The sequence below is a fragment of the Pholcus phalangioides genome, unplaced genomic scaffold (assembly GCF_987345545.1).
Source record: "Pholcus phalangioides strain wild (caught in Gottingen) unplaced genomic scaffold, Ppha-v1.0 ptg000014l_1, whole genome shotgun sequence".
In the NCBI taxonomy this organism is placed as follows: domain Eukaryota; kingdom Metazoa; phylum Arthropoda; class Arachnida; order Araneae; family Pholcidae; genus Pholcus; species Pholcus phalangioides.
In genome coordinates this window covers 21,506,637-21,745,251 of record NW_028301607.1, presented here as the reverse complement: position 1 = coordinate 21,745,251, position 238,615 = coordinate 21,506,637, and the positions used below count along the sequence as shown (strand labels likewise).

At 38.7% G+C, this 238,615-nt stretch overlaps 3 protein-coding genes across 16 annotated transcripts; 1 reads left to right on the top strand and 2 right to left on the bottom strand.

The window, feature by feature from the left end:
• The first annotated feature begins 13,248 nt into the window (after window positions 1-13,248).
• On the top strand, window positions 13,249-62,710 carry LOC149078264 (uncharacterized). The gene is made up of 3 exons (XM_089241874.1): window positions 13,249-13,466; window positions 52,904-53,952; window positions 55,982-62,710. Exons 2-3 carry the CDS (start codon window positions 53,057-53,059, stop codon window positions 56,907-56,909), a joined length of 1,824 nt encoding a protein of 607 aa, XP_089098000.1. The 5' UTR covers window positions 13,249-13,466; window positions 52,904-53,056; the 3' UTR covers window positions 56,910-62,710.
• A 457-nt stretch (window positions 62,711-63,167) lies between these two features.
• On the bottom strand, window positions 63,168-85,913 carry LOC149078263 (nicolin-1-like). 12 transcript variants are annotated; one of them, XR_016193923.1, is made up of 10 exons: window positions 85,802-85,913; window positions 84,677-84,771; window positions 80,050-80,187; window positions 76,668-76,752; window positions 76,048-76,154; window positions 74,394-74,507; window positions 69,694-69,768; window positions 66,169-66,285; window positions 64,920-65,058; window positions 63,168-64,438 (listed from the first exon to the last, which is right to left on the bottom strand). XR_016193923.1 is itself a non-coding variant. In XM_089241881.1 (10 exons), the coding sequence occupies exons 4-10, from the start codon at window positions 80,182-80,184 to the stop codon at window positions 65,023-65,025; spliced, it is 669 nt and encodes a 222-aa protein (XP_089098007.1). In that variant the 5' UTR covers window positions 80,185-80,187; window positions 80,612-81,704; window positions 84,677-84,771; window positions 85,802-85,913; the 3' UTR covers window positions 64,858-65,022. The 12 variants fall into 12 exon arrangements, 10 of the variants coding, with proteins under 10 accessions (XP_089098007.1, XP_089098005.1, XP_089098003.1 ...); XM_089241881.1 differs by lacking the exon at window positions 63,168-64,438 and adding an exon at window positions 80,612-81,704 and having other exon boundaries at window positions 64,858-65,058; XM_089241879.1 differs by lacking the exon at window positions 63,168-64,438 and adding an exon at window positions 80,612-81,704 and having other exon boundaries at window positions 64,858-65,058; window positions 85,687-85,872.
• A 14,954-nt stretch (window positions 85,914-100,867) lies between these two features.
• Window positions 100,868-201,459, bottom strand: LOC149078262 (paired box protein Pax-3-B-like). 3 transcript variants are annotated; one of them, XM_089241871.1, is made up of 7 exons: window positions 201,013-201,459; window positions 143,643-143,815; window positions 140,876-141,176; window positions 121,862-122,097; window positions 106,433-106,649; window positions 103,475-103,659; window positions 100,868-101,571 (listed from the first exon to the last, which is right to left on the bottom strand). In XM_089241871.1, the coding sequence occupies exons 1-7, from the start codon at window positions 201,089-201,091 to the stop codon at window positions 101,149-101,151; spliced, it is 1,614 nt and encodes a 537-aa protein (XP_089097997.1). In that variant the 5' UTR covers window positions 201,092-201,459; the 3' UTR covers window positions 100,868-101,148. The 3 variants fall into 3 exon arrangements, with proteins under 3 accessions (XP_089097997.1, XP_089097998.1, XP_089097999.1); XM_089241872.1 differs by lacking the exon at window positions 201,013-201,459 and adding an exon at window positions 200,354-201,007; XM_089241873.1 differs by lacking the exon at window positions 201,013-201,459 and adding an exon at window positions 159,562-159,650.
• Window positions 201,460-238,615: the final 37,156 nt, after the last annotated feature.

Genomic DNA, 238,615 nt, shown 5'->3' with positions numbered 1-238,615 from the left:
AAATAAGTTGGCAATGGGCCATGTTCTGGTCTTCTGACGTGTCCAGACTTTATTCATAGTCTGAACATGTGGAACTACCTTTTGAACCTCTGTTCGAGTGTCCGAATCATTCCCTTTTGACTGTAACTGGAGAACTGGAGAAACCGCGAGACACCCAGGCTCTGTCGCAAGAAGCAACGTAAGCTCCTTGCCCCCCCCCCCCCGAAGGGGGGAGGTCCAGGTCATCTCCGGCAAATTCCCTTTTGAGTACATCATGCAGATCAACAAAAATTGTATATCATTGTTCATGTGCAACCGGCCAGTCCGGTCACTTTGACTGTCCAAGTGACCGGCCGCCCAACGGTCACTTTGCTAAATGCCAGCCCAAAGTTGAAAGTAGTCGAACATTATTCGCGAAGTTTGGCCATTAACATACAGGATGCATAGGGAAGTCTCTCTTTATCCTGGAATAACTCGCGAACCGTTGATCCCAGAAGAACAATTCTTCGATCTTCCAATTGAAGAAAATATCTCAAAAATGTGCACAGACGCCTCAGATACGCCATTCATGTTGCAAAAGGATGTATAATTATTAAAATAAAAAAAATAATTTTCTATTTTTTTTCCACCCTGTCATATAAACCCAATAAGAAAGTTGTTGCCCTGTCTCTCTTCAGCCCAACAAGAAAAACAATTCCATGTTTTTCGCTGAGATATTTGAATTCGAAAATCCCTAAAAATGGGGGGAAAGAACCGCATAAAAAAACTAACGGATAAGCTACTTCTAACGCTTCGTGACTATTGCTTTCCGAATAATTCCAGCGATTTTCGAATTCGAATGTCTCAGCGAATATAGCACTTACAAACATGGAATTTTTTTTCGGACTCAGGAGAGACAGGGCAACAACTTTCTTACTGAAAAACAGGGTGACAAAATAATATTTTTCTTTATTTTAATAACTACACGCAACCCTTTGCAATATGAGTGACGTATCGGGAGTCTACACGTTATTTGATTAATTTTTCTAATTGGAAGTATGCCTTTAGAATCAAGAGTTAACCCAGGATAAACGGACTTTTCTATGCACCCGGTATATTTAATTTGTTTCCCGGCTGTCTGTATGTATTTTCCTCAATACAAATTTACAATTTCCGATAAATTTTGTATATATACATATATAGTAGAACTTCGATATAATGATACTCTGCGAACCAATAAAAAAAATATCGCTATAGAGAGGTTATCGTTATATCGAGAGGTAGCAACCGAATTTGAGCTGTTGTTGGCATCAATTGGCGCTGTTAGCACCACTAAAAAATTCATTTTGTGAGTGTTTATTCGCAGCAAAAAATTGCAATTAATTAGTTGATGAATAAAATTCGGTTAGTTTTGTTTCAATCTGTATATAAAGTAGTTTCCCACACAACACGTTTGTGTACTACACCGAAAGTAGCTTTACGGCAACTTTATTAACGCTTTCAAAGGGCACAGACAGTACAGAATATATACCGATGTTATTAAACACCCTCAAAAGCACAAACACTGGTGAAGAATTTAAAACATACCGAAGATAATTTTGAGCGAAATACAAAAAATATCGTTGTAAAATATAGTTTCGAAATCTCCTCAAAAAATACCGTTATAAAGGTTATCGTTTTATCGAGAGGACATTAGACTGTAGGCAATTCCAGATACAACTTGAAAAAATACCGTTATAGAGGGGTTTATCGTTGTAGTGAGGTTTCACTGTGTAATCAAACAGGACACGACACGACGTTTGAAGATTACTTTAAACGTTTACGGAAGCTACGCCAACTCCGAAATGGTCAAAAAGCCGTCCGGCAACAATGGTTCCTCGGTTTCAGCGTCGGTTTTTTGAGTATTTACTTTGGTTTACCATAATTTCTGAACAGTGTTTTTCACAAAGTATTCATCCCCACGTAATGAATGATATGTCATTTCTCTAATGATTCAAGACGAGTGTGTGTGTGGAGAAAACACGGGCAGCGCATGGTTTTCGTGCCAGTCTTTTGCATGCTTCATTTTGTTCTAGTAAACCAACACAAGGGATCTGGTTACCCACCAAAAGTCCTGGTCCCTCTTCCAGAATGTGCACGCATTCATTTTGGATTCTCGTATCTGACCGGCCATTTTACGCATTCAAATCCCAACGGGTTCCAGTTTTGAGCTGATCCCTCACCGTAACGAAAGTCCACGTGCTAGTCAAGAAACCCAGAACAGATTAAATGTATGGTTGTGGCTGTTATTGCTTACTAGCAATAAATAAAGAAATAACATTGCTTTGTGTTTTGATTCCCATTTCGATCGGAATGCATGTTCATTGATAATCGCCGCATGTCAGAGTACCTGTTCCTCCGCTTCAATAGGTCTATCCTAGGTTCAAGTCTCCGTACCCGTGCAAGGGGGTCGATGTCTTTATCTAGCCGTTTGGAATTGATCGAATAAGCCAACTTTTGATTGGTAAATTTTTGTACCGATGTAGACACAGGTTTCTCTTTTCCTTCCTCACCCCAACAATATATTGTGAAAAATCACTCGCAAAAAACTTCTTTTCCGTTGCGAAGAATTCTTTTTCTCAAGGGTTGGTGACCTCATAGTGTGTTTATGCATTTTTACGGGAAGATTTTAACGGCATCCGTTGTGTACCACCGACTCAAAGGGGGGAAAAGAGGTGGTATCCGGTGGCTTCTGTTGCTTGTTGTTGATACAAACCCTTCCCTGAGAAAAAAACATCCTATTGCTCCACTCGAAGGGAATAAGTTCGGGGTCATCTCCTTTCTTTGGTCCCTACGAAAAGGTAAACAGGTCAGTGAGGTCTCTGACCGAATATAGTACGAGGTACGTTCACCTTCATTGTTATTCATACCTACGGTACTGCCCGATCAGAAACTTTGTGTGTTTAGAAGTCTCACGATATATCCATGCTTCCATAAAACTAACTGCAAAAGACTATACAGTATATAGGTACAGAGTTGTTTGCGTGAATAGCTCATATAAAACTGATTCTCTTGCCGAAGAGTATGTTTGACGAAAACTGCATGAACTACAAAACGGAAACAAAATTCAGGAGCAATTAAGACCATTGTATGGTCTGTGTATAGGGTGTATCTAAAAAAATATAAGAACAATGGTAGAGCAATATCTTGGATCCAAATCCATGATTGGTACCCCATTTAGCCGAAAGTGTATCTAACCCATTGTTGTGGTACAAGAACTCGCGAATGGTCCAAAGGTTCCATAAGGATACTGTTCTGCAATCACTGTGCCCGTTGCGAATATGCGCGAATATGGGCATCCCGAAGAAAAACTTATTCCTCGTCATCCAGCCAAAAGAAGAAAAGTATTCTGTTCATGATAACATTGGTCTGTGGTTGCGAGTTTTCCCTTTTTTTTTTTTTCAAAGATTTTCAAACTCCAATTATCTTTTAGTTTAGAACAAAACACGACTCGACTTTGAAAAGTGAACGTTCACCCATTGATGCACTTCTCTTCCAGTTGAGTTTACTGACGACCATAGGCGTAAGCAGAATTTTCTCGGGGGGGGGGGGGTTACGTTTTCTCCTGCAAAATAACACTATAATCTTGTCTCGGAGGGGGGGGGGGGGTGTTAGAACCCCAACCCCCCTCCCCTTTGCGTACGCCAATGCTGACGACACCGCTTTTTTTCACGCTTTTGCTCAGCTCGTATTATCAATATTTCGACACGTAAATTTTGCCTCACACTGCAGAACATATCTACTTCCACTGCTGTTCAAGCAGATGGTACCGTCACTTGTAAAGCTCTGAGATAACAGGGGGAGCAGCATCCCCCACATCTTTAAGCAGGTCCTCCAGGCTGGGATCTTTTGTGCCCCTCCCCCCCAGACCAGACTTTCACGAGCCCCTTTATGATGCATTTATAGCGTAAAAAAAACAAAAAATAATGAAAATCGTCTCGGGCTCCAAGGTTGGAGCTCTGACAGCCCCACCCTTGGGGGGCACAGGGAGGAGTACAGACAGCCCTCGCTTTACGCGATCAATTGGTTTCGCAAAATAGCATAGTTTCAAGAAAGCGGACTGATGCATTTATCAGTATGTTTCGATGTGTTGATTGAAGGTTTCTGTCTTACCTTGGAAAATTTTCCTCTGATGCTTTTGAAATTGCTGAATTCTTCAAATATTTTTTTGGTTCTGTTTACCGTAACTCATAGTATAAGTGTTGACAATGCCAATGATTATGATTTATAGCGAGAAACACAGCGAATGTCGCCGAGGAGTACGAGCACACGAATCGTGGAAAACGCCTCTTGCCAAAGCTGTACTAAAGATCTTCAACCGCTTTGCCTCTTGCCCTTATCATCCCCTCTGTGGTCACAGCTCAGCCCACACGCACGTGTACGCTTACGTAACCGACACTGAATATTTGCATACTTCTTCGGGTTGGAATTATTAGTACCTTTGGTTCAGTACTTTTTGTGAAAATAGACACAATGTGCAAATTCTCTTAATTTTTCGCACGAGTGTATGAATAAATATTTTTTACTTCTGTGTTCTCTACTTGTGATTGATTTTAGTGTGAATGTGAGTGTTGTCTTTCCTGAAGCTGGCTTTAATAACTTTTTTTTTAATGAAACTGAGTCGAGATTCTTCTGATAAGCAGCATCATTCTTTGTCTCTTTATGAAAACTTCAGTATCGTCAACCGGGGTTAGATTATCCATTCCGAGGTGACTTTGTCCTGTCTGAGGGGAAAAGTTTCAAATTGGCTGTCTGTTAAACATGTAGGCAATTAAACTAATAAAGGAATCATTTGATAGAATGCATCCAGGTCTTCAATGTGTGACACAGAACTAGGCGAAATTCAGTGTTGTCCAGATGGCAACTATTAAAATACACATTAAACACATTCGAGAAATACTCCTCGTTTTACAAAAATACCCCATTTTAAACTTTGAAGATGAGTAAAATTACTTTTAATAAGTTACTTTTAGTAATAAAAAAAAAAAATTAACTTTTTATATGGACACCCTGTGCTCAAAAACTCAATTAAAAAAGTTGTTGCCCTGTCTCTCCTAAGCCAACAAAAGAAATTCTACATTTCTGAGTGCAATATTCACTGCAATATTTGAATTTAACAAATGGAGAAAAATTGGGGAAAAACAGCTATAATGAGAGGTGAAAGCATTGCCCGTCAGTTGTATGCTGTTTCCTACCCCCCACCCCCCTCAATTTTTCTCCATTTTTTTAATGCAAATATCTAAGCGAATATTGTTCTTAAAAATGTAGAATTTCTTTTGTTGGGCCTTAGGGGAGAGAGAGGCAACAACTTTTTAATTGAGCTTTTGAGCACAGGGTGTCCATATAAAAAATTAATTTTTTTTTATTTTGATAGCTATTCAATATAAATGATAATATGTATTGATAATCTTTGCAATTATAAATGATATCCACAACAATATTTGCAACAACAATTGCGTTTTTAATTGCTGTATTTTAGAAGTATATGACACCCATATTTGTTGTATATATATATGGGGAATCTTTTTTCCTTTTTTTTCAGCCACCTCGTTGGACATTTTGCCTGTTATGGCCTTCTATTTGTATTTGAATACTTCTACAAAATGGAAGTATGCCTCTATAATAAATGATTCGCCAGTAACTTGTGGGCCAGGAGTTAACTATGCACCCTGTATTAACTACCCACTTTGCGATTCAAACCATAGTAAGGAAAAAAAAGTGGGTTGCGAATTTGAAGGTAAAAGAAACTTTTAACTAATTATCAAATTAAAAAAAATACTTTTTTTAACTAATTAGCACAATCACAGCCAATGCTCTTCAACAAACAAAGAGTTTTCGTCGTTAAATGTCGTTAATCTACCAGCGAATTCAAGGTATAAAATGGAAATGATATGACCCCAGCTTATGTGCGAAGTCGATTCTGAGTTTACGAACGTTTAAAGGACCCCTTGCACATGTGCAAAGCTATGCATTGAGGGTGTGAGAATGCCGAGAAAAAAGAAATTACCGACAAGCCAGGCGATACGACAAATAAAATAAGTTTGGGAGACTCTGGTCTAATTAGTGCATGAAACGATATCGCCATAAATGTGTATATTTTAAAAGTGGGATCCAAGGAAACTTTTCACGATGATAAATGAACGATTTCGATTTGTGTGTTTCATTTATTTTATTTACCTCATAAGTCATTCGGTTATAAATGATGAAAAGAAAGAAAAAGAAACGGGTTATGCGCTATCCCCGTCACTGGTTATGTTAATGTTGAAGGAACCTCGTTTTGTGTGTGTTGTATTAGTAGGAAGCCAGTGCGCGCAGAATAGAAAATGTAACACTTCCGGTGCGACCTCGATCAGCTTTTGATCTACTTTCGCCCTCGAAATAATAATAAAAAGAAAGGAAAGTGAAACAACGGATCAGTGGTTTAGCCGAGTTAATATATAGATTCTTCTTCCTCTTCAATTCACAAAACAACAGCGGCCTCAAAAATCTCCTATAAACGCACGCACAAAATATCATCAGCATTACCTTTTTGTCTGCACTGAGTGTGTGTGTGTGTGTGTGTGTTTTTTTCTTTCCGTTTTCCTCTATCTAGTGATTTTTTTGTTAGATGATGTCTTCTCTGTTGGGTTCCGGGTTTTAGCAGCACGTGACCCACTTTTTTAGCTTTTTTTGTTTTTATCCAATTTGGCCGCTCACGTGTGTAAACTAGACCCGAAATCTCATTTCTTACATCTCTATATATTTATCTCTTCCTTTCTCTACCTTTCTCTCTCTTTTTCTTTTCCTGATATTTTACCGATCGAAAAACGTGAGCATCTGCTGCAATGGCGATTCTTCCATGTAAGGCGCCGAAAATGAAAAGTAATTGTGGTCGATGCAACGATAAAACTTTTCTTGTTTTTAAGAAAGACGATCAATACATATACGAACTTTTTCGATATCAATTACACGGGTCTGTTAATTTCAAGTTATGAAAAATTGTTTGAAATTGTCTATAAACTGATTCTGGTGTATTTTTTGGCCTCTAATTTTTCAAATATTGTATCCATTTCCCTCTGTCGCCTAAAGATTTTAACTAAGAATGAATTTTAATTTCGCAAGAAAATACTTAAAAATGCATTATTTTGGCATTTTAAAAATCTCGAATTAACTTTCCATACGATGACAGAATCGTCGGATGTCTTTGGTCATAAAACCAGCATCTTTTAGCGATAACTTTACTTTATACAGATTTAGTTTATTATAACCACAAGTTTTTCAGGCAAAAAAAAAATTATTTAAAAAAATTAATAATGACAAAATGAAATGACGATCTGTGAAATATAATAACGTTTAACGATCTACATTCCACTAAAATGTAAAAAGAAACACATTTACATTTAGCTTAGGTTTAGTTTTGATGGAACCTTAGACTATTGAAGGTAAAGGGGCCCGTTATACGTCAAATTCTAGCTGTCCTTTGTAAAGGACCTAATTGTCCCTGTTTCTTGTGTTGAATATATGATATATGATAATTTATGAATATGATCTTTGATCGATTTCTCCAAAAAATAACAGTTTGAGATTTTTGAGCCCCCTCTGCTGACCTCATGTCCTCTAGCTGAAATCTGTCTAGCCTATAGGACAGGGGTCTTCAACCTTGTAGGCATCGCGGGTCAAATTAGAACTCCCACGAAGCCCGCGGGCCACCAAACTCATTCAATGATGAGGCATTTAGAGGTATATAAGATTGACTCCAAATACAATGTGTATATAATGGCACAGTGGCATCTTAAGGGAAGTGCCAACGGGACCCCTAAGTTGGACAGGGGCCCGAAATAATTTTGAAAACCTCTTTTATTCTGAAATTATTTCTTTCATTAAGTGTCAGTTTTGGTTATTGATTAATTCTGAAATCATTTCTTCTACCACTTCTGTTAAGGTTTCTCTGATTAATTACTTCTTTTAATTTTACTCCGAATTTATTTCAAATGATTCTGTAATTACCTACTCCGTTAACTCTGAGATTATTGTCTTCAATTTGTCCTGAAATTATTGCTTTCATTAATTCCGAAATAATTTCTTTCAGTAATTCTGTAATTATTTTTTTTTTATCGATAATGAAATAATTCCTATCGCTAACGCTGAAATTATTTTTTTCACTAATAAATATATACAGAAAATATTTGTTTCAAAAATTACTTCTTCCAGTAATTCTAGAATTATTCCTCCATTAATTTGAAATTTTTATCAACTATATAATATAATAAACGTTAATTAATTTAAACGAAATAATTTCAAACGTTTTTAAGTTATTTCTTTAAGAAGTCATGAAATTATTTTTTCCGTCAAGGTATGTACTTTTCAGCATTTCTGTGAATTGTGTAGTCGGGTATGTACCTTTCCCGATGCCGGCTTTTCCACCTGAAACGTATGAAATCAAGGGTCACAAAAACCGATTGAGCCTCGCTCGCTCTCGGTCTTCTAACGGCCTGCGGACAAAATCAAATTTTTGTTATTTTCTTAATCGTCTTTTGATGTCTTTAGACATTTTCTAAAAATGGTCGGCGGGCCACTTTAGGCTCACGGCCCTTGTTATAGGGAAATCCAGCCCTCTGGATCACCCCATGGTATTTCGTGAATTGGCTTCCCAAAGCCCGAAATCAAGGAAAGATCAGATATTGGCCGGTTAATTTACAGCGAAATTAGCCAATACGCGAAATGGTCGATTTCAGGCTTTGACCGTAACATAATATTTTGTATGCTGTATAATTCAGTCGAATTGTTTGTTTTACACTTTAACTGTCTTTCATTGGTTATTTTATAGAGTAACAGTTAAAGTGGGGAAATATTGTTCTATTACTCGCTGACTTGATCAGTTATTTTATGAAATAACTACTTATATTCTATGAAATGCACAGTAAAACCTCTCTTCCTCAAAAACTCTATTCCTCGGAAAATTCTGTATCTCGAAAAATAAAAAATCCTTGCATCAATGAATAAATCCCCAAAATCAATGCATTTTCACCTCTCTGTCGCAAATTTTCGAAAAACTCGTCTCGGAGGCCAAGCCCAGTGATAGTGAAGTTTAAATAAAGTACGTAAATGAAATTGAATTAAACGATAAAAAATTTCGAACGTTTGTATGCAAAAGAAATCATTATATTAATTAATCTAATAACTGAATATTCAGTTTGTTTCATTGTATACATACAGAACCGTAGCGTGCCGTCTCGGGCCCTAGGGCAAACTTTTTCTTGGAGGCACCCTTGAAACGGTTATTATTATGCAAAATAAGTGTAAATTTTTATAGTGAGATCCTTGTATCGAGAGGAGTTTAACATTACACCATAGGGAATTCTCCAAACAAGATTTGAAAAAATATCATTGTAAAGGGAGTTATCGTTATATCGAGTGTTGTTGTAGCGAGGTTTTACTGTATTAAAGTCGAGAATTTCGGCACCGTTCTATGGGGGAAAGAGTCGTCATCTACTAAATTTCTGTACATTTCGCCAGTCACGATTGATTGAAACAGTCCGATTGAAAAATCTCCCATTGATGATATTCGGGAATCCCATGTATAATAGTGATCGACTCGGATTTACTACAAACGTAGTTGAGTTGATAGCAACTTACTCGATTTATATGAAACCGGCAAATTTTGTTTCCGAAATTTCCGATCTTTCATTCATTCGTATCATTCATTGTATCAGGTACGGACTCGCGTCGCGAGGACTCGGGTTCGAACCCCACCGTCGCTACAGTGGTGGTCGGCTGAAGTTGGTTTTCTGTGGTTCCCAACTTCAAGGCGCGAATGCGAGCCGATCTCCCCTTTAAAAAGTCTTGCCACAGACTTACAAACAGTACAAATTGTAATTCAATCATAACACATCACTCACGTCACTTCTGAAATATAGTTGGCAGCACTGAAAAAAATCAAACATAACACTACATACGCACTCAGACTGTTAGATACACACACAGTTACACTTCCGGCACAACTCACTAGGTAACTACTAAAATCGCCCATAGATGGTGATAGACCTGAGTTGTGCTCGGTTTGAAAGAAAGAAAGTATTTATCAGGTGTTTTGAATTTTTTTTTTTGCTGCAGCAGTTTCCATGAGCTTCCAAAATCTAAGTGTTGACGAACTGCTAGGCGCTTCCTCATACCTATTCCAATCAAGGTATAACAATGCTTAACCCTTTCCGCGGCATACAATGGAAATCACTGAACTCCCCCTACTACTACTAAACCAGACAATCGCCTCGTCCATATTCCTCTGCGGAACTTCTAACGAATTGGTACATGTTGGAATGCGTGTGTTGGATAGTAAACCTTCTGTGAAGTTTGTTTCTGTGTAATGCTTGTTATAAGTAATGCTGCATGGAACACTTTTACTCTATTCATAATTCAGTTTTCCGTATTGTTCGTAAATTTACAAAAACGCTGGAAAGCGTTTTGGTGTAGTTTTTATTCTCATTTCTCAGGCGTCGATCGACTCCTCTTGAAAGTAAAATAGTTGAGGGGACTCTGATACTTAACCGTACATGCACCTCACACGTATTCCTCAACGGAATTAAATTGGGGGGCACTGGGGCATCATCACCAGACCAGAACGTGGTTCCCGCTCTGTCCCTCCAAGGGGACTTGATACAAGTCGGATAGACCATACTATGAGAACTTTTCAGCATCAGTCCGGCCAGGAATTCCTTCAGGCATCTACAGCACGATTCAAGGAACTAAATTCAGCGGGAAAATGTGAGAAAGAAAGAAAAATCCGGTAAAAACACAGAAATGCAGAATTCAAAGACATGATACACAACATCGATAAGAAAGCGTTCACTATTAACAACCATGCAGTGGGTTTCTAAAGAACATCGCTGTCCATTGCACAGTTGAGACATAACATTTGCGGTGGAAATCTTATAAACTTCACTATTCGTATAAAATATGCAATATAGAATGAATAGAAAAGCAATTGAGAATTTAACAGTGTAGAAGTGATCGGTAATAGGAATTATAAATCATAGAAATTATTATGCGTCATCATCATTCAGACTACCAGCAATATAGCAGAAATCCTAAACATCACTGCTCATTGAGAATATGCATTATATAAAGATGTGCAGTAATTAACAAAAAATAAAATATTAAACTAAGGAAGATATCCATGTGACACCGGAGATCATAGGACTTCACTATCCAATATGCACATGTACAAAGTTAGTGGTTAGTGAACATCGCTGTTAATGAAATCGTAGATCTATTATGCATACAGAATATGAAAAGTGATATTAGTTGTTAAATTTAAAAAATCCTATGGCATGATATAGAATATTAACGAGAAGATGTTCGCTATTTGCAACAATGCAGTGGAAATCTCACGAACTTCACTGTTCAAAAATATGTAAAAGAAAATGAATAAAAGCAATGCAATTGAAATAAAACGATGTAGTGGAAACCAAATAGAACTTCACCGTTCACTGTAAAATATGCGTTATAATGAAGAAAGGGGGACCGGCAAGAGAGTAAATGTAATTATGTGTAGAAATTTTCCATAACGTGTGTCAATCGCGATATTTCATCGGAAAACTATGGTTAGTATTGTGTTCAACGGAGTTGAATGGTGGTGGGTTTAACACGGAGACCCCCCTCTCAATTTCTATGAAACATTTTATGCTAGTTCCCTCGGAAACGATTCGCTCTTCCAGAGACAGATTCCAACGAAAAAAGAACAACGACTCCTTCTCTGTCGCCATAAAATGCCAATTGTTCTTTGATCAGTGTTTGTGAAGCGAACATTCGCGTGCAAATACTGTCGAACGGTTGTCCTAATGCAGTGTTTCTTAACCATTTTTTCACTCGTGATCCTCTTTGGACCTCTTCTTCTTCTTCTCCTCGTGTCCCCCCCCCCCGCCCCCAGTCTTATACAAATACAAATACAACGTCACAACAGGCAAAATGCCCAACGAGGTGGCTGAGAAACAGATGCCCATAACAAATATGGATGTCATATATTTCAAATATACAGCAACCCAATTAAAAATGCAATTACAAACAATATATATACGTGATGAAATATTATACAATGCCCATAAAACGCATTTATGGTTGTCTTATTCTAAGTATGGACAGAGCTTCTCGATTTACCCCAACGTGTTTATCGTATTTCTTTTTAAACGTGTCAATTGTGTTGCAATTTACTACCTCCAGGGGTAAGCTATTCCATTTATTAACAACCCTATTAGAAGAAATATTCCATGCGACACCATAACCTCGCATTGTCCCTTGTCAATCGATACACTCCAGGGCCTCCTCCCTCATTCACTTTTCTACTTAATGAATTGATTTTTTTCAAGTGAATGAATTTTCTATGAATTTATTAATTCATAGCGAACAATTTTTTCGATGAGATCGGTCTGTGCATCCCGGGCAAGAGTTCAATGAGCTTGCCTCTTCTCCTGGTTCTATTCAGGGACGTCCCAACATCATAGGATCTTGAGAAAAGTGGTATTCTGTGGGGGAAGGGCGGGTACCCTGTGCTTAACTGAAAAAGTAACAGCTTTCATATTTACTACTCAGACTCGGAAATCATAGCAGCAGATCTCATCATGTACGCTTTAGGCTCCCATAGGAATGAGTCCTCCGGGCCATGCCCAAACTTGCCTATGTGTCAAGCCGTCCCGAGCTTTATAGATTAGTCACACTCCCCCCACCATTTAACTCAGAACCCTCATTTCTTCATTCACGTCTGAATTTTTCTCACAACTCTATGTGGCTGGCCACTTAACCAACTTTCATGGCTACCTTTTTCCACTTGATTTTCACCCGTGGGCTCTCGATTATCCCAGGACCGGGGGGGGGGGCATATGGCCCCAGGTTAAGAATCACTGGTTTAATGGAATGATCTCGTCGATCTTGTGAGATGATCGTCTTTCTCACGTGACTTCCCCCGGAATGTTTGTTTCGGCCTTTGAGGTCGTGAAGAAATGATGAAGGGGGTGAGGAAGTACAGTAATATACAATAATAATAATAAGGGAAGGGAAGGGGCGAGCACATGCCATCAGAGAGAAGCAAATAGTGACCCACATAAGCAAACAGCAGCACATCGGTAAAAATAAAATCTGATGGTGGGAGAGAAAAACTGAAACCTTTTTCCTCGATCATCAGGTGTTTGCTTATTGAAAAATAATCGCCAAACCTCAAAGATCTCGCCAAACGCGATCGCGCGGCTAGTTTCTCACGGAGTTCCACCAACGCGACGGAGATGAACGGAAACATCGGACATTAGAGAGTGACGGGAACGGACAAAATAATGTATTCGAGGCGAAGGATGCACACCACTGACATCGTAACCGGATGGTGATGCTGCCGTCAAAAGAATCGCGCGTGGATTAAAAATCGAAGAAGAAAAGACTCTCCTTGGGGTTGTGTGTTTTCTTTTTGCATGGACTATTTATTATCGTCTCTAACTACTTTGACAAAGGTGAGTCCATTTCTGATTAATCTCACCTCGAGATACAATTACCTTCAAGAAACGATGAAATTCTTTTATGGGCTGGCAAAAGCGAGATTTTTATTCAAATTTTTTTGAACTTTTCTTCTGTTAAGGTGTTTTTTTTTTCCCACCTGCTGCTCTTTTGCCCTAGTCTTTGCTGATCCTCGGCAAACCCCGTGGCATTCTAAAAAATAACCACTGAATGAAGCTCTGAACGGGCCTCGTCAATATCACCCGAACCGCGACGCACAATTTGAGAACCCCTGCAGATCGTTTTCAGTATCGGAAGTCAAATTGTATCGACACCAGCTTTCGCTGGATTTAACGAATGAAAAGACAAGAAAAAACTTTGACGCGTTGATTATTTGCACATTGACGGAGCGTGTGGGTGAGAGGAATGACGCAGGGCTAATGCCCGGTGACTTTCGCCGACCCTCATTAGCGAAACCTTCTCAGAGTTCCGACGATGAAAGTTATTCAAATGGTTAAGTGTCTATTCCTCTCTATAAGTTTTATAGAGTTTCCTAGAGAAAAATGAATTCTTTCGTTGAGCTGGTGGAATGAAACGCACAACTTTCAGCGAAACCTTCTCAGTTTCAATAGATATTGATCTCCTCGATTGGGTTCGACGCAGTGATCGTGGTGTGAAATATTCATTTTTCGTGGTCCTCACATCTTGGAGCTCCCAGGCTAGGATTTTTCTGGGGGCCCAATGGCCAAGACTTTCATTGGGCCTTCTTTATTGTGTATAACAATCTTAAAAAATTTAATATATATTAATAATAATGTAGAGAGATCCCTGGGCTCTCTGGGTCTGAGAATCCTGTCAGAATGGGGTAATTTTTTAAAATTCTGGCGCCATCGATTGTCGAATATCCTTGTACTGAATGAACGCCAGAACCCTGCCGCCGAACTCATCCCGTTGCCGAGATTTCTTCCAGCCCAAGGTCGTGGCAGAGTCCATACCAGTTCTTTGTTAAAAAAATAGAATTTCCTGGATGTAATGCCGAAACGAATCTGGAAAGGAAAGTGGTTTGTCTCTTGCGGGAATCAAATCCGGATCCTCTTGGAGGCGCTAAGCAATACACCAGAGACACGACCTTAATTTTCTTATAACACGCAATATTAACGTGGAACGCTGAGTGGAGACATTGCAGCCACCCCCCTTAAAACTACTGCAATAGCCATCCCAGGTGGCGATAGCATATAGAGAGATGTTTTTTCGGCCCGAAATTGTGTCAAATATCCTCGTAATATGGATTTACTGGAGTTTGCTGGATTCTGTTGGATGAAAGAATTTTATAATACAAATGCCGTACGAATAATTGACGAAAATTGAATGATTGAAATTTGAACTACGCCAATGATAAGGATGATCAAAGGAATAAATTGGAATGTGCATGTTGAGTCCCTTAGGCTAGAATATTTAGTGGCTTGGATTTTTCGCCACCCGGCTCCTCTATAGTGAAGTACAGTTGGAGAAGACCAGTAAAATGTTTCAAATAGTTTGACGTATTCTATGTGGGTTTGACCCAAAATGTTTGAGCCTAATTGAACAGTAATTTGTCACTTAAAACTTGATAATTTCATTAATTGTCTTTTAATTAGAATCAAATTTTTTTTAGTGTGCTCGCACACCACCTGTCTCATGTTTCGTGGTCCACCCCTAATGCGCGAACCACAGCTTGAGAAACGCTGAAATTAGAGACTTTTTTTCTTTGCATATGCATCTTTTTTTCTGTGTTTTTCAAAACTCGTTAGGCGCTTTTTCACAATTTCGGGCTATCGCAGTTTTTTATACAGGGTGCATAGAGCCAACAGTTGGCACCGTAAATTACTGGCAAAACAGAGTTGATCCTAGGCGTACTTCCAGTTAGGAAAGTATTCAGATAATGCGTACACCTAAGAGATGGTTATTAAAATAATATAATATTAAAAAAACTTTTTATGCGGATGCCCTGTGCTCAAAAACCTAATTAGAAAGTTGTTGCCCCGTGTGTCCCGAGGTCAACAAAAGAAATTGCACGTTTCAAAGTGAAACTTGAGAATTCGTGAAAACGTGAAATTCGCAGAGATATTTGAATTCAAAAAACGGAGGAAAGTTGAAGGAAAGAATAGCATAAATGCAGGTAAAACGCGGTTTAGAAAAAAGAAGTTTTTACTTTCACGTTTGTGTGAATTTACTTTCTCTTTGAAATCAAGAACTATTTTCTACTATTAGTTCCTTAGATCGTGATGCGCAGGACCGCAACCAGAAACGGAAATTTACTCAATTTACTCTTACTTTCGCGCTTCCCTTTCCATAGTTTGAACGAAAAAACAGTAGATTCAGCAACCGCCCGTCTTGATCTTAGGTTTAATAGCAGTCTACTGAAATCTTACATGCGCCTTGTAAGCATTCCGGAAGGTGTTGAATTTCGGGAAGGTGTTTGTGCATATCGCCCCACCCACCTTTATGTCAGAGACATCAATGTGCAAATTTTACTTTTTTGGTTTATTAGCGGGTTGGATCACTTCTTTTGCTGTCTAAGTTTTGCCAGAAATACGAATGTGTAGCCGCATTGAAACACATGCTACAAAACATTTTAGGAAAATGACATCCATAGAATAACATGGGCAGAGTAAACATTCAAACGTCATTTCCCAAGTTTGGAAATTTGTAATTTCACATGTTTTTGGCATAAGGGGACGACGACATGTCATTATGATAACCTCCCCCACCATTAAGTTCCGCCACTTCCATATTCGATGTCTGATGCCTCCTTGTTTATGTAAGTATCCGTTGAAGGTCCGTCTGCTCTCTGTGGAGAGATTTTTTTTTTAAAATATCGAATAGCTCGCATTCACTGCTTTATGTTGAAAATCCACAGAAAAAGAAATTCAACCGACCACCACGGCATCTACCGCGGGGATCGAACCCAGATACTCACGATTTCTCCGCATCCACAGACGACTACTACTACTTACCGTATTCCCCGCATTAGCCAGCATGGCAGAATCCCCATATTTTCCGGCATGCCGGGAAATTTGAGGCACACAGATTCCTAATTTTTTTTAATATATTTTTTCTGAAAATCCATTGAATTTGCTGAATGCATACTGCGATCTTTGTTGAACCTCATTTTTCCTGGCATGCCGGGAACGGACCAGACCCCCACATGCTATTAGCTGACCAGGGCCTTTTGCATAGAAAGGCCTTCCCAGTCTCCTGATTTAGATTTCACCTCAAAAGATTACACTTTATTCACACTTAGAACGGGTTCTTACCGTATCCTATCATCATCATCATTATTATTTTCAATAATGCCACCATATTTGTCGTCACGTGACTTCCGACTTTCTGGTATCATTCCGCATTTCATTCTCCTGGAATTACACAAATTCCAATATTGTCAACGCAGTGACGATTTCAAGGACAATAATTTTTTGTCTTTGCCCTGTGTATGTTGGTGAAGTCACGAAAAGCATGAATAAGTTATAATAACTCGGGCCATGGACGGGACAGGGGGGAGGGGGAAAAAAAGAATATGAAATACAGGCCCCGGTTCTTAAAGTAATGAATAGGTCGCGCTTAGAGTGGATCGAAAGAAGCTTTGACTCGCACCACAGAAAATTTCTAGCTCGCCTTTCTTGCTCTAAGATAATTTCGAGACCAAATAATTGATCAGGACGCTCTTTAAGTTTGTCACAGCTCCAGAAAACACTGAGAATCTATGAAGGTAAATAAACATTGCGTGAGCCAGCTGAGTAATCAAATAATGACCCTGTTTTGATGTAGGTTTACTAGAAGTTCGTATTTATATACGGTGGATCCCGCTTATACCGTTTTCCATAAAACCACCATGAAGAAACGTTGTAAGCGAGAAAACGCTTTAAACGGGAAATCTTAATAAGAATTACTTCGATTTGAGACCCCGAAAATAGTCGCACTAAGCGGGAAAACGTTATAAGTGGGAATGCTATGAACGGGATCGATTGTAGTAGATACGGACTACATGTAGGAGGAGAGTGTGATATCTAGGAACATTATTTTTCAAACTTTTTTCCATGTCAGTTTTTTACCATAAAATTTCACTAAATTCATTTTGAGTATCTGTATACAGTACGGAATATCGGGTGATATTAAAATTGCATTTCTGTTGTACAACAACCGTGAAATATGAATTTAAGAGCGAGCTTAAATGTTCCAAAGAACTACGTTGGGTCGTGTACCTTGAAATAGGGTGAAATTACAAGCACAAAAAGTCCAAATATAACTGGAAAAATTAATAAATAGGAGTATTTCTTTGAAAATATAAATCATATATTAAAAAAAAGTATCAAATTAATGACACACAAAGTAACAATAATGAAGGTAGGAACGCATTTATGTGGATGAAATGCATAATTAGTTTTGTCAGTTTCTTTGATGCTAAATGATTTCTCATTAGAGATAAAACATATCCTTGATCAAAAATAAAATATTTTCTCACTTCTCCTCACTTGGTAACTCTCTGTAAACTTTTCTGTTTTTTCCCTACAAATTTGACAGGGAATCAAAGGAAGTTTTCGTGTAGGAGAGAAGTGTAGAACTATATAAAATTTTAAATATAAATTGTGTTCAAACGTAAAAGAAGAGTTAAAAATTAATGTGTAAGTTGAGTATTCCAAAGAAAACCTCAAGTTTTATACCATTCAGAGGTACACGGTATTTTTTGTTTCAAATTACACGATGCTCCGCTATTTGCGAAAAATATTAATAACTTTGTTTATAGTGCTTTGAAACTGAATGTGAACATTTAGTATGGTTTATCAGGCAATTCCATAGATTATAACTACTGATTATAGTTCACTAAACGTGAGTAAACTAACATTCATTAAACTAATATGTTGAGAAGAAACACGGTGAAAACAAGAGCGTAATTTTGTTACTAAAACGTGCGAAATCTCTGTCAAGGTCACAGACGAAGAACTGAAACAACATTCAGTTGCGAGGTTACGTATTTCTAATGTCTTGCACAACAAAAACAACAGCTAGAGAACACTGTCAAGGTACGTATAACAGTTTCTCCTACTTCTTAACCGTAAATGCGCCTCGTAAATGTTTGTCCTCTAAGGAATTTCTAACGATTCAGCCCATTTCCGGAACGTGTGTGTGGCCCTAACGTATTTATTTTGTCAGGATTATGCGTGTTTCGTGTTCTAGTGCTATAGCATGGCTTCAATATTAGAAGTGAAAACAACAGATGCCTGAATATATCGCCACGGAACCCTTAAAAATCCCGGAACGCGAAGAGCTTTCAAATAAGAAAACTTTCTTGTTTCTCCCCAATACTCGCAAAACTGTTCTTTATTTTAATTTTAACAAAATAGTGTCTTTTAAAAAAAAAAAAAAAATCTGCAGATTAAAAGAAGTGCATAAACCAGGGAAAGAAGCTTTGTCCGTAGTTTTTGATTCTTTTAAAATTTATTTTTACCCGTTTATTGGTTATGAACAAAAATAACAAAGGAGAGCACCATTTTTTCATGGTGAATAAGTTTGCAAAGTATGGAGGTTTGGAGTCTGAAAGTGACTGAGAATTCTTCCCTGTATACAGAGGCAGGGCCGTAACTGGGATTTTTGCCACCCCCACAACTTTAAAATTTGATAACTTTGAAATGGTGTTCTTTGTTCCCACCTAAAACTGCCGCCCGGGACAGTTGCCCCCCGCCCCCTCTAGTTACGGCCTTGTACAGAGGTTTTTGCTAAGCAGAGGAAAAATTCCTATGTTGTATAAGGTAGCATATTATTTTCGTAATTTTGCGCACAGATATAGAGGTATTAAAATGCTGTGCGACGAACCTCATTGCATAGGGGCTTCCACGATAAGATCTACTACTTCACCAAACACCAACTCTGGTCATATCGATATATTGCAATTTACTGCCATTAATGAGATGGGCTGGAAATGAAGGTACTATCTATCGGTGGTCGCCTCAAGCTCATTAGGGAAAATATCTTAACTATATCCTCCCTCGGATTTGAACCCGGGACCGTGACAGCATCTTACCACCACGCCACTTGGGCACCCACGATAAGATCTGGCATAATGATTTATGGCAATAAATATGTTTCGCTAGAGGTGGTGCTTAAGAACTTTTTCAATTGGCCTTTGCTATGATGCTTTTGAGACGCCAGTAGAGACTTTTTTTGGATAAATATTCAAATATTTGTGTGAGTTCTGTAGAACAGACTCATCAACATTACGTTGGAAGCCCCTGTGATAAGTTCGTGAAGCAAAGTCATGGGTGAACGTATTTTGACGGCAGGGCCGCAACTAGGGGGGAGCCGGCGGGTCTCGTGCCCCGGGCGCTGAACCAGATAGGGGGAGCAAATTTTGTTCTCAAACCTCTCCTTCAACATTACAAGGGGCGCCAAAATGCACACTTGCCCCGGATGACCAAGCATCTAGCTGCGGTCCTGTTTGAAGGGGGAAATTGTTTTGCGCCAACCCTATTTTGATAGAATTTTCGCACTTCTCATAAAGAAGCAGAAAAAGCGGTACGGTGTGGTCCAGAGTCGGCGAGCACCCTGGGCATCGAAAAACAACAACTTTATACTTTTTTTCTAATTTAAGGGGGGAAGGGGCAATATTTTCTTCTGCGCCCGGGGCCTCAACCGACCGTAATCCGCCTCTGGTGTGGTCACAGCTGTTGGAGAACCAAAACCAAAAACCCAAGAAGGGGAACTGAATCGTTTTAAGCCTGCTAAAATGTTTTCTTATGGTCTCGACGCATTTGCACGCACACAAGTATCCGTTTAAAACAGTGCAGCGAGATCGTATGTCAGGCAGTCGTGAATGACGCAAACACTCGCAACAGCGACAGTGGGCACCACAACACAAATACACATCGATTGCACATGAAACGTAATGGACCATCGGGAGGTTCATATCGACTCCCGTTGACGGCGCAGTGGTCGTCGGGGTCGGCGGCTGAAGTTTGCTTTCTGCGGTTTCGAGATGCGAATGCGAGCGGGTTTCCCATTTGAAAAAAATTTTCCGCAAAGAGCGGGCAGAACCCTTCAGCACAATCCCTTACGAGGAAAATTCTTTAGTAGTAGTAGTAGTCAACATGCACGGCGCCTGATTTGTGCATGGGCAAGTGGGGCATTCGCTCAGGGTCCCCATGACTTTGGTGGCCCCAAAAAAAAATTGGAAAACATACTCCCTGACTTGAAACATATTTTTGACACTGGTCACAGCCTCAATTCGTACTTTACCGTGGGTACTTCATGTCAAAGTGGGACCTTGCATATGTATAATATAGTATGGTATACACTGAGTGGCCACTCTATTATACTTATATTAGTAAAATCTACAGCCTATTTAGATTTATATATAAAGTTCCTTCACAACATATTTAAAAGGAAACGAGCTTAATCGATTAATTCTCGATGGAATAGATTTCTCAATCGATTCTTTATATAATGTCCCCAATATATAAGCTAGGCCTGTTCCGGTTGATAGCGTTTGAAAATTTTGCTTGAGTTTATCGACTCTATGAGAATTTGCCATTAAAAGTTTGAAACTTAACTCGATTTATTTAGCCGAGTGACCATATTTATGAGAAACATTTCATTGTATGTGCCCCGAAACTTTCGATACCGTTTTTTTTCATGCAATGTACTATTCTTTCTTTCATTTCTCAGAAAATGACGTATAAACGATGTGTCGAGTGCCTTTTCACCGAACTAAAACGATGAAAATTTAGTTTTAGTACGCAAGGATAGAGTCATTTTTTTAGTCAGCAAGTATATAGCTACTATTACTTAACCTTACACGCACCTCGTACACACATTCGGTATTTCTAACGAATTGGTACATGCTGGAATGCGTGCTTTTGAGTTCCTGTTCTAAACTATTTATGTTCTCAGAATTATGCCTGTTACATCTTATTGCCATCTGTCTTGTATATTTTGACGTAAAACTAGTTGAATGTTTGAATTTTCATGTTATGTCAGTATCGTGTAGTAGGTCTGCCTGTTCTCTGCGGAGAGACTTTTTTAAAATGGGAGACGGGCTCGTATTCACGTCTCGAAGTTGGGAAACGGCAGAAAACCAGCAGGATAGCAAGGATAGCGGTAATCAAATTGCTGAGTTTTCCCCCGCATTTCAATTCCGACGCTAGTCTTGTCGCTGATTAGTTGTACTCTCATATATAAGGTTTTGACTACATTTTTTGTCACGGGGAAATAAAGGTCTATTCGAAAACGGAAATCGATGACGATTTCGTTTTCAAATTACCAAGTTTGATGGGAGTTTTGGAGAAAACAATCATTCTCTCCCCCCCCCCCTCCACAGTATATAAAAAAAGGAAAAACAATTTTCATTACCGGAAAATATTTTACCCCCGAATATCATTCAGGAGCAAAACACACTTTGATACACTTTTCTATGCAGAGATAAAGATTGTTTTTCCTCATCTCAATGAATCAAGGAAAGAGAATTTCTAGATATTTATGCTTCCCCCCCCCCCTTCCACAAGAGTAGGCCTATAAGGAAAGCAAAGTCGAGTATTTCGTAGTAGATACGAATATCGCACTGGTCCGAATTTCAAGAGGATCGGGACTCGATTCCCGGCGGAGAGACCAGTGAACTTGTCTCTTCGAATTCTTCTCGGCATTTATGAACTTCCAGAACGTCTTTTTCGTTGATATTTTCCCACAAAATAAAAATGCAACAGTATAGAGATATTAAGGGGGTTGGTGCACGATCTTATCTTCCCGTGCTTTTCTACGGGAAAAATATCTCCTTCCTTTAAGGAACATACAAAAACTTTTCTACTCACTACATGCACTCAATTGTTTTTGCAGAATACTATAGATATTTTTACACAATATAATACGAGCTTTTAGGATTTTAATTGTTGGTTATTTTTTCTTGAATTTTATCTTCAACATCATGCAACTTTTTCAAAAATCACCAAAATTTTGTTGATTTGTTGCATACTTTTTTTAGATGATTTTAATAAAAAATCCCGAGTTAAAGAATATAGCATTACAGTGTTGAGAGACGCACAAAGCTCAAGACATTTGAATGAATTGAGTTCGAAAAAATGTGCCTTATCTAACAAAAAAACTTAGTTTTGAGAAAAGAGCATTTTTATAATGAAAAACACTAGCATATCCTATAATTCCTCCCAGCAGTTTATGTTAAAATATTTTCAAAATATTTCTGTTACAGGGTAGAGCAAAACATTGGACATAGTATTTGAAAACTGAAAAATTCGAAAATGTGCTTTTTGGAAAATTTGCGTGCACCCCCCCCCCTTAACCACGGTAGTTTCAAAATCTGTGACCAACCTAAAATAATTATAGGTTTTAGTCGATTAACGGACTAAAAATTTTCGATTAACCAGTTGAAATTTTGATTGATCCCCATTCTTAATGTTTGTATAAACCAATCGGAAAGTCCCACAAGTGAAGAAAACAACACTCTCACTCAGGGCCGTCTTAAGAGCGTCATGGGCCCCCGGGCCAAGTAGTTTTTCTGAGGCCCTACCAGGTAAATTCTAGGAAATTTCAACCAAATCTCATTTTGGTGAGGCCCCTTTTCTCTTGAGGCTCCCGGGCCCATGCGTTAAGACGGCACTGCTCTCACTGCGTCTTTCGATCCTTTGTTGGCGTCCGCCGTGATAGCCAATGTTTCTGGTCTTCTCTATCCATTACGATTCTTATTTTGAAAATTGTCAGTCCTTGCAACAAACCCATAGTAGAGAGAAGTGTTATTTTCTCAGCAACTAGCAAATCAAGGAAAGAGGGACTTCCTGATCCTCTGAGATTAACTTTAGAAATCAAATTAATTCATGGTCTTTCCTGGGAATCGTCTTCTTGCAATCCGGGCAAGTTGTACTAATCAATATACCCAGAACTACATAGTTGTGTCGCTGTGATACAGTGAAACCTCGCTACAACGACACTCGATACAAAGATAAATCCCTCTACAACGGTATTTTTTCCAATTTTTTTTTTGGAAATACCTATAATCTAAGGCAAGGTCGCAACTACGGGGTGGGAGGCAGGCGGCTCTGTTTCTCCGGGCGCCGCATCAGAAGGGCTCTTCAACATTCCAAGGGGGCCGCCAAAATGCGTGCTTACCCCAGCTAACCAAGCAGCTGGTTGTGGCCCGGTCAGAATTTACGGAGCTGACGGCAACCTTCATGGTGGAAGACGAGCACTGTACCTACCCTCGGGCACTTATTTCATATACTAGAGATAATGATTTAGCTATGTAATAATATTCTGTTCCCTTATGCAGGGTCATAACTAGGATTTTTACCGCCCCTACAACTTTAAAATTCGATAATTTTATAACACTGTTCTTTGTTACCCCCTAAAATTGCCTCCCCTTAAATTTTGTCGCCCGGGGCAGTTGCCCCTTGTCTCCCTCTAGTTACGGCCCTGCTTTATGGTCATAGAAATATATATAAACTCATTCGAATGGATTCACACAAACACTCCGTGAAAATTTGTTGAACAGTGTTATTAACGAATATCTCACTTCGTTCTTTTTTCTAGACAAAAAGAGTGAGCGAGCATCGAGAGTCGGTTAACAATTTCCTCGGTGTTGTGATCGCTGGTCAAGCGGCCATTCGTTAAAGGATAGCGTCACGACAATTCAACACCAGACGATTCAGCTCAGCGATTATGTTTTGTAAATGAAAATTCCCTTCCCACTTTTTTCCAGACTTGGGACCCGACCGAAGATGCGCTGGTCACTAATTTAATTTCATTTCTGTTAGCTTTCTGCAGAGCCTTAATGAATTTCCAAATATTGGGATGATGGACGTCAATAGTGAACGAATTATGTGCCAGCCCTCAATATCATTATTTGTTTTTGCAAAGACGTCAATATAGTGGCGTCGAACTGATTAAATAGTCCTACAGCACAAATTTTGGATCTCCCCAACGATTTCTTCGTGTTGACCTTTCAATCCAGGTGTCTTCGAAATTATTTACATCATGAAAATCTTCTCCCTTCCTTATCGTCTCTGTAGTATTTTTCGTGCACGATCCGATATCTTCGAGACATTTTTTGATGACGACGACATATTTATGTGTCGGAAAATTTTAACACACGACACCTTATTTTCTAAATCATTTCAAAGCATTTTGAAAGTACGTATGCTGGTCTGGAAAGAGTGGGAAGGGAATTGCTATTTACAAAACATAATCACTGCGCTGAATTGTCTCGCGCTGAACTGTCTTAAAGGACGATTCGTTCTTCTCCTTCATCGGTGTGTATAATTAGAGGCTGCATCATGGCCAACGATTATTAATTTTCAATTACTGTAGAGAAGCAGGTTCACGGCTCGGTTTCTTTCTTTTCTCTCTTCCTCATTTGGAAGTATGTTATTATACATGACAAACAAAACGCTGTGACAAAATGGCCGTCACTCTTTCGCTGCAAAATAAACAAACAAAATGAAGTAATAGAAATTCGGATTTGTTTTGGCGCAATTTTCCTTTTGTGAAAGTGTAAACTGGACTCAATACTGATAAATAGAATATTTTTCTAGAAAACGGGTGAAGGAAAAGAATCGTCTGTAGACATATTGATGTAGGCCAGTTAAAATTTACTCAATGTTCTCCGTGCCAACAATAGTTTCTTAAAGGTTGTCTTTAAACGTGGAAAGCAGAAATTAAAATGAAAATAAAGTGAGTGATTGTGAAACACAACACAACACAAAAAGTGTGTCTTGCTTCCCTTGCCCTGGCAAGAAGTCCCCGCAATTGACGATTGTTTACTATTTTGACGTTTTACGTTTTATTTTGGCTATCAAAATAAAATTCTTTTTGGTTTCCGGGATACTTTTTTGGCGATTTCGTCAATGACGATGGAAACTTTCCTTAATAATTTCCACTTATTTTTAGTATCGGACAAAAAATTTCGATGACGCTTAATGAAATACACATACTATGTCTATGCAAATGGAAAATTTATCGGAGCTACAGATGTAGACACGTGCTCTTTTTTTTAGGGGTGGGGGGGGGGGCAGAGTATACCTCTTCATAACGTCAACTGCTATTGGCAGCTTGAGATACCTGGAGAAAAGCATTAAGGAAGTAACAAATAGTTATAAAAGAATGTGTGAGTAACCTTTTTTGATTTATTGTGTGATGATATTCACTGAACACAATTTTTTTTATCAGATTTTTCCCTGTTAAGGCCATACGCACGCGAAACAGGAAACGTATTTTCACGTAATTAGGTAAAAAAAAACTATTAATAATAATAGATTTCAAATGAGCACCAATTCTGCGTTATGATTTAATACGCATATAATCATTAAATGGTCGTTCAGTTCATATACTAATGATTTGTGACGACGCATATATATATAATTCGATTTACATTTGAATCTTTTTTTCAAATCTCTTATTCCTGAGTGATGATTGAAAAGAAACAAAAAAACCTGATTCCTGTTCGCGTTCGGAATCATCTCGTGTGTAGCGATGCCCCTCGAACATGTGTGATACCAAAAATATATATAACGCTTTTCATCACTTTTGACGTGAATATGTTTCTTAAATCTGAACGGGTGCACTCTTATACGCCGATATCTCTGAAAGTATACGAAAAACATGAAAGTTTTTGGCGTATACGGTTAGATGACATTTTTTTAAGTAAATAACTCTAACGGTACCCTAAACATGTGGATTCAGTTTCTTGTTCGAATAAAAAGACCAGTTGTTCTTACCATAATAAAATCATTTTCACTACGCATCTCAAAAATATTGAAGTTCGGAGAGAAGCCTGAGGATAGTAATAATAAGTCTTGTTCAGACAAATCAAACGATATTTCATTCGGTGAAATATCGTTTCACCGAATTATTTATCATTATATTCGTACTAGCTATAATACCCGGCGCTGCCCGGGGTTTTCTACAATGAGGCTTTTTGGATCACGTGATATCTCCTTCTTTCTTTGAGGCACATGCAAACCGTGTCTAAGTTAACCACCATGGCGACTTCCTGCGCGACTCATGAAATAAACAAATATAGATTTGAAGAAACGTAGAAATGAATATATACTTTTCTTTCCTTTTTTAAGGGGCGCTATGTATTTCTATCCCCCCCCCCCCCAAACTTCAAGTTAATTATCTGCCTGTTTCAGCTTCCAAAAATGTAAAATTAAAGCTGCGGAATTTGTTAGATGTACTTTTTACGGGCCCATAATTAATTTTAAAACAACCTAAACTATATGAATTTATGCAGTTGAATATTAAAAGACAAAACGGAGACATTGATTTTCATGCTTGAGAAGATATAAATAAAAAGTTGAAATCAATGTCATTACATGGGTATCAAACTCAAAAGTATATACAGGTCCGGATAATTACTTCATATTCAATCTCCTGGGCTTCGTATATCTCTAAGCGAACTCAATATTTCAAAAATGGAGAATTCTATACAATTTTTAAAATTATTGATAAACAGAAAACACCACCAAATTTCCGCATTTCTACAGTAAAATCGGCAATTTTAACACTGATTTCTATGAGGATTACTCTTTTCCTGACTCTCAAAGCGATGCTGATGATGATTATGGCGTCTAATCAAAAAGCCTCATTACTTATTGAAAATGTGGCAAACCATTACAAAGGCATAAACTATTATGCATATATACTAACAGGATTAGAGAAATGACAAACCATTGTAAAGGCATATACACGTCTGAAACGCATTGCTAGGGAACCACGGTAACCAAAGTAACCGTTCTGAAAGTTATTGTTGAGGCTCAAAAACCATTGTTGTCCGACAGTTTTTTGTCCATTTGGGGCATTTGCCCTGCTCTGACGAAATTTTAAAGTAGCCTATCGTTCAAGTCGGACCCCATTTGGTATATATGAAAAATTTGGTGACGATCGATCTACAACATACACACACACAGACAGACACAGAAAATAAATTTTATATATATATAGATTTCGTAAACGATTAGTTCGAACTTGTCTTCAGGTTTGGGTTTATGACCGATTTCATTGCAGCCGATTTATATACACATCCCTGGGGTTTTATTAACAGATCAAACCGGCCACATTGAACTTTTGTGTAACAAAAGTAAAAAGACGTACATTACATTCATATATTTGCTATACTAGTTTATGCAAATGTTTCCAGCTTCCTTGACATAATATAAGTTGACTTACCGCATGTTCAAGCGTCAATGTGATTGCCACAGTATTTTCCCATGAGAAATTTTAAATGTTCGTCAATTTTAGTAACATGTGTGGCGTGTGCTATTTCTCACATGGTATCACTTATCCGACCTGTAGAAATTTGTTTTGTCATAGTTAACATTTTCGTCAACTTCACCGACTGTATGTTAATGTCCTATCAAGTCCCAAAATGCGACGTGCTAGTCTTTCCGCAGTTCTCAAGTTGTTATCTTATTATATTTTAAAGGTCTATCATTTTTGTATCGAAATGTAATATTTTTATGCTTTTTGAGACAAGCAGCGGCGGCCAATTTATCTTTGCGTTTCTTTGCGCTTCGAATTCCGTAGGTCTAGATATGTTTTACGTCACCTAAATGGTTTGTGCACGTGCCATATTGCTTTCTACCGTCTATAATACTAATCTATTCCGTTTTATTTTTCTATTCGATTTCGTGTCCCACCCTCATGGAGGTACGATTGACTTTTCCCAGCGGTGGCTGTTGTGGTATTTGGCAGAGCTAATATTGGTCACTTTCAATACCGTTCCCTCAGAAATCGAATATTTATGGAAGAGGCCATTTGTATCTCAGTTTACGTTTGTTGGCGCCACTGGTCGTTCTGCACTCTCCGTCACTCCCTCATCCTTAACGATGGAATAATAATATGATTATAAATGCTATTGTTTTGTTTATGGCGCTATCAGAAAATGCGAAATAAAACACACGAAGAACGACGAGGGAGAAAAAGGGGCATTTTCTATGTGAAAAGCGATATTTTCTGCCCGCCAATATGTCTTTTAGGCGAGAAAGAAAAGAGAGATAATCTTTCTTTCTCTTCCTTATATCATTTTTTTGGTCGACACATATTATGGAGTATTATTATTATTGTTGGATCGAAGGCTTCCTGACCAGAGAAGAGAAAACAGAAGTGATATTGAGGAATCCGGAAGTTCCTGTGCGTGACCTAATTTTACCTTTTCTCTTTCTTTATAAAAAGCGACCACCACTTTCACTCGCTCCAATTCCTATCGCCAGCCAGTCCAGAAAAACGCTTTTGTGCCGACCACAGTTTTCTTTATTATTATTATTATTATTACACGCGCGCTCAAAACCTTACTTTCACTCTGTCGTTGTTCTTCTTCCGCCAAGACCCTCATCATCTTCGCGATTTTGTTTTCTTTGCAACCGGTCCGTCCGGTTTTCTATAAAAAGCGTATTAATACAGCTCACGTGCACGAGAATCGCGTTTCTCTTTTTTCAAATGAGATAATCTCTTCTCTCTAGCTCTTGATTGCTTTCTCTTTTTCGTTTCTCACGGGCGAACATCACCGTGAGCGCTTCCTACGAATTTCTCTAAAAAAAACGGCGTAACTACGTGTGTGTAAAAAAACTGCGTATATATACATAAATGCGTTTAGAACCCTCTCGCGAACAATTGTTCCGTTATATAAAACGCTAGATCACGAACACACAGAGGGAGAGAGAGAAGATGCACCGTTCACATCGTTCGGTACAGCGAAACTTCTCAACAATGGCAACTAACGGAACCGAAAAAATGTGGCCGTCATTAAGAGATTATCGTTGTTGAGACGTTCAGCACTTCCGAAAAGAAACAAAATAATTATTATTAGATCGCGTGTAAAATTATAGTATCTCTGTGCGTCTCCCACTTCTGCGTCGGTGCAAGGGAACAAGAGAAAAAAAGACGTATGGGTGTGAGAATGGGCGGGAGGGAAATCATTCAAAAAAACATGGAAATTGATTTATACCCAAATACGAAAGTAAAACATATATAAAAGGTATTGGCTTTATTCTTGAAACGTTTGTGAAAATAATATTTCTTCACCGAATCTATATGCCCCTCGATTAAAATATTACCTTATTAGCGGCCGTTCAAGTATTACGTCATCATCGATGGGTGGGGGGGGGGGAGTTCGATTTGCTGACTTTTGATGACGGGGGGGGGGGGTGGATAACGCTTACGTCATCAATCACCATTTATGGAAATATGAAATATTCTTAATGGCATCTCCGTGAGCCGAAAACGAGAAAACCTTTCGATAGTTTGTGGGCACTTGAAGTAACATTCTCCCTATTGATAAGTGCCCTACAGAGCCACTTTAGTGATCTCTAAATTTTTCGCGCATCCAAGTGATCTGGAAATGTGTCCGGGCCACTTAAGTGCTCTGGAAAGGTGCCACTTAATATAATCTGGATCACTTAATATAATCTGTCATTTAAGTGATCTGAAAATGTGCCACGGGCTGCTTAAATGTTCTGGAATTGTACTACTGGACACTTAAGCGATCTATAAATGTGCCGCTTAGTTCATTTTTACAAAATTAGGTTTGAGGAGGACAGGCTGCATCAGATAACCCCAGGGCCGTATTTGGTCCGCGGGCCAAGGGCCTTTATGCGATTTATCATTATATGGCTTAGAGGGTGAGTCGCGATGAATTTATTAAAGATAAATTTTGAGTTCATAGCCTTCAAATAACAATGAAATTAACATAAATTGATTATAATAACACATAAAGGTATTTTCTTACGAAATTTCAATTTTAAAAATATAATTTTTTTGCATTAAAAAAAATAAATTTTTGGTCATCCGGGGGGGGGGGAAGAGGGGTGCGCTAGCCCCTATGCCCCCGTGCACGTCTCTGATCCCACCAATATACGTTAGGATTCAGAGGGGCAGAGTTGATGACGAAATTTTGCTGACAAGGGGGGAGGGCGGTCAGAGTTTTGTTTACTTTTGCTGACGAGGGGGAGGGAGGGGGTCAAAAATGGCTAAAAATTTGCTTACGTAATACTTGAACGGCCCCTTATACAGGATGATTCAAAAATAATTATCGAATTTCAAACTAATATATTAAAGCATTACAGATGGATAATAGCTCGTAAGCTGCAGACATGTTTAAAGTTTTTTTTCCCCCACTACTTATAAGTGTTCCACGTGTGCTCCTTTCGTTACGCGGCACACGTATACACGGTAGTCAAATTCATCCTACATACAGCATGACAGTAGCCTATTGATGTTCGTAAATGCGGTGGTAATTCGGTTTTTGAGGGCGCGGTAGCCCAGGTCTATAAGATAATCGCCTAAAGCACCAAAGGATGTTTAGAGATGTCGCGAGTTCTATACTCGGTTCGTCCTTGCCAAAAACTTTCCTGACGCAGGGGTACAACATAAACGGCAACATGGCCGCAGAAAAAATTGCTACAGCAGGGAGTCCCACATCGACGGGTTAACGCTCCATATTCCACTCGATGAGTATAAAAAATAAAGCTGCCGTTCAGAAGCGACGGCTTTTATATAAAAGGAACCAAGCGCCATTTTTAAAACATTTTTAAGATATACCGACATCTGAACTATTCCGACTTTGGAAAGAGGTGGGATTTTTTATCTAAAAGTGACATACATGTAGGCCGCGATGCCTCCCGTGTGCACTTGAACCAACTACCAAACCAGAGAGATAACTGAATCGAAGATAACTTTAAATAGCTTTTTCTGAGTTTTGATTTAATGGCCCTTGGTTTCTTTTATATGAAAGCCGTCCAATAGTAGGTCCCGGTCTAATTAGCCCTCGTGCGACAAAAATGATCAATGATCGGTTTTTGAGCTCATTCAAAGTGGCTGGCTGTGGAATCACGTACATGGTGTCTTTAATAAAACCCCCCAAATTAAAGAGTGGCAAATAGTGATCAGGAGATCTTAAAGCAGTGTTTCTCAAAGTGTGCGTCGCGGCTCCTGGGGGACGTCAAAAACCATTGTCAGGAGCGCCGCAGCGAGCCGAAGATATTGATTTGCGTGCTTATTTATGCTTTGAAGAGTAGTTCTTCTATGTGGGAAAATATCTACCGTCAAACCGAAAAATACCCAGGCCACATCGCCATATGGCAATATCGGTTCATTGTCCTCACGGACTGGATACCTCTGGCAATTTATTCATAAAAAAGCATATATTACAAAATACACATTACAATCATAACAACTATAAAATCATAATCTAAGTATAAAATCATAATCTAAGTATAAAATCATAATTTAAGTATAAAATCAGTTGCGAGATCACAATCTACGTATACAATCGGAAATCAAGCATATAATCCTATATTCAATATTAAATCTTAATTCGAATATAAATCATTCGGAAAATATCTACCGAACTATTCTGGGAAACCGCAGGTGACCATGAATCGGGCAAGGAAGTCGCTGGTGACAAAAGTTTGAGAACCATTGCCTTAAAGGCTCGTGGACAGCGACTGTACTCCATATTTTCTTCGGTACGCTCGTTGCGCTGAAACAAGCGATGAAGATGGTCCACATTCCAAAACACATTTGCAATATTGAATGTGCGGAAATAAAAATTAAACCTTCGCTTCTTCATACCCCATTTACTATTTTTAACGGGGTATTTATATAACTAGTTATATATATGTTTACAGTTATATTTATTTAAAACCCGATGATTATTTTGGAATCACCCTGTCTTTAGCAAAAATATAAGAAATATAGTTGGACATAATAGCCTTTTCACACACTCGAAATCTTTTTGGACTCTTTGTAAAAGACCTTTTTTTGGGGGTTCTGCGCCCTCTAAGCCATATATGATAAACCCGTGGCCCTACTGATGTGGCCCGCCACCTCAATCCTAATTTTTTAAAAATGAACTCAGCGACACGTCTACAGATAACTTAAGTGACTCGTGGCACGATTTCAGAGCATTTAAGTGATCCATGGCAGATTTAGTGATCTCGAATGACAGGTGGCACAGTTTTAGAGCACTTAAGCGGCCCCCAGTGTGGTTCTACATCACTCAAGTTACCCACGGCACATTCCCAGAGTACTTAAGTGATCCGCAGCATAATTACGGATCACTTGAGTGATGCTCGTCACATTTCCAGATCACTTGGATCCGCGAAACATTTAGAGATCACTAAAGTGACTCTGTAGAGGACTTATCAGTAGGGAGAATGTTAGTTCAGGTGCCCACAAACTAGCGAAAGGTTTTTCTCGTTTTTGGCGCACCGAGTAAGATGCCATCATCCAACCCCCCCCCCCCCGTCATCAAACGTTAGCAAGTCGGAAACCCCCGCGCCCCATCGATGCTGACGTAATACTTGAATGACCCCTAAGGTATTTGAATTATATATAAAGTGCCCTTATATATTTTTTGTTAAGCTTTTACGTAGCTCTCGAGCACGTTCATAAATTCATCTGCTATACAGCTCGAAAGTAATTCTGGGCAAAATATGGCCCGCAAGCCGAGAAGTTTGCACACCGATGCTTTATGACAACTTAACGTGGGGCCCCTCGTGTCGGCCAGAATATCTATAATCGGCCCATTTCTTATTAGAGGAAGAAAAGAAAACGTTGTCTGAAAATTGTCTACCGAAAATAAAAATGGCGTCAGATATCAGTGATGAGAAAGGAGAGGAGGAGAAAAACTAAAATTGAGTAATGGGATCGAGTTGGCTACCGATAGATAGATAGATATGTAGATATGTAGTGAGCACAATTTCTCGTTCTTCTTCCCCCGCAAATTTCTCTCTGATTTGGCCCAAATTCGAAAATAGATCCGAATCGAAAGCACAACTCGTTTGATATTTTATCTCTGCCTCTCTCTCAACTTTTCTTTTCCTTGTACTTCGTGCACAAATTTGATAGTGATTTTATATCGATTCACTCATTTCGCAGGGTCGTCCGAATAATTTATGTAATGCGATTGTTTTTTCTTCCGGAACCGGTTCTCCAACGGTATAAGATATCATTGTCGATAAAACCCGTCGCGTGGCTCTTCTGCAATTTCGTAAGAAAACGTGCAATTACCATAAACGCTTCATTGAAACCAATGGTGGGCGATATCGCCCTATTTGGGGGGGGGGGGGTCACTGGAACGGACCATGGGGGAAAATGAGCGCGGATCATTAAAAGAAATTTCCTCGCGATAATGACCTTCGGAATTTTGACGTACAGCAGCCAAAAATAAACTGACCGACTGACACAACGATGGGGGTTTCTTGTCTTCAACAATGATCTTTCGGGGTGGTTTCCGTTTGCCATGGTTCCAAAACTACGAGCAAACGTCAAGCGAAGAAACGTTCTAGAAATTAATGACGAGAGATGAACTTTGGAAAGAAAGTTTGTTGTCTCTGCCGTGAATCGTACTTTGGTCCTCTTGTAATCCGAGTAAAGGCACTAACCAATATACCATAGAGACCCGACTATTTCTTTCTTTAATTATAACACGCACAACAGCGTGATACCGTCAGTAGAGTCAATAACATCTCTCACTAATGTGCAAACATGTTTCTGTTGTTACTGAAATCGAATGGTAGCAGGTTTTGCACTCCAAGAACAAACATCAATAACTGACCGTTTTACTTATCGTAAATTTCTGTGTATAACTCGCAGGAGAGAAAATAGCCGTCGGCATAAAAAAAGATTAGGGGCCGTTCAACTATTACGTAAACAAATTTTTAGCTATTTTTGGCCCCCCCCCCTTGTCATCAAAAGTCAGCAAAACGCTGATCCCCTCCCCTGTCAGCGAAATTTCGTCATCAGCTCTGAATCCAACTCATATTTTCATAAAGGGTGGTTGATGACATAAGCATTATCAAAACCCTCCCCCCCTGACTTTTGACATCAAAAGTCAGCAAATCGGAACCCCCCCCCCCCCATCGATGATGACGTAATACTTGAACGGCCCCTTAGGTGTACAGCCCGTACCGTTATGTAGCCTACATTTGCAGGTTTGTAGCGTTCCTTCTCTTCTTTTGCAGAGATGAGAGGTTGAAACACCTTATAAAGGTATCTTCACACAAATCCGTGTCAGTTCGAAAAAATATTCTTCTTCCCTGCACTGCTAATAAGTGTAGCAGCCGGAAATAGTAGAGAAAACAAGAATATTTTTTCGAACTGACACGTGTGTGTGAAGATACCTTAAAATAACTATTTGACCGGACACGCACCACACATCGTAAGCATTCCTCTAGGGAATTTCTAAACAAATGATGCACGCTATGCAGAAATGTGTGTGTGTGTACGCTTGGCTTGAAACTATTTACTTATTTTATCAGATTTACGCGTGTTTCGTGTTATATTGGTGCTGCTATCTGACTTCCGCATTTTGAAGTCAAATGGCTGTAAGTGTCGTTTTGAAGACCGGTCTTCTCTCTGTGGAGATGATTTTTCCAAATGGGAGATTGACTTGTGCATTTACAACGACCATACATCAAGTGACCATAGATCGCGTGGTCCAACCCCTCGGGGTAAAAGGCTTATATCACTCATGGGACAGAGCCTGGGCCACGACCGACTGGTCTTACAGTGACCATAGATCGAGGTCATCTTACCCCAAATCCTGTTCGAGTCATGAGCACCATCTCTACCCATCATCAGAAAAAAAAAAATCACTCATATGTGAATGAATAAATAAATGTTACCTCCCGACTCCTCCCCAAAAATTAACGAAATCTTGATCTTATAAATTGAAACTTGAATGGTATCGATTACATTGAGAAAATCGATCAATGTGTCACTAGCATGAAATCCGAAAATACGAGAATCGGGTGCTCTCTCTTGAGGCCTTCAGTGTGCGCCAAGGTGCTCTCAAACGACAGATCGAAGGAACATGCTTAGATATTATACAGTAGGGGTTCTTGACTTATGGGTCGTAGGGGTTTTCGAGATGTGGCGTACAAATACATTTATAGTCAGCATTTCCTGGCGTTTCTTGCGCTATGTGTCACGACCCAAACTTGATTCGAAGGGGCTTCCTAGATGAGACGCACGAACCCACTTACAGTGTATTATAAATGCACTTATTGCGTCACAAGTTTAACTAATTTCGAAGAACAAACACTCCCATGGGTCGCAAAGCTGACCTTGTTGTTGATTTTGGGCTGCGGCTGAAAATGGTTACTAACCCCTGTTACACAGAATAAATTTTTGTTTCACTTAACCAGGTGTAATATACAGGATGATTCAAAACTGAAATTACAACTTTTAGGGGAGGTAGAAAACACGAAAACAAGACAGAGTGACATAGGAATGTATGATCGGAAACCTCAACCTGATCAGCAGGAGAATAAACGAAGATGCAGAAATGACAAGCCAGTAATGGGTGGAAAAACTCTTTATTCAGTGATACTTAACACGAGTTTCACAACAAGTGCTCCACGTTCTTACCATCCACAGTATTGAAAACACTATTTTTTTAAGCGTGCGTAATTGTGTTAATACTGTTTTTGTGTGTTTTCTACCTCCCCTAAAAGTTTGTGCGTTGAGTTTGGTATCACCCTGTATGAGCGGATGGGGGGGGGGGGGGGTTTCGCTCCTTCTATTTCACACGATGCTTTTTGATTGCGCTTGTAATTTTCAGTTCCTCGTAAAGTGTTTCGACCATTCGAGAATGATCACCTCTCATCGCATATCCATTTGCATCAGTTAAAATAGCAGCAGTGTGATAATAAAAAGTATGCAACCATTACTGCTACTGACTGCATTAGTCACGTATACGGCGTGTGAGATCATCACGAAACGTCAGTTGTTTTCTGCACCGCCATCGTTTCCGTTTATTACATAGGAATCCGGTTCAAGGTCAACGGCGAGTTTTTGTCTAGAACAGAGGAGATTGTTGATCGAGACGGTTATGCTCGGGAACAAACAAAAGGAGACGCTTCTCTCAAAAGGGTTGCGTTTCCTCTTAATTAGTTCGTGGGAAATTATACTTATCGTCATATTATTCTCTCTCTCTGGGAATCTTAATTCGTTTCTGCCGATCGCAGAATGACACAATTCTTGTGTTCGTCGGCCCCGCAGCTGTTTTCTTCGCGTTTTCGCCCTGCAGTGAAAGGAAAGAAGTTGTACCGAATGCCACTCACTTTCTTATAATGGAAAATGAAAAAAAAAGAAGAGTACGCAAATACTCGTATATTCGGTTGTATTCTTTATGTGGCTCTATAACGGTACGTATACACTATTATTTATCCTCGTGACCTCGATTCCCAAAAAGATGAGAGGCTCCAGATAGGATGCTCATAATACACACACACACACCGGGCCAAAGAAGAAGAAGAAACCGGTCCTCCAACACGTTCCTTCTCTGCTCCCCAATTTTTTCTTTTCTTTCCACCTTTCTTGTTGCCAACAGTCTATTTCCTCTGAAAGTAGAAAAATCTGCCAAATAAAGCTTCACTTTCACCTGGTCTTCCTAATAAGACTCGGTTCCCGTCATCCATCATGGAATTTATTCGTGGCAAATTAACCCTTTAAGCGGTGTTGTTTGAAATCCGCATTATGGCTGTCATATTGGAAATGAAAGAACCCGAGATATTTCGAGGTAACCGAAATGAAGCAGATCAATGTTTGACGAGATATCTCGGGATTGTCGCTGAAAGAGTTAATGATTGTACTCTTTGGTGTGTAATTGGTGATATCAAAAGCGGATATAGGTTCCTCCAACGTCGGGGGAGGGGCTTATTACCGTATCAGGGGATCAACCGCCTTGATCCACCTATGTATATGTGTGTGTTTGCACTAAGGTATTCATGAATGTCAGTGTTCGGCGTGTTCAAAGTGCTACCATCTGTCTTTCAAAGTGAAATCTTGATGAATTTTTTCTTATTGTAATGGTTTTTGTGGGCCTATCTCAGACACCGAGTGGAGTAGCTTTTCAAAATTGTTGCAGGCGGCTGCTTTCTCTCTTTCGTATCGTACAAGGTCTAGGGGAATAATTCCTCTGTTTTAGTCATTGTTCCCCCCACTTCCTGAGTTGGACCATTCACTGTGCTGGTGTCGGATTCCGTCCGTGGTCGGTCACGAGATTTGAATCGACGCTTTTATCCAGTGGTTCCCATATCATCCTTTGAACGAAGGGGGGGAGGGGGGGGGGTTGATGGAACTAGGGGCGGATTCAGGGTGATGAGTCAGAAGGGGACACTTATTATGAGAAGGTTCGTTAAATCGTCCCGCATTTTACAGGACCGACCAATTCTCTCCCACACCGTTCGGTTCTTGGGATACGTGCCTGGAGAGAACGAACCAAACTGACGTTAGAAGGTATGTATACAGTGTAGAATCCTACAGGGGGGGGGGGGGCTAGAAATCTCAGCGGGGAGTGACGGGAAAAACAAACTTCTGAGAATGGAGACGATGAAACATAAGTTTGAAAGACTTGACTGATGTGTCGGGAGCACCAACCATGTTATTTTACTCGGTGCATGGGAGCGACAAAAATAATGCTATGTCCGTGGGCTCCACGATGCAGTGAAAATAGCCCTCTGGCACAGCACACAATTACATACATGATCCTGAACATTACTGAAACCGAAAATCTGAAAAAATAAGAGCAAATGAGGAATTTCTCATCCATTGCATTCGTATTGGACGAGAGAGAAGGGTTATCCGAATGTAAAACCGCATTATTATTCTTGCTCAGCGGCATGTGATGACTTCCTAGTCGCTCCCTCTTCTGATGAGGTTTGTTCACCGGAACAAGGAGCCCAACATCCCCACACACAAAGACAAGTTATTATTTATTTTTGGTGTCTCCACCCAAAAAATATTCGAACGTGGCGACAGACGAGAAAGAGGGGTGCGGTCTCGGTTCCGCCGAATAGATTTTCGGGTCGAGAGACACTGAACGCCCCTCCCTTAGAACAAGCCATTGCCACCGAAAAATGCACATGGAGAGAGGAATACCTGCGGACATCGACATTAATTCCTTTTAATACGATTCATTTCGTACAGTGAGAATATAGTAGTCTTGGGCAAAAGGCAGATCCCTGCCTCGGTACCCAGGGCGAATCTTACCGTTTTATGTCAGTCACATCTGATTATTCTTACCTAACTCGCCACGAATAGGGGGAGTCGATCGATGATCATCATCTAGGAGTTTTGCTCCCGTTTTCGACCAACTACGTGCAAAGGGAGGGCGATCCCGTCATATGGGTCGCGTCCATTGTGAAGGCAGGTGTTCGTCCCTCCGCCCACGACTCATTTTATTTGTAGGTCAATCATCTGCCACCGACGTTCCTTCGATCCCGCCATTCAAAAGGAAAATAAGTCATTTTTCCCGTTTCTTTTCTGCCATTCAACTCGACTTTCCGGCCTGAACCACCGGTGGCATTGAGAAACGAACGGTACTATTCTATAATGTAGTACCATTCACTCATGGCCCTCACCCGGCCTGGGAAATGAAACGAGGCACGCGAGTAAACACGTTCAAGGACACGGAGCCCATTCAATTACTCTCCTACTTACTACATTTACATGTACTGTACTCCCGCTGTTTAGTAAATTTCATCCGTTACAATAAATAGGGTAACCAGACGTCCAGATGTGAAAGACCTGTCCCTGCCGATTTCAGAGTCGCCCCGGGGAAGTACAATGTAATTTGTTCATACCACTGAGAGTCGGACTCATGTATTCTTGAAAACTGATTTTGCGGCCTCTGCAATATTGGTACACTGACCGGTCTCTAGCTATATGGTGTGTTTAAAATTTCTTACCATATACATTTAAGACAAAATCAATGTAGTTCTCTTATTACCCGTGAAAACCCCTGATAGCTTAGTAAAGGCTTTGACTCTGTGTAAACTCCTGATATTTTACTACCAGAGACGCATTTCTGTGGGCTACACTAATTTCGCAGCCCTTCTCCCCATTCTAGTCTGAGTTTCTTGACGACTCATTCCTCAGATTTGCCACCATGGGACATAGCCCGTTTGGTCTACGCCCTTGTAAATACGCCTCTGTCTCTGAGTCACACACATGCTCGCGCACTCTTTAGGTCACTCATTTGGACATTCACACATTTGTACACTGTTTTGGGCACTCATTCTTGTACATTCTTTTGGTCTCCACTCCATTGCTCGTGCACTCTCTAGGTTATGTTTTGGGTTACTCCCTCCCCAATGCTCACACACGCTCCGGGTCACTCTTTTCATCACTCTCATTGCCCCACACACACTCTTTAGGTCATTCTTTTTAGTTACTCCCAATGCCCCACACTCTCTAGGACACTCACTGTCCTGATCCCTCACTCTCAATGTCACTTTTTTCGTCATTCACATGCTTTGCACGCTTTGCACACACACACTTTTGGTCACTTACGTGCCTGCACACTCTTTCGTCCACTCAACACACATGCTTAAAAACTCTCTATAGGTCACTCGTTTGGTCATTCACTGACCTAGTTCCTCGCTATCTAGGCAGAGGTGAATCTATGGTTTTTACCATCTGGGGAAGAGGGCTATACAAATTTACAGCCCCTCCGAGCTTGCTGATTTGGGCTATTGCCCGCTAATCCCTAATCCCCCGTAAATACGCTACTTTTTACGGCCCAATTCAGCTACAACCATCGTACCAGCTCTCTCTTCGTCTGATTGCTGGTCGTGGTAACGCAATACAGTATATGGCTTGAATCAGCTCCCGCTTTCATATCATTGAAATCTAGTCACCCTGGTCAGGAACCGATCGCGTAAAACGTTTTGACCCGTAATCCCTTTTGTTCGCTGCATCCTATGAGGCACCATTTCTCATCACTGGCAGATAATAATACAGATTTAAAGAATAACATTCAGTTGGATATTTCTCGTTATCTTGTGACAGGTGCATTCAATCTGGCTCTAAAGTTACATACATACGTGTATTAGCAATCTCCTGGAAAATATTCACAGCCTACATCAGTGGCTCTCAAACTCCCAACCGCGCGTTTCCCATTGTTTATCTGGGACTACCCAGAATAGCCTAGAAAAGAATTACTTCAAAGCACTGAATGGGCACACACTGATTTTTCGTGACACCCCTAGGAGCTGAGGCGCATGCACATTTTGAGAACCACGTCAACAGTAATGGTGGTTCCCAAACCTTTTTTTCTAACCACAGCTCTTTTGCTCATAACCGTTTATTCGCGGCTTCCAGAAGAATTCAGGAAAGCGTTGAACAAGCAATCAATATCGCCAAATCACCACGTTGTCTCTAACAAAGATTAGTGGCACCCACTTTGAGAAACAATGGTCTAAAAAATCCTTGAATTGATTCCCATGTTGTCTACTACATATAATTATTTTGTCTGATATTTATAACTGCTCATGAAACCCCAAGCGATGTCTAGAAGACAGGACCTCATCTGGAGCAGGGCGGGAAGGGGGGGGGGCTGCTGACCCAGATGCTGTATCAAAAACGGCGCTGAGTTAATCGTTTCTTCGTTCAATATTACGGGGGGGGGGGACACCAAAATGGGCCCGTGGACCCTGCCGACACAGTAAAATTTCATTTCTAGTTGCGGCCCTGCTCGGATACCCTTAGGCCATGTACATAGTGCGGCGACCAAGAGATACGGGAGTGCAGAATAGACACTAGCGACGAAAACAATGGTATTGTTTTGTTTTACACCGCATATACTCGAGAAGCATGACAAAAAAGAGAAAGAGGCCACTCAACGAGGTGCGGGAGTTGTCAAAACATGTTTGTTTTCACCTCAATCTGCTGATTGGTCCGTTTTCAATTTTTTTCCCTGTCTCTCTCTTCGGTGGAAGGATAATGATCCTCTTTTTTCTCCCTAGTCGAAATTCTTAGATCTCGTACCCCTTCGCTCCTCTATGAGCGCAGTCTTAGGTTTCGGGGAACCCCTTTAAAAAATACCAGTGCTGCAACTATATGCGCTGCTGTTACTTTTGTCACGAAACAAAAGGGATGCCTCGGGGAACCCAAGTTTGGGAAGCACTTTTTATAACAATTTTCGCAATCATCGAAACGCGTGCTTCAAACCGAATCCCAGACACGTAACGGCATGCTTAATGGGATTTTTATAGAAAAGAATACGTAATTATTTCTTTTTTCGGTTTCGATTTCAAATGAGATTCCAGTCCGTGGAATCGCGAAAACAGCTGCGAGAACAAAACGTGCGTGCGCAATTTAAATACAATGGCTCAACAGACCGACTCTACGAACGAATGTTTGTTTTGATATTCCAAGCTGCAAAAAAAAAGAAAAAGTTTGGCATGGGTTTGCCAATCAACAGCGGAAGTTTACGTCCAACAGAAGTCTGGAGCAGAATGTTTACTCCGTTACGTAACGCGATGTGTTGACAAACCATTTTTACTGCTGCTGCCGGTGACAATATCACGTGCCACTTATGTGCCAAGCTCTTATATACATAGGCTCTTATGCTGAGTCTCGAAAATTCAATTTTCCAGTTTATTCAGAGGCGCTGAATTCTTCTCGAGATTTCGCTTTCGTTTGAAGTGAATCCTCTATAGTGACGTAAGAGCGAAAGTTTGTGAGGAAACCACGACAAAAAGTGAAACGCTTTCTTTTTCCGGAAAACCCATTCCGTAGAATAACTGCGATGAGACGCGGATGGGTAGAGTTGGTGGTGGGTGATGTCAATAGACATTCAGCCGTGTAAGAAAATAAAGTGGGTGGGGTTGACGGGTTGTTTGAACGGTTTATGTCGGACAAAAACAATTTATTATCTCCCCCGTGATACCGCACTCCCTGACAACTAGAGAGTATGTTTCGCACGCGAATGCAAGTTTTGTGACGTCACAGTACCAGCTCCTGATTGGCTGCACTGTCATAACGCTGTACATCTAGAACACTTCGCTTTTCTCTCTTTCTTCCTCTTCACAGACCTCTGCATTAGACTTAAGTCCCGATAAACTCCCCCCCCCCCCTCCGATTTAGAGCCAACCGTGATTAAAGCCAGAAATTTTCAGAGAACAAATCTGCCACGCATGGGATTTAATATGGGATTATTACGGCACTTAATTAAATTAAAAATTCAATTTTGAATAATTGAATTTCACTAGAAGTTTCATTTCTATCGCGCGAGATTCTCTCACGCAGCTTTTTTTTTTCCCTCCGGGAATGCAAGTAAGTCTATTCGATGCGAATAAGTCTTTCATTAAAATCGAGTACCGCAGCCAGCTGCAAACTGGACAAAAGTTCAGTTCTACAAACCAAACGCGCTGTAAACTCTCAGGAAGTACCTAGGTATAAGCCTACGTAAACAGAGTTTAACTGTGAGAAATGGAATTTTTTTGTTATGCCGAAACTGATATTTGGAAAGACAATTGATATTTCAGGCCGAAAAAATACCATCTCTTCATACAAAAACGCCAACTGGGGCGAAAATTGCTGTAGTTAAGGGAGGCTGCTGACTCCACTGTGTATTGGTTAGCGCACTTGCCCCCTGTATGCAAGGGGATCCGTCTTCGATTCCCGGAGGAGACAAATCACTTTTCTTTCCAAATATCAGTTCCGGCATAGCATCCAGAAAATTCAATTTCTCAGTATATTCAGGCCGAAAAAATACCACCTCTTCATATAAAGTTTAACTTACTAACCTATCCGTAGATTTCGCTCCCATTCAAGGAAAGGAACAAGTCTTCGAGTTTAAGCAGCCGCCTCCTAGAGATAGAAGGCCTCCCCCATCTGCTTGTGACGTCAGTAAATAGTCCATTTTCCCTCCCTCAGGGGAAAAAAATCATCGTTGGGAGGAAAAGAAATGATCAGGTTTAGAATTGGCGATTTCTATGCCCCACATCCAATCACTGTATGCAGTATTTGTGACCAATCAGCAAGATTCAACGCCAAAATAAAAAGAAACGAAATAGGATGCTGCGTTTCAAACTGTGCCAAACTTGCTAGGTAGTCTGAATGACGTTTATGGCAAACAGTGCAGAGGCCTTCTACCTCTAGGAGGTGCGGGTTTAAGTACCAGACCGGTTTTATTTAACTGTCCTGTAAAACAAGCCGGACTTTCACCCAGCTTCTTCGAACTTTGGTCATCATAGCTACTCGTTGCTTACCCTTCAAGTGAACCAAAAATATTCGGTCATTTACATTTTATTACATTACATTACAACAAGTCGATACGTTTGAAAATAGATCATCGATCCAAATATGATAAGGTATGTACGTGACGGGGGGAAAATTTCCCGTGCGCTCTATGGTCAATTTTGAATTGAAAAAGCAGTAAAAAAAGATAATGCATTTTTTATCGTGTTATAAATTATTTTAAAAACAACATTCTTGCATTAACCCCTTAAGGCTTCTGGCAACGAATTTGGATGATCTGTATTTGAAAACTTGGCGATAATTCTCAAAAAATTGGTTCGCATGTTAAAAATAGGTAGAGAGAAAAGAGTGCAGTAGATTTCACTTTCCTCTTCTCCTCCTTTCCCGCTGTCTCATAAAAAGAATGAAAAACAATAGGTATAGGAAGAACGGGGAGGAGAAAAAACAACTTCCGTTTCATAGGGTTACAATGAAGCTTCACGATGATGAGAAAAGAAGTGAAATGTAGTAGGGAGAGCTGAAATGGATTTCTTCCGTTTGCATTCGGACGAGATGTCTCACCTATGATCGTTAAGGGGTTAGAAGCTCTCGATTAACTTTCCTTTTCAAAGTCCTTTATGGCCATTTTCATATCGACACTTTCAATTTTTTAACTCCAGCTTCATATTTTTCCAATAGAATTAACCTTTCCCCTAAATTGAAACCCATCTTTGCATCCACAGATTGTTTCACAAATTTAGTTTCTTTCTTCGAACAATAACCGATTGGAACAATCTCCCCCCAAACATTTTTGATTGTACAACAATTTCCAATTTTCTTCCTAACACCAACCGTCTCTTCTGTCAAACTTCACCACCGCATTCCCTTGTATAGGCCTCGGCCGAGCAATATTGAATAAATAAATAAAAATCTAACAGTATTATAATATGATGCCGGCGGAATTAGGAGGTGACAGTAACACCGTGCTCATGTGATTACATCTTTGGATTTAGATATCGGACTGTACCGCGGTACTCATCATGTATCGTATCGTATTGAAAATATCGGAAACTCTATGCAATGCCGACAAGAGTTATTGGCAATACGGATAATTCCTGTTAAAACAACCTCACGATACTCTATCGATACGAAGAGGTTTTTTAATTTGGATGCCAGGCTGCATCGTTTTGTATCCTCCAGCAACATGCAAAAATAATGTAATTCTCACCCAAACTTGCAGCCCTGCCCATAAAAAAAAGTCTTCCTCAGTTTGTTTTTTGGTAAAAAACCAACTCAATTTATAAGCCTATTGTTTTTCTAATTTTTCCGAATTTCGAGGTAAGGTGAGAAGTTTCGAGTCTCATTGATCTCGGCATTCCCCCGTATTTCCCCAATCACGTTGAATTTTCTTCCCCGATTCTGCTACGACGCAAATCTGCTTTTCTTGGAACAGAAATCAATCGTCGCTTTTAATGCATCTCCAAACTGCTTTTATTGTCGAATCGACAAACGCTCAACCTCGATTTTTTTTGGATGAATTCAAATTTCCTCTCTCATTAGCGCAGGCTATTTTTTTTTTTTTTTTTTTTTGAAAATTGCTTTCTATTATCGTTTGTTTTTCGTGATGAATTAACTGCAAGGAATGTCGGTTAAAAAGGTGGAGCAGTAGCTCTCAAACTTTTGTCACCCCCCCCCCCCTCCTAAATCATAGTTCATCGCTCGGCGGAGATATTTTCCCTTATAAAAGAACCACTTCAAAGCGTAACTATGCACACAAATCAATATTTCTAATTCACCGCGACGCCCCTAGGAACCGCGGCAAACTTTGAGAAACACCGAGGTAGAAGTTTAACGATTGGAATATGTGAGAAGCAGTGGGTGGCCCTCCGAGCGAGGGGGCCCCTCTCATTTGTCGGCTGCTCATCAAATAGAGCGCGAAGATGCCGAAGAGCATTCGTGGGGAGGAGCAAAAAATGATCAGCATCCCGCGTTCGTCTCTCTCTCTCTCTTATTGTACTTCGGCCGAAATAACTATTTTGTATGTGTATCAAACAGTGATTTCAGCGTCCACGAAGTTCCGCCAGGTACGTACCGTGAATTTCCCTTTGTATTTACGCATGTCGTTTCGAGAATCAGTGTTATTATACAGGGTGAACGTGGCATGTTCTGCCAAACGAAAAGGGGTGATAGACAAGCCCAAGAGAAACACCCTACCAACCCTGTCCTATCATGAAACGTTTTCGAGTTATGGTGAATAATCGATTATGGGGAAAAATGCGCCCAGTGTGAAAAAAAATCAAAATTTGTGGAGTTTCTGAAAGACCTACACGCAAGCTAAGCACATATATGGAAAGATATGCGCACAATTTTAGGGGGGGGGGTTTCTTTTTTTTCAGGCTGGACGCATTTTTTTCCCCTAAATATTCGATTATCCACCATAACTCGAAAACGGTTCGAGATAAGACAGGGTAAAAAGAGTGTTTCATGTTCCTCTTGGGCTGGTCTATCACCCACATTCGTTTGGCAGGACATGCCACGTTCATCCTGTTTACCTTGAAAACAGTGTATGTAGTAATAGAAATAATCACGTCTTGCTTAGTCATTCCAGAGTTCTGGTGATATGAATATGGCATTTCCGAACTCTCTGTGAGGAAACATTAATTGACGATGCGAAAATGCTCGTTATAACGACTGCGCGTTATAGCGACCGTCCCATTATAACAATCGGTACAATAAGTCCAAAATTTTCTCCCGCTCATGCGTGTTTGCTCAGTCCATTGTAAGGACTTGAAAAGGTCATTCAATCCATCACAACGTCTGAGCTCAGCTCTGCTAAAACTCATTTTTTTGCAAATAAATTAGCTGAACCCGTTCTTGAGTGGGTTCGACCTTAAATTCATTTAAATCATCACAGTATTTTTAACCTAATTCATTTTCATGTTTTGTTACTGCTTACATTTATAACAAAACGAATAATAGGCTACTGTATGATTTTTTTCCCTCGTCTGAATATGAAAATTTCTTAAGAGAAGCTAAATTTTATTTATTTTCAAAACTTCCGATATAACGACCAGGCCACAACTAGGAGGGGGAAGTTTTGTTCCCCGGGCGCTGGATCAGGAAAGATACTGAGTTTACTCTTTTTTTTTTTTGTTTGAAATTACGACCGGGGGTTGGGGCAAAATAGGCACTGTCCCACAGGGTAGGTCCTAGAAATTCTGCTGCCTGAGGTGAAAAGTATTTTGCCGCCCTTAAGATACGACTACAGTATCTGAAAAGAGTTTTCTTTCTTCGTCTCTATCATACCTTATTCCCAAAGTGTTGGTCACGACCAACGTTAAGATGTCGCGAGAGAATTTCCCGAATAAGAACGTCCTGATGAGAGGAAGTACAGTCAAACCTCGTTAGTGCGTCACCCGGTTAACATGTCACTCCGCTTACCGAGTCACTTTTTCGAAGTCCCAATTGTCCTCAGACAGGAATTGGCACAGCTATGGCTTACTCCGTTTAACGAGTCACTCCGCTTACGAAGTCATATTTTTGCTCTCCCAAGAGTGACTCATTAACGAGGTTTGACTGTATATCAAATCAATCTAATAACTCTTCTTTGGAGGTGGGGGGGGGGGGGGGGTGTCCCAAGGTGAACGCTACTGTTTGCATTATTTTTTCCTATGGTTTTGGAGAAATGTCTTGTATACATGTATATCATATAACGCAATGGTTCCAGCGCCGTCTTAACGCATGGGCTCACCCGGGCACGGCCCGGGGGCCTCAGAAAAATCACTTGGCCCGGGGGCCCATAATGTTCTTAAGACGGCCCTGAGTGGTTCTCAAACTTTTTACACCGGCGGCTCCCTTGCATAGCTCGTGGGAAATCTGCAGCGAGTATTTTCACTTGCAAAAAAAAAACTTCAAAGCATGAATAGGTACACAAATGAATATGCCCAGCTCGTCGCGACGCCCTTGACAAAGGTTGACGACGCCCTTAGGAGCCGCAACGCACACTTTAAGAAAGACTGATATAACTTATTAAAATTTATTAAAAAAACAAACGCGAAAAAATTGAAAATTAATATTTATTCCGAATCCAAAGAGACAAAATTTATTTATTGAAAAAAATCCAAGAATCACTCTCTTCATTTCCGAGTTTCGAAAATCGTGATTCTCCGCGTTATGTGTTGCCTACACGCGCGTGGCGTAAAGATGAACGTTATGATACTGCGAAATTTTCTAGCGAAGAAACAGACCCGAGTTCACACGTTTGTGACCAGAGGCGTACGCAGGAGGCGGGGCCGTTCCCTTCTCAAGACGATCGAAAATGAAAAATATTTTCAAATAGTTTAGTAAAAAATTTAAATATCGAAATAAAGTACCTTCATATATACGTACTGCATATAATCTATTTCTGTAATTTAAAATGCCTTTTGAAGGTCAAAATTTCTCTGGGAGAGATTCCTTGTGCTCCCGAAACTGAACGTGCCCCTTCTTTTTTCAAAATTTTGATTTCTAGTCGCGGCCCCGATAGCCACTCGATATAACGTCCGTTCTCAGTGGAACGATGGGGGTCGTTATAACGAGCCTCGACTGCATTTATTGTTCCCGATTAAAATTTTTAGCTTAAATGGAAAACTAGAATCCATATCGATTTAAGGTTTTTGTTATATTTACAGTCGAGATCCCGATTATAACGTTCCGACTTGGAACGTTTTCCCGCTTAGTACGATATTTTTTTTTTTCTGGTCCCGAATCTTACTAATTCTCATCGGGATTTCCTGATGAAAGCGTTTCCCCGTTTACAGACGGTTTATTCATTACTAGAGCCCGGAAGTTTACGCACTAAAAATGGTCAAAATAGGCAGGCAAAAAAGCACTAAAATGCCTATTTTGGGCATTTTTAGTGCCTGCATAATCATGTATAAATGTATCACATTCGCCAAATTCTCGATATAAGTGTGAAGTAATTGGAATCAATAATTACTGTGATGTAATACTATAACATGTACGATACTAAAACAAGTCATTTATAAATTAATGAAGAAAGAAAAAAAAAAACTAAAACTAAATAAGGTATTTTAATTGTCAAAAACTAGCTAAAAAATTGGTGTTGCATTTAATCCCTCTCTACTGCTTCAATTATTGTTTATAATAACTATATTATTATGCAAGTTAAACTTATTTCAAGCCCAACATAAAATGTCAGTACACCCTCGTTATTAGGTCAATTCCAGGGCCACAATTACCAGACGCAGAGCCCGTAGAGAAAATGACCTATGGCGCTCCTTCGAGTTGCGAATGATTCTTGTTTATCTGTTGTATTATTTAGAATGATCATTATCATTTCTATAGTTGAAGCATAGCTACTTTGTTCTTATTTTCGTAAAAAAAAATTCAAGTGTTTCGTGTATTACGCGCGTTCCCCGTGTGTCCGCGTCTGTCGATACCCCTGAGGGCGGCTGGTCAATTTAATCCAGTGATTCCCAACGGGGGAGCGCGCACCTCTGGGGGTGTAGGAGAGCGTTTTAGGGTGTTTTTGATGAAAAAAAATTACAACATGTTGATTGATTATTCAGGAAAATTAAAATGATGATGAAAATTGAATTTTTCAATTTCTAAAAAAATATGAATCGTAGACGCTTGCCTGCCTGCCTCATCCACTGACTGTGTGACGAATGTGCCACGAATTTAGCGTCGTAAAAATTTCTTTTTCGATCAGCGATTGTACTTGCTTTCCATTTCTGTTGAGAAAAAATATAATTTGCTTAAACTATTTTGTAGTTTGTTTACATTGATACCTCGTGTTATTAGCATGTTGTGCTCAGATTTGATGAATATGCATGACTCAGGAAAAAATTCACACAAATGTCAAAGAAATATTAATTTATAGTTGTTACGGATGGAATCAATGGTGGCGTGGTGGTGAGATGCTTGTCTACCATCGTGTAAGTTGCTGTCGCGGTCCCGGGTTCGAATCCGAGGGAGGATATGATTAAGATATTTTTCCTAAACGAGCTTGAGGTGACCACCGATAGGCAGCGCCTTCATTTCCAACCCGTCTCATTAATCGCAGTAAATTGCGATATGGCCAGAGTTGGTGTTTGGTGAAGTATTATCATGACACGGTAAAGGGCTTACATCCCTCATGGGACAGAACCTGGGCTACGTCTGGCCTTACAGTATCGTGGCATGGGGGAGGATAATGTTATCACTTTTTTTTTCGTCAAAGCGCATTCTGAAGCCAAGGTTTGACCAAACTTACTTTTTTTCATGTGCGTTATCGTTATCAGGTCGCAAGCCTATATAAAAGGCTCGAAAATGTTCTTCCCTTCCCTTGTTGACAAATATTTTCGTACTTAACGTCGTAATGAGTCTGTAGTCACACCTATTCGCTGTGATCCATGTACGTGTAGAACTGCTTTTGTGCAATGGTCTTCCTGTAATGAAGACAATTGCATGAGGGAAAAAAGACCTTTCCTTTAGTTCTTGATCAGTTTCTTTCCGTTGACCACATTCAAATTTATTTCCCCCGAGAAACACTTCTTGAGGGATCTATGAAACATTAACAAAATATCATAATTCGTGACATACACTGAAACAGTTCCATTCTAACGCCGCTTCACAATGGTTGAATAACAAAAATGCAGGATATTACTGTAGTTCAAAGTTTAGTTAAAAAACGTTCCCGTTTTTTAGAATAGAATAAAAAAACTGAAACGGTTGAATATTTTGCAACTTCTTCCATATTTCAACTTCTTTTTTTGGTGTATGGTTGGTAGTTATAGTGTCTTTGTGTCTTTTCAACATTTGATTAGTTTTTCGACCTTTTTTCTGAGTCATGTGCTCACGACAGTATCAAATATAAGCGCAGCAAGTGAATAACGCGAGGTACGAATGTAAACAAACTGTTAAATACAGGGTGTTTCAAAAAGAATCATCCTATTTAAAAAAATCATAACTATTCAATCCGTTTTGATCGAATAACGTATAGGTAGAAAGAGGGGAAATCTCGAGTTTCACGCAGTTGCCGACAGGTAGCGCTAACGCTCTTCCTTCGGCCGCCACTTCAGTGTTTGTCAAAATGGGCTTTTCCCACAGTTAGAAACCGATTCGGATGACTTCATTTTCCAACAGGAAGGGCCACCACCACACTGGAAGTTGGACATTCGAGAACTTTTGAACAATCGCACTCTTAAACGATGGATCGGCCGCACGGACACCTGACGATTCAGTTGAACATTACTGGCCTCCAAGATCGCCGGACTTCACAGTGTGCGATTTCTCCTTGTGGGGGTTTATAAAAGACTAGGTTTATGTGCCTCTCCTTCCGGCTACATTAGCCGAACTGAAGCATAACAAACATGCTCGCAAAAGTTTGAGACGAATTTGACTACCGTTTTAGACCAGTGATTCCCAACGTGGGCGATGGAATGTTTCAGGGGGGCGGTAGAAGCTACGGGTATAACATAGGTTCCTATGGGTAAGATTGCGTTGGGGGGCGATGGGAGAAAAAAATTTCTGAAGAAGGGGGCGATGGGACAAAAAAGTTTGGGAAACTATGGTTTAGACATATGCCATGCTTTTTTTTTTTGGACACATATGCCATGCATACCTTTAATTTGGTTTGTAAAAACTTTATGATTAGCCATGCAATATAAAATTTATCTCAAGTGTTTATGTGTGTTCAATATTTTTCTAATATACGTATTTCAAATCGGGTGATTCTTTTTGAAACACCCTGTATTTTGGGCGTGGGAAAGGGGAAGTTAAAAATTGAGAAGTGAAAATGTCGGTATGATTTCATACTTTTCAAAAGGTCAGTTCAATTCTTCTGATCATTTCAGTCTTTTTCTGAGAAATCAGTCAACATGTTATCATTTTTTTCATTCCCATCTCGTACCCGCAAAAATTATCTTTTGGGACATGCATTTTTGGGATTGCGAGATGGGACCCGATATTCACTCCCGGTTAAGATGTAAGGGTGTGATGATGGTGATCCCTCCACAGAAGAGGGAAAGAAAAAAAATATAGAGAAACGCACCAATCAACAGATGGCGAAAATCAGCACAGATCGAGGTGAAAATAATTTTTCAAGCCGTGCATCTCGTTGAATGACCTCCTTCGCCTCGCTTTTCGAGTGTGTGCAGCGTAGAACAAAACAATACAATTGTTTTCGCCGCTGGTCTCTATTATATACTCTCGTACCTGTTGGTCGCCGCACTATGCGCGCGTTCTAAGAACCACTGTTCTACAGTGATGCTGATTCCAGAACGGTGAAATAATGTAGCAGATAAGGTTAATTATATTAATACTATTTAAATATTGATGATTGAGTTATAATTTGTAGTCATTTTTTACGGATAAAGTATAAATTAATTGGATAATTCGACCATTTTAGCTGTCCCCTTGAGCTTCGAATTAACCAAGTTCGACTGTATTTATTTCCCCCCTCCCCCCTTCGAATCTGGTAGGAAACGGGTTTGGCTTACTTAGTGGTTTTCAAGAGTGATCCACGGACCCCCGGATGTGCACAAGAGCTTGGAAAAAAGAAATTACACAAAATCTGTTCACACGCCCCTCTCATACTGACTATGGCCGGGGTCCTTGGTCCTCTTTCTGTTTGAGTAAAAGTGCCAGAGGAGGCTTAAGCAAGGGTGCAAGAGGTGTGGTGCACCCGAGCGACAACCTAGGCTTTTGTTTAGACACATAAATTTTTAAAATTATGAATAATAAAAATCCATAAGCCATCAGCGCTGTCACTCTTTTTAGCTATACCTTGGCAACGCAAACTTTGAGAAAACTTGAGGGAAGTGGGGCCGTAACATTAGAAACAAGAATGTACTCTATCTCAATGGGGCCAGTTGTGCATTTTGGTGCCCCACCAAGTAATTTTTTTAGAAGCGGTCAAACACACACACACAAAGTCAAAGAAAGAATTCGGGTTCTCATTTGACCAGGGCCTGAACTCCCCTAGTTTCTACCTGGAGAACATTGAAATAGGTATTTTGGTCTATATATTTTGGTAAAATATGATGGTTCATCAATGCTGTAATGTCCAGAAAATCACATGTCATAATCAAGAACGGTGAAATACCTTTTATCCGAAAACGGAACATTTTTAAAAGCGTATGGCCAATGACATGTTGTTGTTGTGATAAATGTGTGCGGATTTGGATGGGTGAAAAAACCAGGTTCATCCCCGAGAACCCTAGTTGAGGTCGTTTCAACCTCCCACCAAGGCCATCTTTAAGGGCAGCACATGAGCCTGCACAGGGTGGCAGGAAAGCTCGAGACGAACTCGTGAAGAGTATGGCAATTGCTATTCGTGGGGCGGGCGGGAACAAGCGAAGTTGGGTGTAGGACATCCTGATATCTTGGTGAATTATCAATGAAATTTCTATGTACGTTGTTTGTTCGTGTAAAGTATTGATTCTTATAACATTTTTTTATGTCGCAGGTTTGATTTCAAGTGATTGCGTGGAGAAAACATCCAGAAAAAGTCGGACAGACGGTGTCGTCGATATACGGAAGTGAATCATGAAACGTCGCAAGTGCTGACGTCGACGGTGTTCTACGTTTGTGTGTCGCGCGACGCAATAAAAAAGAAGTGATGTCGTTTGGTGGACCGTTCGGCGCCGGCCTTCGTACCAGCGGCCTAGTGATACCTACTCCTATCTACGCGGCCGATTCCACCAACGACTTCCCCATAGATTTGAGAAAGAAGGCCGCCATCAGACGGGAGCGCAACAGGTCCGAATACACCAACGGCTACCAAAGCTATTCCGATGACGAAGACGACGACCAGCGCGTCGACACTTTCGTCGCCTCCGTGCCCATCGGATTCGGGAGAAACGCCTGGAATAAGAACGGGGGCGAGGCGTTGTACCAGGGGTGCAGCACGCCTCCTCCTCATCCTTCGTTGCCGCTACTGGCGAACCCTTATTTCCTGTCGCTTCGGAACCTGCACCCTCTGTTGGCACACCAGTACGGCATACAGTACGCCCTGTTCACTTCTCACGAGGGATCCACTCGCATCGCACCTTCGGATCACTTGGTGACGAGGAACGGATCTCCCAAGTTTCCGGCGGAGCAGCGGAACTCGACACCTGGAGTCGCGACGGACGTTCGGTTCGCCAAGGCAGACGCCTACAACGGTGTCGAGGATGACGACGAAAGGCGTCATTTCCCGGACGATCTCAGCTTCAGACTCGGTGATTCCCGAGCTCGGTCGCCCATAAAATCTTATCTCATGCATCACAAGGAGAAATCTCACTCGCTCAGGAACGAGGTAAGTCCCTCGGCCCCAGTGTACGGCAATGGCGTTCATCGCAGCAGCCCTCGGTTACCGACTGAATCAAGACTGTACGGCTTTCACCACCAAAATCATCATCACCAACGTCGTCACGAAACCAACGGCTACTCTGAGCACCATCCATCCGAGAATTGCGTTAGTGGAGAGCAGCTGCATGACTCGAAACAGCTTGTCCATCACCGACCGAAACTCAGGTAAAATTTTGTTTTCTTTAAAATCACTGATTTGAAATTTCTGAGCCGAAACCTTCAATAAACGTTTCCCGGATTATCGAGGAAAATAAACGCGATGGACCAGAGCGTATTGTACCAGAGCAGAGCCAGATCAACCATTAAGCAAAATAATCACGGGCTTAGGAGGGCATCAGGAGAAAAGGGCACCCCAGAAAGTTATCAAATTATATATTTGTTTATTAATGAACAATTTTTTTTACAGTATCAACCGTTCGGTAGGAAGTCCTCAAAGATCATACTGCAAATGAGAGTATTCTGTGAAATTCCTCTTTCACGCAATATGACGCTATGACCATTATTGAAATCTCAAATCTAGAGAAACTAATAACATTGCAAACACACCAGAGTTCATGCTGTTAATATTCGACAACCGGGGCGTCTTTTTGAATTGCGAATTTGAATATTCAAATATTGAGATTACAATATTGAATTTTATTTGCGTCAAGAAACACTTGGTTTTAAACAAGTAAAATAACATTGAAGAGCTCTTATACAGTGAATCCTACTTGTAGCGTTTTCCAAAAACTCGTCATGAAAAACGTTGTAGGCGGGAAAACGTTTTAAACGGGAAATTTAATTTACTATTTCGATAAGTGTTAGTAAAAGTTAAGAGATTACGAAAATAAGTCGTATTAAGCAAGTAAACCTGTGGTGTTTGGTCAGAACATGATATCTCCAAAAAATGGCTTTTTGATCTAAGTCTTGCTAATTATAACTAATTGGAAGTGAGGTAAATGCACAAATACGTGCATATGTCTAAACAACATGCTGATGTACGTTATTTTCATTTGCATTTGTGTTGTATGCGTTATTTTTAATTTTTAAATGACAATGTAAATGCTTATATCTCAAAACTGTGATTTTGGGGTTATCGTGTTCTGACCAAACACCACAGAAACTTTCTTGAGTGGGAACGTTCAGCGGAATATACTCTGTGTAGTAATTTTAAATCAATCTACATGTTCAAATGCAGTTCTAACGTGTTTCAAAATGGTTTTCTATGGAAAGCGACCACGTGTTTCAAAAGATTTCATTCGAGTTGCACGAATTTCGACAATCAGTCAAGGTCAAGTAGGACAAAACCTCAGATTCCCAGGCTGAGGAGGAAAATCGGGCGATTAGCAGCTTGGAAGTTCAGTGTAGTTGAAACGACCAGGAATGGTAAGACTGCATATGCACCATTTCATAGTTGCTGCTAATTTAAATGCTTTGTGAGGGTTCGTAACGCAAAATTTCTCTGGAAGAAAACCCTTTGTATTCCCCCCTCCAAGCTTTTTGTGCTCCCAAAAGTCGGTCATGCGTACGCTCCTGGACACCAGGGTTAACAGATGTATAATACATCTTGGACAAGACCCTGTATAAACTCCGGGAACTTGAAGTAATAAAACTGGTACCGCAAATATTTCTAGACCAGTGATTCCCAACGTGGGCATTAACGCCCCCTTGGGGTCGATGGAAAGTTCCAGGGGGCGGTAGAAGCTACGGGTATAACATAGGATCCTATGGGTTAGATTGCGTTGGGGGCGATGGGAGAAAAAAATTTCTGAAGGGGGCGGCGATGGGTTGGGAAACTGATCTAAGGCTTGCCCTCCTGGATTATCACTTATTGAGATCCGTGACTCTTTTCCTACACTCGTAACAACCAAGAAGACACAATGAAGAACTTCTTTGCTTCGAACGACAAGAATTGTTATCGGTATAGGACACACAATGGCGCCTACTTTGTGAATAACTTCACAAAGTAGGCACCTCTTGTAGAGTAACTTGATTCATGAATTTTCAATTGTGGCTGTGTGAGTGCTTCTCACCTCAATATCGTATTAACATGTACCACCTAAAATCTTTATGGTTTTATAGCCTTTCAATAGCATTTATACTTTTTGGGACTCCTCCATATTTGAGTCCTAGTTTTGTGACGACGATATGCGATTGAATTCTGACGATATTTAATTTCTTCGTTTTTTCTTTCTTTCCGTTAATACTTTTTCAGGGCAGAAAATAGGCGGCTGACGATCCGGAAATGTCTCAGCTGCTCCGACATTCCCACCCTGGACAAGAGACACGAATCTGAAAAGAGAATCACCATCCACCCGGGGTACGATTCTGACACCGAATGTGATCGAGGGCATGGTGTGAAGGGCACCACCATCGATTTCAAGAAATGGACCTCGCCGCCACTTCCAATGGTACCCACTTCACAGAGGCAACCTCAGCAGCGACCTTTCTATAAAGAGCCTTACAAGAAGCGAAAATTTCATCATCATCACCATCATCACGCCAGCGCAGACGCGACGAAATGCCAGCCAGAGCAACAACAGAGCAACAACCAGCAAAAAGACCGCACGCTTCTCAACCTGCTGGTGTCCAACAACAAGCCCGTCAACGACGAAGATCTCACCGGCAACAACAACAGCGGCAGCAGCAAAATCGACGTGCTTCTCCAACACCTGCGCCAAAGCCCAGTGAACGTCGACTCCAAGAAAGACGGGTATCCGTGGAGTGTGTACGAATATTACAATCACCTGGTCGAACGGTTTCGCAACCGACCTCACCACCAACCAGCCGGTGGGAAATACTTCTCCTCGCCTCCTTCGCTATTGGACCGCTGTTCCCCGTCTTCGATGGTCAACGACGAAGACGAGGCGAACAACCAGCAGAGGAAGAGACCGACGCGTGCCCTGACCGGCAAACACGTCAAGCACGGAACCGGGGCGAGCCTCTCGACTCTCATAACTCTCAGGCAGAAGATACAAGAACGCCAGAAGGCCAAGAAGGAAATTCACGGCCAGAGGGACGAAATGAAATCCAATTCTCGCAACGGAAGTGCCACCAGGAAACCTAAGATGGCCAACCTGAAGAGGATCAAACCGACGCTGCTACCGCCTCCGCAAACTCTGGCAGCGAATCTACGGACGTGAGAGATGCAGTGTCTGCAAAATGAAAGAATGCCAGTATGTATGTACGTGTTTATGGAACAAATTACTAATCACTCGAATTTCGGTCAACGACAAAACTCCGAATTCCGAATTTACTCCACGAAACAGTCACGCTTCGCCTGAAACCTCCTCCCTGTAAAAAGAAGAGGACTATTCCAAATCTGTGTTGTTCCCTCTCGGTCTTGCACCTATAACTCGTTCTTGATATTTTGCTTATATCCGAAAAGACACCTTTTTTTTTCCTTTTCTTTGTTGAGATGACGGTGATGTTCATTTGTGCCAATGGATTCTCAAAATGACCCCTCCCCCCACCTTTCAGGACGATTCTTACTTTCCTGGTTTTTACACGAAAAACAACTGTAGAGGGGGCGTCAGTGAAAAATCTGACCCGGAAGCCCTGCCAAAGTACCCAACCTAGGGGTTCTGCTGCAGGATGTGAGGAGCCATGGGATTCTTTTCTGGTGACGCACGTGGCTGTCAGTAAATGCGATCGGAGAATTTCGCAAGGAGGAGTCTATCCAACAAAACTTGAGGATGGTTCGTAATAATCAAAATCATCTCAGCGTTCGAAAACGGGGTCTAACAATGGGCGGAGATACGAGGGGCGTTGCCCTACCGTCGTTAAAGGTGGGAGTCGTCTGATTTAATGTATACGTGTATATATGAATTTACATCATCATCGTGCTCCCCCCCCCCCCAGACTTTCAAGTCTATCTCTGTCTATGGGTTTAACGAAAATTTCAACGAATAAGATTAAAATTGTTTTATCTCGTAAAAAAAAACCACTGAGACGACAATTAAAACCAAAAATAAATTTACACCAAAGGCGTCCACCAGGGCGGTTCTTTCCATCTTGCAAAATTCAAAGCCAGGAGATACGCAAGGCCCGACTTCGTCTTGCAAGGACCCTGGGCAGAGCAGGAATTAGGGAGGCTCCCACGCGATTAAATTACATTTAGGCTGTGGACACACTTTTTTAATTTGTGGCTGATTATCCCATGTTATGGGAGCTCTGAGTAAATGCCCCACTGAGAGATCTAGAGTGGCTCAATCATTCCATGTGCATCACGATATCGGTTTTCATTTTCCGTCCAGAATTGTCTTCGCACAAATCTAAATGTTCACGCAATCATTCCCATCCATGTAATGAACATGACTCATTACAGCGAGTCTAAAACTCCTTCCAGTCTTTTTTTGAATCGGTAAATATGAATGACCGACCACTAAACACGGCACTGAGATCTCTATCACAAAACAAGACCAACGAAAAAAGCAAATGCACCGAAAAATACGAAATTGATACACTATGGGTGCCGCCTTTTCGGAAGATAAATACAATGTAACCACTATCTACGCTGACCGGGAATCGCATTTGGGTTGGATACAAAATCTAAACTCCCGGTTGCTCAGGGAAAATTAGCTGCCGTGGTTAGAGAAATCTGGTTAGACTTTTCTGGTGTATAGACAGATCCGCACATCATGGGCGGAGAAACCCTTTCCCCCAACGTCAAAGACGGAACCGACTGATCTAATATATATGCATATATATGAATTGGCCTATGCCTCACATTGGGAATTTCGGAACACTAGTGCACAAAACACAGGTCCTTCACACATACAACACATGCCTTTATTCTTTCTTTTCTTCTCTACCATAAATGGCCATAAGAGGGCTGTCTCCACGTGAAATTGTGCCACTGAAATCGTCCTTCATGCACATTCCTGATTGTAATGTATGGTTTTTGTCATTTTTTTCATTCCATGAAATACGAAGGATTGAATTTATTAGACAAAAGCAAAATAATCTAAACTTCCTGAAAAGAAAGTCGCATGCTTTGAAACCTTTAACAAAAATCAACACGCAGTGTTATCTCCACTTTATTTTTAGGTCAGATTTGCAATATTTCACCAGCACACTTTTGGTGGTTTCAATTCATTTACCAAAAATTATGCATTCGATCGGTAACGTTGGTTTTATTTGCACATATAGTCGGACTTCGATATAACTAACTCCGATTTAACCAATTATTCATTTAATGAACTTCTCTGAGGTGTTTCGCTGTGCTTACACTTTTGTTAATCTCATCCCCGATATAACGATTTCTCTCGATTTAATTAATAAAAATGTCGGATTTAACCGATTCGTTAAATCGGGGTTCGATTGTGTTGTGTTTGTGTGAAGAAAGTTTTTCAACATTTATTTTAATTTAACCCTTTAAACGGCAATTGGAAGTCACTAAACCTCCCTTCCAAAATGCCATATCTTTTTTAATGAAGTAGGCTTTCCTCCGATTTTCAACAAGTACAAACTAAGGGGTATAGGGAAAAGTTTTCTATTGAGAAATCAACTTTACAAAATATCTAGGCTCGTCAATGTTGAAATAAAAAGCTTTCATGGGGGAGAGATACCTCGTCATTGCCGCTTAAATGGCTCATTTTTATGGTAAAAGACGTTTCGTGGTTGTATCGCTATAACTAATAACTTTTCCCGTAACATTTAAGGGTGAAAAATCGTTTGGAGTGAAAAATACGCATTCCAAATTCACTCGACATTCTAGTAATAAAAAGAAATTTTTGAACTTTAACAATGTGATGTGAATACGGCCTCTATACAACTCCACTTACGGAAGCGAATAAAAGAAAGTAGAAATAGAAAGGGAAAAAAGAAAAAACTAAGAAGGGTTGTGCCTAAATGTCCCCCAAATTTCATTTGTGCAGAAATGACGTTGTGCATATCTGTTGCCAAACCGATTTTGTATCCAACCCAAGTGGAATTCCCGGTCATCATGGATAGTGGTTATACGTATGTATTATATTTATCCTCTGAAGACAGCACCCATAGTATGTCGAGACTTTTTAGATGTGTTTACCTTTTTCGTTGGTGTTTTTTTTTTTTAGTGATTTTATCAGGCAAAGGATTATTTACAATTCCAGAGATCTCTAATACGATGTTGCAGCCCCCCCCCCCCCCCATAAATGATCTCTCGGTCAGTTGAGCTAAAGTTCGCTTGCCAAGAGTCATTGTTCCAGTATTCCACTTTTTTATTACTTTCCACTTATTATTTTCCCTTTTTTTATTGGCAGTTCGATTTCAGTGTTATTCAATAATTTATTTCATTCTTCAGAAATCGAAAAATAGGCACCAAAAAATTTGTTCGAGTGGAGGCCCGACCCTGCCGGCAAATGTATAAAGTTTTACGGAATTCTTTTCCCCGTGTATAAGACCCACACTTATAAAAGACTCGGCACAATAATTATTTCTAATTTTTCTGACGAGGTACAGTAAAAAAAAAACTCTTTCAGAGAGCTGGCCTTTTATGGGAAAAACGACTGCAGCTAATATTGAATTGGGCGATTGATATCGTCCACCGAACCCGATTCTCAACACGTTTGCGATTGTACTGGGTGAAAATAGGAATGTGTTTGTTGTTGCTGCTTCTTATGAGATTGGAGATAAATTTCTTGCATAGTTTTGGTGAACAAGAACTGAACATTTGAAGTAGTATTAACGATAGCAGTAAGCAGGCTCGTATTTAGGGTGTCTTATGTCCTATAGAATCAAATATTCCACTTCCTACCCTGACAACTTTTACTACTTGAATTCAAAAGAATTCTTCCCCACCCACCCCTCATCCATCCATCCGAAAACCTGGTAGTAAATTTATAGTGTAAAAAAAAAGAGAAAGATTCGATTCGTCCCTGGCTAAAACCATATCAGACTCCCCCTATTGGGGAGGGAAGCGTGAAATTGAGCTTAAGAGACCACGAAATCCTAACCCCTTTACGATCATGGGCGAATATTACGTCAAAACTCCAGTGGAATAAATTCTAACAAGTTCTGTTTTTTTCCTCTCTCTTCACCTTCGCGAAGGTGTCTAGTAACCCTATTATGTACGAAAGATTTTTTTCCCACACAACACATGTAATGTATATATTTACTATATGCATGTATGAACGAAAGAAAATACATAGGGTGATGGGTGTAGAGGATAAAAAAAAAGGCTCTCTTAAGGCGCGTATACACTAGCGCGCGGATCATGCAATGAAAGCATTCGGAATTGGTCGTTCAGTAATTTGTACGTTGTCGTGAACGATTCTTGAGCTGTTTTCACTGGACCCACCTGAAATCGGTTTTTTCAACGAACACAAAGGAAGTTTGTGTACCCACGAGCGGATTAGAACCACTGCAAGGTGTCGTGCGTTGCAAGATCGGCGTGCTAGTGTATAAGCGCCTTATTGTGTGGTTAGGTTAGGACAAAGATACCATATTTATCATTGATTTGTTAAATAGAGATAACCCAAATTTCTTGCCAAACGCTTGCACGTGAAGCGGTTAAAACAGCTTTGTCTCTTGTGTTAACACGCGGGGGGGGGGAAACTATTAATGGTTCATAAGTAAATTTTTAAGGTAAAGGAATGAATTTAATTAAAAATGTATTCACGATAAAAGCTTTAATTAAAATTCCTTATTTCCGAGTTCGACTTAAATTTCCCACATTTTATAGGATATGCTCTTAGAAATCTCGCGATGTAATTAGGACAAAAATTTTACAAAACTAAGAAAATGGACGTTATCGGGCTGGGAGACATGTATCAGGCTCCAACTATAACAATTTCCGTATGGGCGAATTTTCCAATGTGTGCGGCAACATTCCGAATTAATCCGATCTCTAAATTCGGGGTCGTTACAGCTTACATCAGGGGTGTTAGTTCTTTGATAACATATGTTCAGTATGGCGTAGCTTATAGTGGCAGAGGTGCCGACACCAAGAAAACATTGGGGGGGGGGGGAGAGTTGATAGTCGTCTCTATACGCTATACGGGAATGAAGCCAGTAGGCAAGAGGGGGGAGGGATTCGTTGCATTGTCCCAAATAGTCTTAGCCACCCAGGTTCTGAAACAGAATCATTCAACTTAGGAAACATTAAAGTTCCCCCATTGAGATTAAGGTAAGAAATATGTGGTTCAAATGTGTGTGAGTGTTTTCCTTCTAATTTGTGGATCATGCGGAAATCAGACCAAGATTATGAGCACGCTCTAGCTCGTAGTTTCTCAAACTTTCTGTTCCATCACCCCCTTCAGAATTTTTTTTCTCTCATCGTGCCCCCCCCCCAACCCAAGCGAAACCATAGGACCCTACGTTATGCCAGTATAATTCTATCACCACCTGGACCATTCCATCGGGGCGATACTGCTGACTTTGGGAAACACTGCTCTAGCTATAGTAGCTCTGGTTCAGGTAAATGCTACTTGAAAGATCATATATTTTAAATCGCGAAGCAGAATACAAAGAATTTGATGTAGACCCACAATGTTTTGCTGCCACAGCCCTATAGCTGTTTTTTGACTTGTGAAGGATACTAAAATTTCATAAGTGGGGGGTGGAGAAGGTGTCGGATATTATAAAACTTTTAAATTGTTAAGCGTGTGGGAGGGAACAGCAAAAAATTTCTGTCATGCTTTTTTCAACTGAGTGTAAAACAATGCAGTGACACTTTTTGTATGACACAAACAAAGTGCTTCCAACGACACAATACACATTCCACATAAAAAAAATGCATTTATGTAAATAAACCTGGAAATGCGATGAGAGGGAGGGGATGCTTATTTATTCATTATTTATTTTGTCACATTTCCACGGTATTTCACTTTATACTGAGATAATTTTTCTTAAATGTTTATATGGAAACTGTTTTTATTGTGACATTCATATAAATACATATACACATATATTTTAAATAAAATATTTGTTTTTGTGTGTACTGTTTGTGAATTTAAACTTCAATTGTCCCGAAATAAAAAAATCAAATTTCACTAAAAAAAAAAAAGAGTTAATATACTCTTTTCACATATTTGTTGTTTGTTATTCCTTTTGCATGGATGAGTTTCCTCTTGGTTAAGGCGAAAAACTACATTCCATGATAATGTAATTGAGGAAAGGATGATGCTATTATACATAAAAGGGCCATTCAACTGCCCACAAACATAAGTGAGAGATTTTTTTGGTTTTCTTTGATTTATTTTGACATTTGCAACCCAGCTTAAGACACTCGCATACTACTGTGCTAAAGCATGCTAAAAAGTGTAGTTTGATACCCACTCACTTCTTGTCAGAATCTTTCTTTATACAAAGGCACAACAGAAATGGTGCCGAGACAATTGCACAGCACACTGGTACCACAGGAAGTCCCCACACCTAACAGTTAGTACATCAACTTCGTTGTGAGAGATATCTAAAGAAGAAGCATTTTGGAATTAGATATAAACTGCATGTCCCAATAACATTTTTACTCTCTTTGCTCCTTTTTGAGCATGGAGAAATTTACATGCCATGATCTGATTCGTTGCTACGAGTGAGGAAGGTAGTATCAATAGCATCATGAGGGGCAGGCGAAGGTTTTGGGAAGCTCTCTCTGTTGAAACCGTTATACAACTTTAGATTGCATTGATAATCAGAGTAATACAATATTTCTCATCTGATTCAAAATAGGTGGTTGAGTGTTCGATTGCACATCCTCAGGTTTCTGGTGCAATCTCATACATCTCGTTATAGTATTTCTTTCCGTCTTCTAATTCCTCACTTTTATTTTAATGTTCCTTTCACAGATTTTTATTAAAATTTATCTCATTATTAGTTATAGGCCTACACCTATCTACACAAGACTTGTGAAAGGTCAGACTAAATTTAAGGCTAAAAAAAACCTTAAATTTTATAGTTCATGCTGGATATTATTCTGAAAAGGCTTTTTATGGCCTTCATCTTATTGCACGAAAGATTCGTGAAACATAAAAGATTAAGAACCTTATCTCTAATGCATAAAATGACAGTGTTGTGACAAAAGTGATAAGATATATTTGTGACAAATACATTTAATTCATTTGCAACATAAGGTGGATGATGAACTAGGACACCATTATATATCATACAATATACAAAAAAATACATAATCACATTTGATAAACATAATAAATCGGCTCATCAAATTTTTTCCATGTGAAGAAATTAAATAAATTCCCTGAAATTTCTCTTTAAGAAAATAATTCCTGATGTTATTCAAACAGCAACTGTTAATATATACCAGACAATAATACTACAATCATTTCATGAGATTGGAATTAAACTATTCCAATTAATATGCTTCCAAAGCACTAAATACAGTTTCATTTTATGAATAAATTTTCATTAATGTTTCTTTTAAAATGTAAATGACAATAAAAAAATTTTCTAATTGATTTGCTATTCAAACACATTACCATTCAGGTTTCGTTTACCTACATTTCAGGTTTCATTCTACCACTGTGTGAGCATCATTGTGGCTTTGTATTGTCAAAGATGAGGTTTAACCTTGTGACAGGCGCAGCGGTGGGTTAGCTGGAGTTGGTATTCAAACTTTTACAAGCAAATGAAAGTTGGTCTACCCTTAAAAAAAGTCTCATTACAATGAGCACCACATAAACAACATTTAATTTTATGTGGAAGAATATTCACTCTATTTGCAAGCTCCTGAATTCTGAAAAAAAGGTAAAAGACAGCACCTGTTGAACAAATATATACACATTTTTAAACGCAAACATACAGAATCGGTAGGTACTACAAATGCAACATGATTATGCCACACTGCTCACACCCTTCTGATGTCAAAATAGTAGAATAGTAGCTTCTCTGGTGAAGGACCAGGATTGTATTTTGAACAGAATTGTTTTTTTAAATTAATGTAGGAGAAACAAAATCTCAAACCCGTGATGGGGGAACATAATTTATTTATACAAATTAATTAATTTGTTGACATTATAATGCACATCATATATGGGTGCAATAGAAATTTGTGTATGTTTTGTTGTTTTTATCGGAGTAGTTAACTAGAGTCTAGAAATATTTGCCGCTTTCAGTTCAATTAGAATGCGAATGTAGTTATACTGAATTATTGGATCAAAAGATTAAAATATCTTTACTTATAGATCTAATGATTGCAAGTATTAAACTATATATACATTTCATAGACAGACACATGAATTGAAAGCCTTTCCTCTGATCCAATCAGTCAACACAGACTAGATTCTGACTAGATGCTTAGATGCAGACCTGCAGTAGCCATCATACCAAATGACTGATGTCATAAGAACCATCCACCTATGAAATTGATAAACATATTTATATATATATATATATTAATAACATATACATAGACTCAACCTCCCATTAATTTTTACTGACAAAATCTATGCCAAATAAAGCAAATTTTGTACATCTATATGACCAATTAAATTGATGTATAAAGGTGTTCAGAGGTGTCGCAAGAGGTGTTTGATGCCTGATTAGAAGTTAGAACCTTTTTTAATACAGAGGTACAACAAAAATACCATGAAGACCACTAAATGAGCATTGGTTAATTCGAAGTACGAAATACTGGTTACCAAGTGGAGATGAAGATGAAGTTCAGAAAGAAAATTCAAAATGCCTCTATGGGAAAATCAAATCCCTAAAGTAGAAATGTGCTGAAATCTGTGACGTACATCGCAGAATAATCAGTGCTACTGTAGAACAATCTGAAAGAAGTTTTAAAAAATGTAGAAAACACTGTTATGGGAATTTTTACCACAGAACATTTCTGGTCAGCCAGGGGCTCGTTGCAGAACAATGCAAAACATTCTGCTTTGGGGAATCAAACTGCCAACCTCTCAGTTTGGGCAAGTGCTTTGTGAAAGGTTGATGGTTTGATTTCTCACAGAGGCACTGTGAATTTTCTTTCCGAACTTCATCTTCATCTCTGCTTGGTAACCAGTCCTTCATATTTGATGTATGGAGAGTGACAATGCTTCTCTTTGTATTCGTTAACATTTGGTTACAAACAAATTCTGGATAATACTGCGGATCCTGCTTAAGATATCATCATTGGGGCAATACAATGAAAACATACTGTGTAGAAAAAATTCTTAAACAGAATATTTTACGATTGTGACTCTGGAAATAAGACTTCTTAAATGGGAGAATATCTTAAACAAAATCCACTGTGTGTGAAGTCACTTATTTCTTAATAATAATACGTCAGCACAAACAGAAACACATATTTTTGAATGTGGAAGAAAATAGAAAAATGTAATGCTAATTGCAAATAACATGATTTACCAGCCTCTAAGACATTGCAGAGAACAAACATATGATACAAATCTTTGTTGATGCGTTGATTAATTTGCTTCTGAGAGAACTATTGAAGGAGAAAGGGGAAAAAGTTTTATTTACCTCAAACCTTCCTACAGTAGCACCTGTGTGAACTGCTTTCATTTGCTCTGTCAAGTTTTTTAAGCCCTGTAAGATCGATCCTGTTTCTGCACTAGCTGCTGAATCTTTAGACCGCACCTAAAAATAGTAGTAACAATCAAGAGAGAGCTTAAAATTTATGGAAAACTTTGCTTGAAGTTCTTAGAAATTATAATCAAGGTGGCAAAAAATACAGCAAAGCAAGGGTGGCACGTAAATGATTTTCAAAAATTAAAGCAATTCTATTTGATTTTTCAATCAAAAATAAATTCTCTTCACTTTTATAACAATCATTTTCTTATGAATGATGGTCGACAAACCCTTATTTAGTATGGTAAGTGCTCTTAAAATAATAAATTATGTGATGACTTTTCTATTCAATGCATTTCTGTTTTGTTTTCACCTTTGGACATAGTCGCTGGACACCCCAGTGTATGACACTCAGGACCGTATACATGGGGGGGGGGGAGCACACGCATTGTATAATATAATTACATGCCCATGAATTTTTTTGGGGGGAGGGAGGGGGTTAAGCCCTCTCAAAAAGTTTATTGAGGTGGGAAGAGGGCCCCATTAATCATAAAACTTACTCTAACACCAAGTCACCAAGTAGTATAACACGAGTTGTGGATCATGTAAATATGAAGAAATATGATTCTGTGAAAAAAATTCCCAGAGTTTACACAGCATTGGGAAAGAAAGACAGTGTCTACTACTATTTTTCTGCATCCCTGTACAGAGGGAAAATATAGAAAACTGAAACAGATAAAGGCCATATCTAAATATGGAGGGAGGGCCTAAGCACCCTGTGTCCTTAGGGCTTGGCCACCCCTGCAGCAGAGCCTCAGTAATTTGAGCCTAAAATGTTTGAGACTCTGAGTGATCTGAGATACTGGAATTTTTTGAAATTGCTCCTCAAAACCTCTTTGTTTTTTGCTAAGAACACATTTTGTTTTGTTTTTTTCTCCTATGAATGCGAGTAATTTCAGTTTGAAGAGGCCTCTTACCAGAGAATAAAGGGTTCTTTATGTTCAAGGAATACAGTGGGTCCCCCAGGTCTAAATTTTTCTGCTACGTCCCTTCCCCAGCAAATTTATAAAGTAAAAAATAAAAATTTGTATTGGGTCCAATGATAGAGCCCTTATCAGCCTACATCATGAACAGGAGATGGATCTTGGCAGCCCTAATCTCTAATGACTTAAGCCAATGAATTAAAATTAAAAAGGTAAGCGTAAGTACGAATATGTAGGCCTAAAGAGAGAAAATAAGAAAATAAGTTCGAACAGTTTCATCAGATGAGAGTAAGCTCCAACCAGTCTGTTGGTCCTGGGATGGAACTTGTATTGTCTTAATTTTTTACTACACAATATGCACACTAAATTTGCCATAAAATATAGTCAGATTCCCCTCCCCAAACGCTGTTTCTCCTAGATAATCCAAATTTTCAGTAATTCGAGGTGGTCTCAGCTCATTCACCTAGGATTATCAAGACTCATTTCAACATTTAACATGAATTCATTTTCAGTCCATGAAAACTGAATTTTGTATGGCAGAAAGCTGTGGCAACATGGTTTGTGCAAGTGTAGTAAAAACAAGAAAAAGCTAGGCATATTTATTTATTACTAGCTATAGTACTTGGCACTACCTGGGTTATCATCAATTACTGGGAGGATTGAAAAAGTGACAAACCATTGTAAAAGCATATGCATGTCTGAGACGCATTTCTAGGGAACCACGGTAACCAAAGTAAACATTCCAAAAGTTATTGTTGAGGCCCAAAAACCATTGTTGCCCAACAGTTTTTGACTATTTCAGGCATTCGATCTGCTCTGATTAACTTTTAAAATAGCCTGTTGTTCAATTAGAGTCCAGTTTCTTATAGGCACAAAATTTGGCGACGATCTGCCTAAAATTGTAGATTTGTATAGAGAACACATTTGTGTATATGATCACAGACATAAAATCAATTTTATATATATAGATTACTATTATTCTGCAAGGAACCCTAGCATGAGTAGTGTGAACCCACCTTAATGTAAGGGTCAACATACAATGAGTGTCTCAACCTAGGCATTGGACTAGATTAGGAATGTTATAATTCTGTCGATTGAGCAATTTGTGGAGACATGGAGGAGCAATAATAACCCATTGCCTGTAATTACAGGACTCAATGATAAAGGCAAATAACAAGGAAAAGAAACAAATTTATTCAAGGAATGGGGAGAGATAAAAACTGTGACGTCTATCGCCATTCACTTCTGAGGAGTTGGCTATGTTGGAATTATTTAGTGTGGAACCTAACTGCCATTTATATTTCTGTAGCATTGATGTTATGTGCTCAGATGTCAACAGCTATCTTCAAAATCAAACATGAGAAACTAGCCAAATGTGCAAATATTCCCCCAAAGCGCTTACAATATATCATTGGCACCACACCAAATCCAAGAAAGTGAAAAAAATTATTTTTGAGAATAGCACGTTTTTAAAGGTTTGATTATGTCTAAAAAAATCAGGATTTCAATGTCGAGGAGAAGAAAAACCTAAAGGTTAAGGCTATTCTCAAAAGTAACTTTTTGCACTTTTGTGGTTTTGGAGTGCTGCTGACAATATTTTTCAGCCAAATTTGAATAATGCTCTTGAGCCAAGTCATTACAAATATTGGTTTCGCTTGAATGACATTGGTATGCAGGTTCTATCAACCTAGAACAGGACTGTACTGTTTCTGATGCCAAATTAACAAATTGGGCATGATTTCAACTTATAGACAATGCTAGGACAGATCATGTTCGTAAATCATGGAGTGCATGTACAGTAGAAAAAAAATGTAGTGTGGCCATTGGCCTAGGAAAAATCTTGGCATAAAAAAGGTCATATTTCAAAGTGTTTTCTAATATATCTTTCTCAGCCAAGTTTGAATAGTGGAAAATTACTAAAGCAACATCAACAAATACAATAGGTTCCAAAACGCATTAGGTCCTTTATTACTCTCTTTGAATATTTATTTTCTTCAATACACTGGTTTTTTAAAATTAAATTTTATTTGTATCGTACAATAATAGACAACGCAATATTTTTCTTCACATAAAACTTTTTTTTTTTTTGAAGCCGAGCACAACTCAGGTCTATCGCCATGGGCAATTTTCTACCTAGTGAGTTGTGCCGGAAGTGTAAGTATGTGTACCTAACAGTCTAAGTACGTATTTAGTGTTGTGTATGATTTTTTTTTTAGTGCTGCCATCTATGTCTCAGAAGTGAAGTGAAGGTAGTGTAATGACTGAATATTTGTACTGTTTGTAGGACTGTTGCTCTCTGCGGCGAGACTTTTTAACAGGGAGATCGGCTTGTATTTGCGCCTTGAAGTTGGGAACCACAGAAAACCAACTTGAGCCGACCACCACTGTGGTGACGGTGGGGCTCGAACCCGGGTCCCCGCGATGCGAGTCCGTCATTATGACCACTCGACCACCATAGCGGCACATAAAACTATGTATATTTCCATCCACTTACCTCCACTAGAGAGTTATTACAATCTCCTTTAGAGCCCGCAAACATCCGTGGAATATAAGTAGATGGCTTTTGATCCTGAGAAAAAAAAATTGAATCCATTCACTAACACTTGATGGTGATGAAAACTCAGCAATGGATAGCAATGGTCTAAAAATATATGCTACGGGCAAATAATAAATTTTAAACCGTACCAACCTTTTGGAAGAGAGATTCTCATGGCAAAAGGCTGTCATCAGTATGAGTTCATTTTAGTGAATGTTCCCCCAACACCAGTGGTTAGCATCATCAAGAGATGACCTAACTGCTCGCAAAAAGACAAGAGTTTTCTCAATATAGATCTTGCTCACCATTTCTCTTCAAAAGCGACAAGTGTCTGCTCATCTCCCTCTTTATCCCCAGCGGGTTTTTCTGAGCAGAGGGAGAACACCCCATTTTGCATTGTAGTTATGGATCTTCTTTCTATTTCCTGAATCCCCACCTCCCACTTTCTCCAACGTGTCTGCAATGTGTTGCTCAAATTCTTTTTGAAGCAGAGCGCTTTTATTAGATGAAACTAGAGCTAGACAAAACCTGCTGTTGCCTTCCAGTCATGGCAATCGCAAATTAAGCAACAGCCCCACTTCTTTGCAATGGCTCCTGTCCAGCTTGCAGTAATTCTAAACACAAATTTAGCTGTACACAAAAGAACCAGATTGTAGGGAAGGGAAGTTTCGACTCTTTTCCTAAAAAAATTAATCAGGCTGCTTGGTAATCCCCCCACCACCCTGAATTCTCTTTGTCCAATGACTAGCAGTTTTGAAGTTAGAGTAGGCAATCATACTCTTTATTTGCCTTCTGGTTCCTTTTATACGTGTTTTCATAACTATATACATATTGACATCATATATATACATACATCACATCATATACATTGGTAACTGGTTATTATGGGAAGTTCTCACACAGAGCAGAAAAAAAAATAATTATAAATTTTTTCCTCAAAGAAATTTCATATTGTCATTGATGAAGGAGCAGATTTTATACCTTATGTGAGTTGAATTTTATCTAAACAACTTTCTTTATTGTATTATTAACTTTGTAATAGTGTGTATTCCGTACCTCATACCCAGGGATACTGTCTCATACCAACAATATTTTTCTTGTGAAGCCTCACTTAACGATACTCAGTACACACACAACGATAAGTCCCTCTTCCCGATATTTTTTCAAATCTTGTTTGGACACTTCTGCAGTCTAATCTCTGTTCGTTCTAACTTGGGTCCCGATGTAAATAAAAACACGTGTGCGATGCCCAAAATGATTGGTTGAAAAACATTTCACCTTTTCTTACTGTGCAACACAACACCACCAAAAATATAGTCCTTTGTCGTTTGCCCCCCTCATACCAAAAAATAACTCATAATTTTTATTTTTTTTTAATATTTATTCCATATTATTTCAAAGTTATCTGACGACGGGAAAAAATATTTTTTAAAGATCAGTCACACACAAAGCGGTTTTGCTGCTATGTCTTCAGGGTGGGTGTTGACAGGAGATACGCCTTTCTCACTCAAACTTTACCGTCCCCTTTTTAAACGGAAGTTTCATTTTATTATTATTATTCCTATTCGCAAACACATTTGATATACGCTTCTTCAAGAGGTCTTGCAAGAAAAAGAGTTTTTTTCTTTATCGTTTGATGACATAAATGAAATATGCGTGTGTATCTGGTTTGGCAGAGCCATTTCAAAATTCATTTCTTTGCAGCTGCTCTGGACTCCTATAAACAAAGTTTCTGTCAACAAGATTTTTTTCTCATTCACACAATTTTTTGGGAGATATATACCTCTTTCTATTTTAATTAGTGTTATCAACATATTTCATTTCAACAAAATTTGGAGAACAGTGAAAAAAAAATTTTCAGGAAAATTCTTCATAACGAATTTACAATATCGTGTTTGAGGCAAAAACGCACGTGTTCGGAACACGTAATGAAGGGGGCGGGTAAAATTACAACCAATAGAGATAAAGGATACGGAGTGATATCAAAAATTGGTACAGCGGTTTATTTACATCAGGACCGAAGTGAGAGCGAAAAGAGTATAGTTGCCTATCTGTATAATGGTAATCTGTCTACAGCAGTGGTTCTTAATCGGGGGTGTGGGAGACCATTTTTGTGGGTGCGAGATAGAAAAAAAAGATTACAATATGTTCACTGATTATTCAGAAAAATTGAATTTTTCGATTCTTAAAAAAAACATGAATAAAACAGACATTTTGACACCTCACCTTTTAATTTTCGCTTGTAGAAATGTATTACATAAACAAAAAAATTCGCTTTGCAAAAGTTCCTTTTCCGATTAGCGTTCGTACTTGTTTTCCATTTCGATTGAGAAAATCATTAATACCAGAAATATTTTGCGATTTATTTACATTGTTGTATTTCGTGTATTAGCTTACTGCACTTAGATCTGATACTGTAGTGAGCATAACTAAAGAAGTCATGGGCCCCGCCACAAGGGTGGGGCTGACAGGGCTCCAGCCCTGGGGCCTGAGACAATAACCACCATTTTTTGTTTTTTTATGCTATGAATTCGCTATAGAAGGGCCTGTGAAAAACCTGGCTTAGAGGCCCACTAAATAAAGTTCTCAGCCTTGGGGCCCTGCAGGAAATACATTAGAAAATTCAATCAAGTGCCAACATATACAGGGTGTACTGTAAGTCCTAACTCAAGCCGATTTACTCCTTCCACTACAAAATATGTAAAATAGAGGTCAAGGGTTCTAAACATTTTTTGTGCCTGAAATTGTTGAGATGAATTTTTCCCCATTATTATTTTCTCACCGGACCACGCTTCTGGTAATGGTGGCCCTGGGAATATGTGAGGAAGAGGTTAGGGCTCTATCACTGCAGTCCGTCATGAATCTGGTTACCCTTATGTCTTTTACACTATAAATTCTATAAACTGACTTTAGAAGGGGCCCGTGAGAAATTCTGACCTGGATTCTCGGCTGAAGGATGAGGGGAGATCTATTTTCTGCCACTTTTTTTGGTTTATATTATAACCAAATAATTTGGTTACATATTACACAATTTTTATGTGCATATTTTACCGATTACTCAAATAAAATATTTGAGGAAAAAGGTGGTTTAAAAGAGCTGTTCTCAGCCAGTGCTCCGTGGAGTCCTTGGGGCTTCGCATGAGCTTCCCAGGGGCACTGCTTGATTGCTTGAGGAAATAAATGAATCAGCAAATTTGATTTTTTAAAAAAAGGCCCACGGGGCTCTGCCATAGAAATTACAACAAAAAAGGGCTCAGCAAGTCAAAAAATGTTGAAAATCACTGGTTCAAAAGAATTGGCGATTAAATGGCCCATGCCTCCTCTTCCCACTAACCAGATCATGGCCTGCAGCTCTGTCTCAACGAAGAGATATAAGCAGGTGGTCGAAGTACTGGGCCTTGCTGGAAAAAATGGCCCATACCAGAACCACCCTTAGCGGTGTGCGACAGGTACCGTTGCACCTTGCCCCCACACTTTATGGGGCCCTGAACCAAAACTGCCTACCTTCTATAGGTGGTGTTGGTTCAGGGACCCATCTTCTATAGGCAGTGTTGCCTGAACTTACTGTAAATTATTGGAGGCTTTCACCAATTCTGAAATTATTTCTTGCATTAATTCAGAGTTGTCTCAGCAATCTATTCTGGAATATTTCTTTCATTAATTCTTAATTTCGGAAGTGCTGGAATTATTTCTTAAAATTATTTTTTTGATTCGTCTAAAGATTTCAGATCGTTTAGTTTCAGGAATTGTTAAATTATTACTATTAAATTATGTTTATTAAATTCCCATTATGATTATTATTATTATTTTGCAAAACAAGCACACATCAAGCAACACCAATGAATCTTTTTTGACTTCCGGCATCCCTGCACCCAGTAAGATGTCATTAAGAATATTTCATATTTTTATAAAGGGTGATTGAACATAAGCATCATTCAAACCCCCTCCCCCTTGTCACCAAACATGAGCAAACCCGGACCCCCCCCCCTCCCATCGATGTTGACGTAATACTTGAATGACCCCCAATATTATTTTTGAAACCTACCAATTTGTTTGTTCTGCACATGAAAGGTTTTTACTATATGTCAAATAAAATTGAATATCGGTCTTACAGTAGACAAAGTGAACAGCATATTTTCACAAAAGAAAACATTTACAATAATTAATTTTTTTAATGCATAAGTAATGGTGGTATTCACTGACATGGTTTAAACTATATTTATACAAAAAATTGACAAGTTTTAAGACAAATAATATTTCATTGGTCGATTGGTCGACAAGTTTCAGCTCTAAAATGGAGAGCTGTCACCAGGACCTCATGGTCAGAAATTGCACAAATGAGTTATGGAGGGGTGATAAACTATAGCTTTAACTATAGTCACAATGTTTAGATAGGAGATCGATATGTAATGGTTAAATTCAGGTTTTTAACCAATCTGTATCTCTCAATCTCCTATCCAAAAATTGTGACTATAGTATGTTGCCTATTCAAAAACTATGACTATAGTTTAAACCATGTCGGTGAATACTTAATATCTCATTTCAAAACCTCTACAGAAATTAATCTATTTTTATAGATTACTATTACATATCTTTATACATTTTAATGGAAAAATGATTATGAAAAACTGTTCTGTTCTAAAGAATCAACAAATTACCTTTGTTGTTTCTTTAAAAAATAAAAGGTCTTCGATACCAAATCTTCGCCAGTGAGAGGATGGTTGCTTCAAGATGAATCTCATGGATACTATTCCGCTCCAGGGCAAAACACTCTAGACATAAACAAAAGAAAATTGAGGATCATTATAAATAATAATAAACAAAACAAAAAAAACATGATTAAGGAAGTACATGCAACAGACAATTATTTTTCTGAAAAAACAAATAAACCCTTTGAGGGGCACTTTTTCATTTCCTGCAATTTTTGATGAAATTACTTCATATATATGTAATGTCAGAGCCTTTATAATTGAGAAATTTTTCTTTGCATCCCTGAGAGGGAAGGTGGGTGTAAGTTTAGCAAGGTAACCACCACTTCTGTACGAGATGGCATTAAAGAATTTTCAAGATGTTAGTTTTACATCAAAAGGATAAATATAGTGATAATTACTTATCTCATTTCATTGGTAAATATTAATCATATCTTCTTTTAGATTAAATGAGAAAAGTCAAAATTTTCCTTCTTCCCGTAGCTGTTTGCATAGAAGTCAAGCTTGTTTACATAGAAGTGAATAAAAAAAAAACTACTTTGTGCTGCCATCTAATAGCATTATTGCATTTTTGGAAAACATATTTTTCCTAATCTCTCGATCAGTGATTGAACTGTATTATTTGCGTATAGCTCACCGATGACTGTTCCAAGAGGTCATGAATTGACGTCATGGCTCACACAAGAAGAGGTAGGAGCAGACAAGGCTCTGGGAGCCATGTTGTTTTGATTTCTTTTTTTTTTTTTTTTGCACCATAAATCGCCACAGTGGTGGTCGGCTGAAGTTGGTTTTCTGTGGTTCCCAACTTCGAGGCGCAAATGCGAGCCGATCTCCCCATTAAAAAGTCTCGCCAAAGAGAGCAACAGACCTACAAACAGTACAAATATTCAGTCACGACACATCACTCACTTCACTTCTGAGATATAGATGGCAGCACTGAAAAATCATACACAACACTAGATATGCACTCAGACTGTTAGGTACACACAATTACACTTCCAGCACAACTCACTAGGTAGAAAATTGCCTATGGCGATAGACCTGAGTTGTGCTCAGTTAAAAAAAAAAGTTGATTAAATTGGCCAGAGTCGCCCTCAGGGGTGTGGGACAGATGCAGCCACACAGGGCCTGTGCTTGAAGGACTTCTAAATACATGGTAGTATAAAAATATAAGCTAATTTTTATTTTTACAAAATAGCCATGTTTCAACTATAGAAATGATGATTATTCAAAATAATACAACAAATAAACAAAAATTATTCGCAACTCGAAGAAGCCCCACAGATCATTTTATCTACTGGCTCTGCATCTGGTAATGATGGTCCTGGAAATGGCCAATCCTGAGAGTCTAGTAGCATTTGTGGGATTATTATTATGTATTAACTTGGATAATAATGCAGTTATTATAAACCACAATTAAAATAATATAAGGATTAAGTGCAAATAAGTGTAGAGTTTAAATTGGACATTCTATGCAAAAATTTAAGTTTACTGGAACAGAATCAACTCAAATATGTCAGATAATCAAGGTTCTACAGTAATATAAATGCAAAAGGGAAGAAAACGTTTTTGTTTTCTTTTTTAAACCACAAATAAAACTTACCATGGTATTAGGAATAACTATCATGTTTTGACTGCCCTGTTCACAATGGGGATCAGCCATCAGAGAATAACGTTTGATTGAAGTTAACCAGGATAACATTTCTCGATCTGTTAAAAAAAAAAAAAAAAAAAAAGGTTGCTCATTTTTGTGTACTACCACACACATAAATACATTCATTATATTTATTTAACCCTTACAGCTTCAAATCCTGAGATATCTCGTCAATCTTGATCTGCTTCATTTCAGTTAACCCAAAATATCTCAGGTTCTTAACAAGCTTTTATTTCCAATGTGATGTGGCAGTTATAATGCAAATCAGGAAAAGTTTAAAAACAGCTTAAATGGTTACTGAATCCCAGGAAAACTCAGATTGACAACTTGAATGACAAAAAAAAAACAAAAAAAAAAACATGGTTTAGAGCAGAGGTTCTCAACCTTTTCTGACTCTCTTTCGGTGTATAGTTTTTGAGTTGGAGCCTTGCTTGACTCAAAACCTTTTTTTAGTATACAATTTATATGGCGGAACTCTTTTTATTTATTTACTATCAGCGAATTTTTTTTCTCACTACTTTGAACCATATATTTATTACAGGAAACTATTGTAATTATAAATGACTTACTTCTTACATCTTTATCCAGAGGCACTTTCTTGCACGATATTGACAGATAAGATGTATAGTAATTTCTGAAATGTATTTCACCAATCTAAAAAAAACAATATGGCAGGTAATTTTTAATTTTTTTTATTTAATACAATCATAAAATTACAAACATAAAGACCAATAAAAAATATACTCATTTGACAAAAGGTACGTAATAGAGAAAGGGACAACATACACTACAAGACCTATAGGAATTAGTAATCTTCTAACAGGTTCAAAATGTTTTTCCATAATATACTAGCTGTTATTCGTGGTTTCACTTGCTTGGGTTTGATAAGCTGAAAATTGTTTGAAGATGATTTCCTCCCATATAACATCTGAACCCCTTATGACACCTCAGGGGTTGAATTATCAGAAATCCCATCGCGTAATGAGTCCCTATATTATAAAATATAATACTGACCAAATTCCATATTTTTAGCTTCAGCGGTTTTGGCTTGGCAATGATGAATCAGTTGTTGAATCAGCCAGTTGGGACATATTTTATATATATAGATGGGTCATTCTCATGAAATTGGACAAAAAAATAGGGGGAAAAAAGTTACAAAAATGTCAACCAGAAAATCCAAAAAAATTTTTGAGGACTCTCTCCTTTATATATTACTATATTTTAGTTCATTTGATAGCAGGTAATGCCATTAAATGAAATATAATACAGCAATGGAGTTTGTTAAAAATTCATTATGAAAAAAAAAATTAATTTCAACTTAACCATGTTCACAGAGACGGGCAAATCCAACAAGGAATTTTGCCTGTTTCAGCATTTAATTTGATATTTTTGCTTACAAATCGTAACATGTTCCATCTATTTTGGTAGTTCATTTTCAACGTGGACAAGAACTGATAACACAGGTCTGCAATGAAAAAACTTTCTTAAAAATATATAATTATTGTTCTTTATAGTTTTTGGGTGCTAATTACTGGAAAAATAATTTTAAAAATCTATCACGTTTACTTTTTGAGGAAAAGTGAAAATTAAATTTCAGTACTAATACCATACGCAGCATATGAATCACATTGAAACAGTGCTCTATGAACAAATATAGTAAATCATTGCCAAAGATAATTCAGTGATTTTAGGGTGATATTGGGACACTGATTCCAAATCTGTCAGTGGTTTTGTAATATTGGCTCTATGAGAAAAATAGCTGTAACTGTTGTTGGATGATTAAGGAGGAAACTGAAGATGAAAGCAACAAAATGTAGTAGAAGCATTAAAGAGAATATAAAAAGGTTCCGCAGCCAACAGCAATGAATCTGTTCAGCAGATTATCTGTTCAACACTGCAAACTGATAGAAATGAAGTGTTTTATATTTTCATTACCTATCATAATAAAGATACACTTTCTTTCTTTATCAGTGCATGTTTTAATGCAAAGCCAACCTCAGTTCGCCAGAAATCTGTACATGTTAGAGAAAAAAACTAAGGTTATTTTCGATTTCAGCAACCCCAAAAACATACAAATCACCAAAAATATCCCATTCAGCTAATTTTTTTTTCTTTTTTTTGCAGACCTGTGTAATCTGAACAACTTTTTTGTCAATTGAATTTTTATTTCTTTTCTATTTGTGTTTCTTGCTTCTTTTCCATTAGTTTTATGGGTACGGCAGATTTATAATTTGTCTTTGTTTTGTTAGAGCAGGTGATGCACTACTCTCAAAGCAAAGTCTTTTAATGAAACATTATTGCAGCTTGATGTCGCAAACAAGAAATTTGGAATTTTTTTTCCCCTTCCCTAAACTTTTGATCAAACCTTTCTTCTGGTTATCTAATGACAGGACAAAAACAGCTTAATGCAAGGAGAAAGACACTTTTACATGTTTTGTAACACTGATAAAAAACTAACCATGTTGAAAACATGCTTTTCAGAAGTAATAGATGTCTCCGAACTGAAGCATGTTGTAAAGTGAAAATAATTTTCATTATATATTTCTCACAAAAATAGTCAGAAGGGAATTTAATGAAGACACTTATCCCTTTTTCATGAATAAACCCAATTTGTAAATTAATTTACAATTATAATTGATTTAAAAGGAGGTTTAAGTGATGGCCACATTCTACTTAACCTTCTCAACATAAAATTTGATAGGTGGCAACTGGTTTTGTGGGACTTGAACCAATGTTTTTGATAATTATATTATACTGAGCTTCACAATAAGTAACTTAATTCTGAACTCTATTCAAAAATATGCACAAATGAAAATACATTTGAACACACATCTAATAAATATAATAACACTGTTGCAAAAAAAATATTTAATAACCAATTCCTTTCGGCCTGTTGGAAGAACTTTTCAGTCCCTTGAGGCTAAAGTGTTTGTTTGTATTATGTGAGTATGTATTTTGGTATATGTGTAACTATGTTTACTTATATGTTTGCTATGTTATAATTTGTGTATTATACGGTTGTATATATTTGAAATAAAAAAAATTAAAAAAAGTTTTGCTTATAAGATATTAAACAGTGCTTGCCAATACATCCAAATGGTATGATTCACACATCTAAATTCAATTACTCCTTAAATATTTTTTGAGGAGTGAAAATATCTCCTTCAAATTTAGAGAGTAAAATAGATGTATTAGCAAAATATATATAGGTATTTCTGTTTTTCATTTTAAAAAATAACCCATCTGCTTTACAAAACTACAGGGATAGTACCCTAAAATTTTTAATTGTACTCCTTAAAATTTTAGACAGGAAAAAAAAAATACACTTCAAAAAATTATTTTTCCGGATAACACTGCATTATTCAGTACAGTGCAACAACTGCACATGAGTTTTCATGTATAAAATGAATCTTTCCTCATAAATTTTGAGTTGCTATGTCCAACTTTTGCTTGCATGTTGAAGCAGGGTATTCTTAAGAGCATCATGGGCCCCTGGGCTAAGTGATTTTTCTGAGGCCCTACCTGGTAAATTTTAGAAAACTTCAATCAGATCTCTCATTTTTGTGAGGCCCCTTCTTCTCTTGGGGCCCTGTGCTGTGCCCGGGTGGGCCCATGCGTTAAGGATGATGGCACTGTGTTGAAGCTATTTTAGTTAACTTTTGCTCATAAGATGGATTACTCACAAGTCAAGACATTTTTTGCTCAAGATATAATTGTAAATGAAATGTATAATGGAGACTCCTTTAATTATGCATTTCTGATCATGGAATTTGAGCAACTTTTCTACAGCTATGAATAAGAGAACCAAAGAAAAAAGTGACAAGATACATTAATTGTCAAAGTGAAAGGTAAAAAATGAGCTAATAAAAAATATTTCTATTCACAGTTATAAGCAATAGTATTAATTACAATTCAAGTAAAAATTAGATAAATAACTCTCAAATACAGAACTGAAACAGGATCAGAAAATGAGACATCCAGAATGCTGCAACCAGATCTGTGGTCTGTGCGATCTTCTTCTAAAAACAGTGGAAAGGGACCTTTCACAGAAAAATCCAAGGTTTTTTTCTTATCTACATGAGACATCTTCTAAGAAGAAAAAAAACATATAAGACCGGGATTACACTGTAAAAGTTTTATGAAAGTTCTTTTAGAAAACTTGAAAAAAAAAAAACAACCAATAAGATTATTGGTTACATTCACTCGAAAATAGTGTAAATAGAATGAAATTTTTAAAGTGTAATCCCGGCCTAAGAATAAAATTACGAAAGGAATAAAAGTATACATACTTAACATACAATGAATGTTAAGAAAAACTCTGATATGTAAATAAATCACAAGGGTTTTTTACCCTGTCAAGCTGATCAATACAATAACACAGTTCGTTTTAACTGAATGAATGTAATCACAAAATATAACAATTATTAATTACTGACATTTCATAATGTGTGCATAATGCTGAATATAGGCAGTGCTGTTCTGTAATCTACAAGCAAACTATTTAAAAACTTACTTTAAGACAGGGGTTCTCAAACTCTGTGCACCACCAACCTTTGTCAGAGGTGGCATGGAGCAGCAGCCCTGACAAAGGCTTTTTTGGAGAAATTCTTTGTTAAACTGCTTCGGCAGCTGCAGATGAGCGTTGATTAGGGAAAAGGATGCTACATGTGGAAAAAGTGTGAGAACTCCCGCTTTTTAAGGAAATGAAAAATGTCAGACTTTCTCTTTATTTCACCATTAACTGATAATGGAATTCTATAGACATTCGACAATAATAATGGTCAATAAAAGCTTAACTTTTTTCACAAACATGCTGTTTAATTTTTTTTCTATCAAGCGAAGGTTCTTTTGCAACTCACTATATAAATTTAATGGAATTCGTACTTGCATGATTTCATTTTAGGTCACTGAAAAAGTCACATATAATGACTTTCAAGTAAGGTTTCCAGATTTGAAAACTGAGAAAGGAGGATGCCTGCACCCTTAATTTATTTTCCCAATTTCCACAACAGATTACCAATAAAAAACCTGCCACACAACAATAATTTTTCCCACCTAAAACAAAATTGCTAAAAAAAAGTAGGGCTAATAATTCTGGGAATTTTGACGGTTATTGGTCAATGTGTGTGAAAAAAATCATAAAAACACTCATATCAATAAAGCAATATATGTTTCATGGGAGAAAAACATTTTCCTCAGACAAAATAAATTCCGAAAACTGGAAAAAAAAGGACAAAAGGATGAATTTTACAAAACATAAGAGAGGATGCTTGAAACATCAAAAAGGAGGGTAAACATCTGGTAACCCTCCGCCTCTCCTGTATTCAGTACATTGCACTAAATGTTGGTGGGCAGACAATGGTATTCTTAAAATGGATGTTGCGGTTTTCTTCTTCCAGAGCTATTTTCCTGACTGTCTTTCTCATAATACTCTAAGAGCAAGCTGGTTAGATTAATATCTGCTGCTTTGCTTTCAACTTGGATTCTTGTATTCTGGGAATTTCGATGGTGATTGGTCAAAGTGTGTGAACATGTGTGGGAAAAATACACACAAACACTTATATCAATGAAGGATATATATGTTTCAGAGTGGGGAAAAAATTTCCCTGAAAAAAAAAAAGAAAATTACAGAAACCTGAAAAGGAGGACAAAAGAGTAAATTTTCTAAAATGTAAGGGGACACTTGAAATGACATCAAAAAGAACGTCTGGTAACCCCACTTTCAAGAATATTTCTTTTTTTGAATGTGCAGTGACACCTAGTAGCCAAATATTTAAAGTGGCAAATTGATTCACCATTTTTAAGGCACTGAAAACAAGTAATTGTGATAGTCAAATTTTCTATACACTACATGCATAATTCACAGAAATAAAAGTGCTCAACGGTACAATTAAAAAATTGCAACAATATAGTTTAAAACCCTTGTTTGATTTTACAGCTGTCATCAGCATTATTATAATTATTGTAAAAAGAAAATTTGAATGCACATCAGCCTCAGTCATTCATAAATTAAGACAGCGCTGGGTGCTGACTGCTGGTTTTGCACAGGGCACCACGTGGTCTAAGACCGTTTCTCGAAGTTAATTGGAAAAAGTCCATTTAAAGAATATAAACTTCTGCTCACAGACATGCAGTGACATGTTTTTCTCTTGTATGCATTAAGAAAACCCGCCTGAAACCACCAGATTACTGAACGGGGCAAATTATTGAGTCTCTACTGTATATAAATAAAGCAATGAGAGATGGTAAATGACTTTGGAATAGGCCTATTTCTCAACTGAAGGCCATGAATTAATTTAGAAATTATTTTCAAGAAACGAAGTCTTTTTGTGAATGATAAGGGGATGGAAAACTCCCTCAAGCACACTTCTTTTTGTCTCACACCATTATATTTATAAAAAAAACAGATTATAAACAAAATGCTGAATAAACAAAATAACTAAACAATAACTAACTAACGGCATAACTAAATAAATACAGTGATGATGGGTGTGAGTCTGGTCCCGTTTACATGCGTTAAGTGGTTTAGTAGTTAACAAAATTTTAAGTTGACAAGTTCTCAAAAAAAGGTGTCCATACGTTAAGTGGATTTAATGAAAGACGCTTGATTTTCATAGGAGGCACATGCGCATAGGTCTACTTAACAGAAAAAATTACAGATCAAAGCGAAAGCAGGAATGAAGTTATAAACTCAATGGTATGCATGGATATTGACATCCCTTTCTTGAAGAAAACAATAAATGAATTAAATGAAACTAAAGTAACTGGATATGATGGCCCAACTCCAAAAATGTTAAAAATTATTGTATCCTACAATATTGATGTACTTAAACACCTCATTGATTATCTATCAGTGGAAATTATTTCTATAATATCCATCATACTCAAGCACAACAAAACTGCAACTGGCAAAAAATCCAAAGAGTGTATGAATACGAATACTTGCGGGTAATGATATAGGATGACTTGAAATGGAATATTCATTGCGATAAAATAAAAAAATTCGATTTTACACAGCTCTTTTATACAAGCTCAAGTATTTGATAGAGGAGGATTACATGTGGATTTTCTCAATTATAACTTGCGGTTTATGTGCGTGGGGTGGAGCATACCATTGTAATATCATAAAACTAAGTAACACATATAACAAGGTAAGAAATATGCTAACACAAGCCTATACTTTTTTTTTTTTTTATACCGAGCACAACTCAGGTCTATCGCCATAGGCAATTTACTACCTAGCGAGTTGTGCCGGAAACACAAGCCTATACTGAAAACGACAGTAAAATTAACTGTTACACACTAGAAATCAGACAATTATATATTTACCGAACTTTGCGACGGAAAAAAAAAATTGGCTTCTGAGAAAAACAAATAGAACAGCGGCGAGATTCAAACATGATTTTCAAGTGCCGAAAACAAAAAACATCTCTTTCAAAAGTGTTTTTCATTTACTGCTCCTAAACTTAAGAATTCATTTCATTCAAAAAAACCCACCTACTAATAATACTAACCACAAATATGAAATTTACAAATATGCAAAAAGCATTCAAAATTATGATATGTTCTGAAACTGTTCATAAAAAATATTATAATTAATTAATATATATTATTATTATTATTTATTATTATTATAATATAATTAATTAATTATTAAGCTAATAATATATTATCTAATTATCTAAAAATTAACAATACATTTTTACATATTACTGCTTAAAATTATATATTTTTATGTGTATTAATGTTATACCCAGAACATATTCGCAACATCTTGTTTAAATTTCACTACATCTGATGTCATTTTACATTGAACTGTTATACATCATGTCTACTGTTCTTTTTTCTATAATTACACTACATACTTGGCGGTGAAACAATGTAATACAAATTCTTTTTGCCTTGCTGGAAGGACTTGGTGTCCCTTGGGGTTACATAGTGTATATTCATTATACGTGTATGTCTTTCTTTTTCTTTTGCATTTTTTTTTTTCGTTTGTTATTGTCCAGTATTTAAATTATGTGTGTGTATTTTTATTTACAATAAAAAAAATAGAATCATCTTTATTTACTAAACAACTAAATCATTTAATCACTTATCAACGACATGCCATGTAAACAGTCCTCATTGTCTGCATACATTTGAAACACTCGACAACTTAAAATTCAGTTAACTAATAAATCACTTAAAACGTGTAAACGGGTCTTGAATAAAAAGGCCCCTGCTGCAGTTGTATAACGTAAACAGTTGTGGAATTTTCATCAAATTTTGTATAGACTGTGTGGCACAGAAAACTGTTACATAAAAAAATAAGCGGGGTAAATTTTAATTTAATCAATTCTAGAAGAAAAACCTTTTTTATATTTAATCTGCCCTCAAACATATATTCTTATTGTTGATGAAGTTGAATTAAAAATATTTTGTGCTAACTGAATTTTTTATTAACTAAAACAAAACAGATGTAATTTGAAGCATCAGAGATAAATGACGTTTATAGTATGGGTTTTAGTGTATTCAGCTGCTTTCAAGTTCATAAATACTACTTCAATGAGGTCCAAAGATAATTCTCTATCATTACCTTTTACTGCAAATGGAGACGTCCACGATGCAAACAGTGGGTCTATTTAAGATATAGTGGTCATGCTCTATCTATTAAAAACAATTGCAGCATTCCTAGTGGCAAAATAAGGGAATTAGGTCTGTTACAAAGCAAGATAAAACAAAAAGATGTCATAATAAAGGTGATTAAAGCTTTATAAATTGACTTCAAGAAGACACAGATGTTGTGTCACCTATCAGTGAAAGGTATCTCGGGGAATTCCTTCAATTGATCAGTACTGTTTTTATTTTCTGAAGTACAGAAAACCCAACCTTTTTCTGAGAGCACATTACTAGAGTTGATAAATTACGACTCACGTGACCACGAACATTTGATCCCCAAGATAGCGATGTGGGCCCGGCAGGGGCGTAGCCAGAAATTTTGTTCAGTAGATTTGGCAATCAGACAATAGATTTGACCATCTTTTTCCCTTTTTTTTTTGGTCATTTTCTCAAATTACGGGGAGCCAGACCCACGAGTCCCCCCCACCCTTGCTACACCCTTGGGGCCCAGTGTCCCAAAAGCATCAAAGCTACTGTCATTTACTGCTTTGTGTTCTACCACAAAACTTCAAATCTCTGAAACAATATATACATATATGCATGTAACAACTTTATGAGCAGTTCAAATTTCTTAGAAAACATTACAGAAGCAAACACATAAATTTTATCTCACTTTGGTTCATTTCATGCACGTGAATCAATACTTGACACATATAGGGTCTTTGGGCAAGAGGACACCCCCTATCAAGTGCTATCCACCCTAACTTAGAATCTTTCACGCTGTTGCAATTGGACATCTTTGCCCGGGTCGGGGCTCATGCCTCGGCCGAGACGTACGACACAAAAGCTGATTCCTAGCTACATTACACTTTTCATGCAAAGCTTGTGAATGAAAAGTGGGGCGGCGTCAAGCAAGGTGCCTAAATGTGAACACAGAGCTGATCGAGCGCATGCAACAAAAATCGCTAAATTTATTTTCGAGCTCACAATTTTCAATCCTTTCTTTTTGGCCTTTTGCACGTTCTCCGAAACGATGGCTTTCCTATGTTTAAAATTCATTCCACAATCCGATACTAATTCGATTCAATAAAATTCCAATTACTTTTATTTCATCGCTCGGTTTTCATTCGGCTGTTTATTTTGTCCGTCGTCGTTATCTAGACGTCGTCGACTCTTCTTCTTCTTTAATTATACAGGGCTTTATGCCTTCGGGCCATCCCCTGTTAGAGAAAAACATTCCACAAGAGCATAGAACATGTCATAAAAAATATATTAACGAAAGAGTTACCATCAAACACAGAACACATGGGAATTCCAACAATTTCCATTCTTCCGACGTTGACTCAATGCTATTTTATTGCGAGGAAAGCGAACACTTTTTTTTTTTGATGAACTGTTAGGATTAAATATATTGTGACCATATGACCCGTCCCGTTTTTTTGAGCAGTTTCGTTCTTTCATAAATTTCAGATTAGACTATTTTTCAATAACAATAACTTATGAATTATATGGTACGAATTATGACTCTCAATGGGGCGCTTTAGTGGTGACGTCACGACCGGCAGCGCTGATTCCAAACAAACTCTGTTGCGCGAGATTATAAAGGAAAACGCCATAGGACGTAGGTGAGTCTCTGTTTAAATTATTTTTCTAAAAAAAATATGATCAAATAAGACTTGTGAGTTCTTGAAATGGAAACTTCAAACTCTAGTGAACATGTGAAGTGAAAAATATAATAATAATTCGTCTTTAATTAGCTGTGAAAGCTTTTTATTTTTCGCGTGCTGTGTTCACGTGCGTTCAGCCTAAGTTTGATTTGTTTTCATTTTTGTATCTACATTTTTTATTTTCAGGTATCTTCTCAAATATGGCTCGGAAAAGCGTGATCAAAAAAGTTTCATCACATACTTGACTTCATCAAAGAACCTAAACTGATAGAAAAGGGGAAAATGCAGTGGAATCGGATCATTTCAGATCCACTTACTACGATGGATTTGTCATGAACTTTTTTTTATGTGAAATTCATTTTGATGCATTGCGGTTGGCAGTGGCACTCCACTTTCCCAGTAATTTTAATCATAAGGGGCTGTTCAAGTATTACGTCAGCAAATTTTTAGTCATTTTTCATCCCCTCCCCCACCCTTGTCAGCAAAACTTCATCAGCTCTGCCGCTAATGCATATAAGTATAAGCAGCACCTCCTAGAGTTAGAAGGCCTCCGCAGTCTGCTTGTGACCCATCAGCATTTTCAGATCATTTGAGTGATGCGTGACACAGTTCTAGAGCACTTGAGCGGCTCGGAGACATTTCCAGATCACTTGGATCCGCGAAGTGGTCACTAAAGTGGCTCTGTAGGCGGAATGATCAATAGGGGGAATGCTAGTCAGATGCCCACAAACTATCGGAAAGTTTTTCTTGTTTTTGGCGTAAAGGATTACACGATGCTCGTATAAATGAAACGAATTGTAAATAAAGTGTGTACAAGATTATTTTCTGTCAAAAAATGCACAAAAAATGCTAAATTCTGAATGCGTTTGCTAAATTCTATAGCTAAAATGCTAAATTATATTGCTAAATGCAGTAATTCCATTACTAAATGCAGTAATTCCATTACTAAATGCAGTAATTCCATTACTAAATGCAGTAATTCCATTACTAAATGCAGTAATTCCATTACTAAATGCAGTTAAAAAAAATTCCATTACTAAATGCTATTTTTTAAATTTCTCTCATTCCCGAAAACTTCGACTTAAGGGAAAAAATTCTAACACTAAAATACGAAGAAAAGTCCAATTACAGTAGAACCTCGTTTATCCGAACATCAATTTTCCGAAACAACTCGGTCAACCGAACACCTTTCCAACCTCTCATTTTCAGTTTGTCTTTTCCGAACACCCTTCGGTCCCGATGCGTTCGGATAATCGAGGATCTGTATTAAGTGAAAACTTCGACTTTAACAGATAAATCACGTCCTCGAAGTTCGACTTGTCGTGGATTAACTACATTGTTTTCTTCCAGTACAATGAAATTCTCTCTTTTGTCCTCCGTTTTTCAGGTTTCGGCAATTATTTTTCTTTTCTGGGGAAAAATTTTTTGTCCTCCACTTTTTTTGAAACACATATTTCTTCATTGATATGAGTGTTTTTATGTGTCTTTTTTCTCACACGCATTCACCAGTAGACGTCGAAATTCCCAGAATTTTTTTTGTTTCTGCTTTTTTTTAGCGGTTTAGTGGTGCAAAAAATTATTGCTGTGGTCGGTTTTTTTATGAGTCGGAATAGTGGCGCCATCTATTGGTAAAATTTTAATAAATGACGTCACTAAGGGGGTGTGCGCAGACTAGAACACGTCCTCCTTTCTCAGTTTCCTGATCTGGTAACCCATGTTGGGATTTGGGATTGATTTAAAAAAAAGAAAGAAAAACTACGATTCTCTATCTCTCTCTTTGCTGCCATCTATCTGCGAAATATATTACTTTATTGCTTTTGAGTATATATACTCGCCCATAGATGACAGCATATTCTAATAATCGTCTTGGATTCTTCAAATAAGGGGTTAATTCAACACCCCCTATAGATACAATCTTATCTATAGGGGTGTTGGATAATTTCAGTTTCAACAACGTAACGCCACGTTCTTCAACTTGGTTTGAAACGATTCCGCTAAATCACATAAAAGTGCGGGCCCAAATTTTTTTTCTGTGAATCGATTTGAATACTGTACCAATATTAATTACATACAATAGATAATTTTCACTTAATTCAAATTTGACTGCGGCTGGATGATCTCTTGTCCCAAAGGCGTACGCATAAGCGTAACCTTCGAAAAGTTCCTGATGGCGATAAAAATTACAAACGTTTTTTAATGAACTTTGTAGAAAAAATTGAAAATACTGAAACACAGTAAAGTACTTTCATGAGCTACTTTAATCTCTTTCTCGCGATAACTCAGAATTGCTGAAGAAGAGATTCCCGGTGCAGTTAATTAAGTAAGGGCCACCTTAATTAAGTATAAGCGTTATTTTAAGGCCCCGTTAATAAAGTAAAGGCCACCAAATTATTGAAGGATTGCCTTGTTCTGAAATTTTTCTATCATAAATTATGATGTAATTTTTTCTCATTAATATTTTTTACAAATTTCTCTCATTACTTTTTTTAATTATTTCTTCTCATTTTATAATTATTTTTCATTAAATTTAAGGGTTTTTAAATCAGTGCGTTCATTTTTTATCGACATTTTCTATTAAATGTTTCTGGTTTTGCGTCTCCTTTTCCCCCATAAAAATATATGAAATAGGGGTTCAAGAGGCTCCTCATACGTGTTAGGGCATATGAAATCTGCTTTTCAACGTACTACTACTAAACCATACATACGCATTCCTCTGTGAAATTTCCAGTGATTAGTTACATGCCGAGTCTACTACGTACTGTACACAGTGTATACAGGGTGTTCTGTAAGTCTTAATTCGGCCTTCATCTCAACCTTTCGCCGCAGAGGCATTGGTTCCAATTTGCAAAATGCTCAAAATGTGTTTTGAGAGTGAAAATACAGCGTGTCATAAAACAAAAATCTAAATTGTTATACACGATCTCCCTGTCCTCTAACTTCCAGCCAGAAAGTTGTTTGCCCTGTCTCTTCTGAGGCCAACAAAAGAAGATCCAATAAAGGCAAATATTCGAAGAGCAATATTCGCCGAGATATTAAAATTCAAAAATCGCAGAAAAATTGGAAAAAGAACAGCATAAACGAAGGAAAGTACGTACGTGTCCGTTAGTTTTTATGCGGTTTCTCCCTCACCAACTTTTCTCCAATTTTGGAATTGAAATATCGCAGCAAATATTGCACTTACAAACGTGGAATTTCTTTTGTTGCACTCAGGGCACGTCTTATTGGGGGCCATTCAAGTATTACATCATCGATGGGGGGGGGGGAGTTCGATTTGCTGACTTTTGATGACAGGGGGGGGGGTTTGGATAATGCTTACGTCATCAACCACCGTTTATGAAAATATGAAACATTCTTAAAATGGCATCTTACTCGGTGAGCCGAAAACGAGAAAAACCTTTCGATAGTTTGTGGGCACTTGAAGTAACATTCTCCCCCTATCCTTATTGATAAGTTCACCCCCCCCCCCTTTGACAGTGCCACTTTAGTGATCTCTAAACGTTTCGCGGATCCAAGTGATAAGGAAATGTGTCCGGGTCGCTTAAGTGCTCTGGAAACTGTGCCACTCATCACTCAAGTGATCCGTAATTATATGCCGCGGATCACTTGAATAATCTGAACATGTGTCGCGAGTAACTTGAGTGATGCAGAACCGCACCGGGGACCGCTTAAGTGCTCTAAAACTATGCCACATGTCACTCAAGGGATCTCTAAATGTGTCATGGATCATTTAAGTGTTATAGAACTGTGTCCCGGGTCATTTAAGCGATCTGAAAATGTGCCACGGGTCGCTTAAATGTTCTGGAGTTGTACCACGGGGCGATTAAGCGATCTGCAAGCCGCTTAGTTCATTTTTGCAAAATTAGGTTTGAGGAGGGCAGGCCGCATCAGATAACCCCCAGGGCCATATTTGGTTTCTGGGGCAAGGGCCTTTACGCGATTTATCATTATACGGCTTAGAGGGTGGGTCGCAATGAATTTATTAAAGATACATTTTGAGTTCATAGCCTTCAAATAACATTGAAATCAACAGAAATTGAATTATAATAACATATACAGGTGTTTTCTTCCGAAATTTCAATTTAAAAAAAATATTTTTTGCATTAAAAAATAAATTTTTGATCGTGGGAGGGGGCACGAGCCCCCTATGGCCCCCCACTTGTGTACATCTCTGATCCCACCAATATGCGTTAGGATTCAGAGGGGCAGAGCTGATGACGAAATTTTGCTGACAAGGGGGGGGGGGGGAAGGTCAAAAATGGCTAAAAATTTGCTTACGTAATACTTGAACGGTCCCTTGGGCTTTTGAGCGCAGAGTGTCCGTATAAAATGTTGTGTGATTTTTTTACTTTAATAACTATACAAACCCTTGCTGTATGAAGGACGTATTTGAGGTCCACACGGTATTTGGATATTTTTTCTAATCGGAAGTATGTCCTAGATATTTCACTTTCGCGCCCTCGCCTTCTCTTCCTCAACTTTCACTTCATGACATTTTAGATGACAATAGCGATGCATCTCGCATTTTTAAATTCATCACAGCCATTGGTTTGTACGACAAATTATAGTTTTTACAATCTATGTCATTGTTTTACGTTTCATGCAGTTTTAGTTTTTTGACATGACAAAAGAATATTTTTCTTTTTTATATATCATGTTTTGACGCAGTTTGGCCAAATTGGTCCTTGCGCAAATAAATTGAAAATCCAATCCAATCTTTCTCAACCTCCCCTATTTATCCTTTTTCCGTCTCGTTCTCTCTTGTGGAAAAATGCGTCATGGGATGGGGGAATCACTAAATAGGAGTATAGAAAGAACGTTGGTGGGGAGAAAATTAACTTCCGTTGATAGAGTCACAATGAAGCGGTGATGAGATAAGAGGTAAAAGAATGGAATGAATTTCTTGCATTCACGTTTGAATGAGGTATCTCGCCCCTGATCGTTAAGGGGTTATAAATCCCTCCTTTTTTCGGCCATGACGAGCCCAAGATTCTTTGTGACTTTGCTTTTCGTAAGAACACGTTTTCCCTCTCCCCTCACAATCTGTTACATTAATATTTTGATAACAGGAGTGAGAGACGATTTTTTTTTAACTGCACCATTTCCCCCCCTTCGTTTCGGGAGTAGTATAGGAATATGCGTACAGTATATATAAGTAATAGAAAAAGAAAGAGTATTTCTCTGTTTCTCGGTTTTCTCTACTCGATAGCATCAGTTATAGACGGCAGTTCTGAAGAACTAAACAGAATATCGAAATTGAAATCGGAAGGGAACGTGAAATTTTTTGTTGTGCTCACAAGAGACAGGGCAACAACTTCCTGATTGGAAGTCAAAGAACAACAGGATTGTAATAAAAATTTAGATTAAAATTTTGACACACAATTTTCCACTCTCAAAACTAGTACGGGATGCTTTCTGAACAAATTTTGAGCATTTTTCAAATATTAACTATACCTCTACTATGCTTGGGTTGGTGAGATGAAGGCAGAATTAGGACGTACAGGACACTCCGTCAGGGGCGTAGCCAGAAATTACGTTCGGGGGGGGGGGGGGCAAAGTGATAGAACAATAGATTTCGCCATCTTTTTTCCTTTTTTCGGTCATTTTCTCACATTTCGGGGGGGGGAAGACCCCCAAGGTCCCCCCCCCCATCGCTACGCCCTTGCACCCCGTATACTTATATAATTTCCTTTTTTTTTTCATATAAATAAGCTACTATTCACGATAACTACAAACTTTTTAAGCTGTACGTATTTGAATTTCATTAGGATCAGTGTTTTTTTTTTCAACCGCCGGTCCGTGGGGATATCCTGCCTGCCAGTCCGCGAAACATTTTGCGCTATTCGTGTAGGCCTTATAATCTTTAAGATTTCAAACATAAAATGTCGTCTCGATTTAATGTTTTACCGTTGGTTATACAGAATTTACCTAGGTTTGCATCATTTAAAAAAATCACTTTTTGAATTTCTAATAGCAATAGACGATATTGATGTATATTTTCAATTATAGAAGTGAATTATATTATTATCAATAATTATCAATATGCCTGTAGTTGCCTTATGCCATTTTTAATTGTATCAAATGCTACTGTTTTGTGAACAAGTATTTTCAATATTAATTGTTACAAAAATTTATCCAAAATTATTTTATTATTTAACTTTATTTTTTTTATTACAACTGTGTTATTTTTTTTTCTTTGTTTCTTTCGTGTTTAGTTTTTGATTAGTTGCTCTGTACAGGCTTAGGCCTCTAGACGACAAACATCGAGATTTGACTGTTTTATGTGTTATTTAACTTTGGAAACTAAAAAAAATATATATATTGATTTTTAGTCGTCCGAAGGTCTGCGAATTATTATCCCATTTCCGCCAATCTGTGAGATTGTGCAACTACAGTAAAAGTCCGATATAACGAGCACGGTTTATAACGAAAATCTCGCTATAAGGAATGATTTGCAAGTGATTGTCAAATAGCGAATGTTAAAGATACGATAAGTATTCTGTCATAGCGAACTAGAAATTAAAAAGCGTATTTTATTCGTTATGACGTCAAAAAATTCTCGAAATTCGTCCGTTTTTTCTTTTCTGTCTCTTCAAGAATTAAACATGATGACAGTTATCATGTGTCACGTGTTCTTCGTAAGATTTACTCTGAGGTACTTCGATCAAAGAATGGACACAGAAAAGTAAAACGTTGCAATCCCCTCCTTCTGTTTTTGAGCTTCCCGACTATGCACATAAGACATGTTATGATATTATCCGACTTATGTCTCTTCCAGCGACAGAGACCAAGGGACCAGAACGTACACTTTGAAGTCGTTTCCGAATCGCTGAACAAAAAAAAATTTCGTGAAAAAATATTAACGAGTCTATACCGCCATAGAAGTGAGAAACGAGAATTAATAGTAATAATAATTAAGAATTTTTATTGTTTGGTTGAATGGAAAAATCAATCTGAGAAAACGAAATTTCTATTCAAAAAACGCCTTAGGGAATCAACTGCTGTAAGACCAAATATCTATGACTAGGGTTCTGTTTATTCGTTAATATTAAAACAAAATGATCTAAAAAACGTTTAATGCAGATAAAGCAGGAATTTTCTATAATTTTATAACCTGACTGACCAAAAAAATGGAATTCGTTTATAATGAGAAGTCCGCCATAACGACAATTTCCCTCGTGATTGTGAGAACTCTCGTTATAACGAACTTTTATTGTAATCTGTTCAAAAGTGTTGGAAACAATATTGAAAAACACTAATGTAGGGACAGAACTAGAGAGAGAACCACGGGGACACTGCTCCAGGCGAAAAAATTTTGGGGGTGGCAGTTTTTTAGGTGGGAACAAAGAACATCGTAATGAAATTATCGAATTTTAAAGTTGTGGAGGCGGCAAAATCATGTTTGCCCCGTGTGGAAAAAATCCTAGTTACGATTTGTGGCACTCGCGTACGTTTTCTCGTAATTTTCATCAAGAATATTTTCGAAATCTCCAAACTACAACTACGTTGGGGCAATACAGCAATGCCTCTGGGCCCCGATCTTCAATCGGCTTTTAGATAAGCCAAATTAGAAATCGAAAGATAAACATTTATGGCCTGAATAACTATTATGATAATTATAGCTATATAAATACAAAAATTCGTCTCACATATTTGTCAGCTCCAACGTTTATTTCCCGAATTTTAACGTTTTAACGTTTTAATGTTTTTGATGACAATGAATGAATGAAAGCCAGGGGCTCCGCCACTGGACTTACACGTTCGCGAGATCTATTCCAGCCTAGCTTTCGTGGTAGAGTATGTTTTTGATGACAATTGACGACGTCCCATATTTCACCTAATTTAAGAGAGAAATTCCAGTTCCCCTTATATTTCTCAATGAAATATGATCATTCAGTCATTTGAATGTTTCTTTCGTCAAATACATTTTTTCCCTGCGATTTGTAGCAGCCCCCACCCCTCCTATTTCCCTCATCCTTCACCCATTTTAGCAGTAACTAGCAAATTATAGTCGTAAATCGAATTTTTTTGGCTACAATTAGTGATATCCCGTATTTAGGATCGTAATTTTTCGCATTTTCCTTGATGAGGTATGGTGAACCTAAGCACGAATATACAATTTTTATTTCAACCCATATGGGTATTATTAGTATCAATTAAATCACGCAATGGAATAATTTTTCATTCAAGTTAGAATTGAATTACCAAGTTTGCCTGCGGACCATAGGCTGAGAAACGCTGCGTTAGGCAAATAGGTGCATGGATAACGCACGTGACATGGATTTTCAAAACATCAACTTAATATCGCATAACCAGGGTGAAAACGTAGGTCTGTTTCATCTCAAGTTACTCATGAACCGTTGGTGAAACAATTTCAATTAAAAAAAATATTCAAATAAAGGGGTCCATTGCATATATGTCATTTATTTTACTAGGAGGTTCGCATATGTACCGAGATAAAAAAATTCACTTTTTTATACGTTCCTCAGCTTCCAATTAGAAGAGCCGTCCTAGAAATTGTGCCACCCGAAGCGTATAATATTTTCCGCCCTTAAGATACAACAGTCTGAAAAGAGTTACCTTTTTCCATTACCTTGATACAGTGGTTCCAACAGTGTTGGTCACGACCCCCCACCCAAGGGGAAGGGGTAACATCGATGATTTAAAGATGTAGTGAGAGAATTTCCTAAATAAAAACATTCTGATGAGAGTTTAAGAAGCAAATCAATTTAATTACTCTTCTTTTAAGCAGAAGAGGGTCGTCCCATAGAGTGGGCGCACCTGTTTACATTTTTTCCCATGGGTTTTGGGAAAATGAAATCTACCTTTCAATTGAGCTATTTAGCGCACACACATATATATATATATATATATATATATATATCATATAACACATTGAAATTCTACATAAAATTTACTAAAAATAATTTGAAGAAAAATCGTATTCCATCAAGTACCACAAATGTGCTTTTGCTCACTTTCATGAGAAAACATGGAAATTAATAAATTAAAATTTATTCTGAATCCAAAGACAATATTTATTTATTAACAATCCAAGAATCGCTCCCCTTAGTTTCTAGTTTTTTGAAATCACAATTCTCCGCTTTTTTTTTTTTTTGCCCACACACACACACGTAGCATAAAGACAAGTTTTTCCTACCTTTTTATTTATACATTGCTGCGAAATTTTCTAGCGAAGTAACAGACCCGAGTTCACGCGTTTGTGACCAGAGACGTACGCAGGAGAAAACATAGGGTGCCCGGTACCCTTCCCAAGACGATCAAACATTAAAAATATTTTCAAATATTTTGATGAGAAATTAAAGTACCTGAAGAAAATACCTTGAAATTGTGTTATCTTTAGTCATTTCTCTTAATATAAAATGCTTTTTGAAGGTTAGTAGCTCAAAATTGCTTTAAGAGTGATTCCTTGCACTCCCTCAAACCCATGCGCTTCCTCTAAAGGCCGATCTGCCAATGCTCGTGACCAGGGTGCAGGGCATTGTAATGTGGTAGGTCTTCTCATGGTAACGCAAATTCTACCACCAGCCATTGCACCGCTTGATCATTGTTTGGAGCGGAATAACCTTTATGGTCCTTGTGCATCAATGAAAAACAAACTCCCATCCAATCCGAAGGTGCATACGTACCCTCGAATGGTTGATTGTGCATATTGCAACAAACCCGTCGAAAAAATATGATATTTGTTTTTTGTGAAGTGATGTTGCGCACTCTCAAAAAACACCCTCTACATCTTTTGCTATAGCCATTCGAACGCACATTCTATGATCAAAAATGCTTGTTTAGGTGTCTTATATCACATCTTAAAGTTTGTCCCATGAATTTAGAGTCAGCGTGCATTATATGTGAAAAACATCAATGAACTGGAACCTCTTCCGCTACCTATCAAGTAAAAGTGTTACAATTCTTCGATTGAAATTAGTGACCAGATTTTGATTAATGTGCCGTATTAAAAAGCAATATGATATGATATTAGTTGATATTTTATAAGCAATGATATTAGTTAAAGCACCAAATTTGCAGCGAAATTTTAAGTTGTTATTTGTGCGTGGTAAAAAAACATTAGTAAAACTCTCAATGTGCATCCACCTTGGACTTTCTGTGATTGTAATAAAAAAGAATCACTATAAAAGCCAAGAACAGCTTCACTTCACGATATATTCATTAGCGTTGTTTTACCGCATACAAACAACCACTGTTGAAATTTCGAGGCAAACTTGACAATTTAACTAATATTACTACTTATGAAATCTCAACTAATATCATATATTGCTTTTTTTCATGCAACACATCAATCAAAATCCGGTCGCTAATTTCAATCGAAGAATTGTAACACTTTTATTTGATAGATGGCGGAAGGGGGTTCTACTTCATTAATGTCTTTTTAACATGTAATATAATGCTGTACTGCGTACTGCATAGGCGTACCCAGAGTTTCCTCAGATGGGGGGCAATTTTTTTTCTTCCGAAGGGAAGGTTTTACGTATTTTCCTGAAAAATAATACTTGACTTGGAGGGAAGTTAGAACCACCCCCCCCCCCCCCGCTTGCGAACGCCATTGCTGTACTGCATAATTGTTATCAATATTTTCTAAAAGGTATATTTTGGTTGATGAAATTTTATTTCTATCCGTTTATTGGTTATGGACAAAAGTGCCCAAGAAAGGCACAATTTTTTGATGATGGAAAAGTTTACAAAATATGGACTTTTAGAATCTTAGAATGACTGAGAATGCCCCCGTGTACACAGTCTTTTTGCTGCGCAGAATAAAGTTCCCTATATTGCATGTACGGGGTGATCAGCGAATAAACCCTTGTTTCAAAATTAAATATCTCTACAACAAAGATCAATAGAATTATGCGGTAAACGGTACGTTTATTAGCAAAACTGTAAGAATGTTGTGCAGAAATTTCGAAAATTTAGTTTTTTTTTTAATTTTTTAAAATTTAAAAAAAAAAAAAACTGGAGATTTTGGGGTTCCGAAAATCCTTATTTGTGTGAAGAGAAACCACTGCATTCGCCTAAAGTTACTGCGGTATGCGCCATGTATGCTGACAAATTGTTCCAAAATTGTAACGTAACGTTCAGTAGTAATCGTTTCTCGCACGAAGAAGGGGCCGATAATGCCTCTGGCGCATACCGCAGCCCATGCAGTAACTTTAGGCGAATGCAGTGGTTTCTCTTCACACAAATGAGGATTTTCGGAACCCCAAAATCTCCAGTTCTTTTTTTTTTTTTTTTTTAATTTTAAAAAATTAAAAAAAAAACAATTTTTCGAAATTTCTATACAACATTCTTACAGTTTTGCTAATAAACGTACCGTTTACCGCATAATTCTATTGAACTTTGTTGTAGAGATATTTAATTTTGAAATAAGGGTTTATTCGCTGATCACCGTGTATAAGCAGCATGTTATTATGTCATTCCGCACAGATAACGAAATTCTGTGAGCAGAGAAAAAGGTCTGTGCGGGGGGGGGGGGGGGGGTGAAATAAGAGAGAGCTCCCATCTGGAAAAAAAAGTTTGTTAAGAATAAAACTTTTCCTTTTTACGCGATCATCTCGGTGCTTATCATCCCCCCCCCCTCCATCCTGGAGCGTTCTTTGATGAGGCCTCCTCTATAGTGAATTAATAGTGTAACAAAGAAACAATGAGGTTTGTCCCGGGCCTCCATGCTGAAGCCTTGCCAGCTCTACCGTTGTAGGGGTCATATTGCTCACTTAAACCATTGAAGATAGAGATGTTTGATTTTTACCGACACAGCAGATATTTACCGACAACTCAAACGAACACCCTATGATTCAATGATTAGCATCATGATTATTTAAATTAAAGCCATATGTCAGAGTTCTTGCACTAGTGATGATTACAATCAAAGCTCTTGATTCGTGATTATGCCACCCAATGGGCTCACAGAGCTCCAACCTCGTGAGTCCCAACCATGACTTCAATCGAGCACGGTACAGAGTCCCATGGCTCACACATACCGCGGCAGTGCCCTAGGATGAGATCTTTGGTGGGACCCCAGGTCAGACTCTTTACGGACCCCCCCCCCCCACTAATATGAATTTGAAGTATGAAAAACAAAAATAGAACCACATCTGATGAGAATCATCTCGGGGCCCGGGCCAGACCCAATCCCTTTGTGAGAGCTATGCAGGGACATCAGTTGAATAGGAGCTTTCGCGATAAGATCTGGCACAATGATTTATGACGATAAATATGTAAATTGGGAGGTGCTGCCTAGGCCCTCTTTCATTTTGCCCTGGGGCTATGATGATGTTGAGACGGCAGTAGGTACGCGCTATTTTTTGGATAAATAGGATCACAGATTTAGGAATTCTCATTGACGAGCGGCTTAGGTTTTCTGAACATTGTTCAGCGGTTGTCAAAAAAGCGAATAGAATGCTTGGTCTCATTTTCAAAAAAGTCTCTTCGCGTTCTCCTAAAGTCATTCTTCCGCTTTTTCGAGGCTTAGTTCGTCCTGGACTGGAGTATGCTGTAAGGTTTTGGAGACCATACCTACAGAGGGACATAGACTTGGTTGAAGGGGTGCAGAGAAGAGCTACGCGTGTCCTCATTGGCACACAGGGCTTGAGTTATGAAGAGAGACTTCATTTTTTTGAATATGTTTACATTGGATGAACGCAGGTGTCGCGGAGATATGATCGAAGTGTTCAAAATTTTCAGTGGGATGGACAGGATGGACCATGAAGTTTTAGTACACCGCCAATCGACTGATTTTACAAGGGGACACCAGTATCGATTGGTGAGGGACAATGCAAGGTTATGGTGTCGCAGGGAATTTTTTTCTAATAGGGTTGTTAATAAATGGAATAGCTTACCCCCGGAGGTAGTAAATTGTAACACAATTGACACGTTTAAAAAGAAATACGATAAACATGTTGGGGTAAATCGAGAAGCTCTACCCATTCTTAGAATAAGACAACCATAAGCATTCTTTATGGGTGTTGTATAATATTTCATTATGTGTATATATCGTTTATAATTTATGTTAATTGCATTTTCAATTGGGTTGCTGTATTTTTTAAATATATGACATCCATATTTTTATGGGCATCTTTTTCTCAGCCACCTCGCTGGGCATTTTGCCTGTTGTGGCGTTGTATTTGTACATTCAAAAATGTGTTTGAGTTCTTTAAAACAGCGTCATTATCATCAAGGGTTCCGCGAGAAACTTTACGTTGGAAATCCCTGATATAAGGAACAGATATAGGTATTCAGAAATGGGCAGTCGGAGCATTCCGGAGAAAAACAGCACCACACTAGAGATTCTTCTAGTGTGGCGTTGGCTGAAAGAGGCATTTGTGGGGAGATGAACAAGGAATCCAAACTTGTGGTGGGCGACTCGACTAAAGACACGAAAGTCAATTAGAAAAATGTTGATAAAGAATGAAAAAAGATCCTTAACAAAAAAAAGAGAAGAAACATAATTTTTTTCAGGAACCTGCTAATCTAGAGATAGGTGGCACTTTTTGGAATTGCAAGAAAAGAGGCGAGCGTTGAGATGAATTAAGCAATAATCACCAAGGAGTTATATAGCAATTTCAACACTGAAAAGTACTGCATTTACCTGCGCTTATTTATCCACTTGCACTTTCCCTTCAAAATTATTTCGATGCGTAAAAATTTGCGCGCGCGCGAGAGTGAAAACACCGTCATAAAAAATGCCGCCCTAGGCAGCCGCCTGGTTGTGGCCCTGTTTCTTTTGACCCAACAAAGCAAGTCCACGTTTCCAAGTGCAATATTTTCAGAAATATCACTCCTTAAAAGTTAAGGAGGCATCTCAAAGTTCGAAATGTTTCAATAAATTGCACCTGCGAAAGAGTTTCGAATTTTTTTCTCCAGTTCGTCCCGTTATATATGTTGTTATTTCTCAGCGATTTTTCACAATTAATATATCTCGACTAATCTTGAACTTCGAAACATGGATTTTTTCCCTCTTTTTGGGCTCATACAGAGAAACATCTTAATTGTAAGCTAGAGGACAGGGGTACCGTATAAAAAAATTAAATTTTTTATCTCGGTACATATATACGGCCCTTAGTAAAATAAATGACGTATATCTACAATGAGCACGCACGTTATTTGAGTATTTTTTACAATTAAAAGTATTTTTTTATAACCACGAAGTATTTGAGCTGAAACAGCCTTAAGATTTCACCCTTGTATATATACGTACCAATACTATGTTTATTATAAATGGTAACCGATTAAGAACTCGATTAAAATTTTTTTGATTAATCAGAGTCTGAAATTTTTATCGATTCTCAATTGTAAAGGTTTTTATTTCAGGCTTTTTATAAATAAAACGCGTTGAATTTGAAATGAAATGCACTCGAAAAACTGTAACTGCCCAAAGTTTACGTGGCCGTTCTTTAATTTTTAATAGTGTTAACTGATTGGTTTTTCGAGTCAATTGGTCTCGCGCAATGAGAAGGAAAAGAAAGATCACACACAACTCGAATTTAAAAATCACTTATTACAGTAACAACGTTTCACAATAATGTTATACAATCAGAAAATAATAATTTTTTTTCTTCACATTTACAAGTATTTTTCTATGTACACGAAATTTATATAATCTTGGCATAACCGGAACTCGAATTTCTTCGACATCCGATTGCGTCGATGGCGAGGGATCGTGATAATGAGAACGCGCAATTATATAAAAGTGGTGACTCGGTAAATTGGCACGAAAGGGGGTTTTGTTTTGGACGTACAAAGTTCATTGGTTTCGCTCTCACAGAGTGAGTCCTCGAACGTGCGTCGGGAATTGACTCGGAGGTGCGTAGTATGAGAAAGACGGTTTCATTTCGTGATGAACGACGCAGTGCGCCGCGGCTGCGGCCGCCGCGACCAGGGGATCCGCGGACGATGGAACATTTGCGTCGAAACCGACGGCGGCCGCAATCTCGTCGTGCATTACCGCCGACGTCGTGTTGGACGGGTTGCCCCACGTCGGGCCAGCCGTCGACACTTTCGACACGGACCAAGGGTTTATAGTATCTTCCGACGAGGGATGGCTTCCGGAAGACGACGACAGAGACTGATGACTGGTGACGTGCTGCTGCTGGCCGCTGTGGTAATCCACCATCGGTGCAGCCGAGCCCATGGCACTGGAAGACGGAGCTACCGCCGTCGCCGGATGAAACATCGATATCATCTAGAAATAAAATATATAAATAAATATCAATTAATTTTTTAAGAGAAAAGGCAAAACTAGTGGTAGGGACACAACTAGGGAGGGGGAAGGACAGCTGTCCCAGGCGAAAAATATTAGGGGCGCCAGTTTTAAGTGGAAAAAAAGAATACCGTAAGGAAATTATCGAATTTTAAAGTTGTGGAGGCGACAAAATAGTGTTTGCCAGTGGGGCAAAAAATCCTAGTTACGATTTGTGGCACTCACGTACGTTTTCATCTAGAATATTTTCGAAATCTCCAAACTACAACTACTTCGGGGCAATACAGCAATGCCTCTGGGCCCCGATCTTCAATCGGCTTCCAGGTAAGCCAAATTAGAAATCGGAAGATAAACATTCATAGCCTGAATGTTAGTGTCCTTTGGAGTCCATGCATTAAAAGTTATGGTGCTTCTAAAATATCATTACTCTGATCGTCAACGTCGGTGCACAAAAGTCTCAAAGGCAGGGATTACACGGTAAAAGTTTGATAAAAGTTATTTTATAAAGAGATATAGATGGCTTTTTTCTCAGTCCGAGATATCAAGGAAACAGTTATTTTCCGGATATTATGCTGAGGTGAACTCGGTAAGAAAAGTCATCTTGTCTCCGCCGGAACTCTCGAACCCAGGCCTTCTTGCATGCCGGGCAAGTGGGACGGTTTAGAGAGAGATAGATGGTTTTTTTCCTCATCCCGAGATATCTTCCTAACCCGGGGCCTATCGTCCTAATCGTGCCACTCGGCCATTGCCTGGATTGGCCATTCCCTGAAGTTGAGGCTACTGCCTCTACTTCAGCGCCTCACACCAGAGTGCGTGAAATAAGGAAGGCAGGGTCATGTCTCCAATGATGTAGATGGTAGCATGCTTGCCCGGCGTGCAGGAGGGCCTAGGTTCGAGTCCCGGCGGAGACGTGGTGACTTTTCTTTCCGAGTTCACCTCAGCATAATATCCGGAAAATAACTGTTTCCTTGTTATTTTATAAAACTTGGAAAATGCAACCAATAACCTTATTGGTTACAAAAATAATAACCTTATTGCTTACATTCGAGCAAATGTAACCGATAGCTGTTTTGGCTGGCTTTTTCAAATTTTGTAAAAGAATTTTTATAAAACTGCAAAAATTTAGCCTGACTTCTTAAATATCTTGAGTGGCACCGGATTTTCATCTTCCTTCATGGATTTTCAAATGTCACCGACGTTTTTTGACTCGTTAGTTAACGCCATTTGGCTTTTAATTTTGTGACACCCCAATGAAGTTGAATTTAAGGTAGGCCTTTTGTGTGTAACTTTTTAAATTCATTTTCATAAACTACTTCCGAACACACACTTGTATGTGGTGGTGCCCATTATTTTATTCTATTTTTTTATTTTATTACTAATGCCTTTTTCGTGTATGTCTAGTGGTTTTCAATTTTGATTTTCGTATTTTCTCGAATTAGCTTTTCTTTCTCATGTATTCCAGAGCTTGTTTTTGCAAAAACGTCGGGCGAACGGATGGCTGTTTTAGCCATTCTATGGCTTGCCATCATCAGAAACATTTTTGCTTGTCTCGAACAATGTCGGGGGTTCCCCCTTGAGAACGGCCTCCTCGTGGTTCATTATATTTTCTCTTTTTGTTCTTATCTTTATTTGTGCATATATATGTTTGTGTGCGTATATATATATGTATACACACACACATATATATATAAAATTACGTATCATAAAACTTTAACAGAAACTTGATAACAGAAATATATAAAGTATATAAAGTAATAGTAGAGAAAATTTTTCGATTTATTATAGTATAAAAAGTGAAGAAATAGAAACCTTCCCATTCTCCTACTATGAATGAATACTGGAAGGAAGGTTTGAATTGAAAGTGTAATGAAAATTGAATTCAGACCTGAGATTGGAAGGAAGCGGCGCCATAAGCAGCGGCGCATTCGGCTGCCAGGTGATGGTGATGACCGGGATATGTCAGGCTCGTCGATGGTTTACTTCCGCCGCTCATGTTCGGATGGTGATGATGATGTTGATGATGCAGAGGAATCGTCGAACCTGTGGGTGCCGATGGCAGTGATGAGACGACTGCGGAAATGAAAAAAATGACACTAACTTAAATCTCACTAAAATAGAAAATTGTGTGCTTGATAGTTAGATCTGTTTGAGTAGTTAGAGATATGCGTCAATCTGCAGCAAGACGCGTATCTCTAAAGTTTTATGAAAAGATTGATTAAAACTTCTTCGAAAATTTCGGTGTGAAGGAAGGCTCAAGTGGCAGCAGTAAAATACGGATTCGACCAAACTGAAAAAAGATTGTTTTCCAGATTTTCGGAGAAGATCCTCCTCCTCCTAACCAGATCATGATCCGCCGCTCGGTCTCAATGAAGAGATTTTAGCAGGTGGACGAGGAAGACCTGGGCCATGCTGGAAGCTGCGCATGTATGTAGCATGCACTAACCTGTGCATGTGTTATGAAAATAACGTGAAGTCTGTTTCTCTGTAATGGTTGTTATATAAACGTGATTTTTTACGTCAATTTTTCTAACTATAAGTGAAGTCCGAAAATGATGTCACTCTCCGCTATCCGTACGAAGCTTTTTAACAGCTGGCTGATGCGAAGATTTATTTAGGGAAGAGAGAAAATTCAACTGTGCCTTGCGGGGAATCGAACTCGAAAATGATCGAACCCTTGAACAATGTGAAAGGACGTGGGTTCGATTTCCCGCAAGGGCAAACACACACACAGTTGAATTTTCTATCTTTCCTAAATATATCTTCGCATCAGCCAGCTGTTAAAAACCGTCGTATAAATGAAGTGCAATAATTGAGTAATTAGTTATCCGTTAGTAAATCGTTAGTTAATCCGTTAGTAAATCGTTAGTTAATCCGTTAGTAAATCGTTAGTTAATCCGTTAGTATATCGTTAGTTAATCCGTTAGTATATCGTTAGTTAATCCGTTAGTAAATCGTTGTAGGCCTGTTGCTCTCTGTGATGAGACTTCAACGGGAAGATCGGCTCGCATTCGCGCCTCGAATTTGGGAACCACAAAAAACCATCTTCAGCCGACCACCATTGAGGCAACGTGAGGTTGGAGAATCTGAACAAATCTGGAGGAGATCGAGGTTTTATTCAGAGGTTGCAAAAAAGTTGCATTTTAGCAGCGGGATCCTAGGAGACAAACCCTATATATATAATATATAAGGTTGGTATTACATTATAAAAGTTTTATAATTATTTTTTTAAAAATTGGACAAATGCCATCAATAAGCTTAAAAGATTGTATATGCTCGAATGTAACCGATAAGCGTATTGGTTGCCTTTCTAAAGTTTTATAAAAAAAACTTTTATAAAAATTTTATAGCGTAGCCTAATCTCGGCCTAATTAATATGTCTGCCACAGGATCTGTAAACCAAAATCCCATACAGAAGCGTTTCTCAACCTACGATGATAGTACAGGCAGAATTGAAAATTTAATTCAAATTAAAAAAAAAAATCATTTTCATGCAACTAATGTTAATGATATTCGCAAAGTTTTTAAAGATAAATAAAGCCTACAATTATGTGAATTAGCAGCGAATTCTTTCAGAAAATTTTGGTAGTCGTTGGATGCTGAACGGTTGAGAAACTCTGCCAGTTCTGTCACTCGTGTCTTCCTTGTCTCAGTTAACATTCATCTGCGGCTTCCCAGAATAGTTTAACAAAAAACTACTTCGAAGCACACATCTATATTAACAGCTCGCTGTAATTTTCCAGACATAGGCTGGTGACGCCTCCTAAGAGCCACGATGCCCACTTTGAGAATCACTAGGAATGGGTTCCTCGGTTGTCTTGACAGCAACCGTTGACTAGTTACGATTGGCTTTTCTTGGAGAAGGTGGTGAGGATAGTATTACTGTATTTCTCAAACTGTTTTTTTGTATTCTACGAATTGCTTGTTAACAAGTTGCCCAGAGCAAATTTTAAATAATTAAAATGCGATTACATTTGCTGATAATTGAGACTTATAAACTAATGTTCATTGTAAAATTATTTGAGACTGTGTTTCGAAACAAAAACCAATGTATGAGCCCCATCAGTATCAGAGGCGTACGCAGGGGGCTCAGAGATTCCGTTGCCCCACCCCAAGCCGACCACAAATTATTAAAAAAATATTTATTTCGGTGAAAAAATTGAAATATCGAAAAGACATACCCTTTATATATGCCAAATAAACCAATTTTTGTTAATTTAAATGCTTTTTTGGGGGGAGGGGGTGGTAAAACTCAAAATTTCTCTGAAACAAACTTCTTGTGCCTCCCTTCGAAAGGTTGATCCTGCTTACATCCCTGATCAGCATGACCCCGATGCAGGTTTCTAAAATAATTTTTTTCAAAAATTTAAATGCCATACCATTTATTCCAAAAGATGTAACAATGAATAATATGTAGCCACACACACACCTACATACATAAATAGTAGGTCTAAATGATCTGTACTCACAGTTACTGACTTTCTCGGATATCTTTAACTTGTACGTTATAGCCTACTGTATTTTAAATGCATTATTATAACATACGTATTTTACATATATTTGCCGGTCGCTTAGTTTTGTCTAGCTTATTCCCGTAATCAAAAAGGAAAAAAAAACCTAATTGCAAAATGCAATTTGATTTCGAGGTGGCTTCTGCCTTTTCTGGCACTACAATGTCGCTAACATTAAAGGCTACGATCAGAGAAAGGCTATCTCGGGACAAGTTCTTCATTCGAATTCGGCGTAATTTTTCCACTTCACAGAGAATATTTACAACTAGGCTAAATTTCGTGAAATCGATTTGCATCGTCATGGATCGGGGAAAACATGAAAATCTGGAGCTTACCGGCAGCGGAGGCCCCTACCGTAGTAGGAGTCGGATAAGGCGCCTGCGACGTATTCGAAGTGGCGGACGGCGTTTCGGCGGAACCGACGAAGTAAGATCCCGGATGATGGTGTTGATATCCAAGCCCGAGTGCTGCTGCAGCCGGAGAAGCAAAAGCGTTCATCTGGTGGCTTCCCATCTGCTTCCTCCAACGAGCTCGTCTGTTGCTGAACCAAACCTTCAAACACAAACATGAAACTGGTCAACACTTCGTAAAGAAATGTAATTCATATGATGCCGTAATGATATTACAGTCGACGCTTGGTTTCACGAACCCGTACAGATTACACAATTAGTTCGTAAATGGGAAAGACGTTCAAAGAAAGTGCATATAGTTTGGGATTAGACAACCAACCACAAAGTGCGGTTCATGAAATGATTAAATGTGCGAAATTTCGGACATTAAATAACGTAGTACTACGTTAGTATCGCTTGTTAGCTATTCCAAAGACAAAGCCGATGACAATGACATGTATCAGTACCTACCACGTGATTCAAGGCACAAAAAACGTATTCACGTCAAAACTTGCGGCCGTGTCTATGACACAAGAGCCAACCTCACCCTTTTTCTTTATCTTACTTTTAATTTAACTTATATACTTGAAGCTGCGTAATTTAACATGAAGTTGTCGAAAAGTTTAGACTTGGAGAATCGCTACAATTTGAGATAGTTTGTACTGCGTGAGTATGTTCACACACACAGAAACCGCATTTTACCCGAAAAAGATCGGATTGAACTTTCGAAACGTTTTCGTTCCGAAATTTCGCACATTTAATCATTTCATGAACCGCACTTTATGGTTGTCTAATCCCAAACTATATGCACTTTCTTTGAACGTCGTTTATTTTCGCTGTGAACTGCTCGTGATAAAGCGGAAAACAATTTTTGTTACGAATCAGGGCAGCGAATCCGGTGCCCAGAGGGAAAGAGATATTGAAAACTGCTGATATTGTTATTTTGTTAAATGTGATATTGTTAAATGCACTTTGCAATGTGCATCTTCTGACTGTACTAGTGGTTCCCTACCTTTTTTCCCCCTGCAACCCCAGAGCAATATGACTTACCTTCTAGCCCCCCCCCCCTTGGATAACACGTTTTTTATCTGTTAGAAAATTCATTTTTTTTCTGTAATTGATTACATTAATTATCAAATAATTAATTTCTATGAATTTTTTGTACTTATTGTTTAATGTGTTTTCGGCTGCGGCTAACATTTAATTTTGGCTTCATTTTTTTTAATTAATTCAAAAACGAAACTAAAAAACTTACTATTTTTTTAAACATTTGGAAAGATTCGCATTGAATATTTTGTCACTTATTGATTCCAGCCGCAACAACTATAAATAAATGTTCCTTCGACACTTGACTGAATTTTTTTGAGTTGCGCGTTCACGACAGTATCGAATCTGAGCACAACATGCTAATAACACGAGCTACCAATGTAAACAAACCACGAAATATTTTAGATAAATAATGGTATTTTTTCTCAACCGAAAAGGAAAACGAGTACGATCGCTAATCGAAAAAAAAACTTTTACGACGCAAAACTCAGAGGATGAGGCGTCAAAATATTGGTATGATTCATATTTTTTTTAGAAATTGAAAAATTCAATTTTTATCATCATTTTAATGTTTACGAACTGGTCTTCCATTTGAAAAAGTCTCTCTACGAAAGCAGGCATGTTTTCAACAACATAGGCCCACTTCTACATAATACAGAAATTCAAGCATTTGTCATTAACACTTCAAAATATGAAAGACTGATGACAGCACAACCAGAAAAGGTCTGTGTTTGTGTCTGTAACCATGCGTGCATAGTTTTGTTCTAACTTATCTTGGTAATTGAACGAATTAAATTGATCCTATCATCTTCCTTTACCACAATTAGTGACCTAAATCGGGAAGAAAACAAGCAAAAAAAAAGAGGACATAGCATCATGACAGATCAAAACGCAACCGGGTCGGTCGAAATCGCCCATGTATCATTCATTCATTCAAACCGAGCAGAATTCCGGTCTATCGCCATAGGCAATTTACTACCGATTGAGTTGTGCCGGAAGTATGAGTGTGTGTGTGTGCCCCCAAATACCCGGGCCACGAAAGCGACTGTATACTAAGTGCACAACACACAGAATGCATTCCACTGCCTGACACCTGGCCAGCCGTCGCCCAGCCGCTCATCCGGCATGGTTCGTCCATGTATCAGTAAATGCTCCACCGTTTTGGCGAGCCAATCCGGACATCTGGCTTTAAGCAGATGGAGAGTCAATTTCTTTCGGCAGGAGTGACGGCTGAGGTAACCAAGTACCATCATATAATTTCGGCTTTGCAACCCGAGGAGCTGTTTGTGGTAGGGGATATTATCACAAGACTCCGATTGTTATCCATCCTCCTATTATTACCCATATCTTACGTTACCCTAAGACACCATTTGTGCACGCAGTATGCGAACTCGGAAGAACAGCGGTTGCGCGACCTAATTTCTAGATTCCAACTCTGCGATCAGAAACCATCACACATTCTCCTGAAGATGCGTAAAGCCGTTCAGAGGGTGAGTAACGATATTTTGTTGTCTCTTTTCCTCCAGCGGCTGACATACATAATAATATACATAATAAATACATACTATATATATACTGTATATTCTTATGGATATTTCTTCCCGTTTGGAACGTCTCGAAACGCGTGTTCGATCCCAATCAAGAAATCGCAGCGGATCTCGTCAGCATTCCAGAAGTCGTGACAGAAACTACCAGCACTGTTGGTATAACTGGCGTTTCAAGGAAAAGGCAACCAAATGTGTCCAACCATGCATTTTCAACCAGCAGGGAAACTAGCTACACTCAATGCTCAGATGGACGGCAAACTCGAGTGTTTCCGTCTATATCTGTCTGACCAATCATCTTCCGTGAAGTTCCTCATCGATGCAGACGCAGATGTCTCTGTCATTCCTGCCACAACTGCAGAATCAAGTCGTCAGCCTGAGAAGTTGCAGTTTTTTGCAGCAAATGGAACTGTCATAAACACCTATGGCCAACACCTGCTTAAGTTGAGCCTAGGACTACGAAGGATACTTCATTGGCCATTTTATCGTTGCAGCAATTTCGCAACCCATCATTGGAGCAGATTTCCTACGTCATTTTGTCCTGTTAAATTGATGTTCGCCAAGTGTCTGCTGATCCTCTAACACAACTCAAATCTCAACTGCATCGCAAATTCAAGTGAAGCCCATGGATGGAAAATCGATCTTTCACCGCCTGCTAACAGAATCCCAAACACTAACAGAAGCAAGCTTCCGTGGGTCCTCGACAAGTTCAACACGATGTGCAACACTTCATCGAGACGAAGCAACACCCCCATAGATAAGATCTTCTCTTATAGATAATCTTATCTATAGGGGGTGTTGGACGAAGGGATCACCGGTCTATGCGATGCCAAGGCGATTACCTGCAGACACACTAAAGGCTGCTAAACAAGAATTTGAATACCTTGTTGCAGCTGGGATATGCAGGCCATCAAAAAAGCTGTTGGGCATCACCACTTCACATGGTAAAGGAAAGCAATGAAATGACTGGCGCCCACGTAGCGATTACCGAAAGCTCAATAGTTTAACCGGACAGGTATCCAGTCCCGCACATTCAAGACTGCATGCAAATGCTGGAAGGCAAACAAATATTCTCCACTCTTGACTTGGCCAAGGCACTCAACCAAATTCCAGTCAAGGAGCAAGATATCCCAAAGACTGCTGTGATAACACCATTTGAGTTCCTCTTCATGCCTTTCGGTCTATTAGACGCGGCTGCCACCTTTCAACGGTTTATACATTATGTTCTTAGACGATTGAGCTTTTGTATACCATATTTTGATGATGTCTTAGTGGCCTCAGAGAGTGAGAGTCAGCACATCGACCATCTGAAACAAGTTTTCCAGAGGTTTCAAGAATTTGGAGTTCTCGTCGACGCTTCCAAGTGCGTACTTGGCCCGCCGATTAATCATCGTACTTGGCCAAGGCCCTGTGGAATTCCTGGGTCTATTCAAAAGGCATTTTACCTTTCCCTGACAAAAAGTCTCAGCAATCATAAACTTTCATAAATCAGATACCTGAACTGCTTCGATTTCTGGCCATCAATAATTTCTATAGGCGTTTCACATTCCTCATGCTGCACAATCACAAGCAGTGGTTGATAATTACCTGAAGGATGCCACAAAGAATGATAAAATGATAAAAGACCTATCGAGTGGTCAGACGGGGCCACCAAAGCATTTCAAAAGTGTAAGGATGACCTAGATGAATCAACCACATTATACCATCAGCTATTGTGGTTGAGGCATCTGACACTGCCATGGGAGCTTCACCACTTCAGCAACAGTTGGGGAAAGATTGGCAACCAGCACCTTCAATGTTTGACTTCAGGGAAATGGCTCAACAACAAGCAGAAGATGAGGAACTCCAACAGTTAATATCTGGCGTCATCCCATCCTCTTTGACATTTCAAGCCATCCCAGTGGGCAACCCTCCACATTGGATCTCCTTGTGACACATCTACTGGCCATATCCGTCCAATCGTCTCACGCAACTTTCGTCGATTGAAAAGCTCCACAGTCTCTCTCTCTTCCTGGTGTTAAAGCCTCAATCAAGCTGGTACAACAACGGATATTTGTGTGGCCCTCGTTAAGAAGTGATATTTCTTCTTGGGCTCGCAAATACAACGTTGCCAGAGGTTAAAGGTCTCCAGACACACCAAAAGCAAGCCTGGCATTTTTCAACCATGTAGTTCCAGGTTTGAGCATGTTGTACATATTGACTTGGTCACATCGCTTCCTCCATCCGAAGGGTTCCAGTTCTGTCCCATTATGATCGACCGTTTTTCTAAGTGGCTGTACCTCTGGTGGACAGTTCCACCAACACAGTGGAGAAGTTTTTAAGCTTGCTGGGTTGCTCATTTTGGCTCTCATCTTCGATTAACATCAGACTAGGGTGTCCAGTTCGAATTATCGCTCTTCTCTGCTCTTGTTCCCTGGCTGGGTACTATCCGTCATCGCACATCTCTTTATCACCCGGCTGCTAATGGGCAGGTCGCAGGTGGAAATATTTCACAGGCAATTAAAATCTGCAATCATGGCTCATGCTACTGCAAGCTGGAGTAAAATTCTTTCTTCCATTCTGCTAGGCTGCCGTTCTGCTTGGAAAGAAGATATTTAGGCTACAGCAGCAGAAATGCTATTATAGGGTTCCAATTCGCCTGCCAGGAGAATTCTTGACACTTCAGAGTGACAGTCCAGATCCAGCAATTTTCACTGGTAGGTTGCGACAAGCTGTGCAAAACTTGTGTCCTATTTCAAATTAGGCGCATGAATCAACAACAGTCATCGTCAGCAAAGACTTGAAGACATGCTCACATGTCTCCATGTCTTCCTGCGAACTGATGCTCTTCGTCGAAGCCTTCAGCCTCCATACCTTGGTCCACATCAGGTTGTCGCTCATGGTGATAAAATTTTCAAGATCGTACGGTGACACTGAGTATTGATCGAGTGAAACCTGCATATGTGATGAAAGACATTGATCGGCCAACTGCAGTTACCTAATCTAGAGCAGCTGACTGTCCTCCCTGTCCTCTTACCAAGGACTTACCAATGATTCCAATGCGAAGCCTCAGGTGGTTACCAGACCTGGTCGCAAAGTGAAATTTAACTTGAGATATCAAAATTGATGCAATTTGTGTAGCAATCATCTCTCTGCGTTGGCGGGTGGGTGGCTACTATAGGGACTGTCAAATAAAAACTGCAGAAAATATGATCAAGATAAAATATTACGGGTGAGGAAAAATTTAGAGAAGTCAAAGCCGTCCGGAACATAACACTCCTTATTGTTTACTGGCACATGTTGCTATACGTCAGCCCTAAGCAGGCATAGAGGACGTTAATCTATCTGTATCTGTTGCTATACGTCTGTGTTTGTGTCTGTAACAATGCATCTATAGTTTTATTGTAACTTATTTTGTTAATTAAACGAATTAAATCTTTCCTATTATTTTTCTTTTGCCACGCGCGGTCTTACATTTTTTCTTCACAGGCTTATCTAAGCCCGCCCTTAATCTCACAATCAGCCTTTTTGAGCTGGGCATGGGGGTTAAAAACTTAATTCGGGTCTGGAAAAGTCTTCTATGACTGAAAAGTTAAGGTTTGTGCAAAAATGCTGACATCATTTGCACTTGGATTTTCAAAAAAGCATTTTATAGAACTCATCATGGTAAACTGGAAACGTTGCTTTGAGAGGAGCTTGTAGAATCGAATATATTCAACGTTGTGTCGAGAACGGGTCGCGGGTAAGGGTTAGATTTTTCCGAATGGACGAATATCAGAAGTTATTTACGATATCAGCTTGCAACATCGTATGCGTCTATTTCTGTATTTACTTACTACTTCTTCTTTTGTTTTATTTTAATTTATGATCAAGGCGGTGACGGGATTCTCGGGAAATTCACAGATGATGGGCGTAGTCGATAAACCCACCGTTTGTGCGTTGCTGCAGACCAACTTCACTTACTACGCCACTGGACATGGAACGGAAATTATTTCACGCAAACGTAGCTCTACCCTTTATAGTTATAGAAAACGGGGGGGGGGGGGGGGAAACCCACAAATTCTATAAGAAGCAAAATGAAATTCCAGAGATTCGTTTTTGTCTCTAACCATTTCCGTTAACACATCGACGCCGGTTGATAAGAAAATTTGCCATTCGAAATTTTAATCTTTTTTTCTTTGGTGGTGGGCAGAGGCTGATTTAACGGCGGGCGCTCCAAAAAACCGAAACTTTACATTATTTTCTAATTTAAGGGGCCTCGACCGACTTTAATTCGCCACTGGTGGTGGGAGTGGGTTCCACTCACAGTTTTTTTTTTTTCTAAAAATCAAAGTCATTTTTAATGGGTTAATATTGTTATTTGAGCCTAAAAGCTGTTAACGCTTACAGCGGCAATGACGAGATAACTCGCCTAACTTGACGTATAGTATTTCGGAAATTACGAGATTTCTCACGTCCTTAAAACCACTGTAATTTCGGCAATGCCGAGCCTTCTTCGAGGAAACAAGACCACTTTCAAGGTCTGACAAAATGCTCTAGCATCTAGTAATAAAAGTAAGGAAAGTAATACACATTTTAATAATAAAAGGACGGAAAAAAATGTCGATACAACTGATTTATCGAAATCATACGTGGGATATTATGGCGCGAAATTTTGACCGAGCCGTCGACCGTCTTTCTCTACGGAATAAAAAACCAATCCAATTTAGTCCACGAACGAAGTTGTTGAAAAAAAATTAACGAGAGGAAATACCGAAAAAAAGCAGCAATAAATAAAAGAGCAAAAGGAAATTCGCACGTCGGTATATAAATTTCTCACACGTAACGTACATGCATACATATGCACACGGGAAAATATGTTTGGGGCTTGCTCACTCTATTATCACGGGGATTTTTTCTTTTTTGTCCGTTTGTGAAGAATAAAGATTATTGAATTGAAACGGCAGGCAGTAAAAGGGCCACAACATTCATTCTTTCATAGAGCATCGCCTCCCTCTTTCTTCTTTTCTTAAAGGCAGCGGCGGCGGCGGCTCTCTTTACATCCTAGTAGGCGACCTACAGCAGGGTGTCATCGTCCCCGCCTAATGATGCTGACCTTCCGACATTCGCACATCAGTTTAGCCGCTCGGCCTCCCTCCTCCGATGGCCAGGCTGCCATTCTTCCCCCCCCCCCCACACACACACTTTCGATCGAATAATAATAATATAAAAAAGAAATACATAACTCCCCCCCCCCCCTCCCGAAGAAACTCCTTCACACGCAACCATTATTATTGTGAATAAAAAGTGCGTTGTGTTGTGTTGCTTGGTTCTCTCCTCGGTCGTCGGAGGTGGAAACAGGTTTCGGTCCTTCCACCACGCGACCGACCACGAACTTCACTGAAGATGATGATAATAAATGATGTTTTCTTCGACCCCTCCCCCCCCCCACCCCCTCATCGTATTTCTTATATATTTTTTATTCAACCCTTTATTTCGATTTTGGCACCTTCGTAAGAACGAGGCTGCCGTAATAAATGAATGAATGGACCTGGTTATTACTGCTGGACCCGCCGCACGTGCAACGAGTTTTCGTTTTCCTCTTCCCTTGTCATTGCCGCGGAACAAACATTTCGGAAATGCGGACGCGTGATTGTTGTCCGTAAAAGAAGAGTAGGCCTATAGGTTAAGGCGTTTATAGAGGATTTTCTATGAGCTCTTGCGTGAGTATCATCGAATCTTTACGTCCCAAAACTCCACGAACCAAATATGTTCTGAAGGTACGGCTGCGCTTTTCCATAAATACGAACTGGAAATGTCCTAGAAGGGCTAAGGAATTTCTCCAGAAACATGAAGGCTAGCCTGGGGGACATAGGCGGCGATAGACTTGGAGGTCTGGGGGGGGGCACGATGATGATGATGTCAGTTCATATATACATTTATACATTAGATCAGTCGACTCCACCTTTGAAGCTGGAGGATGGGATGCCCTTCCACCCCCCCCCCCACTCCCGTATCTCCGCCCATGCTGGGGGGGGGGGGGAATGACATCTGAGAGATCATCCACATCTAGCCGAAATAAGCCATAATGTCTGGATAACATCTTTGTGATAGCTTGTTGAATCATATAACAAGGTAAGATCCACACGCAGGAGGAGAAGGGGGCATAAGAAGCCCCCCCCCCCGCCCAAAGCAATAAAAAATTTTAAAAAAATGAAAAATTTTCGTGAAGAAATTTAAATAACCAAAGAAAATACTTTTTACATGTTATTTTAACCAACTTAAATGCTTTTTTAGAGTTGGTAGCTCTAAAAGAAATGATATATACCTTGTGCCCCTCCTCCCCCAAAGGTCGATCTGGGGAACACAACCTGAACAAGGTTGGCATTTTATCTGCCATTTAATAGCTGCCATTCCATGAAATATTGTCTAAACACCGGTGTTCTTCAACATTCTCACACCTGCGGACCGGTAAAAGTTTCTGAATGATTTCACGGACCTGCTGAAATGAGATAAATAATTCACAGACCTGCGGTGGTCAAGACAAATAAATACCAATACAGGGACATTATTTTATTTGTTAAACCTGAAATGACGCTACATAAATTGGACGAAATTTCCACGGACCGGTGGATGAAGGCCACTGAAATAATCAAAATAGCGGTGGGGGAGACTAACACCGTACACATTTCTCTGGGGAGTTTCTAACGAATCGCTGTATGCCGAAAATGTGTATACTGTATCATATATGTGTATGTACATACAGGGTGATCCTAACGTGTTTATGATGTCAGAGTAGTACATACTTCGTGTTCTAGTGCTGGAAATTCGGTAAATATGGATGTGGGGGGGGGGGTGGCGTCTGCCCTTGAAGATTGAAATGATTACATTTTTACACGATCCCCTTCAGCTTTTCAGGAGAATAGTTTGCGATACTCGTACATTGATTAATATCAATCGAGTTTTCTTTTCCGCTCCGCCACCGAGAGAAGAAAATCGCGTTTTCAGCGATTAACCTCCTCCTCCTCCTTAAAAGGCATGGGATCGATGCCTTGTGATGAAGTAATTTAATGGGGATCTCTCACAAATGCAATTGAATGAAATAGCGGATAGAACTGGACATGAGCACTCTTTGTCACCTGGTACGAGAAAAGCAGTTTTGCAGCCTTCTACTATATTTGCGTACATGCCCTCCCCCAACGGAGTTGACAGGGTAGGGCCTAGAAAATTAATAGAACTTCGTTGTTTACGTCTGTCTGTATATGCAATGTAAAAGATAAAGTTTTTGCCTAGCATGGTAAATGCTCTTCGGGGAAGGGGATAGCTAAAAGTGGTGAATATTGCTTGCCGGTAGAGCCTAAACCGCGTACAATTTGAAAGAAAAAATCGTAGGAATTATTGAGGAGCCAGCTGGAAGTGGTGGCAAGCCTATGTCCTTCACATCCTGCACCAGTGACTTTTTTTAGGCTAGTATCTTTAGGCGGGCTGCCACCTGAGGTTTTCACACACCCTCCTTACCTGGCTGCAGATCCTGTCAGCCCCCGACATTGTGGGAAACATGGGTAAGTCCACAAAAATGCTGGCCTGAGATGTGGGGGAGGGCACCTGTCTGAACAGTATATGTACTAATGTATTTGTCGGTAAAACGTGAGACATATTTTTGCGTGAAATATTTGCATATCGATCAAATGTTAAGTTAGGGTTTTGTTAAGCAGTTAAATTAAGAAAGGCAATACATCACTGTAACTTAGTTTAATCCCATTTTATGATCTCTCTTATTTGGTAGCCCGGTGCGGCCACACGGAAGGACTTTTTTGTTAAACGCAAGAAGAAACTTCCATAAAATACAAAAGGTTCGTCGTCGATTTGGGTAGAAATGGAAATGAGCAACAGATACTTACGGAATAAAGCCCGGCCCCACGAGAAAAATCCGGGAACCGAGACCCAATCCGGGCGGATAAGAAACTGCGGTAGCCAATGAAAAGAGAGTATGAGTGATGAAAGAAAGAGATGCATGAATGCAAAGCATGAATGCGAGCGAGCGACCAACGAACGAAAGTCTTTTTTTACGACATTTCTCTTCCCGTTAAATGTTGTTCCTTCAGGAAGGAAGCTGCTAATGTTGCTCATAATAAAGTAACACACACAACAGAAAGAAAATAGTTGAAAGCACCCAAGTTTAGAAGCCACAGAAAGAGAGAGAGAGAGAGCCTATAGGTCTTGAATACGTATTATTATTATTATCATTTCTCCTCCTCTTTTCTCAGCTGCCTTTTGGGGATTTTCATTCTGGAAACGTTGTGTGAGGCTGCGGTGAAAGATCACTGTCATCCGAAATTCGTTACGGAGTATTAGCAAAGAGAGAGTTTTCTCCGTGTTTTTCTCTCTTCCCCCTTCTCTGTCGACATACATACATGGAGATAGATGAAAGAGGCTGTTGGATGAGTTTTTGCCACGAAGGATTCGTTACAGCTGCTGCACCCTCAAAGGTGCTTCCTAACAGAGGAAAGAAAGAAAGCTCCTTAAAAGGGATATTAAACTCCTCGCACATTCTCTACCACCCCTTGCTTCGAGTCACCTTCTCCCTCAAAAGAAAAAGAATCGACGGTGGATGAGCGATGCTCTTTTAGACACCGTTATGATGTCTACTTTTGGATGAAACAAGGCCTTTAAATGGCAGATCAAATTTCTGATTCGAAAATTCGCCGCCGTCACTCGGATTTTCCCCTTCGCAAAATCTGGACAGATGCCTCCTGGCAGCGAGTTATACCTAATGAGTGAGTGTGCAATGGCTCTTACCAAATATGATGCTGCTTCTACTCTTCGCCTTATTCATCACTTGTCTTCGGAATTTCGTTATTCTTTCGAGACATTTGTGTTCTCATAAATTCTTTTTTACCTGGGGTCGAAGGCGAAACGAAATTATAAAATGGACAATCAAACGGTATTGGTATCGGGTACGATGAAACGATTAGTTCTTTGGTTTTGTTGCATTACAGAACTGTAAACTTGATTGGCTTCGAAAGACTCACATGGGTATTCGGTCATTTAGTTTGACTGTTTGTTCTCGACTCGAATTTATTCGGGTTGGCCAACCCCTGCCCTCCCACAGCATCCCGGAGCGGATCCCTAAGCCAGGATTTTCATGAGCAGTATTTGTTGGTGGTAAACCAATTTTTCCTGTATATTTTTAGAATCTCGGACAAATGTGAGCTGACCTCCCCATTAAAAAATCTCACCGCAGAGAGTAATAGGCCCACAACGGTACAAAAATTCAATCATAACATTTCATGCACTTCACTTCTGAAACATAGGTGGCAGCACTGAAAAATCACAATATACAGAGTGCATCGTATGGCATTTTACTGGCGAACCGTTGATCCTAGAGGCACACTTCCAATTAGAAAAAGTATCCAAATAACGTGTAATTCTCTGACAAAGTCATTCATGTTGCAAGGGGGTGGTAGAGTTATTAAACTATAAAAATTAACTTTCTATGCAATCCCCGTGTTTCCCAAAACTCAATTAGAAAGTTGTTGCCCTGTCTCTCCTGATGCCAAAAAAAAATTCTACGTCTCAAAGTGCGATATTCGCAGAGATATTCGAATTCAAAAAAAATGGAGGAAAGTTGGGAAAAAAGAGCTTTAAATGAGGGTAAACCTTTCACCCGCATTTAATGCTGTTTTTCCAAACTTTTCTTTGTTTTTCTAATTCGAATATCTCAGCGAATATTGCACACTTAGAAACATGGATTTTTTTTGTCGGCATCAGGGGAGACAGGGCAACAACTTTCTAACTGGGGTTTGGGTCACACGGGGATTGTATAGAAAGTTAATTATTAACTTTGTATTTTAGGTTGGTATTAGAGTTGTAATACCCCTTGAAACATGAATGACCTTGTCTGAGTACTACACGCTATTTGGATACTTTTTCCAATTGGAAGTGTGTCTCTAGGATCAACGGTTCGCCAATAAAATGCCATACGCCCTTGTTTGCTATGAACTCTGTATACGCGCTCAGACTGTTAAGACATATTCACACAACTCACTCGGTAGTAAATTGCCCATGGCGATATAATTTTTTTCTCGGTTTGAAAGGAAGTGCATGATATATGCAACATTGCAAAAAATATCTTCGCTGTGTGCGCTAGCTTTGAAATAGGTACATCAGATGGGGTTAGAATCGACAAAACTTCATGTATTTTGCTATGTTACCTATGCTTTTTAACTTGGAGCAACATAATGGTATTGTCGTACTAGTGCTGTTGTTGCACCACAACGGCCGCTACATTGGTCTGAGTAGTATCAGTATAAGTAAACTCTGACACTACTGAGCTTAATTATATTGACGTTAATCCGACCCATATAGCAACCGTCGTGGGGAACGCATTTCATTGAAACTTGGTATATACGTTATTTGGACCACGAGGAAAAAGGTAACTGCGATAAAAAAAATCGCCACATTTTCATCTGGTGGTCAGAAATTGAACTATTTTTTCGTCGAATCTATCTTTTGTCGAATCTATCCCATGTTCCATACATTCTATATACCAAATTTCACGAAAATATCTCCACCCGAATGGGCGCTACATACATCTGAGTAGTGTCAGTTTATTTTTAACCTCCTTGTATTTTTTAAACTTAGAATAATGATTTGGACTAGAGTAGAAAATAAAAAAATTGTAAAACGTTATTGGAAAAAAGAAAATTTGTCTAAAAATGTTTAAATCTTTAAATTTTCCCTCTGTTTTAATGTCAATCCACCCTCTTGTCGCTTGTTTGGAGGAAGCTTAATATCACCCGAAATATCTGTTAAAGAAGTACGCAATATCAACATAAACGTTGAGCAGAATGTCTAAGTAACATTAGAAATGTTATGCTAGTGTGTGTTGTATAAGTTTAAGATAACATGAAAGATAAAAAAAATGACGAAAAAATTATGGGAATATTTTGGCTCAGAATTTTAATTTTCTCCCTATTTGACGATTTTTATCCCTTGAATAGTTTTCACCTCCGTTCGACGGCCTACCAGAAAACAGGGGACGGATATTTGAGGAATCCGTGGTGTACGTGATTCGTTCTGAAGAGTGAAATGGAGTCAAGCGATCAATACACGATGACTTGCCAAAAAATAGCGGAAAGAAAAATGTTGATCGGACAATACACACCATATGATGTGAGTTGATTCGCACAAATAGACGTAGTGGTCTACGTACACTATGTCTAGATTGTGCGTTACAGAAGATGTGTAACGCACAATCTTCTATAAACCGACTTTATGAAATCGAACCGAATATTTTTTAACGAAACCGTGGAAACATAGGTGAATACGGAGGGGAAGGGCGGAGGTGGACATTCACTCTCCCCCTCCCCGTTCACTATGCAAAACAAACTCGGTGATTTGCCCCCCCCCCTCCCGTTCGAGGAGCCTTCAGTGTTTGCCAATACGCATGAGAATTCAAGTTTAATCCTCCGAATTTCGTTAAGGAGTGAAAATACTCTTTCTCCAAGTTTTAGGTGATTTTTTTTTGCAAATAGAGTTATTTCTCTGTCAATTCACTAAAAAATAGAAATACCCTTAAAATTTTGGAAAGGAGTGAAATTAGACCTACTCTTCAAAATTATTTTTTCGGATAACACTGGAAGCCTGTATCCATTTATGGGTGGAAACCATGGTGGAATCTATCAATACGTTACGACTTAAGACGACCAGCACAAAATACAGGGTGTTCCAAAAAGAACTCGATTCGTTCCAACTCAATTTGAAATGCGTATATTACGAAAAATATTAAACACATATATACTTAAGATTAATTATTAAGATTAATTATATTACATGGTTAGTCATAATGTTTTTTACAAATCATGTTAAAGGTGCTCAATATGTCCGCCTTAGGATGCACGGCATATGCCTATATACGGTAGTCAAATTCGTCCGAAACTTTTGCGAGCATGTTTGCATCCACTGTTGCTGTTATGCGTATCTCGAACGTCCAAGCTCCAGTGTGGTGGTGCCCCGTCCTGCTGGACAATGAAGTCATCCGAATCGGTTTCTAACTGTGGGAAGAGCCAATCTTCACAAACACTGAAGTGGCGGTCGAAGGAAGAGCGTTAGCGCTACCTGTCGGCAACTGCGTGAAACTCGAGATTTCTCTCTTTCTACCTATACATTGTTCGATCAAAACGGATTAAAAGCTGAATAGTTATGACTTTTTTTATCGGATTTGACTTTTGACTTTTTTTGATCGGATGATTCTTTTTGAAACACCCTGTAGAGTCGAACCTCGTTAAGAAGAACATACGAATTAAATATCCTTCACGGTAGACATAATCGAACCGCAAAACGAAATTCGGTCAGTACGAAATATTTTGTTTGTTTTCTTGACTTCGTCTTAACAACGCTGGACTGTATACAAACAGAAGGCTACGAACACGAAAGGAGAGAAGAGATTTCAAGATGTGTTCAATTTATAACATCCATTTTTTTTTTAGTTTAACCTAAAGTAGGTCTGACCTTCTTTTCACAAAAACTACCTGACAAGATTTCGCAGCGATGATACTAAAGCAGTTTCCCAAAGTGGGCGATGGAATTGTCCAGGGGACGATAGAAGCTACGGATATAACATAGGATCCTATGGGCATACTTGAGTTGGGGGGGGGGGGCGATGAGAGAAAACAATTTCTGAAGAAGAGGAGATGGAACAAAAAGTTTGGGAAACTATGTACTAAAGTAAGAACAAATGGGACGGAGGGATTCTTGTACTCAAGATCGGAGAATCATTTTCAGAGCATTGATATATGTGTACATCACTGTGGTCGAAACTTACTTGCACTCGAGCTTCGGACAGCTTCGTCCGCTGTGCGAGTTCCTCTCGAGTGTAGATGTCCGGGTACTGGGTCCTCTCGAAAGCTCTCTCGAGCTCGTCGAGTTGCGCCGCCGTGAACGTTGTCCTCGCCCTCCTTTGCTTCCTCTTCAGAGTCAGGCCAGGTTCAGAATCACAATCCGAGTCGTGGTTCCCGCCATCGTCTTCATCTTCGTACTCATCGACACACGCTGGATTCCCTACAAAGAAGTTAACATGAAGTTGTATTTTATTCCTTTTTTTTTTATTCGCTCACTTTTTTCATAAAATAAAGGAGGTTCTGTACAAAATACTTCTTTTTTTACGACTCTTTACGAAACCATTCCTAAATTATGAAGAAAAACTTTTCTTCGATCATTACATGTTTTTGAAAATTCATAATGAAAGAAAAGGTGTTTGTGGTGGAATCGATGCAGGGGTAAATGTTATTGTTGCAGCAGACGAAAAACGACCTTCCCTCGTTCCTCGGGCGAATTAATCAATTAGTAAATGTGGGAAAAAAGTACGACCGAGATCAAAAGAAGAACAAGAAAAGCTCGTGCTTAAGCGCAATGATTAATTGACGGACATCGTGAAGAAATATTAAGCAACAAGATAGAGTAAGTACATATAAAATTCGGATTTTTATTAATAATAATAATAATAATAATAAAAGAATTCACGCACCGCGATAAGATCACCCGTGAATAAAGAACCAAATAGAAAGAAAGCAAAGGAATACATACGGTGGAGTGCGTGTGTGGACGGGATAAAGAAGAAAGAAACGTGATTCTGTTCTCGGTCCGTTGGTTGCTCCCACGACTAGCCCTTGATGGATTAACCGAAGGCTCGACCGCCCGCCCCTCCAGATAATTACTCGTAATTGAATGTAATTTAATCGGGCCGAAGGGGCGGACACGGCATCGGAAAATAATAGCTTAGTCGCGCCTATCTCTCTCCTCTCCCTCATCCTCTCTCTCTAGAGAAGGGACTTTCCTTTATTATCATATTATTTTATCGAGTTTTTCTTCTTCTTCTTCTTCTTGTATTTTTATATCTATTCACGTTGCATTTCGTAGTTTCTACTGAAACTATGTTTGGCACGCACTACTTAACCGTAGGCTACATAACGAATCAGTACATGCCGAAATGTGTGTTCTGAATGTATGTTTTGCACCCCTAACGTATTTAGGTTGTCGGAATTTTACTTGTTCTGTGTTTTGCCGGTGCTGCCATCTGTCTTCTATACTTTGGAGTGAAGATGGCAAATGCATGTTCTTGTACCAGTGGACAGTAAATTACGCAGGCTTTTCTCGGGGGGGAAGAGGGATTGGTTCTTACTTCAAAACAATATCGATTCGTGGGAGGGGGGGGGCATGAACGCCTGTGCCGCGATTTTCTATGAAAATAGTTTGGTTCTTCAATTCGGCACATTTCGTAAAGTTTATGGGATTATAGTCGAGATGGAAAGAATATTTTCATTATTATGACGGTCAGTGATCTGTCTGTTCAATCACGTGTAGCCAAGCTGTGCTTATTTTGAAGGTTCTTGAAGTAGAAAACCAGGGCAACAAACAGCTCAAGATCTAAACTTGCAGATATTTTGAAAATCTATTTGGTACTCAGAACCACGTGGAAACATTTTTCAAGAATGGTGCGATTACCATTTAATACGATGAATCCAAAACGATGCTATTTGAAATTTATTGACGATGTACCCAGTCACTTTTTTCCAAACCGAGCACAACTCAGGTCTATCACCATCTATGGGCGATTTACTACCTAGCGATTTGAGTCTGAAGTGTAACTGTGTGTCTACCTAATAGCCTGAGTGGGTATGTAGTGTTGTTTGATTTTTCAGTGTTGCCATCTATATTGCAGAAGTGAAGTGAGTGATGTGTTATGATTGAATTTTGTAGGTCTGTTGCTCTCTTTGGCGAGACTTTTGAAAGGGGAGATCGGCTCGCATTCGCGCCTTGAAGTTGGGAACCACGAAAAAACCAACTTCAGCCGACCAATACTGTGGCGACGGTGGGGTTTTACCCAGTCGCTGACCAGCCAAGTAATTTCGACATTTTATTTGACTTCTTATTTTTTCTTACAAAGAAACGAAAACTAACAACAGAATAACAGGGTACGGCGAATTCAATTTTTTCATCACGTAAAAAATTTCGAATTTCGCGATGTGTTGCCGAAGAGTCTTCAAACTGTATTTTAGTAGCGCCCCCCCCCCCCATTCCCCTCCCTTCACCTCTTCTTCTGTTTCAACCAGTGATGACCGAAACAGAAAAAAAAAGGGGATTATAATCAGAATTTTCCAGTTTTATTTGTTTTCATGCTGTAACGGGGGTCCTATTTTTTCACAAATAGTTGAACTTTTGGGAAAAAAAGTTAAAACAAACTTTTTTTCCCTGAAGCACAGTTTCGTGTTCGAAAGGGCAATGACGTCAAATTGTATAACCAGGGGTCTTCAAATTGCGAGGCGCGCCTCCCCGGAGTTATTATTTGATCGTTATAATCATAATGATTATAATCACATTTTGAAAAAAAAAATTAATTCGATTCGTACAGTTTTTGCGAGTAACGCGACTTTTTTCCCCTTGATTTTCCTCTGCCCCGCACTTTTCTTTCCCCATGGCACCCACAAGGGGTGGGCTGGCAAGGCTCCAGCCCTGGGGCGACTTTCGTTATTATTTTTTTTGTTTTTTCACGCTATAAATCCATCATAAACGGGCCCGTGAGTTTGGTCGGAGGGCGCGCAAAAGATCCCAGCCTAGGGGCCCTACTCCAGGATGTGGGGGCCACGAATTCCCCATTCGTTTGCTTTCCTGGAAAGACACTCATTCTACGGAGTTTGGCGTTTATGGGAGCAAAAAAAAATCGTAATTTTTCTTTTTTCTGGTTATTTTCAACACCGAAGGAATTTTCTGGGGCATCGGTTGCAGTTTTAAAAAACCGCACTTGGGGTCATCCGTTTCCGTTGTGGATAAAAAAAGGTTGGGTGGCCCGTCATTAATCATATTACTAGCAGAAAAGTCCGAACAACGAATTACATCCTTCATTTATTTTTTTATTTCTATTTTTTTCTTTACGCGTCGAGGTAAGGAAGGAGAGAGACTGGACGACAGCAGCGCCACCACCGACCGAATGGAGTAAAAAAGATGGCGGGCGATATATGCGACGGCACGCGCCGGCACATGCTTCATTTACGCCGTCGTGTTATTGTGAGCCGCGGAGGGTGTGAGGAAAGGGGTTGGGGGGGGGGGGGGGGCGACCAAACGAAATGATTTTTCTTTTGCTGTATTTTATTTCGGTGGAGCTGCTGCTGCTGCTATATATACGAAAGAGGCTAATTGTGAGGGTTCGGTCGTCGCGGCCATGTTTCTGTGTGAGCGTACGAGCGGCTTCCTTTGATCTGCTGTCGACCTCCAATCACGATGAGGTGACGGGGCGGGTACGTCGACAATATACGCGGGGATGAATATAAAAAAAAAAGAAGCTGCAACTAACTCTTCTTCTTCAATATGTTCCCCCCCCCCCTTGATCCATCGCCTTCACGTAGAAGAAAAAAAAAAGAATGTTATTCACGTGCAGTGAATAAAGCGAGGACATCCCCGCCGATCCATTTTTACGATATATCTGCTTGTGTGGCCTTTTGGACGGCGGATGTTGTTTGAGGTAACCCTAAACATCATCGAAAGGATTCCTTTCGGATTCACTGATGCGGAGCAGCTGCTTTACTCGCTAATATTACTTTATTCGGCCGCTAATAAATAATAACATTTCGCTCGACTTGGTGCAGCTCGAGGCTTTCCGCAACGAGACGTTTTGGGGAATAAAAATAACGCCGAAAGTATTCTATACTACGATGTGATTTGTTTGTGACCGGTATATATAACCGCACTTTAAAAGTGCGGATTTGATTTTTCCGTGACGTGTGCAGATTCTGACAATATTATACAGGTACATAAAAATCTCGGACAGGCGCGTGAGACGGCTCGAGAGCCAGAAAGAACGCAACAAGAATCTCGAGGAGTATCACGTCGCCACGAGTGCCAGCAAAGTTCCTCGAGGTCGTTTGGGGCTGTCGTAAAGTATTTTAAATTCTAGTCTCATTCACGAGGGTGCTATCTATGAACATGAGAATTTCGGGAGTAACCGCACCAACTGCTGTTGAAACTCACTAAATTTTCTTTGATGACATTGTACGCAAATCAAAAAAAATCGGAGGCGAGATATGTCGTCGACATATCTCGAAAAAAAAAATCGCCACGTTTGTGCGAGCTGAGTCTGAAAGGGTTAAAGCAGAGTTTGTCCAAACTTATTTGCTCCTACCCTCAGATTTTGGTAAATCCAGATTTCCGTGTTTTTATCTGAAACCATCCCATAAGATCCTTCGTTATATCTGTTGTTTCTGCCGCCTGCCTGGTCAGTTGCATTCCCCCCCCCCCCACCCTCCGTATGGGGGTGATATTTTCCACTTTGAGTAATATTGGTTTAAACAGTAGGCCACATTAGCCTACGTAACGTAACGTAGACTTTTCGAAAATGCAGTCAGTCCTGTCGGGTGGCTAATTTAAAACAGATATTTTACATTAAAAAAACCCCGAGACGTGCTAATACACGTTAGTGGGTAGGCCATCATTAGAACCCGGATTATCATTTGCATATTTGCCTTTTTTAGTGCATATAATCCGGGATCTAGCTATCATACTGTAGTCGTAACGAATTTCGAATCTTCAGAAAGTGCATGAGGAAAGAAAAAACAGATTAAAACAGGGATCAGCTTACAGAGTGGTAATAACAGAATGGTTAGCTTACGATATGTTAACGGAGAGTAAAATTTGCCTCGTTAGAAAAAACAATTCTGTTTTTACTCAAACTACTAACACACACACGACACCTCGTCAATTTTTATTACTGAAAAAAGATGATGGGTACACGTGGCGAATCAGGAACACAGCAGACCTATGATGTGGTGCGGCCTTACAAACTGCTCTCATAGTGGGGAAGTTTTATTCCGAATTTGTTTCAATTTTTTTTGCTCCGTGATAACTAGAGATACAGTCGAATCCCGTTATAACGAATTCCAAGAGACCGCCGAAATCACTTCGTTATAACAAAATTTCGTTATAAAGGAATTCCAAGTTTCTTGCATTGTTCCTATGTAAATTTATCTGGGGGATTAGAAAAGTGTTCGTTAAAACGGGATTTGCGCTATAACGGTATTCGTTAAAACGGGATTCGACTGTAATTATGCAAAGACATTCACACTTTAGACACAACCAGGAAGAGTGTACCTACCCAGGGCCGTAACTATGATTTTTGCCACCGCCACGACTTTACAATTCAATAATTTTATAACGGTGTTCTTTGTTTCCGACTGAAACTACCGCCCGGGGAAGTTGCCTGCCCTACCCTCTCTAGTTCCGACCTGAGCCTACCTATTCCATGGTATTCCATGGCGTGGATGTACAGTAGCCTATTTTCTAACAAAGCTGAAACCAGATTGAATCAGATTGATTATTTATAGATAATCCAAAGCACGGATGATATAAACGTTACCGATCAAGTAACGGGACGGATCATGCTGATCCCTTGGGAATGCGTGAGGATCACGTTATTATTATAAAAAAAAAGCGGCAAGATCCAAATGAAGAAATGACAGGTTTAGGCAATTATCTCTCGTGTTCAGCATATTAAATGGCTTGAAGCGGGCAGCCTCAATTTCTTAACCTATTCCTACCTTTGTTTACATCTGCCGAATAGGTGAGTGAAATGAATAAAATATATTATTATTATATCAATATTATTTGGCCACAAAATATTCGATTAATCGATTAAAAAATTTTGATTAACCGATTATTAATTAATCGATGCCCAGCCCAACCAAAAATACAAGCGGGAATTTCATCGTTTTCCGGAAGGAAAATAATTGTCATTCAAGTATTACGTTAGCATCAGGGTGGGGTTGAAGGATGCTTCCGTCACCGTTTATGAAAATTAATGACATCTTTATTTTCCATCTTTTTTAGGAATACCAAAAACGAGAAGAACATCCCCATAGCTGTATCCTCTAGTAGACCCCTCAAACCATTCTGAGATCTCTGTAAACCGCTCCCACGTCCTGTCTTTTTTATGGGGGAAAGGGGGCAAAATTCATTGGTGTCGGAGCCGCAGGTGCTCGAATCCTTACGGGAATTTGTAGAACGGGTCCGAGCAACCCTAGAATTGATTCAGAAATCAAAATTTCCTACATGAAATTCAAGACGAGCACCCAGAGAAGTGAAACAAAGAATCTCTTCGAAAAACCTTTCTCAAGGCCGGCATTCCTGACAAAAGTTGGAGGCGCACAGTTGGGCTAAGGCTAAACTGCTGTGTTTCCACTTCGTGCATCTCATGCGTTGTCCTTGAGTGATTTGCTGGACTCTCGTACATGAGCGGATACATGCTCCGGACAATGGGGGGGGGGGGCGAGGGTGGTTCACCAAGGGTGTGCATGGAATCATACACAACACTAGATACGCACTCTGACTATTAGATATACACACTTACACTTCCGGCACAACTCACTAGGAAGTAAATTGCCTATGGAGATAGACCTGAGTTGTGCTCGGTTTGAAAAAAAAGGTGTGCTTGGTGATCTGGGAGGGGGGGGGAATGGCTATATTCACTCTATCCATAATGCCAGTGATAGAATTTTCCGTGAATGGCGGATCGCCACCCCTTTCCCCCCATCTCTGTATCGTCTATGCTCCTCTATGATGTGGACGGGAAAACAAGCCGCGGAACGTTTAAGAAAGGAAACTACTAGTCATGAAAATAATTTTATTGTATGGTGGAAAGCTGTGGTCGCAACTGATTTGTGCGTGAGTGGGATATTAAAAAAGAAGAGAAAGTTGGTATTTGCCAGTCCTCTAAGATACTTGACTACGCGTGTTATGGGCCCACCTTGAATTCGGAAAAAAATATGTAATCATTGATTAGTCAAGACCAGACACATCCGCAATAACTCCATGAATCGCAACGATAGCTAAATAAAAAGGAATATATTACTGCATTCCAAATTATTCAAATGGTGGTTTTTAAGCAAACCATTTTGCCACACTGATTCATTAACATCTCTGGAATTCAGAAAAATCATGATGAGGAAGCTTCCCTCATCATTTCCGAATGCTCGGTACTTTGCACCAGCAATGTATGCCACTACACTAATTAATGCTTAAACCATTAATTAATACACTTAAAACGCAAGCTAAAAATATAGTGTGTTCGGTTTATAATCATGTGAACAATGATCCCCTGCAAACATAACAAAGTTCACTACAGCAGTGTCAGACGGTGGTGGTCAGACTCACTATGTATATTATCGAAGGCCAATACCAATCAGGGGTACACGCAGGATAGCCCTTTGGAGGGAGTGCAAAGCGCTTAGGTGGGGAACAAAATGGATTTCTTAAAAGAGAAATTATGATTTATTAGCCTTCAAGTAGCATTGAAATCAACAGAAATTGATTATAACATATAATGATAACATAATATGATAACATATAAAAGTGTTTTCTTCCGATATATTTTGATTTTTTTACAAAAATAATTTTTGATCATCTGGAAGAGAGGGGGGGGGGGTCACAGGAGGCTCGTCCCCTCCCCCCGCCCCGGCGTACGCTTCTGCTCCTAATGTGCGTTAAAAGGTCTGGGGCAAAGCTACCGACGAAATTTTGCTGACAAGGGGCGGGGGGTCAAAAATAGCTAAAATAGCTGCTGGCGTAACACTTGAATGCCCCCCCCCCCCCAAGATGGAATCTGAAACAAAATGAACTGAACAAGATTCTCTTAAAGACAAGTCGGAAAATCTTTTTTCGCTACACCAGAGGTGCGTTTTACAAAAAAGCTACAATTTAAAGTATATTCATAATAATTATAGCCTACGATAAATGTTTTAAGAGAAAACTGTGTGTGTGTGTGATTCACGCCGAAGTATCATCTTCACCGGGTCCAGTCGAGGTAGCGATTCGGCCAGAGATTTAATAATGCTTGAAATTACCACAACGGGTTATACAAGCCGTAGGTTTCCCAAGTTATACTCACGACGCCCTTGGATAGAAGAATTTATATATAAAATATCTTACGGCACCCCTGTCCGATTTCGAGACATTGTGCTGTGCCTAAAGCACTCTAGTTAGGATTCAAAGCCCTATTACTGCTTCAACAGAGGCGGATTTAACGGCGGGTTCATCGGGAACTGACTTCTGAAGGAGACCCCGAAAACCCAAACTTTACACTTTTTTCTAATTTGACGACTAGAGCCCAATATTTTATTCTGCGCCCGGGGCATCAACTCACCCTAATCTGCTTCTAACTTTCTCACATAATTTTTATTCTTGAAATATCTTGAAAAACAGCATTATAAATGCGGGTACGTTTTACCCACATTTATCTTATATACACAGTCGATCCTGCTTATAACGTCCCCGCTTAGTACGACTAATTTTCATGAATTTAACTATTTTCCTATATTGATAATGTTAACTTTTCCCGAATACAACGTGTAAATTTGTTACTATTCCCGCGTATCGCATCGGGTCTTTTCCTCCCCTGAAAAAAATCACGTACTTTTTTTCTTTCTTTTCATGTAAATAAACGAAAATGGCGATTACGTGGTGCTAGCGTTGAACATTTGTTTTCTTGTTCTCTAACATTGTCCAACAATAGTGTGCAGAGCATAACTGCTCTTACCACTGTTCAGATACACAAGGTTGATAGAAGTTATATCTCTGAATAGGAAGACTAACAGATAAAGACTGTAAAAAGTTCTCTCTCGGAAGAGGTTACTTTTTTTTTTTCCTTCGCGGTCTTATTCAAATTCACCGCATTAGATCGATTCCAAAAAATGAATCTTCTCTTATTGATGTTATAGACGATTGCATATAATAACAAAGGAATGAACGGTAGTCATTCGCATCCACTTCTGAACTTAATGATACAAAATCAAGCCGCAAAAGACTGACATGGATACAAAACAGAAACATATTGACAGATTTTCAGCATCAAGTAGCATTTAAAGGCTGCTTTTTCGGGTAAGAAAAATCGGAGATTTCCCAACTGTCCTTGAAATTAAATTCTTCACAGAACAGCCAATACGATGACCTTTGAAATTTCGGAAAATGAAGCAATAACAACGTTTGCAGTCAAAATGTTTCAGAGCAAGTTAAAAGAAAAGCTCCAAGAGTTTAGAGGAAAAAATAAAAACTCTTAAACTTGTAGGTGATAACCATTCTCTCAACATCATTTGCAATGTTTGCAGAAGCAATTAAAGGACCGGAAACATTTCGATATGTTGTGGAAAGGCAAGAAAATGGGTCATGTGTCTGATGTTATCCAGATTTTACAGAAACTTGACTGTTATAAAGGAAAACTGTCATAGATTGACTGATTATAACAAATAATTGCTTTTCTTATTGAATCCCTATACGTACTTAAATGTTAGTTGATAAATTAAAAATGACATAAAAAGGTTATGGTCGATGTAAAACTGTCTTGTGATTCTTATAGACATTTTCCGCTTAAAACGTTCCCCCCTATTACGTTTTCCCGCTTAGTACAACTTATTTTCGCGATCTCACCTCTAAGTAATTCTCATTAAGATTTCCCGTTTAAAGCATTTTCCCGCTTACGTTTTTCATGACGGTTTTTTGAAAAACGTTATAAGCGGGAACCACGGTGAATGTGAAAGTATATATGCATATATGTTCATAGGCGTACGCAGAATTTTCTCAAAGGGGAGGGGGGGGGGGTTACGTTTTTTCCTGAAAATAATACAATAATCTCCGCTTGAGAGGGGGTTAGAACCCCAAACCCCTCCCCCCACCCTTTGCGTACGCCAATGTGTATGTTTGTTCTTTATACACTTCCGCACCGTTGATCGTATCACACCAAATTTTGTTTAGGGTTCTTCGCTGATATGTGGTAGGGGCCGTAAGCATATTTTCCCGCCAAAAAATATTTTTATCAATTTTTTTTATTGCACAAATTTCTCGAGAAAAAGCCTTTTTTTCCACCATTTTTCCACGCTTTCAATCAGATGCAACGATTTTTCCGCAAATTTTTTCTACCCAAAAAGATGCGCATTTTAATGGGTTTTCCATCGCACACAATTTGAATTTTAAAAATCGGTTAACAAATTACGGAGTCAAATAGGTTTTTTCTCGCCACCAAATCCAGTACAAATGTTGCTTTCATCAATGTTTTTTTTTTTTCTTCCGGTACAGGTGTTGCTGCTATCAGTGTATTTTTTTACAAATTTAATTGCATTCACAAAATAATTAATGAAAACAAATCCCAATTTCTGAACTTTCAAATTATTAAATCTGTCATTTTTGCCTCTAGGATCAACGGTTCGCCAAAAAAGTGTCGTGCGTGCTGTTTGTTACCTACACACCCTGTATACGTATAATGTTTACACGAGCTGAATCCCGGGAACGGCTGGCTACAAATCTCAGGACTAAGGAAATACCCCGGAAGTATTCATCCGTAAGCAAGGTCGTAGTTACGACTTTTGTGGGTGGGGGTGCAAACGTGGTTTTGCCGCCGAAGTGGTACATGCAAGAACGTGTGCGTGTATTCGTGGCCTTAACGTATTAATACTGTCAGAGTTATCCTTGTTTCTTGTTATAATGGTGCTGCCATCGGTCTTCCAAGTTAAAATGGCAGTTGTCTGAATTTTCTTTTTATGTAAGTGTCGTGTTAAAAGTCTGCCTGCTCTTTGCTTAGAGACTTTTTCAAATGAGCTCACCCGATTTCCAACCCCGAAATTGGAAAACCGCAGAAAGCCAGCTTCAGCCAACCGCTACTTGACCACCACCAGACCAGAACATCATCCCCACTCTGTTCCCCCGAAGTGGGGGGGGGGGGTGAACTCTATTTGACCGACCAACTGACTTTTTGGGTGGCTACTGACAACTATATTCAGACTAGAATCCACAATCGAACGAATCGTAGTTTCTTCAACTTACCGACGAATCTATGAATTCGAAGGAGTATTGGTGTGATGATTCGAGTGCTCAAAGTCACCATCTTAAAGATCAAGATTTAGGTACCAGTGCTCTAACTCTGTGTGAGCGGACCCCTCAGATTTCGAGCTTATTCAGTAGCTCCGTTGTCAAAGACTTCACCACGAGATGGACAAATATCATTTGATAACGAGACCCCGGTGTGATAATTGTTAAGGGAGAGGAAAGCAATCATTTATATTTTCAAGATTTCTAATCTGAATGCGAAGAAAAAGATTCCACTACATATTTTACGAAGTTTTTCGCACACCTGTTCGACTAACTCAATGCAAGAATAGTAGGAAAAAGGTGAAATAAGAACTACATTTTTTCACTCAAACAGCAGAAATAACTGTAAGCCGATGGATCCCTTTCTAGGCAGCAGCTTCGAATGACTTCTTATCCAGCTAATGAATAGGCATCGTAAAAAAGTATTTTCTACATCTAAGGGCCAAAAACTATAAATGCTCTTTCTTTGCTTTGGTAAATTTTACGCGGCAGACGAAAAATAAAATACCATAACATTTATTACGTCCTCACCTTATGGTCATGTCAGCCTTTGAATTTTGATATATCACGTTGTTTGTGGCTATGCAACCGGAGCGACTTTCACGTTGTCACCAAAAAAGGAAGAACTTAGGGATCTTTTTACTGCGTCGTCAGTCGTAAAACAGCAGATTACCGATTTCAATACCACGTTGTGGTCAGAAGGATTATTACTTCTTTTTATTCCCCAACTCCGACTCGTGTCCACGGTCTTTGTGTCAATAGCAAGAAACATATCATGTCACTAGGCGTGACATGCATCAAAGGAAAGTTGCTCTATCAACACCACCGCCAACACACGCACAGGTCTAGCTCTAGCTTTCTATCTTTTAGACTACAATAGGCACTAACGTCCCGCAAATGCACCACAAGTGGATTTGCACGTCAAAACGATGGTTGTTACTCTCATCAACGTGGATAGAAGTCGGAAACCAAATGGTATTTTTCCTTTCAAATATGCTGAATGCTCGTAAATAGGCCTAAGCCTACTGAGAACGGAGCACGAGTTAAAGACTAACAGGAACATACTGCGGACACAGTGTCCTACAAAAACTTGAACAACAGAAAAAAAGAAAGCACCAATATTTATAATATTACATTAAATATATATATACATTTAAATATATATATTGTAGCACAATATTTATAAGCGTTTGTTTGCGGGGGAAAGGGGAATACAGACGTCTCAGAATCAAAAATACGAGTGCCAGAAAGGTGATGCAAATGGTAATTATTGGTAGACCTATTCATAATTATAGAGCTTTCAGCGTGAGTGGTAAGTTACTTGATACTATCTTTCTTTCAAACCGAGCACAACTTCGGTATGTCGCCACAGGCAATTTTCTACAGAATGAGTTAAGCCGGAAGCATGCATCTGTACCTACAGTCTGAGTACGTGTCTAAGGTTGCGCGTGAATTTTACTGCTGCCATCTATTTTTCAACTATGAGTGAAGTTCAAAGATTGAATATTTGTACCGAGGCATGTTACTTTCTTTCGTGAGACTTTTTTTTTCAAATGGGGGATCAGCCCGCATTCAGACCTCAAAGTTGGGAACCTCAGAAAACCGATTATCTCTGTATCGCTGGTGTGGTTCAAACCGGCGTCCCTGCGACGCGATCCCGTCACCACAGCAGCAGTTCTTGATACTGTCATACGTAATTCTCAAGGAACATCGAGCTTTTACAGTTTGTTTCGAAATTATCCAATCGCGAAAAATAAATAAATTCTTTACTCAAACAGTACAGTAGCCTATACATTCACGGAGCACCGAACTTGAAAATTATTCCCGACTTCTCCGCCGACATTCTTGAAAAATGACCTCAGCATCCAGACGCTGTTCCAACTCTCTAGAGTCCATTTCACTTCTCACAGTCATTTCATTTTCCCACGAGGAATAGTCAGAATAAATCGCGTCTCTCTCGGCTCGGTTCGGAGGTCGCGACCCACAATACGAGAACTTCGGCTCCCGAGAGATGTGCTTTTTTTCTTTTTTTTTTTGTTTGGAGAGACTCTTTCCATCCATCCTCCGACAAATATCGATGTGGTGGCAACTCGTAATGGTCTTTTGTACCCCTTGGAGTAAGTCCGAAAGGAACTCTCGGAACATAAATATGTCAACCCCGTCCTGAACTTTGGTGTAGCTCTGGTATGAAAATGAACTGCCGGCCGTACTTTCGGCAAGAAAGAAAATCGCCGGGGAACGATCCGCAATCAATTAAACCGATAGAAAAAAAGCAGTAACTTGATGGCGACACCGACACCGATTCTTTTACTGCTTGTTTCTCATTCTCTAGGGTGGCCGGAACATTTTTCTTTTCTTCGATTTTTCTCTCACAAATGTTTGCTCACAAAGCGGTGCGGTAAGATTTTGACGATTGTAATCAAACTGACAACTGGTCCTAATAAAGCGATGCCCTTGCTGCGAGAATTTCTTCGATATTAAGAAGAAACGAACCGAAGACGCAAAAATGGGGAAACAACAACACCTATAACGAGTAAAGAGAAGAAGAGGCTATCTACTCCGTATATAGCCTACAGTATGTATTGTAGCTCGCCTATAACGAGAGAAAACTCGATTTCCTTTTTCGCGTGTGGGGCTTCTCGTTGGTCTTCGCGTGTGGTCGGGCGGAGGCTTTATCCGTTAATTTATTGCGATGCAGGTGTGAAATGGAAATAAAAAGAAGAATATCAATCTGGATCGGTTGGGAATTTAATTAATAGCTCCCCGTGAAAAGTTCTTTCGTCATGAGGTCGAAACCTTTCGCTGAATCTTATTATTATTGTTATTATTAAGCGATGGAAACAAACTGAACACCCTTTTCTCGTTCGGCATCTCTCTCTTTATCTCATCCATCTATTATACGATATACGTATGGAATGGGAACAGGGGGAGAGAGAACATGCAATGCGTTTCCGGAAAGAAAAAACCCATGCGTCTGTATATGAAGAAAATAAAGACGAAGATTATAAATATAACAGGATCTGAAATAAATGACAGGATGATAATGAAGGTGGAGCCGCGCCACCGAAGAGCCACTTTTCTTTTCGGCTGACCGTCGCTCGGTCCTACCAACAATTCCTACCAAACACCCGAGTGAATCCCGGACTGCCGTTCTCCCACAAAAAAAAAATACGATGAAATTCTGAAAATTTCATTTTCACGTGGTTACACAGACAATTGATAGCAATGCGCCTCTGCCATCGCACCGTCTGTTTTGGAGGCAAAATACCGATATCTTATCCACCATAGAAAGAAAAACTTGCCTCTTTTTTTAAATATTCAAAATGTTTGTTGGGAATTTCAACTGCGTACACGTGATTTTTGTTAATGAATGAAATTTATGATGAATTATAAAGAAATATGGGACAAAAATTGAAAATGAGGAGAAACCATCGTTGGCGAGGAAACTCGAGGCTCGAAAATTTATTTACAGAAGCGTACAGAGATGTTTTTCAAACCTTTCTTCAATTTTACCGGAAAAGATGGTCGTGGACGACAAGATGCGGCCACCGTGGGCGACTCGAAGATGACACGCGATCTTATAGACGAGAAAATCTGCGGTTCATAATGACGACTTTTTCACGCGACAACAGTTTCGAAGACAACGATTGGAAACGAGATCGCACAGCGTGATTAATTTTTCGGAACAGCATCCATCCTACGCTTCTGAAACGGGGGAAGGTCAGGGCGAGCCGAACCGGGCCAGAAAAAATGCTTCGCTCACTTAATAGGCACTTGCCGAAAAGCATCGAAATCGCGAACACAGAAGCAGAAATTTATTAGGCTCTCCGACACAGAGAGAGAGAAAAAAAGAAAGAAAAGCGGAGTTTTTTTGTGTAGAAAAGAAAAAGTTTTTCTGTTTCTTGTTTTTTCTTCTTCTGTCCGACGAACCACCTGAGACAAGAAAGAAAGAAAGGAAGGAAGAGATGAGATAGAAGAAGAAAAGGAAATCTGTGCCGAGGTGTGTTTATTGTGTATCTGACAATGCGGAGGGCGGGAGAAATCGCTGTCGGAGCGCGGGAAGCTGATGGATATCACAAGAAGTCAGTCCTCCATGAAAGCTGCCGCAACGCCTACCGCCTTTCATCGTCAGCGATTCCCGCTGACTCCGAACACGTCCCCCTCCCCACATATGATGTCAAACCTGCCCTTCTTTTTGGTTTTTCCTCCATTGAACTCTCATCTCCTCCGCCGCATCACACGCATCCCTTCCTTTAATAGCACAACCAATATGATGTTTCGTTTCTTTCTCTATTTGTGTGTGTGTGTGTGTGTGTGTGTGCATATGTATGGCGATTGCATTCACGGCCAAAGAGGATCATCTTTATGCGCACTCGTGATACTGAATAAGTCTTTTGGGAAAACGTTTGCGGAAGAAACGAAAAAATTACGCTACTACTACGATTTAAATACAGTAAAATTTCTTCGTGCCGTCACCTGTTTTACTGTCACCCCGTTTATACTGTCAGTTTTCGATAGTCCTGGCTAAAGAATAACTGATCGTTTCGATCATTTTTATCGCACCGCGGTCATTTTCTGCACACGAGGGCTAATTAGACCGGGACCTTCAATTTATTGCCGATTCCGAACGGCAGGCTCGTTTTTTGAGTATTCCCGTTTCGACCAAACTGTTTTTGTATTTTGACCCTCGGAAGGAAGAAAGCAAGCTTCGTTTGTCCATTGCGAAGCTGGACCAGAATCGGTTCGAAATTTGTTCCTTCACAGGTGCACAAACACACCGATGGCATTCCAACGTCATCATGTGTTTCTCCTTATCTTTTATTTTCTTCTATAACACTGGATCCCACTTATAACGTTTTTCAAAAACCATCGTGAAAAAAAACGTTGTAGGCGGAAAAATGCTTAAAAAGATCAAATATCAATGAGTAGTTGTTAAAAGTTGGGAACACGAAGATAAGTCGTACTGGGGGGGTGGGGGGGACGTTGTAAGTAAAAACGTTATAAGTGAGATCCATTGTACTTGTGGTTCTGTTTTGCTTGTTGCCTTTTTCTTCACTAATAAGCAAGTTTTGGTAGAAAAGGCAATCTGGGGCAAGGACGTTGCGGGAGAGGAAAGGGTATGGTACCCCCTTTTCCCCCACAGATGAAGAAAATGAGTGATTGATGGATATGTATTAACATGGGTAAATCCATTGATCTGTCATTTTGCTCCTCCCCAAGTCATTCCCCTCCGAAAGAAATTTCTGGCTACGACCCTGATTTGGGGGAACAGCTAAAGAGCATTTACACATGCCCCCCCCCTTCCTTAGTACTGCTAGTAGTACCCCTTCTAGTTACTGCTGCTGAATTTTTTTTCTCTCGAATTCATAATAGGCTTACTGCATTGAAAAATGATATTTTTCCGACCAACAACACGCCAATTAAAGAGATTAGTGCCGAGATGAGCTTCAGAAAGAAAAATTGCTGTTGTTTCAAAAAAGAAAAGTTGGGGAAGGCCCTAACTTTAAAAATTGTTCTTTTTCGATGACGCCATTCGGTTCGTCATCACCAGGCTCGGATTAAGTAAAATAAGCTTGTGCTTAGGAAATCATGAGAAAAAGGGAACCACGTAAAGTTATCAAATTAAATATATTTTTTTAACGTACAATCTTTTTTACAGTATCAACAATTCGGTAGGAATTCGTCTAAAGATCATATTGGAAATGAAAGTATCCCGTGAAATTCCTCTCTGACGCTAGATGAGATGCACCAGCTACAATATCCAAATCTCAAATCTAGAGAAACTAATAATATTGAAAGTAGAGTTCCCGTTAATGCTGAGCGTTTGAAATGAGAGTTCGCAAAATTTCCATAAAGTAAGACCAAGGCATTCTTAACAGTATCACAGTCTCCAGAGGCTTATGCAGGTAGACGATTAAAAAATTAAAAACGTTTTTGTTGAAAGAACTAAAATATCGAAATAAAATATAGTTTTATACGTTACCAAATCAATATCTGTTAATTTTTTTTTTGAAAGTTAATAAGACAAAATTTTTCTCGAAAGGTTCCTTGTGCCCCTCGACAGGCCAATCCTGTGTACCTACTCTTGATAGGGCGTGACTTTTGCGAGGCCCCCATCTAGATAAAAAATACCTGCCTTCCAATTTGCATACTTATTCTCGAAAATTGTAATCAGATCTATTGTTACGAGGCCCTCTCGCATTTAAAGTGCCCGGTTGGTCAAATGCGTCCAGAAGGCACGGAGTAAGCCAAGTTCTAAAGATTAAGAGCAGGAATTTATAGAACGTGTAGATCTACGGTTATACTCGCATATGTGAATAAACTGTGTAGTTTGATCTACCGCAGAAGCAAAAGAAATGCTACCAGATATCTAAACTGCAAACGAACTCGAAGATGTATCTACGGGTAACTCGATGATGGTGACTAACCAAAAATAAGGTGCATGCACTTAGGGATAATATTGCGGCTATGCTAAGGTTCAGTGGTTAATCCTGAAAAAGGTTCGGAAAATTCTAAAAAGCAGTCAAAATGAGAGAGAAAATCTTGGAATGCTTAAGATTAGAGCAAGCTCAAAGGCCTGTCTTTTTGGAAAATTTGAAAGAATAAATTCCAAAGCGTACATTTTGTCAAATTCAAAAACATTGATAGTAACGTTGACTTGCGTTTCTTTGGGTTGCTCAATTCTAACAAATAAGATGTAAAATTTATTGGAATTCTTAACTAAGAAAAATATTGAATCTTGAGCAAAATTTTAATGAAAAGCTACGTAAATATGTAATTTTGGGGCTAGATTTATGTCAAACACTGAAACAAAATTTACTGAGCAATAGAGAGGCTTCATAATTCATCTCTACTAAAAGTAGAAGCAGATGTACTATGTATCATTGGTTTTGAAGATGTCGTCAAAGACACTTTGCAAAACTGTAAAAAAAGCGGGAAGGAGGACCTTTCAAATAAATGAAGTGTGTGCGCAGAAAAATATTTATATCATATCCTGCCTTAGATATTATTTACTTCTGAAGTGTAAAATTTCATTCAATTTGTTTTTTCAATTGATAGATTCAAGATTGGATAAAATTGATTTATGGGGGCACCAAAATTACTCAAGTGCTTCGGGCGTCTTGATCCGGGGGGCCCTGGTCATCACCAACATAAACAGAGCAACGTAAAAAAAAAAGGTTGGGAATGTGGGGAAAATTTCCCGATTTCTTCATTTCTCCCAATTTTCATTCCGGAAACTCGTTTTCTTGTACGAAACGACGCGTAGCGTTTCTTTTTCTTAAGACAGAAGAATAGCAACCACAACTTCAGCAGAAAAATAGAGAAACAACTAGAATAGTGTAGGGAAGAAGAATACGTGACTGGTGTTACTGTTTTACATTTAGAAACACTGGGGGGCAAAGAAGGAAGCGGGATAGAGAAGAGTTGGGAATACACAGCTTAAGAGAAAAAAAGCCTCGCCTCATTTTCGCGTTGCACAACAAACGTTGCATTATTTCTGTACGAAACAAAGATAGAGATAGATGGAGGGAGGGTCGAGCGAGAGCACTACACACAGGGTTAAACGCGTATCAGTGTGCGTGTGTGTGATGAATGAAACCTTAAGCAAACCTTGGCCTTTCTTAAAAAATCCCAGTTTAATTACTTTCGCGATTTGGGCGCATAGAAAAATGGAGAGCGTCCACAATCGCAGCATTGTACGTGGGGAAACCGTAACCCAAAAAACTCTCGCTCTTTTTTGGAAAAGTGTGAGCAACGACGCGAGTTGATTATGATAATAATTGATACATTCTAAGGGTGACGTTCGTTAGTTACCCCCGCGAATTCGTTTTCTTTGCGTTGGAACTGACCCCGCGCAAATACCGTGTTGAGCGAGGCACACGAGACGAAGAAATGTGGTTACGATTAGCTTTTAGGTTAATAACTCTTAATAACTCACTTTTCTTTTCTCCCCCGAGGATGCCGTCGATGGAGTGGTTGTGTCCCTTGGAGTGGGTTCCGTCCTTGCTGAGCTGATCGGCGCTCGTCGACGTCGTCGTTCTCAGGAGCCTGCTGATGGCGCTGATGGACGGAGCGTTGCTCCTGTCGCACAAACCTTCCTTGATAAGCTTGTCGCGTATTTCCCAACTGAAAATACCCGGATTCTCTTTACGGTATTCTTCTATCCGCTTTTCTACTTCCGGAGTAGATACCCGAGATTTGCTGCCACCGATCACTCCGGGCCGAATGCTACCAGTTTCCTTGAAAGTAAAATGAAAGCGAATTGCGTCGTTAAAATGAATCAATCGGCTATAGGACAGACACATTAACACAAGTGACCCAATTGTAATGTTAGATTTCATCCAACCAATTTCATTTTGATATCCATTGACTCTTAAAACATAGGTTTGTCATCTTCTTACGACGAATAACTTTAAACCAGCTTTATCTGGAAAAAATAACTTTGAAGAATAATTTCACTCCTCTCCAAAATGCCACAGGGCATACTTATAAACAGAAGGGTATTTTTTTAATGCCAAAAACAGAGAAATAACTGTATTAAAAAAAATTACTAAAAAGGAGTTACTTAATGAATTAGTAAATTATTTAGATAATATTTCAGTTACTTGTAGGAGAATTTCGACGAAATTTAGAGGAGTGAAATTGAATTTTAATGCGCAATCGACACATGCGTATTGGTGAACACTGAGCCTCTAACAGACTATTACTCAACCGTATATGCACCTCTTAAGTTTAGTTTGTTTTGCAACCAGAGGGGTATTTTTTAACTAAATGGTTGAAAAGAAAAAGCAAAAAGAGATCTTGGAAACTAAGTTGGCAACGAGAGGCGTACGCAAGGGGGTTTGTGCCGCCGCCCCCCCCCCAAGCCGAACAAAATTCAGGAAAACAATTTAATATTTTGGTGGGAAAAAAAATTAAATATTGAAAAAAAATACCAATTATGCTATGTTAACCAGTTTCCTATTAATTTAAATGCTTTTTGAAGGGTGATAACTCAGAATTTCTCGGGAAGAAAATTTTTGTGCCTCTCCCCACGTTGGCAACACTGGTGTTATATATGTAAGCGTGGCCCTAACGTATTTATGTTGTAAAAGTTAAACTTATGCCATGTTATGCTGGTGCTGCCATCTGTTTAGGCCCGTCTTAAGAGCATCATGAATCCCGGGCCAAGTGATTTTTCTGAGGCCGTCCCTAGAAAATATACACACTCACTCTCAAAAATTTCAATGATATTTCATTTTTGTGAGGCCCCATAAGTTAAGACGGCGATGCATCTGTCTTCCATATTTTGTAGTGAAAATGGCAGTTGCTTGAATTGTGTTGTTTTGTAAGTATCGTGTTGAAGGTCTGTCTGCTTGCTCTCTACGAAGAGACTTCTTCAAATGAGGGACCGGCTCGCATTCGAACCTTCAAGTCCGAAAACCGCAGAAAACTAACTTCAGCCGACCACCACTGTGCCACCGACGGGGTTCGAACCGAGCTCCTCACGATGAGAGTCCAGCACGATGCCCAACTGACTGAGGGACAGTCAAATTTCCTGGCTGCCTGCGTTCAATAATTATTATTAAATGTACGTAGGCCTACAGCGAAAGTCCGTTTCTACGAGAGCTCACAATCACGAGGAAAATTTTCGTTAAAACGGACCTTTCGTTACGAGTGAATTCCAGTTTTTTGCTCTGTCGTGTTATAAATTTCATAAAATCGCTGCTATAGTTGCATTATATAATCGTGTTTTAGTTCATTTTGTTCTAATATAAGCAAATGAACGTAACCTCAGTGAACGTGAAAGTGATTTTTAGTCTCGCAGCAGTTCAGGGACGTCGAAGTGCTTAAAACGCTTTGGGAGCTCGACTTGAGTTTTATATAGAAAATTTTAATTTCTAAATTAGTTACGGGGTACAAAATACTGCGGGCACTCGGCAGTGACCACAGTTTCTTGGTCGCTGTAGGAGAGACAAAAGCCGAATAAAATCGCCACACATCCCACGTGTAGGCCCATATGAAGTGGTGTGGAGCGGGGTAACAAAAATTAATCTTTTCTGGGTCCATCTTTTGTTAGAAAGTACTTCAAGTAACGTTTACAAGGATGTGAACCGTGATAAATGATAGTATAATCCATGCTTTCAATTCATTTCTTTCGAGTGGGGAATATTTTTCACGTTCTAGCGAAAGTTTTACAGTTTTAAGTAGCTGTATCCGAATAGTTTTTGTATCTTTAACATTAGCTATTTGACAATCACTCGTTATAGCGAAATATTCGTTATAACGGTCTTTTACTGTAGGGGAGTTGTTACGCTTGGGGATGATTGTTACGGTTTTTACATTTTAATCAATTTCGGGTATGTAATTCAAAGGAATATCTAAATTTTTGATATATCGGCATCAAGTTTGCACAATTGGCATGTTCTAGAGCTTTTTGAGAAAACAAAAAAATCAGTCTTTCTATGAAATACAAATTTTGAAATTTTTTTGTCGAGTGTGGCAATCAACTCCACATACTGGGAAAGTTGTCACAGAACATTAATTAGGAACATTAGTCTATCGTATGTATATTCACCAAGTTTTCAAAACGTTATCTATCCTACGTGAATATTGGTATTTGATACATCATAAGGGGGGGGGGGGGGGAGTAGTTTTAAAAAAATAAATTAAACGCCCATCCCCCGTTCGATGGAAATAAAAGAATGGAAAAGTAGAGCTCTTACCTGATATCGATTGAGAATTTTTGATACGCAGCCGTGAGACACCCGAAGCTGTCGACTTATGATGCAGGGTCGAACACCCGCAGCCGCCATCTCGACGATTTTCAATCGGATATGATTCGGAAGCGGCCGGCCATTTATGAACACTCCACCAAGCTGATTCACTCGCCCCTGACCTGAAAAATTAAAAGACAATAAAAGTCTCTATTTTCATGCATCTCATACATCATTCTGACGCGATTTTGCTTTTCATGTTGGAAAATTTCATCGACAATTTCGAAAAAGTTCGATTTTTAAAGCAATGCATCTCGATTTTTTGGCGTTGTTGTTGTTGTTTTCAAAATTTACATGAACTAATGCGTCCTTAATTGAAGTGCGACATTTTTTTGCGAATAAGAACACAAGTGATACGTACAGCTGGCGCGATGCAGAAATTTAGTTCGATTTTCTTTCCTTCGTGTGCATGGGCGGAGATACGGGGGGGGGGGGCATTGTCCCCCCCCCCCCCAGCGACTGATCTAATGTATATACCTATATATGAATTGACAGCAATAATGACCGTGCCCCCCAGACTTTCAAGTCTATCACCGCATGATTTCGTATTGAATGAGTTCGACAGGATAAGTTCTGCATATGCATATGTATGTCGGTCTCACATCATTGGGTCACGGATAAACAAATTCCTCGCTTATAAGAATAAAATCTTCCGAAACCAAAATTTATTCCACAGAGCCAATGTTAAAGTTTCTCGCTAATTAGAATAAATTCGGTAACTTTTCCCCAGATAATGCAGTAGAGGCATTTCAAATTCTAGGACAAATTAAAGTTTAGAATGCAATTAGAATTGCTAAAGCTGAAATTTCATAAGCGTTCAAAATTTCTCAAATTCAAGCATCAAACATTAAAAAATGCTTATAAAATTGAAAAATGGAAGCTTGGACAGAAAACGGAAAAATACTAATTTCGACAACATGTTGGCTAAGCTATACTGGAATGGTTTTAAGCTCAGAGGGCTTGACGCTTAGAAAAAAACAATTGCGATTAACGGTTGTGCAGCAGGATCTTGCACCGCTGGTCCGTGGGGATTTCACGCCCGTCGCCGCAGGTTTGTGAATTATTTATCCCATTTCATCCGATCCGGGAAATTAGCTCGATACAACAACGAATTCCCTAGAACAGTGGTTCGCAAATTTTTCTCACCCGCGGCTCCCTTGCTCAACTCATGGTTCGTCTGTGGCTCCCCACAATAATTTTGTACATATTTTCACTTTAAAAAAAAAACACGCCACTTCAAAGCCTAATATGCACACAAATCAATTTCAGCAGCTCACCGCACGCTCCTAGGAATTGCGACGCACGCTTTGAGGAAAAACACTGCTCTATATGAGAACTGTTTTATTTTTTTCACAAATCGTATTTGCAATCGCCTATACTCTTAATGTTAAACTCCTCTCTAAAATATCCTTTACTACGATAAATCCCTCTATAACGATATTTTTGAAGGAGACTGAAACTGGCGCTTCAAAACGATATTTTTTATATTTCGCTCAAAATCACCGTCAATATACAGTCGACCCCCGCTCAAACTTAAACGGATATCAAAACGATTCCGGCACAAAATACCCGATTAAGCGGGAAACAATTAGATTACAGTTTCATACCGTAGCGTGAGATTTTATATTGAAAAATTTACTGTACGCAAATAATTATCATACATATTATCCGAGCAAAATGAATCAGAGATTTCAAATTTGAAAGAAATATTCATAAAATAACAAAACCAATATCAGCTCCAAAGGCAGATAGAATATATAGTGTAATATATATGTATAGATTTGTGTGCGAATTCAAAAAGCAAATTAGCCCTAGTGCTGAGAGAGAAATAAACAGAAACGAAATTTCAAATTGAAATTATAATTATCATTTTATAGCATATGAATTCATTCCAATAGAAATTGGTCGACACAATCGAAATTAGATTTTCTCTTCCATTTTCTGATCTCAATCAAAAAAGAGCTCTTCCGTTCTTTCGCAAATCTTCAATTTCATCCACAGTTTTTGTAATGCAAGATAAGATACTCGAGCTTGAGAGTTTGAGATTCCACGTTCTTTGGCAATTTCAGTTCCAGTTTTTATTATTTATTATTGCAAATTCAAAACTCAGTCCGTTTCACAAACAGAAATTCTTTGTGCTGAGAATCACGTTCTGCGGACGTTACAATTTCTGATGAGTGGATTCAGAAAAATCCAATGCCTAGAGCAGGGGTGCACCAACACGGGCAGCAATTAGGATTTTTAGCATAATTTTGCCGCCATCACACCTTTAAAACTCGATAATTTCGTAATTGTGTGTTCCCACCTAAAACACTACCACTTCCTTAAATTTTTTCACTCGGAGCAGTTGCAGTTACGGCTCTGCACCAATATACGGCTCGCTGGCCAAATGCGGCCAGTGGTTCCATCCGACCCGCGGAAGATGTTCCGGTAGAAAATTATCAGTACATACAACACGAGAATTACTACAAATGCTGACCATATTTCCTTCATTAAAATACGGGATATCGCCAAAACATTGTCAAACTCAAACGCAAGTAAAAGTGCCAGTTACAGCGAAAAAAAATTGTCAAAGGCAAGTAAAGTTGTCAATTACAGCTAAAAAACAAAAAAAAAAAATGGTGAACGGCTGGCCATAGTGACGGACTCGAATCGCGAGAACCCAGGTTCGATTTCCGCGGTGACACGGTGATACTCTACTGCAATTGGTTTTCTTTGCTTCCCAACTTCGAGGCGCGAATGCGAGCAGATCTCCCCGTTAAAAAGTCTCGTCACAAGCAGCAACACGCCTACAATGGTGTAAATGATATTCAATTCACTACACTTCACTCATGATTTGTTCGATATACATACTTTGTTCCAGACTCTGCTACGAAGCTGGCCTGGAAGAGATCTCGGCAACGGCATGAGTCTGGTAGTATTCATTAGCCTGGCATTCATTCATTCAGTCAACAAAAAATGTCAAAAGCAAGTAAATTTCAACTATCGCTAAAATTGCTGAAAAACTGCCAGTTGCGTGTTGGATAAATGTGTGAGATAGATGCATTTATATGACTATTATATTAATATAACTATATTAATTATGATCGTCATAATTATCATAATATAATTTATGTCCCGAAAAGGATCTTAATTCTTGATTTGAAAAATTCAACTAAGCCTTGTTAAAAATTAAGGAAAAACGGGCCATTTTGTAAAAAAATTGAGACGGACAAATGACGGGAATACAGGTCCCCTGGTCATCCCTAGAGGTTTATGGTCCGCGAGAGGCATAAATACTACGCATGTGGCCCACGGATTGAAAAGAATGTGCACCCTGGCTTAGAGAGTGCAATCCAGTGAGCATTTTCAATTTCCACGAAGGTATAGCGCGGCCTACTCTAGTTTACCGAGCCACGTATAAAAAATGGGACTGTTTTGCCGTGTGTGGAAGAAAAATATGCATAGGTTTGAAAAAAAAAAGATATATACGAGCTGTTCCACACACACCCCCGCATGTTTTTTTTTTGAAAAAGGTAAAACGAAAATTAAAAGCATCTGCCGTGTTTTTTCTGCTGCAACCAATTCTGAAAAAACTCTTCAATCAAGAAAATTCACACAAAAAAATATTTAAAATGCAGATTAAAAAAAATTGCCGCTTTTTTTTTGCTAACTTTTTGGGTGAATTGGCTTCGATCAATATCTGTCTAGCATGCGGAAGCGTATTTACGGGGAGGGGCTTTGCGTGCTATAAACCAGGGCGGCAAGTTCGAAGGGGCGGCTAATTTAAGGAATGTGTGTTGAGGAAAATTAGTACAGTAGAGGAAACGCAGAAAATTTTTTATTATACGTCGGGGGGGGGGGGGTAAAATGACAAATCCGCCCCTGCCTAAAGATCGAGAGACTTGGTGAGTACGTGACCAAAAAAATGCCAAGAAAGTGTGCGAGTGACGAGAAGAGTTACCTAGAGTGTGCGCAAGCACGTGAATGACCTAAAGATTGACCTAGAGAGCGAGAGATCAGATCGATGAGCGACCGAAAGAGCGATTGCAAGAATGTGAGTGACTTGTAGAGTGTGTAAGCAGGGGAGTGACCTAGAGAGTGAGGAACTACTTCAGTGAACGACCGAAAGAGTGATCAAAAAATTACCAAGAAAGTGTTCAAGCATAAGAGACCAAAAGAGTGAGAGACAGAGGAGTATTCACTGGTTCTGGGGCCTAAGTGGACTATAGCCTAGGGTAGCAAATTTGAGGAATGAGTGGTCCAGAAAAAACGACTGGTATTGGTGGCAAAACCATGAATATGCGTCTGTTGGGCGTGAGTTTTGGTTTCCCAGAATCGCCCTGTTATCCACCAAATACGAAATATATTTCCACAAACGGAACAATAATAATAATATTTTCTTTAGACAGGGTTAACACTACTAAACTACACATACATCTCGTCCATATTCTTTTACGGAACTTCTAACGAACTGGTACATGTTGGAATGTGTGTGTCGGTATTGTGAACCTAACGTGAAGTTTGCTTCTCTGTACGGCTTGTTTAGTGCTTCCACCTATCATCCATTTTTCGAACTATGAGTGAAGTGTAATAATTGAATATTTGTACGGTTTGTGGGCCTGTTGCTCTCTGTGGCGAGACGTTCAAAGGGGAAATCGGTTCGCACTCACGCCTCAAAGTTCGGAACCACAGAAGACCAACTTCAGCCACCCACCGCTGTGGGGTTCGAACACGAGCGATTCGAGTCCGTCACTATGACCACTCGACCACCACAGCGGCCACAGGGTTATATCTGGAAGTTGATGAGTCACGCGCATTGCATGCGGTCGGTGTCAATCGAAAACTTGCTCAAGAAGAGCCACATACTTCGAGATTTCTCGTCGTCTTACTTGAAGTAATCACTGTTAAATTCGCAAATTTCTCGCGATATGTTACGGTAGTTTCACAGTGTGTTACACTCTTTCTGACAAACATTTGCCAAAAAAGTGCTTAATCCATAGATGTTATCGTAAAGAAAAAAAGGGGGGGGGGAATCGACAGAGTGCGTGCGTGCGCGCGTTCTCAGCAGAAAAATATATAAAACGGGTACACGCTAATGTATACACTCTCAAAAGTCGCATTTACGCATTTTTGATCCGATTACTGGCGTTACCGGTGAATGGCGTTGCTAATGCCCGATCCAGGGATCCTATTTCAATCTACCCGTTGCCCCCTCTCTTTTTTTTGTGTGTGTGCTGGAGCCCGACTTCACGGTTGATGAGTATTCGGTGGGAAAAGGTGGAATGAGATGCTGTTCCGGGATGAGGGGGGACGGAATAGTCCGAGGAAAATCTTTAGATACGCTTGTCACGCGTTAGCATCTCCAAAAAGAAGTCGCGTTCACATATAATATATATCACCCGTATATAGCGCACGTTCACACGTTAATGTTCCCAAACGCGAGTATAAAAGTTTCCTATAACATGCGTACAGAAAAATGATGAAAAAAAAGAAAGAAAAATTGTTCGAGGATGGATAGTGTCCCGGAAAAAAAACACATGAAAGGAGCCAAGGGAACGTTTAATGGCACTTCTCCCAGCCAGTTCCATTTTTCAACGGGCCACACTGTCACCTCCAATGAGAAAACCATACGCACACAATACAAGATGTTTCAGCGGCAGCTGTTTGGTCCATTTTCAGAAACTCCAGTTCGTTTCTACAATTTGAACACTCTTCTCACGTCGATTCAATCGTTAACATATGCATTATGTATAATACTTGCGTATCCTCGCGACCCTCGTCGATCAAAAAAGAAGTCTATTCATTTATTTGCATCATCTCAGAACAGATTACACACGGATGTTTACAGGCCAGCAATTCGTGTGGGAGAGCGATGAGAGTCTCACACACAAAAACAGTCATTCAATATGCTATGGATCTCTCTCTACGGATTTGCACCCAACTCGACCGATAAACCAACCATGAATCTGAATCTCAAGAGTATTTTTCATCTAAACCGAGCACAAACCCGATTTATCGCCAATACGGGTAATTTTTATCAACGTTTTAACCATTTTCAGGACTAAATAAGAGTGCGAACATAACGCCCGCTGGTTTCCGATTCTGCGAATCCCCGCCATTACGGACTAGTTGAAAAACCTGAAATTCAAGTTTTTAACCAATCCGTAACGGCGCCGATTTGCAAAATCGGAAATCAGCGTGCACTATGTACGCATCCTTATGTAGGAAAGACGTCCAATCTCTCTCGGTTGGATAAGAGCGCCCTCTGGTGATGTGCACCGGGCGCTAGATTGATAGCGAACTCTCCCCAGAAGAGATAAGTTGTAGAGGAAATGTACCTAAATGTGGCTGTCTAGTGTTCGGTGTCGTGAAGTTCTAAAATCTGTATCAGATGACAAATGAAGTGTAAGGATTGAATATTTGTGCCATTGCATTGTGGAGTCTGTTATTGTCTGTGGCAACCGGGACAGATCGGCTCGCATTAGTGCCTCGAAGTTGGGAACCCCAAAAAAAAATCGCAAAAAAACTGAGCAAGCCTAATGCAGTACAATATTGTAATGATCCATCGGAAACATATTCCTGACGGAGAGAGAGATATGTACATGTTACTGCCAAAGCCCGAAATTGGTCAGTTCGTGAACTGGCCGGCCCATCCCATCTGGTGGTCTGGCCAATGTCGGAATTTCGGGCTTTCGCTAGACTTTGGCCGGCCTCGACATTTCGATCCCTATATACATAAATCACTAAGATATCGATATTCAGATTGATCCTTAATTTATAATTAGCTATAATTAACACGCGCCAACATGGTGATGACCGTGAACAATAAGGATCGATGTATATGGATATGTAAGGGGCCAGCCAAAGCCAAACGAAAGCCCGAATTTCGGCCATTGGCTGGGTCAACTGCGTGAACTGGCCAACTTCGGGTTTTGGAAGTAACATATATAAGAGATCCACGACACACACCAACGGTTAAATGAATCTCGGACGAATTCAAGATATCCCCTACACCAGTGTTTCTTAACCTTTTTCAACTCATGCCCCCCCCCTATGGATCACATTTTTATCTCGTATATATATATAGCCCCTGTCTTATCCAGGCCCCCCCCCCCTACTCCCATCCAAGAGTGAGATACTTTACATTTTTTTCTTATGAATGAAATTTTAATAAATCAGATCAATCTCTAGAATCCTGGCCAGGCACGGGTTCAAATGCGGATTATCATTTCTCCCAGGAGTCAACTTATATGCTAAAAACGATCTGTGTAAAATACGGTACGATCCAACGAACATGCACGATAAATCGACCCTCCCAAGATATCAACCGTTGCTCTGGCGGCCCTCCATACTTAGCTAGAAGTAACAGCTTACATATGAAAATCATATAGTACCAGATACCTTTATCTGAAACCGACTATAGCTCAGGCCTACCACAATGAAGTGATTTTCTGCCCTTTACCCAATTGGGTGAGCTATAGCGGTAGTACCAGATACCATATAGTGCAGTCCTTTTTCCTCCATTATAGACATGAAGATCCGGCTCATGCCCCACATAGACCCCCAGGGTTAAGATGCCCCTGGTTCTATAGACGGATCTGATGAATTCTGAAAGTCGCGTATTATTTTTCAACCATGTTTCACTTTTGAAGCTTTTCTCTTCACAGCTCTCTGACTCCCTTCACAACCTGTCGTGGATCACCTTTCTTCTGATTCACAGCCTACTGAGACGGAAAACATTTCGAGTGGGAATGTTATAAGCGGGATCTACTGTACTGCGTAGGTGGACCTGAATGCACCGAGCTGCGTGGATTATGAAAAGATTAATGAGATTGAATCAATCCTGCCTATCAATATTTGAATTGACCTCTCTCTCGATATTTCAAAATGGAACTGATGAACCCAAACTCACTTTCAAGCCGAAGTTTCTGGTCGGGGGAAAAGAAAATTAACACTTACTTTCTGGCAAAAGAACTCGAAAAGTACAGTATTGAAATGAAATAAAGAATTATATGTTGTGTCGGGAGGGTGTTTTTTTGAGTGGAACCCACATGTCTGACATGTGACTAACCACAGTATATGCTGAGTGACAGATTCCTTACCTGATGATGGGAAACAATTTCATTTTATGCCATGTACTCTTTGTATTTATGTTTTCTTGATGATTATTATGTTCATTGATGTCTTTTTTTAATAATTATACGATCGTCTACCTGTAAAACTATTTTAAGGCACAGGTGAAATAAAATAAAATAAAATCGACTCGCGGTAATTCCGAGTGCCAATAATACTCTGTACATATTTGTAAATGGCAATACCGATGGACAAATGAGAAGAAAACTGGTCGAAAAATGTATGCCCTTCTTCCAACGGTTAAGTGTAAGTTTAGCAAATGGACCAGAGAAATGATCATCTTCTTCTCCGAACATGGTCCATTTCCAACATATATGGCAAGGTTTCATCGACGAACTGGCAAATGGGTAGAAGATGTCACTCCCACTGACGAAATATTTTCATATTGGTGAAATGTCTGAAAATACTCAGGCCTGCAAAGTCAATGTCCTCAAGAACACAAATCTTCACGTCAAAATTAAAAGATTGGTAAATTTTATCCAAGAACATCAAGATAAAATTATCATTCCTAGAGAGGCGGACTTACAAATTACTGCCGAAGAGAATTTTCTGTCGGACTCGGACTCTGATTTCGAACTATAAGTCTGACTTGCACGGAATGTATAGCTAGGTCTATTATACTTAACAGAAACGTATATGATTCCTTTCTTATATACATAATACTGTATTGAGAATGATATTATTTTCGAATTGTCATTTTTACTATGTCTATTGCCAACAATGTATGTTTACAATTCTCCATACATATCTTTTGATATCTTCATATATTATCCTGTGAATTATAATTCTATATATATCTTGCATCATTCATATATTCATATGTATATATATTCAGCTTGTTATATTTTTTATAATATATTTTTTTTTAAACTGTGATGTTTGACAAAATCCGTTATACTGATTGTTGTTAATTCCCACTCCTGAATAGTTATTACTCTATGCCGTGCTGTGCTCTTTTTATGTTATCGTTTTAGGTGGATGATGCAACTGCTCGATGTGAAGAGACGCCAGAATAGGATTCGACTGGTTACTTGACCAGCAACTAGGGATTGAGTGCAATGATGATAATGGTTTAATATGTGCCGCTGGATGAGGAACGGACGTACGGTTTTTCCCCGTTGATCCAATGGACGGGGCGTGACGGATGGTGCCGTCCTGCTGTAGGTCCGGCGGTACCATGGGCTGCCAGGGTGTTCTTACTGGTCATTTGCGTGGGTCGGAAGTCCGGTGATGCGATGCCGGCCGGCGTTCGACCGGTGGTCTTGGTAGCTGCCGGGCTTTCCCTTTTCCAACATGGCCCAGCCGTAAGGTGACCTGCTTATATCCCACAGGGACAGAGCGGGGGCCATGCTTGGTGTTTGTGTGTGTACATATTTATGTTTGCTCTCTGTGGAAAACTCTTCGATAAATCTCAAGAAATCACCATTTTCTCGGTGTACTTGACTAGTCCTGCTGTTAGTGATGACCAGAGCCCGGATTATATGCACTAAAAAAGTGACGAAATATGCTCCAAAAATATGCAAATTGCACTTAAAAATACCGAAATATGCAAATTGCACTTAAAAATACCGAAATATGCCCTTAAAAATGCCGAAATATGCTAAAATATGCACTCAAAAATACCAAAATATGCATTAAAAATATACACTAAAAAATCATGAAAAAGTTAAATTATCAAAAATGAGAAAATATGCATTTTAAAAAAATCACTGCAACAAAAGCACACAGTTATGCTGTTAAAATGAATATTTTCCATTTCTTAGTGCATATTCGTTTACAAAAAAATATCCCCGCATTTATCTGCATATGCAAAAAACTTCAACATATTTTTTTATTTAGGCATTTTTAATTTCTAGTTTGTTGTAGCTGCTCTCAGTAACGGAATACACCAGTCACAAAAGAATTTCAACACTATTTCTAAAAAAATTGAACGCTTTTGGCTTATCTTTAGAAATAGCCTTAATAATAGAGCACTTGATATTTGGAAAATATTAACATCTCTATTAATTCACTAAATGTTGTAAAAATACAGCGAAACCCCCTCTTAACGGACACTCCCTCAGATGCGGTCTAACTTCTTTCACGGCCAAATAATATTTTCTCCTTGTATAACAGAAGTATTCATTTCAAATCCCTGTGATCAACGACCACCCCTCTTTCACGAACGAATTTTTTTATCCCGCCGGTGAACGCAAAACAGAGGTTTTACTGTATTACTAGCAATATGTATTTGAAAGATCATAAAAACGGGTGATTACGCTTAAATAATCTTTCAAAAATATGCACTTATTCTGAAAATTCTTCGATTTTATGCATTTATATGCATTAATGCTAAAAAAAGGCCAAAATATGCTACATTTGCATATAATCCGGGATCTAAATGACGAACGAAGTGAAGAAGTACTGAAATGAAGACGGGAAATCGAACCACCAACTTCTCGCAGTCCGGGCGAGTGCTCTACCATTAAGACTTATTTTCGCGGTCTCAACTCTTACTTATTGTCATCGAGATTTCTCGTTTAACGCTTTTTTACGGTAGGCCTACCTTATGGATCAAAGGGGAACAAGCAGTAGACTTGTTGTTTTCCTTTACTTCTTATGGTGAAAACTTAAAATTGAACAGGGCGCGGTAGCCCATGCCGATAAGATACTCGCCCAGAGTACCAAAGGATGTTTAGAGGTGTCACGAGTTCGATACCCGGTTCGTCCTTGTCAGAAAACTTTCCTGACACAGGGGTACAACAGAAACGGCGGCATGACCGCAGAAAAAATTGCTACCGCAGGGAGTCCCCCATCGAGCCCCTCGATGAGTATAAAAATAAGCCTGCCGTTCGGAATCGGCTTTAAATTGTAGGTCTAATTAGTCCTGACCGTAGTACGACAAAAATGATTAAAAAGAAACAGTTCAAAACATAGCGGGGAGGGCGAATCACCGAGGCTGTATATAGTGAACGGAGGAAGGGGTCCACCCCCACCCTTCCACCTATGCCAACTACACAATCTTGTTTACTGAACGGGAAAAGGGGCGATCGTGCGCCCCAACCTCTGTACTCGCCTTAGACCAGCGTTTCTCAACCGCTGGGTTCCGCAGCCCAGTAGCTGAGCATCACATCAGTCGAACCGTACATTTTATCCATTTATTCCCCATTAGTAGCGTGTATGATCGGGTTTCCACTTATAAAAAAGAAATTAATCGGGCCACGGACATCCCAAGGAAAACCACAGCACTGGACTAGTAGTGCTTGACCGGGATGCGGGAGAGCATTTTTTGGGGTGCGGTATAGGAAAAAAAAATTATAGAACGTTGACGATTCAAGAAAACTTTTTTTTTTTTCAAACCGAGAGCAACTCAGGTCTATCGCCATAGGCAATTTTCTACCTAGTGAGTTGTGCCGGAAGTGTAATTGTGTGTACCTAACAGTTATGATTTTTCAGTGCTGCCATCTATATCTCAGAATTGAAGTGAGTGATGTGTCGTGACTGAATATCTGTACTGTTTGTAGGTCTGTTACTCTCTGTGGCGAGACTTTTTAACGGGGAGATCGGCTCGCATTTGCGCCTCGAAGTTGGGAACCACAGAAAACCAACTTCAGCCGACCACCACTGTGGCGACGGTGGGGCTCGAACCCGGGTCCTGAAATTCGATAAACATTGAATTCTTCGATTCTAAAAAAAAAAAACCATGAATTATACAGACATTTTGACACCTTATCTTTTAACTTTCGCTTGTAGAAATATATGATGAAATTCGCGTTGCCAAGAGTTTCTTTTTAGATTAGCGTTCGCATTTGTTTTCCACTTCGATTGAGAAAAAACACCATTAATACCCAAAATATTTCGCGGTTTAATTTACATCATTGCACCTCGTGTTATTAGCACGCTGCGTTTAAACTTGATACTGTCGTAAGAATGACTCCGGAAAAACGTCAGGAAATTTAATCAAGTGTCAAACATATATATATATATATATATATACAGGGTGTCCTGTAAGTCATAACTCGACCTTTATCTCATCAAGCGTTCAACCTAAAGGTATGGTTCCAATTTAAAAAATTCTCACAAAATGTGTTTAAAAAAAAAAATCGCCTCTTTGAGAATAGCTATGTCACACAAAATAAAAAAAAAATCTAAATTTTTATATGGATGCCCCGTGCTAAAAAACCCAGATAGAGAACGTTGTTGTCCCGTCTCTTCTCGTCCCAACTTCGAGGCGCAAATGCGAGCCGATCTCCCCATTAAAAGGTCTCGCCACAGAGAGCAACAGGCCTATAACGATGAATTATTCAATCATTACACTTCACTCATAGTTAGAAAAACTGGTGGCAGATGGCAGCACTACACATGACAAGCATTACACAAAAACAAAGAAACGTGAATTTTTTTTGTTGGCCTCAGAAGAGACAAGGCAACAACTTTCTGATAGGGTTTTTTTAGGACAGCGTGTCCATATAAAAATTTAGATATTTTATTGTACGACACACTATATTTTTGCTCTTACAACTGGTACAGGGTGATTTTTTAAACACGTGTCGAGCATTTTTCAAGTTGGAACCATTTTCCTATGATAAACGCTTGATGAGATAAGGGTCGGGTTAAGACTTTTAGGACACCCTGTATATTGTTGTACACACACACGAGCTGGAATAAATATAGAACAATTCAGTGAAACTTTTTCAAATCTTCAAAAAATGTTTAAAAAACAACACTAAATTTTTTTTGAACTTCTTACAGAAAAAAAAATAACGAATGAATAACTGATTATCCAAGGGGGGGGGGGGGCGGGATGGAAAAAAGGGTCATGAACCACTCACTGTACTAGACGATATCAGAACAGAAGATTCACGGCTGAAGTCCAATCCGGATCTGTGCCGTAGACATCGACTTAATGTCTTGATGCATAAAATTCATGGTCATGGCCAAAAATAGGCCACGGTTATGCCTGTAATGTATTCCTACGATATCAGCACGCATTCTCTCATATTGTTTAAGCAAACAAACACGTAATTGAGCCGTTTGCAGAAATGTCCCCTTTTTGTACCCGAAATATTAGAACTGAACAGTTGCAGCTTCGCATTTATAACCACGAAAGCTATACAACATTTATCCGAAAAAATTGATGTTCATTCGCACGCAAATATTCATGCAATAATCCGTTTGAAGTCAAATGTTCTAATTTTTAGAGAAAAAAAGAAGATAGAGAAAGTAATTTTTGACATTTTAGGAGGCATTCAATCCACTTTATGTGAATATTTTATTTCCGATATGCTCAAGAAGAAGAACCTTTTAGAATATGCAAATGGAAATTACAACCATACCATAAATTTGGGTTTTCCAACTTGAGCATTTCGTGAACTGCACTCGCGAGTTTCTGGGGTGTGTGTTAGGGTTTCATATTTTTTGGAAACAACGAATCATCCAACTTGACAGCCAAAAACCTAAAAATGACAGGTTTTGTTTTCGTAGCATGTATGACTACCCGTGAATCATGAAAATGTATTTACTTTGCATATTAAATTACTGTCAAATCCGACCGTATTTTAAATTAACAATTTCATAAACTTTTAAGCGCATTTTTCTCTATTACAAATGCAACTGTTCCTTAATTTAGGGACACCATTCCTAGACGGACGGACGTGTATCAGTAACTTTTTTTTCTTCTGTCAAAATATATACGTATACAATAGGTTTTCTAGGGTGCATTCTTCGGTTCTACAAGTCTCATAGTATGTACATAGTGGTTGCATTCCGGAAGCTACGACGAATAACAGAATAATACGCAATCACTCTACCCACTTCTGAATTTCATTTATCGAAGTGCTTCAAACAACACCATAACTACGAACGCGTGAAAATTGATTTCCAGTCGTATAATTGGTATTACGTGTATACTATATACATATTACGGGAAATGCTGCCGCAGACGGTCGATCACATACTCTTATGGGGGGAAGAGGGAGCAAAAAAAAGAAGAAAAAGGATGAATGTTTTTCTTTTTGAGGACGAAGGTTGAAATTGGCTGCCGCTCATTTCAGTTGGAAATGTTTTTGTCTTCTTTTTACGTTTGATCAAACACGCCCATCTTGACGCGCACACACACACCATCATTTTCTTCGTTCAATTTTGCCTCGGGAGACACCGATTAAGAAACACAGCTGATAAACTGCCTTTTTTTTCTTCTTCTTGCCTCTCCTGCCGTCCAAGTGGGGGGTAAATGATGGCATTTTGGCCACAATAATCACATGCTTTTTGACCGTGGAGGCCGAACGCAACTCCAGGAAGATTGTGGGGGGAAACACCGTGTTACATATAATGTATAATACACTCGAGGACGAGAAGAAACCCTGCTGCTGAAGAGAAGAATATAATAAGTGTATATATGCACTTGCCTTCGAGAGAGAGGAAAAGACCTCCCTTTGTGATGCGGCGTGTCAACCTCCTGTCGACGGCGTGAGAGCCATTTGTACAGAGTTTTGCTTTGCACAATGGGCGGGATCCACAAATCGCTTCACGTGAGGCATGTAAAAACTCACACGCAACCGGGACAGCGGACAATAATCAAAATGTTGCTCCTTCGTTTTTAAAATGTTGAAGAAAAAAGACCCGTAGTCCTCGTAGGAGCAATTATTGCTTGTTCTTTTTTCCTTTGAAAGCAACGTTCTCTTCTGTGGCTCTCTGACCAGGGGCGGCTCGAGATTACCCGCGGCCCGGGTACAAAGCCTCACTATGGCTTTAGGGGGTGCCGCCCGTAAAGACACCCCTTGCGGAAGGCTGACAGATCTACCTAGGACACACACAAACCATTGTTTATCGAGAAAGTGTGCGTGACCATACGTCCCGCTTTTGACGAAACTGTCTCGTTTTCACAGCAGTTGTTTTTGACTCTGTTTTTTTTTTTGGTACAGAATTATTTTTATCATTCTTGATTACGCCAAATGACTCAATGCGCAAAACAGCGATTATTGATGAGTCATTATTACTTACACTTACCCTGTAAAAACGATACATAACAAAGCGTTTTTTGTTAACAAATTTATTTCAAAACCGTTTCTCCGGTGATTCAGGGACCGGTCAAGTGAGAAGCCGAATTTTTTCCTTTACTTTGTATGACCGTTGCAGAAAAATTGCTATTTCACGGTATCAAAATGCACACTTGCCCGTTGTCATAGAATACATTCTGGTTTCTGGTATTACGGTCTCCCAGGCCCTATGTTCCCTCAAGTTTTCTCAATCTTTTAGTCATCAAGGTATGGCTCAGAAGCGTGATGCTATGTGAATTTTTACTATTGGAAGTTTTTACAAATTTTGTTGTCCAGCCAGTAAAAGCCCAAGCTTCACCCTCTTACAACCTACCGCCCGGGTGCACCGCATCCCTTGCACCCTTGCTTAAGCCACCACGGTCTCTGAAACCGAATTCTCCTCAAAATTCAAAATATCCAATAGTTGGCTCGGAGGCTCTACAACGAAATTTGACTATATCAATAGTAATAAAAAAAAAATATACTGTCGTTTGTTTTGAATACGTGGAAGTTGCTCTTTTTAGCAAGTCTATCAGTTGATTTCTCCGACTAAAATTACTCGATTGCTTTATATTCTCCCGGAAACGGCAAATGACTTAAACTCTTCGAAGTCAAATCGACAACAACTCTTCAAAGTGCATACACATTTTCGCAAACACTTGTACTACTACTACTACTACTAAACCCACATGCACTTCGTAAACATATTCCTCTGGGGAAAAAAGCACTTTACTTACCCCTCACGACAAGAAGTTCACCATTCGTTTCTATCGTTCGGACACAGCTGGAAGAAACGCACACGCCAAAGTTCCATTGAAGATTCTGACCTCTTTTGCTCGATTGAATAGAGCCCGGATTCGTTTTTTCCTTCTTACACGGGTTCTAATCCCCACCTAATCAAACAACCAGTTGAGCACGAATAATTATTGAGAAAACACGCGCCGAGATTTCCAAACTCTTTCTCTACTAAAATATGTAAGAGGTGTTTTCTTTTAAAGTTTTTGCCAAAAGTTTTTCTTCAGTTTATAAACCAAAATAATGAATGGCAAATCAAATAATAGACCATCTGCTTTTTCCTATTTACTCCCTGAGCACATTAAAAACTCCCAAGACAAACGCTAGCAGAAGGGAAAATGGTGTTTTGATAAGAAAACTATATATTTCTCTCCGATAGTTGTTTATACGAGAGAATTTCAATGAAATGCTTCGCTTTTGCAAGTAGCGAGAGTTTTCATTTTCCTGATACATGGGAAAATGTTTTGCTTTTTTTCCCCCGGCGTATGATTGGAAATGGTCGGTCGTTTTGCTTTATGCTCTTCAATCGAATAGTTTATGCAATTGAGGCGATCTGGGCAAAACAAAACAAAACCAACACAAAAACGTCGCGATTTCAGCGGAAATGATTTTTTCGTGCCGTGGAGCTTGTTTTTTTGATTAGCGGCGCCGCGCGCGAAACGAAACCGTGTTTGCTTATATATGCCTCTTTTCCCTATTTATTTATTTCTCATTTTTTCTAAACGGCCTTTTTCCTCTACTTTAGTCAACCATAAATAGTTTATGGTCTGAGTAACTTAACACACTTCAAATGGCCGGACGCTGGCAGCTGCAAAAATGATTGAATGATGTTTCGACCGCACATCATCCATTCCCCCCCCCCCCCCCACAAACACAACAACGTTTTTTTTATTTTCTTCTATAGACACTTTACTCACTGGTTTTTACACCAGATTTGATGGCGCGAGCAATAAAAATGATATATCGGCATAAACACCAAATAACTTGGGAAATCATCTCGAAGACAAATAAAACAGATCTCTTTGGCGTCTGGAGACGACGTCATCTCACGATCTAAGCCAGGCATCTTCAACACGTTGCTCGCGAGCACGCACCACCGTGCTGCTCCCCGAAACACCCTGAGTGCCCGATGCTCGTGTCCGATTTCGTGCTAGCGAGAAATCAACATTCTAATTAAGCACCTTGAACAATTGCATTCAAGGAGTGAAATCATCCTGATTTCATGTTTATTTAAACATGTTAATTTAACATATGTCAAATTGGCTGTTTAAGGGTTATTCAAGTATTACGTCAGCATCGAGGGGGGGGGGTTTCGGATTTGATGACGGGGGGGGGGGGGTTTGAAGGTTTCTTGCGTTATGGGAGGCGGTGAAAAATGGCTGAAAATCTTCTTACGTAATACTTGTATGGCCCCTTCTTCTTTTGAACATGAGTACAGGCGGTGCTCGCAACTAGAATTAGATTGACGACCTCTTATCTAAACCATAGGTTTCCACCAACTGGTGTTCTTCAGAACCTACTCAAGAGTTTCTCGTGTGGGTTCCGAGATATCGAAAACTGTAATTTTTTTGCTACATTAAAAAGCAGGGGTTCGCAACCTTATTCACCAAATTTTGTAATTTGTTTCGTGTTACCGCGGAGCCCCTGGGAAGTGCACACGGAGCCCCAAGGAATCCGAGACACACCAGTTGAGAACCACTGCAATAGAGATATCTATGTGTATTTGAGATATGTCCAATCTGGGTTCTCAACATTTGTTTCACGGCTCCTAGGGGCCTCGAAAACCTTTAGCAGGGGCATCGCAGTGAGCTCGCGTTATGTAACTACTACTACTACTTCACCAAACACCAACTCTATTTACTGCCATTAGTGAGATGGGTTGGAAGTGAAGGTGCTGTCTATCGGTGCCTCGAGTTCGTTAGGGAAAATATCTTATCTATATCCTCCCTTGGGTTCGAACCCAGGACCCTGACAACAACCTTCACGATGGTAGACGAGCATCTTACCACCATGAAACTCGGGCTGGCGTTATGTAACTGTCGCAGCTGGTGTATTCAATTCCAAACTGGGCAACTAATGTCCGTAATTAGGACTTTGCCGCCCGGGGAACATGATTTTGCCGCCAACACAACTTTAACATTCGATAATTTTATAACGATGTTCTTTGTTCCCACCTAAAACTGCCGAGCTCTAAATTTTTCCGCCCGGGGCAGTTGCCCTGCCCCTCTGCATCCCCTCCCCCTCTAGTTCCGGCCCTGTTTGTATGGATCGCTTTCTAGGCTTCTTCGAATATGAAAAGTTTCATGATGGTTCTCAACACAGTGGAACTTTGGTTAAAGAGATTAATTCGTTCCATGAACGTGCTCGTTATCCGAGAATCGCTTATACATCGAATCAAACTTCCCCAACTTATATATATGTGAAAGTACGTATGTCTGTATGTTGTTTATCTATAATTTTAGACCGATCGTCGCCAAATTTTGCATATGTATCAAACAGGACCGGGACTGAACCGTAGACTATTTTAAAAGTTCGTCAGAGCTGGGCAAGCGCCCGAAACGGGCGGAAAATCGACTGGCAACAATGGTTCCTGGGCCCCAACAATCACTTTCGGAATGTTTACTTCGGTTGTCGTGGTTCCCTAACAATGCGTTTCAGCCATGCACAACCTTTACATGCCTTTACAATGGTTTGTCACTTCTTTGATGCTGCCAGTATTATAATTCAAACCTTCGTAGTGGTTGTCATTTTTTCAATCCTCTCAGTAAAACCCGGGAAACACCGGGTATATTTTCTAGTAGGAAATAATGGAGACTCGGATAGAATTCACAATAATAAAATATATATAATACTTATAATAACGCCATAAATAAACACACAATACAGTCAAACCTCGTTAATGAGTCACTGTTAGGAGAGCAAAAATATGACTTAGTATGCGGAGTGACTCGTTAAACGGAGTAAGCCATAGCTGCGCCAATTCCTGTCTGAGGACAATTGGGACTTCCGAAAAGTGACCCGTTAAGTGGAGTGACGTGTTAACCGGGTGACGCACTAACGAGGTTTGATTGTACATACATACGATAATGTTTACGAATTAATTTGCTCTAAACCGGTAGTTCTCAACCTTTTTTTGCCCATGACCCCCCGTTTCAACCATTTTTCGTTCCTGTGGCTCCCTTTGCGACCATGATTAATTTACATACCCTTCTTTTTAAACGTGTCATTTGTGTTGAAATTCATTATCCCGGGGGTAAGCTATTACATCTGTTCACAACACCGTTAGAGAAATCTTGAGTTATCTCTTATCAATCGATGCTGGGTGTCCCCTTGTCGAAGCAGTCGATTGACGGCATTTTTATAATTCATGGTCCATCCTGTTGAAAAATTTTAAAACTTCGATCATGTCCCCCGAAACCTACGTTCTTCCAACGTAAACATACTCAAGAAATCACATGTCTCTCGTCATAGTTCAAACCTTAGGCTCCATATCAAGAGCACTTCGCTGCACTTAGGGTTTCCAAATTTTCGACATTTTGGAGCCTTCGGGAATCGGGAAATTACTTATTTACAGCGAAACCCGTTCATACGACTACTTTATGATACTTTCTCATTTATACGATGCTTAGGTTTGGTCTCAATTATTCTCTATATTTTTTAATGTTAAAATATTTCATGTACGCGTCACATAACTTCACGACGTTTTCAAATTTTGGCAAACGTGTCATTTCATTCAATTAATGTACGTGGGAATTTTTTTAAATGTCACTTAAAACATATCGTGTGTATAAAACACTGCACACAATTATACAAGCACGCGTTTACTACAGCTCAGATTGTGGTTTATGACCATTAACAATAAATGCCAAGGTATAATATTAAAATTTTGCAATGATACAGTCAATTTCAAACTCAAGGTAAACGTCAAAAATAACATTCTTTATAAAACGACTTCAAAATTTTCATTCACCGATTATTTGATTCAAAAACGCAACTCTAAAGTGGACGTAACTTCGGTTCTGAGCGTCATATGAACAAAACAATCCCTGGTTTAGAATCACAAAAATTGGGTTTTCGTAAAAAATTTAAAAATGAAAAATCGATATTTTCTTCCAAAATGAGGGTTTAAACGTAGTCTTAATCGACTTCTATTGGTTTAAAATGTTTTTCAAAGTTGGTAAATTAAAATTTATTTGGAAGAGAATTTTCTCTAATTTTCCTACAATTTATGACATAAAAATGACATTTTACTTTTTTAAATTTTTCTTATTTTGAATATTCTAAATATGCCTTCTAAACAGCCATTTTCGTCAATATTGGGCTAAAGCTATTAATTTACAGTGCTTTCGTCACACTATACACATGTTAGGGACACTAAATCCTTTTTCAATAAATACCAGATATATTAAAACAAACGAGCTCCTTATGCAGGATGATTCAGAAAAGATGGGGGAAAAACTTTAAGAGGTGATAGTACACACCAATACAAACAATTGCAATCAAAGAATGCATGGTTTAACATAGAACGAAAACGCGTTAGCGCCTTCCGAAACGGCCGCTCTTCAAACGTTAAAACGGCATTCCTGTTGAAATTTATCGGGAGAAAAATAACACCATGCATGCAAATATAACCTGAGGAAGAAGAAGAAACCGTATGCAAATCTGCGTCACAGTGAATAAAAGGCGTGTACGCCATCCCGTACGTTACAACTGTTAGAACGTTTGCACAAACTGGAATAACTTCACAGGACTGGCGTCCACGCCTTTTATTCATTGTGACGCATATTTGCATACGGTTTCTGCTTCTGCTTCCCCGGGTTACATTTGCATGCATGGTGTTCTTTTTCTCCCGATAAATTTCAACGGGAATGACATTTTAACGTTTGCGCAGCGGCCGATTCGAAACGCGCTAGTGCCTTTGCGTTTCATGTTAGACCATGCATTCTTTGATTACAATTGTTTGTATTGGTGTGCATGTACTATCACCTCTTAAAGTTTTTCCCATCTTTTCTGAATCACCCTGTATAGAGATCCCTGTATATGTATCCACACACATATGCTTGCCACTATAACAGTTTCATAACTATGCTGATCAAATTTTTATACCCATCCCTTTGATAAAAATAACTATTCATACGTTTTTGGCACAAAATAACAACTAGAGAATTTCTCCAGATTTCGTTTTTGAATCTTCAAGTCCCCGTTTTTCATCATACATCATATTCACCCTTGGACTAGGCCAGCACCTCGTAGAGATAGAAGGCCTCTGCACTGTTTGCCATGAACGTCATTAAGATTACCTAGCAAGTTTGCCACATTTTGAAACACAGCATCCTATTTCGTTTCTCCTTATTTTGGCGTAGAATCTTCCTGATTGACTCACAAATACCTCATAGTGATTGCATGTGAGGCATAAAAATCGCGCCAATTCTTAGCCCGATCATTTCTTTTTCTCACAACGATGATACTGGCACGAGCAGGGAATTTTTTCCCCTGAATATTCTGAGGGAAAATGGACTACTTACTGACGTCACAAGCAGACTGCGGAGGCCTTCTATCTCTAGGAGGTGCTGACTAGCCCCCCCCCCCCCCAAAGGCATTGACTTGTTTTCCCATGCAATCACAAGTAATGATGAAAATTTTTGACAGTGTTGATTTGTGACCATTAAAGGTCATTGATAATAGTGTTTTCAGCATTTAAAAAGCCGACAAGGGTCACTCCACCTTTGCTTTGGACCCTTGTCCCACTGTGAACATTTTCATCCCGCACTTATCTGTCTTGACGATTGCTTAAAAAAACACGGTGTTGTTATATCAAGGCTATATAAAGTATAGCGCCTGGGAATCCTTCTGTTTTCTTCTTCGTGATTTCGGGAACGGGAAATCGTAGAAAATTTTCTAGAACGGGCAGGTGGGAATGTCTCTCTGTAGGTATCGTCTCCAAAACCTTACTGCATAGCCTACTCCAGTCCAGGATGAACTATATAATCCCCGGAAAAGTGAAAGAATCACTTTAGGAGAACGCGAAGAGACCTTTCACGAATAAAACAGCATTCTACTCGGTTTTTTAACCCACTACTGCAGTGGTTCTGAACCGGTGCTCCGTGTGCAACTCCCAGGGGCTCCGCGGCGACTCGAAGAAAATAAAATGAATCAGTAAATTTGATAGATAAGTAAATAAGAGAGGCCTACAAGGTTCTGCCATAAAAATTATGTACAAAAAAGGGCTCCTCGAGTCAAACAGGGCTCCGCCATAGAAATTATACACTGAAAAGGGCTCCGCGAGTCGAAAAGGGTTGAGAACCGCTGCACTACTGAATAATATTCAGAAAACCTATGCCGCTCGTCAACAAGAATACCCCGATTGGTGATCCTACTTACCCCTGGCAGAAAGTGTTCGTTCTCCCACGAAAACACTAGCAATGCTACGTTTAAAAAAGGGAAAAAGCAAAAATAAAAAAATAAATTTTTTTTTTTCGTGAGGGAATTTTTGTTAAAATCAGTCATTCTAAATCCGGAATAAATGAAAAAATAAAGTTAAAATTTTGCTTCGATCCGGTAGCCTTCGTAGTACCACAAAGAGGGATGATAGAAAACTCATTGCGATTGCTAAGAAAAACCGCCGTCCCACTTCGAAAAAGCGATCGATTACGGGATCTAAAATAAGAAATCTAATACTTCGTAACTCCACCTTTCATCCGGATAACAACAGCTTTAATCGTTTGTGGCGTAGAAGCAATAAGTACGACGGAGAAATTCCTTCCAATAGCAGTCTTTAATTGCTTGCTTCAGTTCCATGACGTTATCAGGCCTTTCGGACCCTACTCTCTTCTTCAACTGGTACCAAACATTCTCGATTGGGTTTATATCTGGACTGTTGGCAGTCCAGTTCGTCGTTGAAATGTTAGCTCTTCTTAGGCTAACATCTCTCAACTTTTTTTACTGCGATGGCAAGAGGCATTGGCTTCTTGAAACGTAAAGTCAGTCGAATCCCCAAACCAATCGTCAACACTGCGAATCAAAAAGTTTTCAAGAATGTCCATGTAGACTTCTGAGTTGACTATGCTTCACGATACTCAGTTCCCCTAATCCGTTAGCTGTCATGCTACTGTCTCCAAGCTGATTCTTACCTCGTCACTGAAAATGACTTTATTCCACTCATTCATGCCCCAGTGAACGTGGTTGCTACACCATATTAACCAAGACCTCTTCTGCTGCCAAGTTAAATGAGGTTTAGGTGTTGATTTGCAGTACCTGAAAAACCGTACCGTACCTGCGTACGGTACGGTTGCAGACACCAACGTTGTACTTCACCCACTCCGCATTCAACTGTTTCGAGGTAGCACGGCGATTTTTCTTGGCAATTGCGATCAGTTTTCTATCATCTATCTTTGTAGTACTACGAGGGCTGCCAGATCGAGGCAAATTTTCTACACCATCAGTCCTCCGATATTTCATCCAAAGGCTTGAAGCACACCGTACTTTGAACACAGCTGAAGATTCTTGCAACTTCCTCCTCTTTGAGAAACACTATCTTTCAACATGGAAACTATCCGTTTTTTTAAAACCTTAGAAACATATCTTCTGGAAGCCATCTCTTACACTTCAGAAAAAATTGTGATGATATAAACCCCCGTTGGGTTCACTTTTTATACATTTTCTAGTTACTCTGCGCTTCCGCAAACAGTTTAATTTGCACAATTCGAGTCAAAACATTTGTTTGAAACAGGTGATCGATCACTTTTTTTCTTCAAAACTGAGGTGATCGAACATTTTTTTCTCGGATGTTACAAGTTTATAAATTGATTTTCATTGTCAACTTGTAATAAATTTATGACTGATTTTAACATTTTTCACACGGAAAAAAAAGAATTATTATTATTATTATTTTATTTATTTATTTTTTATTTTTATTTTCTTTATTTATTTATTTTTTTTTTTTTTTTTGCGTTTTAAACGTACGTAGCATTGCTAGTGTTTTCGGGGGTGAACGAATTTTCGTGAAGCGTGGGTGGTTCGAACCAAAATGAGCGACCATGCACTTGTCAACGCTAAACCTCATGCTCCATTCATTTGCCCATGCTGCAACCCGGTTTAAGTCTGAAGCAACTCCGTATCGATTTGATGATATCGGAGTATGCTTTACGTGTAAGGTTTTGAGAATCATACCCCCTACAGAGGGACATAGACTTGGTTGAAGGGGCTGCAGAGAAGAGCTACGCGTGTCCTGGTTGGAACACGGCTCTTCATTTTTTGAGGATGTTTGAACATTGGAAGAACGCAGGTGTTGGAGGGATATGATAGAAGTGTTCAAAATTTTCAACGGGATGGATAGGATGGACCATGAATTATTAATACGCAATCAATCGACTGTTTTAACAAGAGAACACCAGTATCGATTGGTTCTTCGAGGCGCGAATGCGAACCGATCTCCCCGTTAAAAAGTCTCGTCGCAGAGAGCGACAGGCCTACAACGGTATAATTATGAATTCATTACACTTCACTCATTATGAGTTGAGAAAAAACTCATAGTTTAAAAAAATTGATAGCAGATGGCAGCACTACACATAACAAGCATTACACCGAAATAAACTTCACGGAAGGTTCACTATGCGTACACACACATTCCAACATGTACGAATTCGTTAGAGGTTCCGCAGAGTAATATGGACGAGGTGCATGTCTAGTTTAGTAGTAGCATTGATTGGTAAGGGATAATTCTAGGTTATGGTGTCACAGGGAGTTTATCTCTAGTAGGATTGTTAATAAATGAAGTAGCTTACTCCCGGGGGTAATAAATTCTAACACAATCGACACGGGTAAGAAGAAATACGATAAACATGTTGAGGTGAATCGAGAAGCTCTATCCATTCTTAGAATAAGACAATCATAAGTATTCTTTATGGACATTGTATAATATTTCATCACGTATATATATTGTTTGTAATTGCATTTTTAATTGGGTTGCTGTATTTTTGAAATACATGACATCCATATTTGTTATGGACATCTTTTTCTCACCACCTCGTTGGGCATTTTGTCTGTTGTGGCGTTGTATTTGTATTTGTATTTGTGCCAAGGTTCCGACTATGTGCCAAATCACTTGGCCGGGGGGCCCATGATGCTCTTAAGACGGCCCTGCCAACCACATTTATTGCATTATCTGATGTCAGCTGTTGTCTATAGAATTTTTTAGGGGCATTTTTGGGCATTTTGCCTGTTGTGGCGTTGTATTTGTATTTTATTCCCGACTACCTCCATTAGCTTCACGGTCATTTGCGCATTTGCTAGTAATCCCATCGATACCCTTATCGAGTTTATCGATAAAAAGTGAGAAAAGTATGGGCCAAGGACACTTCCTTCAGGCACTCCTCTTGTGACAATACTATACATATTTTGCGTAGCTGAGCTTTTCGCTTATAGGGTGAATAGTCGACGAATTATTGTCAAGCTCTGCATTCCACACTACTTGCTCAGGCGCTGAACAAACACACATACTAACTTATCACCGCAAATCAAAACACAAAGCGTGCAATTTTTTTTTTTCAAAAGTAATTCAGTTTCCTACAGTAGCGAAATCACAAATTTTCAACTGTGCATTTTGTTTTTAATGAAACTTTTTTGGTCACTCTTTTCGTCACGCATTTTTTCGTGCCCCTCGCCCATCAGCAGCCGTGGCTGCCCTGTTAAAGAATTTTCAGCCGGGGTCCCTGGGAATATCCTGTGGCCCCCGGTTGAGAACTACTTTCTTTCTTTCAAACCGAGCACAACTAAGGTCTATCGCCATGGGCAATTTTCCCAACTTCAAGGCGCGAATGCGAGCGGATCTCCCCGTTAAAAAGTCTCGCCACAGAGAGCAACAGGCCTACAAACAGTACAAATATTCAATCATTACACTTCACTCACAATTTTAAGTATAGATGGCAACACTGAAATATCATACACAACACTAGCTACACACTCAGACTGTTAGGTGCACTCACTTTGTTAAAGACTCTGCCACGAAGCTGGGCTAGAAGAGATCTCGGCAACGGGATAAGTCCGGTGGCAGAGACCCACGCGTTCATTCATTCATTCGCCACGGGCAATTTACTACCTAGTGAGTTATGCCGTGTAAGTGTGTGTACCTTACAGTCTGAGTGAGCATCTAGTGTTGTGTGTGATTTTTCAGTGTTTCCATCTATATTTCAGAAGTGAGTGAAGAGTGATGATTGAATTTGTACTGTTTGTAGCTCTCTGTGGCGAGACTTTCAACGGGAAGATCGGCTCGCATTTGCGCTTCGAAGTTGGGAACCACAGAAAACCAACTTCAGCCGACCACCACTGTTGCGACGTTGGGGCTCGAACCCGGGTCTCAGCGATGCGAATCCGTCGCTATGACCGCTCGACCACCACAGCGAACTGAGAATTACTGCTCTGAACGACGAGAGAGAGGAGGACTATCGCATGGGAAGATTTACGGATTCTCTGTTGTTTGCAAACTTATTTTTTTTTGTGTGGCTTTAAAAAAGAACCTGTCCAATGGCGCTTGCTTTTGCCATCTTTTTAGGATTTCCCGGTAATCGTAAATTGTGCATTTTGTCGTTGGGGCCAGATTCATTGCTCACACACTGTTCTAACTTTATTTGGGTGGTTCTTTTCTACAAAATTTTGCACAGATTCCCACATTCTACACATCTTTTTAATTTCATTTAAAAAGCGAGGAACTTGTCCTCACTTCTCCCTTCCTCAGACGAGATACCGTCGATAAACCAGGTACCATCTTAAGAGCATCATGGGCTCCTCGGACCAAGTGATTTTTCCGAGACCTTATCTGGAAAATTCTCGAAAAATTCAACTGCTTCTCGTTTTTTTTGAGGCCCCGGGCCATACCCGGGATGTATGATCCATGCGCTAAGACGGCATTGCCATAAACTCTTCCTGTTGCGTGAAAAGGAAATCCATTAGTTCATCTACGGTCAACTCCCAGCCATGTTCTACCTCTAGTTCTTGAATGTTGTTCCCATAGTGTTCCCCAAGAACACAATCACTTCGACAAATGTTGGCTCCTATTCATAAGCTAGCCCCTCAAAGTCATTTTCAATAATGCAATCAGCCTACAGGTTTCTCCAAGCAGAATTTAAAAAACTTCAAGCGCGCACATACGAGTGGTTACAATACTACATCCATTTTCATGTCTTAAACAGTCTCGCTCGCACGTGTGTTCATTGTTCGAGTGAGACACGCTGACTGGAGACCGTAGAAGAAAATATTATCCACAATTCAACATTAGGCTTACGCGTGTGGACGAAACCGAAAAACTATCGACTCAGTTGTGATAACGTAAAAAAAAGCGCAAAATTTTCACTGGTAATGCGAATTACTGCACGTTAACTAAAGTTCCACTATACGTATCTTCCAATATTGTGGCGAACGCCAGTCACACCGGACGCCAAAAGATGCATTCCGAATGCACTTCTGATTTTGATTATAAATTGACAATGAGGGATTCCCCACTTCGAACGTATTAAAAGATTCTCACATATTCGAACGATCAAATTTGTTACTGAGGAGGGTGGTTTTTTTCAGAAAGAGGGAGAACGACGATAAAGCACCATTAACCTGCCCCTCGAATGATGGAGATGCTCATTACAGACGGTCGTGCTAAATAAACTAACGCTTCTTTTTTCCAAGTGAAAAGTAAATGTTGCCACATTTGTCACGATGTCAAACACGGTAAAACGAGACAGGGGTAAAAGAAAAAAAAAAGGGACGAGAGAGTACATTTTCACTCACCCCCTCCTATCTCCCTACTCTCATTAGTGCAAGCAGAGTACTTTTGTACTGTATCACCAGAATCGGGGCTGGAGTTCACAGAGGTCAAAGCCGTCCGCCTCTCACTGATGGATTACGGCCAGAGAAAAGAGACAAGCAATAGATTTTTTTTTTTCCGTGTCCCTTTTTTCGTTTCTATATAAAAAAGAAATACTGTACTGTGAAAAGAAGGGGGGGGGAGTTATTCTTCTCGCGCTAATTGCTTCTCTTCATCTTATTTCGGGGGACACAGAAATCGAGATAATTATGAGCACCGATACACAGAATAAATAGCGGTACCTCCCACTTTTGCGGATTGATGTCCAATGCGCATAGTTTCACTTGGGCCGTTGTGGAATTTAGGGACGTTTGCTCCCAATATAGCCCTTTTAGCCTTTCTCAATTTTGTTTTCTTTGGATGTATGTGTGTCACTTCTTTCGTTTCTTCTCTTATTTCAGTAGAAGTTATGTTATAAGCGGACCATATGCACATGAAGTTATGTAAAAATGTTTTAGAATTAAGACGTGCCAGTCAGGGCATTTCAACCCGCGAAAGTCTTTTCTTCTCAAAGATTCGTTTCGGCATGACATCCAGAAATTCCTATTTCTCAATATACGTGTATTTCGGGCTGAAAAAACCATCTCTCAATATGAATCGCGTATCTCTGTAGTGACTAAGAATATTTTTGCTGGAATTTTTGAAAAGTCTAATATAATGAGCGTGCCACTGAAGCTACATCATGGTGTTTGTTTCTTCAAAAAATGAGTTTCATTTCAAAAAAAGGGGAAAAAATTGTTTTCAAGTTCTCGAAAGAGGTAAAAAAAAATTGTCATAAAATGGGTCAGTATATTTTTAATTAATTTTCATAAGCCTCTATGCTCCGTATAATCAAAACAAAGTTATCCAACGGTGGATCAGGTTATAACGTTCCCACTTACAATATTTTTTCAGTTAGTATAACTTATTTCCGTTGTCCCAGCTCTTACTAGTTTATTTATTCATCATTCCAACAACAGTGAAAAAGTCCAGTTATAGGTGAAGAGAGTAGAAAAAGAAAGAAAGGAAATGAACAAAGAGTGCACAGGAAAACTACAGATGATAAAAAAATAATAATAAATGAACAAAGATAAAAAAATGTATAAAGTAAATGAAAACAAATAGACATTACTCTCGTAAGGACTAAAAAATTGAATTTAAGAATTGAATTTAATTTATTTAATACTGTAGTTTAAAACGTCAAATGAAGTTGATTTTAAAATGCAGTGAGAGAAAAAAACAAATAAAAAAAATAAATGCAAAATTAAACATAAAATATATAAAATTGAGAATAAAAACATAAAAAAAAAAATTACAGTTTAAAAAGATGATTTCTGAAATTCTCCGAAGGGGAATAAAAAATGCCCTGTTCGACAATTATATAGATGACTGAATCGATGAATTGGATCCAAATGACATAAATTTGATCTGTAGATCTTAGTTGCGAATAAATGATAAAATCTCGTTCGATACATTGGAACATTAATATTCACTTCCTGTAAAATTTGTATACAATCAATCTTATTATGAAATAACTTATGGAAAAATGATATCAATAAAAAATCTACGATCACTTAGACTAACAACATGAGATAACGAGCGTAAAAACGTACCAGTAAGAATATCATGATTAACACCGAACTTTTTGAAAACAAATTGAAGAAATTTATATTGGACAGACTCCAATAATTGGTTGTCTTTGTTTGGTTAATATTTGTTTGGCAATCATGAACTGGGTTCCAAATAATGCATGCATCTCCAAGTTTGAATCGAATAATAGAGTTAAACAGCACAATTAGAACTTTAGTATCTGCAAAATCTCTGGTCATTCTCATGATGTAGCCAAGTTTTTTGTAAGAATTAAAAACAATATCATTTATGTGTTTTGTTTGAGAAAGTAAAATCAGAAGAATATAAGACACCAAGATCAGTCGTTGATTCTGTCCTCGACAAAGCAATATTATTTATATGATATGAATGAGTTATAGGCGAAACTTTGTGACTATAAGTGATTACAAAACATTTATCAATATTCAAATACAAATAATTTCGATCACACCAGGCAGACGGAAGATTTATATCTTGTTCTAGTCTATTGCACGATTCAACATTATCAATAATTCTGAAGATCTTTAAATCATCGGTGAACATCAGACACTTTTCAAAGATTTCAGCAAGATCATTAATGAAAATTAAAAAGTATAACGGTCCTAAAATCGATCCTTGGGGGACCCCGGATGTTACATTGACACTTTTGCTTAATACGGAACAATACAATGCATAACAAATTTTGCCTTGAAGATAACTACTGAACCAATCTGCAAGTTCACAATTAAAACCAAATGTTCTTAATTTTTCAGATAAAATAGCAGATGAATTTTATCGAATGCCTTAGCAAAATCAGTATAGATGACATCCAGTTGGGCATTTCTATCAATTGATTCAATTATGTTAAGGTTAAGGTTCATCAAATTGGTCACAGTAGATCTTTTGTACATGAAACCATGTTGATTTACTGATATAAGTTTGTTAATTTGAGGATATATTCTTGCATGTATAACAGATTCGAAAATTTTTGAAAAACAAGAAATAATTGCCACCGGTATATAGTTTGTTATAAGACAGGCCTTATCCCCCCTTCTTATAAATTGGAATTATTTTGGATTTTTTTTCCATTCACGAGGAAAAATTCTATACTTTATAGACAAATTAAAAATGATCAATAAAGGATATATAAAAAAGTCCCACAAGCTCTAACAATATATACAGGAATCCCATCAAGACCTAAAGACTGTATCCTTGAGGTCATTGACACATTGCCTAATCTTATCAGTCGTAATGTTATTCACGCTCACTATGTCATTTTTAATTACACATTCAGTAGTCGATTTAATGTCGACGTTATCAAGATTATTGGTGGAGAAAATAGATCCATATTATTCTGCGAAGGCATCAGCAATATCAGAATCAGTAGGTAAAATATTGTTATGATACGTCATAAGAGATTGGGCTTTCTTCTTATTTTTAATTTTGCAAAATGACTAAAAACGTTCGGGATTTTTTTCGAGTTTCTGATATATTTTTCGAGTTTTCTTCAATGTTTCTGATATATTGATTGTAGTCACTCGTTACGTCACATTTGATTCTAGTTGTATAAGACTGGTATTGCACAAAATCACGCTTTTCTTGTACTTCAAATATCTACGACGAAATTTCACTTTTTGTTTGATTTTGAAAAACGTAGATTTCCTAAACCATGGTGGAAATTTTCTTACAATAGGGATTCGCTTAGGCACACAAACATAAAAAATCATAGAAATATATCGGTAAAAAATACTGCCGACATCGTCGACATTGTCATACATATTTAAAATATTCCAATTAAAATCACCTAAATGATGGTAACGAGAATAAAAATCGGCTTTTGAAAAATCATAACTAGCAACATCATTATTAATAAACCTATGTTTGGATAAACGAAGTTTATTTATGGTAATTAAAAGAGATGGATGATAATTATCTTCAATGATAAATGGGAAAAAATCTCTTGAAATTTCAATAGAAAAACATTGAGATTGACTAGAATCGAATCAAGTATTCTATCCAAACTGTTCGTAACATTATTGCACTGAACAAGGTCTTTAAACTGGATGAATTTCAGCAGTTCAGTATTAAATTTTGATTTGATCATACATTTAAAAAATTCTGAATCGAGCTATTTTATGTCTGGTAAATCGAAATCGCCGCAAATAACCAAATTTATTAAATGATCACTAGAAAACTGGTTAATAGCATTATAAATCAATACAATAAGATAAACCACATTTGGGACTGCAATAGACACACACTAATAGGCCTACTCATCGAGCTTTCCTGTTTAAAGCGTTTTCCCGCCCACAACGTTTTTTAAGACAGTTTTTGGTAAAACATTACAAGCGGGATTCACTGTAATTTTGGAGCGAACGAAAACTGATAATGTTGTTGATTTGATTCGTCTTTAAATTTTATAAGAAATATAAAGAAAATTGCAGATTTTTTTGTTTTTCCTCTATAACAATAAATAATTCTGCTATTTTAATCTGAACCCTGATAGCCCAATGTACATATTATTACCATACAATATTACCCAATACACGTCAGAAGAGTAGCAAAACTTCACCGGTGGTTCTCAATCTTTTCGAAGCCAAGGCCCGGTAAAAATTAAAATTAAGATAATGAATAATTAATTGAAGTATTAATTCAACACTATTTATATGATTATTAACTGATATTAAAAACGGCCAACTTATTAAGATGTAGTATTATATGGATTATTATCTTTCGATATGATTGATGTCATTCTACGACAATATATATGGATCTAATTTAACACAAATGCCACCTGTTGTAGAATGTGTCCACTTTATAACATAATATCGTTTCTGAGATGAATGAAGCGTAGATATTAAAAATGTTTTGTTAAACACTGGCTGAGAGCGACACAAAATGTTTTGTTAAACACTGGCTGAGAGCGACACAAAATGTTTGGAATTTATAATAGCATACCTGCCGACATGAAAGAGAGTCACTGTCCCTTGAAAAAGTCAAAAGAGAAGCATTATTAGAAGAGAGTGTATATATTGTTTATAATTTGTGTTAATTGCATTTTTAATTGGGTTGCTGTATTTTTGAAATATATGACAACCATATTTTTATGGACATCTTTTCATCAGCCACCTCGTTGGGCATTTTGTCTGTTGTGGCGTTATATTTGTATTATTTTGGTAAAAATTTTTTTCGCGCCTAAAAAATTTTTCTATCGTCTAGATGCTTTTGCGGTTTGTCCATCCCAAGGCGCATATCAGACCAAGGTGTGCCGTGTTACCGAAATCGCCAGATTACTGGAAGTTAGTATAAGCCCATTTGAATAATATAAACTTCTGTATACAGACATGCACAGTGACACGTTTTCGTTTCTATGTTCGAAGAAAACACGCCTATAAACGCTGGATTACTGGACGGGCAGGATTAGAGCTCGATTATTGAGAGTCTACTGTATAAATACCAAAACACAATGAATATTCTCCCATAAATTGTTACGCTATCTTTGCAATTTGTCCGGCCCTGGGCTACTGTAGGGTAAACAATAATCCTACTGACTGGAAAGCGAGTTGAAATTAATATTGCAATTAATATGATTCTTGCCTGGTTCTTTACCATAGTTATTCTACAAGGCTGCAAAATTGGTCCCATTTTCTCCTTTACATTATTGTCAGTTCGAAGAAATGACGATTGGACGGACACTTGCGAGTGATACAGTACAATTATGTAGCCTACTGTATCACTCGCAAGTATATTATACTGTAGGCCTACATATTTAAACGGGATGTAGACCTACTGTTTCAGTTCTCGTCGTGAACGTTCAAGGCTTTGAAAACAAAAGCAGATATAAACAGATATCTATTTACGTATACAGCGGATCCCGCTTATAACTTTCCCTCTTAGAACGTTTCCCGTTTCGTACGACTTATTTTCGTGGTCCTAACATTTACATACTAATACCCATCGAGATTTAATTTAAAGTGTTTTCCCGCTCATAAGTGAAACGCATTGTAATCTATACATGGTAAAAATTAGAAGTGCTCACAGACAGGACAACGGGACCGACAACGATTGACGTTCCCAAAAAAATTCGAACGAGCTTGGAGTAGACACAAAACAACATAAGAATTATTGCAACTGTTTAGGTAAAAGATTCAGCAGTGAAAAAATTTACTATTGTATTTCGATAAACGGGATACATTAGATCTTGGAGGGTGAGTAGGGGCTAAGCAGTTAGAACCGGAGTAGATGTAAATCTGTAATCAGTTCAATGAACGGAAAAGAACGAGTTAACTGTTTCAATATGAGGGAAAAAAGAAATTTCACTTAAAAAATAATAAATCGGGATATTCCCCCCCACAGTGTTTGTTATTCAGATCGAATAAAACAAAACTAGGAAATAAATTACGCTAGAGCGAGCCGATCTTTAAAAACAGATTCGCCAATGTGGTCAGGATTTTATTAAAAGCTAAGAAAACGAAGAAGACTAATTGCGTATATAATATATATAATATTAATCCTTTTGTATTTCAATTACGGGTCTGCATTAAAGAGGTTTCTTTTTCTTCTACTGCTCAAACTTCTGGCCCAACGTCAATTCATCGAAGCAGTAGGCCCATACTCAGCAACTAATTAAAAAAAACCTCTTTTTTGGGGTAGCTGTTACAACTTACAAAATGACGTAATGCAAGAAAAAAAATTATCTGAGGCTCAACGAATCATGGATCCAATCCAGTTAATTAAAAGTATGGAAAACGTAACTAACGCGAAATTTCTAAAGCATTCATTTCAACGCATCGTAAATGTCACTTTCCAATCAATTACCCCATGCATAAAATTTGGCATCGCGATAACTCTTTACGTATTTCATCACATTCGATTTTTCACGTGCGTTTTTTTTTCTATTTCAGTCTTATCTCGACCATTTCCAACAGAAGCGCGCGTTTTTATTTCTTGGCCAACTCGCTTTCTTGTCAGTTGTTTCTTCGGTAGTTATTCCTAAATTAGAAAAAAAAAAAAAGATTTCTGTGAATTGAAATTTCTGTTGTACTGAATTTTTTTAATTTCACATTTTTCTTTTTTTAAATGATATCTCCGTCATCGAATTCGGTGATACGGTGAACACCACGCATCGGAGAGTGTGAAATGCGAAAACCTTTCCCCGACATTTTACACCCGAAAATATGGAAACCTCGAGACTTTTTTTTTATAGAAAGGGAAGACTATTTTTCTTGACGACTACGGTTAGTTTTTGATAACTGCATAGTCATAAAAACAGTATATCAATTAAGAAGCAGATATTCTGTCTGATCCATTAATATCGGAGAAAATTTTATAACCTAAGAGAAACAAAGTTATTACAAATGCAGTTTCATCGTCTATTCTACAAAAATTAAATTCTGTTCGATAATCAGAAAAAGCGATGATTAATTGTTTCTGTTTCATAGACTCAGCATTGAAATATTATCTCTAGGTATCCCAGTAGGCCTAATGCGTAAAAGATCAAAATAAATCTTCCGATGATAAAATTATGAATTAATTATTTATTATTGTAGATAAGAAATAAAAATTTGCCATTTGGGACGGACATGGTCGTGTTCTTTCACACTCTCGGAAAGCTAACAAATAGAATCAGGAAACAAAGCGAGGGGGAGGGGAAGTCCCTAAAAGGTCTTCCCAATTACCATTGTCATGTCATTACATGCAGACATGCCTCTACTGATGATCGTCTATAAGTCACTGACTTTCAACAGATTTAATGTTGCAAGCGTGAGTTTTTGGAAGCAAGGAATCCAGTTAACATAATTTGTTTGTAACGGGACGTTCGGATTTATATACCGGCTAATACCGGCCTGGTTGCAGCTCAATTTAGAAAGTTAAACAGTTTTAATTGCATCGCATTGCAGAAAAAGTTTGGGTTTCTAATTTGAAGCAACAATCTGAAATCGGAAACGCAAAATTTTATCGGTTAGTGTTGGGTTTGAAACAAGAATTTAGATATAACGTTGTAAATTGAATAACGGAAGTTAGATATAGACGAGTTGAGGTCGCAGAAAAGTTGATTGTAATACGGGTATTTTGTTGAACGATAAACTGATATTAGATCGTCTTACATCGTAATCTCTAAATACCTCGAGACAACCAGCGGGAAATGTTTCTTGGTGCGATTTGTAAGTCCCAAATGTATGAGAATCCGATCGTTTGGAGACATTTTAAAATGGCATGGGTCCAATTGCGACTATTTTTTAGAGTGGTGGGACGACGACGACGTTGGATTAGAGCGTTATAACAGATTTTGGGGAGATGGTCATTAGGCATAATTAGCAGCTTGTAGTAGAAAAACAGGGTGTGTTTAAGAATGGCAATTGATATCGGGTATCCGGGACAATATCTAGTACTTGCAAAATTTTTGCGTAAAAAATTGTTCTGTGCCTTTTCAATATCTGGAAAGTAATCTAAGCCCCAGATCGGAGAAGTGTAAGTTATGACGGAGCTCACTAAGGAACCAAAGAGTTTGAAGGACGTGGGTACAGAAGACGGGGCATTACCGGATTTGCTCAAGATTTGAATATATTTTTCCGTACAAATTTTAGCTTTAGCTGCGGTATAAATTGTACTAAAATAGTTGTATTCGTAAATATGCGAGACGAATATTTATAGTCATATTCATTATGACATTATTTATAAATTATGTAAATTACTTTCATTCGGTAAAGATTAAGAATTGAAGCAAGTTACGTTGAAAAAATTTTATAAGAAAAATTAAGGGGAAAAATACGGAAATATTTTGCATATTGGTTATGTAAATGAGCAAGTCGGAGTATATATCAAATATACAATAAACCTTTTATTAAACATTAAGTATGAGTCGAACAACATACAGGGTGATCAGCGAATAAGCCCTTATTTCAAAATTAAATATCACTACAACAAAGACCAATAGAATTATGCGGTAAACGGTACGTTTATTAGCAAAACTGTAAGAATGTTGTACAAAAATTTCGAAAATTTTGTTTTTTTTTAATTTTTTAAAATTTAAAAAACAAAAAAAAAAACTGGAGATTTTGGGGTTCCGAAAATCCTCATTTGTGTGAAGAGAAACCACTGCATTCGCCTAAAGTTACTGCATGGGCTGCGGTATGCGCCATGTGTGCTGGCAAATTGTTCCAAAATTGTAACGTAACGTTCAGTAGTAATCGTTTCTCGCACGAAGAAGAGGCCGATAATGCCTGTGGCGCATACCGCAGCCCATGCAGTAACTTTAGGCGAATGCAGTGGTTTCTCTTCACACAAATGAGGATTTTCGGAACCCCAAAATCTCCAGTTTTTTTTTTTTTGTTTTTTAAATTTTAAAAAATTAAAAAAAAAACAAAATTTTCGAAATTTTTGTACAACATTCTTACAGTTTTGCTAATAAACGTACCGTTTACCGCATAATTCTATTGGTCTTTGTTGTAGTAATATTTAATTTTGAAATAAGGGCTTATTCGCTGATCACCCTGTATGAACATTCCTTGGATGTAATCAGCTGTGATCATAGGTATTATTTTGGGAAAGCATTCATTGAAACGGAAACAAACGTAACGAAAAAATTGTCATTATATCTGAGGATATTGCTTTTCATCGACATCATAACCAAGGTTTATTTACATTATCCTTTATGGAATTAGCTGAGATCACAAATTATTGTCACCACATCCAAGGTGTTAAAACCGAAGTCATTATAACCGAGTTTAATTGTATGTCGTTATCAGGGCCCGACTTTGACTTGATGGGGCCTTGGGCAAAAGAGGTATTGGGCACCCCTACCGAGTGTGGTCGAAGAGGTTTGATACGTCAGCAAATAGAGCATGCTACATGTTGTTTGTAAACGCATGATAAAAAAGGACATGCGCTATTTTAAATAAGAAACGTAATGTAAAATCCTCCATGAAAAAGTTTACAATAAATGGGGTTTTTTTTGCACTCTCATATGAGCAAAATCATTGATAATGTCATGAAATTTTTGAGTTATCTCAGCTTTAATACACAATAAAGCTAAAGAGATGACAGTTTTTCTTGTAAAAGATTTGAGAAAACTGATAATTTTATTCTTTTTAATAAGAACAATGATCTTTCTCTAGAACAGTTTGATATTGGTGATGATGTCAGTGATAATTCAATGCTATCTCAATATTTTTGTTAGAAACGTCTCTTTTAAATCTTTAACGTTAGTTATAACATTTGTAGCATTGTGTCACCAACCTGAACCAAAGATGAAAATTGTTCAAAAAAAGTTTTGCAATTTGCAAATATATAGAAGCTTCATGAAGATTTGAGGATTTCATGTTGATCAAACATGCAAACTTTCTTGTCATCGTTTCATAAGTCATTTTACGGTAAAAAAGATGTGAAATTGAGGAATCCGACTGTGGCACATTGGGACATATTTTTGTCGGGGGGCTTGATATTGCACTAAGTGCATTTTAAGTTGTGTAAAGTCTATTACTGATTGACATAACATTAAAATTGACATTTAATGGGGTTTGCTAATAATGGGCATTTTGGAAATGGTACGATGTGATTTAGGAAAAATTCTTTGATTTTCCAAAATTTTACCAAATAAAATTTACAAAAATTTCAGTAAAATATATACAATATTATTAATTCCCCCCCCCCCAAACATGAGGACCCGGGCAAATGCCAATGTTGTCCATGTGAAAATCGGGCCCTGGTCATGATCACACGATTCAATTGGTATATCGATAGCTTATAATAAAATTCTTCAGAGTGAACAAATACTAAGCAAAATCATAATTATATAAAAAATGTTCTCACCAATTCTGGCGATGAATAGTTTTCAAATAACATTGCGCTGATTTTGATGAAAATGATAACGGATTAGACCAGAAAATGTTTACCTGTTTATGTTTGTGAAAAAAGGAGTTATGGGGTGTCATTAATAATTATTTCACTGTGTTTACGTGACGTCCCGATAGGCAGGCACATCATTTGTGAAAGTATCAATAAATTACTAATAAATAACCTACTCTAAAAAATTACTAGTCGGGAAAAAACCTCATATATATCAAATTAGATCTAAATGGGAGAAAAAAAAACCACGAATACAGTCTGACCCGCTTATAACTACTACTACTACTACTAAACCATACACACATGCACCTCGTCCATATTCCTCCGCGGAACTTCTAAACAATCGGTACGTATTGGAATGTGCGTGTACATGTTGTGAACCTAGTGAAGTTTGTTTCTATGTAACGCTTATTATGTGTGTAGTATTTCGATCTGCCATCATCAATTTTTTTAACTATGAGAGAAGTGTAATGATCGAATTGCTGTACCGTTGTGGGGGTAATTGTATCGTTGTGTATCAATGTCAGCTGTATTTCAAGTCAAGTAATTCAAGTCAAGCTGATTCAGATCAGCGTACCCTTCTCTTAAAATGTGGGTACCCTGATTAAATTAATACGTTTACTTTAATAACGATAAAAAATTTAATTAAAATCTTGCGTAATTGAACAATATCAACAAAAATATGTGTTTCAATGGTTGCTTTTTCTTCTTGATATTTTTGTTGACTTTGAACGTTTTGCATTTATTTTTGCCAAAAAATCATGCAAAATGCATGAGCACGAAAAGCCAAAAAAAATTTTAGCCTCATTTTTTCCAACCATTTAAATAGAGATTACTGAACTTCGAGTATATATATATATAATTCCGATTTTTTTTTAAACCTCGCTTTTTTTTTCTATTCTGGGGCTTTCAACCAACTGTATAACTACAATATTTGAAGCAATGAGTGGCATTTCGCACTTGGACATTCTCAAAATGAATTTGCACGCGATGAAACCACCACGACCACCGTCCGAATCTGGCTCGGGAATGACTAACGTGATATAAAGTTGGTTTAGAGGTTAGATTCTTTGTAATAAATAATTTCAATCCTTTTTCTTCTTAATGAGGTTTTCTGCATTCAATATAAGATTTTACAGAGAAAAATAGAAAAAGAGAAGCGAAATAGAATTTTACAGTATGATTTTGCCAAAATGAGCCCCACTAGAATGTCTTCCAACTAGGGCTGGGAATCGAGTAAAATTTTTAACTGGTTGATAAAAAAAATTTTAATCGATGCTTTAAAAACAAATTTTATTCATTTCACACACTTCTTCTGTATATAAAGGAATATAGGAATAGATTAAAAAATTAAGGGTGCCCGCTTGAAGCAATCGCTAATATGCTAATATACTGAACATAATTGTGTCAAAACCTGGAATTGTTTTACTTAGACCTTGTCATTTTAATTGTTTTTTCAAATAGTTATTTTAGGTGAGTCACTGATTTCTAAACTACTTTTGATCATATTGTTGCTCATTATCTTAGAAATTCCCTACCCCAATGATGCTTCTGAGGAGAAGAGCTGATGTTCCGAGAATACGAAAAACTATTGTTCATAGTCGAGGTAATACATTTTGGTCTTGTGTCTTATAAAACTCTTCAAACTCAATTTGAAACTGAAATCATCAGGTAAATCGACTTGTCGAAAAAGTTGATCAAACTTGGCAAAATGCCCAACAAGGTGAATGGAAAAAGATTCCCGTAAAATTTATGGGGGGGTTCAGATATATCTAAACTATATCACAAAAATACACCAACCCAATAAGTGCAATAAAAAACAAATTTTCACATTAATGTTTTTAAATATGGTCACTTATCCAAACTTTTATGCGTAGGAACATGATTTGTAGAACATCTCTAATCGGTTTCTTCAAACAAATCAAATTAATTCACAAACTTTTCATGAAAATTTGAATCGAATTTTAATCGGATTGATCGAGTCGATTAAGGGATCGAGTCGAGACATTATAAGTTGCAGAAAGGTAAATTTACAGATTTAATGAGACTACAAAGAAATTCGTGGCAATTCCAAGTTTGAAAATTTGTCGAAAATATTGTTATACGCGTACTTTGGTGAAATCGGTGTTCGTTCGAAGCAATCAAAATAGCATAAAATGTAAATGAAGATACGGATTCAAAACCTTTGTAGACGGAGCTTAACTTATATAAGAAGTAAATTTGATTTTTTCTGGCTTATACGCAGACCAGGGAGAACCCCCTGAACCAAGCCGAGATTACGGTGCTTTCTTTAGGCTGTGAAAAAAAAATCCTGGAGAAGGAAAAAAAGTTGAAAGCCCCTTCCCCCCCCCCCCCCCTAGAAAATCCTACCTACACTGATGACGTTTATTGCTGTGAATGGAAAATCTCGACATTTTTTTCAACAAAAACGTGACCCGAAACCCTCTTTCTTAAAAACGGCAATTATTCTACCTGAAATGAATGAATTAAATCCAAGCAAAAAACGGTTATTTTGATACCCATGACTTCATAAAATCTAACTTGTGGCTACAACCGACAAACAGTAAAATAAAAAATACCGTAGTTAGTAGCCTACTAGGGACCCCAGGATGTGTGAAATGGACATTATGTGTAGTACACGCTGCATGTTAACACATTGGTCCTTCGAAAGAAAAGAACTGGAGAAACCGAAAGAAAAGAAGAACTGCTTGTGTTTGAGGAAAAGAAAAAAATTTTCACCCGTTGGTTGGAATCAACTAGGCGTTGCAAACCAGGTGCATTTGCCCTTAACCCTAGAAGGGTAGGTACCACAGAGTTATAACAATATTTAATTATATCTTTAGTCCATGGTAGGTACCCCTACGTCTAAGAGACGTAGTTTCGTAAAGGGGGCCGTTCAAGTATTACGTAAGCAAATTTTTAGCCATTTTTGACCCCCTCCCCCCCCCCTTGTCAGCAAAAGTCAGCAAAACGCTGACCCCCCCCCCCCCCCTTGTCAGCAAAATTTCGTCATCAGCTCTGCCCCTCTGAATCCCAACTCATATTTTCATAAAGGGTGGTTGATGACGTAAGTATTATCCAAACCACCCCCCCCCCATCGATGATGACGTAATACTTGAACGGGCCCCAAAGGTATTATTACGCATAGATTTTTTACGTACCATTTTCGAATTAACCGTCTATGCTCTCGTGTATATTTGAAAACAAACATGCCAAAAACACATATTTTAAAAACCCATTATACCAATTTCTTCCCCAATATTTTTGGAAAGCACATCTTTTAGTGTCATTTCAGCGCAAAATACAGCTATATAAGTACAAGACTTTTTTTTTATCTAGAAAGAGTTGATTCCTTGTTAGAGTCATTTTTTAAAAGCTGTTGAAATTTTACGGGTTCAAAGATTTTATAAAATAGCACCAAATTGAGAGATTCAGGGTTTTCAAGGTTTTCAGCCACCTCGTTGGGCATTTTTTTTTTTGTGGCCTTTGCATTTGTAAAAACTATTCAACTTTGCTAAGCAATATTTTATGTGTTGATAGATAAAAGTAATAAAATATAAATAGTAAAATCAAGCAAACTGTATAATTTTTCCCTTAACTATATAACTACATTGTTTAACAAGGAAAGGTTTTCTTACTGGAAATATAAAAATATAAGTTTGTTTTATGAATATAACTTATGTATAACTTATGAATATAGGTTGCTAAAAGTTTATGGTGGAGGAAATTCAAATCTGAAAATAGAAATTTGCTATCAAGCATAGTTTCTCAGTTATTCAATAATGTATGTGTAATATAACTGATATACAGTAGTTACATATAAGCTATTCCAGCTAGACTCAAAAATTACTGACTATAGGCATAAGCAACAAATTTTTCTTTCGTATTTTGGAAATGACTTGACGACGATCATCAATGATGTTTGGGGCTTAATGAACGCTTTGAAATTTAAATACGAGCCACAAGAATGGAGCCTTTTTATAGATGCCTCAAAATATATATTGTCTAAAGAGAGTTCACATCTTCATATTGGGAACGTAATGCCTTCTGTTCCAGTTGCCTATGCGAATATGACTAAAGAGTCGTACGATACATATGCTCGAATTAATAAAATACAATGGAAAATATGCGGTGATTTGAACGTAGTTTTCAGGATATTGGGTATGCAACAAAACTACACCAAATACGGATGTTTACTGCGTGAGTGGGATAACCGCCACAGAAATTTCCGTTACTAAAGAAAGATTTGGCCTCAACGTGAATGGAACCCCCCACACCTTGACATCGAGCTAGGTCTTATAAAACAGTTTGTCGAAGCCATGAATTCATCTAGAAAAGGGTTTATGTACCTTTCAAACCAGTTTCCTCGAGTTTTGGTCACATAAATGAAGGAAAGATTGTTTGTGGGTCCCAAATTCGAAAACTTCAGGGGAAGACACAGATTTTGAATGATTCCTGGCACCAAAAGAAAAGTGCATGAATTTGTTTAGGGATTGTAACGCAAAACTTTCTAGCAAAGAAAAGAGCTAACAACTATGAAGAATTGGTTCAACAGCTAATAAGTGCGTAAAGAGGTTTGGTGCAACATGTCCCTAAAAGTACATTTTTTAAATTCACACCTGCATTGCTTTTCCGAGAACTGCAGTGATTTTTACGACGAACATGGTGAAAGGTTTCATGAAGACATAATGGCCATAAAAAAAGCGGTATGAAGAGTAATGGATGCCTGCAATTCTTACTGACTATTGCACTATTTGTGAGAGCAAAAGTGATAAGCTTTTTAAATTATTGGGGAAAACGTGAAGAATTTATTGATATTTTCTACCAGTAAATAAGTTTTTTTCATAAAATTATATGATAGAATTCTGATACAATGAGATCCGATATTTACTTTTTTTCTGTTTGGACTGTTTTCCGATACAATTTTATTTACAATATTATATATTCATTTATTTATACAATAATGTTGGCCGAGGCCTAAACATGAGAATGCGGTTGATGGTGACAGAAAAAAAGTTTCACATTTTTCGAAAATATAAAGTGGCGTGGGTGAATCAACGACGGGGAGGAGAGTGAGTTCCAGTTAGAAATGGTATGAGGAAAGAAGCTAAATTTAAAGCAGTCGGTGGAAGCGGAGATAGGGTTTGTCTTAAGTGGATGATCAAGTTCTGCTAGAAATACATGTTGGCTTGGAGATAATACCGGTGTTATCGAAATTTAAATGTTCATGGAGAATTTTTAAAAGCATGGTTAATCACGAAAAAAAAGAGGGAGAAGATATTAAGTTCGCGTTCAAGTTCAAAGACAGACACATAGGAGGATCAACTGTCGTAAGCGGGTGGATTTATTTTGTATTGATTCCAGCTTCTCGATATTGCTATCAGTGTAGAGGTCCCAAATTTCGGAAGAATAGGAGAGGACTGGAAAAATATAGGTTTGATAACAGAGGAGTCTATCATCGCGAGTAGATAGTTTAAGGTTGCGGCGAAGGAAAAATAGTTTATTGGGACATTTTTGATAGATATAAAAGTGACTAGAACAGTGATTATTACATATTTTGCCTCCTATAGATACACAATGTGAAAAAAAGTCTAAAACCTGAAATTGCCTATAACTTTGGAACTATGCCTACTACTTCACCAAACACCAACTCGGGCCATATCGCTATATTAACTAATTAAAACAGTGCTATTTTAACTAATTAAAAAAAAATCCACTCCAATTAATTAAATTGTGGCGTTGATGCATGTTTCAGTTACAAATATGCTAACAGCCCAAATTTACAACCGTTTTTGTAAAAAAAGTTTTTTAACACGTTTTTATGGGACGTGAACCACTGATGGTTTATGTGAGCATCACATTAAACTAGTATTCTTCAAGACTGTCAATAACATTGGACTTCTGTCATAAAGTTGTGAAGAAGTTTACAAAAATGGCAAACGCTATACAAAGCTTGGTATTCCATTTGTAAATACAGTATTACCCAGTCCCCATCTTTAAAAGCGTATACAGTGTATCCTGTTTATAACGTTTCTCAAAAAATCGTCATGAAAAACGTTGTAAGCGGCAAAACACTTTAAGTAGGAAATCTAAATTTCCCGCTTAAAGCGTTCCACTTAAAGAGTAAAGACCAAGAAAATAAGTCGTAATAAGCGGGAAAACGTTCCAAGTGGAACATTATAAGCGGGAACCCGGAGGAGGAGGAGGGGGGGCGGGGGTCTTCAGTGCATGACCCGCCGAGCGTGTGTAGTAGGACCCTAAAGTTTAATGGCCAACGAGCATCGATAAAATGTCAAACGTGGCCCGCGTTGTTGCCAACGGTTGAAGGAGCCTGCCCTTCAAAAGTCACAGCAGTTTCATTTGTGCATTTCCCACAGAAAATCGCTCAAGTAGAGGTACTGTATTGTTGTACTGTATTTGAAATCTCCAGTCCACCCACTTTTCAGGCACTACGTTTTCTACTATTATCGTCCGTACATGCTCATTTCAGCTGTAGTAAGTGAGCACAGAGAGAAAAAAGAAAAGGTGTTGGACCCCCACCGCGTTCTTTTTTTCCCCTCGTCTTAATAAGAAAAAAGAGAGCAGCACCGTGGAGGTGCAAAAAAAGGAGGCAACGCGAACGACCTCTTCCAGAGAAAAGGAAGAAACACTCCCAAACCAGAGAACAAGATGAAAACACAAGCAATGAAATGGCTACACGCTCTTCTTTTCAGCCTTACTCACTTTCTATTTTCCGTTCGTTCATAGGGAAAAGGAAAAATCACTTTTTTAAGCACCTAGATTTGTGATTAAAAAAATACAAAATCGTCTCGGGTTTTAAGTGAAAAACGCAAACAAGATCATATTTCGAAATGTGCGTAGGCCGATTGCCCTCACGATTTTAGAAAAGCAGACCATTTGCTCTCGCCCCGATTTCAAAAAATTACAAGTAAAACCCATTTGTTTATCCTGAGAAAAATCGACCTGTTCCGGAAAACACATTGAAAATACCAACATTAACATGTTGAAAGCAATCGACCGGAAAACTTCCAGGTTGAAAATCGTTCCAAATGAAACGCATGCTCAAAAAAAGAAAGTACGCAAAGGGACACTTACCTCGTATGAGCATGTTTGAAAAGTTTCCGTTTCAAAATTAAATAATTCATAAGTTTCCCTGCCCTACTCTGCCTGCGAACGGTTGTCTAGTGTGTGTCCATCTCTATTCCCCCCAAGGTATTTTAACGGAACTACGGAACTAGGATACGTCTATCGCTTGCATTAAGTAACTAGTGAGGAATCTAATATTGTCATTGCATGAGGATAATCATATCCAGCCCTTTGGGGGTAAAAATAACTCAACTTTCATAACAGCATCAAAGTAAACAAGATGGCAGAACAAAATGTCAGCGAGTCGTATCGGGAAAAAAAGAGCGACAGATCGGCTTTTCGATCATGAGGAAGAGGTAGAGAGAGATGGAATGATCTTTTTTCATAATGTACGGGTCTCAATCACCTCCCTGTGAGCCAATCCCAGGCTTCATCATATCACTATATGCTAAGCGTCTGACGTCAATTGTGGGTGGTACGTGATTAACGGGAATTCGCCCCTTAAAACGAAAGAAAGTATTTACTCGCGCGAAAACAAATGACGCGCCACTAAAGGAAAAATTACGAAATAGTTTATAAAAAAATTATTGGTTTGATGATATAATCGAAGTCAAATGAAACGGGCCTACCACCTTTCATTGATATACTAGAATGCGATACGCGAAACCATGGAGTCGGCAGCAGTGTTATCCGAAAATAAATAATCTCATTCTTCTTCCCAAGTGTAAGTGGTGTTTTTGTAAAAAGAGGCACATGTGAGTATAAATATATTTACTGAGCATTCTTCAACGTGCGAGCTTATTACGAACTTGTAACATATTATGCCCCCGTCCCACAAGAGTGGGCTAGGGGACCATTGGTAAGATATTTAAAGTTAAAGATAATAAAAGTCTTTGTCAGGATTCGCGGTCGTCTCGGGCCTCGGGGAAGCAATAATTTTTATGGCTTTCAATACAAAGGCAGCGGAACGAGCGTCTTCCTTTGTGAATAACCGAACAAGTAGGGATTGCTTCACGCCGGCTGTGGTTTTTGCGGTTATGTTCAACAAAGACTTTTATTATCTTTAGACTTTTATTAACTTTAATTATCTTACCAATGGTCTCCTAGCCCACTCTTGTGGGACGGAGGCTTTACAAGAAAAAGCTTCTGGGAGGCTTCTGAACATGCCGAACATGGTTATAGGACTGGTTACCGACATCTGCGCTTTCTATACCCGCTATCTATAGCGGCCGTGTTCACCGACAGAGTGAATCTCAGGTTAAAGGATTAGACATTGATAAGGATTGGTTAAAATACCGAATTTTACCAATCAGTGTCGATCTTTAATCCTTTAACCTGCGACTGTAGTTGAACTCTGTCGTTGAATACGGCCGTAAGAAGTGTTGAAAGATAGAGAAACCGCAGGTCACTGTATTTTCCTTTCACTTGAAATTAGTTACTGTGTTCTGCATAGAATAAAAAGCACCTCCTGTGTCTAATAATCGATTTTTACACGAAAATTGGTATTGCGACCGAATCAGAACGATCCCCATCATTTTAAAGCAAAGTTTACTTCGAGAAATATGAATTTACATGACAATTAATTTTCAGGAATGAATGAACTCGTAAGTCTAGGTTATCCTTTCGTATGGTTGATAGCACATATCGCAGCAAATCCGTCGGAAAAGTATATTTGTTTTTTGGTGAAGTGATGTTAAGAAAAACACCGCTAGAAACACCTTCTACCGCCTTTGCTATTGCGATTCGATCACGCATTCCAGGGCTGAAACTAGGGGGGAGTAACTGCCCCGGGCGGCAGTTTTAGGTGAGAACAGAGAACACCGTTATAAAATTATCGAATTTTAAAGCTGTGGGAGCGTCAAAATCATGTTTGCCCCGGGCGTCAAAAATCCTAGTTACGGCCCTGCACACTCTATAACCAAAAGCGCTACTTCACCAACTCTGTCCATATCGCTATATTGCAATTTACTGCCATTAGTGAGATGGGTTGGAAGTGAAGGCGCTGTCCATCGGTGGTCGCCTCGAGTTAGTTAGGGAAAATATCTTATCTATATCCTCCCATGGGTTCGAACCCGGGACCCTAACAACAAACTTCACGATGGTAGGCGAGCATCTTACCACCATGCCACACGGGCACGACCAAAAGTGCTAGCTCAGGTGTCTTTTAGCACCTCTTAAGGTTTGTCCTATAAATTTAGAATCCCCCTGTATTCATACAAAAAATATACCACTACATTGTACAAAGGAGAAGCGTCACTGAAAACCGTCATTCTCGGGCTAGAAAAGGATAAATTAAGAACCACTGCTGTTATAAGGCCCTAAATCATAACGGCATCATCATAAACATCCTGGAGTACAATCTGAATTTGGCATCACTAAGTATAACACCAAAGTCTTCAATTGTAAGCTACATCCCCAAGTTCGGCAAAGGGTTGGGTTGACTGAGTGCAACGAAGAGATTGAAATTCATCACCCCCCCCCCCCCGGGCAGCTTCGGCACGAAAAGACCAGAATAGAATTCTCGTCGATCCTGCCTCAGTCTACAGAGGAAACCTCCACACACGTACAATTATGTTTATAATTAAAAAAGCCATAAAAGCGCGTCATCTCTGTGCCTATTCTCTCTACTCTTTTTCTGTTTTTTGTTTCTTTCCTTCAGCAGTGGCGCTACATAGCTTTCTGTATAAAGTGCTCCCGAAGGACTTATTTGTAGCCGCACATTTCACCAACAGCCAAGTGTTTTATCGCATTAAAATGAACATTTTGTACCAAAACGGGCTAGTTGTAAGTCCACAGTGATGTCCGGTCTGACGTTCATGGTTGTTGGTATATTTTGGACATTTATGTATATTTGGATGATAAAATGTTGAATTTTAGGCACTTGATTTTAGTGTTGTTTTTTTTTAAATGAAGATTAAGTTTTTTATTAGTGAATATAAATATTTATAAAGTTTATGAAGATGGTGCGCAAAAATCAACAGTTCGACGGTTTCTCGATGATTTAAATCCGGGAATCTCTGTCCAGAAGATGAGTTTTGGAATGATCCGTTGTAGCGGAGGTGAAAATCCAATCCCCCAAATTAACCATTAAAAATTTCGCAGAGATTATAAAAATTCATAAAAGAACAATTCAGAAATGTTTCGTGTAAGTAGCCAGAGAAAAACCGAATGGATCGATATTCAATGTGTGACTTGCTTCTGAAACATCTGAAAAAAACCTAGGCCTACATCATCTTTAAATACCCCATTCGGTCACCCAAAACTAATCACGTGATTACGGGATTTTACAATTAGACTTGCACCATACAAATTTACAAATTATTCTTGCATTCGCTTGGACAATGGTGGTGAAGAAACATTCCAGACTGGCCACCGACAAATGTCATCCCTTGTTCATACGAAAAAAAGACGCCCCTTTCCCCCCCCCCCCCCTCTTGAATTTTCGAGATATTTCAAAAAAAATTTCACACCACCGAGAAATGGAAGAAAAAGTGTAGGTATATTCAAAGATGTACCGAAACCGTGAGGGTAAAAATCGATTATCATTTATTGCTCCCTCTTGCCTACTGTCATTAAAATTCCATCATGGAATCGGAAGGACGGCAAATATTTCATAGTTGGCACGTCACTCATTCAAATATGCCGATACGGATCAAATAGATTACATGCACTGCAGGCTTCGTCTCACCTCGGACCAAAAGAGGAACATCCACATGATCTTGAACGCTAAGGTGCGGGAAAAAAGTTCGAGGACAACCGAAAATACCCAACACCATCTATAGCAGAAAGCCTCCGCGCGAAGCTCGTGACGTCACTGAAGTCGTCCATTTCACCTATAGTCATTGAATATACTGCAAAAAAAGGGTAAAGATTTCGCATACGTCGACCTGCTATATCCAATGGCTTCAGGTGAAATGGACGACTTCAGTGACGTCAAAGAATCGCGCGGAGGCTTTCTGCTATAGAAAATGTTGAAATACCGCTACAAGTTTCGAAAACTTGTGCTTGCACGTGCGTGAAAATTTTAGAGTGACGACTACACGAGGAACTAAAAATTTTCCACTAAAAATAATTTTGATGAGTTCTGCAATTTTTCAGAAAAAAATTGTTGAAATTATAGTAAAAATGAAAACCTGGAAAAAGTATAAGGAAACGCGTAGTTTTTGACGTCGTAGAAAGAAATTTACATTTTTCTCATATTACAGCCGAGACTGTTTCCATCAGTCATGCACTGAGAAGTCAATTTAATATTTTTTTTTCTTCTAAAAGTGTGAAGATGCCAAACACAACATATTTATTGGACATTAAAAAGGTGAAATATTTGCTCTCAAAGAAACTTCGATGCCTGGTCATGAAATGGCGGAAAGAATTTAAAGATTGAGGACTGTTAGTAAAAGTTTTATAAATGGGACCGAGAATTATGGACTGAAGCTTGCACAAGAAGGTTTTTTTCTGTTGCCATTCGTCAAAAAAAAGACGGTTATATTCACAGTTTTTACTTGAAAAAAAATTCTCTGTGTGTAGTTCTCTGTGTTCAGAAGAAAAACAACTTGACTTGAAGTGTGTAATGTGTTTTAAAAAATAATCCAGTATGCAAAAATGAAGTGAAACCTTCTCTTATAAAACAGCACAGACAAAAAAATCGAGTTCAATTCACTAAAAAGCATGCATCTTTTGGAGCCAAGTGAAATGATGTTGTTTTCTCATGAGAAGACAACATTTCTCATGAGTTGTTTTCTTAATGAGAAGAAGCTCAATTTGTATGGATTTAAAATATTACTGACATGACCTACGCCGTGACAGAACCATATTTTCGAAACGCCATTCGGAGGTGGATCAGTGTTGGTTTAGGGACGTTTTGCATCCCAAGGAAAAACTCCAATCGCTTTCATGAGCTGCAAAATTAACTCAGAGGCGTATCAAAACATCCTGGCAGAAAATCTGCTACCTAATATGAGCAAATTTGGTTTGGAAAAATTATACAAGAATTTGTTTTTCTCGATCAAGTTGTTAAACAACAAATTTTTGAAGACTAATAAAAGTTTGAAAATTCTATATTTCTCTATTTCCTTTTTTTTGATAATTTAATGCCCTTCAGTTGAAGTGCATCGAGAATGTGTACCACTTAATACCGATTATGTTGTTCAACCTATGGATCAAGGTGTAAAATTCAAAATCTGAATCTTTTTGTAGTCATTAAGAGCGTGGAAAGTATCGGAAAGTACAAATTGTGTAAACGTTAATGAAAGTAGATTTCTTTGACAGCATAAGAGTTTGCTTTGAACTTCGAGTCAACCAAGTTCGATTGTGAGCTACTATATTAACGGAGTTCCGATCAATTAACTTCATCTTTTACATTAAAAAAAAAACATTTTCTTGAATTTAGTATTTGTTGTAATTGTTTTACGGACTAATCGATGTTTTTTTAGTAAAAATGGAACGGTTTCTCTTTCACAAATTAATCTGACATTTCCCCTTCGCGTAGTCACGAAAACGTACGCTTCGATGTTCTGAATGGTTTCGAAGCGCTTCCGATCCAAACGTTCGGGGATTTTCAAATTAGTATCCCGAAGATATTTTACGAGAAGAGGCAACTGTTTCCACGTAAGAAACCAGGCTTGTATAAGAGAATATATCATGCAAAAGGAATGTCGTAAGAAGTAATAAAAAAGAGTAACTGTAGCGGGAGAACGAAAGGAAGTGGGAAGGAGAGATCATTTTTGAACGATTTCATAATATAAGTTCGTTTCCTTAATCGGTAAGACATCGATGTTTTCAATCAAGGATATTCGATTATCATCTACTGTGAATATTGGAGACGATAACGAGTTTCGCAGCAGCCAAAATAACTTTCAGACATAAACGCTTACCATTTTTGAATCAAGAATGATTTCATAATTGAATCATTTTTGCAATATTTCTGGTCAAAATCTGCAGAAACTGTTCTCCGTGCCATTTGGTGAAATCGTATTTTAGTAGGCAAGACCGGGGATAGTTGCCACACGCGTTATTTCTCAGAGTATACGAGTGCCCACTGCCCATAATCATGCAGTTTGTTCATCTCGTTAAGGGGATTGTTCATTCTTCTGCTTCGGACACTTTCGTAAATTTTTAGAAAGATTTTTCGCAATTTTTTTAACTGGATTATAATTTTCCCACTGCCTCATTTTATTTCAGGTGCATGCATTTATTAGGCGATTTTATCGAGTATTTCTATTATAAAGTGATGTATATAAGCTATTATTTTTTAGATATGTGAATCTGGGGCTATAGTTGTCCCAAACGAAACCGGATTAGTTGTGCCATGTGATAACTTACCCACCCGTAAGGGAATTCTGGAGGGGGGGGGGGGAGGAGAACGATCACTTTTTTATTTTTTTTGGAGCCCATTGAGTTTATTTATTTAAAATGTTGCATATGTGTGTTGATAAAAATTCTGGACCGTTGTACTTCCCTCCCCCAACTTTCTGTTAAGATGCCACTGTGTACAAGTGGCAACGCTTGTCACAATAACCACAATTTCTGTTCAAAAGCAGTCACAAATTCGAATGAACTTCAGTTTGATTACATTATGAACATACATAATCTTTGAGTGTAACAAGCAAGAGAAGTGAAATGCGTAAAAAAAACCCTATGTAAAAACCTAAGTAAAATAGAGTTGAAAAATAAAATTGATGATAATAAAACTTATTTAGTTCTACCATTTTCAATGTTTTGTAATGAGTGAACACCTAATTCATGTTGTGTGCCAACGTATCCCATGATCTGTGACAACTTGTCCCGTATATAGGGTTAGTTATTGCACTCAGCAAGAAATTTTTCAAAACTTATATTTCATAGAGAGGGATTTTTTTTTGTGTGTGCATATTCGCAAAGGCTTTAGTACAATTGTTTAATTGAAGTAGATATATCAATCACATTTGAATTGGTTCGAATTACATACCCAAAATTAATGAAAATGTAAAAATTGCGACAACTATCCCCGGTCTCCCCTAGTGTGGATGATTTACTCAGACGACTTTGAAGGGATAGGAGAGGGGAAGATCTTTCATCCCTTTCCTCTCTTCATTACACACGAGTGAAACAGGTGATGAAAAAAAGGTATTAAAACTCTTATTTCTGGTCATCAGCAATATTAAATGAGTAAACGTTTTATCGCATATAATTTATTGTATACGTTGAATAAAATATAATAAAGCACATTACATTTACAGATAAAAAGAATTTCAAAGGAGGTAAGAAAAGAAAGGGTCTTACAGAAAAAAACAAGGTAGGAAAAGGGCCATAACAGAGATTCTTAGATCTTATAAACAGGAAAGGTCAGGCTCCCGAGGTCTAGACTTTCGTTCAATTCTTCTCTTTTCCTAGTAAATTTATAGTTTAAAAAAATTGAAAAGGGGAAAAGTCGTTTCCTAGGCTAGAGTAGGTTAATTTAGCCTACTACCAGTTTTCCTTTGTGATGCCTCTCAAAAGAACACTGCTGAGAACTAGCTAACGCAGGGATTCTTAAACTTTTTCATCCGCGACCCAAAACTAACAACAAGACCCGTTTCACGACCCATGCGACTGCTTACTTTCGACATAAATTAGTGAAACCAGTGAAGCAGTAAGTGCGTTTATAAAAGGACTGTGAGTAGATTTGTACTACCCATCTCGAAGGCCCGGCGAATCAAGTTTGGGTCACAACCAAACCTTGATTGAATCCCTGGCTGTTAGAAGGGGTGTATGCAGAATGAACCTTTAAAGGGGCAGAAAAGTTTTCTTCCCAAGAAATTTCGAGTTACCACCCTTGTTAATTTAGCTATATAAAGGGTATTTTCTTTCGGTAGTTTCATTTTTTCACCGAAATATTTAAATTTTTTTCTTCTAATTTTTGGTCGGCTTGGTGTGGGGAGGGGGGGGGGGCATCCTGAGCACCCCCTCCACTGCGCACGCCTCTGGCTGTTAATGGATCCGTACGACCCATTTCAAAGGCCCTGCTAATCAAGTTTGGGTCGCGACCCATAGATTATGAACCTCTGAGCTAACGTATTCGAAAAAACTCCGACGATTGGATAGAAATCTGAAACTGTATTACACACTTGAAAATAAAATAAGACGGGAGAAATGGACGTGTAGAGATGACTGTTGAGGTCAAGACAAGGAAAATAAGAGATGAATCAATGAATAAATTTTGTTTATTGGTTTTTGCATTTCAGTCAAGCTTTTAGATGCCCAAGCACATTAAATAAATGCGTGAAAAGACTCATCGATCAAAAGCGCAAGAAAGCAACAACGACAAACGAACAAATAAACCGACCGACTAACGGCGAAAAGGAATCAACTAATTTAGAAAAAGAAGTCAATAATTGCTAACCGAAAAATTTGCGAGTTTAAAGACGTCGTTTGAATCTGCGTCGACAGTTCGGTGTATTTTGCGTGAGGCTGATCGTCAAACTCGACTTACGCTGGACGTCAACTAAATAACAATCGCGGTAGAATATTAATAATTTGGTGTTATGTCTGTAGAGTCTAAACACATGCACGTAGGCATGGTAAATACGCATGCGCGTTTTCGCGATAGGCCGTTTTATGCGAGTGCATATAAAAAAAAATTAGAGTTCTTTTTATTTTTTCTCTTTCAGAACGTTTTTCTTCCGAAATAAAGGATCGAGAGACAAAAAAAAAAAATCGATATTCAAATGCCTCGCAGCTCAACGTGTCTCGGGTTCGAATTAATGGATACATTCCCAAGAGTTAGGAATAGGACTATTCTTACTAGATGTAGGGCCAAGTGCGAAAATAATTGCGGGGTCCCTTCATGGGACAGAAAATTTGAATTATTCATAAACATTTTCATAGTTGATTAGCCTAATATTATCTACAAAAAAAGAAAGAAAAACACCCTTAAAACAGTGTATTTTGTCAATTTCTAAAAGAGTAGCTTAGAGGCTACTATGTGCACCGCGTATGTGGGACCATACTGACCACCCCAATCAGATATCCTTTAAGAGCGGTCTGTGGGTCTCTTTACATATTCTTGAAAGTTAGCGATTGTAGTTACTGGGCTATGATGTAGGCTTATACAGCAACAATATAGGGGAAAGGTGGGTAAGAGTAGGTCTACGCACCTAGTGGATTTTTCATTATAAAAATGAAACTTGATAAGATAAAGTCTAGAAAATTATTATGCATACTTTGTCAAATCAGACGTAATTCTTTAAAAAATAAAGTCAGTAGATTTATATAAAAAAATGAGTTATAATTTTTTCAAAAAAGAAATGGGGGGGGGGGGGAGGTAAAAGTGTAGGCCAATTCCTGCCCACCTTGTTAGGTAAGAGTAGGCCTACGCAGTGTGAGTGGTAAAGTATGTGTACGCACCCAAAGATTCACCTGTGGGGTCCCAAAGGAATGTCCACGTACCTTCGTAACTACAGCCACCACCCCTGACATATTCCATACTGAATTTAATCTTTATGGCAGGATAGTTCAATGGACATAGGCAAATGGACATTTAATTGCATGCTCCAACTTGTTGAGAGAATTAATTAATCGATTTGCCGATAGAGTTTTGAGAGTCTTTTTTCAGTGATTTCAAGGCCGCCTATGCAATAACCCCTTTTCCCTCTTTTTATAGGATTGATCGGCCTTTGCTACCTTCACTTACAGATTTCCTTCCATTTTCAACGATAGAACTCGGATCACAATTGTGTGCATGCTGTGTATTGTTTTTCTAAATAGCTCATAGACAGTAAATACAAATACAAGGCCACAACAGGCGAAATGCTCAACGAGGGGGCTGAGGAAAAAGTGCCATAACAAATACGTACGTCATATATTTCTAAAATAAAGCAACCCAATTAAAAATGCAATTATAAAGATTATATTCCTTCATGACTATGTATACATGATAAAATATTGGGAAAGTCCAGTATTGGGAAAGATTAGGATATTCCATATACAATGGCCATAAAATGTACCAACATGTTTATCTTATTTCTTCTTCAACGTGTCAATTGGGTTACAATTTATTATCCCCCGGAGGTGAGCTACTCCATTTATTAACAACACTACTAGAGATAAATTCCCTTCCACAACCTAGAATTTCCCCTTACCAATCAATACTGGTGTCCCCTTGTCGAAGCAGTCAATTGACGATGTATATATTTTTTAATAACTCATGGTCCATCCTATCCATCCCACTGAAAATTTTTTTTTAACACTTAGATATTATATCCCCCGACACCTGCGTTCTTCCAATGTAAACATATTCAAAAAATTGATGTCTCTCTTCATAACTCAAGCTTAGTGAACCAACACGGACACGCGTAGCTCTTCTCTGCAACCCTTCAACCAAGTCTATGCCCCTCTGTAGGTGTGGTCTCCAAAACCATAAAGTCATAGGCGTACGCAGAATTTTCTCAAGGGGGGGAGGGGGTTCAATTTTGTTTTCTTCTCGTGGGGGGGGGGGTTTACGTTTTTTCCTGCAAAATAACACTATAATCTCGGCTTGGGAGGGGGGGGGGGTTCGAACCCTAAACTCACCCCTTTGCTTACGCCAATGCTTACAGTATACTCTAGTCCAGGACGAACTAAGCCTCGGAAAAGCGGAATAATGACTATAGGAAGAGACCTTTTTCGAAAATGAAACCGAGCATTCTATTCGATTTTTTGACCACCACTGTTCAGAAAAATTAAGCCGCTCGTCACTGAGAATTCCCAAATTGGTGACCCTTATTGCATCCGAGATAGTGACACCATTCAACTCGTATTAGAAACGTGGGACATCTCAAGTCCATCATTAGTAGCAACATCGTGAGATAAAGTTGCATTCAAAAGCCATCGTGTTGCTCGGCAGAGAATGTAAGTCATGATAAATTAATCGTTCAAAGCTTTCATCAATTCAAGAAAATTAATTAATTATCTTATTTTTTCCAAGAAAAACAAATTAAGATTCCTACGAAGGAAAACTGCGTACTTAACATGGCAAAAATTGTATTTTACCCAGTAAATTGGTTTCATCAAGAGTGTTATCAGTAATGACAGTTTTTTTTAAACTGTTTCAAAACACACGTGATACAAGTAACTTCGTCATAGTCACTTTTATTCACTCTGTTACCAGCAGCAGCAGCACGAAAGAAAAAAAAAAAAAAAATGCGTACTCTTCCTTCCCATCATTCCCCTGTGTAAACTTGCTGCAGGGCAAGAAGATTAGAAATACAGTAATTTCTTTCCGTCTCTTGATAACGGTTTTTACAGTATTTACACCAAATTTATCTCTTAAAGAAAGGATTCACCCTATTCGCGAAGTAAGCTACTCGTATAGGTAATAACAGGCACGTCTATTACTGTATGTGTACATGCATACATGTATTCGTTTAGTTATGTGTTTACTTACTACTTACTGTACTGCTCCAGGATTCGTTGATCCTCCAGTAAGGATAGGAAGATATCCTCGAACTTTTCCATCGTTCACGAGGTTACAAAAATTTCCATTCGGGAAAACGACCAAAGAATATTATACAGATCGACCGCACACGAACTTCCCTCGAACAGAGCAGAAGACATTTTGAAGAAATGAAGCCGATAATTCGCAATAAAACTAAAATCGCGACCTCCAACTGCCATGTGTTTTACATCCTTATTCGTAAAGAACATCGTCGTTACGAATTTATTTGTTTTAGCTTTCTCTCTCCCTCCGCTCTTCGCAAAACAACCAAGACAGTAGATAGTTGCATCGTCTCTGTGGCAGTTTTCCGAAAAAATATTATGTTTCATTTGACAGCGTTTTGTCATCAACTCTTCCTGTCATGCCGAGATTTTCTTCCCTCCATCCCCGCCTGGCAGCAGCATATATTGAACGCCCGAAACCTCACCAACACATTTTACTGTTTGTGAATCAAAATACGGAAATGTGCAAAAAAAGGCCAATTGTTGAAAGACAAGAAGACAGTATATACGATGCTTTTTTTTCCGCTCTCTAAAAACACCGTTTGTTCCTCGTGCACTAAAAATACTGTCTCGGTTCGAGTTTCCGAGAAATACAAAATGCAAATGCACTCACCTTGAAAAGGGTAGCCCGCGAAGAGCGGTCGCAAGGCACCCGAGACGCAGTCCGCTGCCCATCGCCAGCAATGCCCCATATCGGGGCCTAACGAATCAACGGCGCTCTGGGAATCCAGTCTTTAGCCCTGCCGAGGATAATTCCTGGAAATTATTATTCCGCACGTTCCGTCACGGCTGGGGAGTGCGAGAGAGAGGAGGAAAAATCCACCTCGAAGACCAGTCCGATTAGAATAATGCTTGCGACGATGGAGATCCCCCAAGAAAGTGCGCCAATAAAAAAGATAACAAATAACCAGAACGGAAAAAAAGAAGAGGGAGGGAGGGAGGATGCGAGAGAGATGCGCCGCTACTGAGAAGAAATCGCGAGGGAGGAGGGAATGTCGAGAGAGCGTAACCCTCACACGTACATGCCGTCCGTGTGTACACACATTTACGAGCGTAACATACCCAAAATAACCTCCTACCGGAGAAAACCTTACTTGAAGCTCGCTACCCGATTCGCTCGGGATGTTTGTGGGAGGGGCTTGAAAAAAAAAGGTGGGGGGGGGGTTGCAATTGCTCTCGCCAAAACAATCGCCAATGATTCGAAGAAGCGAAACGCCAACTTCGGGTGATAAATAATCAACCGAACGCGCAAGTTTCGATTCGGTTCTCCTAATCGTTTCGCTGTGTCAGAATCCGATTTTCCCGGTTCCGAATCCCGTGGCGGCGATCCATCAAGTGACAAAAAAAAAATCCGCTTTGCGCAACTGAGTATACAAATGATCCGTGTTTAAATATATATACTTATTCTCGAGAGTTTTTTCTTCTTTTTTTGTCAGTGCCACAAAATTAAACAGCATTTTTTTTCATCAGGCATGTCATGAAAATGAATTGAATCGATTCATTTTTTTGGAAGGTTTTTTACTCAGATTGGAATTCGTAGGAGAGACTCCGTAAAACTCGAACTGCACCGGTGTAATTTGAATATTATTGGCTTGATCATGACGCGCTTTTCCTGTCGGAACTTTCAGAGACTCTAAGAAAGATTCCTTCACTTACAAGCAAATTCGTTCCAGGATAGTTTTACATCAGTTGCGCTTAACCTTTCTTCCATTTCGCACCCTCAATATATGACTCTTCTTTTCGCACTCCCCTTGAATGATGCGTTTTCTGTCTGTTGGAAAATTTAGGTTTTTGTAATTACATTAATATTATCCATTAATTATTTTTTATAAATTGTTTTATTTATTCAATTCTTTTTTTGGGGGCTTATCAACGTTTTTTTTAAATTCAAAACGAAACTAGGAATTTTCAACATTTTTTGGAATTCGGTGCATTTTTTGGAAGTACAATTTCCCGAACGCTCATAGATACCTCCATTTCCGATGGTTACAACAGGTACAAGAAATAATCGGTAGGCCTACATCAGTTATGAACCATCGATATTGCCTCAAAATTAGCTGTCTCTTCGGATATCAATGGCGATTATAAGAATGATGTGCCACCTCCGTCTAGATCCAGAAACGAAGTTTTCGTCCCACATCTGTGTTCTTTATTTTTCGTGACCATGTCAGAAGTTGCTCCTTCTGTCCAGATTCCCACGCTTCTGATGATGACATTTTCCATATTTTGTTTTAATGCAGATTCTTTGCCGAGCAAAGAAATGAATTTCTAAAATAACACGTCATTTTTTGACCGTAGAACAGACGGAAACAACTTTCTTCCTCATTCTCAATTGTCCCACTAGGCCGAGAAACTATTGTTTCCCAACAATTTTTCCGCCCATTTCCGGGAATTTGCCCTGCTCTGACGAACTTTTAAAGTAGCCTATCGTTCAAGTCGGGTCCCATTTGGTATATATGAAAAATTTGGCGACGATCGATCTAAAATTGTAGATTTGTATAGGAAACATACACACACACAGACATACACACGCACATACACAGAAAATCAATTATATATACATAGATTTACATACTGTATATATTTTATTCACTCATGTGTGCACCTACTAGTAGTGTAATAATATGTCGTCACCACAGTGGTGCTCGGCTGAAGTTAGTTTTCTGTGGTTCCCAAGTTCGAGGCGCAAATGCGAGCCGATCTCCCCGTTAAAAAGTATCGCCACAGAAAGCAACAAGCCTGCAGCATATTCAATCGTTACACTTCACTCATACTTAGAAAAATTTATTGCAGATGTCAGCACTGCCCATAACAAACATTACAAAGAAACAAACTTCACGTTAGATTCACAACACGTACACGCACATTCTGACATGTTCGTTAGAAATTCCTTAGAGGAATGTGTACGAGGTGCATTAGTGTAATAATATCAAGCAAACAATAGGCTACCCAGTACAGTAGGTGCATTCACACACAAAGCTAATTAATATTTCTGACTTCCTGACTTATCGAATAAACAGGCCGTTGGTCACAAGGAAATGCCAATCCGCATCTAATAATTTATATAATTAATTCATTTACAGTTCATGTTTGCCCTCATACATGAAATGTGAATCAGCATTCAGAACTATAAGTGTCTCATATTTCAGTCATGTATTGCTCCATTCACATACGCAAATTTAAGGATTAGCATCACTTTTTGTGCTTCCTTTTCTTTTCTTTCGCCCCCCCCCCATTCCTAAAATTGCGTATGTCTATGCATAAAAACTGTGTGTCAATAATTGCCGCTAGGATTTTTATGACCTATAAATCAACAGAATATAATATGCTCTATAAAAAATGTATTTATACCGCAAAAAACTTAAAAATAGGCTGACCCTATTTTCTCCAGACAAATACGAGAAATTACGGGAAATCGCCAATCATTGTCAAAAATGATGCTAAAGGTACACAAATAAAATTGCCAGGTGTTGCTAGTATCACCGAAAAATCGGTAATAATTGCCAAAAGTAAAAAAAAAAGTTGCGTTAATGCTAACATCGCCTAAAAATCGCTAATTGGGGGAAATGAACTTGGAAAAAAGGGGGAGCTTGCGGGAAAAATCCCTCTCCATTGTAAAGCTGAAATATGCAAAATAATTCCCCAAAATATATCCCCAAATTCAGAAAATCATGAAAAATACCTTAAAATTTCTGAAAATTATTATACAAATACAAATAATCAAAAATAACATTAAAAAAAGTCTTAAAATTACTGAAAAATCATGAAAAAATGCTCTATCGTAAACAGCAAAACATGTAAGGTCATAGAACCCCTACCCTAGCCCTATGAATGATATTAGTGTGTCATCTCTTGTACGATACAATGTGTGTCACAAAATAAAGATTGATTAATCATGCTTAATTGTTGGACTTTGCAAGTATGAAAACACGCATCATTTGAAATGGGTGTTGCACTGCTTAAATTATTTTCTTTTTGAGCACGCTCAGTGTACTCCGATGGGCAACACGGTGTTTACGAGATGGTGACAGCTCGCGATTTTCGACTATATATATATATATATATATATTTTTTTTTTAAATGATGACGATTATGGGGGACGATTATTAGGGAATATGTGCTTGCGTTTATAAACATAAGAACCACATACAGCTTCCCCCCCCCCCCCGTTAATATTCCAACAGAAAAAGATGTTGCCAGATAATCGGGGGATGAAATCATATTGAACGTAATAATAAATCTACGATTCCCGATTAGTGTCTCACAGCACTTTTGGCGCGTCACCGAAATGCTTTGATATCAAGTAGGAATGAATCTAGATATTCTAGCAACTAGATTTTTTTCTACAAATTTAGAAATCTAGGGGAAATCCCTAAGCAAGAGAGTATCGTAGCCTTCCGATCGATCGTCGATGATCGGCTGCACCGTAAGCAAAGAACTTTAAAGGAGAAGCCTACGAGCGGGAAACGGTTTAACCGTTAAATGCTCTTCTTTTTTTGTGCTGATAATTTTTTCCCATAGTTAATTAATCAAGCCAGGAAAAATATACATTTTTTTTTTTTTAATTTTACTGCTTATACGGGGCATTATTTAAGATGTAGGCCTACACTTGACGAAATTGCGCTCACAATTTTGGCAAATGCTAACTTGGTTCCCGTCCTGTTTGAGTGATAGAGCAAACATCGTTACGCTGCCATCAGGAAATCTTTTCAAACCGTATAAAAGCGCGTCTGGTGTTCCTCGGGGTCCAACCACGGTCCGAGGTGTAACAGATGATTGCTGAGAGAGAAGCTCTGGTTGGTGCGTCGAATGATTTCTCACAGAAAGGTCTTCAACGCTCAGGACTAACTCTCATTCGGGACTTATTGATTCGATTAAGTAATCACCGATTACCCAAAATAGCCCCTTTCTTGAGCATCGATTTCATGGAACTTCGGGCCGTGAGCTCTCGCATTTCAGCACTGACCGATGCTTCTAATGCGGCTATATTTATCAGGCAGTGATAAAAGTTATTTCATTTGCCTGCTTCATTAGTTTGATTTGATGATTTGGGATCGAGATCCCAGTTGATAAGAAATAAACTGTCGGGCAACAATGGTGCCTGGACTTCATCAATCACTTTCGGAATGTTTACTTACCGTGGTTCCCTAGCAATCCCCTTTCAGACATGCATATGCCTTTACAATGGTTTGTCACTCCTTTAATGCCGCCAGTATTATGTTTAATAGTAGTTTATTCCTTTGAAATGGCTTCCCCTCCCAGTAGGCCTAATTGAAGAAAACTCACGGGCAGCGCCGATTATTATAGCTAGTTGCTAATAAAAATATTTATTATCACTCTATATTTTTTTATGCGGCAGTTCAATGAAAAGCCGGTCACCAATTTTAATCGAAGAATTATATAATACACATACACGGTTGTGTTTCTTATTTTTATATGATAGGTGAAAACAGGAGCCCCAGTTTAATGATGTTTCTTACATGTTACATAATAGGCTACTGTAGGCTACTGCAGAGTTATCCGATAAAAATAATTTTTTGAAGAATAATTTCACTCTTCTCTAAAGTTTCATGGGGTTGTTTTGTGAAACGAGGGGCATTTTTTAAAGAAAAACAGAAATAACTCTATTAAAAGGAAAACCTAAAATTTAAAGGAGTATTTTTACTCGTCAATGAAATTTGAAAGCGTAAAATCGAATTTTGATGCGCGAATCACGCACCTAGATGGCATATTGGCGAACACTGCTGTAGTCCACTGTATAGTTGTATCCAAAAAGCATATTTTTTGCTGACAATTTTTTTTATCCGTTTATTGGTTGTGGACAAACGTAACTAAGAGAGGCACCTTTTTCTTTTATGGTGAATAGGTTGCAAAATATGGACTTTTAGAGTCTGAGAATGACCGAGAATACTTCCGTGTGCACAGAAAAAAATTTCCTATACAGTATTGAATAAGGTAGCATGTTATTTGCCATTCCACACAGATATCGGAATTCTCTGCTCAGAGAAACAACAGGTCTGTCTGTGTAGATGAAATAAAAGAGAATAGGTACTGTATGCTTTTTCTGGAAGAGGGAGGATTCCTGATAGCAGTGGTCGCCATTACGCTTCTAGATGCGTGATTCACGGATGAAAATTCTGTTTTACTCCTCCAAATTTCCTTGAAGAGTGAAAAATAATTCTTCAAATTTCAGGTAATTCCTTTTTAGTACAGTTGTTCGGCACTGATAAAAAAAAGATCCCCTTTTTTTTACAAAAATACCTTTAAAAAAAACCAAGAAACTCTCTTTCAATTCTTCTGAAAAATGTGTGTGTGTGTGTGTGTGTGTGTGTGTGCGCGCGCGCGCGCGCGTATGGTAGATATTTTCACTTATAAAAGATCCATTTCAAAGTCTAAACAGGCACACAAATCAATCTCCCCAGCTAACCTCGACGCCCCTCAGCCGCGGCTAACACTTTGAGAAACACTGTTGTACAGCCATAGCTAAACAGTTCGGATCATACACACCATCCAGATATGCCCGTGCGTCGGAATAAAGAAACCAATTAGCTCAAGTTAAAAAAAATCTGGTCGTGATAAAAAATGACCCCGTAGGTATAAAAATAGGTATGCCTGCACAAATATACAGGATGGCCTCTACGAATGTATCTGCATGTGTGTGCAGCAGCCTTCAGGTACGCCTGATGCTATGTTTTCGAAAAGTGGCCTACTTTAATTTATCTTCTTGATTGGAAATAATATCCATGTTTGAAATTGTAGTGTTTGAAAGTCTGCCCTTTTTTCAACACGATACTTATATAACATGAAACTTCAGGCATTTGCCATTTTCAATTCAAAATATTGAAACCAGACAGCAGCGCCAGTATATCACGAAACGAGTATAACTCTGACAACATTATATTAAGGCAATACATACACTCATGTGTTGTAGCGTTGGAGCCGGGTGTGATGCGGGTGCTCGAGCATCCTCGGTAATTTATGGCATGGGTCTGAGCATCCACTGAATTGATTCAGAAATCAAAATTTCGTACTTAAAGATCAAGATGAGCACTCACAATTTCCAAATACTTCCGACGCCGCTGCCAACGTGCACCAATTCTTCAGAAATTCCCCAGAGGAATATTTTCGCTGTGCATGTACGGTTAAGTAGTGTCTCTTGAGGTGAGACTTTTTTTAAAGGGGCGGCCGTCTCGCATCCGCGCATCGCGATTGGAACAGCACAAAAAAACCAACTTCAAGCAGCCAATATTGTGCTCCCTGTAGGGATCGAGCCCAGGGTTTCACGATGTTCAACTCTTCTGCTAACAATTTCCTCCGCAAAACAAATCTATCTATTTTAAGCCCCATTCACATGGGAAATAGAAAAAGCGGGTTTTAAACCCGCTTCAAGAATTTTCACCAATGATTGCTCTCCATTCATTTTCTTACGAAGGAAAAAAGTCGTCAAGCGGGTGCTAGAACTCCCAATGCTACCGCAATATTTGCACATGCGAATGGGGCTTTAGAGACACATGGGGGTTCTCTCCGATCTGTGTTAATATTGAACGGAACAAAGCATCCCAGTTTAAGCTAAAACGCCTCACTCGCGGCTACTTCCTGAAGGTGATGACTCGCTAGTTGATTTGACAGCACCGAATCAGCGGGTGGTGCGCGGTAGCCTAGGTCGATAAGATACTCGCCTAAAGTACCAAATGATGTTTAGAGGTGTTCGATACCCGATTCGCCCTTGTCTGAAGACCTCCCTGTCACAGGGGTACAACAGAAACGGCGACATGACGACAGAAAAATATTGCTACCGCAGGGAGTCCCCCATCTAGGGGTTAGCGCACCAACCTAATTAGTCCTCGTTTGCAGAAAATGATCGTGGGGTGCGACAAAAATGATCAAATGAATCACCGGATGAGTATGAGCGTTCGCGGGCTTCTTGAGGTACGTATGCGCCATTAACTAAATGCAAATTTCACTCTTTTTTTTTCAGAAAAATTTCAAATTAAATTTCAAAATAAAAATGATCTGAAATTATAGGCATTGACTGGAAGTTTAATATTTCATAGATATTATTCACTTTTAGTTTATAATACAGTTGACGCCGATTAATGTGATCACGTCGGAACTCAGGGTTCTAATAACAGTAACCGATTGATAACTATGTATAAGTATCCAAAAGTCCTGGTTGCAAGTGGAATGCCCATACGTCCCGTTTTGTAGAGCGGACAACTCCGTTTTTCTTTTTTACACTACTGGTCTCAAAATGTTGAATTGCACATTTTTTCAACTGTTCTAAAACAGGATTTTTGTCCCTTTACACTAAAATTTCCTTTTTAATCAAAAATTATGAGGTTTGAATGGGACTGTCTAAGTGTGCATTACGAATTATATATACGATACTTTTACAATATACGATACGTTTCAAAGTTTCAAAGTAATGAAAAGATCCCTTTGTGAAAGTCTTTTCTTTTCCGGCCGAAAAATAGTGAATGTGGTCAGATCAAAGAAACTGAGCATAAAATGAAAAAAGGGCCCCTTTTTTTGCCGTACACACTCACTCCTTCACTATAGGAAAGAAATTGAAAAAGCAGCGCTACACGTACGTGGACCACAGCGGCTATTACGGCCCGACTAGGACATTGTGAACTGAATACGGACATTTTTATCAATAAGGTGACCTTCTGACCTCTTGCATAGTCTCGCAGATTGATAACGATAACTTATAATGAAAAAAATGAGACCTTGTTCAATCTTAGCTTGAAAATATACAGAGAAAAAAAATCGACAAAAAAAAATTGGTGATCCTGATAATTAAAAACGAATTTTTCCCCATGTTATGATATTCGTCCGTCCCATAGGTTACTTGGCGAAAACTATAACAATACCCGAATGATGGCGTTATCCGTGATTCTATTAAGCGGTGTAGACTCGATAATTCAACCACGCGTCAATCCGGCTAGTTTAGTAATGCGGCGTTTCCTTGCCGTTTCTTTTGTTCTCTCGCCGGACCACTTTCTTATAGGAAAAGCATATGCGTACATTATGATTTACTTTAATTCATAATTTCCATTCCGTTGCGTTGTTTGTGTTCTTTGGAACGTGTAATCAAGTGGATATTTTCATTTGGGAAAAATATCGGGGCACGAACAAAAAGAAAGGTTTTCATAAGAAAAGAAGTTTTTTTCTTTTGAAAATTGTATTGTCAGTTTTTTTAGCCTGCGGCACATATACAGGGTGTTCCAGAGAGTACACATCAGATATCCTGCAACCGTTGACTTTAGAAACACATACTTTCAATTACAAAAAGTTTTCAAATGACGTGCAGTTAGTTAAAATCTTAAAATTTGTTTGAGGGGTCGTATAGCCTATACATAACAACAAAATAAAGAAATTGCGAACGAACAGCATAAATTAGAGAAAAAAAGCATTTCCCGTTAGTTTGTGAACGGGGAATTCTCTGGTTGGACAGACGTCACAAGTGGAGTTCCTCAGGGAAGTGTCCTTGGCCCCATACTTTTTTCACTTTTTATCGACAAACTCGATCAGGGTATCGATGGAATTACTAGCAAATTCGCAGATGATGTGAAGCTAATGGGGGTAATCGGAAATGAAAGCGATAGGGAGTTGCTCCAGACCAACTTAAACAAGATTGCAGCATGGGCAAATGAATGGAGCATGACGTTTAGCGTAGATAAGTGCATGGTCGCTCATTTTGGTTCGAACAACCCACGGTTCTCTTACGAGTTGAATGGTGTCACTATCCCGGATGCAACTAGAGTCACCGATTTGGGAATTCTCATTGACGAGCGACTTAAGTTTTCTGAACATTGTTCAGCGGTTGTCAAAAAAGCGAATAGAATGCTTGGTCTCATTTTCAAAAAGGTCTCTTCGCGTTCTCCTAAAGTCATTCTTCCGCTTTTTCGAGGCTTAGTTCGTCCTGGACTGGAGTATGCTGTAAGGTTTTGGAGACCATACCTACAGAGGGACATAGACTTGGTTGAAGGGGTGCAGAGAAGAGCTACGCGTGTCGTTATTGGCACACAGGGTTTGAGTTATGAAGAGAGACTTCATTTTTTGAATATGTTTACATTGGATGAACGCAGGTGTCGTGGAGATATGATCGAAGTGTTCAAAATTTTCAATGGGATGGATAGGATGGACCATGAACTTTTAGTACACCGCCAATCGACTGCTTTTACAAGGGGACACCAGTATCGATTGGTGAGGGACAATGCAAGGTTATGGTGTCGCAGGGAATTTTTCTCCAATAGGGTTGTTAATAAATGGAATAGCTTACCCCCGGAGGTAGTAAATTGTAACACAATTGACACGTTTAAAAAGAAATACGATAAACATGTTGGGGTAAATCGAGAAGCTATCCATTCTTAGAATAAGACAACCATAAGTATTCTTTATGGGCATTGTATAATATTTTATCATGTGTATATATTGTTTGTAATTTGTGTTAATTTCATTTTTAATTGGGTTGCTGTATTTTTGAAACATATGACATCCATATTTTTATGGGCATCTTTTTATCAGCCACCTCGTTGGGCATTTTGCCTGTTGTGGCGTTGTATTTGTATTTGTATTTGTATTATGCTATGTTTTCTCTCATTTTCTCCGTTTTTTGAACTCAAATATTTCAACGAATACTGCACTTAGAAACGTGCAATTTCTTTGCTGGCCTGAGAAGAGACAGAGCAACAACTTTCAAATTGTGCTTTTGAGCACACGGGGGATGTATAAGAAGCTAATTTTTTTATTTTGTTTATATGTGTGTAGGCTATACGACCCCTCAAACAAATTTTAAGATTTTCACCAACTGCACGTCATTTGAAAACTTTTTGTGATTGAAAGTATGCTTCTATAAAGTCAACGGTTGCAGGATATCTGTTGTGTACAGCTGTACATTGTACACCCTGGGACACCCTGTATGAAACGTGATTCAATGTTTAGGTATAAATCTGAAACATTTTTTTAAAAGGCTCCTTGTTTTACACTTTTTTTTTCACACAAGCTAGCTCAGCAAGATTTTGAAGTTTTGCTACAAACAATGATATTTTTAAAATTATTAGATACCGTCTGAGGCAAATTAAGACTTATCATATATATAGCCTATATGACAGAGAATTAGACGAATAGGCCTACTAGAAAACACTTACAATTATAAGAACCTTATCAGAATGCACTGAGAAATTTCGTAAAAAAAATTATAAAGTACCGGACATACGTTTTGTACATACATACCCGTCTACACGTAGTTACTCTCTTTGACCGCGGATTAATAAATGTAAAATATGTAGATAAAATACGCCGGACTTTTGCTTTTTTTTTTTCTTAATTTTTTATTTATTTTCTTTTTTTTTCGCACGACCCGATTGCGTCACAGCCTTTGCCATACAAAATTCTAGAGACGCAATGTGCGGGGGCCCCTTATGACAAGTGAAGTAAAGACAAGTAGGTTAAATGAACAATATTAATCGGTAGTAAATTTCGCAATATTGATGTACCGAGATAGGTTCGGTTTTGTTCTCACATTTCGATTTGGGAGGATGAGAGACCCCATTTCTCCGCCGGCAATCTTCGGACTCATACCGAACGTAGAAGCTACTGAATTATGTAACTGACTTACCATCTATCTACAATCGAACCACGATTTAACGAATCACATGAGAGATTCACGGCCGTATTCACCAACACAGTTTAAACTACAATTGCAAGTTGAAGGATTAGCGATCGACACGAATTGGTTAAAATCCTCAATTTAACCAATCCGTTTCGAACTTCAATCCTTTCACCTGCGATTGCAGTTTAAACTGTGTTGGTGAATACGGTCACAGCACTTTTACTCAAAAAATCTAGGAAAATATTGGGTCGATATTAACACAAGTATATGCGCAGTCCTAAAAACTCTTAAATAGGAGTTCGTTATATTGACTTTATGTCTTACTCAAATGGTAGGTAACTGTTGTAAGCATTCGTTGCTTCTCTCCTCGTAAACCTATAATGTTCATTTGGGCAACAGACGGTACAATCACGTTCATTTGAATATTTGCAATGAGGAATAAATACATTTATTAGTGTTTGAATACTGAAAAAACAAAATTCATAAAATTAGCACATTGTGTCTATTTTCACAAAAAATACTGAACCGAAGATACTAATGCCACCGAAGAAGTATGCAAATATTCAGTGTCGAATACGTAAGCGTACAGGTGCGTGTGGGTGGAGCTGTGACCACGGAGGGGATGATAAGGGCACGAGGCGTTTTCCACGATTCGTGTGCTCGTACTCCTCGGCGACATTCGCTGTGTTTCTCGCAAGAGCAATTTTATAAGCTATCATTTAAAATGAGTAGCCATAAACGTACGGATGACGGAATGACAAGGAGAATCGTCGGTAGATTGGAGACAGGGCAGTCACAAGTGCAGGCGGCTACAGAACCCGATGTGGCTTACGTCCAATGTCGTCTACAATTTGTGGAAACAGTTTCAGGACACTGGATCCATATTGAGAAGACCTGGACAAGGTCGTCGTAGAGCCGCGAAGACCAATGAGGATCGTTATTTGGCACTTTCAGCACGACGCCACAGGACTGCTACAGCATCACAGCTCTCACGTAAGCTGCATGCTGCCACTGGGACTTGAGTTTCACTGCTTTCTTCGCAAAAGTTTAGTAAATTTTAAAAGCTATCAGGTAAAATGAGTAGCCACAAACAGAAGGATGACGGAATGAGATGGAGTATCATCGGTAGATTCTGGAAAAAAAAAATCGGAAATTCCAGAATTTTTGTGGTCGGAACAGCCATCACAAACAGAAAAATGAGAAACCAAGGTTTTATTGGAAACAGCTATTATGTCTAAAGAAGAAATTGAGTGATTGGATATTCTAATAGGTTCCAAGATAGTTTGGAGACGAGGTTAAATTTGAAGAAAATGTCGAGAACTCTATTGTTAATACCATGGTTTCCCGAGAGGGACTGCATATTATGCCAGTTTATGCCGGGTAAATTCCAATCGCCAGCTATAATTAAAAAGTGTGAATTTTAAAATCGGTCCAGAATTGTTTCGAGTTCGATGAAGTAGAGAAGGTCCGAGTGAGGGGAGGGGGTACGTGAAGGGAAAAATTGCAATGGGAGTGCAGCTGGGATGATGCCATTCGGCCAAATTTTAATATTTGATTCGAGAGGAATTTCAATTAGGGGATAGAACTGTTAAAAACAAGGGCAACGCCCCCTCCATGGGTATTTATATCTTTACGAAAGGCAGAAAAATTTGGTGGCAGAAATTTGGTGTTGCTGATATTACTATGCAACCATGTTTCTGTAACAGCCAGGACGTTGGGATCAAATGTTTACTTGAGTAATAAAGATTATATATTTTTAATTTTCGGTTTTTTTTTCTTTCTAAATGAAGAAGCCACCTTCAGAATTTCGCACTGAAGTCGGCGTTTCTCAACTTTTTTACGGACCTCATGGCACACTCGAAATAATTTGAGGAATTATGCCAAGCACCAAGAAGAGCAAACAGTAGGCCTATTTAAATGAGATCCCTATAATTAGCTGGGGCCACACATTTTAATGTTTCGGAAGTGAAATTCTCAAGCCTGACAGGTAGCCAAAGATTTGTCTTTATGACAAATAATTTGATAGCTTCTTTTTTCTGATTTTATGCTTCGTGGTTGCAAAATGGGACTTCCTGAACAAGTGACACGTTCGATCGCGATCACTTTTTTTAAAATAATATAACTATCGACAGTGAGTCTGCGTAGAAAAGCGATAAATTGCCAAAATCCATCCAAGAAACTTGACTATGCGCAAATCGTTTTTTCAGCACTTGCTCTTCATCGGGTGTGGCCTATATTTGAACGTAGGCGGAGTTTGCAACTCGGCCTCCAACCAATAAGCGTACTTAGCTCACGCGGACTCCTACTCAAGTTCCATCTGCTCCACGTTTCTGGGAAGCTCCCTCGCCATTAGTGCTCTTTCTATTCTAATTTACCATGAAGTCATGTTCTACGTAAGAAGAAGAAAACTCCAGTTTGGTTGAATGAAATGTTTTACCCTAAGACGTTATGAGATTTCAGAAAGCGATCGTACTACACGGAAATCCGGATAGAGGGTGAGAGTCTGGCACAAGAAATGCGTATAATTACACGGATTTACTAAAGATGCCCCAAATTCATACGGATACAAAAAAAAACTATCATTTAAGTACACCCGAAAAAAAATCAGTTTGCGTGGAATTTGTGGATTTAGTTACGTAAAGTGGTGAGAATGAAGGGGGGGGGGGGCACGCAACATGGAGGGAGTGTAGTAGAAGGGTAGCTAGCTATATAGCCTAACTTCATCTGTCAATTGTCACGGAGAGAGATGGATGCTGGGAACCTTTAGGTCATCAGTACCAACAGAGCTGCAACTAGGTTTGTCAGCCGGGGCAAGCGAGCATTTTGGTGGCCATGTAATGTACAAGGAGAAGTTGAAGGGTGAATTCGGCACCCCCCACCCCTCTGATCTGGCGCTTGAGGCACCAGACTCCCCCTTCCCTGCTCCCCCATAATTTTAAATTGACAATGGTCGATAGAGCCTGGACGATGTACGGTATGAAATGAAAATGAAATGCTCCCCCATAATAAAACGGGAGATAATTATATAATTTTCTGCTTTTCTCACGCAGAGAAATGACTTCGTGCTAAAATTCTCTAGATGAGCGATTCTCATACTATATCACTCCTTGGGGGCACGGAGATATTTCAGAGGGGCGCCTCTCGTAAAAATTGAGTAAAGGGGGAGCCACCAAAAAATATTAGGGGTGGGGGACACACTCAGATTTGTGAAACTAAATTGCCTTATAAAGGAGTGGCGGTGGTGAAAAAGAAGGTATTCGGAAATCTTTTCAGAAAAAAAAAACAAGTTCAGCTCTGAGCTGTCGCTGCGGATGTGTTGTTTTGAGTTATGAATGTTTAGATTCGTTTTTATAGACCAGTGTTTCACAAAGTGGGCAATATCACCCCCTGGCAGCAATGGAAAGGTCAAGGGGGGCGATAGAAGCTTTGCGTTTAGTATAGGATCCTATGGGTTGGTGTGGGTTGGGAGCGATGAGAAAAAAAAAAAAATTTGAAAAAGGGGGCGGTGGACCAAAAAGTGTGTTTGGGAAACTATGTTTTAAACTATGAAATATTTTTTCAATGTAAACTTTTCAGTTGTATATTAAAAATATAAAGGTAATTAGCAGAAGAGTGTTTAAAAATGTGATCGAGACATAGCTCTTGTTTCCCAGTTTGAATCAAGCCGAGTTTTAATGAATTTGTCAAGTGCTCTTAAGGGAACACAGGACAATTGAACATGGACAGCATCATGGAACCTGACTGCGTCAGTAGTGAGCATTAGCTTCCAAGAAGTAAAATAAATATACTATAACAGTTTACGAAAAAATGGGCTCTGCATTTCATTATTCTGGGATTGCGGGCACGTTTGCACCAGGGATTTATAGTAAGGACTGTTTCATCCCTTTGAAGTCGCGCTTGCCGCCTTGGCTCAGTGGGCGTGGTCTCGGAGCTAATGCGTGACGTCACTGCTCAAACGAATACGAAATCAGATACGAAACATCTCAATTGACATCGCTTTTTTTTTCTACGATTTTTAGCTGCTTATTTTACTATTTATAAGGTGTTGTCATTTTAGTGTCACAGGTGTGTGCACTTGTGGTATTTTCGAAGTATTAACGAAGTTCAAGGCTTTCAAAAGCTACACCCAATTCAAATGGAAAAAATAATAATAACCAAGAATTATTAGAAAGTTCAAAAGATGATTTAAATTATTTGTTTCGCTAAATTTGTCTAATCTAATTTGGCTTCCAGTCAACCCAATGAAAATTAACACGTACGTGATTCAATTACATCATTAAAAAGTATCAGGATAAAGGGATCATTACATCTTTAAAAAGTATTCTTGCAATGGAAGTTACTTTATATAATTATAAGAAAAAGCGAAATTTCTCTTATTTTAAATGGTTGAACGAAGTAAGGGAAAATAAATAACATATACTAATGACAATCTACATATATATATATCTGATTGATTTTCTGCCTGTGTGTGTATGTTCTCTACACAAATCTTCAATTTTAGACCGATCTTTGTCAAATGTAACATACAGTAGCCACCGCTTATAAGAATCACGTTTTTTTCAGCCATTTTGATTCTTATAAGTGGTTGATTCTTATGTGTGTGTATTCGGAAATTTTTTCTATTACTCTTCCAGTTACCACTGGAGTACACAAGGTGGGGGGGGGGAGGGAGCTTTCAGATGAGATTATTATGCTTTTATTCTGAAGAAACCAAAAAAAACTTATTAATTTTTTATTAAATATTTTGATTTCAAAAATTTTAAATCTATATCGTATAACATATCATTGTCCTTAGACATCGTTCCGTTGTCAATGTAGACTGACTAAAATGTTACACAGTAACTGAGCTACTTACTATTGCAGTAGACCTACTATTGCCATAACCCCACAAGAGGGGGCTGTAGCCTGGGGACCCGGAATGATTTACATCCTTTTTGTTTTTTTCACGCTGTAAATACACTATAGAGGGGCCCTTGAAAAGTCTGGTCCTGGGACCCACCAAAGATTCCAACCCCTAGGGGCTGTGCTACAGGATATGGGGGGGGGGACATGACAAATGTTCGGGAACTTTTCGTTCCATTGCCTTCCCCACCCTTCTTCAGGATGTTTTTAATTATCGCCCTCAACTCAAGCCAACCCATATAGGATCCTTTTTTATACCCGTAGCTTCTACCACACCTTGGACCTTTCTACTGCCCCCAGGGGCGATATTGCCCACTTTGCCAACACTGCTCTAGATCAGTGTTTCTCAACCACTGGACACTGATATCATTCCTACCGGGCCGCGAGTGATTTGCCATTTAATTTTTCCTCGTTCATTTTTTGTTGGTCGTGTGTTTGACCGGGCCTTCGCCTCACAAAAATGAATGAAACCGGGCCGCAGGCTTGAAAAGGTTGAGAACCACTGCTGTAGATAGATCTACTTATCAGTAACGTAGCTTCTTTGAAAAAAAAAAAAGTTTTTTTTTAACCATACACCCCTCTTGCGGATAAGTTCTGCCATTCGTGGAAGGTAGGGTAGCTGACTTCACTACGAAGCTGTAATCCTTACTGTTTGGAGGTGGGGAGAAGAAAGGCTTTACAAAGGTAAAAGTGTGGCAATAAAACTACTGCTCCAAATAACTTTGTGAGTAACCAAAAATATTCTACAAGTTCCCACTTCTGAGATGAGCGGTGGCAGTAAAAATTTTTTCTTTTGATTCTTATAACTGATGATTTTCCTGTGTTAAAACAACGTTTGGTTTTCATTTTGCCGATTTGAGTCTTATAATTACAGACATTCCTCTTCCTCCAACGAAACGTAAACTTTGAAACTTGTCATATCGCTTCACTTCTAGAATGATATTATTCTCGCGCGATCACTTACAGCCGATATAGAAAAGCATGTGACGTATACGGGATTCTAACCCAAGTCAGTGTAGCCAATTTAAAAATTTTCTCATTGTGATATTAAACATTCAAAAGCCACACAAATGCCAATTTTTCTTCGCAGTAGCCTACTCTCGCATTACCAGTAGTCGTCTTTTCTGATTCCGAAAGTATTTGTCTGCGTAGAGCACATAATATGCTCGGTATTTATTTACATTTATAGGTGGTTCTATAAAAGAGCACGATTGCTAAAGACACGGCCACCTCGTCGGGGATTAAACGGTAGTCAATTTTCAACAACGGTGATAGACCGAGGTTGTGGGCAGTGTGAGTTAGCATCCTATATGCCTAATGCATACCGGAATTTCCTGTCTATAACCCCATTCACCGGTAATATCGCATTCGGAGTAAGAGGCTGGGCCTGTGGACATTCTCAAATTTTTTCCGCCATGACCCATATTCTTTTGAATAACTAGCTTATATCCCTTGTGGGGACAGAACTGCGGTCAAGGTGGGTTTGTTGTTGTTGCCTATAATCCGTACGTGCGAATTTCACCAATTTGAGAAAAAAAAATCATTTTTTTTATATTCGGGAATTAATCCTTTTTATTTGGCAGTGTTACTCTCACAAACACAATATGGTTTTCTTACATTTTTAAAATAAAGGCATTTTATATTTTGAGCTAGTTTTGGCATTGGTGCTTCTAAGCAACTCCTAAACATTCGATTTTTACTTGTGAGCTGTTCATGAAGTTTCTATAATTACCAGCAGAATGGCTCGAAGGTACACACGTCTCCTATTTCTTGACAAGCCAAATGCAAAAACGATTTTTGACCCTTGCATTTTGGAAGGAAATTCCATGTGCAGAAGAGATATATTGCCAGAGGTGGATTTAACAGCCGCACCGGGCCTTAAAAACCACAACTTTACACTTTTTTCTAATTTAAGGTGCCTAATATTCCTGTGAACGGAGCCTCAACCGAATCATTCAAATCATATAAATACAGTGTGTTCCCTGAAGTGCAACATCCCATTTTTTTTTAAATATCGACAATAATTTTTTTTGTCATGCAACAGTATTCGGGGTGGCCTTTCGGGAACGCTTTGATATCTCCTTGAGATGGGAAGCGGGGTGCGTCCGGTCCTTCAATGTTCAATTCAGGGTGGCCTATCTCATTTGACTTAATACATACCCCACACTTAAAATTTTCTCTGTATATTTCAGTGCTTACCAATTAGATAGTTAAACATCAAAATGTGAATACTACAGTTTATGAACGCAATGCGGGAATTAAAACCGTTTCTAACCTTTCAAATCCCGCTTATAACGTTTTCCATAAAACCGCCATGGAGAAACGTTGTTAGCGGGAAAACGCTTTAAACGGGAAATCTCTATAAGAATTACTTTAAGTTGAGATCCCGAAAATACGTCGCACTAAGCGGGAAAACTTTATAAGTGGGAATAACGTTATAACCGGAATCGACTGTACATGTTACTACGAAAGCCCGAAACCGGCTAATTCGTGAATTGGCCAATTTTGTTGTAATTTGACCCGGCCAATGTCTGAATTTCGGGCTTTGGTCAGCCAGTTCACGAAGTGGCTGGTGATCCTTGGCCAAAGTTGAAAAAAGAAAAGGCATGATTCTTGGTCATTTCCATTTGGCGTATTCATTCGTAATAATTATGTCCACGTTAGCTATGGCAACCCATTAAATCGCAGTCACGACTCGGTAATCAGCTTTTTTTTCCTTCAAAATATGACTAAAAAAACTATTTGTCTATAACATTGTTATATAAAAAGTTTTTCTCTCGAATTTCGCATTTTCTATCTCTCTCGTCACATGGAGCTAATCCAATACAGATGCGTTTCTCAACCTATGGTCTGCGGACTAGAGGTGGTCTTCAGGCAGAGTTGATAATTCAATTCTAATTCATTGAAAAATTATTCAATTGTAATTTGTATTATTAATATCCATATGGGTTCAAATCCACATCTTAAAATTGTACCTTCATAGGAAGTACCTTCATCAAGGAAAATGCGGGAAATTGCGATCTTAAATACGAAATATCCCTGATTATAGCCAAAGGATGTATTTTAGCTTTCATATTTTTCTCATATTTCATTGAGAAAAATAAGGAGGGAACTTGGAATTTTTTTAAATAACATAAAATACGGGACGTCGCCTATTGTCATCAGAAACGTTGTCACAATTCGGCGAAATCCCTAATTCATAATTATAGTTAAAATCACTGAAAAATTGAGGAAAAAAACGTTGATCCTGACAAATACGTTAGATGAATATTTGTATTCATAGCCTTAATTGTCATGCTAAATATGAAAACGCTGTTTATTCACTACTTCAGTAAACATTACAAATTTAAATAAGCATTGTTGAAAGAACTGGACAAATGTATGAAACAATTCGGAACAACTGAAAATACTGAAATGTCCCGTAATACAGGGCACAAGTGTCCGTAGTATTGTTCCAGATATTTTACTGGTCCTTGCGCTTATAAAGGATGAGAAATGCTGCTATGCAGCTACTATATATATAGCCATGTATCATACGTTGGCGATGAAAAAATTGATTTGGGGCCTACCGGACCGTCTTACATCCGCACATCGAACATTGGCCAGGGATCTCCAGACACTTCGCGAATTGGCCGGCCAAAGCCGAATTATTTCTATAAATCGGTCTTTGACCAAAACACTAGGCCATTTCGCGAATTGACCGCACTTCGGGCTTTTTCAGTAACATATAGGTCTACTGTACAAAACAAAAGACAGTAAAAAGTTATTAAAATCCACTAATTCTCAAGGAGGAGGACATTGATTTGATTGACAGCAATTGATATTTCCACCTAAAAACCACACACTCACTTCTTCTACTTCATTATCACTAGACATAAAATGTTTATAAAATAGTTTTTCCTTCCACATTTCTGCGTGCAAAAAAGTGTTCATTTCTGCCCACTTCTTAAAGGTATGCTTTCATCCACTTCACTAATTTCTTTCAACATCACTCTTAAAATATCTCTGGATTCCAACATCAAGGAGTTGATTTTTCATTAGTTTTCGTGTTTGGCAATTGATTTTGCAGGTTCTAGTAGTACCTGTGTCATCACTAGTGAAATCTCATGAAGTGGAAGCGCTTTAGCTGTACCATAGTTTCCCAAGCTTTTTGTTCCATCGCCCACTTCATCAGAATTTTTTTTCTCTCATCGCCTCCAATTCAAGTGAACCCATAGGATCCTACATTAAATCCGTAGCTTCTATCGCCCCCCTGGACCATTCCATCGCCCACCAGGGTCTCCCTCACTTTGGGAAACACTGAGCTATACGATCGTCGCTTCATTTGTCCATACGGACAAGGCTAAACGAGGCGGAAAAAGATGCTTTATTTAAGCATCATCGCGCGTCTCTTGGGGAGAAGGGAAAGATTTTCTTGCCTCATATCCTTAATCGTTTGCACGTCGAGTGGCCCAGTAAGCACTAGTTCCTTGACGCTGGTTCTTTTTCTTCTTTCCGTTAGTGTCGCGCAGCTGTTCCTGGATTAATGAATTGAAGTAAACTCTATGCAAGAAAAAGAGACACCCCCCCCCCCCATCTCATTATATACTTAATGAGAGCGTATAGCAGCACATAAGATAGACAAAACACACGAGAGTTAACGGGGTTGGAAAACTGAGAGATGAGTAGAGAATTCCCGTTCTGTATACTGCTACTTATTTGAGGGAAAAACCTCTTTCCTTTTCTGTTTTTTCTTTTTTGGTGGAAAGACGTCTCTCTCTCCGGAGGAAGAGGATGACGAAGATGAATGGGTCAAACGGCTTACATCCTCACAACCGTGAAATGACGCAGCCCATTAGGCGATTTGTCTCAGGACTTTCACTACACTAGGCGGTACAGCATATCATCGCTCATGTCGTACCGTTTGTGTCCAAGAATTACGATATCGGATTCTTTGGTATTTCATTCTCAGAACGGCAGTTCTCCTCTTATATACGCGGTTTTTTTTCCTCTCAAAAAACTGGAACATCCCAGAAATACACGAGCGCAGTTAACGAAATACAGTGATCTCTCACTTATACGTTTCTCTCAGTTATACGACGCCCGGTGATAATAATGCTATTTACTTATAGGTCTCTCACTTACGCGTCTTTTTTCCTCGTTCCTTACACCGACACATAAGTGAGAGATAGCTGTATTCAAGTCGGAAAGCCCAACTTTACAGTATGGGCCGTTCAAGTATTACGTAAGCAAATTTTTAGCCATTTTTTACCCCCCTTCCCCCCACTTGTCAGCAAAATTTTGTCATCAGCTCTGCCCATTTGAATCCTAACTCATATTTTCATAAAGGGTGGTTGATGACATAAGCATTATCCAAACCGCCTCCCTCCCCTTGTCATCAAATGTCAGTAAATCGGAACCCCTCCCCCCCCCCCCATCGATGATGACGTAATACTTGAACGGCCCCTATGGCTGTAATTTGCATTTTCATCTTCCAAGATACTTTTTATGAGCATCAAAAAATTTGCATGAAGAGAATTCAGGGCTTCCTGAAATGTCAAAAAAAAAATTCTCTTTCGTTTCAAAAAGTTAGAAAATCTGAATAAAAGGAAAAAAATTATAACATGAAAATTTTTTTGGAAAAATGGATATCAATTTGTTGGGTTCTTTCATCGACTTTTTTAAACTTTTGTGCACCTTCCCTGGTTATGTGTTCAAACCATGAACTATTTAACTTCAACATTACAGTACAAAAATGTAACAATTTGCGAACGTACAATAACTTGTGCTTACAGGACGAGAAAACGTATTTATATTAATAAACGTATTCGTATGCGGATAATACCGTGCATTGGCGCCTAAAAGGCCTACAGAATTTTTTAACATGCAGTTGATCCCGTTTATAACGTTCCCACATAGAATGTTTTCCCGCTTAGTATGACTTATTTTCGTGGCCTGAACTTAAACTGTGATATTCATTAAGATTTCCCGTTCAAAGCGTTATTCTGCTTACAACGTTTATTCATGACGGTTTTTTGAAAAACTTTATAAGCGGGATCCACTGCACTAGGACTGTGAATCTCATCAAATATTATAATTTAACCCTACCTTGCAAATAATCCTCTGGGAAATTTCTAACGAATTGATGCATACCGGAAAGTGTTCCGGACCTCAACCAGAGGTGTCGACATAAAGAAAATATTGCGGGGGGGGGGGGGGGAATGAATGTTGCTTTGCGCGTACGGAGGAGACGGAAGGCACATTGCATTGTTGTTTTTAAAAATTATTGGGGTCCTCAAATGGCCTCAGCCCCTAGGTTCCGGTGCCTATGACCTCAACGTACTTATGATGTCAGAGTTATGCGTGCTTACGTAGCCTATTTGTGATGCTGCTATCTGACATCCACATTTTGAAAGTGAGAATGGCTAGTGCTACTATAACTGTTTAACTATGCATGCATATCTTATACATTCATTTACGGAATTTCCAACGAATCGGTGCATGCAGGAATGTGTTTCCTGAGTGTATGCGTGGCTCTAACGTATTTATGTTGTCAGAATCGTAATTGTTTCGTGTTCTTGCTGGTGCTGTCATTTGTTTTCCATATTTTGAATTAAGGAAGGAAATGCATGAATTTTCGAGTTATGTCAGTAGCGCGATGTTGTTCTGCCTGCTTTTTGCGGAGAGACTTTTTTAAATGAGGGACCAACTCGCATTTACGCCTTGAAGTTGGAAAATCATAGAAAACCAACTTCAGTGACTACCACTATGTCCTCAACGGGGTTCGAACCCTGGATCCTCACGATGAGAGTCCAGCACGATGCCCACACGACAGCACAGTGGCTAGTGAAAATAGCTGATGCCTGAATTTTCGTTTTATGTATGCAGGGCCAGAACTGGGGGGGGGGGGGCAACTGCCCCTGGGTGGCGAAATTCAGGTTCAGCAAATTGTAAATGGAAAGGATAACACCGTTATAAAATCATTGAATTTTACAGTGGTAGGGGTGGGGCAAAACCACCCTCTTTCCCCCCCCCCCCCCCCCCGCACAAAAATCATAGTCATGGCCTTGTATGTGAGTATCGTATTGAAGGTCAACCTGCTAACGGTGGAGAAACTTTTCAAATGAAAAATCGGCTCGCATCTGCGGCTTGAACTTGGAGCAGCGGTTCTCAACCGGTGCTCCGCGGCCGCTCTAGGAAAATAAAAAACATTAAAATTAAAAAAATAATTATATTTTTAAATAGTAAAAATGTATCAGTAACTTTAATGAATAATTAAAAATGGGCCTAGGGGCTCCGCCATAGAATTTTTTTACTAAAAAGTGCTCCGCTAGTCATAAAAGGTTGAGAACCGCTGACTTGGAGAATCGCAGAGAAGCATCTTCGGCCGACCAGGAGCCCACAGTATTTCAAGTTTGGCTGAGCAATACGAACGAGATACACGTGTGGTTTAGTTGTAGTAGCCTACAGTGGGGTTTGAACCTGGATCCTCTCCGACGTCAGTCCAGCACGATGCTCACACAACGGCACAGAGGCTGACCTAATCAACTGGAAGAAAACTAACCAACATCTGAAAAGGGTTTGATCCCCCCCCCCCTTCCGCCCGCTAAAAAGGATGTTCTGTTATTAAATCGGATATAAAAGACTTAGATGTCGGGTCCTATAAATGGGTTAGCTCGTGTTCACAGAAGTTGCTTTTTTTTTTTACTACGTAAGTAGATGCATCTCACGAAACTCAGTTTTAGAATTAATGAGAAGGAAATCGTCTTTTTATTGAGGACGCGTCAATATTTCATTCCACGCTCTTCTTTTCAACTCGCGAGCAATAAGTGCCATCTCTCGGAGTATTCTTATATATTTCTGTTTTTCTTACCTTTTCTTTTTCTCACCGAGGTTCGATCCGAAGCTGGTAAAATTTTCGTTTGATTTCGTAAACTTCGCGCGGATGACTTTTGGCGGCGAGTGAAAAAAGCCAATCGCATAAAAGGATAAATGAAGCGGCAGAAACTTACAAAGACCCCCCAGCCAGCCGCATCACCCTCCTGCTGATGGATTACATCCTATTATAAAAGACCACACAACAGGGTCTCTCCGGCGTTTATTTCTCCCCCCCCCCCCCGCCCCCAGTCTCCCGTTCTTTTTCTTTTTGTATTTGTAGTGGGACACGACGTTGGACACAATTCGTGTCACTTTCTTGCCAACACGCTTTCTTCACGCAAACACGTACTTTTTGGAAAGGGAAGACCTTAGTCAAATGTCGGAGGAGAAAAAAAAGTCACTTTTTCTTCATATATCGCCGGTGGTCCCGTCTGTGTACAAGTGATAATCTATTAAGGGTGGTACAAGAATTCTTAGTAGGTCTTTCTTTTGTGTGAGTGCTGTCTGCGAAAAAGCACGGACCCGGAAAAAGGGAAAAAAGAGCCGGCAGAGATCAGCAAGAACCAAATTTTCTCGATGGAAGAGATCACGGTGTTCATGTTTATTTTGTTCCGTTATTCCTATAGTGTATATAAATGTTGTTTTCACTAATCTTTCTACCCCGAGTACACGTGGAAACGACAAATCGGAGATACGTACACTCTCATTTTTTTCTGATTTGGTGCAGGTTGGAAGTTAAATTCAGCGTTTGCTCCGCGCTCCAAAGGAAATTGTTCTTCAACAGACTCATCGACCAGGGTGTGATACTGCATCTGCCGTGTGATCATCATTTCCCCATGTATCTTATACTCACCACCATACATACATTTCTGGTACAGTCAATTTGTATAACTCGTGTAACTCGATTACCTGTTTAAGTCTATAGTCTGTTTCAGGTTAACTTTGCAGTGAAGAGAAAGGTAGAGAGTGTATTCCTTCGCTGCAAAATATAGTTCTCATATATCGGAGGTTTAAGATGAACCTTTATACAGAATATTTCAATTTTTTCTATGATTTTGAAAAAAATACTGAAAAAAAAATCGTTTTGAACCGATGTTTACTTGTTTAAAATTTTTAAATTATAAAAAATATTGGTTACCATTATTAAAAATCCATAGCAATGGCAACGACACTCTGGCGCGATATCCTAGAAATTTTCCCCGCCAATATCACTGTCGTGTTTTTTTTCGTTACACAATTATATTGAATTTTCCATAACGATGCAATTTTTCATTCAGTTTTACATGCAGTTGTAGGCTTACATAAAAACGAATATTCAATCAGTTTTATTTTCTCCTAAAAATAGGCTTCAGTGAGTTCAGATATTCACTCATAGATTACAAGAAGTGTTTCTCTTCCACGAGAGTGCCGATACTATTGTGACTTGTGAGAGGCCCTCTATGGGTGCAGAAGTTTTGGTTATAGATCCTCCTTTTTTTAATTATTTATTTTTTGCCATGTTTATGGGATAGTTTTAGTTTCCGATCACGGAGAGTGTTGACACGAGTCGCGACTTCCACTCACACGAACGACCGCCATCTTCCACCCACCTGTTGCTCCTCATGCCCCTTGCCTTTAGCGTCTCTTCAGATACAATAAATGGGGGGGGGGGGGTCCACAGTGGTTTGGGCTTTCATCTGTTATGTGACAGTTGTGTCTTAATTTTCACCAGAGATAGCCAAGCTAAAGTTCTCTGCTCTTCCATTCCTGAATACTATATTTTTGGTTTTTGAATATTCGTTGTAAACAAAACTCCATAAGAATAATTCGTAATAACCATGAGCAGCACATCAACCGTAACAAAAGACTAAAGCTGTCGGGAAAACAAGTGGCATCGACGTATACCATTCGGGGAAAGGGGAGGTCGAGTGACGGAAATTTCGGCAAGAAAAGTGAGTAGAAAAATTCTAAACTTTTCCGTATCATTATTATTATTTGGTGCTATTCCTGCATTTACACGTGAAAACAGAGTTAACCTGCTTCTTCTTAATATATTTAACATTAATTTTTTCCATATAAATTGAAGAAAAAATTAGAAATCCCCAAGTTTTTGAGAGCCATGGTTAATATACAGTATTTTAAAATTATACGTTACTTGCATAATATTGTTTGGATTTTTTTTGTAAATAAATTTCAGCTGAGGGAAGGGAAATATAGCAGAAAAATATATGACTTTTTTGAAATTTTTAGTGTTACTTACGCCACATCAATGAAGAGTAAGTGACACGCTGATAGAAGATAATTATTTTTTTCTAAATTTTAAAACATTTTCTAATCAAAAAACAAAACAAATGATTTCAAAAACCTCACTTTAATTTCTGAAAGTATCGGCAGTGGTTTGCTTTTAATTCTATAATTATTACTAATTTAACTGTGCAATTACGTTACACGTAAAAAATATTTTTCTCAGTGAGATTGGCAAGAATCGGCCATACCTTACCGAGGCTGCGCATCGATACATTGGTTAAGAGGCTTTCGTTCCCATAGCAACGAGTGATGCGGTTCCCTCGTAGCTTCCCCTTCACTGCAAAGTTAACCTAAAACGGACTATAGTTTTCACTCAGTCCCAGAACTTTTTCCGTATATTTGTGTTGAAAACTTTCCCTTTTCTGAGGAGAAGAAAAGAAATTTTAAGAACCGGAGATCAACTCGGGTTCTTAAAACCCTATCAAAATGTCAACCCCTCCCCCGGTCCACATTACTTTGTAAGGTTTCTTCTCCTAATAACATGCTTTCCTTCATCCCCTGTCCTGTCAATCAACTGCCAGTTGGCCGAGTCAGAACAACATTTATAGCAGAACGCCTCCGCGCGAAACTCGTGACGTCACTGAAGAAGGTCATCTCACCTATAGGCATTGGATATACTACAATAAAGGGAACTGACAGCGCATGTGTCTGCCTGCTTCAATGACTATAGGTGAGGTGACCTTCTTCAGTGACGTCACGAGCTTCGTGTGGATGCCTTCTGCTATAGATGGTGTTGGTCCGAAGCGGATAGTCGTTAAAAAGCGAGGCCGAGTCAGCTTCCATTCAAAGTCTGATAACAGGACAGGGGATGATTTTCCTTTCTCTTCGAGGTAGCAGACTTATTATATATACAGACGATCCCGCGTATAACGTCCCCCCATATAACGTTTCCCCGCTTATTTTTTCGTGGTCTCACCTCTAACTAACTCTCATTAAGATTTTCCGTTTTCACGCTTACAACGTTTTTCAAGAGGATTTTTTGGAAAAAGTCAAAAGCGGGATCCATTGTATATATATATTTCCTGAGTGCAAGCTGATAAATGCTTCCCCCCTCCCCCGCCTAACACAAACAATAATAAAAAACAATGAAGGGAAAACTATCGTTTTCTGTTATTTATGCTGTACAACATAATACTATACAACAGCACACCTATTCTTCTTGAAAATAGGTGGCAATTTCGGGAAGGATTAGTGATTTCCACTGTGGCAGTTATAATGCAGACCAGGAAAATTCTGGAAACCGCTTAAAGGGTAAAGTCAAAGTTTTTGGTGAATAAGAGAAATTTTTCTGAGAAAAAAAAACAACTTTATTTATAACTAGTTATAATACCCGGCGCTGCCCGGGTTTTCTTCAATAAGGGTGTTTGGATCACGTGATATCTCCCTCTTTCTTTGAGGGACATGCAAACCGTGTCTAAGTTAACTAATATGGTGACTTCATGAAATAAACAAATCTAGATTTAAAGAAACATAGAAACGAATATATTGTTTTTTTTTCCTTTTTAAGGGGCGCTAGGTATTACGATCCCCCCCACCCTGAACTCCATCTGCCTGTTTCAGCTTTCAAAAATGCTTAATTGAAGCTGTGGAATTTCTTCGATGTACTTTACAGGCCCATAATTAATTTTAAAACATCCTAAACTATGAATTTATGCAGTTGAATATCAAAAGACACAATACGGAGACATTAATTTTCATGCTTGAGAAGATTTAAATAAAAAGTTGAAATCAATGTTATTGCATGAATATATCCAACTCAAAAGTAGGTCCGGATTATTACTTCATATTTAATCTCCTGGGCTTCGTATACCTATCTCTAAGCGAACTCAATATTTCAAAAATCAAGAATTCAATACAATTTTTTAAAATTATTGATGTGTGGCGGAAAACCCCGCCAAATTTCCGGATTTCTACAGTAAAATCGGCAATTTTGACACTGATTTCTATGAGGATCACCCTTTTCCTGACCCTCAAAGCGATGCTGATGATGATTATGACGTCTATTCAAAAAGCCTCGTTACTGAGAGTATATTGAAAATGTGGCAAACCATTATAAAGGCATAAACTATTATACATATGCTAACAGGATTAAAGAAGTGACAAACCGTTGTAAAGGCATATGCACGTCTGAAACGCATTGCTAGGGAACCACGGTAACCAAAGTAAACGTTCGGAAAGTGATTGTTGAGGGACAAAAACCATTGTTGCCCGACAGTTTTTCGCTCATTTGGGGCACTTGCCCTGCTCTGACGAAATTTTAAAGTAGCCTATCGTTCAAGTCGGGTTCCATTTGGTATACAATGCAAAATTTGGCGACGATCGATCTAAAATTGTAGATTTGTATAGAGAACATACACACACACACACACACGCGCGCAGACACACACACAGAAAATCAATTTTATATATATAAAATAAAATAGATAAGTAGATTCGTTTCATTCGTACGAGTATCCATTGAATACGGAGCAAGTACGTGTAGTTTATTTCCAATATTCGCATTCAATAACTAAATATGATTAAATTACAACTTATGTTTTCGAATTTCTTCATCTTTAGTAGTTTAACACGTTTTTTACTTATATGATATTCGTAAATAGGCGCTGCTACTGTATTTTAATAAATCTTTCTTTTTCCCATGCTCAGATCGGAATTTCCGTTAAGTCGAAATAACGTTATCTCGAAGAGGTTTTTTTTCCCGGCCGCTGCACATTCGACTAATCGACATTGACTGTATTTTGGACATTTTCGAGGTTATTTCTTGGGAAGAGGAGAAAAAATAGAGTTGTTGAACATGTGATAATAAAATGATGAAAAACGTGTAAACAAACAAGGGATCTATGCAGGGTGGACCTTAGGGGTGTGCGACAGATGCGATTGCACTGGGCCCCGCGCTTCTGGTAATAAAAAAAATATTTTAAAAAAAATATTGTAATTTTTGTACAAATTTCAATAATAAAACTAGGTTGCTGCACTTTGACTGAGAAAGTGTAAGAAAAACCTAAATAACGTAATGAATAAGCGAAAATTATTCGTCACGCACACACTACAATCGATCCCGTTTAGTTATAATAATATTGACAATGGATACTCCCGGATTCAACGTTTTAATTTTTTTCTATTCTCGCTTACAACGTTTTCGAAAATTCACATCGGAATTTTTCCTCCCCTGAAATCCGCATATTTTTTTCATATAAAGAAACGAAGATGTTGATTACGTGTGTGCTATAGCGTTGAACTTTTTTTTTTCTTGTTCTCTAACGTTGTCCAACATTAGTGCGCAGAACATAATTACCCTTACTACTGTTCAAATATACAGGGTTGATCTAAGTTATGTCCCTATGAATAGGGAGACCAACAGATGATATCTAGAAAAAGGTCTCAGAAGAGGTTACTTTTTTTCCATTGTGGTCTTATTCAAATTTTCCATATTGGATCGATTCCAAAAAATGAATCTTCCCACAGTGGTGTTATAGACGACTGCATATAACAAAGGAATGAACGGTGGCCATTCGCATCCACTTCTGAACTTATTGATACAAAATTAAGCAGCATAGCCGGATAAGTTTTCCCAATTATTCTGCCTTCTTGACATGGACACAAAATATTAACAACTTGACAGATTTTTAGAAGCCAGCATCAAGTAGCATCAAGAAAAGTGGCTTCTTTAGATATGAAAAGTCGGATTTCCCAACTGTACTCCTTGGAATTAAATTCTTCACAGAACAACCAATACGATGCTTTCTTGACCTTTGAAATTTCGGAAAATGAAGCAGTAACAACGTTAGATTTTGGCAAACTCGGAGCAAGTTAAAAAAGAAAAGCTCGAAGTTTAGAGAAAAAAAATTAAAATTCTTAAATTTGTAGATGATAACCACAGTCAACACCAGTTGCAACGTTTGCAGAAGCAATTAAAGGACTGGAAACTTTTCGATATTTTGTGGAAAGGCAAGAAAATGTGCCACATGTGTGATGTTATCCAGATTTTACGAAACTTGACTGTTATAGTTTGCTCTAACAAATAATTACTCTTATTAAATCTCTATATGTACCGTAATTTTTGTTAATTAATAAGCTATGGTCGGTGTAAAACTATGTCTTATAATATTCTTATAGACATTTCCCGCTTATAACGTTTTTAGTTACGGTTTCTTGAAAACGTTATTAACGGGATCGACCGACTCTATGTACAGAAATGATGAAACAAAAAAAAAATCGTTATTTGTTTAATGCGGATGTGGGAGGCGGTTGGAAAGGATGCACAAACATCCACCCCTTTAATATCTATCGATCATATATATATACATATATATATATATATATATATCTTTCAAGATTGTATCAGTAAAGGGTGCACCTTTATAGTGCAGATGGAGACTGACTTCTAGGAACATTCTTTTTTAGCACATGATTATTTATAAACCAACATAAACACATAACAAGTACAACATACACTAACAGTCATGTGGTTGGTCGGATATTAGCAACACGTTCCTCATATTGAAACTTCTTCCAGGGAGAAACTAAGTGGAGGAGAAAAACTGCATGCCTATAAGTGTGGGGGAGGTTTATTTGCTCTATATATGATGCTGACATCAGGGCTAAATGATAATTTTTTTTTAATTTTCCTACTGCCATCTTTCGCAAATCGCAATACTATGCTACGGAAAAGTTTCTGTTTTCGAGATCGCATGGCATTTTGCGCGCGTATACAGTGCAATATTTCAATCTAATATAGTACTTGCAGAGTTTTCCTGCGATTTTGCGTTTCTGTTCTGCGTGTGTGTGTGAGTGTGATTGTAAGATTCAAGTTTTCAACTTATAAACTCTTAACAAAAAGGAAAAGCGAAAACAATATCTTAACACAGAACGTGGTGAGTTTCAAAAACTTCTACAGCCTGCAATTCAGCCTTCTGGTAAAGAGAAAAAAGTGAGTGATATTTCACAAGAAATGGTCTCATCTCGGAATTTCAGTCACCAAACAATATGACTAATAGTAGATATATTTGCTTGGGTCCTCCGATATCGAAGTGCTTCGCGAGTTACTAACAAATGATATTCAAACTGCTGTATGCGTTTTAAAGTTCATGAGCAAAATCAAAAATCCTTTTCCGAACGCTTTCATAGCACATAGGATACTACTTACTGGTCCAGTAACAGTGTCAAGTGCGGAAAGGAGCTTTTCACGCTTAAAATTAATAAAATCTTATTAAGATATTAAGATCTGCAATAAATCAAGAAAGACTGTCATCTTTAGCGACATTTTCAGTCGAAACAGTGGATAAAATGATGATGTAATAGTGGATTTCGCTGGTGTGAAAGCAAGACAAATTTTTTATAAGGTGAATCAATTCAGACAATTCAGCTGGTAAGTTCTGTTGAAAAGCATTTGAAAATAAGTAGTAGTGTGAGTCGTATTATATTTTAAATATATTTTATTATTATTATTTTTTTTTTTTTTGCTTTACTGCTTGTTACTTACCTTATGAATCATCATTTTTTACATAAAATTTTTAGTATTGAATAAGATTTAGATAGATAAGAATAGAGATTATAAGACCTAACTTTTTCTCTTTAGGCTCGATTGAGAAAAAAATTTCTGTGGTGCTCGCAGGGCCTCGCGATTATTTTTGCACCGGGCCCCACATTTGATAAAGGTGGCCCTGGATCTATGGGTAGCTAATGAACTTTCGGCCTACCTACGTGGCCGCTGACGACTTCCGTAAAGGAATAGACAGTTTTGATTGTCAGCGATGCCAATAAAGTATCTGGAAAATGGGTTACCATAAAGCAGGGATGACCAACTTCTTTCTGGGCAAGGGCCAACATAACGATCAGCTGCAGCATCATCTATTAGCCGTACCAGTAAAATTAGAGAAACCCGAAAACTCGCACATTCGTACACGCCATATGGGAAAACACGGGAAATTTAGTCGGTAAACTTTTACATTGTGGGCATTGTATTCCCCTTTGATCTTCACAAACATATTCATTGTTTTAATTTGATAACTTTTGTCACACCACTGTCATTTTCTGCACACGAGGGCTAATTAGACCGGGACCTACAATTCATTGCCGATTCCGAACGGCAGGCTTGTTTTTATACTCATCGAGAGGTTGGTGCGCTAAGGCCCCTTTCACACGGAGCGGATGCGGACGCGGGTCCGCATACCCTTTCACATGAGCACTAAAGATGCAGTTGTTTCGCCCGCATCTTTAGTTCGAAATTCGTGCATAAAAACTGTTTTTTCGCAATTTTTGTAATTATTTTTCTCCTTCACCCCTGATTCAGTGGCCATAGGCAGCCTAGAGGCATTCTTTGGTGGTTTAATCTAGAGCCACATAGAATATGGGAATAAAGATGCCTTCATTCCGATCCTCACGAGTAGTCGATGGGAGAAAATGTCTTCTAATATTTTCAAAATATTTTGAAAAAAAAAATTCGTCTTTTCGGAAAAATATGGAAGAAAAGTTCCAAAAACGTCCAATGTTCGAAAAATCAAATCCAAAAACATCCAAAACATTCGATGTTCCAAAAAAAAAAAAAAAAAAATTCAGGAGATATCAAAGAATTTGCAAGTAGTAAAAAAGGGGAGGGGTGGAGACTTTCAGAATGCCTGTGCTTAGAAATATTCACATCACAATTCTGTCTTAGGCCGGGATTACACTATAAAAGTTCGTTTATAAAACTTGAAAAATGCAACCAATAGGCGGATCAGTTAAGTTCTCTCGAATGTAACAGATGTGTTTATTGGCTACATTTTTCAAGTTCTATAAAATAACTTTCATAAACCTTTTAGAGTGAAATCCCATCTTTAGATTAGTCTCACTTCTGAAATATAAAATTTCATTTTTTTAAGTTTATAGACTGAATATCGAGTAAAATAAACTTGTAGGTATTGGGGGAACCACCAAAAATATTCAAGTGCTAGGGTCTTCAAACGACTTAATCCGGCCCTGAGTGAACACCGTACGTGGATAACGTTGTTTAATAAAAGTATTTTTTTTAAAGTTTAAAAAAATTAACAGATAAAAAATTTAAAAAAATAACAAATATTTAAAATAATATTTCAGATATTTTTAAATAATTTTAAAAATTTAAAAAGAAAAAAAATTTAAATTTTTAAATTAAATTTAAAAGTTATTAAAGTATGTAGTCAATTAAATATTCGTAATGAACAGAACGGCTTATAATTTTGGTCCCGTCAGTGGCCGTTGTTGACAGGTTTTATTGTATAAAATTGTGAAATATGGACAAAAGGCAGTTAAAGTTGCTATATCTTCATCTCAGAAGGAAACGGAGGGATAGACATATGTAGGTACATTACATTAATGAGCAGGGACCATCATATGGTGTTTTCAAAGGTATTTATGGCAACTAATTAAAAAAATTCCGTGAAAAATCACCTTCAAAAAGTAGCCAAAGATGCGGACGAATTCGCTCCGCATCCGCATTGTGTGAATAGCTCCGAATAAACCTATTGTCAAAACTTCTATGTGCGGATGCGGAGCCCGCACTTTTCGCGTCCGCATCCGCTCCGTGTGAAAGGAGCCTAACTCCTCGATGGAGGACTCGGTGATAGGCAATTTGCCAATATTTAGCTGAAAAAAAACTGTCCATGGGCGAGATTTATGAGCAATTTATGTGTTTGAAAAGGTAGTATGGTCCTTTCAAAATCATAACAAATTAATCAATTAGTAAATTATTTTCGTCACTAACAATAATGAATATAAGTATTTTTCCGCTGTTGGAACGAGAATAGGTCGAATAATGATCACAAATTTGATTTAACACCTTGTAAATTAATAATCTTAATTTGATAATTTATTTTCACCATGTCGAGAGCCCGCGGGCCAGCTTTTGGCTACTCGTGATAAAAAGTACAAACGAAAGAGGGGAGAAAACTCGAATTTATTATTTCTCCAATCTACCCTGGGCCTAGTAAACTCACTTCGGGAAGAAGTTCAGTTGAATAAGTAACAATAATTAAATTAATACAATCAGTTTTTTATTAGTTAATTTATAATATTTGTAGTTAATAATCAATCTGTTGGATGGATCTGGAGGATTGAAAATCCCTTCAGATCACAAAATGGATATATGTCAACTGTAGAGTTGGTATTTACATTTGATGAGTTTTTTACCGTCTTTGGAAAAACCAAATTATAGTATAATTATTTTACAACCATAACATTTTGATTAAGTTCTCCTTAACCAGTAAAAAAAACTTATATGTGGTGAACATCATCTTTTCTCCTAACTGATGTTGAACGATTCTTTCAAAATTTTCAAATTTACCAAAGTGCCAAATATGTGTTTTCAAAAGAAAATTGATACAAATATCAATTTATGTTTAATCAATACATCAGTATCTTCTACAACGTGTTATATGCTCACAATCTAGTGCAAATATTAGTTCGACACGTGCGGAATTTGTTAACCGGAATTTTCTGCTTCTCACAGCCGGCTCGAACAAAGCGACGCGACACGATATGCAAATGGACGGAGCGTTTCGCAATTCATATATTTCCGAATGCCATCGATTACCGGAATCAGAAACACCCAAAAAAATATTCCGTTAATCGTACAAAACATGAAAACCAAAAAAATTTAAAATTCGGGGTTTTTAACCAATCAGTAACGAAATGGATTTCCAGAATCGGAAACACGCATGCACTATGTTCGCACCCTGAAGCGAAATACGGTTTTTGCCATCACTTTTCAATGGTTGCTAACTCAAAGTTTTTCTTGCAGAAATTCCTTGCACCCTCCCCCAAAAGTCAATCTTGCGTACGCCCCTAAGCCCGAGCTCCCTAATATTTCCCACTATTTCTATAATACCTATAGAGATATTGGGTCCTCCTCGCTTCCCAACTTTTTTGAGCATTATATTTAATTATATTTAATGAATTTACGCCTATGATTCTTTCTTTCATTCTTTCAAACCGAGCACAACTCAGGTCTATCAACGTGGGCAACGCCATGGGGTGGCACGGTCATTATTGCTGGGGGTGGGGTTACGATGATGACGACGTCAATTCATATATACACATATACATTAGATCAGCTAACTCCACCTTTGACGCTGAGGGAGGGGGGGGGGGGCAATGCTCCCCCATGAGCCCCACGTATCTCCGCCCATGGGCAACGCCTATGATTTCTCCCGGCGACAAAAGCAGGTACAGGATCTTCGAACAGCGGGAAGGGGATGGGGCGAATAACTGATCAGGCTATACACAGTAGACTCTCCATAAATAATCGGACCGTGCGCTAGTCCGACCCTGCCCAGTAATCCGACGTTTTTATGTGGGTTTTCTTCAAGCAAAGCAGAAGAACACATGTTACTGCATGTCTATGCGCAGAAATTTATATTACTTCAATGGACTTCAATTGATTGCGTTTTTTCCCGGCATGGTCCAGGTCTTCTTCGACTACCTTCGTTGAGACACATTCTTCACTTTACATATCGTACAACGCAAAGGCTCTATCAACAATTTTCAATAAAATTGTCAATTTTAGTCATTGGATGAGGGGATGGACGGTGTTGTGTGCTTCATTATGCATATATAAATTACAAATATGTTACAAGCATGACTAAAGCACGTTAAGAAAAGAAGAAAAAAGAGAGAGAGAGACAAAAAAGAAAAAATTACAAATAGCAAAAGATTCACAATAGCAATAAATTTACAAAACAGCTCTCAGATATCGCTTCGTTGAGACAACAACGCGGTGGACCATGATCTGGTTAGGAGGACGAGGAGGTAATCTGGCAATTCCGGTAATCCGGCATACCCTGATATGTGGCGGATTAGCGAGTCTACTGCACTTTTTTGGTGAATGGAGGGGGTGTGATCGCCCCCCTCCACCCTTTTTTATCTGTCTATCAAGGAGGAGAGACTTCTTCGAGTTCGGGAGACATTTTACGACTACTACATGAGTGTGTTCCGAACAAAAATTCGAATAGAATAAAGAAAAAAAGCTTGAAGAGATAATTTTCACTTTTTCCAGTAAAAAAATGAATCCCATGACTGCAAGAATATCGTGAAAGGACATGATAGAAACACTACAGAAAGCTTTCGTTTTGTTTAATTACGCTAAACTCAGACATTTTTTAGCCTTCATCACAGTCTACAACAGACTGAGCTAACTATAGCATAATGCATAAGCATAAGCACTAATACAGCATAATGTTTATGAGCCTTGCTTATAAATAACGTCCATGAAAATGCCACGAACTACGAGATGAAGGTATTTTTTGCATAATTTATAAATCATGCAAAAATAAATAAGACTATGAATATTCATCTCATTTATTGACGTAGTTAATTTTTTACCCTGTGAATACATTTTAAATCGCTGCATAATTTCTTTTCTAGTAGGTACTGTATTTCTCGCCAAAGGTTATTTTTTAGCCTAGTTGGCGATTTCTCTGATAGCTGGATATATTTTTGGTGAGAATTCTCGTGTATATATGACCCCAATTTTCCCGTTTTTCTCTCGATCAAACATGGTCACCACTACCATAATAAATTAAAAACTTCTTGCACAGCATTTGGTGGCATTGGATTGCATTTTTTTTGTCCAAAAAGATTTGTAAAACGGCAACCTCGGTAATAACAACAAAAATTCCCAGAATCTTCGATGTCGTTATAACCGAATTTTACTGCATCTTAACTAGCACCTCAAGAGAAACACGTGTGAAATCTAAACTCTTTCGACGTCTATTGGAAAATTGTTCATTCACTGAAATTCCTTTTGGCAGGAGGCACTCATGTTTCAAATTTCCAACACAAGATCACAAACCGAGTCTCGATAAGTCAACGGGTTGGAAAGCTATCGTTGCTGGGGGAGAGGAAAAAGGAGACGACTTGTGTTCCTTAATGATGATGTCCCAGAGGAAAAAACTCGTGATTTTAAGTAGCGAGAAGAAAAAAGTTCATCTCTTTTACGCAATTGGAGAAAAAAAGATGCAAAAGCAAAATAAAGAATAGGAGAGAATCCAGCAGCTGCAGGAAAAAAAAGAGGAAACAACAGAGTTAAGGGTAAGTAAGTCATCGCGCCTCGTTTACGATGGGTTTTGGAGCGCTCTTATTATTATTATGGCTACTTATCTCATTTATCAGCTCTAAAAGGGAGGCACGTGTCACCACACCACGTCCCGTTGATGATGGTGGGTGCACAAATGAACAGAGCCACCCTCGTTGAAAAGCGACTTGTTATTTGCAACTTCCCCACTCTTAAGTGTATAAATACGAGAGCTGATAAAGAAGAGGGTGGCTGGGAGAAGTGGGTTAAAGGGCAAGAAGCATTATGTTCCCCCCCCCCCCACCTTGCTTGAAACTAATTACATCATTCTTCTGCGGCAAGAAAGGCCGTGAGTTCATCACCATCGTAGGGCTCCATCAGCTAATCACCAGAGGCCTCAAACTCTTGTTGTTAATGGAGGTGACCCAAACCTCTCCAAGAGTCCACTTGAGAAGGCGATTTCCACGTCTGTCCTTTCTCTTCTCCCCCCCCCCCAAATATTCTTTTTCTTCATCTACGACTCAAATT

Excerpts from the sequence above, each read along its gene's own strand:
- LOC149078264 (XM_089241874.1), top strand. The coding sequence starts at position 53,057 with ATGTCGTTTGGTGGACCGTTCGGCGCCGGCCTTCGTACCAGCGGCCTA. Across the intron at positions 53,953-55,981 it reads CATCACCGACCGAAACTCAG|GGCAGAAAATAGGCGGCTGA; the intron begins GTAAAATTTTGT and ends ATACTTTTTCAG.
- LOC149078263 (XM_089241875.1), bottom strand. The coding sequence starts at position 85,758 with ATGAATTTTAAACATAGGAAAGCCATCGTTTCGGAGAACGTGCAAAAG. Across the intron at positions 76,753-80,049 it reads CATTTTCTGATCCTGTTTCA|ATTGGTGAAATACATTTCAG; the intron begins GTTCTGTATTTG and ends TGTTTTTTTTAG. Across the intron at positions 76,155-76,667 it reads TCTGGATAAAGATGTAAGAA|ATCGAGAAATGTTATCCTGG; the intron begins GTAAGTCATTTA and ends TTTTTTTAACAG.
- LOC149078262 (XM_089241871.1), bottom strand. The coding sequence starts at position 201,091 with ATGGGGCATTGCTGGCGATGGGCAGCGGACTGCGTCTCGGGTGCCTTG. Across the intron at positions 141,177-143,642 it reads AAATTCTCAATCGATATCAG|GAAACTGGTAGCATTCGGCC; the intron begins GTAAGAGCTCTA and ends TTTACTTTCAAG. Across the intron at positions 101,572-103,474 it reads CCGCTTCCTTCCAATCTCAG|ATGATATCGATGTTTCATCC; the intron begins GTCTGAATTCAA and ends TTTTATTTCTAG.